Source organism: Amia ocellicauda, chromosome 16 (genome assembly GCF_036373705.1).
Source record: "Amia ocellicauda isolate fAmiCal2 chromosome 16, fAmiCal2.hap1, whole genome shotgun sequence".
NCBI lineage: Eukaryota > Metazoa > Chordata > Actinopteri > Amiiformes > Amiidae > Amia > Amia ocellicauda.
The window spans coordinates 3,901,452-4,138,990 of record NC_089865.1 but is presented as its reverse complement, the minus strand read 5'-3'; the positions used below and the strand labels follow the sequence as shown (position 1 = coordinate 4,138,990).

Here is a 237,539-nt window from a genome sequence, read left to right as displayed (position 1 = left end):
TTTGCCTTAGAGGGACATTCCTTCTTTGTGTAGTTTTAGCTCATTCCTTTGTTATTTAAATTCACATATCACATCAGCATCTCACTTCTTAAGACGTAAGATGAAGGGAAAAAAGGATGTAATCATACTGTGAAGCAATGGCATTACCCTGGATAGAAGAAACGGACTTTCAAATGATTTAATGACCCAAGTGAGTGTTTCTGTGCTGCTCAGTTGTGGCTGCTAAATGTCCCCTGTCATTTCTGGATAAAACACTTCCTCTGATGTTTACAATTCCAGCACAGTGGTGGCAATGGGGCTTTTAAAGCCGCTCTCCCAAGGACAGGCCAGGAAAGGCAAATTCAAGGAGGTACTCACAGCTCTTTTATGTATGCTAGCCATTCGCAGCGCTTAAATTGAACCCCCACTAATGCCTTTGCTGTTTATACGTCAGAGCGAGTGAATTCAAAGAGGGATGAAATCGCCACGATCTTTACTGCAAAACCCCCCCGTGTCCGTCGGTGCTTTTGGATTATGGACTACGAGGTTTCTGTGTGTGGCCCAGTCTTGCCGTGCAAATTACTTAAATCTGAATGACGACAAGAGAGCAAAACTGTATGAAATACTTGAGACAAAAAGATCTAATCTATAAATACAATCTGTGCTGGAACGTGGCTATGGGACCAGAGAGAATAAGTGTTAAACTCTCTACACAATGTGCTCCACTTTGTGTCATTAATAAACGGCAGGTGACTTTCCAGAACTGTGCTTTAGTGTCAGAATAGAAATGTCATGTGTGTGTTTGACTTTAGTGTGGTACGAATAGACAGATAGAGGTTTACAATTAACTTCTCATATTGGTTTTATTGTTCACATCAGCAGGGATTCCTGAGTGTTTTTCATGATGTTAAGTATAAATGTAACACCTAAATCATCTGCATTATTAAAAACCTGGCTGATTTTCTGAGTTGTCCTTATAGCTTTACTGTATGTTAAAGGTTAAGTTGATGGCAAAGTGATGTAATTGAGTAATTAATGTGATTTGTGATCAATGTTAGGCAATTTTAAAAATGTAATATAACATTCGTATCTAAAATTATTTAAAAAATAATCATTTGTGTTTCATAGGTCTTACACATTAAAATCAAAAAAACATCTATACAAAGACTTTATTTAACCTAAAAACAAATATATATTTTTAAGTGTGTGTTCTGTCAAAATATATTGTGGTTTTGGTACTATATGGATACATCATAATAGTATTATATAATATAGGTTAATATATATATATATATATATATATATATATATATATATATATATATATATATATATATATAAAATAATTTGATAGACAGCAGAAATAATAAAATCTCTTTATCTCAACGAGGACAACGTTTGTTTTTCACTATCATATTATGCTGTGTCACACCTTTACATTGGGAGACCCAGAAATAAGAAAATCAAATGAAATAAAGGTTTGTATGTATAATAGATATATAATAATGTACAGATACATACATTGTCTAATGAAAAAATCATTTTAACAATGGCATACAGATGAGAAGATATGTTTCCTTTCTCTGCATTTGTGATCAGTACATTTCAGACCCTGATATCATCGGCCCCTAGTCCTCGTCTTTCACTTCAGGTGTGATTGGTGCTTCTTCATGAAAACATTCCCTGAAAAAGGAAATGACCGTCCTGTAGAGGTAATATCTGTTCTCTGTTGAAGCAAAGTCATGCCCTTCGTCGGGATAGATCTGGAAAGAGAATCACATTGAAATGGAGACTGCAATATACACAGCATTTTACTCCAGCTATGTATGTCCTAAATGTTTAAAAACAAACAATTTCAAAGGGCACATCCATAGTAATTTGTAGTAGTACTGATAGAGACAGTGTTAGTAGTCAGAAAAACATGATTCATTCAAAGGATCCTTTTCAACCAGTATATAAATATAATTACCGCAAATCACTGCTTGAAGAAAATATAATTTAATCTGAGTTTATTGGTTTCCCTTCTAGACCCCCCAGAGTTACTACAAAGGCAAAGCTACATCATTATTATCTCTGTAATATGAACGATTAAATATTTAATGTTATCCAGAATTTGTAATCAGTAGCTACTCTTAAAAGGACTCAACTAATCTCTCTTTCACTAACGATACACCGATATTTTCAATAGAGAAAATAACTGTCTTTCAAATCCTCAGATTGAGAGGCCTCTGTTGATCATGTCAATACATCTCGTTAGTTGTGGAATCAACTCTGGGGACAGTGGGGTGTAGCGTCTAAAGCACCCAAGAATAGATTTTTGGTTTGGTCCTCTTGCCCAGCACAGTGGCATCAGTGCATCTCGATGGCCGCTGAGATATGCAGGGTGAGGGGAACACATGGCAGACGAGCTCTAAGACGGTATTGTCTGTCAGGAAGAGGTCATTTCACACAGAAAGTGTGTCTACAGCTCAAATATAATTTGTAGGTCAATGAGGGGTTTGCCCATTTGCTCTCAGCACAACAATTACCAAATGCAACAGGATGCTTTTCCAAATCACCACACTTCCTTGTATTCCCTTCCCCACACAGCATATGTTATTTTTATTTAATTAATGAATACTGTACTTTTTTTCCTAAAGCACTTCAAAAGATGAGGATTGTTCAGGAATAAATATGCTTATATATATTTAAAACGGCTTTCTGTGTCGGGTTATTTACAGTACCTGTAATGTATAGTTTACATTAGACTGTGCCAAATGTTTCACCAGTTCAGCAGAGTGCTGGAAATGAACATTCGCTGCAAGAAAAGATAAGAATCCGCATCAGATTTGTGATTGTGCCTTTTAAATATGAATTTCAGAGGATGGTAGTCCCCAATGAAACCATACTAGCACTAGACTGATTTGTCTGGTTAACAAAACCGAAATTCACCCAGGATGTCTACTGAATACAAATATAATAACACACTCACAATCTGCAGTTCCGTGTACAATCAGAAACTTGTGGTGGGTTGATCCCGATACGTTTTTCAGAAGACTACAAGCCTGTGAAAGAAATAACATTTTTAATTGATGTATTTTCTGACCTCCCCTATCAGTTTTCAAAGCACTTGTTTTATTCTGAGTTTCTTCTAAGAGTTCAGAGTTACACATTTTAAAAATAAGTAGAATAGTCTTATTGTCTTACTTGATATGTACGGCTATCTTTCAAGGGAAACCCGAGATATCTCTCTGTGAACGCAGAACCTTTCAAAGAGATACAACAAATCAGTGAAAGCACCCTGAGCGCCACAGAGACAAGTATCTACAATGGCTTGATTAAAACATTTCAAGCAGAAAATATGCGCCTTGTTAACCGCAGAGTAGCTCAAAGCGATGATGAAAAGCATTATTGTTGGAACCTCTTCGGAACTCACAAATAAGCCAGAATCGCACTCTGTTATTCTCAAGGAACCATTCCACATCATTTTGGAACCAAGCTACTTTAGTATCTGTTTTGCCCTCACAGACACATCTTCAGAATAATCTTTGCAAACCCTCTAGAGCACTAGACGCGATTGCTGAAATCCTTGTTAGCCACTGGCAATGTCGTCTTCTTAGTTAAGCTGATTCAGTTGCATTCGTTTCTGTTTCCAGCCTCTCCGCACACCGGCGGCCCTCAGCAGACTCTGGCCCTGATAATTTCTAACACACTCTCGAGTTATTATTGCAAGATCCTCGTAGCCACATAACACTGCTGTGACGGATCCTCAGTTTCTATGTTTCTATAGTTTATGTCAATGTGTGCGCTTGGTCTTCTTGCACAACATGGTGGCATGTCTGTGTCTGGTTGGATAATTCAAGGCACCTTTAAAAAGACAATGTATTAAAACATGATATTTTTAAGGGAATTGGTTCAATGGAGGAAATAAAACCTAAATAAATAAAATAAAACACCTATTAATCATATTTTTCTTGTTAAGTGGGAGCTGATGATACCCAAGCAGTGCGTAGCAATACTTTACGTTTGATATATCTAAGAAACGAAGACTGCAGTTGGTCAATATCCAGGCTGAGGTTTATTTTGCACTCGCACAGGAAGGAAAAAGTGTGCTTGCACAGATACAGTGGTCTCCAATACAAGTGTTTTATTGACCCTAAATGTAAATGATGTTGCCACGGCCAACAGCTCGATCTGAAGCTGAACTTTATAGTGCTCCGGCAACACCGCCCATTGATTCGAGATATTGACTTGCATGTAATTTAAAATTAAAAATTAAAAATCTAAAGTATTGCCAATGCAGTTAGTACACTGCCAGGGTTATTTATTACTTTTATCAGGTACTCTCTTTAATTCTTTACAGCCACTGTAAAAATAAAAAAACTTCTAAGTAAAGTGCTTACCATACAATGTCCAGTTAGTCACAGGAGCCACAGCCAGCCCACATTTGAAATACGTGTCAGGAGACAGAAGCAGCAAAGAAGTCACAAAGCCTCCATATGCCTAATTTCAATAAAGGTACACATATCAGAAAAACAGAATATGTCTGCTTGAAGCCCATATCACTCACAATCATAGATCTTAGCTGTTTGAAGGCAGGCACTATATGTGAGGCATTGTCTTTGATCTTTCTGTGCAGACAACAACAGACTCATATGAGAAATTGGTTTAATGCATCCACACATGATGGTATATGTGAGAGAAAAGCTAGTGACTTAAGACCAGACTTATTCCAGGTCTGAAGGAAATGTCCTACTGAGACACTGAGGAACTGAACCTTTTCACCCTGGAACAGAGGAGACTACGTGGGGACTTGATTCAAGTCTTCAAAATCATGAAAGGCATTGACCACATCAAACCAGAGGAGCTTTTCCAGATCAGCAGGGACACACGCACCCGGGGACACAAATGGAAATTGGGCTTCGAGGCATTCAAGACAGAAAACAGGAGACACTTCTTCACACAGAGAGGCGTCACAATCTGAACAAACTCCCCAGCGATGTGGCTGAAGAGACAATTTGGGAACATTCAAAATCAGACTGGATAGGATCCTTGGATCACTTAGTTATTAATGGACACCAAACGAGCACGATGGGGCAAATGGCCTCCTCTCGATTGGACACTCTTATTTTCATAAGATGTGCAGTCGCTTACTGTCCCCTGTGTCATAATACAGCAGGCAAGCACTTCATAATGAATTGAGTCTGTGTACTAATAATGTCAGTTGGTAAGAATTCAAAATTACTTCCTACAAATAACATTTAATAAAAATAAATAATAACGATTTTTAAGAACAGTGGCAAATTTTTTCAAATTACCTTCCCGTACACACCAATTCGGCTCCGGTCTACATAAGGAAGCTTTATTAATAACCTAAAATAGAAGATAATTGAAGAGTAGATTAAATATATAATGAGGTATTCAGAATATTTATCTATCTAACTTGGAAGTAAACATCTATTCTGTCAAATTAGTTTACTCAACATATACAGTGAGGGAAAAAAGTATTTGATCCCCTGCTGATTTTGTACGTTTGCCGACTGACAAAGAAATGATCAGTCTATAATTTTAATGGTAGGTGTATTTTAACATTGAGAGACAGAATGACAGCAAAAAAATCCAGAAAAACGCATTTCAAAAAAGTTATACATTGATTTGCATGTTAATGCGGGAAAAAAGTATTTGATCCCCTATCAATCAGCAAGATTTCTGGCTCCCAGGTGTCTTTTATACAGGTAACGAGCTGAGATTAGGAGCACTCTCTTAAAGGGAGTGCTCCTAATCTCAGCTCGTTACCTGTATAAAAGAAACCTGCCCACAGAAGCAATCAATCAATCAGATTCCAAACTCTCCACCATGGCCAAGACCAAAGAGCTGTCCAAGGATGTCAGGGACAAGATTGTAGACCTACACAAGGCTGGAATGGGCTACAAGACCATCGCCAAGCAGCTTGGTGAGAAGGTGACAACAGTTGGTGCGATTATTCGCAAATGGAAGAAACACAAAATAACTGTCAGTCTCCCTCAGTCTGGGGCTCCATGCAAGATCTCACCTCGTGGAGTTTCAATGATCATGAGAACGGTGAGGAATCAGCCCAGAACTACACGGGAGGATGTTGTTAATGATCTCAAGGCAGCTGGGACCATAGTCACCAAGAAAACAATTGGTAACACACTACGCCGTGAAGGACTGAAATCCTGCAGCACCTGCAAGGTCCCCCTGCTCAAGAAAGCACATGTACAGGCCCGTCTGAAGTTTGCCAATGAACATCTGAATGATTCAGAGGAGAACTGGGTGAAAGTGTTGTGGTCAGATGAGACCAAAATCGAGCTCTTTGGCATCAACTCAACTCGCCGTGTTTGGAGGAGGAGGAATGACCCCAAGAACACCATCCCCACCGTCAAACATGGAGGTGGAAACATTATGCTTTGGGGGTGTTTTTCTGCTAAGGGGACAGGACAACTGCACCGCATCAAAGGGACGATGGACGGGGCCATGTACCGTCAAATCTTGGGTGAGAACCTCCTTCCCTCAGCCAGGGCATTGAAAATGGGTCGTGGATGGGTAATCCAGCATGACAATGACCCAAAACACACAGCCAAGGCAACAAAGGAGTGGCTCAAGAAGAAGCACATTAAGGTCCTGGAGTGGCCTAGCCAGTCTCCAGACCTTAATCCCATAGAAAATCTGTGGAGGGAGCTGAAGGTACGAGTTGCCAAATGTCGGCCTCGAAACCTTAATGACTTGGAGATGATCTGCAAAGAGGAGTGGGACAAAATCCCTCCTGAGATGTGTGCAAACCTGGTGGCCAACTACAAGAAACGTCTGACCTCTGTGATTGCCAACAAGGGTTTTTCCACCAAGTACTAAGTCGAAGGGGTCAAATACTTATTTCACTCATTAACATGCAAATCAATGTATTTTTTTGAAAACTTTTTTGAAATGCATTTTTCTGGATTTTTTTGTTGTTATTCGGTCTCTCACTGTTAAAATACACCTACCATTAAAATGATAGACTGATCATTTCTTTATCAGTGGGCAAACGTACAAAATCAGCAGGGGATCAAATACTTTTTTCCCCCACTGTAGCCTAAGCATTACATTGTCACAGAATAAACAACAGTGAGATCACTGGGTTTAAGCCATTGTGTTCATGTTGTGTATATGTTTTACTTAAAACCAAACAGCAATGTGAGTCATGAGAAATTTGCTGAACTTATATGTTTGTTTTAATTCACTAGTATATTAAACACAAAACACTTAGTAAAGCTGTTACAGTACATTTCTGGGTAGCAGGCTGATTAATCCATTAATCTGCAGAATTCCTAGAAACCGTTACATTGTCTCAACATCTGTGACAGTCTGTGAAAAGAGGAAAATCATTTTGTATTTTTTCCCCGCGGCTGGTCGAGAGGCACTTGAACCCAGTCGATCAAATCTCGAAGCTGGGACAGGTTTGTTAATTAACTAGTGATTTTCCTTCCAGCTTGTGCTTTTTAATTAACAATATCACAGGATACATACTGTACAGCGGATATTTGATCCTCAACTTCGTATTTCCCTAAGCGCCGATGGACTTGCTGCAAAATCATCTGTCCCTGAAAGCCACACCCACGGCCGTCAAACCGAGCCACAATGACATCATCAGCGCTGACGAGCACTGAGTCCCAGTCCATGAGAAACTTGTCATTAACGGACTGACTGCCAGGAGCGCCGTCACTGCAAACAGTGAAATCATTTATGTTTTGAATATATTTTCTTGCAACACACTTCATATATAGTACATACACCGATCAGCCATAACATTATGACCACCTGCCTAATATTGTGTAGGTCCCCCTTTTGCCGCCAAAACAGCCCTGACCCGTCGAGGCATGGAATCCACTAGTCCTCTGAAGGTGTGCTGTGGTATCTGGCACCAAGACGTTAGCAGCAGATCCTTTAAGTCCTGTAAATTGCGAGGTGGAGCCTCCATGGATCAGACTAGTTTGTCCAGCACATCCCACAGATGCTCGATTGGATTGAGATCTGGGGAATTTGGAGGCCAAGTCAACACCTCAAGTCAACTCGTGATTCACCAGACCAGGCCACCTTCTTCCATTTCTCCGTGGTCCAGTTCTGATGCTCACGTGCCCATTGTAGGCGCTTTCGGCAGTGGACAGGGCTCAGCATGGGCACCCTGATTGGTCTGCGGCTATGCAGTCCAATATGCAACAAACTGCGATGCACTGTGTGTTCTGACACCTTTCTATCAGAACCAGCATTCACTTTTTCAGCAATTTGAGCTACAGTAGCTCGTCTGTTGGATCGGACCACATGAGCCTTGGCCGCCCATGACCCTGTCGCCGGTTCACCGTTTTTCCTTCCTTGGACCACTTTTGATAGGTACTGACCACTGCAGACCGGGAACACCCCACAAGAGCTGCAGTTTTGGAGATGCTCTGACCTAATCGTCTAGCCATCACAATTTGACGCTGGTCAAAGTTGCTCAGATCCTTACAATTGCCCATTTTTCCTGCTTATAACACATCAACTTTGAGGACAGAATGTTCACTTGCTGCCTAATATATCCCACCCACTGACAGGTGCCATGATAATGAGATTATAAGTGTTATTCACTTCACCTGTCAGTGGTCATAATGTTATGGCTGATCGGTGTATATGTGTGATCAGTTTGCATTTCTTCTAAAGATATATGATTAAATTATCATTAATCTAATTAATAACACATGAACATTACTATGCGTCATCATGCGTGACTTACATAATGTATGAAGTTGCATACTTGCATACAAAAATGAAGGGACTTTTACGTGAATGTGTACGTATGTACCATCCGCAGCGGTAAATTAATGTATGTTTCATCACAAGAAACCGATTCCATAAATCAACTGAATAGGGATTTAAATACAGCATTTTTTTTCCCCTTGTTAGTTGACAGATTCCACAAATGTATGTAAGCAAAACTGTACATCTTTGACTCATTCAGAATGTATTGCTTTTTCTTCCCTGATAACAAGATGAATTTATTCAAGGGCAGTGCGAGGGATGAGTGAGGAGGATACTTACACAATCAGCAGAAGAGGGTACAAGTTATTTTCAGCGAAGCCTGCTGGTAAGGTCAACTGCATCGGCAGGGCTATTAGCAGTGAGACAACAAAGATGAAAGCAACATTAAATTACCCGAAAATGATCGTCGAAAATATTTGCGGAGATGCAAGTATTTATGAAATTCCCCAAAATCAAACCATATTACAAAACATTAGAGAAGACAGACTTTCTTTTATTTACGCATCAAACACATCAACATGTTCCCAGTTTACACCAGGAAGAGTAAAGGCAGATTTGTAGTAGCTCACCTCTCTAGTTGCAAAATCTTCTAACTTGCTCTGAGCGTGAAAGGAAACAAGTCAAGGAATACTCTGAGCTTAACGGATTAATTGCCAGCCTGAATGCAACTGAAAAGCAGGGATGTGGATGGAACTGAACTGTTCTTTTATTTCTCGTTTGCTGAGAAGTGCGAGGCCAGCAAATGAAACTAAATGCCTATAAATGTGCACACATCGTGGCAGATGAACCATATGGGATGTTCTCTCTCTTAATTCAATTGATGGGTCTGTGTGATGAAATGTGTTGCCACCCCATCACTACAGCCCTGCACCTGTTCATGATTTTGTTTGTCTCTACATCTGTTTGGTGGTGTGGCGCACATTTGTCTTATTTCACTGTTTCTAATTATACATGCTGCTGTGTTCGTTCTCTGCCCTTCACAAGGTATAGACTGCACAGTGTCCTTGGTTTATTACAAATCTCGCTGCTAATCCCAAATTCTAGCTCTATAAGAGACTACATTTCTCTTCCAGGATTATTGATTTGATATGGAAGTAGCAGTAGTGGTAATAATAATAATAACAATAAGAATAAGAACAAAGAATACTTACCATAGTCATTTATATTCACAAATCTGATTTCCTTCCCCAACACTTTCTTGCAACTCCGAGCCTCTTTAAGTACTGTATTATTTTCCAAAGTGTGATATTTTCCATCTGAGTGGCGAGAGATGATGACTAAGTTAAAATAAATGAATGGATTTCAACTTTATATCTGCTCACTTTTACCCACCATTCACATATATATATATATATATATATATATATATATATATATATATATATATATATATATAATTGCATTTCCTTGCATCTACCCAGCGCATTCAATAACACACAACTTCAGTGTCGCAAGTCATTACACTCATTGCATATATCTTTTTAATGAGCAGGTAAGCCACTTTCTCCCCCAGTTAATTGTTAATTAACACCAATCAATATGTCATGAATATTTAACAGAAGACGTATCTTGTAGTGAAAGCCCATTAACTGTTCGTGGTCCTTAATGAACCGTCAATTTCAACAGTTACTATTTGTTGTGCCTCTCGGTGTCAGTTAATTTCATACAGTAATAATTCCTTTGCAGTTTAACATATATAAATAGCCAACGATAATCCATAACTGCCGTAGGATTTACCACTGACAAGCATGTTTATATAATTTAACAAATAACGATAGAAAAGCTCCATTTAAAGCGGAGACATTTTGTACATAATCTACTGAGACCACCTTGATTAATTGTGACTCCATTCATTAATGACATTACAATCGTATCCTAATCGGCACTGCAGACCATCAAACACACAAACAAGTACCAAGTTGTAATTATCAAGACACAGCCTAACATTTAAACACTGCAAATTGAAAAACACAGGCCCACCATCATCGCCACGCCAGCGTCCTGCTAATAAAGTGTCTGAAATGGCAGCTCCAGTGGGCGAGATCAAAGGGAGAACGGTTGTGTGTGCTTTGCTGACTGACTGTGGTGTAAATCAGACGCCAACCTTTAACCGTCAATTATTAATTCTTATTTTTAATTAAAGTGCTTTAAGAGAATGCCTACCATATGCACTGCTCCCGTCACTCACATTACATATTGGGTGAATGGTGATTATCGGGACGTCTGGCCCTGTAACAGAGAGAGAGGAGTGTTTACAAATGCAGAACATGGAGTTACCCATGATGCACTGCTGTCTGTTCAGTCTCCTGGGTGGTTTACTGCTCTTGCTCTTGTGCGTTTGTATTTGTATTCGTATTAAACTATGCTCCCTTGTGCTCCTGATTGCTATCATATTACTTCTCCATTGCCTGCCCCACCCTTTAGCACATACCTGGGATTTAACTGTGTTTTGTAACAATGACCTCTTACCTCTACAGCTCAGGAGGATGTGTTGCATGGATGGACTGAAGTCAACACTGTAGAAAGTGCATCCTTTGAGTAAATCACATGTGAGGCACTTGTGGTCAAATGGTTCAGCTGCTGACACCCTGGTGAAGATCAAATAATGCACAAATAGTTATATATTTACAAATCCATTAAAACATTATTTATAGATTAAAACTGATACATTGTTTTTAATACCATTAGCAGGTGTAGCTAATTCAGTTCACTGGTGTTTCCTTTAGTACATTGATATGTTGTCACACAACATGCATTACAACCTTCACATGCATACCGAGTGTTAGATACTTGCTCACACATGCCATTGAAGAGTGTTGGCATGTTCTACCGTTGACAGACTGGTACATTCGTATGTAAAGACGCTTTTGATGATGGTGCCCTTTCGATAAGACTGTCACTCACGATTTCCAAAATAAACCACTATTCATTGGCAAGGAAAAAACTAATAAACGCTGGAGAAAGAAAAGAAAATGAATAAGAAAGAGAGACGGGCAGATAATATAAAGAAGACGTGTTCAGACCTGTATAACTGCCTTTGAGTGGAATCCTTCTCTGTGCTGAGAAAATAACTATAGACAAAAAAGACATAAAGACATCTGTATTGATCACATCTTAGTTACGGTATATTCAAATACTGCTTTCCATTGTAAACTTACTTCAGTATATGGAATCATGCATTTTAATGAATAAGGTTCAATTTAAATAACAGTATAACAAGTTACAATTACTTTTATTTTTTTGTATTTTAATTTGGAAAACCAGTGATATCTGATCTGAACTTACACCACATTTTGAGTCTCGTCGAAGGCCTGGATTCGAGTGACTTCCCAGTTTCCAGATGTGAGATGCTTCCCACTTCCTGGCTGCAGATGTCAATGCAGATATAATATTAATATATATATATATATATATATATATATATATATATATATATATATATATATATATATATAATAAAATAAAAACATCACCATTTGTATTCCAATTAACAAAATATAAGCCATTTAAATCGCTTTAGAGGACACATCGCTGTCTTTCGCCACTAAATTCTTTCCCTCGGTGGCTATTAGAGCCCCAAGTACAAAGAGGACATGGTAGCAACCTATTTTAATGATCCTCCCTGTTGGCAATTTATAAGACCAGGATCAAATTACCTCTATCATCCCAAACGTGCCTCTAACAGACAGAAATCTACATTAGAGAGCCATGCCACACCGTTGGCTCGTTTAAAATTTGCAGATACCTTGGCAGCTACAATTCGCAGAGGCCGAAATTACCCACAACAGACACCAGCTAAATGTATGTCTGGTGCTTAACTGGGACGCGTGAATTCAGCTAGATCAGCTGGTCAGCTGCAGGGGAGACTTCTGCTGTCCCATCCGTGCTTTGACCTTGACAGAATTATCTGCAATTTCGCTTGGCTAGTCTGTAATTTAATGATCACACACTCACATAAAACACACACACATACGCACACACACACACACAGATCCAGTCCAAAGACCTATAATGCAGTGTGATATGAAAGACATAGCCTAATAATAATAATAATAAAATAAAAATAGATGGATACAGAGGTGACATCAAGTCTAGAGCATTTGGTAACCATTTCTTCATTGTATTTTTTACACATTAGTGTGGTTATAAAACCACAGAGCTCTGTCAGGTTCTCAATAAATAGCCAATAAAGCATTTAAACACTAACTCCGGGAGCCATGTACCTTACTTAACAAACAATAAATAGAGAGAAGGAGAGAGCGACTACATTCTGGGTAGCAGCACATTTCAGCTGCATAGTTTAATGCAAAACCAGCCATTTCAGCTGTCAGGGAACAAAGAGAATGGTTCAAACATTGCTATTAACAATACGGGGAAATATATATGTGCAAATGCCACCATATAGCATTGTGTGTATCTTTACCTGATCAGAAAACATTGCGATATGTCGAAAGCTTCCTCGCCCACCGTGTTTTATTGGCACTGTCAGGAAGAATTTACTTCCATCCCCTGAAAACACTGGCTGTTCATTCTGGAAGTCAAATAAAGGTAACTATAAAATTTATGGTAGCACAACAAAAGAACAGCAAACACTTTTACGGCATGTTTTATCGCCCTGCTTTTTAGCGCAACGTGACCACGGCTCCCCGTGAGAAGCAACCTCTTAACGGCTGGACTCGGAGCGGCCTGCGTCCTCCAGAGTGAGTTCTCTTCCTGGTTTGATCTCAGGGGCTTCTCAAGAGCATTCGAAGCACAGGTTTGGGTATTAGTCTTAATGGATGTTGTGTCTTTACCCTGCTTAAAAAACTTAACTTTAAAAGGAAGATTTTTAGTTTAAAGCACATTTGACATAAAGCAAGAATATATGCATGTGCTATTATCCCCCAGCGAAGTGTGATGAGAGTGAAAATATGTTGGTCTGTAGGGGATAAAAGATATACAGAAAAAAAGCAACCAATAGGATCTCTCAGCTATTAAAAATGTGTGTTAGCTTAGATTATACTTTGTTTCTACAACAAACTGTTATCTACAGTATATAGCATTGGCCTTGTTACTCTCTTTAATTCACACACACACAATTCTTCAACTTATTTATATTTTCAAATCTAATTAGATTTGTTAAACTCGAATCTAAAACAAACAAACAAAAAATATATAATTTCATAGATAATCATACAGCAGATTTTTGGGTTTTGTTCTTTGTTTTTCTAGTGTGTTGTGTATTTTGAATTTCAATCTCACACTGAAGAGGTTTGAAACATCAGGCTCTGGGGTAGAAGACTGCATCGCATACCTAATTGTTTCATTACATGCCCATGGCTGCTTGATTTACATTTCTATTTAAACGGATTTACAAGAAATGGTAACGGTAAACATATATTTCATACTTTCATCATAAAGAAACCTCTAGGGGTAGGAAACAAACAAACTAAACTAATGCACCAAAAAAAGTTTGTTTTCAAACACTCTGGGAAAAGATTCTGCTGAGTAAACCAGTCTCCTGCCATAATGTTTGATTTTTGAAGTCCTACACATAGATTATTTACATATTGCTAATCTTCAAATTAAGCACAGGATGCATGGCTTTTTAAAAGAGCATGTTATATATATCTCATTTAATATATTATGTATGAAGCTCTGTTGTTGTTTCTACTTCAAACAATATTCAATTCTTCTTCTTCTTCTTGGTAGGTATGTGGGATGCATATAATTAGAACATAAGAAAGTTTACAATCGAGAGGAGCCCATTCACCCCATCGTGCTCGTTTGGTGTCCATTAATAACTAAGTGATCAAGGATCCTATCCAGTCTGTTTTTGAATGTTCCCAAATTGTCTCTTCAGCCACATCGCTGGGGAGTTTGTTCAGATTGTGACGCCTCTCTGTGTGAAGAAGTGTCTCCTGTTTTCTGTCTTGAATGCCTTGAAGCCCAATTTCCATTTGTGTCCCCGGGTGCGTGTGTCACTGCTGATCTGGAAAAGCTCCTCTGGTTTGATGTGGTCGATGCCCTTCATGATTTTGAAGACTTGGATCAAGTCTCCACGTAGTCTCCTCTGTTCCAGGGTGAAAAGGTTTGGTTCCCTCAGTCTCTCAGTAGGACATTCTTGGAGGGAATTTGGAGGCCAAGTCAACACCTTGAACTCGTGATTCATCAGACCAGGCCACCTTCTTCCATTGCTCCGTGGTCCAGTTCTGATGCTCACGTGACCATTGTAGGTGCTTTCGGCAGTGGACAGGGGTCAGCATGGGCACCCTGACTGGTCTGCGGCTACGCAGCCCCAAACGCAACAAACTGTGATGCACTCTGTGTTCTGACACCTTTCTATCAGAACCAGCATTCACTTTTTCAGCAATTTGAGCTCGTCTGTTGGATCGGACACACGAGCCAGCCTTCTCTCCCCACGTGCATCAATGAGCCTTGGCCGCCCATGACCCTGTCACCGGTTCACAGCTTTTCCTTCCTTGGACCAGTTTTGATAGGTACTGACCACTGCAGACCGGGAACACCCCACAAGAGCTGCAGTTTTGGAGATGCTCTGACCCAGTCATCTAGCCATCACAATTTGGCCCTTGTCAAAGTCGCTCAGATCCTTACGCTTGCCCATTTTTCCTGCTTCTAACACATCAACTTTGAGGACAAAATGTTCACTTGCTGCCTAATATATCCCACCCACTGACAGGTGCCATGATAACGAGATTATCAGTGTTATTCACTTCACCTGTCAGTGTTCATAATGTTATGGCTGATCAGTGTATATAGAAACAGTGGAGTTTTGCAACCAAAGACCCAAACTCAAATGTTTGACTTGACCTTTTATTAGCTATATATCTCTAGGAAGAGAGAGAATGATCATTTTAAATATCTCACTTTTCAATACATAGATATGAATTCACAGACTACCTGTCGGTCGAGCCAAATATCTGATGTCATCTCATGCTTCTGAAAAAGAAAGAAAGAAAAAAAAAACATTAAAACAACTAACTTAGAATAATAGTGTATGGTAATTTCTATTTCTCTTCAGAGGAAGTCAAGTGGTGTCCAACATCAAGTGAAAAGGATAAATAAAAAAGAATATCCTTCCTTTGCCGTACCTTGACACATGTCCCATTAACAGTTTCACACACAGTGAGAAGAGCAGTGGTTTGCGATCTGTTCAGCCACCTCACCGATAGCATCTCGTTGTTGATCCACTTGACCATAGCAATGTAATAGTCACTGAATGGACGAAGTTAGAAAAAACATGATTATTTACTTTATTTCTTTAACAGAAATTCACTCTGATTTTTCCCCCAGCTGTAATTGATTCAGGACGCCACAGAGTTCAAAATCAGTGGAGGAATCTGGGATGCTATGATATACAGTGAGGGAAAAAAGTATTTGATCCCCTGCTGATTTTGTACGTTTGCCTGCTGACAAAGAAATGATCAGTCTATCATTTTAATGGTAGGTGTATTTTAACAGTGAGAGACAGAATAACAACAAAAAAATCCAGAAAAACGCATATCAAAAAAGTTATAAATTGATTTGCATGTTAATGAGGGAAATAAGTATTTGACCCCTTCGACTTAGTACTTGGTGGCAAAACCCTTGTTGGCAATCACAGAGGTCAGACGTTTCTTGTAGTTGGCCACCAGGTTTGCACACATCTCAGGAGGGATTTTGTCCCACTCCTCTTTGCAGATCCTCTCCAAGTCATTAAGGTTTCGAGGCTGACGTTTGGCAACTCGAACCTTCAGCTCCCTCCACAGATTTTCTATGGGATTAAGGTCTGGAGACTGGCTAGGCCACTCCAGGACCTTAATGTACTTCTTCTTGAGCCACTCCTTTGTTGCCTTGGCTGTGTGTTTTGGGTCATTGTCATGCTGGAATACCCATCCACGACCCATTTTCAATGCCTTGGCTGAGAGAAGGAGGTTTCCCACCCAAGATTTGACGGTACATGGCCCCGTCCATCGTCCCTTTGATGCAGTGCAGTTGTCCTGTCCCCTTAGCAGAAAGACACCCCCAAAGCATAATGTTTCCACCTCCATGTTTGATGGTGGGGATGGTGTTCTTGGGGTCATTCCTCCTCCTCCAAACACGGCGAGTTGAGTTGATGCCAAAGAGCTTGATTTTGGTCTCATCTGAGACCACTTTCACCCAGTTCTCCTCTGAATCATTCAGATGTTCATTGGCGAACTTCAGACGGGTCTGTACATGTGCTTTCTTGAGCAGGGGGACCTTGCGGGCGCTGCAGGATTTCAGTCCTTCACGGCGTAGTGTGTTACCAATAGTTTTCTTGGTGACTATGGTCCCAGCTGCCTTGAGATCATTAACAACATCCTCCCGTGTAGTTCTGGGCTGATTCCTCACCGTTCTCATGATCATTGAAACTCCACGAGGTGAGATCTTGCATGGAGCCCCAGACTGAGGGAGACCGACAGTTATTTTGTGTTTCTTCCATTTGCGAATAATCGCAACAGCTGTTGTCACCTTCTCACCAAGCTGATTGGCAATGGTCTTGTAGCCCATTCCAGCCTTGTGTAGGTCTACAATCTTGTCCCTGACATCATTGGACAGCTCTTTGGTCTTGGTCATGGTGGAGAGTTTGGAATCTGATTGACTGATTGCTTCTGTGGACAGGTGTCTTTTATACAGGCAACGAGCTGAGATTAGGAGCACTCCCTTTAAGAGAGTGCTCCTAATCTCAGCTCGTTATCTGTATAAAAGATAGCTGGGACCCAGAAATCTTGCTGATTGATAGGGGATCAAATACTTATTTCCCTCATTAACATGCAAATCAATTTATAACTTTTTGAAATGCATTTTTCTGGATTTTTTTGCTGTTATTCTGTCTCTCACTGTTAAAATACACCTACCATTAAAATTATAGACTGATCATTTCTTTGTCAGTGGGCAAACTTACAAAATCAGCAGGGGATCAAATACTTTTTTCCCTCACTGTATGAATAAATATCAAAATGACGCAGCATGTTGCCTAACAGAGTTTTCTCTTCCAAATCAGACACCATCAGATAAGTCCATTGAATGATATCGTCTGTCCATTTTGCTCTTCAGCAAATTCGGATCCCCATTTATCCTGATGGGGCATTTTATGTATTGTGTTACTTTGATAAACATTTACCCACCAACAGGATGATTTAGTCAAACGTGTAGCTGGCTCTTCAGACTCACACAAGTGCGAACTGTCATCACCTTGATCTGGGCTTCTGCTGTTCGACTCTATTTTTATATCGACCCTTTGGTCTCTAACTAGGTTCGCTCTCAGGAAAGTCAAACACATGTCCGCACCCACGGAGCAAGGAGATTTTTAATTAGTCCACGAACACGCACATTTGCCACTAATGCAGTTCATGTGCAACCCAGTCAAAGCTACACGGAGAGGTGAGGGGAGGAACTGGGAGTTGAACAAATTGATACAACATAACAGCTCAGCTGAACAGCAATTAACTGGGGCCCTGGAGGTATCATAGAGAAATGTGCCTAAAATAACACCCAGAGAGAAAAAAAAATAAGAAAAAAGTCTTTAAAATCTCAAAGAGGAATGAAGGGAAAAATACCTGTTTTGAAAGCTGTCTGGGGGCATCATTTCCACTGTTTGGATCCCATTTAGATTCGCCACATAGAGCTTTACTGAAGGGTTAACCTGGCCTGCCTGCAAAGCAAAATACATATATTTATAGAGCGAGAGACATTTTAAAGAAGGGTAACTTTAAGAGTTCCTTTGAAGGTACACAAGTTATTCCCCTGTTAGAATGATACTTTATACTCCAACCCAAATTTCCCTCTCCTGTCTGCTTTGGACATTTGTTTTTTTAGTTTTCGAGACGGAAATAGACATATTTATGAATCTCTTCCAAGTTAATGACATTCTCTTTAATCTTCCTGGGTATTTCTTTACATTTTGCATCTTTTGTGTAGATGATTCACAGCAGCAAAAAATCACATCTAAATACAATTGTATTACCACCCTACATTACTGACTGTACAATAAGTGATTTAAATACTCACCTTTACTGCTTCACCTATATAACCTCCTACCTGAGTTATATTGCTTTTTATAGAGGTTAGTAAGAACAATCTTTCTTTCTATTTTTTCTTTTTTGTGATATGGTTTCGTTTTGCGATTGATATTATCTTCATCAAGTATCTGAAGCATCCTTCCCAATTTCCATAAACTGCTGATTATGAGGATTTAAATCACAAGGTAGACTTGCCAACTGATTATCTTGCACACAAATCTTTTGTTTTAAATTATTTCGTCAGCAATGTGTTAATTAACGAGAAGCAAAAAAAAAATCTGTCTTGCGTTTTGTAGAAGCGTTTTTATGCAGTAAACCACGCTCCTTATCATTCCGAAATTATAACAAACATCCTCTTGGTGTTATTCAGAGTAAAATAATACATCTCAGATGGAGGAAAAAAAGGATATTTTAATTAATTTCGCTTTGATCAACTTTTCTTAACTTAAGCACGTTTTCCATTTCAGTGGGGAAGAAATGGCGAAGTGTATCTCCGACCGGAGCCTTTGAAAACCATTGAGTCATTAATTAGTTTTTCTTTCAACATCAGAGAAGAAAGAGTGTAATATGTCTTGTCGATGTTGAGTACTATAGGTTATCCCGATCGCAGCATGTCCACAAAATTATAAATTTTTGTCTAAGTTCAAATTCCTCTTCAAAGCAGTTTATGGGCTTTGCACAAAGCATCAGTTCCTTGAATAATTAATAACCCCATTAATATTATTAAGCTACTGTCAAGCCACAGAGACCTGGTAATACATATTGCATGAATGTATCTATTATTGTTAGCTCATAAATTGTTGCTAACACTTTACAATAATGGGCACCAATTCTCAATTAATGTCTGAATCCCACGGGAATAACATATGAAAGCCTCATGCATTTCCACCGAGTTCTGATCACGTGTATGAACCCAACCCTATTGCTGACCCTATCCCTAGCCCTTAAGTCGCCACTGGCCTCTTGGTAGCCCCCCTGATCAGTTTCCCTTTTGCTCGGTCATCCAGTTTGGAGGGACGGCCTGATCTAGGCAGGGTCTTGGTGATGCCACACACCTTCCACTTCTTAATGCTCGCCTTGACTGTGCTTCAACGGATATACAAGACCTCTGATCTCTTTAAACCCCATCTCCTGATCTGTGCTTTTGAACAAATCTGTCCCCGAGGTCTTTTGAAAGCCCCTTGATGCTCATGGTTGAGTCTGTTCTTTGAAACTCACAACCCAGCAGAGGGAACCTACAGGAAATGCTGAATGCCTGCTGATCTAAATCACTACAATTTAACCCCGGTGGAGGCCACTTAACTTGGTGTGTAATTGTGGAGGTGATTGCTCACACCTGAGCTAATTTAGGATCGCTACTGCGATGGGATTGTGGGCTGGGCTGCTGGTTTGCCTTGTGTTTGTGTCCAGTTGTATGTTTTTTGTGTTTAGGTAGCTTCAACAAGGAGCTAGTTTGTGTATAGTTTTCTGTATGTCTCTTTGATTTGTGTCCTCCTCACTCCACAATAAATAGTCCAACCACACACAGTGTCATTGTAGCCAGGGATTATTGAGACAAGCTAATAAGATAAGACATATTCGTTTTTAATCAATGCCTGGGTACAGTTTAGAATATCACCAATGTAACTAACGACAATCCCCTTAATGACTTTCCAATCAAGTACTTTGTTTATGACTGTTTCAAATTATCAGTTGAGAAGCTGTGGCCACATTTCTGTAGTCCGCGTTACGACGTTTCTTTAATATTCGAGCCGCTCACGGGATATTTCTCTCTGCTTTCCCACAGCCTATTATTTTTCCGGTGACACTCTGACACCGGCAAGAAATCATACCACTAGAGAAGAGTTATAACAGCCGGTGAGAAAGGGAAGGGGGCTGGCGGGATGAAGGAACACTAACAGCTTATCATATTTAATTATCTTTCCAATCTCTTTTTTTAGATATCGAATCTCCAGCAAATTCTTTTACCTTGGGATAGGGATACTGCCGTCCTTTGGGGTATAGCTCGCCCGTAAAGCGAGGAAGGACCATGCTTGGGACCAGGGAGTCATTAATCATCAGGAACGCCAGCTTTTCTCCATTGGGGGACCACCAGTGGGCGACATGAGACTGCAGCAGTTCCTCTGAAAGTAATTTGTATTTGTCAGAAAATAGAAAACATTTGAGATGTTTTAGCTGTAAATGTCAATGAACGGCGTGCTGATATATGCCCTGAGGTGAGCGACAAGCTAAAATACATCCCAGGTTGATTATACTATTAAGATATTGCTCTATTAGAGCCCTTCTCCACATGGCTACATGTGAAGAAGAAGGGCAGAAAGGGGAAAAAAAACCCACTCCATTTAAACCCATTAGTGTTCTTAAGGGTTTTTATCATGTGTTCTATTCTCCTCATGAAGAGTAGACTAGGACCTAGAGCAAGTTAAATGTCTGACCCACAAATCATAAATTATAACCAATCTCTGTTTAATTTAGTGTCAGATGGCACCTTCTACTAAATAAAGTGGTAGAATTCAAGTTGACTTAACTTATGACTATTAGATGTTTATATTCTTATATTCTTATTTTGATTCGTATTCCTATTCCTGTTTCTATTCCTATTTCTATTTGTATTCTTATTCTTTAAGGAAAAATAGAGAAGTGCCTGATATGAAACAGGATACAAAAGTATTGTACAAAAGTCAGAACAGATGTATCGTATTCTCATTTGACTGTGAAGAACAAACATTGAGTCTGTTTAAAGTGCCGCATTATATCAGAAAGAACCAGATGAAGTTGGTAAGAATCGGTCTCTTACAGGAACTCAAAGACACTGATTGAGAGCCGAGGGGACGAGACCCAGAGATCTTCTCTTCCCTTCAAAACAGTTAGTTTGCTCCACTGGGATCGCGAGGCCCAGAACTAAGACCTCGTTACGTTTGTGCTCTGTTTCAGAAACGAGGCAGCTGGAGTTTAGTGGAACTGTCAAGGAGGCGTAGGAAATCTTGTCTGCTATGACTATTTTTAGGTCAAATTAAATGACAAAGGAAAGTACACGTCACTCCTGACAATGACTTGATGGGGTTGAATTTGTCTCAGTCAAATTCTGTCTGACCCAGAACAGAAAGGAAAGAGAGAAAGGCAAAGAAAATATCTGAACTCTGATGATGATGTATAATTAGAATCACATGTATTACGTTTTTTCTGATTATAACTTATGAGGTTACCTTCATAGAGCCAATCTGCTATTCCGTTAAAAACAACACCTTCTTTCCCCGATGACGTCAGTCTCAAAGCGCTGCTCTGCACTTCCTTTTTGTAGTAAATGTTGTTTTCAAATATATACACCTGCAGTTCACAAGGAGCATATTATGTCATGTGCTCAGTTAGTATGTGTACAAGAACTCACTTACATTATACATGCGCACACACACACACAAACATCCATTCATCCAAATAAACCTACATCAGAACATAAGAACATAAGAAAGTGTCCAATCGAGAGGAGCCCATTCGCCCCATCATGCTCGTTTGGTGTCCATTAATAACTAAGTGATCAAGGATCCTATCCAGTCTGTTTTTGAATGTTCCCAAATTGTCTCTTCAGCCACATCGCTGGATTGTCAGATTGTGACGCCTCTCTGTGTGAAGAAGTGTCTCCTGTTTTCTGTCCTGAATGCCTTGAAGCCCAATTTCCATTTATTATTATTATTATTATTATTATTATTATTATTATTATTATTATTATTATTATTATTATTATTATTTCTTGGCAGACGCCCTTATCCAGGGCGACATACAACATTGTGTCCCTGGGTGCGTGTGTCCCTGCTGATCTGGAAAAGCTCTTCCGATTTGATGTGGTCGATGCCTTTCATGATTTTATACGTGCATATATAGATACTCAATGGCAAAATGTAATGATCTGCACATGCCTTCCCTCAGTCAGCCTTAGTTAACTCAGAAGGGTTATACTTTAACACTAGTGCAATTCTGGGTAATCTAAATGTAACCGAATCCACAACCCGAGCTCCATTTTTAATTAGAATTCAGTTTAAGGTTCTAATAAAGGTTAAGTTATCTTCTACTCTTCCTGCATACCAACACTTGTTCCTAATGGGTATATTTCCTTTAGAATGATACAATTTATTATTTATATTTTTTCATTACAGATCCCATTCCAGTAAGAAAGGGGGAGAAGGTATGAAAGCGACTTCGTAAGGGGGGATAAGCCAGTTGAAAAGGAGGCTGTTATGCCTTCTATGTTCCTTCTGGGCATTGTGACTGCCTTGTTTAGGGCAGTTAGGCCAGGCTGTCATGATGAATGGTTCCTTGCATTTCGCACGGGAAGGAAATGAAAGTGAGAATTCACCACTAAATTAAACTTATCTTTTAACTTTAAAGGAAAGTGACATTGCACTGCGGGGCTTTTCACGCGGAGAATGGGAATCGATACATAACAGTGCGGCATCAAAATATCCACAGGAAGGAAAAGAAAAAACAAACCCAGCACTGCTTCCTTGATGTCTCTCGGTTGGGATTGCTATCATATATAAATATGTATATTTGGGGCTTTGTTTGTTATATAACTTATAAAAGACTTCTCAATGTGACCGGTTTGCCTAAATCTCAATTCAGCTGGGAATACAAATCACCATGTGCTGCATGTTGGCCACCAGCTGATTATATGTGGTGGGCACACAGTTTGGTGGATTAAATCACATCTATCATGCTGAGTTGCACAGCATTCAGCACGAGGAAGATGGCCGTTGCACTTTGATTTAATCCATCTCATGGGCTTTCTTCTCTCTCGCCGTTGTCTGTGAAATCGATGATGTGTTATTCTCCACACAGATGAGCTGGCAGAGATGGGTTCACACCTTCGAACGCTGGTGTTTTTGTGCAATTCATCTACAAAGTTGTTTCTCGGCTTGGGAAAAAAGAGTCTAACTGATCCCTTGAAACGTATGAAAGTTTTGGTCAATTCAATGTGCAGATTAAATTGCCTGTTGCAGAAAACAATAAACCAGGTTCATCTGAAATGCATTGGATACCTTCAAGATGGGTGTTATTGTTGCTCATTATATTATGTTCCAAGTTGTAAAGCATAGTCAATAGTTACTATACTTAGTTTTTGTCTTTTTTTTTGAGTGTATTACTTTTAAAGAAGCTGAGCTCTACTGTGTTTTAATAATTAAAAAAAGTATAAATGTAATCTGACGAGGGAAAAAAACCCTTACCAGCTGCTGTTTCTGGATCCCCCAGGAAGCAAACTGTAACACCGAATCCGGCACCTCGGGGGGGTTCAGCTCCCAGACTTCCCTTGGGTTTCAACAAAAGAAAGAAAACCTTAGAAAAATATATTTTGTCTCAGAAAAGAAAGTGTCCAAGGCTTTTTGCTTTTGTTCTGTCTGCGTTTGATCCTTACCCTGTGTGCAAGTTGTATATTGAATATGAAGCTGAGAAAGAGTGCCGGAAGATCTGGAAAACAAACACACAAGTTATTTAGTTGCCAAATAATACTCTGGAAGCAACAAAGGAGTTGTTTATTTTTATAAGGAAAAGTACGATTTGAGATTGACTAAGGTAACTTCATTGTTCTCTTCCTTTGGAAAAATAAAAACATGGTAACACTTATTACTGTGTTGTTAATAAATTAGCGGTTAATAACCGTTAATCATTCAATTTATACAGATTTATAATTTATCACTTATTTGGGAGCTGCCAAAACACTATTCTGTTACAATGTATTATTTATAATAAAGATTTGAATCTTATAAAGCTTTATTACTCATTTATAAATGGAATTATTAATGGCCCCTAAATGTTTTATAAACTATTTACCAATCATGTATTAATATTAGGTGTTGCCAAAAACGTCTGAAACAATGGGTGAGAGCTTTGCACCAATGCATAAAAAACTCTTTATAAATATTTGTTTTTCACAAGTCAGTGAGTCCACAGTGCTACTTAAACAGAGTTGCTATGCTTAGTAATTAGACACCAAGGTTTTAATTTGCATATTAATATATTAAAAGGCCTACAAGCGAGTGTATATTATTAAAGACAATAAAAGTGATCGACTTGGATCTCGGCGGAGCTCAATTACCCACGGAGCTGACGAGCTCTTGACTGATGCACCTGTCTCTCGGCGCTCAATCTTAATTTGAGATCTCAAGGGAACTCCAGTGTGTTGCAGGGGAAGGGAAATAAAGCAATCGCATTATGATAAGTTATCTGTCAGAGAGTGGCAGGGGGAGGCTTTCTCCGCATGTACTTTGATGTAGAGCGCCGCACTGCACTGCTGCTCCGGTAAATCTGTCAGTGGAGATCTGGAGACGCAGATTACAACTCACCTCAGAGAGGAAGAGATCACAGGAAGTAAACACCGGCACCTGTCAGCATTGTTGCATGACAGACGGATGCTGATTTTAAAGGACTTTGCATCCGATAGGGTGCCAGTGCCCGGCGCCGTTTTTGTTTTGCTGTCAGAGTACGCAAAGACAATATATTTGTTTTGTATTACTGTTGCAGCAAGATTGTATGGCCCATGTGTGGATTTCAGTTTTGTACTTACCCCAGATAGGACAGGCTCAGTTTAGTGTTTGTGTAGCTGGTTTTAGAATAAACACAGCTTTCTTTTAAGGTCATATGGAGGTGAAATGGCCAAGGAGAATGTAATCAAGTTGGGAGAAATCTCCTCTATGACAGCATGTTCTTTAGAAAAACTTCAGATGCGTCTTCCCGACCTTCCGTCTATGTTATCGTTGAATAAACTACATGGGTTTTATTCTAACCAATCGGGCCACGTGTTCCCTGTCCGCCGGTCTATCAAGGGAGACATTTTCTTCCCATCGGTTCTTCATTAACCTGTAATCTCACGTAACGCATCAGCCTTTATTTACTCATATCTGCCTGCTTTAAAAGCCCGTAAATTGCAGCTGCACTGACTTGTGCATCAGATAACCCTGCCATTGAGTCTGAGGATTTCAATGGCTGGAGAGTATTAGCATAATCTTCTGATGAGGGAAAGAAAGGGACACAGGCTGGCAGGACATCAAAGACATCCGGTTCATAAGAGGCTCTTCCTTGTTGAAGCTTATTATTTGAGATTGTGGTGTTTTTATACTTTAAACATTGCATTATGTAACTATAGTACACAAAGCACAGCTTATATAATCTGATTCTTATTTTCTAGGGGCGAGATTTTGTTGGGCACTGAAAATCCACAGCTCACAAGAATGACAAACTGTATGTAAATTAGTGTTAACAGTTATAATTATGCTGATTATTTATATAATAATCATTTCTTGGCAGACACCCCTATCCAGGGGAATCTTACAGTTTACACAATTAGCTCATTAAGCATTAAAAAAGTGCAGCAGTACAATCAATACAAGAAGTATAACTATATTGAAGAATGACACGACAAATACTGCAGATGATTATTTTGCATAGATGGTTAATGAAAAAGGTGCCTTCAGATGTACAGAGCTGGATCAACTCTAATGGTATACCATGCAAATCTTTAAAATGAACATATGTATTCACAAAAAATGGCAGAATATTAAATAATTGCTCATGATGCTTACATGTTCATCGGTAAACCATTTATTGTAAGTGGCATTTTGAATTAAGTACCCCAGATAGTTTAAAGCATCAACATTTACATTTTAAAGGATGCACATGTTTAAAATGTTAAATATGGGAGAATTAACTGAAATCAATATTCAACATTATCATCACCTATCACCTGTACACATTAAAGTCTTTAAAAGCCCTCCATGTAAGACCTTTGCAACTCTATGCGGTATTAGAGAAAACTGCTTTACAAGCATCAAGGCACATTTCTTTCCAGGAAAGTTGTTATTAAGCATCTGCAAAATAAGATTTCCTCTTTGACATGAACTTGGCTTAATTATATACACTCACCTAAAGGATTATTAGGAACACCTGTTCAATTTCTCATTAATGCAATTATCTAACCAACCAATCACATGGCAGTTGCTTCAATGCATTTAGGGGTGTGGTCCTGGTCAAGACAATCTCCTGAACTCCAAACTGAATGTCTGAATGGGAAAGAAAGGTGATTTAAGCAATTTTGAGCGTGGAATGGTTGTTGGTGCCAGACGGGCCGGTCTGAGTATTTCACAATCTGCTCAGTTACTGGGATTTTCACGCACAACCATTTCTAGGGTTTACAAAGAATGGTGTGAAAAGGGAAAAACATCCAGTATGCGGCAGTCCTGTGGGCGAAAATGCCTTGTTGATGCTAGAGGTGAGAGGAGAATGGGCCGACTGATTCAAGCTGATAGAAGAGCAACTTTGACTGAAATAACCACTCGTTACAACCGAGGTATGCAGCAAAGCATTTGTGAAGCCACAACACGTACAGCCTTGAGGCGGATGGGCTACAACAGCAGAAGACCCCACCGGGTACCACTCATCTCCACTACAAATAGGAAAAAGAGGCTACAATTTGCACAAGCTCACCAAAATTGGACAGTTGAAGACTGGAAAAATTTTGCCTGGTCTGATGAGTCTCGATTTCTGTTGAGACATTCAGATGGTAGAGTCAGAATTTGGCGTAAACAGAATGAGAACATGGATCCATCATGCCTTGTTACCACTGTGCAGGCTGGTGGTGGTGGTGTAATGGTGTGGGGGATGTTTTCTTGGCACACTTTAGGCCCCTTAGTGCCTACCTGAGCATTGTTTCTGACCATGTCCATCCCTTTATGACCACCATGTACCCATCCTCTGATGGCTACTTCCAGCAGGATAATGCACCATGTCACAAAGGTCGAATCATTTCAAATTGGTTTCTTGAACATGACAATGAGTTCACTGTACTAAACTGGCCCCCACTGTCACCAGATCTCAACCCAATAGAGCATCTTTGGGATGTGGTGGAACGGGAGCTTCGTGCCCTGGATGTGCATCCCTCAAATCTCCATCAACTGCAAGATTCTATCCTATCAATATGGGCCAACATTTCTAAAGAATGCTTTCAGCACCTTGTTGAATCAATGCCACGTAGAATTAAGGCAGTTCTGAAGGCGAAAGGGGGCCAAACACAGTATTAGTATGGTGTTCCTAATAATCCTTTAGGTGAGTGTATATACATTATATTAAAATGTATATGATATATTGCATAACAAACATGTAATGTTGAGAAAGGGGCTCATTAACTAAACCAGAGGTGTTTCAGCTGGTGTTTTAGTGTCAGTTGTTATGTAATTTCTTCTCCACAAAATCGAGATGTAAAAAACACATAAAAAGACAACAAAATCCTCTCCTCTAATGAAAACCATCTGCTGCAAACAAGATTATATATAACAAAATGTGTTGCAGCATTTGTGTCAGGATATTCACTGCTGAATTACCAGCACCTAGATTAGACATGAGGAAAGCTGCTTGTAGATGGTAATAGATGACCTATTGATCAAATTGTCAAGGCTTTATTTAGTAACTAATTTCATCCTGGTCAGACAGATCCTATATTACCTTTTTTTCTGATTATTTTCTCTATCTTTATACAACTCAGTGCCAGCCTAGATTCTTTCCGAAGACAGCAATTCAATAATTATTCTGCCTGACTTTTTATTACATTATAAGGAAAAATATGTTTTCCTGTAATAAGGAGATTCTCCCTCACAAAACCAGCCATTAGGTCACTAAATCCCATTTGAGCCACTAATGGTTTTCCAATCCGATCCATAATATGATTTCTGATTGCTGTGCATCTTAACGGCCATTGCAGGGGGAATTTGAGACCCTAAATCTCAATTTAATTGGACGGGACCACAGTAATTGTGTGTGTGTGTGCGTGCGTGCGTGCGTGCGTGCATGCGTGCGTGTGTGCGTGTGTGTGTGTGTGTGTTTTCCCACACACAAAAAAGAAAATGGCATGATCTGAATGATTTAAATGCAGCCGTAAAATCACGCTACATGTTAAACTAGACAGATGAGTACTGAAAGAACTGCGTCTCTTTGAGCTCTTCTTCCTCTCATTGCCTCAGTAAGAAATACTAATCCCTCCGTTGCAGGCTCTCACATACTGTCACTTCACCCGCATCTCCGTGACTCATCTTAGCAACAAGCACACACATTACTTTCATTTGAACTCGAGGAATGACAAAACAACAAAATAATTGACACACAATAAAAAAGTAAAAATTTTAGAGATTACTATATAGTACTATAGCTTCATATATGATTGTGTTTTTATCTGTTCTGTTTTGCAATTCATCCAGGAAATGCTTTTATATACAGACGGGTGACAAATTAAAGGAAAACCCAACACAAAGTGTCTCAGTAAGGTGTTGGGCACCACGAGCCCCAGAACAGCTTCAATGCTCTTGGCACAGATTCTACGAGTCTTTGGACTCTACTGGAGGGATGGACACCATTTTTCCAAAAGATATTCCCTCATTTGGGGTTTTGATGATGGTGGTGGAGAGCGCTGTCTAACACGTCAGTCCAGAATCTCCCATAGGTGTTCAATTGGGTTGAGATCTGGTGACTGCAAAGGCCATAGCATATGATTCACATCATTTTCATACTCATTACACCATTCAGTGAGCCCTCGTGCCCTGTGGATCGGGGCATTGTCATCCTGGAAGAGACCAGGGTATCAGGATAGAAATGTGTCACCATAGGATAAAGGTGATCACTCAGAATAACTTTGTCATGATTTGCAGTGACCCTTCCCTCTAATGGGACAAGTGGACCCAAACCATGCCAGGAAAATGCCCCCTACAGCATAACAGAGCCTCCGGACCCCCCTCACTCTAGGGGTCCAGGGTATCGCCCCACACGTACTTGCCCACTTGTCGAGAATATGGTGACGGAAGACGGACTCATCTGACCACATCACTTTAGACCAGTGCCTATGGTGCCCCAATAATGACGCCTCTTTCAAAGTCACTTAGATCCTTTCTTCTTGCCATCTTGATCCAAAATCGGGGTCAACTGGGCCTGCTCAGCATTTGTATACATGCCACAGAGCATGATAGGATGTTAATTGCTTAATTGTATCATGCAGTACACCTGTTTGGAGGCATCTGCATTCGTTATGTTCCTCCTCTCATTTATTCAGGTTTTTCCTTTAATTTGTCGCCCATCTGTATGTGTGCATGTGTGTGTTACTGTTCAGATTTCTAAAGTGAGTCCAAACATGATTTTATTATATTGTTCTTGATTTTACAATCTAAGGACTATCACAAGGAAACTCGTAAGATGTTGGCTCGGATGAAATCAGCAAATTAAAAAGTCTCTCTCTTCAGATGTCTACTTCATCATTCGATAAAGAAAGAAACACCACCACTAATCTGATAATCCGAGAGATGAATGGTGTGATGACTGCTCTGTAGGAGTTGTTTGTAGTTGTCAAAATAGTAGATTGTTACATGATATAATCGGATCCTTAGATGCACAAGCCCACTGCATCGAATGAAAATGATTACACACAGAATGTGTCGTATGATGTCAGTTTTGTTTATGTTCTAATCATATCATCTCAAATGACATAAGTCGCATCCGATACAATCTTCGGAGGTGAAGAGCTGTACTTCATTTTAGCGATCTGACCTTTTCCACAGCTGAAGAAATGTGTCCGTTATGAGAAGCATCGTCTGCAGTGCAATATATTATCTATCTTGCAGCTGGGTTTAAATCAGCGAGGAGACGGTGACCGACTGCGTCGAAAAGGGCACATCCTTATGCAACAAGTATTATTTCACAAATGTATGTTTGCGTGGGTTAAAACATGTTTATACAGGTTACAAATATATTAAATCTACACAAGGTAAAGCAGGTTTGTTGAGCTTGCTTCAATAATCATAAATATCAGTGCTTTTTCTGGGCCATTGTTTACTCTCTCCAATCGAAGAATTATACGGGTCGTAAGAAGTCAACTGTATGTTAGAAATGGTTTTATTTATTGAGAAATCTTGGGACTTGATGGCCTCTCAGTGACTTGAGGCAGGTGAGTTCCAGGCCATCGTACCATTAACATGTGGCCTCATCCTTATTGCTTCAGTGGTTTAAATTTAACGGCTTCATTTCAAACCCTCGCTTACTGAAGTTATTCCCTATTGTTCCCTCTCTCTCCTGCGTAAGTTATCAATGTATTAAATTATCCTGAGATAAAACTCAGGGCGGTGGGCATATTTTCTATAATAGGAACAGTAATCCTCGGAAGGGATTGTACAGCTGACTAACCCCTTACCAACGGTCCGTGAGCAGAAGAGTAGGAAGAGCACAGCATTGCGAAACTATAGTGTGGAAACTATTCTTTTGTTCTGAGCCACAAAACTGTTAACATTAAAATTATGTGCAGTACTTGACTGCCAAGCGATGCTGTAACTCATATATTTGAAATGTATTTTTGCACTTCTCTTTTGCTCTGGTATCCTCTAAGCCTCCCTGGATAAGGGCATCTGCCAGGAAATAAATAATTTTTACAGCTCTGGAAAAATTAAGAGACCACTTAACATTGATTTCTGAGCTTGGAGTGGTCTCTTCATTTTTTCCAGAGCTGTATATTTTAAAAAAGATATCTGTCATCAGCTATTTCCATTTTATTTCCTGATGACACATGCAAGGTCTATACCCCTTGTTTCCCTTCAAGCTCCTATTCTTATGTCTTAAGGTGCCCTGAATGACAGAGGAAATGTTGCTGCTAAGTGGCGGATGAAAGGTGTCATAAATGCACTTTTCCATCACAACAAGACAATGCAATGTTTGGTCTGGAGAGTAAACAAATGCACTGAATATTTGCAATCAAAGAGACCTAGAGGTCTGTTGTAATCTTGGCAACCTCTGGTATTGTGATGGAACTGGTTAGGATGCAACAAGTTTCACTTTATTGCATTTTGCTTTTGATACGTATATTATTTTACCATGTTATGCATGTAAGTATTTATTTAACCAAATTAGCATCTAAACATATGCTTAATTGACATATGAGCCAATTGCTCTCAATATTCTTTCTTGCCAACCTCATTTACCCAGGCGTTTACATTTTGTTGTCCACTAACTCAATGTACGCACACTATATACACAACTAAAACTCCTGCTAAAGGATTTGATACTAGTTAAACTCAAGGCCTCTCCACCCCCCGCATCAAAAGAAAAAATGTTTCTGTGAATCCAAATGAAGATAATCACTACATTAAATACGGCATTAAATTGTGAATCATATTGGATTCTCTCTCTCTAATTTGCCACAGGCTATAGTAACATTGTTATTAAATAATTCAGAGGAGACGTGTCCTCGTGCCAGGCCCATTACGTTTCCACTGTTAAGATGGGGAAAAGCAATTATGCCTTAATAAACGGGAAAATGAAGGATGATCTGACCTGAATCTCTGAGTCTAAAAGATCTTGTCCCACTTGGTTCAGTGACCCAGAATAGAACAGGAGCTATTTTTCATTCATTAGCCATCAAGCATCGATCAACTTCAGCAACAGGCAGATGATTAATCGCCCTCTTCATGAGATATGTCATTTCATTAGACGATGACGCAAAGGAAAATGGCGTTACTTTTCGTTAAAAAGGTTTCTCTCATACATTTTCAGTTACACTTATCACACAGCTACAGATGGGCTTGTCATGCTTTTGAATGTCAGGATTTGCCTACAATTATTATTATAAGTCTTGTTCTCTTCCAAGATCTTTACTGATATTATCTTGTTTGGATACACAATGACTCCTCCCACAGTTCTACACAAACCAAACTTCACACAGAGATTCACCATGATAGTACGTGTATTTTTTGCACGGATATGATCAATAATTGATACTATTGCTGATTCAATTAAACAATTATACAGTACTACTATTTCAATTGCACACTATCACTGATATTAGCCTACATACTACCTTAAAATAATACATATCCGATAATATATCATGCAAAAAGTCTTGTCCCACGCAAACAAATACTTTCAGATTCAGTTTAAATTTGAGTTTGTATTATTTTAAATGAGAATAGTGATCTTTAACACTGGGTGTGAAACAGGTACAATAACATATGCTATCTGCATCAAAATACACACACCAAATAGTATTGTTTCAAAAGAAAGGTTTGAATAACTTCCCCCCTATGATTTGATTAATTTAAATGAAATATGAATGTCATTGAATTAATAAACAATTATGTACACCACTCTATTTTGTAATACTGTCTCAAAAGCAGCTGTAAAATACATGTTTTTGATTAAGAATTCAATGTACAGTGACAAGAGATAAATCCCTACCCTGAAAGAAAGAAAACAACATGTATTTCTCCGTAATGTTGTAGAGATCATCGCAGACAGATGATTCACTGCAGTTAGTGGAGTGTAATAATAGAGCAGGATAACGCAATGTATCAAAGAGCTCTCCAGCCCGAGAACAAGAAAACAGCCGACACCTTATCATGGTTAGAAATTTCAGTTGTACTATTGTATGTTAATAGGGATGGAGTGATTTAGATAATCAATAGAGAGCAAATCTAGTGAGTAGAAAGGTAATTTAAATGAAGTGTTCGAGTAGTACATCAAGCTGTCTGTGTCACCTTTGTCCACAGGTGTAAGTGAACCACACTGGCGCAGAAAGTCAGTGGAGACTGTGAAAAATTCAAACCTACGCAATCTTTCTACGTGGCTTGAGCCTCACAGTGGGAATTAAAGTTTATTCAGACTAGGTTTTCAACTACAACTGCTTGCCCATCAATTCAGAACCAACTGCCTGGCAAATACCAAGTTTAATTCAGATTTAGATTCATATAAATTCTACAACATCGAACCTTTAAATATTTAATTTCCTTTTCATGTATTATTGAAGTCATTGTTTAATCACATCAAATATATGTGTTTATAATTAGTTTTGTAAATGTTTGTAAGTATTTTGTCTTTCATATAGTTTTGTATAATCTCTTCCAGTTTAAAACACACAGATCATTAGGTATACACATTCATTACGAAGCCATATGAGTTACCAGGATTACTTCTGTTATAAGTATGAAAGCAGTTGGTCTATGTGTGCATCTCTTTCTTGGATGTAATTTGTTGTCACTTGCATTCATCTTCAGTTCATATCGATCTGCCGTGAAGGTGAGAGAGGAAATCAATACGAGCAATCATCAGCTACTCTAAAACATTTTCAACAAATAAAGTTATTCTATTGTATTATTTTTAAAAAGACATGTATTGCCTAATCTAATTTAGTTTCTAGGTTTTTATTGCACGCATTAGCACAATAATATTACACTTAATGTGGGTGTGGCTGTGAAGAAGTAAAAGATTAACATATACCTTGGACGTCATACATTTATTTTTGGGCTCTGTTCAACAGCAGTGAATAATAGGTGAATTGAACTGAAAGAACAGTATAACCTCCCCAATAAATTAAGACTCGGGATTAATCCATTTGTTTAGTCTACTTCCTGAGCGTCTAGCCTCAAGTGATGTTTTTCAACTCGAGGTCAGAGATTTTCTCCACTCCATCTTTCAGGTCTTGCTGTCTGCTAACCACGTCTCTGGCTGCCTGGCTTTCGAATCCCTCAGCATGCTGGACAACGAGCCATTATTACACATCCAGCACGGTAACTTACTGTTGTAACCTTGAGTTCACACCATTATAAATCTCCAGGAGACGACAAATCGGCTAAATCTGGGTCCGTCTGCCCAAGAGCTCCAGTCTCGGACCACAACAGTTCTTTCTTCCATCACGATCGATACATGCTAGTCTTGACCCTGAAGCATAGGATCATTTCCACCTTTCTGTATTTCCAGTTTCTGTTCTACAAATGTAAATAGGCCGTTAAATCAATTCACAAACCCAAGGAAAAAATGCTACAAAGTACAGATTGACCATGCATGTAAAAAGCTCATTGTTTATTTAAAAAGATTGGCTTCCACTGCAGGCACTGCTAGAGTACGAGGTAAGCACAGCAAGGTTAAATTCACAAAACTCAATCTAATTCACCTATAGCACCCTGTTGTGCACCGCAAAGACCCTGACCCAAACACAGGTAGACCTGCAAAACGTGTGCTTTCAAAGCCATTCTCTTGGGTCCATGCAGCCATCAGGACAGCTAGTATTATAAGAACTGAACATAAGAGAGTTGACAAACGAGAGGAGGACATTCGCCTGATCGTGCTCGTTTGGTGTCCATTAATAACTAAGTGATCCAAGGATCCTATCCAGTCTGTTTTTGAATGTTCCCAAATCGTCTCTTCAGCCACATCACTGGGGAGTTTGTTCAGATTGTGATGCCTCTCTGTGTGAAGAAGTGTCTCCTGTTTTCTGTCTTGAATGCCTTGAAGCCCAATATCCATTTGTGTCCCCGGGTGCGTGTGTCCCTGCTAATCTGGAAAAGCTCCTCTGGATTGATGTGGTCGATGCCTTTCATGATTTTGAAGACTTGAATCAAGTCCCCACGTAGTCTTCACTTAGTCTCTCTGAGTAGGACAAGTTTATAAAGTTTATAGAATTATAGAAGTGATTGATAACATGGTCCCAAAATGTTCTGGTCGACTTTGAAACCCATCTTACCCCAGCAGAGCTCATACAGCTCTACTGACCCAGTCGTGGTCAGTTAGGACAAATCCCAGGTACACCTAAGATGGGACTAAACCAAAACTTTGGATGCTCCTTTCTTTTACTCAGAAATGTAATCGCTATGAAGAACAGGTTTGTAGTTGTAGTGCGATTAGCTTGTGGTGCCTTTAGTCTCCTTATCTTAACAGAAACTAAATGTTCTGGGATACATAAAGTATGAAGCATAAACACAAAGTACTCTTCAGCAGCATAATGGCATTTAGATTAAACACCTGAGGCTCAACTTGATCATGACTTTCCCTCCAGATTGCTACACTTGAGTCGGGGTGTTAGCACATCAAAAGCTTTGAAGCGTGTCGCAGTTTTATGTATGTCTTTCATATCTCTGTGAAATCAACAGTCATGCACCAGGTTAAATCCAGTTAAGCATTTGATTCAGACGGTAACTTCACTTAGGGAGATTTTGTTGGTCTTGACAGGTTGAAAGCCGCTACTGTTCATCAAGGGGGAGAAAAATGAAGAAGAAGAAAAAAGCAGCAGCAAATCCTAAATATAAACTTGACTTGTGAATATCCTGAATCCTGGTGAAATTTTATGGAACTGTGTATATAAACTCAGTTTTGCAAACTAGATAGATAGACAAATAGATAGATACAGACAGGTGACAAATTAAAGGAAAAACCTGAATAAATGAGTGGAGGAACATAATGAATGCAGAAGCCTCCAAACAGGTGTACTGCATGATACAATTAAGCAATTAACATCCTATAATGCTCTGTAGCATGTATACAAATGCTGTGCAGGCCCAGTTGACCTCAATTTTGGATCAAGAAGGCGAGAGGAAAGGATCTAAGTGACTTTGAAAGAGGGGGCATTATTGGGGCACGAATGACAGGAGCTTCAAACTGGCTTGTGTTCTGGACAAGTGGGCGAGTGCATGATTGGGACACGAAGAGAATGGTACAGGCCTGACTGCTGGACCCCTGCAGTGAGGGGTGTCCGGAGGTTCTGTAGAGGGAAGGGTCACTGCAAATCATGATCCTATGGTGACACATTTCTATCCTGATGGGAGTGGTCTCTTCCAGTATGACAATGCCCCATCCGCAGGGCATGAGGGTCACTGAATGGTGTAACGAGTATGAAAATGATGTGAATCATATGCTATGGCCTTCACAGTCACCAGATCTCAACCCAGTTGAACACCTATGGGAGATTCTGGATGGACGTGTTAGACAGCGCTCTCCACCACCATCATCAAAACCCCAAATGAGGGAATATCTTTTGGAAGAATAGTGTTCATCCCTCCAGTAGAGTCCAGAGATTCGTAGAATCTGTGCCAAGAGCATTGAAGCTGTTCTGGTGGCTCATGGTGCCCAACACCTTACTGAAACACTTTATGTTGGTTTTTCCTTTAATTTTTCCCTTATTTGCATATGAGTAGCTAAACTGTCTATAATTAACTGCTGTGGGAATCTATAACGGTATTCAAGATTCAATTCTAAAATGTAACATAAAGGTTCTCTCTCTTTTGTGATTGATACCTTAAGTTTAGCACAAGGATTCCACTAGACCAGCTTAGCACAAACTGTTTTCAAGTTACAATTTAATTGGATTCTCTCTCGTTGACACAGGACGGTCCAGAGAGAGTGAAATCGCCCTTCTTCTCCACCTCGACAGCTGCTCTTCTCTGCTCTATTTACTTGACCCCTCCGACTCCAGAGATGTAAACAACTGTGCTCTCCCCAGACTGGCGAGCGACACTGGACCCTCTTAGCTAAAGCAGTTTTACAAGGAAACATTATACCACATTTCCCCTGTTCTTATCAGGTGACGGTAATATCGACTGTCTAAATAACATCTCCAATTATGTATCGATAAAGCTTGTTTGTGTGGCGATTATGCATCCAACAAACAGGGAGTGTAACACAAACAGACGTACAGAGCATCTAAGAGAAAGAGATGAGATTGTTTTTTCTGGAAACCCATTTACCGAAACACAAATTAATCAAGTACAACAAGCTGCAAGACACTGATTTAATCACTAAAGATAATATGGTTGGACTACAAAATAAAACTAGCTTTGTTTACCATCTAGAGAACTTCAGTGAAATCTGTATGATATTAATTAGCAAACAATGGGTTACAGAGCAGCACAACAGAGAAGAATAGTGCTGCTCTGAAGTGTATCTGGCTGGGTTCTTTAATGGTCCCTGGAAGACAATTAAAAGCCTACTTAATATTCGCAGTGCGTGCCACTGTCTTTTGTCTGAAAAAGTGTGTTGAAGCCCTTGATTAGACGGATCTCGGGAACAAACGCCGAAAGTACATTGTTGTCTGATTCGGAACTGTCTGAATGTTATCTGAGTCGTCTAATAGTGTCGTGTAATGCATTGAGTCACAGTCTTGATGAAAGAAACAGAAAAGGGAAGGTATACTTCCTTCCGTAACTAGAACTGAAAATGTAATGCATACTTTATTTTGGAGGCACTTCATAATGTATAATATGTAATAGACCCACACCAATTGTCTTTTGATTTCTTTCTCTCTCTCTCTCTCTCTCTATCTATGTATCTATATATATCTACACGCCAGGCACAAATTAATTTCAAACAGATGTCATTAAGAAAGCCATCCTTCACATCTACTGAATTACACAATAAGCACGTGTTCTGTAGTGTTTTTTAAACCACATGCAATTTCATGCAATTGATGTTCATCCATCATTACTGACAAGCCATGGGAAACAACAAAATTGCTACAACAGCAGTCCGAAATTCAACCACCAATTTCAGATTTTAGCTGTGATTGGTGTGTTAAGAGCAATAAAAAGGAATTGGATAATTAGTTTTTCAAAAGCATAATTGTTGGGCGTAATTTACTCCCAGCCATTGCTGGCCAAGTACTCTGTGGAAGTGGATGACAAGCTGTTTGTGAAGGTTGTGCTTCGCCACCAAGCGCTAACCTTGTGTGGAGTCCGCGCCGTCACCCGCGGGACCCGCGATGATTCCATTCAGGAGGTTAATGGAGTGAGCAATTGCAAAATCATCACCGCGTTAATTCACATTACAATGGGCACTGGAATGCAAATTTGGCACAAAAAAACACTGATGGCAAGCAAATAGAATCAGTGTCGAGGACATAGTGGTTTCGCTTTGCGCTGTCAGTTGCTTTGCATGATGCGTCGATGCACGAGTAGCAGGTATGTTGAAAGAGTATTCTGGGACTATTGCTTTAAAACATTTTATTCTCACAGTTTGCGTGCTTCTCATTTGAGTGGATGAGTTTATGTTCAGCAGTTTATGTCACCTGGACACTGGCATACGTATCCTTTGTTGTTTACAGACAAGCACATGATTCTCATTACCATAAGATTAGTAAAATATGATTTATTTGATCAGGCTAAACCTTAGTTAGGACCTAACATTTATATCCATGCAAAAGTGTCTTAATACCATATTCTGCTATTTAAATATTACAGAATTTGTTCTACCACACTTCTCTTCCAAAAATCACCAACTACTTAGAATGAGGATTGTAATTTTCTATTTTGGTGTCCAGATTATTTGCATAATTATGCTTATAAATAACTAAAACACTTCATTTTGTGATTTACATATCAAAAGAACATACTGACTGAAATGTAAATGTATACAAAGTAAGTAGCACCTGGGTTTTTTCTCTAAGATATAACACACACAACACAATGTCCTGGAATGTGTTGTCATGTCTCCCGGTCTATCGCACTGTAAATATATCTCAGGGAACCTCCAGCCATCGAGTCATGAGAGTGTCGTTTTGTGTAGCACACCTTCACACATCCTCAGTCATCACAGACCAATTATCTCCCCTCAGAGACATGTGCCCCATACAGTATTTGACAAGCTTTGAGAGGGAACAGGATTATTAGGGACACTAAAGGTTTTTGGGAAATGCCTTTCCTGACAGACACAAAGCACAATGGCTGACAGAACCAGCTCCTGGATGCAGAGCTGATAAGACAGAGCAACTCCTGGGGGCAATTGCCGGGGGCTCTTTTTAAAACTGCGTTCGCTCAAGGCGGAGACGTGTTTAAAAAAAGCCATAGTGACCTCTTAGAGATAAATCCTTTGACACTGCTGCCAATTACTTATAAATACTTCTTCCTCTCTTCAGCCGAAATCCTGGTGTTTTATTCAAAATGTTCTGGTACTGAAAGGGTCTGAAGCTGAGTCACGCAAGTCCTGCCAAAGTCGAGCAGGGTTTGTAAGTCACCTTGAGTCACCAGCATCGTTAAGACATTGAAAAATAATAAACATGGTTCAGTTAATCAATACGCATTTAAATTATGTAGGTTAGATCTAGGGTAAAGGTCATTTAAACACATGGATGCATTTTACTATCATAAGTGTAAAAGTAACTAAATATAACACAATCCACCTATTACCTGTGAAGCCCAGTTTACATGTTAAAGAAAAACACATCAGTCAATTGACAGTCAATTAATTAAGTCCATGTAGCTAATATGTATAGTTTAAATTTGTTTATTTCACATATGCACCCTTGAAGCTGAATGCATCAATTGTGTGATTAATAAGACTGAAACAATGGACTGGGGAGATTGTGTGCGTTGCTCTTCCCATCCATTAGTGGTCAGTTGATGAGAATTATGCAATCAAGTGAAAATGGCTATTGTAATGAAGCAAGAATGTCTTTTCCTCTCTCGCCAGGTGAAACACAGATCCTCCCACAGATGATGGATTAATTAACACACAATCCATGCAGCTGTTGCTCCATTTTACGTGTTAATCGCCAGTTCACCCCCCCCCCCCCCCAACACAAACAACGAGAGTAATAATCTCATAATGGTTTCGTACAGCTTAGCTGGATACGTTACACTTTACACGTTTAACGCCAAAAACATGGCAGAGCTCAGAGGACGGTCTCTAACAACAATGAAATTGATTTGTACTTCAAAATGAGAGGAAGCACTACAATGGCAGGTGCAAACAGGTGCTTTCAGTGGTTAGAAACATATTTCTTGATGTTTGGTTTCTCTATAACCTTAGCTACAATTCCCACCAAACGTTATTTATGCATTATTGTTTTAATGACATGTCATGAATTATAAAGCGGGTTTTCTCCGAGAGACGGCCCGGGGTGCTACGAGTTCACCTCGACTGAAGTGCAGAAATGTCAGCGAGTAGGAGGATCTGAAGAGAAAACAAAACAAAGCCTCGCCGAAAAGAAAAAAGGGAAAGAAATCTAATGCCATCTGTCAGTGTTTGGGATATGTGACATTTACAAAGGGGGATTTGCACAGAAAATGACCTTTCTTTATCAAAACATCACACTGCCTTCCACGTGGCTGATGTAACAGATAGCACCTAGTGATCCACCGAAAGACAGAGATGATAACAGCACTGAAAAGGACGCAGCTGTTCCAGTCGTCGGTTAAAAGCATTACATGGACAATTATCCTTCCCCTGCAATGTTTTTGTTTTGCATCTGATGTAATTTGACAAGGCAGTCACCTACTTCATATCCAGGGCTCTTATTATTTCTGTGGATGAATTGTTATAGAAGGACAGCTGGGGAAAACTAAACTTGCCTTCTGTTGAATAAAGAGTTGCTAAGAATAGGAAACAGGAAATTGTTAATGTGATTTTAAAGTGTATGTTACCAAAATTAAGAACCAAATCTTAATTATTCATAAAGACTTGGAATATAGGTGTAGAATTGAGAACAAGGGCAGTGATGTTCAGACTGTACAATGCACTAGTTAGAGCTCATCTGGATACTGTGGACAGTTCTGGGCTCCACACTTCAAGAAAGATATCGCTGCTCTAGAGGCAGTTCAGAGGAGAGCAACCAGACTTATTCCAGGTCTGAAGGGAATGTCCTACTGAGAGACTGAGGACGTGAACCTTTTCACCCTGGAACAGAGGAGACTAAGTGGGGACTTGATCCAAGTCTTCAAAATCATGAAAGACATCGACCACATCAAACCAGAGGAGCTTTTCCAGATCAGCAGGGACACACGCACCCGGGGACACAAATGGAGATTGGGCTTCAAGGCATTCAAGACAGAAAACAGGAGACACTTCTTCACACAGAGAGGCGTCACAATCTGAACAAACTCCCCAGCGATGTGGCTGAAGAGACAATTTGGGAACATTCAAAAACAGACTGGATAGGATCCTTGGATCACTTAGTTATTAATGGACACCAAATGAGCACGATGGGGCAAATGGCCTCCTCTCGATTGGACACTGTATTATGTTCTTATGTTCTTATAAATAATGAAACCATATTGCATCTAAGGGAGTAGTTTAGATTCATTGACAGCAAAATTACGGGGATAACTAACTCTTGCAGAAATCATACGAAGAAAAGTATATAATATTATAAAGAAATATAAGAGTGGATATGATTTCCTGGCAAGCTTATGCCCCTTCTAACCCAATAACCAACAAAGTCACATCTAGCCCGTGTCCGTCAGCACTGGGCACCAGTGAGAAATGCCCAGACTAATTGCAATCTGTTTCACCTTATGGGTTTAACAGTAACACACACAACGCGGCTCAGTTCTTATTTTATTTTTCTCCATAAACCAAATCCCCCACTGAATTTGCAATGAACAGGGCAATTAATGTTAAGTCTATTATTTCAAATTACAAAAGTCAAGGTTCCGTTCCTTTGAAGTGCAATATCAGAAATCGTCAAAGATGTTACCATGGAAATAATGGCATTCAATGCTCCGGCGCTCCGGTCGGATTTGCCACTGGCATTCAGCGTGAGAGTGACTCTTTTGTCTTGTTTTTCTTATAGTGTAATTGAAATGTTGACTTCAAACACCCAAGACATTTCCCCCCCACATCTGTAGTTAAGGAATGCTGGATAAAGCTATGTACTCCTACAAAAGTCATATTAATAAAGGAATTGTGAATAACAAGACCTTCACACATTGATGGGCCCTACCTTTGTAATTTGAGCTTTTCCTGCAATTCACTTGGCTTATTCCTTGTATACACTAGCTCTGAGAATGACTGAACTGCCTTGAAATCTGACAATATCCAGATCAGCAGGGACACAAATGGAAACTGGGCTTCAAGGCATTCGAGACACTTCTTCACACAGAGAGACGTCACAATCTGAACAAACTCCTCAGCAATGTGGCTGAAGAGACAATTTGGGAACATTCAAAAACAGACTGGATAGGATCCTTGATCACTTAGTTATTAATGGACACCAAACAAGCACGATGGGGCAAATGGCCTCCTCTCGATTGGACACTTTCTTATGTTCTTATGTTCTTCTTAATAAGATTTACAAAAAGGAAAACAAAACCATATCCAAAGCAAGTGCTTATTCGAGAGGTGTGGTTCCCAGTTCCTACTTGAAAATATGGGATGATGTGTACATTTCCCTCTGAGTAAGAAGCCTAAAAGTCAGCCTTCAGAGCTCACTGAGCAAAGGAAAATGAAAATGTCTCTCCAACACATTCCTAACCACACGTTATCAGTTGTAACATACATGCAACCTTAATGTATGCTAAACATGTATGATTTTGTACAGGATTTGTACAGTTGTGACAGTAAACACAATAGATTGCTCATTTGTAGTCTCAGCTGTATTTCCACTAAACTGTGCAGGTACTGGTCCTCTCATGTTGATAGGTGGTATTTATGCAAATGTACTCAATTAATTCCTAGGCTGTGCTTAGTTTAGGGAGGGCAGAGGAAAACCAAAACTGAAAACACATATGAACAGTCAGTATGTATTGTTATGCATTGGGGGAGTTGAAATGCAGTGTTTGACCGGAAAACTTGGGAGAATCTGGATTGCGGCCAAAATAAAAAACGACCACAGAGAAGGACAGGGTCAAACCCAAATACTGAGAAAATGACGTAAACATGACAAAAACACAGGACAAACACGCCCATTTCCACAGTTAAACCCACATTCCCGTGCTAATGCTACTGAGGTAATCGTATATATACTTAAATGATAACTGTTCAGTTTATTATGGGTAAAGTAAGTTGCTGATGGACGTCTCATGGTTCATTGAAACCTACTTACCTGCTTCACGTCATATGCCAGAAGCACAAAATTGAGGTCTGGAGAAACTTGAAACTTGGATGCTTTATAGGTTACCTAAGAGAAAAAAAAAGTTGTAAAAGTTGTAATTCATTTTATTTTACACTCAGTTCATTTGGATGTATAGTCAATCAATAATTACTGCAACGTTTTTATATCCTGTCCAAATTTTACATTTTGAATCGTCTGTTATAGATTTTCTGGTAAGCAAACCCCAGACAATAAATAAATAAAGTAAACTAGAAAGCGTTCATTGGGAAACAAACATTCTTCTCCAAGTAACACCTTGATGATACAAGATAACACTGTCATCTATTTAGCACTTGTGAATAAATACATAAATCTAAATAATACAAAAATGAAAACAATGTTGCAGGGGTGGGAGATTAAATTGTAGATAGTATAGGCTAAATAGCTAATATATATGGATGCATAGGACTCAAATATGTACTTAAATGGCTCTGAAATATTATGCATAATACATAATTTGTATTTTTATATAAAAAATAGAAATACCAGAGTAGTTACATTTACATTAAACTATAACTATTTCACATATACTTCTGTTGGTCTACAGCCCCTGCCAAAAGAGCAAGAATTGAAAGCCAAGTGCCAGCTACAATTTCTGCAATGTTTTATCTGTTGGAGCTGCTTTTCCTCCGTCTAACGCCCGAAGCCATGACTGTATCTGGAGTCTATGAATTAACAGAATATGAGCAGAGCTGTGCACAGATTGTGGGCCTCGAGTAATAAATCTGATGTTACACTTGCTTAAACACTTGTTACTCACAAAAGTGGTGTTTTTCAAAAGCATCTCTGTTTGGTTGTTTTTCAAATTAAGTTTCATGACATGGCCGTCTCTGTTCCGGTAAACAATTTGGTCGTCTGCTTGAGAGAAGGAGAAACAAATGATTACGAGTGCTGTTGAAAGCGCCGTGACAGTTTCCACCCCGATGATTTAGCCAATTTAATGCAGAGTCACTTCATCAGCGATACATACAGAGAGTAGTTACAAGGTGTAACATTGCCAAAGTGCCGAGAGATGGCATCATGAACAGGGACAGCAGAGAAGCGCTAATTAAGATTTAATCTGAATCCAAATCAAGAAATGGGATTCCTGCATTATGGTAATATCTTGCATCAAGCATTACAGACCAGATTTCACCACAAACATCAATACCTGACTACTGATGTCAACTTAAAAGGATATCAAGTTAGGAGACAAAAGAATATGATAACCTGCAGTCAATTAATTAAATCATAATAATGACTTGTGGTGTAAAATTATGGTGACAATCCATCTCTTTATTTTCTATGTGAGAGAACTCAAAACCACACACTTCAAATAATGGATGATGCATCTTCCCTGCCAGGGTTTGCATGAAACATGATCGAGTTTTAAAGACTTATGCATTATCTGTTAACTCTGGAGGGTTTGCTCATCTAATTTAGAAAGCATTTGATCTTTCGTGTTCAGCATGCGGTTGAATGTTTATTAAATACCCCCACAGTACACGGATTGCCACTGAAACAGGAACAAAAGCACTGTGATTCATATTCAAAGAAATGCGCTGCATGAGATTATAATTACTATTGTTATGCAATGTTTTAGACTCATGCATTTTATCCTAACAACAATTAGAGACATGCCGATCTCATTTCTTTATATTGCAGATACTATACTGTTGTTATTCAGATATCTTATGAGAGAATTGTTTTTAATAAGCCACTGCTGTGCACATTTATTTTGCCGGCTTTTTCCACACTTTTTTCCATTAAGACACACTTGTATCCTTTATTCTGAAGCAGCGAGTTGATCGATAAGGCGGTCGACAGGGAGGGGAGAAAAAATCCAGTGGGTGGTAGTGTGTCTGGAAGGCAAAAATTACCTTTTCCTCCTTCATATTGCCCTAATATCCCATTCACATGAGGACAACAACTCAATAAGTCATGTCCCCGAGCTTGAGACAGGATGACACTTCAAAAATGGAGTTTAAAAGAGAACCTGACAAGCTCAAAATCTTTGATTCATATTGTATCCAGAGCAGAGGCCAGAGCAGTTGTCGAGCTACTGATGAGAACAATAGGTTAATTTGTACGGAGAGAGTCTAAAGATTTGCAAAATACTTTTTTCTGTTACAGTGGTGAGCAGCAGGTGTTAGACGCGGTAATTGGGATGCATATTTGCAACCACTTTTTAATGAAAATCAAACTTTCTTGTGAAAATAAAAGAGCATCTTCAATTGCTCAAATTAAGCAAAGACACCTGTTCCTTAGTAGTACATTATATATATAATTATCACATGTATTTAATACCTGTGTTACACAACTCTTCTTTATAATAAACAAACACTTAAATACATACATACATACATACATATATACATACATACATCTTGGTATGCATATATTATTTCAGAGTTACTATGGGTCAGGGAGGTATTATGTTCATCATAATCAAACTCATGATAATAATTAGTAAAGACTTCTGGACTGTAGATTCCCATAGCCTTGAAATTAGAATTACAGTTAGTTGTTTTGCTAATGATGACAGACAGACTATTAAACCACCAAATGCTGATTTGTTCAGGGGAATATCAGGTCAAGATTTGAATAATATGTGAAATATGTCTCTGTACTCCTCTGCCTCTGGAGGGGTGATTTTGTGATAACATCCATCAAGGATTTAATTCCCCAGTGCGATCTTCTAAATCATCCAAAGCACTGTGGTTGATCAGATCGAGTATTGCTGCCATTTTGCCATTTGTAGAAAACATTGCTTGTAAATGCTGATGCTACATTTTAGCCATATTTGTGTATGACTAGAATTTCAGACAATTGTGTGTTTGTTAGCTCTTGTAAAATGTATCTCCCTTCATGACAGAACTGGCTTTAAATACTGAAACAGAAAACTATACTGTGTATTATTCACCAGGTATGATTGACCAAATACTGTTAATGGTCTTGATTTGCTGCCAGTGCAATTCTATTAACCACGGCTCCTAACTATGCTTCATCAATTTCATGGCTGTGTTTAAAACCAAAATGATGGTACTTTAGTATAACAACTCCAGACAGAGATCATTTAGCACAAAAAACCCTGCTCTGGAAAACGCACAGCAACGTTAGTTTTGATGTAATATTGACCTTGTTTTCTTATTAAGAGGAAAATGTTGCACTGGAACACGATGAGGAGGAACAGAAAGTGAACTCCAAACAAATGCAAAAAAGAATATCCACTCTTTAAAATAACTCTCAGTTCTTTTGCATATTCAAACATGGAACTTGGATGGAGACTCATAAAGTTGTGTACTTGCAGGCAACAAGTATTTTCTCATTTCTGTTCATCTTATCTCTATATTACTTAATTGGCGTATGAGTTTAGGTGATCATTTTTAGAATGATGCAGATTCTGTATTCTGTGTTGTTTTAAATCATTATTATATCAGCACCCATGCCTTTGTAAACAATGCCAGTGCATCTTTAACACCCACAGTTCTAGACCAGTCCTTAGTCTGTGAATTAATGAAAACAGGTGTCACGTTTGTAGACACAGTGCCTCATCCTTGCATACCGGGACCCTGGTTTAGAATGTGTGGTCCAGTAAAAACAGTGCCACCTACTGGAACACTAACTCCACCAGCATCCTGACTTTCTCTGATATCTCCTGTCCCAAGGACTAACCAGGAACAGTTCGAATCAACTAAGTCAGTCATTCCCAACCCTGGTCCTGGAGGAGCCCCTACCCAACCGAACTCTCAATTACTTTATTTAACCCTTAATTGAAGTAATCATTTCCTACATCAGAGCCTTTTCATTAGTTTAAACAGTAGGAAGTGTATAGAATTGCATAAACAAACAAATATTTTATTACACCATTTAAAAATCAAATCTATGCAGATTGTTACTTCAATTAAGGTCCAATTAAGTAGAGGCTCCTCCTTACTGAATATACACCAATCAGCCATAACATTATGACCACCTGCCTAATATTGTGTAGGTCCAAAACAGCCCTGACCTGTCGAGGCATGGACTCCACTAGACCTCTGAAGGTGTGCTGTGGTATCTGGCACCAAGATGTTAGCAGCAGATCCTTTAAGTCCTGTAAGTTGCGAGGTGGGGCCTCCATGGATCGGACTTGTTTGTCCAGCACATCCCACAGATGCTCGATTGGATTGAGATCTGGGGAATTTGGAGGCCAAGTCAACACCTTGAACTCGTGATTCATCAGATCAGGCCACCTTTTTCCATTGCTCTGTGGTCCAGTTCTGATGCTCACGTGCCCATTGTAGGTGCTTTCGGCAGTGGACAGGGGTCAGCATGGGCACCCTGAGTGGTCTGCGGCTACGCAGCCCCATACGCAACAAACTGCGATGCACTGTGTGTTCTGACACCTTTCTATCAGAACCAGAATTCACTTTTTCAGCAATTTGAGCTACAGTAGCTCGTCTGTTGGATCGGACCACACAGGCCAGCCTTCGCTCCCCACGTGCATCAGTGAGCCTTGGCCGCCCATGACCCTGTCGCCGGTTCACCGCTTTTCCTTCCTTGGACCACTTTTGATAGGTACTGACCACTGCAGACCGGGAACACCCCACAAGAGCTGCAGTTTTGGAGATGCTCTGACCCAGTCGTCTAGCCATCACAATTTGGCCCTTGTCAAAGTCGCTCAGATCCTTACGCTGCCCATTTTTCCTGCTTCTAACACATCAACTTTGAGGACAAAATGTTCACTTGCTGCCTAATATATCCCACCCACTGACAGGTGCCATGATAACGAGATTATCAGTGTTATTCACTTCACCTGTCAGTGGTCATAATGTTATGGCTGATTGTTGTATGTTTAGCTGACACAGAGCTACAGTTTTCAGCTCTGTGCATTGTTCTGGTCTGCCTAGTTCAGTACAGATTCTGTGTGGCTGATTCTTAGAAAAACACTTTCATCCAAGGCTGTGCAAAGAACAGACAACAAAGGAGACGTCTGTGATCAAGTTTGGGGTCCCTTATTGTTGCCATGTAGTTTCTCAGCAACCAAGGGAGTAATCTTCCATATGATGTTCTTTAGAAACACTTCAGATGAGTCTTCCTTAATTTAGAATACACGAGTTTGGTGTTATTGTAATGAATTGGGTCCTGAGTGTTCATTACCCACCTATCTATTGAGGGAGAAAATGTCTCCCTATCACAGAGCTAATATTAAAAGTAATTTTTATGATTGTGTGTTAAATAGGTTCACAAAGGGGATTTTAATATATCTCTGTGTGGTCCTTTAGTCTGCATGCAGTCTGATTATTTGCTCTCCATTTTATTCCATCACATACCTAAGAGCGGTTGCCGAGAGTCTAAATTGGCTTCTGATTACGCCTTCAGTATTAGGGGACTGTGGTTGGGAGTGATAACCTTTACATGACTTTGTTCTAACAATGTTGTGTATCGATCCTGAGAGACAGAATGTGTTTCGATGAGGGAATCTGAGGAGTCACTCATGATTTTATTTATTTATTTATTTGTTTGTTGATTCAAGAATCAATGGACATTGTATAAAAGACCAGGGTGCCGCGATACGCAGCTTAGACAACAGACCAATGATTTCAGGACGGAGAGTTTTTTAAAAGCCCATCAGAAGGCAGTTCATCACGTACACTCACCTAAAGGATTATTAGGAACACCTGTTCAATTTCTCATTAATGCAATTATCTAACCAACCAATCACATGGCAGTTGCTTCAATGCATTTAGGGGTGTGGTCCTGGTCAAGACAATCTCCTGAACTCCAAACTGAATGTCTGAATGGGAAAGAAAGGTGATTTAAGCAATTTTGAGCGTGGCATGGTTGTTGGTGCCAGACGGGCCGGTCTGAGTATTTCACAATCTGCTCAGTTACTGGGATTTTCACGCACAACCATTTCTAGGGTTTACAAAGAATGGTGTGAAAAGGGAAAAACATCCAGTATGCGGCAGTCCTGTGGGCGAAAATGCCTTGTTGATGCTAGAGGTGAGAGGAGAATGGGCCGACTGATTCAAGCTGATAGAAGAGCAACTTTGACTGAAATAACCACTCGTTACAACCGAGGTATGCAGCAAAGCATTTGTGAAGCCACAACACGTACAACCTTGAGGCGGATGGGCTACAACAGCAGAAGACCCCACCGGGTACCACTCATCTCCACTACAAATAGGAAAAAGAGGCTACAATTTGCACAAGCTCACCAAAATTGGACAGTTGAAGACTGGAAAAATGTTGCCTGGTCTGATGAGTTTCGATTTCTGTTGAGACATTCAGATGGTAGAGTCAGAATTTGGCGTAAACAGAATGAGAACATGGATCCATCATGCCTTGTTACCACTGTGCAGGCTGGTGGTGGTGGTGTAATGGTGTGGGGGATGTTTTCTTGGCACACTTTAGGCCCCTTAGTGCCAATTGGGCATCGTTTAAATGCCACGGCCTACCTGAGCATTGTTTCTGACCATGTCCATCCCTTTTTGACCACCATGTACCCATCCTCTGATGGCTACTTCCAGCAGGATAATGCACCATGTCACAAAGGTCGAATCATTTCAAATTGGTTTCTTGAACATGACAATGAGTTCACTGTAATAAACTTGCCCCCACTGTCACCAGATCTCAACCCAATAGAGCATCTTTGGGATGTGGTGGAACGGGAGCTTCGTGCCCTGGATGTGCATCCCACAAATCTCCATCAACTGCAAGATGCTATCCTATCAATATGGGCCAACATTTCTAAAGAATGCTTTCAGCACCTTGTTGAATCAATGCCACGTAGAATTAAGGCAGTTCTGAAGGCGAAAGGGGGTCAAACACAGTATTAGTATGGTGTTCCTAATAATCCTTTAGGTGAGTGTATGTACATGAGCAGACCATGTGATCTGAAGAACGGGAGCTTCTGACGATGAAGCAGCCTGGGTAGACATTATGAGACGATGAGGGACAATCTTAGCTTTCCCATTTCTTCTCACTGCATCTGATTGTAGGGATAGCTGAGCTGAGGGAGCAGTCTGAGGACTGTTTGTACATAATCGCTGAGCAGGACTCTACAATCAGCACACAGCTGACAAACGTCATGGACTTAATTAAAAGATTCACAGCTGAAAGTAACAGCTGGTGGAAATGTTTGCATTTTGTTTTTGGAGAAATTATGACTAAAGTGTGTCTCCAACATTTACCAGCAACACTGACATCTCAAAGTGTACTTGTGTTACAAATACAATATTGATACCAGCAGAACAAAATAAGTAATAATAGCAGAAGCTTCCTTGTGGAATTATGGTTGTTATTCAATGTTCAAAGATCACACCAGAGGGGCGCTCCCTTCCCTGCTCTCATGGTGTCGAGATGTGTCGTGCTCTTCAGTGAGGCTTTACGGATTACTCCGCTATGACAGGAGGCTGCCGGCACCATCACCACCTGACTGCCAACTCTGCGTGATCTCACGGTCTGGGATTAAACAACAGGAGAGCAGTTTGCCCTTCAAGGCTTCCGGTCCAGACAGATATCATTACAATAATATATGCTCACAATAAACTCTGATCTATGAGGGTTTTCACCACAATACCCCTCTCTCATGGTTAGCAGAGCAGAAGAAAGCAGCGCTCGAGTGTCGCTATTAATTCCCCTTAATCCAGGTCATTAATTTTCAATCCAAGTTCTGCCTCCAGAAAATGTTTAGGAGTAGAGGCCAAGCAGTGATGTAAATAGTTTAGATATCCACAAAGTGGGAAGAGTAGGCATTAAAGACATACATATATATATACAATCATACAGATTGATTTTGGTTTGTAAACAGCCTTTTAAAGATCTATTTTTATACAAATCACAAAGCCGGCTTCACACAGAGCGATATTGATGACACAACCAATCAGGAAGGACAACAGGTTCGTCTTTGTCCATGGATTTAGAAAGCTTCATATGAAACAGATGTAGATCGTGGAATCTAAATGTTAATTTGATTAGGAGAACACAGCTTAGCTCGGTTAGAAGCAATCAAGAGGTTTAAAAATACATATAGGAACAATGTTGGTTCTGCTAATGCTACACCTCTGTAATTAGACACGACTGGCAGATGGACTGTATTTACCAGCCCTGTTTGAATAGATATGCCATCCATCACGGTGAAGGATGCAGATGTTATTAATGCAGCCAATTTGTTTAATAGAGGTGACCAAACCGAATATTGTGTTTAGTCCCCCGACAAGAAGGCCAAGTAAATTATACTTTCCCACACAGGCATATGGTGATTTACCGATGTTCAGATTAGTAAAATGAAGCAAATGGAGATAATTTATTAATGTATCTCCATGAAGCCAGACTTAAAAAATGAAGATATTAGATGTTAAATATGATGTGAAATCCCCTCTCACATTATTTACATCAAAGGCTGGAGTAACTTAAACAAGAGCTGTCTCTGTCTTACTCACATTAACTGGCTTTCATTGCTTTCTACAAATTAAATATGAGACCAAAGCTACAGAGGAATGAGAGCTTCTAAGACTCAGATATTGTAAGTCTAAGAATATGATTGTTATGATTTATTCAGCTGGTTTCTCAGACCTCGATTGGGCACTAGTCCAGGCCTACTCTACCTCAAATAAGATTGGATAGTCCAAGACTAGTGCTAATCTGGGTCGGTGAAAGCAGCTAAATTTGTTATTGTTTGTTATTGTGGATAAAGACCTTTAGGGAAATACAAAGACACTGATAACACTTTATAATAAGGTGGTGTGATTCCTCATGAATTAATAGATGAAGACCACTGGATTAAAACATCAATACCTGATGAACATTACCTGATGAGTTCTGACGTTGAACCCTAACCCTCGAGGAACTGAGGTCTCTAGTTGAAATTAAAACACTTTCCCTAATAAGTACGGCATGCCTTTCTGATGATGTTAACATTAATATAATATAATATATATTTCAGATCAAAAAGCCTATAGCAACCAAAGTAGTGAGGTCAAACAGCCTGCTCTGGTCTTTCTCCTGTTCTTATGTTTGTAAGTTCAACAAATCAACTGGTGTTTGGGAAATATTTCTATGGCTTTCAGGTGGGATACATTTAATTAAGGTGATTAAGTAATCCATTGAATACATAATGCTATGATTAACATGCATGTGTTGTAGTTATTGTATCAGCACGTACCGTTTATCCACTTTGCCTCCGGGTGGTGAACAGTAAATTCCTCTGAAAGGAGATCTTCCAGAGTTAAGCTCGATCCCAACGACTTTGTAGCATCGTCTAAAAAATTCATTAAGAAAACAAAGCAGACATGAGACAGAGCCTCGGGCATCTAGAGACACAACGTATTCAGGATTTAATGTGATGCGGTTTATGTTAAGTGTGTGAAAAACTATGACTGTGGTCCTTATACAATAAATTATTCAACAAATATGACAAATATGTTGTGAGTGGTTTTATTATTAGTATTACATAAAGACGTGAAGTAAAGAACATGTGCAACTTCAGACGGACTGTATTCACGGGTTAAAGCCAAAATTAAGAGTCTTTCAGAGATATATATTGTCATCAGTGTAATCAGATACAATCATGATATTAAAATGATTTCAGAACTACAGTGCACTATATCTAAAGCTATTTAAATGAAGCTAGTGACGCTTAATTGCAAATTGCGATCAATGCTGCCTGGGGAGACCAACTATATCGGCTGGTTTTTGAGGATTTACAGTAAACTACAAGGGATCATTTGAAGAAGGGAGTGTAATTCCTCAGACTTAAAAGATCTTTAAAACATGTCAGGATCCTTCAGCAAGATCCGGGGTCTCTCTGGGAGGCACCACTTCAAACTGTGAACACACTTCACAAAATTCATCGGAGGATATTGCAGCGTGCATTGTTGAAGATATCCCAATTAGATTCATTTTGGTTATGAGACGCTGAAGGAAAATAAGGATTAAAGTCTTTAAGACCAATAAAGAAACCTGTGTCTAAAATGGGTGAAGATGGCTCAATGCTTAAGGAGCAGTTTCCCCAACAGACACAGCTGTTACACGGTTTATTTGATAAGTAACTAAGTGGGGAAGGATTATTATACAAATCTGCTTTCTGTAACACACAAGCATGCCTTGCGTTCAAAAGCACTGCAAGGGAAGTCAGTGTGTCAATTCCTGCACCCGTTTATGCGCAGAGTATCTCTCAATAAGTCTGTCTACTATCTGTCTAAATACTGTGTACAGTTCTGGGCTCCACACTTCAAGAAAGATATCGCTGCTCTAGAGGCAGTTCAGAGGAGAGCAACCAGACTTACTCCAGGTCTGAAGGGAATGTCTTACTGAGAGACTGAGGAACTGAACCTTTTCACCCTGGAACAGAGGACACTATGTGGAGACTTGATCCAAGTCTTCAAAATCATGAAAGGCATCGACCACATCAAACCAGAGGAGCTTTTCCAGATCAGCAGGGACACATGCACCCGGGGACACAAATGGAAATTGGGCTTCAAGGCATTCAAGATAGAAAACAGGAGACACTTCTTCACACAGAGAGGCGTCACAATCTGAACAAACTCCCCAGCGATGTGGCTGAAGAGACAATTTGGGAACATTCAAAAACAGACTGGGATAGGATCCTTGGATCACTTAGTTATTAATGGACACCAAACGAGTGTGATGGGGCGAATGGCCTCCTCTCGTTTACTTTCTTATGTTTCTTACTGTAAATGATTTTAAACACCAGCCTGTTAGTTATGAACTTGTACTGACTGTTGCTTCTTTGAAGGCCTGTCTGTGTTTGATAATACATATGCTTTATCATGTTATAATTCAGATCATTTAACACTTGTTACTTGATGTTTTGCATTCAATGGGCTGTGCAGCTCTGTTATGGTGGCAATGAATGGCTCCACTAATGATATTGATATTATTCCTCGGAAACACACTTACCTTTAGACAGAAGAACAATGGCGAGAGCAATGAAGGAGCACACGATTATAATGACCACGAGAGAAATGGCGATGCCCTTCCAGTTCTTCTCCGGATTGCTCACTCCCAGGTCCTACAGAACAGGCAAGAACACAAGAGGTTAGTAATGAGGTCAACGGGGAACTTGCCTTACCTCCAGACCTTGTCTTAACTTAATGACTTTGCCGTTACTGCAGAGTCAATAGCGCCAATAATATACAGTGTCGTTCTGTAATAATTAGATCTGATAGAAACATTTTCTTCTGTAGTGTTGCTAGTCTGTCTTCTTTGTAGTCTAGTCCCTGATTTCCCACCTCACCTATATAGTATGTTTGTAAGTAACAGATAAGGCACTGGAGAACAAGTAAGTAATCAATGACCTTCAAAGGGAAAATGGAAACAAACCAATTGATGACATACAGAGAACTGATCTAGGGGCTTAAATTGGAGCACATGGAAATGAAATCCATATATAGGGAGACCATAGCAAATTATCATTGAGCTTAAATGAGACTGGGGTTCGTAGAAGAATTCAATATATGTTCTTGTAGGAAAGTCTCCCGGATAACGAGACATACTAGAAATCCTGATACCAAAACGCATCAAAGTCCTCTCTCACAAACAATCAGTGCTAATGATAGGAGTGCCGATGGTGTCGGCTCTGTGCTCAGGGACTCCGCAGAGAGACCTGTCAAGTGAGGAGAGCGTGAATCATCTGTTTCTCCAACAGCCATCCTCAATATTGATCTGTTTGTCCCTTTAAATAGCAGAATCTTTGAAACTGTAGGCTACGTGTGACGATTTAAAGGAGCCTCTTCAAAAAAGTATGTAGCTTCATATTAATAGTAATTGCGCTAATATAAAGCCTTACACCCAGAAGGATGCTCAAATGCTTGAATGTTTCAAATGAGATTTAGTTATAAAAATACTGAAATAGCTTGGTTTGATAAGTGTTCACCCTCCTTGTGATAGATAAATTCTAAATTTGCTCAGCTGTAAGCAATTGCCTTCAAAAATTGCACACCAAGTTAAGTGGCCTCTACCGGTGTTAAATTGTAGAGATTCACGTGATTTCAGGAGAAATCCAACATTTCCCATAGGTCCCTCTGCTGGGTCGTGCGTCTTAAAACAAAGACTCAACCATGAGCATCGAGGTGCTTTCAAAATACCTCCGGGACAAAGTTGTTCAAAGGCACCGATCAGGGGATGGGTAAAAACATATCACAGGTCTTGAATGTCTTGGAGCCGGTCAATGATTGATTATTGGAAGTGGAAGGTGTGTGGCACCACCAAGACCCTGCCTAGATCAGGCCGTCCCTCCAAACTAGAAGACTGATCAGAGAGGCTACCCAGAGGCCAATGGCAACTTCGCAAGAGCTGATTTAGCCTAACTGTTAATCCCCGTGTGCACCAGACCATGATTGATTCAGCGTTTCAACGATTGATACAAATTACAAAAAACATACACTGACTAAAAGCTTTGTCAAACGAGCTCCACTGGGTTTCCAACTAATGTTGAAATAACGTGTTGTTAATGTTGCTTCCTGCTAATGGCATTATTTACCTTTAAAAGGCCTTAATTACCAATTTAATTAAAAAATAACCCAGAGCACTGAAAAACTTTCTTCAAGACCTTTTCCCCCACAATCGGTAGTTATTATGAATCAATAAAGGGGGAAGGTCTTGGGGGGAGTGCACTCGGTAATGATATCAGCATAATTTTTCTAAATTGCCTCCATTCAATCCTCTTGGTATCTATAAGCATGCTGGAGTCTTTAACCCATGAAATCTGGCAGCATTTTCCTGGGCCTTTTATGTGTGAATCAATCTTATGTTGTGAATTGTCGAATAGCTGCTTGGTAGCTGGCAATCATGGCTGTGCGGTGGGAGTAGTTTCAATGGAAATACACTGTTTATTCTTGCATGGTCTAATTGTTTGGGTTTTTTCCTCCTTTGTCTGTGGGCAGATGGATTTTGTATCCCTGTCTTATTGTCAGTGATGCTGTCTATGAAATTATTTAAGAGAATCATACAAAACATTGTTCTGCATTAATTTCTGATGTATAATTTCCACTGGTATTGCTGGAGACTTTGAAGAACATAAGCTACATATTTGTATTAATGATGATCTTTCCATATGGCTAGATGGAATGTAATCTATACCTCCAATGTCTAAATATAAGACACGCACCGCGAGCCACCAGAACAGCTTCAATGCTCTTGGCACAGATTCTACGAGTCTCTGGACTCTACTGGAGGGATGGGACACCATTCTTCCAAAAGATAAGATATGATGGTCGGTCCATAATCTCCCATAGGTGTTCAGTTGGGTTGAGATCTGGTGACTGCAAAGCCCATAGCATATGATTCACATCATTTTCATACTCATCAGACCATTCAGTGACCCTCGTGCCCTATGGATGGGGGCATTGTCATGATGGAAGAGACCACTCCCATCAGGAGAGAAATGTGTCACCATAGGATAAAGCCGATCACTCAGAATAACTGTCATGATTTGCAGTGACCCTCCCTCTAAGGGGACAAGTGGACACAAACCATGCCAGGACAATGCCCCCCACAGCAAAACAGAGCTTCCGGACCCCCTGACTGTAGGGGTCCAGCAGTCAGGCCTGTCTCGTTCTCTTGGTGTCCCACACATGCACTCACCCACTTGTCCAGAACACGAGCCAGTTGAGTGTCTTTGTGACTGAAGCTCCAGGCATTTGTGCCCCAATAATGACCCCTCTTTCAAAGTCACTTATATCCTTTCCTCTTGCCATCTTGATCCAAAATTGAGGTCAACTGGGCCTGCTCAGCATTTGTATACATGCCACAGAGCATGATAGGATGTGAATTGCTTAATTGTATCATTCAGAGCACCTGTTTGGAGGATCTGCATTCGTTATGTTCCTCCACTCATTTATTCAGGTTTTTCCTTTAATTTGTCACCCATCTGTATAAGTCTGCATTCTGTATTTAGAATAGCAACACCTTCGTCAGCCATCTTGCTTCTCTCATGCAACTTAGCTTGGCAGTAGCTTGTAAATAGAGTAATCTACCTTCTCTGAACTTCCCCTCAACATTGTCAGAACCATGCCTACAAGACAGTTCCTCAGTGGTAAGTAAAATCATAGACTTTGGGTCTAATCACGTTGAGTTAAACTTGTAATCTCTTTATCCCTCCATTCTGTACAAATCAGCAATTTGCCCTTGGTAAATATCGCAATGATTTTCCCCCCTTTTCTTCCATTTTTTAATGTATCTATTAATTGTGAGCTTCACTTCCCTCAAGCATCCTTATCATTCTTGGACCTGTTCAGCTCTCCAAAAATATAATATTTCATACTTTTAACTTTCATACCTTAACTTTAAAATGTAGTGAAGACAGTGGTTTATATCATTAGTGACACAAACTGTCCTATTATATCATATTCCTATTAGGAAAACAAACACAAAGATAAGTGACATGCAAGTATTTAAAAAAAGGGAAAATCCAGCTCCAAAAAATTACAAATGCCTTCTGACAAGCACATCATTCACCAATCATTGTTTCTCTGCTCCATGGAAATATATCCGATCTGTATTAGTTTACTTATTGCTTTTAAATGTCACTGTGCATTAGAATATGACACTTTCGCCCTTCTTCGAAACCACTTGGCGAAATATATAATTGTATATTGACAGGGCTGCTCGGAACCATAAATGATAATGAATGTTAGCTGTTAAGATTAGTAAAACAAGACGAAAATAATGAATTTTTTGAAGTGTTTGAAATAAGAATTTAATGGATGGCAGGCAGACTCTGCTATGAGTCGCACGGTATAACCAGGGACTCGGAAAGTCCTTTAATATGACAATAAAGCTGTGTGTGCTCTCTCTTAACCCCTTCATGTCAATCTCTGCCAGCTACTGTATATTCCCTATATGTTAGAATTCAAAGAAGAGCAAGCGCTGGCTTCCCCGATGAATAACTCTCACTGAATTATTCATGACACGTGGGCCTCTGCGTCTGTACATTTTATTAGGTATACGCAGTAGATATGATCAGCAATTCATCAGACCAAAGCTGTGGACACTTCACCATTCCTACTAGAGCTTGTGATTGCAGTCTCACCCCCCAAACAAGGCCAAAGACTCCGAGACCTTCCAAACTGAGCTGGTTTCATTTTGTAGCTAAACTTTTTCAAACAGCTCCTGCCGTTTAAGTTGGGATTCGCATCGGTTAACGTCTCCCCCAACAATTGAACTCGATAAAGGATCATTACAAATCAACATAGGCTTAGTTCAATAGATTCCAATATTGTCTCTTTATTATCCTCACAATGTGCTGGCCTTCCGTTCTGTGAAACGCAGAGGTTGAAATTGAAATCTTAATACAATATTTATATGGCTCTCACAGTGAAATGGGATGAGTGCCTATACATTTTATACAGCTGGCATAACTAAAGAGGAGATCATCGCCTGGCTCTTGGAGAAGCAGTTTATAACATTTGGAGCTCTTTCGTGTATTATGATTATTGTATACATGTTTGATGTTGGATCTTTTTTATTTGTCTTCATGTGCAAACAATAAACGGATAACGAAACTGAATGCTTGAGAGCTGCAGAACCGAAAATGCATACAGAACTTAAGCCTTTGTGTTAAACGTCCTGGTCGAACACCAGAGAATGAGCTCTTTCCAATTCAAATAATATGTACACTTGGAGAAAACATTATCTCAGGGGATTCCACAGATAACTTACCTTGACAAAATCATTGTCACTCAACACGGTCTCTTATGTGTTTAATGCGTTTCTCCAGGAAATAAGAGCTTGTAAAAAAACAGGTGGTCTGGCAAGCAGCAAACGAATACAGCTCTTCAGCAGTGATGCCACAGATGGACTACACTATTAATTTATCATCTTTGGGAACAATTCAGGACAGAAGAATATAAGACAAGTTACAAATGTAGAATAAATGTTTTAATAAAACACCTCACACTGATGTGTCTTTCTAGAGCTCAAAATATGAGACATTTAAACCCAAAAAAACATTGCCTTGCTTGTTTATTTCTTTGTTAGTTAATTAGGGCAACAGTGTGGCCGTAATTCCAGCTTTATGTCCTTCAGGTCTCACCAGATAGATTCTAGACTCTTTTACGGTTAATGAGTTTTGAAATTAGGAATAATTTAATGATAAACTGCTTAGTCATTTCTCCGTTACTGTCCCTTCATCATTATCTCAGTAATTGAAGATGTAGCATGCTGTCACAGTTCCAGCTCAATAGCCGCTCTGATTAGTAGGACTCCGAAGACAAGAGCAGCATCTCGCTGCGTCCCCAGAGCTCTGCACCACGTGTCCGCATTAAAATAAAGCATAAACCCCCTACCCATTAACATTTGAACAACAATACCAGGAGGAATATTATTGATTTGGAGGAGGGAATGGCTAGTTTAATTCAGATTCTCCTCTTCCTTTTGGAGAAGCTGCAGAATGGATTGCAGGGAAGATTTAGCAAACATTTACTCTATTTTTATTTCTCAGAGTGCACAAAATGACATCACAATGGCGGAGTTTCCATGTGTGTGGTGACCTCACTGGAGACAATAAACTCGAGTCACAGATTAAATGCCCCTCTCTCTCTCTTGGGGTTCACATGGTTTTAGTTTATTGCTCTCGGGACGAGCTGCTGTTTAGCTGACGTCATGCAAAATAAGAGCGAAGGAGTGAATTAATAGCTCTTTGTTCAGCTCTCGTGCTGTTTATGCAGGAAAATCGCAGATAGTGTGGTTTACATGTGTGAGAACAATACTGAGACTCTGGGGTCACCAAATCCATGACTGTCATGTGACAACGTGTTCATATTAAACAGTGTGCAGCTGTCTAGTGGTTTAATACTTTGTTTTACTGATCTTACCCAAGTGGTTTTTCACAGCATTGATGGAGCTGCAAGTGTTTTATTAAGTTAGGATTACAACACGATGTACAGTACTGCACAGTGCACAACAGACCCATAACAATACAGCATAGTGAGCATAATGATATCAAAAAGGAAAAAACATCACGTAGCATTTAGACATGAAATATGGGTTTACATGTGAAAATGGGTGTGTTTTTCATGGATTTTCATCATTTTCATGTCATTTATTGACGTATTTGGGATCAACCCTGTACTTCTCTAGGACTGTTTTTATTTTGGCCGTAAGTCTGATTTTCAAGAGTTTTCGCGCCAAACTTGTGAGTTAAAAACCACTCCATGAGATAAAAACACTGCATGAAAACTCCTGCTATGTCTGATTTTATGGAGCATCCTTTACTGATACCACAGAAGACCCTGGATTGAAATCGGTACCCTCCCTTTGGCTTAAGTCTCATAGCAAGCTATTATGCTATTCTATTATTGGTGTTAAAAAGGCCTCCCTTTCAAACAATGCAACAACGTTATGGTTTCATTTCCATGAAACTCAGGAAATCAAATCACAAAAACAATTATACTGGAAACAAAACGCTCTCTTGCATTTATTTCACTACCACACAAAAAACAAGTACAAATAATTGAAATCCCAAATTGAGGAAATAGTTTAAATAAGCGATGTTTTCAGGCAGCTTTGGACAATAGATGCAATGTCGTTGCTGGCTGGTTCATTTCTGCAGCGTATTAATGTTGATTCGTGCTTTCCATTCATGCCTCTCTCCTCTCTTTTATTAATCATCAGACTGCTATTTAGTTTCACAAATATCATATTGTAACCCTAATCAGATGGATTCTTACTTTTTCCCATATGAAAATTGCATTTCGGCTGCAGTCATTGGAAACGTATCGTAGAACAATGAAAATAATACGTTTATTCCCAAGTAATGCCGGTCTTGATAGAATTCAGCCGTCTTTCTCCCAGAGACTCCTATTGTAATTGCGCCCATTATTTCTATTCATTAAAGCAATCTCTTCTAGGTGGATGTCTTGTGCTTTTTCGAGATGCAGGGTGCAGTAATTGGGTTTTGCCTGATCAAGAATAAGAACAGAAGGTTATATGCTTCTTGTAGAATGCAGAATGCAGAATTCAACAAAGCAAAACGGCATTTGGCAATTGTTGGCTTTGGGTTCTTCCAGTTTGTCTGCTAAAGCACGTCACGGAGAAACAGGACAAAAAGACTATTACAGCAGTACTATAATTCAGTAATAAGCAACACTCAGTATCATATAAGAGTACTGTAACATTTTCCATCAATGGACAAGACATTCTAACAATGGCAGACAAAGTTTCTCCCAGAACTGTTCAACTAGCTGTTAAAGTGCTGTCTTTGGAGTTCTGATGTCACGAGTACTACAAGCACATCAATACACATGCTGCCAGGGTTATATGCTATCCACGCAATGTTATATTTTCAAGATATTGTTGCTGTTTTTTAATTAACATGAAAGACAATTTCTACACATGTGTAACATGCTGTTGCCACCACCTCTGATAGTCCAGGGAGGTCTGGGAAAGGGAAAGCAGGTCAATTTAACATCAAGGAGACAGAAGTTAAAAGAACCCTTTATTCAGATTTGAAATAGCCATGATTAAAATACTATCCCTGAATATACAAAATAATCTCAACGTGGGATCCAGCGTTAACAAACCAAAGGGGAATGCTAAAATCCAAAATATACATCAAGGAAACCAAACTCATTCAATGTAATTATGATATAAGCTATAAACTAATGTAAACACACCATACAAATAAGCTAGAAAATCCATGAAGTATTTAAAACCACACTCAAAAGAAAACCCAAGATAAAACCCTTACTGGGCTCGATAATTGCGGATCCCACTCTCGCTGGGGAAGAATCATTATAACCTCTGTGGCAAAATAGATAAAACAAACTTAAAAGATCAAAACTGTGATACAGCTTTTCTTCTTCGTGTAGAACAGAAACAGGCATGGACAGACATTTCCTACTGAAGCAACAAGATAATTGTTTGTACTGTAAATGTTTGGGAAAAACAAACTCACTGCAATGTGTTTAACAAAACTGATAGACAGGGAGGTAGATAGATTCTTATAGAAACACCTTGACTGTCTACGCCCTGTTTCTACAACTACGACTACACCACCCCTGTCAATGTCCTGTATAATTATGAGCCAATGTCATAACCCTCCCAAAGGAGCCTGAAATAACAGTTGTTTATAGAGCAACCTGTCAGCATACATTGACAAGAGCTCTACAATTGCGCCTTTGAAAAAGATAAAATCGCAATCTGACATCCACTGCTCTGCCTACAGTTTGGTTCATTATTGCTCATTCCCTCGGTGTTGTGGTCTGTGTGATGTAATTTGATTTTGAATAAAGTGCTTAAACGAGTGACCGAATCATTGCACTCGAAATGGAATTCAATAGTGAGGAATTAAGGGTTCAAATGAAAATTATAGTAAAATCATTTGCAGTTTGTTGTTTCTGCCCTCCATCAAAACTCAGAAAAATCAGAGCCAATTCCCTCGATGCTGCGACAGAAGCACTATTAAGAAAGGAAAAGCAATACATGGACCAAAAGTCATTTAAGGTGCTGCTTAAAAACAACTTCTATACATTTGTTATGATATGTGACAAGTTGTTAACATGCTTTTCTCAGATTTAAATCAGATCTGCCATGTTTGTGAGGTACCTTGGGTAATGTAATGAGAAAATCAAAGTTCAGTTACAAATCCCTGTCATCTTATTCCTGGAAAAACAATATATCATTAGGAGAAGATAAATATTAACAGATTTACTCCTATAGACCCTATAGAATACTGCTGCTCCAAATGACAGTAGAGTGTTTATAGAAGCGCACAGATGTCATCTACTTCTCAATCTATCTTTTCAACTTGACTGTAATTTCTGGGAAGTAATCATGTTCCCAAAGCACATAACATCCTGACTCAAAATATGTTTTAATTCCAAAAACGGCATTCACAAAACCTTCCTCTTTAACTAGTGAAATAACAAGTCCACTCCTTAACTCACCGCTTCGGCCATCAGAGCCAACACAGTACATTAATCTGGAAACAAAGGAAAGAGCGCAACACATAAATTGAGAGTGTGGGTGCCAGATATCAGTTATATTGATAAATAAAATGGGCTCAAACGACCTTGAGGGTAAGCAAATACTTATCTTGCTGCCTTTTTATAAAGGACTTAGCAAGGCTGATGTATACCATGCTTTGTTTTAACTTAATTGGCTTTGGCTTAAAGAAGTGAAACACAAAAACCCGTTCAAAGCGGTGCCATCCCCCCAAATCACGGGAGGACCTTGAAGTGTCAGACTCTGTACCTCAGAGTTAAATAAGTGCTTATAGCCTTTCATATTTCAGGGGAGATGTGATTCTGGGCTCCGCACATTAGCGAAAGAATGGACATCAATGTGCTAATGGTCGCTTTTAACCTGAAAGTCATATTAACAGATCATGTATACGTTTTATGTTATATCGAAAATAACCATATTAAATTCTGTAGAAAGGTTAGGACTGAATACATTATATTCTGTCACTTCTCGGAGGATCTGAATTGCTGATCAAATAGCCATTGTACCTTCAGAAAGTCAGTCAGCTAGTGAAGTAAACTATTTAAACAACATATATATATATACTGATTTGCATTAATATAGCAATCTTATCTTATATAATGCAATATCAAGTAAGAAATGTCTCTTTTTTTCCTTTTCTGATTGAGTCTCAGACATCTTTTATTATATGTGATATTTAAAAGTTCACAGACTTCACCTTGTCTGGAAAGTTTTTCACTAGAGAGCTAAGACGGAGAAACTGACTTATATAATTCAATTCAATTTCATTTACGTATATGAAATAAATGTATGCTTACAAAAGCATCATAAATAGGTTTCTTGGACACATTATTTTGCATTCAGATCCATTATAATTTCAGTTGTTCTTCTAGGAATAGAAGTTTTGGAGGCACAAAGTACAACACACACCAGAATGACAGTTTCCTATATCACAATTAACCATGAATCATTTGACAGCTATGAATATGTTTGTGTGTAATTAAAATGAAATATTTGATACTGTATGCCAATGAAATCTATTCTGTATCTGTAATTGTGCAAACTGTACATCAATCAGAAGTGGGTCTGTTAAAAAATGTTTAAGAGTCATATATAAATGTGTGTGTGTGTGTGTGTGTGTGTGTGTGTGTGTGTGTGTGTGTGTGTGTGTGTGTGTGTGTATGTGTGTGTATTGTGTTAGAAAAACAACCATAATAAAAAAAACTAAACTATTCAATTAAATGGAAAACTGGTGCATCACTATTCTATAGTTTAGTGAAATATGAACCCCCTGGGATATGGTTATTTGTTCATGTTATTATTAATGCAATATAATTTTAAACCTCAGCTTTGCAAGAGATCCGGTTATCTGTATTAGAATAGACTGTAAGATAAATTAACTTGTGGTCTCTCTATATTGCACTAGTAAAAGTGATTTAATTTTGCACCATTGTGACTAAGCGTCAGTATCACACTTGTTAGACAGTCATATTTCATTTTAATTAATTTATAAAGTAATTATTTTGTGCCTGTGGGCTAAATAAATATGCTTGGCTTATTTGCAGCAAAGATTTGAAGCATTCGTGTTTAAAATCATACAACTGGCTTTAAATTCTACCCAAGGCTTCACACAGTGTTTCACTTGAATATTTATGAGCTCCATGTCCAAACTACAGTTAGTTGTGCTGAAGGAAGATTGTACGTCAGGTCGGCAGTGAATCCGTCGACATGAAGTAGCGGTACAGCACATCTGTAAGACATTCATTTAATTACAGGGAACTTTTACACACTCTCAATCTCCCCCTGTGCAGCGTCTCCTGACAATTGAGTTCAATTACTTCAGGAATCCGTGAGTCCTCTTATAAAGTAACCAATTCATCAGCATGAGAGCTGGAAGATACCTATTTTACTAACACTTCTCCAACTCCGTACCCAGTCTCACATACAATTTCAAGTTATTTTGTTTTATTAGCTGTCACTGCGGTTTCATTTCTATCACAGGCCTCAACGAGGAACACACACATACATAGACATAGACAGATAGATAGATAGTACACTGTCTGTGTTTGTGTGTCGACTTATGCATTTCCTAATGGGATTATCATAATTTGCAATATATTATTATTATTATTATTATTATTATTAATAATAATAATAATAATAATAGTAATAATAATAATAATAATAATAATAATAATAATAATAATAATCACAGAAATCTGCTGGAGACGTTAATAAAATGGATTGTATCTACAGCTCTTTGACTTGGAGTGCTGTTTATACAGATAAGCTAATACAATAATAGCTTCATACGCCAAATAATAACAAATTACGCAAAAACACATATGTCAACATATATATCCACATATAATCTCTTGTTATTTAAGAATAAGAGAACAAAATGCAGCATACAGGTGAACACAAGCATTCACTATAACACTGCTGTTCACAGAGGTTGTATATGTCATTGCAAACCCGCGTTCATTGGCGCTCCTCGAACAATGAACCGTAAAAAAGAGAAAATGAGAAGAAAAGAGAGAAAAGCAATCAATTTCCAAAGTCTTTTGTGGTTTTGTATTAACATGCTGAAGCATGCTGGGCTGGAGTTTAGAGTAGAGTCACAATTATACAATATTGAAAACTATTGATTCCACACACAGAAGTGCAGGGTTGGAGGTAATTATTTATGTACTGTGAAAAACACTACCACAACTGAACCTTTCTGAGTGGTGATGTATTCACTTTGGGATTTACCATTTTCCCATGTACTTATATGACAGCTTTGACTGATAAATGATGACACATCAACTTCATGGGCATATTTAGCTGAACTGTATCACACATAGCCTGTCATTTAAATTGTTTATCACATTCATATTAACTGTTCCGTTGTTATTAGAACAGTTAATTGTCGAAGAGTTGTATCCACCAGGTTTACTTATTAAAATAACCTTTTGACATGACCTCTCCTTTTAAAAAACTCTTTATTTGAGAGAGTAATGCAACTTCTCTGAGGTAGCATTTTAGGAGACAGATTATGAAAGAAGATAGTTGGGGATGAATCGATAACTTTATTCCATGATACCAGCAAGAAAACCATGCTTGGGATGATTATTTTGATATACGTAATATTGTCTCCACTCTGAACGGAAAGAAGAGAGAGAATAATTACACATCCAGCTGCAATGGGAGCTTCAAACAAGTTAACAATCAAATATTCTCCTTAATATGAGTGATATGAAGGTCATTTGTGAATCAATCCTTAATAAGAACACGAGAGTTTCCAAATGAGAGGAGGCCATTCACCCCATCAATAACTAAGCGATCCAAGGATCCTATCCCAGTCTGTTTTTGAATGTTCCCAAATTGTCTCTTCAGCCACATCGCTGGGGAGTTTGTTCAGATTGTGACGCCTCTCTGTGTGAAGAAGTGTCTCCTGTTTTCTGTCTTGAATGCCTTGAAGCCCAATTTCCATTTGTGTCCCCGGGTGCGTGTAGCCCAGAACTGTCCACAGTATCCAGATGAGCTCTAACTAGTGCATTGTACAGTCTGAACATCACTGTACATCTCAATTCTACACTTTTGACAATATACCCTAACATTTAAAGTTTGTTCTCCTTTGTTTTGAATAATCACATAGATAAAGCACATGTAAGCATGTATTGTGAGGCCTATTTTCTTTTTAATTTTCAAAATTGGTATATCAGAAGTAAATAATCAATACCTTGTTATTTATAAGGCATTTTCTTACAATATTCAGACTAATGATGGTTGGGCTACTGGCCTTGTCATTCGGGTTTAGATTTATTCAATGAACTGAAACTGTTAAAGGGCAAAATAAAATTCAAACTTCCACCTTGCACATAAGAGTTACAGTCACAAAATATTCAGAAAGACTGTTTTATTGAGAGTCAGTCGAAGTCTCCACCATTTGATATTCTTGGCTCCAATCCCAGTTCAATCATTGACTTCCTTTGCAATTTTTGTTTGGTAAGTCCAGAACTCTCTGCCTCACTTTTGTGGAAATTTATATCTAGAAATGAGCAGAACTTAATTAAATCAGGTTAGGTAGTTCCAGGAGTGGCGTTAAAGGAAATGAAATAATAATACAAAAATAATCTACCCTCGACTGGGTGGAAACTGCTGCGGATGGTCTTTTTGATCAGCTGCTGTCTGAGGGATCAACAGAGAAGTAGAGGCAATGTGATTTTTATTAATCGAATGAGGATTTAGAATAAGTCAACATAAACTGAGTAACAGAACATCAGACCTTCTCAACACAAGTTAGGTCTGGTAGATGCGTTGCATTTGTGTGTACTGTACGACAAAGTAGCTTTCACCACTATACAGGGCACAATCTTGTTTGTATATATATATATATATATATATATATATATATATATATATATATATATATATATATATAGATTGTCAAAAGTGTAGAATTGAGAACAAGGGCAGTAGTGTTCAGACTGTACAATGCACTAGTTAGAGTCTTCAAAATCATGAAAGGCATCGACCACATCAAACCAGAGGAGCTTTTCCAGATCAGCAGGGGGACACACACCCGGGGACACAAATGGAAATTGGGCTTCAAGGCATTCAAGACATTCAAAAATAGACTGGATAGGATCCTTGGATCACTTAGTTATTAATGGACACCAAAAGAGCACGATGGAGCGAATGGCCTCCTCTCGATTGGACACTTTCTTATGTTCTTCACTTATATCTTATGTACCTTATATCACTGGATGCGTCAAAAACATGTGGGCAGTCTGTTTAACATATAAAATAATGTAGGTAATAAGTAATTTCTTCTGTATTTTAAAATGTTAAAAGGTAGGCTTTCAAAAAAGAAAGAAAGAATTAAAAAGAAAAGATGTAACAATGCACAAGATGTATTATTTCTATCATAGATAATATATACATAAATCACTTACATTTATACAGCCTCTGAGTAATTGCTTTTCCACAGTCTGTACAGAAATAAAAGCTTTAAAGCACTGCCACCGGGATGATTCGTTTGCAAATTGAAGATTATCGTTTTTCTCCCTAACAATGAAAGATTCAATGCAGGCCGCCGTTGTTTGCTTTCACTGGGTATTTGTTCCTTAAAGGGAGAAATACATTTAAACTGTTAAATGATTTTGCCCATATGATTATCTCCTCTAATACATATGAAACATTAGACGTATTCATTGTTCTTAGTCACACCCCGGGCGGTGAACAATAATAGCACATAAATCTCTCTGACTAGCACACATAGCTGAGTAACTGGAACAGATTCCTTCACTCTCATCAGAGCACTGTGTTCATTTTACACACCTGTACTAATCAATGCTGTGTACCTTATTTCAGCCTGTGTCTCATTCAACAACCGCCGACTTAATGAGCCCAGCAACACAAGCAGGGCCTGTCTAGCAAACAGCAAGTGTCTAATATGACTAAACCATGATGAAGTGCTTCTGGAGGATGCAAACCTTGTTCAGTTTCCCACCTTGTTTGTTTTCAAATGATAATGAATCATCATCATCATCATGCATGAATGCAACGCTTGCAGTTTACATTGTGGGGGAAAGTAGAGACAAATCTTTCCCAGTTTGATTGAAATGAGACCAATTCACAACAAGGAAGTGCCCAGTGAAAAAAGAAAGACACAGATTGTTTAGTTTAACATAAGATTTAAAATATTTCAATAACATGTCAACTTAGTCTGTTGCTTCTTATTTCCCCACTGCTGTGGTTTCCACACCGATTTAGGAAGACGTATCTGATCAATGAAGACAGAGTTAATCTCGACATGAAGATTCCCTGATTTGTATGTGTACACTTGTGCAATTCGTGATCAAGCGAGCCACACATTGCATTTGCATTTGAGCAATGCAGCATTAATCTTTATTAGGGCCAAGATCGGAGTCTAATGCCATCCCCAACACGGCATTGTCTTGGGAAGAATCGTACGGATGACAGTGACGCCACTCAACGGAGCTCATGATTATTTGTGCTGATTCCCTAGCAAAGTACTGATAAGGCTTAACCTTGTTTAGCCGAGATCTGACAAGATCGAGAGCCGAAGGAAATATGGCCACATGCCATAACTGAATGGAAACCGTTGTTGGGCACGGTGTAGCTCTGCTGAGCATAAACTGACTGAGAAAGTGGATTTCCTGTCCCAGCCTATAGCATCTCAGTTCAGTCTGTACTTTATTTCGAACAAATAATTTTCACCTTGTAACAAATATGAAGTCACAACAAGTATTTTTTACAGGACACACAGATAGAGTACAATTATTTTGTGAGCTTATCTACTCCAGGTGTATACACTCCTTTTTCTGTGTTTTTAAGAACATGTCTGCAAAAGATGAATCGTGCAGGTTCTAGGTATTTATTAGAGTCTGCCCACACCTAACTGAAAAAACACACAATTTATGAAGCTACACTGTTTTATAATAACCAGTGGTTGCAACTATTCAAAGGGTTCTGCTTTGGAGAAGTACAGTACATCAACACAAGCAACATTTGTTTTAAACATTTCACATTTGTTTCCAGAAGCTCCACCAACAGGTGTTGCCAGTTATTCATTAAAATTAGAAAGCTATTAGATTTCTGTTACCATGCAAAGCTGTAGCACAGCCTTGGCAGCTGCCGTTTTATTAACTAACAACATAATTAAAATCTGAATGTTAGATTAAACGAACAGAACACAAACTTGAAATGGACAATAAGAGGCATCTATATCATTTCAAGGCACCCTGAAGCCATTACAGCAATTTAATATACAGACATGGTTTCTGTAAAGGTTGCTGCTATATTTTTAATCCCATGGTGCTGAAATCATGCAATTACACCCCAATGCATCATTAAAAGTAATTCACAGATTAAAAGATGAAAATACACAGCCCAAGATGATAGACTTTGTGTTCTGGATAAATGTAAATGTTTTTGCAATTGTTGTGTGGGATAAATCATGTTACAGACTGAATCTAAAATGGAGTATGTAAGTGTGAAAATTAGAATTGCATTTCCAATATAGATTACACATATTGGACATATCCCTTATTTTTAAAAGACTTGGGCACTTCCTATATGCACCAGTCTTAAATAGTTTGCCTGTGTTTGTAATTGCATAGTGAATTGAATATTATAGACATGATTAGACATGATTATAGGTACACAAATTATGTAAAAAGGGTTTTATTGCCTCACCTCTTCTGTAAATCGATCTAAAGATCACAATTAAAGCCAGTGGGTCTTATACAACATATTAGAGCACAGATATTGTGTTGTGAATGTTTACCATCCAATATTTCACCTCACTTCAGCGTCAGGGAGCTATATTGTGGGGTGTTGGGGAGGAAAAGCAGAAATGATTACAACATCAACAGAAATTCTGCATGTGTGACTGAGTTAATGTGCTCGTGTGTCGATCCTTCGTTGATTTATAAGCACTATACAAGAACAATAATCGCTGTACCAGAGGTTGATTACTCGAGGTGCTGTTCTGTTTTGGTCTCTCCCGAGCTGTGAGCTACACTCCAGATGTTGTTGTGTTGGTATTCTCTGCAACGCAATTAAAATAAGCTAAAGGGTATTTGTCTTGTCCAGCCATCGGTCTCTCGTGATATTAATCTGCAATCCCTCGGGTGCATGTTTGAGTAACACCTCTGTGCAACTGAGACATTTAAAATAAGCTTTGAGAGAACAGAGAATAATAAATTACAATTTTCACAGTACAAACCACACTGTTGCACTAGTGCAGTGCTGCTCGGAGTGAGGGTAAATGAGGAAAAGACACAACTAATATCCGTTTGAAAGCGTGAGGCTGTTGTGCCTTTTCACCTCGAAAAATGAAGCAACTGACCCTTGACCATTTGCATCAAATGAATGGTAGAATAATAGAGGTTTTGCAGAGTAATTCAAGGATAGGGAATTGCACCAGTCATTTCTTCACAGACTGCAATTTCGTGGGGACCAGGAGTTCAACCTATTTGGCTAAAGTTGCCATCAGAATAGTTTTCTATCTTTCTCTGAACAAGAACAGAGTCATTTTATGAACACTGTGTATTCCAAATATTAAAAACATTTATAAATGTAACATGTTGAAATGTGATACTGTTTATTCATTGACATAAGCTTTACTATTATAGGTTTATTTATTTATATATGCACTTATTTAATGGTCTTGCCTTTGTCAGAGCCGACACAATGTATGCAGTTATGTACTTCGTGAGGATGTACTTATTTATCATTTTTAATTTATGCAAATTACATTATTCCTCGTGAGATCTAACTATCAAAGGAAACAATTATGTAAAATGTTTTACTGCACAAAAGATATACATCTTTGATTGAAACACTTTTCAGGAGTTCTGACATCTGGCTGCCGATAGTAGCGGCGGTTTTCAAAGTAGGGATGTTTATGGTTTATTCCCACACTCCCAAGTTCCTGTATCATCCTGATAATCCACAAAATTCTATCAGACAATCCCAATGTATTCATTAATATATGGAAAAGGTGCCCTGTGTTTAAATTGCATCTATATCCTGTTACATCAGGAAAAAGACAGATTATAGATTGCTTACTGCTACAACTATTATTGCCCAAATCTGCTGTGGCATCTGTGCGAACTCCCTCAGTTCCAAGTGTTAATATTCATGCTTTCAGGTTGTCTTTTGTAATCCGTAGTGTAGAAGGACTAACATATGTTATTGCCTTTATTTTTTAATTCACCATAAACCTTGCAACAAAACAATTTTCACCATACAATACATTGTTTAATCTAGGGCTCAAGAAGGGAGAATAGAAAAACTAAGTGATCGTGTTCTTCAGCAGAAATGGAAGATTATTTAGTATTCATAAATTATATCAATTTGATTCAAAAAGAGGGTTAGTTATTGTCACAGCTTAGGGGACTCAGTGTGAAACACGTGACCGACTACGCCACCTCAATTGGTGAGCGACAGAGGAACTCGCAACCCCCTTCGAATTCTCTCCATGGGCAGGCTCCATCGGACCCCAAGACACAACTGCAGGAGGGAAGTACTAACAATATTTTATTTAAGCAGGTTTGATGTAACATGCACAGAGCACAAAGGCTGTGCAAGACAAAAGTCAATTACACAATCAGGGAAGATAATAGGCAATGCATACACTAACCAAAAGCTGCCTTTAATATTCAGGGTGCACAAAAGACTAAAATACCCTAACCTAAAGATAAATAATAAAAGGACCTAATAAAACACGCTATCAATATAAAACGAATCGTCCCTTACTATAAACATTCACACTAAGCAGCAACAGATGTAGAGGTGTCTCTCTCCCAGAGATGCTCAAATACAGAGAAAGGAGTTCACAACCAGGGATACTGTTAATTTACCTGTCTTGTCAGGTAGCAGCTACCCCACGAACCAACTACAGGTAAGCGACATGCCTGCTCTGGTACGCAATTTCTCTTCGGTGCCTCCAGGGCCAGTAGCCATTTTGGGCCAGGCAGAGGCTCAGACCGGCTCGGCACTGATTCCTCGGATTCTAGGAGAGATACAGGTCAGTTGCATTCGGAAAACAGTCTCTGTGCAAAATAAGCAAATATGAATGTCTCTTTCCTTTTCTTATTATAGGTTGTAAATCCCAGGACAGCCACCAGAGGAGGGCAAGGAAGGACAGCAGTTAAACAATGCAATTGCAATTTCAGTCCTGGTTCCAAAAGGACTCCTACCGTCCTTTACCACTTTCTGTGGTGTTCAAAATAAAGTGCACCAAGTGCCGTGTTTAAACCTATCATTGTCTCAATCTGTTCCATCTACAGGGAATCAAAGTACTTATCCATGCTGGGCAGGTCCGTCTTTCTCCCATGGCCTCTGACATGGCGGCGTATGGTTGGCTGTTAACTTATCATCTACCAAAATGCACAAAATTTATAAATCAGATCCGAATAACTATTCTGTTAAAGACAGTGACATCTATTACGTACTTGTTGATCGGTAAAAATGCCTTTCTTTGCTTCATGAGAAATGAAAGCTTTCAGGAGGAAGAAAGAGAAAGTTCTACTTTATATTCAATCATATTTCTCTTATAGGAACTCAACATTTAATGCAAATTGTGTGTCATCATTGCATAAACTCACCACTTTAATTAACTGTAAGTTTTTCATTCATTTCCTTGGAGTTCTTTTCACATCTATAACAAAATAAATAAGAAATACATTAACCTTAAAAAAAACATTTTAATTCTACCAGTGATGCTCAGGAAAGTTATTGTTTGTCCAAAAACAGAAGGGAAGGAACATTTCAATATTATTTATTTGATATAGCTGAAAATCCATTACATTATCTCTGGAAAGTTCATAAATGTTACAATGTTCATAAATCAGCCCAGGGGCTTGTGGGAGACTGCAAACCCCTCATTCAATCAGTTGCTATAAAGTGGAGAGGTAGAGAGAAGATGTTTCAGAAGATCCAATCAAAATGTCTCTTTCCTGGGCTGCTGGGTGGCCATAGGTACCGGGAAAATCCAAATTGGTAATTTAAAACTGAGAAATTACTAGCAATTTAGTCCAGTGTAGCTGACTCTACGCACACGCTTCATGTTTTCTGGCTTTTGTTTTTCCTGTGGTTGGACAAGAGGCATTGTATAAAACATGCACAGCACAGCAGACAGTGCGTGTTTTGATTGGAGTGTTTAAGTGCCAAAAGCTACAGTGCTGAAGTTTTCAATCCATGTTTCAATGAAAAATAACAACAATATCCAATCACTCCTTCTCCAAGAAATGTCTGAGCAAAGACACAGCATTTATATTGTGTTACCCAGCTGTAATTTTACCATTTGTTTGTTATACCTTCCTTTTAAATATTAACGTGAGTAGCACGCTGTCAGCCATATTTCAAGATGCCCATGTTGACGTGTACAGTAAATAACATTAGTGCGCTACACTACTTCATGACAACAATTTATGGGACACATTCTGGCTGGGCGTCTGAGGAGTCATAAATAACGCTGTGTCGGCCGCTATTGGATGCTATTATATTATTTAAGACTTGATGGTACATGAAATAGAATACCAAGTAGACGGTTTGATCATTTTATTCTCGTGTCAGATTATTGCACAGGAATGGCCTGCAGGTCTTCTCCTTTTCTTCCTGAGCCTTGTGTATTTGTTTCAGTTCATTAAGGAATTTAAATCTTCATTTGGAATGACGGTACGGCACAAGTGATAACTATTTTATTATTATTATCGATGCGCTCATTGAGATATCACCCTCTCGGTGGCAAGGAAATGTTTCCGAACGATTACGATTCTTTGAAAACTGGTGCTTGTGTTTTTTCTGAAGTATTAAGACTAGTTTATTATACTTTTTACTAATCCATCAGCCTTGTGTCTGCAATATACCATCCCACATCTGTGCAGAATGTTCTTTGAAAAGCAGTTTGGGATTATTTTTTGTTTTGTTTTTGTATCTAAAATCATTTTGGAGCTCACCTCAACATCGAACTATTACTCTGTTGTGTAGGAGGGAAGCAGGTGGAATATGTCACATCCATTTTACCTCCTGTAAGGAGCAATGCCCTATAAAACATTTATTTATATCCCAGCTTCCTTAGGGAACTCAGATAAAATCAGATAGCAACAGAGACAGATCAGGAATTATCAACAGGTGTCTTCCTGGCATGCACCTCTATATTCTGTTTGCACACATTTTAACGGCCAGTCCTGACAATAAAAATTGCTGAGGAAAACGTACATATTGTTTAGTATTTTAAAATGTTATTGTTCAGGAAAAGCTTGTGTCAGCTGGACAGAACCATCATAGCTGGGTTTTGTATTGCTGTCTGCAACCATGGACATGTTTTGTTTTTATTTCTTACAACAGAATTTTGAAACAATACAATTTGTTCTCCTGCTGCCTTGACAATCACCCCCTCCCTTCCGTGTTTTAACAATCAGAATTTGTACATTTTGCAAATGCGTCTTTATTTTCTGCTCTTGCAAGTGTTGGAGAACCCATTGAACAATGCAGTATTGTTTCTGTGGAATGAGGAGTAATTAACTTGGTGTCTTGATGTCTGGGTGTTAATCCCCCACGATGGATAGACGCAGTCTAAGCAGCAGGTTGGAGTCACAGCAAGGCGACCAGTCGGGTTGATTGACACAAATAATCAAGCTCCTGCAACACAGTCACAATACAGACAATAACAAGATATGTGCTCCATAGATTACAGTAACACAATTTGGATTGTATGGTTGATTAGGTAGGATGAAAATGTTATTAACCTATGTGTGAAGGCTATGTGAGAATTAGTACAAAGCCTCTAATATTAAAATACTTCGTCAAAGAATGCGACAGTATGACACCAGAAGTCAGAGGTCACCGTTGAAAACAGTGTTTGCAAAGTCACACTTACTTAACATATATCGTCTTACGCCGCCCACCCACCTCCTTCTGACGGCCCACTCCATTATAAACGTTGAAAGAAAATGTATTATTTATAAGCCTGAGCTTCTCCTGATGTGCAGAGTTATGACATTCTGGCAGGAATATTATTTTCTTTTGTGTGATTTATCCCAAATCCTGTGACACAAAATGAGACAATGTGACAACGGGAAGGTTTAACTGGGGCCAGGTAGCCTACTGACATGACGCAATAGTGTGTTGACATGGCATCGCAGTTCAGACTACAGACTCCGAAGATGACTGAGGTGTCAGGCTAACAAATAGTCATATCCACTTTAGTTTCTTTAGGAACAAATCACACACACAAAGGAAAATCTATATTTTGAAAAGTTGACAATACTAAGACTACATTGAAGAGATGGATGAGGTAGGAAGGGTATTAGGTTGTTAAAAGGACATAGTTTGAGTAATTTTGGAAATATTGCCATTCAAGTGAATTTAAGTGATCAAAAATTGTGGTTACATTTTGGTCTGAGCTATAAGATTAGAGTTAAAGTCCACAGTAAACATGTTGGTTGGAATGTACTTCTCTAAAAACACCTCAAAAAACACTTTTTCTGATCAAGACAGTGATTGAGATAGAACTGCTAAATGTGGGCCTTTTCTGTTACTGCCTGATCTTACACTTGTGATGATTAGACACCACTGCAGCTTTGTCATATAGCTTTCATTTCAATATGATGCACTTTTACTGAAAAGTGTACATTTCCATATCTTTAGCTTTCTATATAAAATGACAAAAGGAAGAGAAATTAACTTTAGGTTATGTTCGCGAACACCAGTCACATGTGAATTAAATCATTTCATACCGAAAATGAACAGAACATTTATCTGCCCGAAGGTTCTTGCATATTATCTTAATTAATCCATAAAGGGGATTAGTTATCATGCCAATTGAAAGAACATTGCTCTAGTGACACTCATAAAGTACGGATATCATGCATTGGGGTACGTCAACCTGGGAAATTAAGGAATTTAAGGAACTTGCCACCTCAAATAAACATAAATATGAAATGTCCAGAGGTTTGCAGGTTGCATTTAAATGAAATCAAAGTTGTTATTATTATTTATGTATTTGTTTAGCAGTCAGTAGTATCAGCTCTCTCATGCCATCGCACACGCTTTCATCCTGATCGTCTCGAGACATGCCACCCCCAGTGCCCCACTGCTGTATTGGATTAAAACTGCATTGTGCAGCATCGCCTGACTCATAAAAGACACCACACAGTCCTCGTAATGAGGAAGCTTTCTCATCTTCACACTGAGTGTATCTTTACTGCCACCCAAACAGAGTCAGCTCCTTAAATCAATAATCACGGCCAGCTGGCATGTATGTGCCCTGTTTTGTAGAGAAAAAGAAAGTGGCTGTATATACATCTTTACATATACTAACAACTAAACCATATATATGTGTCTGTAGTGTGTGTGTGTGTGTGTGTGTGGAGGGGGGGGTTAGTAAACTGTCAATATCCCAATAAGAGGGTATAAATCAATCGAAATGACCATTCACAATGCCAAGATGATGCTTGCAGGGAACTTGGGCTTTATTGAATCTGTGAGACACACTCCCTGCGCTTGTACAACACTATCAACTGCCGCGGCCATCTGTGTCAATGTCCTTCTGCCATGCCTTCAATGTGACGGCAAAGTCCTCTAACACCTGGCGCCGGGTGTTATCCGCTGTCATCACATGATTCACAAAAACCCCAGAGCCCCACTAAGCAGCTGCTCCCTCGTCCGTCGGCAGGAGCCGGACCACATTACAAAGTACTAAACCGGCCCCCCAGATCCACGTGTGCCATCTCTACTGCCAACACAACGTGATACTGTGTAAAAAAGTGGGTTTTGTTGGATGTGAGTCAAGCCAAGGAACAGAGAGAGCAAATAAACAATCAATAAGACACCAGCCTTCCACAGAAGATGTTAATGATGATGATAATAATAATATATGAGTATTGGAAATACTGAAACCATTTCAGAGATGGTGTCCGTGTCTGCCATGTTTATAATCTCAATCATCGGCGCTTCCTGGTCCCTCGTGAGCGAACGGACCGAGAACACGCTACATGAAAAGTTAATAACCATAAAAATAATGAAAGAAGTTGGATTTTTTTGTTTAATTGCATTGTAATAAATATTTAAGTACCCCAGGAAACCGGCTACAAAACTTATGTTTACTTTGGTAAGGAGTGTTGAGCATTCGAAGCTCGGAAGATTAACAGAGAAGCTTTTAGGGGTATTTTAAAGTTCAAAGCGCTTCTTAAGCAGAGTCATAATAAATTCAAAGCCTCCATAAAATTGTACCCTGTGAGGATTTAACTAATATGTTATTTGAAATAAATTATTTTTAATGTAGTTTTGTTTGTCGGCTGACATCACATCTTTAATCTGTTTTGTTTCTTTTCTGCATACTGTAAATGCGTTTTTATTTTTGTATCTCGATACCGGCACCAACAGTAATCCATAATAACCAGAGTGAATTCTACAGGAGTCTGCTACATCTCCATATATATAGGTTATACAAATGTAAATGACATTGTTTTTCCTGTAAAAACATCCATTACTGTGTTCCTAATACTGTATTGTCAAACGGGGAAATGTACTTTGATTTTTTTATGATAATTCTTGCAAAAGGATACCTGCTATCTGATGAACTGCAAGCATTTGCTTAACGTGTTGCAGAAGAACAGTCTGTGCTTCATAATGTTCTCCCTGTGATGGATTCAGATAATTTCCTGAGCAAGTTACTACCAAACTAAATCTGCAAATCTGTACGCGAGGTTGCGATAAAAGGAGGAACGAAGTCAACATTGAATAGTCTTATATGAAGTAGATGCTCCATTAAAATTCTGCTCTGCTCTCCGATTCACTTTTGATGTTGTCTTAATTTCATGGTTTATGCCAGACATGTTTCCATTGTATGTACATAATTTACTTTAATTATGTTCCTCTAGCTTTCCTTTGGCACAACACAGCCTTCATTTATGTTTGCTTTGTTTTGATAGAGCTCAGACTCGCTGAAAGAAATAATAAATAAAAAAGAAGCAAGATAATGCAATGAATTCATTATGGAAATTATCACAAGCATCCAAACCTTGACGACTGAATAAAATGTTCAGAAAACAAGCTTATTGATTATTTTTATTCAAAGCTCTCCCACAGAAAAGTTTTGACGAGAGGTTTTTTTAACTTATCCAGATAATTATTAAAAAAAGGAATAAATAACCACAATACATCAAATGTCACTGAGGAATAATATTCAGTCCTGAAGTTTCCATCCATAGTTTGTTGATTATATATTTCATGGTCATCTCCTCTTTGTAGAATTGAGTAAACACAACTTTGGCAAATACGTACATTGTAAATTATTCTATAAATCTGTTAATTATCATATTATTTGTTGTAGTCACTAAATCAGCTTTTTCTTTCTTGTCCTATGACTCACATATAAAACATTTTAGCTATACTATGCATAATGTAAAGTATTAAAAAGATCTGGGCAATGTTTATGTTTCCAAATGCCGCGAAATGTCCCTTTCAAACACTGGAAGGGTTTCAAAAACTGTCAGTGAAGTCGGTGATAAACCATTTGTGAACAGATGTGGACATTTTATTAGACATTAAATCAACAGCCTGAAGGATAAGTAATACCACACACAGCACTTACCCACACAATTATCATAACCAATCAATAATCAATATCAAAAACATACAAGCATGACAAGGAAAGGATACCATTAGGGATCATATGTCTTTCTTTCTCAGTGTGTTGTGATTAGGTGGGTCTATATCAGACATAAGTCCTGCAATATGGACGCTGGTTCACCACAACAATACTACTGTTTGCACAGCTTGATGATTAATATGTTCAGACTAATTTATCTGCTGTCCTTTAAAAAAAAAATGTTTCAGGATTCATATTTTAAGCTCTTGATCTGCGTACATTTGAGGTATTTCCAGTGCTGTGTAATCTGACAGAGGAGAGGAGAGAGAGAGAGAGAGAGAGAGGGTTGAGGTTCCACATTTACCACAGATCTACGAAGGCCAATGTAAAGCTTGTGTCCCACTTGCAGGTTCTGTAATTGTGCCGTTACTAGACAGCATTCATTTATGAGTTGAATTCAAAAGATCTAAAATACATGCCCTGTGGCTGACAACTTCCTCCACACAGCAGCTTTATTAGCCTTCACAAGAGCCCAGTGCCCACTCTGATGAGCCATATGTAACAGGGCTCATTCGGGATATAATGAGCATGTTACAAAGTGATGTAACCCCTCAGTAAAAGTAGTACAGCGTTAAGCCTCCAATGGTGGGAGACCCGGTCTTTTGGCATAGAGGGCTTAACAATGTACTGTGCTGGAGCCACTGCGGTGTGGAGCACTCAGAGGGGCGCTGGTGGTGCATAGTTTGAATCCCGAGCGGGGAGCTCCGACCTCAGACAGCAACACATACCAATCATGAAAGGTATCGACCACGTCAAACCAGAAGAGCTTTTCCAGATCAGCAGGGACACACACACCCGGGGACACAAATAGAAATTGGGCTTCAAGGCATTTGAGACAGAAAATACGAGACACTTCTTCACACAGAGAGGCATCACAATCTGAACAAACTCCCCAGCGATGTGGCTGAAGAGACAATTTGGGAACATTCAAAAACAGACTGGATAGGATCTTTGGATCACTTAATGGATACCAAACGAGCACGATGGGGAGAATGGCCTCCTCTCGACTGGACACTTTCTTATGTTCTTATACCAATCGCAAGTCAGGACAATGCATCTAGAAATTTGAACGGGGAATCTAAAAATGTTTACTTATGGATTCTGGACAAAAAACTGTCCAGAATCTCACAAAGGAAAACCAGGTCATAGAAGGGAAAATTATGCAATGCAAGCCCAGGGAAAATCCTGCCCATGTGACCAACGCATAACTTTTAGTTTTCTGACTGTGTCTAAGGGGATGGGCTCCCTTAGCCATGAAGTGGTCTCCTCTTGATTGTCCCCAACAAGATCCTCCTCGTTCATAGGATCTTTTTTGCTTCATTAGGTTTTATTCTGTGCTTACATTTCATATCCCAACTGGGTAACCTCAAATGATTCTAATTATCTTCCAACTGGAAACAAAGCTAGAGGAAACAATGTGAAGACACAGGCCGTAGATCAGGGCTCATTACACAGGAAAGCCATTATTTTTAATGAGCAACTTCATTATATCAGATTCTACATAGTGTGCAACATCATTCTGTCACTGCAAAGTAACGTGCATTAGCCAAACAGTGGCAACAGCCTGGTCAGTTGTCAAATCCCTGCTGGTAAATTAGTTTTGTGTCAGTTGCAGGAGTATACAATCTTAGGGAGTCAGGTACTCCTAACTAGAGTGCTATAATTTTATTGTTTCCCCCCCTTAAGTCGGTTGCCAAAGAGATCTGACAGAATAGACTGATTTTCATGGGATATTATCATGGGATATAGTCAAAAATAAATCACACAACTGTTGTTAATATTTACAATATAAACACAACGCAACAGGGTTTTCGAGCGTGAATGACAATATGAAATGATGATTACTCACATGCTAACTAAACTGGATTTGGAGGCTGGTAAATACACAGATATACCAGTCTGTTCTCCCGATTCTGCTGAGGCAAAAAGCTGATTAAGCCCGTGTTTACACTTGTTTACTCATAAATATTACTTCATTAAATATACATTCATGAGGGATATTTTTCTTACATGAAACACAAAACTTAATATTTTAATATTTCATTTCAGTATCCATATTTATGAGGACTACATTTTTCTCTAATGCTGCACCTGCGGATGGGCAGGTATAATTAGCATTCACTGTGGAAAATGAAAACAGCAGCATAAAGCATTTTAAAAGTGCCTTAAAATGCACACTTGAAAGCATTGAAATATGAGGGATTATATATGTGATCTTTAATGTAACATGTAAAACAAATGGATATCACTTTTGGTTCTGATGGGTATAAATATTGAAATACTGTACTATACTTATAGAATTTATATCAGCAGTTCTTGTGCATCCGTCCGATTATTCGGGATGTTTAGCACTACGTACAGCTCTGGAAAAAAATAAGAGACCACCTTAATATTGATTTCTGAACTTGGAGTGGTCTCTTAATTTTTTCCAGAGCTGTATATTTAGAAAGGGACAAGAAAAAGGAACACTCAAACAGAAATTAGATTATTTACCAACCTTTCATTTATCTTGAGAATTTCACCATTCAATCCTGAAATCTATACACTATTTCCTTGCATGCTTGGTCCATTTATCTATCTGTCTATCTATACTCTGCTGAGGAGTGTCGGGAGTAATGTCTTAATCTCACCTAGCACACAGTATTATACAATGTAGCAGTACACAACTCTCAAACTGCTCATTTTCATACACTCCCTGTATTGTTCCAGCTTTTGCACTCAATTAGATATTTTATATGCATTCTGAATCATTGTTTATGTCCACCCCCCCCCCCTTTTTTTAATCATTTGCTTCAATGAACATTCAGAAAAGTGGTGGCAATACTTCATAAAGTTAATTTAAGTTTATTTAAAATAGAATAAGCGTGTGCATTTATTGACCACCTTTAATCACTTGGGAGTAATAAGTTATATATATATATATATATATATATGTATTTATTTTCAATACAATGATCTTGGTTGCACTCTTATAAATAGGTATGATCTGTAATTCTAACCAATCTAGAGAAATATTTACATGCACTTCTTTTCCGAGGGTAAGAAATTCAGCGATTCGATTTTCAGTTGAGGAGGAGGGCACGAGATATCATATAACACCAAATAAATACAAACGGGCTGCATGAAGGCTGAGTGCCACACTTTCAGAGTGTAAGGATGAAAGGAAATTACACTGTCACCGCATATATGTTACAAGTCTGCATCAGTGTTAGCAAACAGACAGGCAATACTAGAGACCAACCTCACTCCTGTCAGCTGATTGTAACTAGCGCACAATGGATATGGAAAGGAGAGGCTGCTGATGTGGATCATTGCATCTAAACATCATTGGACATCTCTCCATGTCTTTAGAGATGACTAAATGAGCATCTCTGCCTCGCTGTCATCGGGACTGGGGTTCTGCCGCTGTTTTCCAGACATCCTCATTCTCTGTGCCTCTTTCAAGCATGACAATGCCATCACTCACTCTGCTCGTTTGCGTAGTTCCCTACCTGCAGCCTCAGCCTATCCAGCACTTCCCCTGCCAGCTTTTATCACTCAACTTAGCGCCAACTGATAACCCTGGGGAGCAATGCAGGATTGCTCTCTGCAGCATCATCTGCTTGCACATTATCTGTGGCAACCAGAGGGTCTTCTTATTCAAAAGTGGAATTGGAAACCAGCTGCTCATATAGACACCCATTTCATCAACAGGGGGATGTGGGATGGTCTGCACAGGATGGCCAATAACAGGTTTATCACTCTCACAAAATGAAGCTGTTTACCTAAGCTGGACTTTAGCTAGTGTCTAAGCTGCAGGCCTACTAATGGACTTGCAGTGAGAGGCACAATAATGGAATTAAGCACAAGAAAACACACTAAAGATTTGGAGAAAGGGTCATTTAGGTGTAAAGGGATGATATCCACACTGATTTAAGCAACTGAAAGTCATGCACGGAATGCACCCTAAGATTTTCCAAGAATGAGAAAAGGGATATTTTCACATCATGTTGATTACAGGACGCAACGTGCCCTGATGGGTTTTTAAACCCATTTGTTCATTTTGGATCTGTGTCATATGCGTATGAAAGAGCTCTTAATTAGAATGTGTTAAATGCATGTTAGTCTCATGCATAGATCTTAAGTGCCACTTTCCCAATATAAGTTTATTAAGCAGGCAGTAAAGCATTGAGGGAAAGTGTTTCTTTAGGAAGCAGCTTCTAGCCTACCACCTCCAAATTTACCTATTTTGCCTCTGTTCTACCTCTGACCCAAGCCAGTTATCATCCATTTCTCTAGTTAGACAAACTCAGTAATTTCCCATTATCTTTTCCGTTATGGCAATGGTGAGCTCCAAATGCAACTTTTGTAATTGGAAAGCCACATGGCCTAAAATGTACTGATAATGAATGACACACAATGCTTTTCCACAAAACACAGCTTTTGAAAGCACTGAAATTATATAATTTAATTAAGTCAATAACTTAATCAAGAAATTTAAGATAACTCAAGATTACTGCTTATCAGTGATGAAGAAGACATAAGTGTTGAGCTTCTATACATTTCTAGACGTATAAATATACACAGAGGTTCCCCAACTAACATAAGGGTTCTCTTCTGCAACTCTCTATATAAGTATTTTTTTCCGTAAGTCGTTTTTTGCGTAAGTCGTCAGTCGCAACTACTTGCACAGCTTTTTGTCACTCTGAAATGTCCCTAATCAGGCCTATGGGAACATTTTATGTAAAGTCGAATTTGCGTAAGTCCGGTGTTTTACGTAACCTGGGGAGAGTATACAGAAGTTGCAAACCTTCCTATGTAAACCTCAAGGGAAAGTACTTTCATCTGGGTTGCTGTTCTTATATGATTTTGAATTTACCTTGAAGCTGTCATTAATAATTCAGAAACGCTATAAACCTTTACAAGGAAAGTAAGGTAATTAAATTGTTCGTTAACTGTTTGGATTCAACTTTCCACTTAGTGGCGACTGCAGGTAGCCTCTGTATCATAGGAAGCACTAATAAAGTATGTAAAAATCTGTTAATTACATACACAAGGTCACTAGAAGAGGCTAGTGTCGTATGAAAGGAGTCTCATCTCCAATAGACAGTATTTTCTACAAACCTTTTATACTTGATGCACCATAAAAGGTTTATGCAGAATAAGATGAGAATTCTGTGGAGACAATTGGGAGGTATGTAAACATCGCTGAGCAGTAAATTAATTATGGTTCTTAATTTTACTGCTGGCAGACTAAAGCTTTGACAAACATTTATTGAGGTGTTTGTGTCTGCAGGAACACAGGCAAGGAATCAAAACATATTGTGTAGTTACCGTGTTCAATATGCAGCAAATATTGTGTTTCTAATCTACATATGTGCTTTTAATACTTAACTCCATAGCCTCCTACTACAAGTCTTGACAGTCACAGATTCTTTGACTGAGTGTATATTTTAACTTTGTTATACATCAGAATTGTGAAATGTTTTGTGGATTGTTCAAAACTATATATATATATATATACAGTTAGGTCCATAAATATTTGGACAGTGACACAATTGTCATCATTTTGGCTCTGTATGCCACCACAATGGATTTGGAAGGATACAATCAAGATGTGCTTTAAGTGTAGACTTTAATTAGAGGGTAGTTACATCCAAACTGGGTGAACGGTGTGGGAATTACACCTATTGTTATCTGTGGTCCCCCAATTTTATGGGTTCAAAAGTATTTGGACAAACTAACATAATGAGGAATTAAATTGTGAGTTTCAATACTTGGTGGCAAATCCTTAGCAGTCAAAGACTACCTGAAGTCTGGAACCCATAGACATCACCAGATGCTGGGTTGTAGTTTGCGCGTTTGGTGACCAGGTTTCAGAGCCATACGTGAGCATTGATCAAAAACTTTTCTCTTCAAGGTAGATTTCCTTTCATTAGCGTGCTCTTCCACTCAGCATATTTTAATTGATTATAAACACCTATGGTAAGAGTTATAGAGCTTTGGATGTTTTCAGCAACTCCTTTTTGTTAATTATTAGCTTTAGTAAGTGTTCCAGGGGAAATGTTTTCAAGCAGCACAAAATAACAAGACACAGCCGTACGGGGGAGGGCACAAGCAATCACACACGCTGGACCCTGGTCAGGCAATGTTAATTTACTTGTATGTGGAGGAAACAGCGCAGTTGTGAGCTTTCTATTTGATTTTTATGAAGTTATAATTTAGCAAACAGATGGTGTATCAGTCAGAATAAATATGCCTTTGGATAGGGAAGCCAGGGATTCAATTATAGGAGGCAGATGACTCGTCTCATAAGCAAGTCAAAAACAAATACGCGAGGGAGGACAACCTGACAGGATGCGGTAAGAATAATATTCTGCTCGGAGGAAAGCATTCAGAGGGCAGCTTGGTGCCACAGCTCCCCTCCTGGCAGAAAGGTGAATTCCCCATGCAGAACCGGTCCCTGTAAACTCAGCTAGTTGGATCCTTTATTCCATAAATTATATGAGATTTAAAAAGACACATACATACTTCAGTTGTGTTTAGTTCAGTGCTGTTCTTTATTCTAAATAGCAACTTGTCCTGTTTGTGTTTGGTAGCAAGGGGTAAGGAACAGAACTATGTAAATGTAAGGTGTATTGCTTAAAACAGGTGTTAAATGAGTTTCATACTGAATACATTTACAAATGAAGACTGTTATAATTGTTTCACTTCCCCTGGAGGTGGAGAAAGATTAATCTGAGTACATCTCACATCATTTAACAAGATTTTTTCATTCTACTTGTGAATGGGACATGGCTTATGAAACCCCAAATTAGTAATGTGATGATAATATGCCTGTTGAAATCCAGCACAGCTCAAGACGTCCTTGAGAAAAGAGGTTAGGACTCACAGATTTAGAGTTTGACCATCTTTATTAAAATTAGAAAATACAGAAGACTAAACAATGAAGACAGGTGTATGGGCCCTGCATGGACCCACGAAGCAAGGTTCTCTCAACTACTGGTGGAAACAGTATTTACTGCACAGTCACTACAGGAAATTGAAATATATTACCAAAACAATGAGCGAAAAGGGAATTTGGGGGATTTTTCTGGGTGATGGGTTGTGTTACCCTCAGGAAGCCAAATGGTGGGTGAAACATACAATATTTTGACCACCTATACCTATCCTGTAATATATTGATATGTAAACATTCCCCATGTTAGCAGTTATTATTAAGCAAAAAGTGTAACCATGCTGTAAAACATTGCACCATTCAGAGACTGACAGAGCTTATTCTGGAGAATTTTAAAAACATCAATTACTTCTTTGATTGTACATAATTTAAGCAGGGAAAGGCTGAGATTGTTTGCTAGGCTGCAGCACTACTACAATGTCTAATTGATTTGATTTTATCTATTTTTCTCGTGTTAGCCTTACAACAAACACTCCTGGTGTTGTGAAACATGTTTAATTATAAAGGAAACCTTTTTCAGAATATAAAAAGAAAGCTCTCTGTTTCAGCCCTAGTTACATCAGTTTGATCCCCCCATATGTTTCTGTTCCTCTCAGACAGCGGATGCCCGGGGCATAATCTTCGGTGGTCTTACATATCAATCTGGTGTTTGAACCTCTGCTTATTGGATTCATTAGCAATTATTCACCCTTTCTTTCAATCGGGGTTTTTTATGGTCTCATTTTAAAGGTCAAGAGGGTGTTAGCCTGTAGGTGTTGACTGCCTTTCTCACTCAACAAAAACAACTTAAGAGAGATCTGTGATTTCAAATGTCAAAGACTGCGTTACAAAGCACAATTTGTTTTGTTGTGAAAGAAACATACCGTTGCTAAGGAGAAACACCAGGTTACTAGGGACTCAGCTGAAGCGATCGCATCCCATCCAACACATTTCTTAATTCAGCGTAACAACAACGCATTAATACGGTGAATGTACTCATGTAACAAAGCTGTGAATACAATCAATCAGACAAATAAATGTATGCATATTTAGTGTTATAACATCTTGATAGAGTCCCACTCAAACTTTATTAATTAACACCATGACAATCCACTGATTCTTATTTGCGACACAATTATTATACCACAATATTTCAGCAACATATCTCTCTTATAACCGAAGAGCTGAGGCACACATTCAGACAGTCCTGCTGCCTGAGACACCCTACAGATATAACACATTTATCAGACATTTTTCATGGCTGTCAAGACAGTGAAATTTCTGTTTAGGTTGATGGTTTGTACCAAGCAATCCTCGCAGACAACAATCAATAGTAAGCCATTTGTGTGTATGTTCAATGAATTAGTCAGTGCCTGGCCACTATGATTTTATTTTACTTTGCACACAGTCTGTATGATCTATTACTGTCAATTGGAAGAGTTGCAAGAATGCAAACTGCTTCCGTTGAGGCGAAGACTGTTGAGTCTCAACTTCAGATAGAAAGATTACCTGAAAATGTACCGAACAAATCCAATATCTAATGTTTAATGCATATATATATCAAATTGCAAACTTAAAAATGTAATCTTCCACACATTCATCCCTGTGTGGTCAAGTACCCAGACAAGTATCTGTACAGTCGAGTGGGTGACTGGTCTGAGGATCGCACTCAACGCCAAATTCAAACTCGGCCACTTCCCCCAAGGATGACCGGAGATGTATCTGGGATAGACTTTCAATGTCCTGTGAATCAACAGACTGGAGATTGTCCTCGCTCTACACACAGACAACACAATTTAACATCAACAGCTGTTTTTATTTCCATTGTATCTTTTGATGCCATGAACGATTAATCATAATGGGATTAAGAGCACTTGTTTCACTTCAGTAATCACAAATTAACATGTCCCCAGGTCCTCAACATCCTTTTGATGTGGATCTGCCTTGACTGTAAATATCATAGGGACGTTTTTCAAATAAACTGTCCGACAAACTGCAGTGCACATCCAACTGAAAAGATTAATCTCAGAGATGGGAAACGGACCCTGGGCAGAGAGTAGCATTCTGTCATTAAGCTTCATCATCTGTTTTCAAAGGGTTTGCAGAGATGTTTAATTGAAACTCAGTTAAAATGTTATTTTCTGTATATAGTTATCATCTGGATTGGTCTGTGTGACTGTTAACCGGATCTGTTAACCGTTTTCTTTTTATTAGAAAGTAATATTATCATGTTAGGTCCAATACCACTTTAATACGATTTTAAAAAGCACCAATTTCTGTATTTCGTCTTACTTTGTATCCAGATATGTTTTGATCAAACTCTACATCAAATAAAGTTATTGAATGTATAAACTGTATATAAATATTCATTTTTTTGCATATTTATCTGGTAGTGCATATTAATTAGACATTGTTATTGAAGGCACTGTTTTTATCTGTGTTTACCATTTTTATAGATGTTGTTGTTTCTAGTAATGCAAGGTCTGGTACTAGTATAATTTTATCCCTCTTTCATGTGTTTTTTAATTGTCTACTCTATTTTATATCCAGGCACATTTAAAATGACACAATATTTCCACGGAGCAGCTGTGTTTTCCACATTTTCTTGTATCTCGTCCTGATTCCTCTGGCAAAGCGGTCTTTGAGCACAACCTAGTGGCAATCTTGTCAGCATTATTCCCCTCAGACTCAAGCCTGACTGATAAAGGTTTGCGACAGAATGCTAAGTGATTAATTATACTATTTAATAGTGTGATGTGTCAATAAATCTGCTAGGTTGTTGTCTAATTTTCCTGGAAATTAAGCAACAAAGTACACAATTTATCTGCACCAGGTACATCACCATGACAAATTTAAATGATAAACTTAATCACTTTCTGTGGCATAGCTATTATAAATCAAGATAGATGCTGAAATTATTCTAATCACTATTTTCAACAATGTGATGCTTTCCTTCACCTCTACCAAAGTTTTTTGTACTTGGAATAGTTTAAATAAAGAAGCACAAACAAAGGGATGGAAATTGTGGCCAGTCTGTCTCTGTGTAAAACTATCTTTATATTCTTCAGAAAAATAAATAAATCACAATTTCAAGCATGAGATAGTATCAATAAGAAAAATCTATTGGCAGATTGCATACCTTTTTATTTAATACTCAATGATAAAACCTCTCTTAGGCGGCATTTTTCCATTCTGTAAATTTTTACATAGTTTTAAAATCCATATAGAACAGGCAATATGTCAAATTAATCAAGAGACATAGCACTGTCTCAATACAGGGGGAATTAATAATTTTGGGGTTTCATCCTTTGCCTTTGCCTCACACCAGGCAGCAACAAGTTCACACCTTCTGAGGACGATATCATCAGCCTTCAAAGAACTGAACTCCCACGGCAGGATTAGGATTTTGGTTATAGATACAGCCGTTCTGGGACAGATTTCCTTTGGTGTCGAAGCAGAAATCCCTTCAGATATCCTGACACATAGTGCAGAAGACACGGTTTCATCACACAACCCCTGCTGTGAGCGATGGTGCCATGACCCGGCCAATCACTGGACTGGTGCCCTATCGAGAACATGAGGGCGCTCATCTGCTGATCCCTGCATCGGCATCCTGGTAATCCCACTTCCCAGAAGCCCCTAATACAGATTGTGTTGCAGGCAAAATATTGCGCTGCCACTATTGCTGATCTCATCTGATCTACAAATACAGGGCTGCCTTCTATAAGCCAAAGTTTCACTGAAGTCTGGCAACACTATGTACAGTGTGTTTCCACAATAAACAGATGGTCGTACTCCTGTATGCTATGCTATATAATATATGATATATGATATGTGATATAAGAACATAAGAACATCAGAAAGTTTACAAGCAAGAGGAGGCCATTCGCCCCATCGTGCTCGTTTGGTTTCCATTAATAACTAAGTGATCCGATGATCCTATCCAGTCTATTTTTGAATGTTCCCAAATTGTTGGCTTCAACCATATGATATTGCATATATATGATATGTAATATATAATATATGATATGTGATATGTGACTGATATGTGATATGTGATGTGTGATATATGATGTGCGATATACGATATGTGATATGTGATATTACAGGGTTCTGCTGGTGAATAACTTGCATAAACATAGCATGTTAACATATGTTATTGTTTATACAAGCTGATACTAATAAACTGATCAACACAGAGCCGTGTGGTTTCCTCTCAGGCACCACGCAAACAGCAGTGTTAGTCACTGCAATACATGGAACATGATTTGATTTCATGTCAAAAGCGACATATTGAGCTTTTACATAAAATCATTCTAAACCCTTTCTTTCTTTGTAGAGTATAGGCTGTAGGGTGTTTTCACAGATAATTATTCTGTAATTCCTTAAAAGAATGTGGCTGTTGGAACTGAAAGTCGAGTTGTTAACTTTTCTAAATGGTAAATGTGGTGACAAGTTGCCCCCAGGGGAACCCAGCAGGTCAATAAAACTTGTTTTCCTCCAAACATCCCAGAGGGCGGCTTAGTCATTTATTCCACCTGACTGCTCAGAAAGCCAGATGAATAACAGAGTCTCATTTGAACCTGTGTGTCTTCTCACATGTGAAAAGAGGGAATAAGAAGCTTCCAGAGTCTGAAACTTTGAAATTAAAGCACTTCTGACAAGGCTCATGAAATCACAAGGAGGAGGAGAAAAAAAATGTGTTGAGGTGAAAACGATTGTGAAGCTTCTACTGACACTAAGACACAGCCCTTCACAAAAACAATCCAAAATATCTCAATCCAGACACTATATGCAAGTCACTACTAAGACGAATGATAGGTAAAAGTTAATTATTGGCAAATATATTTTTCTCTGTGGGGGAATGGGAGGAAATAATACAGGTACTGAGTGAAAAGAGTTGTTATTTCTTAATATTTTGTGTTATCTTTTCCTGAAGCTCCACTTCTTATAACTATGTCGCAATCTGGTAAAGGGAGCAATTAATCATCCTTCTGACACTTTACTCTGACATGTCTACTTCAGGGAAACCTCTCAAATTATTCAAACAGCTCCACTATATAAATGATATTTCATGAACAATACTTGGCCTTTATAGCTGCTGCATTTGATAGTGTCTGTCTGCTGGTGTTCGTTTGACGTTGGAATATATGATACACATATAAACTATATTACCAGAAGGAAAGGGACTCTTTTGGAGAGTAGATTACTGTCCATATTAGTTGGATTTTATAATAAGGGTCTGTATCAAGGCTAATAGAGTTGAACAAACTCTGAGGCCTGACCTCCACTGAAATGGACAATGAGAAAAAAGTGCAGAGACTGAATTATCCCGCTGTTTCAGAAGCCAGACTGTGGGACAAATGGTACATTATTCCTGTGGTCATCTGTCAAAATGATTTAATCAGTTATTAAGGCCAAAGCTGGGTAAATAGATTATGGACAGTCAGTGACATGTTGTCTGTTGTTCCAGTCCATTTTGTAATACATTTATTTCTGCAAACATATCTATCTACAGATATGTATACAACGGTAAAGTCTGTTAAACTACATATATCAACATTAAAAGCTTTTCAAATGAAATAACACAAAAAACCTGTGAAACTTTGCAGTGTTTTTGTTTACAATAAACTGGTTTAATCAAATGTATCATCAACATGTTTTCCTTACATTGTACTTGTGCATACATTCAGTTTTGATTGTGTTATTTACCAGGCCATAAACCAACAGCTGCACGCAATGTTCAGTTTAATGTCCACTTCTCAGGCACAGACGCTGCAAAACCAAACATTAATATCATGTTTGCTGTCAGAGTCGAGGAGAGCGACGGAGGAAACAAGCAGCATTCCATTCAACTGCGTTTCGACACAGTATGGAAAATATTGAATGTGTTCTGCAGGATTATAATTCCACCTTTCTCAGAATTAGAGGCTGGGATCTTCCCAAATGCAAGGTCTCCTAGGGAACACTTTTTGGAAAGTCAGAATTTGATTAAACCCCTTGGGAAGTGACCCTATCCATAGCTCTCTAAGGACTATACATAACAATGCACCGATTAACTAACTATCTTATAAAAAATAATTAATCTGAAGGCTTAAAATGTTTGTATAATATTTTGAAATTGGAAGAACATCTAAGAAATCACAATTCTCTATAGTCAATACTCGAAAACAATTTTGTATCAATTTAGAAAATATTATATGAAGTCAGAATGAATGCTTTCATATTATTCTTTCTCCCTATCCATGTATTACTTTTTCAAATTAAAATGCATAATGAATGCAGTTTAATAATAATGTAGTAATTAATTGTGTTCACATCGATTCACACTGCAAGGACAGGAACAGTGTAATTGTGTGTTTGGTAGCTTTCTCTGCCATCAGATAAGGCTGTTAATTGCAGAGGTATAGACTTGAGTCAAGTGACTTGGGACTCAAGTCAAGTCAAGTTAACTCAAGTCAGAATTTATGAGACTTGGGACTTGACTTGAAAAAAGCTGAAATTACTTAGACTTGACATAGACTTGGCAATCACTGACTTGACTTGCAGGTGTTTTACTTGGCATGACTTGAAAAAAGAAACTCACTTTTTTGTTACATTCAAATGGATGCACGGCAATCCGCCGATGAATACGGCACTAATTGTGTAAGGGCTTGTCATACTACAGTGAGGGAAAAAAGTATTTGATCCCCTGCTGATTTTGTACGTTTGCCCACTGACAAAAAAATGATCAGTCTATAATTGTAATGGTAGGTGTATTTTAACAGTGAGAGACAGAATAACAACAAAAAAATCTAGAAAAACGCATTTCAAAAAAGTTATAAATTGATTTGCATGTTAATGAGGGAAATAAGTATTTGACCCCTTCGACTTAGTACTTGGTGGCAAAACCCTTGTTGGCAATCACAGAGGTCAGACGTTTCTTGTAGTTGGCCACCAGGTTTGCACACATCTCAGGAGGGATTTTGTCCCACTCCTCTTTGCAGATCCTCTCCAAGTCATTAAGGCTTCAAGGCTGACGTTTGGCAGCTCGAACCTTCAGCTCCCTCCACAGATTTTCTATGGGATTAAGGTCTGGAGACTGGCTAGGCCACTCCAGGACCTTAATGTGCTTCTTCTTGAGCCACTCCTTTGTTGCCTTGGCTGTGTGTTTTGGGTCATTGTCATGCTGGAATACCCATCCACGACCCATTTTCAATGCCCTGGCTGAGGGAAGGAGGTTCTCACCCAAGATTTGACGGTACATGGCCCCGTCCATCGTCCCTTTGATGCGGTGCAGTTGTCCTGTCCCCTTAGCAGAAAAACACCCCCAAAGTGTAATGTTTCCACCTCCATGTTTGACGGTGGGGATGGTGATCTTGGGGTCATAGGCAGCATTCCTCCTCATCCAAACACGGCGAGTTGAGTTGATCCCAAAGAGCTCGATTTTGGTCTCATCTGACCACAACACTTTCACCCAGTTCTCCTCTGAATCATTCAGATGTTCATTGGCAAACTTCAGATGGGCCTGTACATGTGCTTTCTTGAGCAGGGGGACCTTGCGGGCGCTGCAGGATTTCAGTCCTTCATGGCGTAGTGTGTTACCAATTGTTTTCTTGGTGACTGTGGTCCCAGCTGCCTTGAGATCATTAACAAGATCCTCCCATGTAGTTCTGGGCTGATTCCTCACCGGTCTCATTATCATTGAAACTCCATGAGGTGAGATCTTGCATGGAGCCCCAGACTGAGGGAGACTGACAGTTATTTTGTGTTTCTTCCATTTGCGAATAATCGAACCAACTGTTGTCACCTTCTCACCAAGCTGCTTGGCGATGGTCTTGTAGCCCATTCCAGCCTTGTGTAGGTCTATAATCTTGTCCCTGACATCCTTGGACAGCTCTTTGGTCTTGGCCATGGTGGAGAGTTTGGAATCTGATTGATTGATTGCTTCTGTGGACAGGTGTCTTTTATACAGGTAACGAGCTGAGATTAGGAGCACTCCCTTTAAGAGAGTGCTCCTAATCTCAGCTCGTTACCTGTATAAAAGACACCTGGGAGCCAGAAATCTTGCTGATTGATAGGGGATCAAATACTTATTTCCCTCATTAACATGCAAATCAATTTATAACTGAAATGCGTTTATCTGGATTTTTTTGTTGTTATTCTGTCTCTCACTGTTAAAATACACCTACCATTAAAATTATAGACTGATCATTTCTTTGTCAGTGGGCAAACTTACAAAATCAGCAGGGGATCAAATACTTTTTTCCCTCACTGTATGTGTCCTTGGGCACAGACTCTCTCCAAAGACAACAAAGAGCCGAAGTGGTGTCGTCACTTTGTAGGCACTGGCGTATGCAAATGAGCTTCCGGTTCCTAATGCAAAAATCACATTAATTTTTCCCATAGAGATTCAGAAAAATCGCTCAAATAACATCTACATTCAACACAGGCTTAGGCCATCTTATACGTTTTGTTGTGGAAGCTACCCTCTTTCAATACATTTGGCCATTATAGGTCTTGAAGCACAAACTTACCAACAGCAAGGAAAAGCTAACAAAATGCTAACTTTTAGAAGAACGGGACTACAACAGAGGTGCATGCCTGTGTCGTCTTCTCCACTGCCTTTCTTAGACCCACTGTATCTAAAAGCAGCTGTGCTTGATCCCTCGTTTGGGCTGATGTGGGTTGAACATCATGTTCTTCTTGATGAGAATGCCAAGAGTGAGGTTGCTGACATGGTAAAAGGTGTGTAAACTTTTCATTATTTTTAAGAACATTCCAATTAATAAACAGTGTATCTATCTTATTGATTTGAATTTAAATGTCAACCTGATGATCCTCAAAGTATAAATTGTTTAAATGTGTGTGTATATTGTTGGCTTTTTCAGATTTGATCTTGCGTGATGCACAGCAGGCTGGTCACATGGTTGCTGCGCACACAGAAGAGGAGGAGGCTCAGTGCACGGAAGAAGATGCAGGATTGTTTGCTGCTTATCGCAAGAGGCAAGGAAGAGATGGGCACAGCTCCTCTGCCTCTCAGCTCAGCCAGTACCTCACAATGTGTGACAACATGGTTGGTGTTCTTCTACTTATGTTCAAAGTAAGGCTCAGTAGTAGGAGTGTGCATTTTCTGCTTTGGACCAAAAAGAAAACCCAAATTCATATTTTTTCCTTGAATTTTGTCCCATAATTCACCAATATATATATATATATATATATATATATATATATATATATATATATATATATATATATATCGGGAACCTACTGTATATATATATATATATATATATATATATATATATATATATATATATATATATATATATATATTTTTTTTTTTATTATTATTATTATTATTATTATTATTATTATTATTATTATTTAATTTTTTTATACTATCACACATTATTTCAGTGTTATGGACAATAAAAATGTTTTTGATAATCTGTTGTGTTATGTATTGTATTACTTAAAGTGTAAAGAAGATCATAAGTGGTAATTAATTATAAAAAAGTTTTGAAGACTCGAAGCTCAAAATTGAAGACTTGAGACTTGACTTGACTTGACTTGCAAAATAATGACTTTTTGACACCTCTGCTTAATTGTGGTAGCATTCCTGGCATGCCAACTCATTTAACTTGTGTTTGCAATCTGCCAGCCACTGTATGAGGGAGAGACTTGCGTGCTCGGTGTCATTCAACACAGCTCAAGTGTGTTCTTCCAATTGGTTAATTAGTTACATGTCTGCACTTGAACTAGGATGTGTGCTTATTGTATTTTGTATTGATTGTACTACTGCACTTTGTAATACTTGCTGTGTAAACTGTAAAAATATGCAATATGATTTTCTCCTGTAAATAAAAAGGTCTGTGTTTGTTTTGTGTGTGTGTAACTGTAATGCATCAGTCTGCTCTTTGTAAACATGACTGACTTGCCCATCACTGCATTTTATTTAGAAAACACCACTTGATGGCAGTATTTTGTAACAATACAGACCTGTCATCCTTTACTGTGAATATTCCTCTTAAGTGGAGTGGTCGCAGAAACAATGTGATGCTTTTCCATTTGGGGTTTAATATCCCATGTCAGACCTTTCTATGCTCTTCAGGATCTTATTATTTCTAGAGAGATTTTACCAAGTATTTAAGTTTCTTATTGCTTTTATTCCAATTTAAATAGTCAATTGCATTACAATTGGTTTGCACAGCAGGATGCAAATTTAAATTGTGTATACATTACATTTATTTAACACAATGATTAGATTGACTTGCCAAATCAGCTCACTGAATTAGGAGACCAAACACAAGGGTCTACAATTAATCCTACAGATATTATTTTGTGATTGTTTTGCCAGATTCAAATTATCTCTGATGGGACGAATGAAATTTGAACAACAGAAAGCACCTTCTTGTGTTTGCGTTTTGCTGCTGTGCTTGACACCTCCTGTGACCCTGATTAAATGACTACCAACCAAATGAAAAATACATTTTGTCAACGGATTTTCTGTTGTCTGTGTCACAATCTCAGGAGTCCGAGTTTAATCTGAAATGACTATTTGTCTGTGTTCCACCAACCAACAGTCAATACAGCAAAGTTCAAACTCCATCTATATCCAATAACACTTTGTAGGAATGTAATGAAAATGTAAACAAAATTGGTTGCATTGTTCACTTTCTTTGGTGAACAATATAAAACATGTATTATTTGATATAACCCCAGTAAAATTACATTGAAAGACATCTTCCCACTAAATACCTTTTCTTTCATTCATTGAATTGTAAGCATGTTGTAGAACCAAGCTACAGAAAGCCAAAGAGGGCAAACAGAACCACAAACTAATATACACTAGTAATAAAAAAAACAGCTATACAACGAACATTTTCATAGTAATATGAGTAGTAAGTTGCAGATCAGCATTATTTCTTCAAAACAGGTCTTTTGGATACTTTATTGCTTCATACTATGTATCTACAAAAGCTTTTCCATACACACAAATCGGTAGAAATCCACTCTTATTTTTGTTGAAACACAGCTCTGAGAAAATCGGAAAATAGGGAATATATTCCACTGACAATTCTCATAAATATCCATTTCAAGGTAGAATAAAATATATTGGTAAAATTAAATATAAAGTATGTATCAGCACACAGATTCATCTTCCTTACAGTCAAGTGTAGCGAAACAGTTTGCCACAAAAATAAAGTTTATTTATACTTCAGAACGAAATCCCTAATGCTACATGTCCCTTATTAAAAATGCAAGAATCCTAAATCTACAGTTGAAAAAAAAATAAAGCTGAAGAATGAAGTCCCAGCAGAACCCCCTCCCAACCCACGTAAGTACTGGAAAAGATGTTCTGACTGGGTATGCAGCCCTAAGGGATGGTGGTGTGTATTTCATCTAGGGATTTATCTCTGTATTCTTGCCTTTGATGTGTCAGATTATTCTAATCAGGAAAATATGCTGACACTTGTGTTGCTAGGAGGGTGGTTTATGATTCCTGAAATATCCCTTCTTCAGATTTTGATTTATACTGTCAGAGGATAAATCAAACCTTTATATTTCATTTTCAAGTCCATGTAGCTGGTTCCTTCATGTGGACACAAAGAGGGAAAGCGTGACCCGGCACTGAAATGCCCAAATAGAGATTTGTGGAGCTCTTGTCCAGTACCCCTCAATGCCGTTGTGAAAGTGATTGTGTGAGTATTAATCACTTTATCCTAACCTTTCTGATGACATCCAACCACAGAAAAACGTATGAATGTGTTTTTTATATCCTGTATTTAAAAAACTCACAGAAAAGGTACATTAAATACTTCTTAGTGAAATATATCTCAAAATTAATCTTCTTTTAACGAGCCGTGTTGGTCTGCTCGTGCTTTCCACTTCAATTAAATAATAAATACTCTCATTACAAACAATCCAGTGTGTGTTTTCTTCACCAGAGAGAACGCTCATCTTTTCTCCATTTTGCTTTCCTGTGTCGTGACCCACAGAAGCCATTGTAAACCCATTCCAGTATGAAAGGATACACAGAGATGACAGGGCTTTATGAATGGAGTAAGGAAGGACCCTGGAGAACATACAGCTAATACTTTTTACAGGATGCGATCCTTAGAAGTGGAGTACAGAAATATACAAACACCTCGGCTAGATGCGTCAGACCATATTGACAAAAATAAGACTCACCTTGTTGGTTTTATATACAGAAAATATTACAAGCATTCACTGTAAACTACACGTCCAAACTTCCAGTAACCTGTAACAAATGTATGTTAAGTAAAATGCACTACTTCCTTGAGTCATTATAAATTATACATTAAATTAACTCAACATTTCCAGTATGTAAATTGACGTGACTACAAAGCACCATGGAACTGAGGAATTTGTTTATTTTGTTCTTGTTTTTCTACAGTGTTAACATCTATCTTATATGATATCCTATTCGTGATGCTCGTATATTTTTCATTCAATCAGTGGATATCTGCAGCTAGTTCGTTTATAGATTTAAGGTGGTATAGATGGTCTTTTTTGGAACAATATATATATATATATATATATATATATATATATATATATATATATATATATATATATATATATACACTCACCTAAAGGATTATTAGGAACACCTGTTCAATTTCTCATTAATGCAATTATCTAACCAACCAATCACATGGCAGTTGCTTCAATGCATTTAGGGGTGTGGTCCTGGTCAAGACAATCTCCTGAACTCCAAACTGAATGTCTGAATGGGAAAGAAAGGTGATTTAAGCAATTTTGAGAGTGGCATGGTTGTTGGTGCCAGATGGGCCGGTCTAAGTATTTCACAATCTGCTCAGTTACTGGGATTTTCATGCACAACCATTTCTAGGGTTTACAAAGAATGGTGTGAAAAGGGAAAAACATCCAGTATGCGGCAGTCCTGTGGGCGAAAATGCCTTGTTGATGCTAGAGGTCAGAGGAGAATGGGCCGACTGATTCAAGCTGATAGAAGAGCAACTTTGACTGAAATAACCACTCGTTACAACCGAGGTATGCAGCAAAGCATTTGTGAAGCCACAACACGTATAACCTTGAGGCGGATGGGCTACAACAGCAGAAGACCCCACCGGGTACCACTCATCTCCACTACAAATAGGAAAAAGAGGCTACAATTTGCACAAGCTCACCAAAATTGGACAGTTGAAGACTGGAAAAATGTTGCCTGGTCTGATGAGTCTCAAATTTCTGTTGAGACATTCAGATGGTAGAGTCAGAATTTGGCGTAAACAGAATGAGAACATGGATCCATCATGCCTTGTTACCACTGTGCAGGCTGGTGGTGGTGGTGTAATGGTGTGGGGGATGTTTTCTTGGCACACTTTAGGCCCCTTAGTGCCAATTGGGCATCGTTTAAATGCCACGGCCTACCTGAGCATTGTTTCTGACCATGTCCATCCCTTCATGACCACCATGTACCCATCCTCTGATGGCTACTTCCAGCAGGATAATGCACCATGTCACAAAGGTCGAATCATTTCAAATTGGTTTCTTGAACATGACAATGAGTTCACTGTACTAAACTGGCCCCCACAGTCACCAGATCTCAACCCAATAGAGCATCTTTGGGATGTGGTGGAACGGGAGCTTCGTGCCCTGGATGTGCATCCCACAAATCTCCATCAACTGCAAGATGCTATCCTATCAATATGGGCCAACATTTCTAAAGAATGCTTTCAGCACCTTGTTGAATCAATGCCACATAGAATTAAGGCAGTTCTGAAGGCGAAAGGGGGTCAAACACAGTATTAGTATGGTGTTCCTAATAATCCTTTAGGTGAGTGTATATACATAATACAATCAAAAGCATGAAAGTATATCTGCTTGTTGGACTAGCTACATAAACTATATTTAGACCCAAGATTTAGACCAAACTTGCTCATATTGCAGTCGTCCCCTTTCAAAAATCCTTTTAGTGTTAAATGTTTTGTAGAAATTCCTCGGGGAATGTCTAAAAATACAACTAAGCTCAGAAGTGGGCCGCACTGTCTTTAAATCCCATTTGTGGCTCTCCTTTCAGCATCAGCATTTCCAGAGTTCTTCACAAGAATTAAATGTGTCTGACAAATTAATAAATAGTAGTAGTAATAGTAGAAATAATAATAATTAGAAAAATACATCTCCTAGCCATCTCCAGGTTGGGTTTCAATCCACACCAAATCCCTCCACATGCATTTAGGATATTCTAACAGCACCAGATTAAGATAGACCACCAAAATCACCTGGAGGGCAGAGTGTGCCTTTAATGTTGGTACGAACTGTGATCGTGGCACAGATGTTACAGCAGGCTGCCTCGAGCACGGCTGCAATAACAAGCAGCAGCATGATCAAAAGGTGAATAAGCAACTTGAGCAAACGTAATGACTGAGCAACAAGGAGGCACTCCACAGCCTTCTGAGCACTGCTATTATCCTGAAATGATTGTTACTGCTGGCTTATATAAGGTTAAACAGGATGCAATGGTAGTATCCAGTAAACACATTATCGATAATGTGCCAGTACAGATGCAAAAAACAAACTAGAGGACACAGTGTACAGGTTGCATATTTGCATATCTTTAGTTTTCAGCAGCATAGGTAGCTCCTAACCAGCTTGGGGGATTGTCACCACATGGTACGATCTGTGCAATAACTGATATATTATCTGTGGGGAATGTTTCACATCATCTAGCCAGTCTTGTTCCCATTTCAATGCAGTGACGGAAGCAGTCGAGGTGATGATTTCTGATGTGGCCCCCTACATTGTGATGAAATCTCGCTCACACCATCACTTTCTGCTGAGGAAACAGAGCTTGCAACATAGCAAATAAATTACATATCTAAAGCATGCACACATGAGCACTTGATCCAAGTCTTCAAAATCATGAAAGGCATCGACCACATCAAACCAGAGGAGCTTTTCCAGATCAGCAGGGACACACGCACCCGGGGACACAAATGGAAATTGGGTTTCAAGGCATTCAAGACAGAAAACAGGAGACACTTCTTCACACAGAGAGGCGTCACAATCTGAACAAACTCCCCAGCGATGTGGCTGAAGAGACAATTTGGGATAATTCAAAAACAGACTGGATAGGATCCTTGATCACTTAGTTATTAATGGACACCAAACGAGCACAATGGGGTGAATGGGCTCCTCTCGATTGGACACTTCCTTGAGTTCTTTTGAGAGTGTAAACATGTTTCCTCTAAAATAGAAAAACTGTGTAAAAGAAAAAACAGAAATTATTACTTCTACTATTCTATTCTGACTCTCTTTCTCCTAATGCAGTCTTAAAGCATGCTGTTCCAAAGCACTGTATGTCTGGCTTTTGCATTATAGGTAAACACACTGCTGCCAGGGGACTGATATTTACCCGTCCGTAGTTTCATTTCCTCGTTCTCAGATGTTACACGACCTTTCACCTCTGCCGGCACTGTATTTTCAGCCGCCTGCGAACACGCGCCGTTGAGAGTGTACTGTCGGAAACCGCTGCTCCAGGGGTGAGGCACTCATAATATGGGTCACCGGCTGACTGCAGCGCTCGTATCTGAGCGCACTTGTGTTGCGAACATACAAATGAGATCCGTTTGTGTTGGAGATGGGTACAGTGCGTCAGGAGTCTGCAGCCCTGCTCCGGGAGACGCACAGGGCTTCCTGAACCTCTTCCAGATGAGCTCGGAGTCACTTCATCAAACTGATTATTTTTTTAATGAGTAAAAGTTCACATGTTTTCCAGGTCTCTGTGCTGGTCTGCTTTAAAGCTTTACAAAAACTGCAGTTCTCCAGGTTTGCAGACTTCTGTGAAGCTTGTTCATCTGTTCAAATATACTATGTGGATTAGATTTACTGAAATAGTAGTTTAACATCATAAATATAAACATTCATATATAAACAGAAACATCAAAAACTAGACAAACAGATTAAATAACCCTTCATATATTTAATGTATCCTTATATATTATATATTTTGTTCTGTATGCTATTTTAACAAATAGTGGCATTATTTTTAGCTCTAAATTACTGTCCTTCCTGACATCACAGGGCTTGTCTCGAAATCAACTCATTACTTTACATTTTCTTCTGCCTCTGACACAACAGGAGCGAAGTACACCAAAAAAAAAAGGTTTATGACACAAAAAGAAAATTGCAACTGTTCCCAGAGTCCCATTTTAGTTTCGAAAGCTGGCCCTAGTTTTAAAATTGCTTTCCTGTTGTGATGTTGATCTTCTCGTTGTACATAAGGGACAAGTGTGCCATTATAAATCCTCGCCTGCTCTCTGTTGTTCACAATGACATAAAGCTGTCACACCAAGCAATGACACTTCACAGGGAATGAAATCATGCACTGGAATCCCACCAGGATAAGGTAAAACCCAAGATATGTCTTGCTTTTTGACACTGTCTAGACTCAAATCTTATGTTATATGAGAATGAAATAGATTCTATCCTTACAGGCTATGAAAGTATTTTGATTAGTCACAGAGAACTGGTCAGAAATTGCTGTGGTTTTCCTCCCTTGAAAAATGTAGTAATCGTCAGTATTTCTGAAGTATTATGTTGAAAAACCAAAACAGACAGGATAATTCTATTGTGTTGCAAGTCTTTTTGCTATTAAAATAACGTTTTAATATTTAATTCTGCAAGAGATAAGGGTCATATTGAACTATCTGATATGTATTATTAATGCAATAACTATGTTGTAAAAGAAAAATCATTTAAAATGTGGATTTTCCAATACAAAAAGGTTGTATATTATCAGTTCACAGCCTCCCATCTAAATATGCTCATTAAACCAAATGACTTAAGGCCATGTGCATAAAACATTTGCCATCATAATCAAGTTGCACCTGTTTCTTTTTTAATAGCCAAACAACACAATGATGCAGTGTTATGGAAACATTTCAGAATACTAATTTAATACTCCCAGCAGCAATTTAACCTTTTATTTATGTTTTTGCAACACTGTGAGTTTGAAATGGAAGGTGTGACAAACTTCTGGTCTCTATTAATGATTAATTATCAAATCTCACGCCATATATATTCACAATTGCACAAATGAGTATAGCTTGATATAGATTGCATGTGGATATTGTGCCACAGAGAATAAGTGCTTGGGATGTTTTTTTGTTGTTGTTTTTCAATGAGTCATGGCCTGTTGTATTTTAAGGAGCTTAGACATGAGTTTGTATTATTAAGGTAGCCTTTGGTTACGTAACAAAGATTTTATATGTGCAAGGCAGAGGGATTTAAAGTAGCAACATTGGGATTCACCCAATATGGGCTTCAACTCTTGCATCAGAGCAGAAAAGCACAACATGGGAAAATACGGTCACTCTATTACATAACTGCTTAAAAAAGAAATATGATATCACAGGCAAAGGGCATCTTAGAGGTTTCATCCAGTCGACATTTTAATGATTATATTAGCAAAAGTTTTGTAGACAGGAACTTCCTTTATCTAATGAGTCCCATTAATCTATGTCTATTAATACATTATCTGGCTTTCAATAACCATGCCAGCAGGCTGGTGTAGCAGACTATTAATACCTTCAAAAGTCAATTAATATGTCCCTGGGTTCCGCCTTTCAGCAGAAAACCTTCCACCCTTTTAATAGGTGTAAAAGCAGCTCTGTGCCTCAGTCTGAAACTTCCACGCGCCCCATATTGAGTCAAGATTTCACTGTGGATTTTGAATTGGTCTGAGGAGGACAGTGGGACAAGACCACTGAGTCAATTGCTTTCCACCATGCCTCTGTCATTAGGAACTGCTTCACTCTGTACTTCAATCAATACTATGTGTTTGTTTCTTGGGGAATTGGGGTTTTAATACACAAATAGTGAGAAAACTGGGAATGCAACATGGACACCATTATTTAGTTATCTATGCATTGATTTCCAAACAATGCAGAAATCCAGGAACTTGTTTTTGTAACGTTTACTGCATACAATCGTGCCGCAGGGTGTCTAAACATATTAATGGCTATATCCCTCCCCTGGGTATGGACTCTTCTGAGCTATTAAACGGATTGACAGCCCACCGATAAGCACAGCGCTTCTCCCGCTTAAGGCTTGTTTACCCTCTGCAGGCCGATTTGTGAATTTCCTCAAACAGGATTGTGTCTTGTAGATTTAAGCCGCGTTATCAAGTCTCTCAACATTGGAAAAGTTGACCCAACAGAATGATTTGCATATATATATATATATATATATATATATATATATATATATACAAAATAATGTTTTTATCAAAAATCTTGATACACTTTCTGGACAACAACAATTAATTTAAAGTATATGACCATTGAATGGTACTTATAGATAATTTAAAAGTCAATAAAAGCACAATGCTTTATATATATATATAGTTACTCATTTACAAAAAGAAAGAAAGAAAGATAAAAAGACCCGGATTCTCACACTATGTGCTGATTTAGAGTAATCCACTGACCAGACAATGAAAACTTTGTACAGTAGTTTCCAAACTTTGCATCTCTTACCCACCGTCAGGGTACAGCGAGATATAAGCCGACATGCAAAATTAAAAGCAAGTTTTCCCGAAAAAACACACCAATAAATCGCATGGCTGCCTGCCAGTAAACCCCCAAGTGTTATTGGTGAGGTCAGTCCTACCTTGATGTCTTTAGTAGAATGACTGGAACAGGGCTGCGATACGGAAGCCGTTTGGTTCATGTTTCAGCACCCGGGACAGCTCCACACGCTGCCGCTCCCTGGGGGGGGTTTTGCCCGGAAAGCTTCGCCTTTTCTTTGTGGGTAAAAACACGCACTTCTCCTCCTTCAGCCGGTGCCGTGCTGTGCTGCGGTGCTATGAAGTGTTCATGTACCACTGATGAAGTCTTCATGCACTACTGTGGCTCCCAGGCACTTCACCTCCTCTATCCCGTGACACGTCCTCTTCCCCAGCCATTAATCCAGATATAAGCATCATTGCCCAACTCCAAAGGGCACGGCGCGACAGCTGGCCCGGCGCTATTTCAATTGTAGATTTATAAAGACAAAAAGTGATATAACCTCAACTTTATTTTGAATGTCATGATTGCATTTTGAAAACTGTGCACCAAAGAGAAATAGCCTGATCCTACAATACTTTGAGATCCCCGGACAACAATATCATTCAATTAATTCTGCTAATTAAAACTGGGGTGGTCTTCACAGTCTCCGATTTTAGCCCGCAGTAGATGCATTATTTGCGTGTTTAGCTTAAATACAATAACCCAGTGCCTTATATATAACCATTTCAACCAAAACAGTAAAATGATAGATAGACATACAGGGAATTAAAGAAAGTCGCATAAGTCAGTATTTGAATACCAATGACAATTAAAGATTCGCGATTATAAATACTATTGTTGTTCTTGCTTTCCAAGGGGGGATTAAAGTGCTGTAAAGTTGTAAAGTTGCTCTCTAGTTTACAGATTAAAAATATTAAACAGCTGGAGTGGAAATCGTGTGACTCACATGTGTGTTTAATCTTGTTTTGCCAGCCTTACAGTTTATTTAAATGGAAGTTAGTTACACTGTACTGGCAAGGTGGTTTGGTGTCTATTTCATGTGCGGCTGTGTTTAATTGTTGTTAATGGCAGGTGGCACGTTTTTAGACCGCAGCCCAACACTGATCTAAGTCTGTATAAAACATCCCTTTGCACAAATAACGGAATTCCAGCTAAGCTTTTAATCGTATCTTCTGAGGAACATTGCACCGCCATCTGGAGCCGGGCACTCATGGGAAATAAGGGTTTATTACAGGAGTTACATCACATCAGAAACATAATTACTGCAAAACAGTCGATAGTCTCAGTCCATGTTGTCTATCTGATCACAATGATGATTGAAATGTCTTCTTGTGGCGCAAAGAATTACATCTTTCCCGCACAATTAATTCGCCGGAAATGCGGTTTTATTGTGGGCTTTACTGAACATCAAGTAAAGACAAACAGGCTGGACTTTTAAAAGTGATGATGTGTAGTCGAAGTATATTTTTAGTCTTTTTGTTGATTTCCCCCCCGTCATGTATTACTTAAAACGTAAAGCTTTCGTATTATTATATTCTTATTCTTATATATATATATATATATATATATATATATATATATATATATAAAATTTCTTTCTACAAGCTATTGCATTTTTAATAACTCACAGTAAAACTATGATTTCATCTTATTAACATTTCTAGCTCATTACATTCTCAACTACTTAGTGTATGAAACTAATGGTCCCGATCCAGACTGTAATGACTGCATAGGTGGGTAATTTATCACATCTTCCAAACTATTAACATCAACTGAACGGGATCCAAGAAATGCTGACAGTGATGCTTTTTTTTTTTTTTTTTTTTTTGATGGTCTCTCTTTTCTATCTATCACTGTACCAGTGCCATTGAAATACTGTTGAGGAAAAATAAAAATATAAGCTCTCACTGTATGAAAACTGTATCCACGCTCACACATGCATATATCTGAATGGCAAATGAGGTGCGATTGCAGTCCTATCCTCAGTCTTCATTATCATTTGATCCCTGAACAAATCAAAATGCCCCTCTTTACATTTTATGAAGGAAAAATTAAATGAGATAGACTTTAGTTATTTTCTGCATCAGTGCTAGCAGGTCACTTCTGGAAGAACCACTTACTTACCCATCACTCTCTCTGTTTCAGCAGAAGGGTGTGCGTCATTTCTAATATGTTATCTTTTAACACTGTTCAGTTTGTCGCATGTTAAGTTTGAACACTTCCACTATATTACATGTAGAGCTATTGTGTAAAATGAAACAGTCTAATCTAAGATAATAATGCATTTGTAAGATTATAAAAGAACATTAAACATATTATTTTGGATTCCCTTATTTTACCACAGTTTTACACACAGCCAGGATTCTGTAAATACAAACCAAGCTTCTTAATTCAGTATTGTATTGATTGACTGGTTGATTGATTGGTTGATTGGTTGATTGATTGATTCACAGATGCCCATACCCATAAAATCTACACATTTGAAGACATATAATACAGTAAGAGCAAGAAAATAGAATATACAGTTTAAGTCTTCATTGGAGTAAAAAAAAAAAAACTTTGTTAGTTTTTCTCTGTGTTCCCTTGTAGGCTTTGTTTAACCTTCTTGTCATGATGTACCAGTATTTACCTAAATATAGGAATTAATGAGAAGAAATTTTAAGTGTATCTTAAGAGAATCCCTTTAAAATAATTCACAAATATAATCAACTTGCCCCAGGTAATTTTCCTCTCTCTCATTTAACTGCACTTTTCCTTGGTCTTGTTGTTCTGCTCACAAATGCTTCAGGGTGTTTGATTCCCTCTCCTATCTCGGAGATTGTGTTTATTTATTTATTTTGGCCCTCGGTGACTGGCGCATGTTGAAGGTGTTTAAAAGAGGTGGAAGAGTCCAGCAATCACTGGCATTCATTCTGCAGGTTATTTTACACTTTAACACAATGCCAAAACACACTTTCTTGATCTGAAGCCTTATTTAAGGAAGGCACACTTTTCTAATCTAAAGCTGTCTTTAACTGCCAAGTTCCGAGGCCTTACATTTGACTCCACATAAAATTTTCTCTGCTGATCACGGCTGGAATCTGCTGCTAGGCCTTCGAGTTCACACTGCTGTCATTATTTTTTATGCAGAAGCATTCACGGTAGATTGACAATTGCACCTCTCCTGACCGCCTCACTGGGCTTTTTTATGGCGTTTGTTGAATTTGTTGCAGCTAATGGAACAAGGGGAGCTCATTTATAACCATTTGGTAGTGTCTTCATAACTGCATATTATATTGTACCCTATTATGACTTTGTGATACTGAAGAGATTGATACTGCGCTATTAAAATCAGTGCCACAATCACACAGTAAATACATTATGAAATATTTTGTTATAGTTACCCAATTTTAAAGAGAGTGGTTGCTTAAATGATGTTACATACCTTAGTCATCATTGATTCAATTAAACTGTACTCATTTGAAGGGAAGAGTAATGACTTTAAAGTCATTTAAATGGTAAATCTCTTATTCATCAATAATCATCCTATAGATAGAGCCCTGTGCCACTATGCCCCTCCTGCAGCTTGCTCTCAGATATACAACACGTGTTTTCTGACGTCTGAGCCTTTATTCAGAGTTGAGGTTGAAGTCCTCCAAGATGTGGAACAAATTACCAAGACAGGGCTTGAAGCTCCAGTGAGTGTAATTTCAGCTAGGCTAAAATACCTCTTTAATTGTGCATATAATTTCCATGCATGAGCATCCGGCTCGTTCAAGTGCAAAGCAATTTACAATAGGAGGGGGGGGAAATAAAGTGTCCGTTAATAATTAAGCACTGGAACCTCTGGTAATTCGATCGAGATGTCCTTTTATATCTTCTCAGACTGCTTTTCACTCATGGCACACGGCTATATGCATAAGTGCACAGCTTCGCCGCTGGTTCCTCCATTATCACAGCCTCTTATGAATACTTTATCTTACCCCCAAAGGTACGTTGTGCTCTCTGAAGAAATGCCTGTAGACTCTTCCATTCTGAATTTCAAAGCCTGCAATCTCTCGATCTTCCTCCAGTTACTGATGGGACTTCAAGTCCGGTGTTATGACAAATCCGGCACCCCATGGATATCGCGCATCCCCTAGCAATCACCTTGATTTCACACATGCGCTTCAGGGGGTGCCATTAGGTATACTGAAATATTTTGTCATAACACCTGTTCAAATCATGTGTCCTTCATCCCAGCCCTTACAGACATAAACATGCAAATTAGCAGAATTCATACATCGATATTTTCATCATGGCATTTATTTCACTAAAGCTGTGATGAATTCTAGACACACTTTTGTGTCAATATAGTACAATCATAGCTACCCCTTAATCAAAAAAATAACTTTGTATATATTTATCATAATGATAATCTAAAGGAAAAACTGGTTGTAAATGTCCACTTCATTATAATGTATACATTTTCTAATTATAACTTGCAGTTATAAAAAAAAATATATTATTTAAAAAACTAATTAATTAATATCTGCATTTTCTGCTTATCTGTTATGTATAACTAAAACTTCATTGCCGATTCACATGACGTCTTTAGGGACCATCATTTAAAATGAAATAATAATAATAACTCTTACTGTCATGATGTACATTATAGTAAATGTAATTAAATTACATCCATTGGGGGTATTGTTTAATTGAATAAAGTCTCTTTCGAGTGTTAACTTAGGGCAAAACAACCGACGACTGATCAAATGTGGAATTAAGATTGAGTTATTTGTCTTTTTACGCTTATTTCTTCAAGAATTTAGTGAGAATAGCAAGGTTTCTATACGTCTTCTGCAATAATACTATAGTTCAGTTACAATATTTTGGGTTGAACTCTGGTCTGATTTGGACAGTCAGAGGGGGCTTTGTGTATCAGAAATACCAACAGAGTCAGAATAAAGATGAATCAGTGGAAAGACTACATTTGTATCTTAATAACTAAAGTTATTATTATTATTATTATTATTATTATTATTATTATTATTATTATTATTATTATTATTATTATTATTAACAAGCAAAAAACAAGGTTATGCTTAACTGCATAAACATCTACAGAAGAAACTGTGGGGACACGTAGGAAATATGCGCAATGAGGATGTGGGACATGTGAGTTCACTGGCCAACTCAGAGATGAGGAAAAGCAGATGTTGGAGACATAGTGCTCGTCCAAAGGGATGATAACGGGAGAGCTGGTTAAGTGAACTGCTCGGAAACTTAAAAGTTAGCCAGATGTGACTCTTCCTGCATGCATGCGTGAGATTATTCGGTTAATCTCCATTAAAATATAAAACGGCATTAAATATATATGAGGACAAATTGTTAAAGAGTAAAGAGGTTCAAAGATTGGACTCTGAGACGCCAGCTGTTAGACTCCACCCATCGCTGCTAGTGTGAGTCTGCAGCACTATTTACATACAAATAATCATACTAATTGAGAGGTGTAATATCTACCCCCAGTATTGCAGCTTTTAATGTGTTGTATAATATTGGATAAAGAACAGTGTATCCATCGTGTGTCTCTACAAGTCCGATGAAGAGTGCACAAACATTTTAAATGATTTGTGCCTGGGGTATTTTATCATAGATTATGGGCAAGGAATGTTAATTTAAAATCATCTTGGAAGCAGTCTGCCAGCAGTGAACTTCAATGCATTTCAATCCTATTAGATTCTCTTACCTTATTGTTTTATGTAACAAACAAACACACTGTACCCTACAGAGAGAGAGAGAGAGAAGTTTTTTACATGAAAGAAGAATCAGTTTGGACTGGCACTGTCTGTGTCTGGGCAGAGAGGGGCAGGCATGGTTCAGACAGGAAGAGGTGAAATTATCTGTTCTGTCTTTGTCCATCTTTCTGTTAATCTCGGAGACTCATCTCCCAGAGCCGAGATAACAGCCGCAGCTTCCCTGACAGGGTCTGAGGCTGCAGTGCATTCTGGGATTGTATTGCTCAGAGATCCGTACGCTGCTGTTGCATTTCGTGTTTTGATCTACAGGTACAGCACTCATGTCCTCATGTATCAGACTGAGGTTTAAAATAACACAATCTTGTTACACAAAACTATGTCAGATCGACTGCCAAGATGATGCCGGGAAAAGATACATATCACCCCAAAATGCCAGCGATGGTACAGCAAGGCAGAACAGATACAAAGAGTTGAGCCCCTGTCCAACTCCACCTTCCAGACCTCTCTTGGAGCTGATTAACTCACCCCCTCCCAACAGCATGTGAGGCCAGCTGTCTCCTCACTCACCCTTATCTACAGCTTTTGAAATGCTGTTGATACAAGACTGGTAGACAGACTCCCACCCATCTTTTGTTACGCTATTGACACCAGAGACCCCTCAGCCAACTGTGTCCACTTTCTGTGAATCAAGATCAAGAACATTTAGGGAGATTGGGCTTTTCCCAGAGTGTGGAATATGACCAGGGTGGGATTAACGCAGTTGCAGTAATGATGAAGCAAGAAATGAATGAAACATTATGACAAAAACCTTTCTAAATGGATTTAATCAAAGTGATCAGAAAAAAAGGATACAAAACTGGCACAAAATAATAGAAACAAACTAGCAACATTGTAGATGGAAACAACGTAGGGTTTAAAATACCCCAATTAAAACACCATCAGAGCTTCCGACATCTTCATAACAACGGTATCTGCTGTTGAGAGTCTGACTTAACTGTCGACATGTGAGTGAAGGTCGCTTTGACACATCAGAAGCTATGAAATTATAACTTATTCATTTTACACCTTTGAAGTTTCATGAAATATGCACGGAACAATTTGAACCATTAAAAAAAACCATAAAGACTATTGATATTTAATTACAGTTTGAGTGTTTTCTTTCACTAAAGGGCACAAGGAAAATAATTACTGAACTAAGCTGCCCACTCTTAATTCCCAAGAGCCCTCCTATTTTCTATAAGTTCCCAGAGGTATTTATTGCTGGAGAAAAAGAAGGCTGCTGTAAGTTCATGAGTTGTCATTTTTTCTTTAGTCAGAGTATCGGTCGGTGTGTTGCATGATAACAGAGAAACACAACTCAAACTCAAAGCAAATGATAATATTACCTACACAATAAAAAGACTAGTTCAAAATAAATATAAATATATTTCATTCAGTATAACACACCTAATTGCTTTTTTGAGGACACACTCAAGCCAATCCTATGGATATCCGAGTAATGAGGCGTATGAACTTGGAAAACAAGGCACAATGTCAAGACACGCCCTGGGAAAAGTCTGTCAAATGAATGCAAGATGTTCTCAAACAGCACAACATGGGTTTCCCTTGTGAATTGAAAACCAAATAAAGGAACGAATGAATATAAAGCTGTGCTCCGGTGATGTGTTCTCAGTGCATTGCAGGGATATTGTTTGTTTATTCTTCTTGGGGGGATCGCCACTTAATTCCCTTTGATAATTACACTTTCAAGACTGTAGACAGATGCTCTGATTTGATTTAAAGGCAGGAATATTCAGAGGTTACAAGCAGGCTGACATTTGACAATATTACAGATAAATCAATCCAGTTTCATTAACCACTGCATCCAGTTAAGGGTCAAAGTAACACATAAATCAACATTAAAATTATTATTATTATTATTATTATTATTATTATTATTAATTATGATTTATTATTATTATTCAAGATGCATGGTCTGTGATACCAGCACAAGAGTCTGAGGAAGCATTACTGTGTAACTTTGACCATAAACAATGTGGGGAAGCAATAAAAAAGGCAAACACGATGTTAGGGTATATTGTCAAAAGTGTAGAATTGAGAACAAGGGCAGTGATGTTCAGACTGTACAATGCACTAGTTAGAGCTCATCTGGATACTGTGGACAGTTCTGGGCTCCACACTTCAAGAAAGATATCGCTGCTCTAGAGGCAGTTCAGAGGAGAGCAACCAGACTAATTCCAGGTCTGAAGGGAATGTCCTACTGAGAGACTGAGGAACTGAACCTTTTCACCCTGGAACAGAGGAGACAATGTGGGGACTTGATCCAAGTCTTCAAAATCATGAAAGGCATCGACCACATCAAAGCAGAGGAGCTTTTCCAGATCAGCAGGGACACACGCACCCGGGGACACAAATGGAAATTGGGCTTCAAGGCATTCAAGACAGAAAACAGGAGACACTTCTTCACACAGAGAGGCGTCACAATCTGAACAAACTCCCCAGTGATGTGGCTGAAGAGACAATTTGGGAACATTCAAAAACAGACTGGATAGGATCCTTGATCACTTAGTTATTAATGGACACCAAACGAGCACGATGGGGCGAATGGGCTCCTCTCGACTGGACACTTTCTTATGTTTGAGCATCAAGGATGCATCTAGAACACTCTAGAACAGTTCAGTGTTGACTGTTACTGTTTCAGACCCAACAAGAATAATAATTAGAACAGGGAGACACAGGATACAGCATACACTGCAAAAACTTTATAATACCATAGCATTGGCTGCATTATTTATTGATGCTTTTACTTGCATAATCTAGTGATTGATCGCTGTCTCTTAGGGTCCCGATGCCTTAATTTCCATTGAAACACGATCTCTCAGGCTTCTCTGAATCGAACGTTTTGGGGATTGCCCCTTTTTTATGTAAATATTATCCAAAAGGGACTGGATTTGCAATTTCATTGTTATTTACAAATCACAAGTGATTTCAAAATTAAATTAAATGTTGTGTGCATGTATATATGAATAACTAATGGAATCAGAAAAGGTATAAACTTGATGTGAAGGAGAACTGCCTGCTGAGTCGGTCTCTGAAGTCTTTGTAATGATGTGTGAATGTGATGGAGGCAGAGAACAAAAATCATATCCCTCACAATGTGTAAATGTGGCAAAACTAGAATGTAAAAAAATAGGAATGAATGGAGAACACAGAGAAAGTTAAAAAGTATCAAAAACAAGAGGAGACACTTCCATCTTCAAATATATTAGTCAACGGTTAGTTAACTAAGATGAGATGATGCAAACCCACCATAGGCTTCATAGAAATCTTATAGCAATTTCAAAATATTTGGGTTTTGCTTATTTTTATGTCATAACTAGTATATAACACACTATTTCGGTATAGAGGCTCCCAGCACAGACAGCCCTGATTTAATACACCCTGAAATAACAAGATTTAACTGCAGATCGTTTTCATATCAAAGGCCGTTCTGCTGCTAACTATGTCACATCAACATACAGGCAGGAATTGCTGTAAAGAAAAGCTCTGATTTTCTTCAAGGTCAGACCGTATTTCATTTTCAAGACTCTTAAATCAGCCTGTTATCAATACAATGGTTTATATGCAGTGGGAAATAAATAGTTAGAAGAACATTCGAATGATACACATATGAAGGTTGATAGGAGATCATTAGTAGTGTTTGAAATGGGCATAACTACAGTGTAACACCTGAGCTGAGTCTGAGTGTCCAAACTTCAGTTAAGAATTGGGTTTCTGTAAGAAGACACGGACAAAAAGCAGGAGATTCATTACATGTCAGAAATAATACACGTTTTTATGAGTCCTTGTCGTGTAATGGCTATTCATCATGCTCTGTCACTGGCCAAACATGTCAGGAAATAACCCATCTGATACTTAATGAAGTAGAATATGAAACACAACCTCACAGTGGTCCGTGTGCGTGTTCACAACAAGGACATACCAATTGCACGCTCTCAAACATTGAGCCCATGAGCTGTATGATTAAGAAAGCTGGAGAATTTCTAATCTTGCTTTGAGGCCAAAACTGGATAGAAAAACTCATTTGCATCGGTGGGAGGAATTACTGTATGTCCACAAATTGAGTTTTTCCTCTGATAGAGTTTATAAGGTTACTTTTTAATGCATTTGAAATTAATTTGCCTGAGGATTGTTTAGTGCTGCTAATACTAAAGATTCATTTCCCTCATTCAATAAACAAACATACCTGAGTATTGCGATTTACATAATATGAGGCATATTGTTTATGATACCTTGTTCTGTTCTGAATGATTACATACTGATAATCAACTTAGATATAGAAATCACCCATATAATGTGCTGCAATGCATATTTTCTGGCAATGGCATTTGTGTTCTAGAAATAAAACACATTTGTTCACAAAAAACAAACACCCATCAATGTACAGTCAACGATGGATGTAAACAAAAATCCATGTGCTCTGAAGAGGAAAAACATGATTACACATTCTTGACATTGCCTATAGTATAAAATGTATAGGGATACATAGGGAGCAGGTCTCTGTATGTCTGTTCGTAAAGAGAAGTGTATACCCTCTTTACCCTCAGTTACAGAGGAAATAATAAATATTTTAAAGAATATACTTTAAAGAGGGCAAAGAATGTGCAAGGAAAGTAGTTTTAGCAACGTTCTGTTACAAACAGCGAGTGTGTCTTTTACATCTTCACATAAATGTTGTTTTTTGGCATGATGTATATATACACACACACAGAGAGAGAGAGAGAGAGAGAGAGAGAGAGAGAGAGAGAGAGAGAGAGAAACAGTACAGTACATTTAAGTAGGGATAATCCAAAAACCAGAATAGTTCCAGCGGGGTTAATCCTAGCCCCCGAGAGCCCGGGCTTGACTTTTCCTGAGCAATAACAATGCTTTCCGGTGATGTGGAATACTGATTGTGTGTCCCTTTCCCCTACAATTAACTAAAACGATGCAGGTACCGGTATGATTTATGATCCCACTGTAACCGATGTAAGAGACAGGAATGATCTTGTATTTATTCAAATTGTGTTTAGTATTGATACAGCAAGACAATATGTACGGGTAGTAAAAATGAATTCCCAGGGATCACTAGACACCATTACCTAAAATAATTCACGTCACGGCTGAGGAGACAAAATAAAATAACATGCAATAAATTAAGCATCTAAAATTCATATGTGCATGTTATGCATTATGTTATGAATTACATTTAATGTTGTGTTATCTGCCCCCACATGTTCTGTTCTGCAACCTATTGTGTGTAAAGATCCAGATACCTGCTGACAAATCTGCTCAAATTACTCAAGTTTGTGTTAATGTTAACAAGGGGTTCTATAAAACCATGATTTTCCCCCCATCTATAACTCTGGCACTATGGGTACATCTTGCTGCAGAAGCCCTATCCGGATATCCTCTGTGTGGGAGTGAATTTAGGTAGTTAATGTCGTATTTCCAATAGGATTATTATCAGCTTTGGCTACAAATATATAATGTTCTCAGCAGATGTAGAAGCGGAAGACCTGTCCTTTAACTTGCAATGTTATCTTTCTTTATCTGAAATAATGAACTACATCATCTGGAAGCCTCTATCAAATGAGTCGAGTTAATTCATTAAACAGGGAGAGGCATTCTTCAAACACTGGAATAAGTGATGAAAATGGAGATTATACCTGAGAGTTGAGAAATTAAGTGAAATTACAAGGCTTCCAAAAGCAAAACCGCGTGACATAACGAATTTTAAGGGCTGCATTGTGAATTGGCAGACAACAAGCTCGTTTACCTACAGCTAATTTATTTTTCCATACATCTTTCTTTTCCCTTTTATAACAAATTAATTACCATGCAGGAGTCAATGCCTGTGGGACTCTCACTTGTGAGACACATGTGGAACCAATTAATCACCAAATTAAAATAATAAATATATAAATGCCAGCGCCACCATTTGAAGTGTCCCACATTTCACCTGGTGTCCCAAGTGCAATCAATCCACTTAATTTACACCTCGAAGTTTCCTGCCACTGCTTCTGCTTGATTGTCTGTTTGAGATGAAAATGAGATCTGCTTGTTACTTATCTGGCTAATGGATTTCTCTGTAATTGACAGTGGCGGGAGGAAGAATAATTACCTGGGGCAAACAATGAGCCAGCAGGGATAAGGGATCTGATCCACGCTATCAACTTTGCAGCAAATGTTTCTGGAGAATCTCCTCAGCTGCTTCAATGGCACCTATATGGTTTTCAGACAAAGAAAACAATGTCAGTGTGGTCTAAAAATGAAACCGCATACAAAGGCAATTCATCCCCAGAAAGTGAATCAAAGCCAGCGAGCTCCATTGTAAACCACATCCGGCACTTTCTTCTGATTAGTTCCACTACATTATTTTGTTTTACAGGAGGCAGTTCAGAGGCACACTTAACTAGAAATGCTAGAACTGCTGCCAAATGAACAATTTCCTAAACTCTTTGTCATGATTTATATATAATACATTGTATTATCTTAATCCTGTGCACAAAGCGAGGTCCATACAGAAATGGTTTGTCAAGATCGGTGTGAAAGAACTTGACTGGCCTGCACAGAGCCCCGACCTCAACCCCATCGAACACCTGTGGGATGAACTGGAACGCCGACTGTGAGTCAGGCCTGATCGCCCAACATCAGTGCCCAACCTCGCTGATGCTCTTGTGACTGAATGGAAGCAAATCCCCGCAGCAATGATCCAACATCTAGTGGAAATCCTTCCCAGAGGAGTGGAGGCTGTTGTAGCAGCAAAGGAGGGACCAACTCCATATTAATGCCCATGAGTTTGGAATTAGATGTTCGACAAACACCACATACTTTTGGCCCTGTAGTGTATAATGAACTGCTGAAACCTACTAAATAGATTTTATATCTACATATCTGTATTATTAGTATAACATATGTATTCAATCCATACAGTGCAAAACTAAATATGTAAATCATTAACTCAAAATTTAGATGGAAACTTAATGCAGGAAGATTTTAGAGAAAAGCAAATTATTCTTCAGACACTTTCAGATATCTGGTTTTACTACAAAGAATGCTGTAAATATTGATTTAGTGGAATCCTTCAAAACAGATCATGAGACTAGATGAGATTTCTATAACCATAAGCTACTACCTACCCAACGAAGATAGACTGGGTGGCCTATTGCTTGAAAAAGTGTCTATATTCTCTGGAAACGTTCATGTCTACAATGTACGATGCTTTCACTGTGGTTTAAAGCATTTTGTTCAGTTTGATCTCAACTATTAGACTTGAACAAAAGGAAAGCGTGTAAAACATCGCAATTTAAAATAGTGTCAACAGTGTTCCTTAAAGCTTCTTCTGTGTGAGGAGGTGGACTGAAGGATTTATGTTTGCTCTGTGGAAAGGACTGCTCTGTTTTTCATCGTGCATCAGGTCGAAGACAGAAGAGCGTGTACAGAAATTAGGGTTCATTCCAACAGAGTTACAAACCTGTGCCAAAAACAAAATCCATTCTGCCTGAGACAGGGGTATTTTAAATGCATGCCATTAAAACACAATAACAATAATGCAGATATAATTGTTTTGCATGTTTTATTTGTTTAATGTTTGTTGTATATGAGTGGCTGTTGCTTAAGGACTTATAAATGTGTAATTACATCAATTAACTCAGGAATCATTACGCATCCGTTTAGGGAAATGAATAATGCAAAATTGCATTTTAGGAGGGTAAACATCAACTTACTTTTCCATGAGGCAAGAAAGAGCGATTACTGACTATATTTGCTTTTAAAAGAAGACGTTGTTCCACCTTGAAATAAGATTATCTGCCTAATTACCAGCACTACATCTAAAATGACAAAACAATGTTAATAAAGGAAGAAACAAATAAGTGCCTTAGCAATAAACATTATTATTAAGCACATGCAATTCTAAATTCAACCTAATTTCATTTAAGATTGTAATGATTTACTGTATAAGAGATCTACAGCAAGGAATTTGAATGTTACCCTTTTTAACTCTGCTTTGTAGTACTTTGCAGCCTGTTTAATCTTTCATTTCAGGTCAGACTTCTCACCCAAATGAATTTAGTTTAATAAACTGTTCGCTTCTTCAGCTTTACTGCTCAAAACAAGTTTTTCATTATTGTCCTGAGGACATGCTCTGAATATAAGTACAGAAATGAACCCAGTGTCATCTCTATTTCACTCCAAGTAAAAGGGAGAAAGGAATCCAAGTCTTTACTTTGGATGAGGTGCTCTAGTTTAGATTTATTTTACACAATGAACACATTATACAATTAATGCCTTGTCAAATAAGACTTAAGAAAGAAGTGTGGCAGTCAAATAATGAACGTGCCCAGATACATTGATTTGGGGCTCAAAAGTCAGGTTCATTTGCCAAGTTAAGTACTGATGATTTTAATTTGTCTGTGCCGTCAAATACAATAACTAGTTATCTGTTGTGCCAATGCTTGTATGCTATACAGAAACAAATTGATCCACGACAATCAGTTAGTTCTAGTGCATAAAGCTCCTGTTCATCCTTCTGCCCAGACCGAAATGTTTAATTACACCTGACTGCCTGGGGGGAGACACGGACGCGGGCGCAGTCTGATGTAAACCCTGCTGTCAGGTAATGGGCAGGCCCATTTATAAGGCTGTCACCAGTTAGGGCCTCGGCTCTTGCGGTACAGACTCTAATGGATGACAGTAGGATGCCTGCAGATGCTTTGCATGAACGATGGTTTTGGGGGAACGGAAAAACTATCTTTAATTGATTCAGGAAGTCTTTGGTTCATTACGATTCAACAGAAGTGTTCTTTTCTTGAACATTTGTGGCGTGCTTCTTTACATGGACACTTGCCAGTTTCACAAAGCTGGTGTGAGGCTCAAGTCCCAGATTCTGTCTTAATTTGGGATTTGAGCCTCACACCAGCTTTGTACAGCTCTGTATAGACTTCCCCAACACAACACCATAAAAAAGAATCCCCTTGGCTGGTGACATCATCTCAAACTCCATTCTGGTCGGTGTCATGCAGCTAATGAACAAACGAATCAATAAACACAGATGATTAGAACCCAATGCTTGGCATCCCGTTGTCCTCAGTGCAATTAAAAACTGTAACTGTATAGTGAAATAAAAATAAAATAAACAGAAGCGCAGATAAGATGTCATCTCAATCCTTTACATTGCTTACTGAGAAAGTATGAAAATGACATGTATCAAAATAATTTTAAGTAAAACAAGCAAAAATAGATACTTTTAAAGGGGTAATGGTGTCAAACGGGGAAAACTTTAAGATATAATTTAATCAGATCTGCAGTTGCAGCTGATTCACACAGGGTTTCGATACCAAACAAATCACTGATTTATGATTCTTATCTTACGGACTCAACCGACAACTGTTTCGCTTTTGCCAAGACTTTTGGTTTTGTTGTTGATGTTTGTGTGCTTTTTTTAACTATGATAACTATATGCATATATTTTCCCATTCATACATCAATCCACTAACCTCTGAAGGCAAAACCTGGGAAACTATTCTTGATTTTATTGGTACCCTGGCTATAATGGCTCAAGGCAGTTGCAATAGATTATAAACATGACATACCTACATAAAAACAGAATCACAAAATAAAGGGCTATATAGCAGAAAGGAAATCTTTAAAATTCTGTATGTACTGGACATTTTGTTGTATATTTCACAAGAACAGCCCTGTGGGGCTATTAAATTAAACATAAGGCAAGGCAATAGCCATTATAGATTCGACTGATGTAGGAGGTGGGCAGTTGCTTTTTAAGAAGTTTGTAAATGGAATTTCAGTAAAACGGTTCATGTTTTTAAATATTTAACATTAAACACAAAGTCTTGATGTGCTATCCATTGCTCCTGTATGTGATTGCTTTGTGTTTGTTTGCTATTTCACAACTTATTTTCATTATTTTAACTGGTTCCGTAAATGTACTAAATCAAAATTACAACACAATGAAACACAACAGAAATAGAAATGGGGTAAATACAATTATGAGAGCCATTGCCAGCTATATCAAATTCTTTTTTTTTCTCTCCCTACATTATTTCTAGTCTACTAAAACGCTCATCATGAGAGCACAAAGGATAACACAAGACACAATCGTAGCAGGCATAGGTTCTGCAACAGGTATTTAATATTCCTGTTCAACCTTTTCATCCAGGTATTTTAACCACAAAGTCACAATACCAATTTTGTGGTCATGCTGACAGAAGAGAAGATTAATAAACTCCAACATGCTGGGAAGGCCAGTGAGAAAGCATTGTGTGCAACAGGAATAGTCTATGTTGCTCATAATCTGGGACATATTGAGCATCTGATCATTTTTATTGAACCAGAAACCTCAGAGCGCCGCTCAACACACACATAACTTGAAATGCAAAGAATAAACAAGGTGAAAGCAGCTCTCAGGTTGCTAATATTTGTGTTTTACAATATTGCATCGCATTGTAAACACTGCAGTCTCTTCGCTACCCCCTGCTGTCTCACATGACGGTGAAGAACAATATGAAGAAGAGACTTTCCCTCAGTCAGACGGGGCTTTTCTGCCACCAAGTGGTGGGTGAGGGTTGCAACCATCTTATTAAAACATGAGCTGTACAGTTATAGATTTTTCTCAGTAATTTCTACTCAGTGGTTCCTTCCAGTCATTTCACTGACAAGTTAATATTCAGCCAGTGAAATTGAAATAATAACACAAATATGCATTCCTTATCTCCCAGTTTCAATATTGCTTTCGTGCTGATGTAATTTTTTTCAATCTATGTGGAAAATCCTGCTGGAGAATGGATTGCATCGGACTTCGATACAATGACAAAATACATTCACTTTATATATAAATACATGCAAACATGAAAGACTGTAGGACTATCTGTTAGCTATCGCAAAAACATTTCAATCGAAAGTTTACTGCATTTTAATAATACTAATAATTGTAATAATCACATGCACCAAAATACACAGAAGATATTTATAATTAATTATCTACACGTGGAGTACTGGGAATATACAGTGCTGGGAAAAAATATTTTTTCCCAGAGCTGCATGATTTATACCATCCAGCCAACTTTCAGTCAATTTCAGACTCAAAGAACAAATCCCTTTGAACACAATTTCCCCAACATTTAGTTGTCAGAGAAAGAAAGGAAATATTCTTTCAAGTATAGCTTTCAGTCAGCCTACAGCTTTACACCTTATCAGCATTTCTCTACAAAGACAAACAATACACCTTTTCCTCAACTCCACAGAGATGTCACCCCATTAATTCATTTCCTTTTTTATTTTTCCTTGGTAGTCCTCACATTCCTGCTGTTACATTGTCAGCAGCCTCCTAGTGATGTAAGACATAAGACAATAAAACTAACAGATTAAACTACAGTTCCACACAAGTGAATAATTCACAACAGTTACATAGTTTGACCGCATAGTTTCCCCTTCTGTTCAGCTCCTTGACATCTCAAATTCCTGATAAGCTTCTATACAGGCTTTACATTTTGTACTGACTGTGTTTACTCCACTACTGTAATGTTTGTATATATATATATATATATATATATATATATATATATATATATATATATATATATGGGCATCTTCAAATAAATACATCAATAAATAATCAATAATACTGAGTCATTACATAATCTGAATTGATGTACCTCACTATCCTCACTGTCCTGGACAATGCAGTAAGTATGCAGTAGTCCAACATTGGTTTCTCACACAGAACAAAGCAATATTTAGTCACTGTACATAAATCCCTCACTACACTATTGATCCATAATTGTCACATACAGTAGATGCTATACTCCAGTTATGTAGCATTTAGGAGTTTTCAATTCTGCAGTGCATGGGACATAAATAAAATAAACCAGATATCTGTATGACATTTTTAGGTAAACATCTCAGACGTATTATTTATAAATGAATATTAAATAAAAAGTAGACATTCCAACACAGGCGCTGCGGGGAACAGCAGCAGCTCCTGTTGGGTCCTTCGTGTTTCTGCTCAGGCAGTTGAGAAGGGCGCCTGTGTGCTGGGGTCCGCGCGTTGCGCACACGTGTGTGAGGAGAGTCTGCAAACATGGCGGATCTGCAGATGAAACTTCTGAGGAAGAAAATCCAGAAAAGAAGCGACAAGAACAAGAAGCGCAATTTATTGAAGAAGCAGAAGCGTGAGGATGAGGATGAAGGTATCCGGTGTATTTTCTGTTCTATCAGTTTGACGGGATTTGCCGATGTTGGCTCCTGTTCGCTCCATGTGCGACTTCCGCGCTTGGCTGTAACACGTTTTACGTAACGCGTGTATTTATTTCTTAATATCAATACCAGCAGTGTTGATAGCATCATTGTAGTTATTCCGTTAACTCTAAACCTTAATTCTGGAGGCATGAGAGTGCTGTATTATGAAAGCAAAAACGCAGCAGGTCTATAGATAATCTGAGATGTAGGCTATTTAAAAACCGAAGTGGTTAACTATGTATAAACGAAAATGGATGTGCCTTTTAGGACAAACTTTCTTTTATCACCTCTAAAGCTAAAAATATCTGATTTAATTCTCTCTAACGTTAAGTCACTGTAAAGAAACACTTCAGCTGCAACTGCAGATCTGATTAAATTATATCTTAAAGTTTTCCCCGTTTGACACCATTACCCATTTAAAAGTATCTATTTGTGCTTGTTTTACTTAAAATTATTTTGATACATGTCATTTTCATACTTTCTCAGTAAGCAATGTAAAGGATTGAGATGACGTCTTATCTGCAGTTCTGTTTATTTTATTCTTATTTCACTATACAGTTAATTTTTGTAATGCCAACATGTAATCAATATTCACGTGTTTAGAGTGATACTTAGTCTCTCTCTCTCCCTTATTTGTCTTGTATTTACATTATCTAAAGATGCCTAATTACACTTATTTCCACGGTATGATTCATTCATTTGTAGTAGGTCGACTCTTACGATTTCACGAAACAGTGATGAGAAAAGTTGGTTTTTGACTGTCCTTCGATATGCCCCAAAGGTCTTAATTTTAATTAACAAGATAATCAGTTCCCACCACTTCCCACCTCCTGTGTAAAGTTAGATGTTAGAAGTTAAAAGTGCTTCAGGATTGGTCTTCATATTGTTTGTTGCAAAGTGTTCATTTTAACATGACCAAGCCAGTGGCTGTAGTCTTATGTGTTCTGCCTGTGTCTTCCTCTCGGCCGTTTCAGAGTGTGACCCCGCACTGTCGGCGACGTGCCCTGACACACACGATGAAGTCGAAGACCAGTCGACTCCAAAGCCCGTGAAGAAGCTGAAGAAAAAGAAACTCATGGAAGCCAACGCAGTTGCCGGGACCCCAACTTGTGCGACAAAGAAGAAAAGGAAACGGAAATTGGACCAGTCAGATACAACAGGTATGTTTTAGAGTCGTCATGATCCCAGAATCGTGACTTCGATACCGGGTTTACTATCACGATATTGGAGCCGATACTCAACACCTAAAAAAAACGATAACCACTGTAAAAACATTATAAACTTATCCGCCAAAGTCACAGAATTGCCACTGGGCTTGATTTTTCAAACCCTGAACAATATGCTGATAAATGGGTAGAAAAAACTAAATAACCATCTCTGATTTTTCTCTCACAAGCAGGTAATTAGTTACAGAACAGCAGCATTTGTTTTTGGGGTTAAACAAAGTCCGTTTCAGAAGCTCTTCTGTTCTGTTTTGGTGTCTGTGTTTCTGGTTTTGTTTTGCTTTGTGCGAAAACCGACTGATTTGCTCTCATGTCTTTGGCGTCAAAGAAACCGAAAAGCCCAAGAAGGTCAAGGAGCAGGAAGAGGAGGAGGAGGAGGAAGGGGACAGTGAGGCTGCTGTTGAGAACGTGGAGGGCTCAGCCGACGAAGAGTCTGAAGATGGAGAGGACGATCAACCGCAGCTGCCTCTAGGGCTCACGGGTGTGTGTCTTCCTGTTGTCTAAAATGTCCTTTTCCAATACAAGCTGCCCTGCTGCACAAGAACATAGAGCGTTGGTTTCATTCTTCCTTTCCTTCGGTCCCTCTCAGGCGCGTTTGAAGACACTTCCTTCGCCTCCCTGTCCGATGCGGTCAGCGAACACACACTGAAGGGCGTCGTAGACATGGGCTTCGAGCACATGACCGAGATCCAGCACAAGAGCATCCGGCCCCTGCTGGAGGGCAGGTGAGATCATGAGAGACTCCTGCTCTGTTCTGTATCGCACTAGACTGTGTCCCTTCCAGAGAGGTGAAAGGGAATAATGATGAGTGTTGAGATAGGAAGTTTTGAGTGAGAGCAGGAACCATTCTATTGAACAAACTTCTCAGACGGCGAAAAAGAAGCGGGTCCGATTCTGGGCTTGGCTGAACGAGCGAGATGGGCTCATGGGATCTTTTTGTTGCCCGTCTCGTGTACCCATCTATAAACGCGCTTCTTTGTTTACGTTGTGCAGGGACGTGTTGGCCGCCGCCAGGACAGGCAGCGGGAAAACCCTGGCCTTCCTGATCCCCTCCATCGAGCTGATCTACAAGCTGAAGTTCATGCCTAGAAATGGTAAGTTGTGCTGGACGTGGTCTTTGGGTGCAGAAGCCGTATTCGTGTGAGTGGAGCAGCGATTTAGTCCTGATTCAAAATGCGTCAGGTTTAAATGACAGTTCGGAGGGAAACGAGTAGATCCTGATGCTGTTGCGGTGTCGAACGTCTTTCCCAGGCACCGGAGTTGTCATCCTGTCTCCCACCCGTGAGCTGGCCATGCAGACCTACGGGGTGCTGAAGGATTTAATGACCCACCACGTGCACACGTATGGTCTGGTCATGGGGGGCAGCAATCGCTCCGCCGAGGCTCAGAAGCTCGCTAACGGAGTCAACATCCTGGTGGCCACACCCGGGAGACTGCTGGACCACCTGCAGGTAGACCTCTTAGCCGGCAGGCACTTCTAAATGGCGCACCCATTCCGAACGAGAGGTTGTAGTAAAAATTACATCGCTTTTGTGTGTGTAGATTGAAATGTTTGTTGTTTTTCCTCTAGAATACCCCAGGCTTCATGTACAAGAACCTGCAGTGTCTGATCATCGACGAGGCAGACCGCATCCTCGAGGTCGGGTTCGAAGAGGAGCTGAAGCAGATCATCAAACTCCTGCCCAGTAAGTGCGGTCCTTTAACGCCGAGCCGTCGCTCCGGCCTCGATGTGTTGCAGTCCGCCCCCCTGAGCCTGGCGTGTCCGAGAACCCATCGATCGATCCTCTCTCTAAATTGCACCCTAGCGGCAAAGATTAATGTATAGCATAGGGATATGGGCTGCAACAAGTTGTCTTTTTCAGACAAGAAAAGAGATGATAAATCTCATGGAGGGCATCGGTTCAGAGTTTTGCTTTTATACAGCTCTGGGGAAAAAATTGAGAGCACTCCAAGTTCAGAAATCAGTGTTAAGTGGTCTCTTAATTTTTTCCAGAGCTGTATACGATCCTTTTTTTAGTTCGGTAAAGACCTCTTAAAACTTCCTGCCGTCTGCAGTAACGCCATTGTCGTGTTCGTGTCCTGAAACCGAACTGATCTGTCTGGTGTGATCGGCGGGGCAGAGGGGGTTTGGCGTCTCTGGACCTTGATTAAATGTTTAATTTATTGGGAAGTAAGAATGTGCCAGAATTTTGAAACCAAGTGCTTTTTTTATTTATTTTATTTTTATCTTGAGTCTCTGGATGTGTGAACTTTGTCCTGTTTTCAGCCTGTAAAAAATCTGCGCGTGTGTGTGTATGGCATATAATATCCCTCGCCTTTATCTAAATCGGGGGTTTTCAAACTGGTCCTGCGGGACCCCCTGCCCTGCTGTTTTTTGTTCCAACTGAGGTGTTAATTGCTTAACTGAATCCTTAATTGACCTAACAAAGCAATATACCATTCAGTTAAGCAATTAAGACCTCGGTTGGAACAAAAACCAGCAGGGCAGGGGGTTCTCCAGGACTGGTTTGAAAACCCCTGGTCTAAATAATCTTTTCACACCTTTCCAATCTCAGAGAAAAGGCAGACCATGCTTTTCTCGGCTACACAGACGCGCAAAGTGGAAGACCTGGCTCGGATCTCGTTGAAGAAGGAGCCCTTGTATGTCGGGGTGGACGACAACAAGGAGACAGCGACTGTCGACGGTCTGGAGCAGGTGGGGCGGAGGAAAAGACCTTGTGTGCAGCGCTGGTGGTAGAAAACTCAGTCGCTTGTCTCGTAGAGTATCTTGGGAGTAAAATATGTGCTTAAAACCCTTATAAAGTCATCGTCGGAGATCAATATGTAACGTTGACGTTTTGAACAAAGCCAGACGTGACACAGCTGGTTTCCTTGAGGCGTGCGTTCGAGTGTTTGGGCATCTTTGTGACCGCCACTGTTGTCTCCCCAGGGTTACGTAGTGTGTCCCTCGGAGAAGAGGTTCCTGCTGCTCTTCACCTTCCTGAAGAAGAACCGCAAGAAGAAGCTCATGGTGTTCTTCTCCTCCTGCATGTCCGTCAAATTCCACTACGAGCTGCTGAACTACATCGACCTCCCTGTCATGGCCATTCACGTGAGTCGGTGATGTTCTGAGATTTGGCACCGTACTTTATTTTATAATGATCACATAAGGGTGTGCTAATCTTATTTAATTGATCTACCCGTAATGCACTACTGCAGCTATTGAGAGAACTAAAACTGACTTTTTTTTTGGCCTTGTAATTCCTTTATAATGTTTCTTGTTTACATCTTTGTGTTTGTTCTTGGCTTCCAGGGAAAGCAGAAGCAGACCAAGCGCACCACCACCTTCTTCCAGTTCTGCAACGCGGACTCGGGCATCCTGCTGTGCACGGACGTGGCCGCCAGGGGGCTGGACATCCCAGAGGTGGACTGGATTGTGCAGTACGACCCTCCCGACGATCCCAAGGTAACTGGGGGAATGTGTGTGTGTGAGTGGGGGGGGGGGGGGTTAAAAAGTCTCCAAAGGTTCAGGTGATCAATTCCTGTTGTGTGACGTTGGGATTGCTTTCTCAGGAATACATCCATCGCGTCGGAAGAACCGCAAGAGGCATCAACGGCCAGGGACACGCCCTGCTGATCCTGAGGCCCGAAGAACTGGGGTTCCTCCGCTACCTCAAACAAGCCAAGGTACTGCCGAGAGATCCAGCTCTCCTTCACCCGGACTCGGTTTATGATGTCATCTGTGTCCCCGTCTTAACCCGGACTGTTCTGTTCTCCTCCTCAGGTCCCTCTGAGCGAGTTTGAGTTCTCCTGGGCCAAGATCTCGGACATTCAGTCACAGGTCAGCTTTCCACCCGAGACGTGTCTGACTGCTAATTCAGGTGCTTCTTTCCACAGAGAGCGTCTGTCCATGTGTTGGAAGTGGATGCAGTAGTCTTTTTTTGTTTTGTTTTCCTTTTTCAGCTCGACAAGCTGATCGAGAAGAACTACTACCTGCACAAGTCTGCGCAGGAGGCGTACAAGGCCTATGTCCGTGCATACGACTCGCATTCCCTGAAGCAGATCTACAGCGTCAACACCCTGGACCTGCCCAAGGTGGCCATCTCCTTTGGGTTCAAGGTGCCACCCTACGTGGACCTCAGTATCCTTTGCACTGGGTGGGGGGGACAATCTCTCGTTTCTCTGTCTCTTATTCGTGTTGTCTGTGCATTCGGACCACGTCTGTCTTCCTTAACTGCTTCCTTTCCCAGACGTGAACAGCAGCAAGGGCGTGAGGATGCAGAAGCGAGGTGGCGGAGGAGGGTTCGGGTACCAGAAGACCAAGAACGTCTACAAGTCGAAGATCTTCAAACACGTCAGCAAGGGCCGGACGGACAGGAGGCAGTTTTCCCGCTGAGGCCCGTCATTTTATATTGGAGCGAGAAAATAGTTTTGTTTTTTTACAGGAGAAGATTAATAAATAACCTGATGCCGTATGAAAGCGCTCTGCCGTGTTGACGTGCAATTCCCCGAGAGAGACGATCTGCTCGTACTGTCCGTTTATCCGTCGGGAGCGTTCACTCTTTCTAGTTATTTAATTGGTAGTTTTCGAGATGTGTATCTTAAAACCGCTGTAATGTTTCTCTGTCCTCTTTTGTTCTGCTTTGTTTCCGCAAGAATAAAAAAGGAAAAACTTGCCAAACTACATTTCCAGCGTCTCCACATGTATCCAAAGAGTTAATCCTTCAGTTTATACTTTATACTGCAGATATTTTATAGCATGCTAATGTTACACACCATTTTTAGGAGACTTAATTCTCATTTAATTGTACATCCCTCCTCTGTTAGTAATTTTACATTGTGTAGTATACTATGTGTTGATTATGAACTATAAGAATAGTTTCATCATGGGATACTGGATTCATTGTTTAAACAGACTAATAGAAAACAAAAATTGTTTTTCACGTTGTAAATCTCCGCTATTGTAGAAAAGGTACCGACAGGCCAGAGTTATAAGAGTCTAGAAATGGTATTGTAGTATTTTATTCATAACATTTCCTTTTTATTAAATGTGAATCTGCTCGTGTAATATTTAAAGGTAACATACACAATCGTTAATGTGTAATCCTATTTGGAACAAACTCCTCTATAATTCATTTTTTATATAATTCCTGATTTAAAATAGAAATACATAAAGCTACAGCCAGTTCTGTCTTTACTTGGCATTTTGAATGACAATTGAGATGTATCTGCACGCAGCCTGCGAATCTAAATGACAAAGCAATGGGAGAAAGTGCGAGTCGTATCAGCGATCATTACTTCAGCCAAGCCTTTTCCACAGCAACTGGCCGGGTAATTATTTCTAAAAATACTAATAAAATCTGATCCATTATGGAGAAGTGCATCTCATTTCATGGTGACGTCTCCTGTCGCTCTGCCGCCAGCTCGTTGGAAAAACTAGTCCTTCATGTATTTTTTGTGACGGATAAGAGGGCGCTTATTAGTTTATTTTTGGATTTGTTCATTTTGATGTAGGACCAAAAACCTTTCGATATTCTGATGGCTATTATATGATCGTTTTATTGTCTGTTTTTAACACCTCGATAGTTTAAAGCCCTGCAGTGCAGCAAACTACTTCTGAAGGGCAGTCGTATTTCCTGTATAAACCGGGGTCTCCATCTGCCTTTTAAACCCCATGGGGAGCTGCTAATTTGGAGAGGAGACTCGTCTTGTGCAAAGCAGAATAAATTGCAGAGATGTTGTGTTGCTCGGGATTATGCACTTTTAATCAAAATACTGTGATGCGCAATTCTCCTGTTAAGGTAACCAAGTTCAGCTTTTAACGTTTTATTACCTTTTTTGTTTGTTAACTACCATGCATAGGAGTTTTTGGTTTTCTTTCCTCCGTGCCAAATGGTTTATTTTAGATTAGTTTATAGGTTATGGTTTATTTTGGTTGTCTATCAATCTGTACAGCGCTCTGTGGCTGCCCTGTGAAGGGCGCTATACAACATCACAATTGATTGATTGATTTCTGTAGGAGTCCCGGCAGCAGTCGGTGTGTGCAGAGGTGATAGCAGATCTTTATTTTGTAATGCCCTCAATGTGTCAGAGCCAGAGGTCTCTCATAGGTGCTCAGGAAATGTGCGTAAAAACTCGGGTCTTTTTATCCAACAAACTGCGCTCTTCCTTCGCCTGCATTTCCATGTAGGGTGCGCGATGGCCGCTCCGCTGGCGCTAGAGATGCATCCTTGCTAATAATACCATTAAAAAAAAAATACAAAGCTTTGAAATGCAAATAAAAGCCAAGCGTGTCTGTATCCGGGATGGCAGGCAGCTGCGGCTGGAGATCAGAGGAGCGCAGCTGAAGGGAAAGGTCTCCAGTCTCTCTCACTTCTGAAGATTTATCCTGAGGACAGGCAACACAATGCGCCCTCTCTCTATTTCTCTCTAAAAAAAAAAATGCACAAGAGAACCGCCTTCAGACATGCTTGAGACAGTTGTTCATGCTTAAGGAGACTTGGGCATTTCCCCGTGGACACGCATTATGGACAGTAACCTGAACTCCACGGTGTTGGTTAACGGGAGCTTGGACAGAAACCTGCCGAGCAAAGCGAGACGTCCCTTCTCCGTCTTCAGCATCCTCATCCTCACTCTGCTGGTGATCTTGATCATCGCCACCTTCCTGTGGAACCTGCTGGTGCTGGTGACCATCCTGCGGGTGAAGACCTTCCACCGGGTGCCCCACAACCTGGTGGCCTCCATGGCCGTGTCGGACATCATGGTGGCGGCTCTGGTGATGCCCCTCAGCCTGGTCAACGAGCTGTCCGGGCGGAGATGGCCTCTGGGGAGCCTGCTGTGCGACGTGTGGGTCTCGTTTGACGTCCTCTGCTGCACCGCCAGCATCTGGAATGTGACCGCCATCGCCCTGGACCGGTACTGGTCCATCACCCGGCACCTGGAGTACACCCTGAAGACCAGGAAGAAGATCTCCAGCATGATGATCGCCCTGACCTGGCTCTTGTCGGCTGTGATCTCCCTGTCCCCGCTCTTCGGCTGGGGCGAGGCTTACACCGCCGGCCAGGAAAGCTGCCAGGTGAGCCAGGAGCCCTCCTACACCATCTTCTCCACTTTCGGGGCGTTTTACCTGCCCCTCTCGGTGGTGCTCTTCGTGTACTGGAAAATTTACAAAGCAGCCAAATTCCGCATCGGCAGCCGGAAGAGAAATGCTGTGATCCCCATGCCCGGAGTGGTGCAGGTACGAGTTTCACTAGTTGTTCATGAATGGTTCAGTCGTGTCGTGTGCATGCTTACTTTGAACTTACCTGTTAAACAATCAAGATGCAGCTGTTACAGATGCTGCTGTAAGAAACGCAGATGCATCAAAGGGTCTTTCTGTTCTGTGCGATCTTACACATAGGAAGATGCTATAATGCTTCTTCTTGTACACGTTTCCCTCTGGCCATGTGTCAAAGTTACGCGCTTGTTCTCAAGGCATGGCAGACCCTGTATGATCCATATTTAATGAGCATCAGCTACATAAACCATGGGCATCAATCTGCCCTCAGACGTGCTGCTGCAGCGCCAGGCGCGTCTCTTGGAGCTGGGATAATAATAACTCTGTTACATGCACACACACTTCTTTATTAACTCAATTTAGGGTATTGTAGTAAAAAAATATTGTAAACCGAGCCAACAACATGTATCTGCTTTTTATCAGAGTAATTAAACACACCAAACTCTGTTATTGATTTCTACAAGGTCAACAAACTTCAGAGTGATTTATACTGTAGCTTACAGGACATCAGTCATTATATACCAGGTCCAGGCCTTGCAAAGCATGAGAAGTGACACACAGGGCTGAAATCCTATTTCCTCGATGGCCTTGTTATGATGGATCTCCTGCATTACTGTAACACATAAACACACACACAAGCGCCAACATTGCAGAGTATGAAGGATGCCATGCGGATAATATGCGAAAGAACAGCACATTTTTAAGATGCACATTATTATAATTGTGTAGCTCAAGCTGGCATAACAGATTATTACGTCTGAAGCTGCGTCTCAGGCCAACTCAATAATCCACATTTTGTGTTACGGAGAAATGACACTTTCCGCTATCTCAAAATTCAAAACACAACGAGCTTTTTATGGTGGAAATAACTGGACTGGTTTTAAATGCAAGGTGTTGGCGGTATCCTGCGGTTTGCTCTGCTCAGATCGCTGTATCTGTCTTTGCTGTCCCTCTCTGGAGTGGCTGTCATTTGGTGCTCTGATCGCAAAGCCTCCCCCTAGAAGACGCTTGAGAGAGATCGTGATCATGTTCAAGAACCATCAAGAATAATCTATATATCCACAGCCTTGAGTCATCGCCAATGTAACGGATTTGAAGGATGTTTCACACCCTAATGATAATTACAGTCTGCTGGTATTATGACTTGAAATGCGCCATACACAGTATAGTCAGTATGCTAATGTTTAATCATCCAATAATATCACATGATAAACCAGATTTAACTATTTGAAAGCAATGCATTTTTATTTTTAGAACTTTGCTAAAACCAGTAAAAGCAGAATATATTTCTAAAAACGTTTATTTTCAGATATAGGCCAAAAGCTCAAATCTACTAGAACCCACACATTACGTTTATAAACTATGTTAAATAGCCTATTGATATATTGAGAGTGAGGACATTTTGGGTTATGGTGACCTGTAAAATTAATAATCCACCAAATGTCTCTGTCTAAAGTGGCACCATGACAAGGTCAATGGGCACCATTACCTTTTGGCACAATCGCTTCCTGTCTGCTCCACTCTAATACGACTCTTTTGAAATGGAAATGATCAGTAATCAGAGCAGGCAGGAGGGGAGATTAAACCCTTTCAGCCGCGCCGGCTAAGTAGATGGCTTGCCATCGATGCCAGCGGTGCCCCGGGTTTCTGGAAGCCAAGCGGATCTCATTATGACGTCCTGCTGCGAGACCCAGCTGCCCATCGCTCCCTCATCTGCGTGCCACATGGGTACAGACTCTCTGCCACCGCGTTCGTTCCTGCTCCGTCCAAATAAAGACACCTTTGCTACAAGGTTTGAATGGTTATTTTAGAAATCTGTAGAGGATGCTTGTCACAAATGTCATGGAAAGTGAAAACTAGACGTGAAACCACCATAAAACACATCTAATGTATTTAAATCACCCCTTTCCTCAACGGTCTTCCTTCTCCTTTGCACTGCAGGTGAAGGAAGCCTCCCACGAGCCCCAGATGGTGTTCACCGTGCGCCACGCCACCATCGCCTTCCAGACGGACGGGGAGACCTGGCGGGAGCAGAAGGAGCGCAAGGCGGCCGTGATGGTGGGCATCCTGATTGGCGTGTTCGTCCTGTGCTGGATCCCCTTCTTCACCACCGAGCTACTCAGCCCGCTGTGCTCCTGCCACATCCCTCCCCTCTGGGACAGCGTCTTCCTGTGGCTCGGCTACTCAAACTCCTTCTTCAACCCCCTCATCTACACGGCCTTCAACAAGAACTACAACAACGCCTTCAGGAACCTATTCTCCAAGCAGAGATGAGGCTCGGCCTACACGGGTTGGGATCGTCTCTGCATGAAGACCTACAGTGCTACGAAGTTGGCAGAAGGACGAGTCTCTTAGAGGGGCAGCATTTCGCTCAGGCTGATTGGAGCTGCAGTGTGTTGATCCACTACATCGCAGTGCTGACGTTTGACCCAGGAGGAATGGACAGTTAAGGTACTGGGCAAGAAACAGAATACAGCATAAAGCATCGTCACAAACTGCAGGGCTATGAAATGACTCTCAGTAACTCGTGAGGGACAAACCTGCGTTCCTTTTTCATGCAGCTGTGATGAGAGCGGTTCTTCTGTCCTAATTTATTGGAAAATGGTATTCATGATGATGAAATATTGTTTGATCTTTGCATTCTCACATAATACTGATTTTTTTTCTTCCCGTCAGTTGGTAGCAATTGTATTTCATGTACAGATCAGACCAGTTTCTATAATATTTGGTAGGAGAGATGCCTGAAATGTTAATACAGCATACAATGATTTGCTTTAACAAACAAAAACACATGAAACAAAAGCTACTAATGATTAAAATCTCAAATTCGATAAACACTGGCACTGTAATATGAAAGCAAAATGGTTTGTGTATTTATAGGCAAAATAAGATAATTTGTGGACTGGGAGGTATAAAGAGATTTTTGCTATCAAATTATATCATTTTTATTATGTTTAATAAATGTATTCGTTTTTCCATTGCGATGTCATCGACATCGAAAAAGCACATTTTCATTTTCCACGGTTTCAGGAAGTGTTAAACCTTGAAGGAAAAGTTCCAGAGATGCCAACTGCAACATGCTCCTACACCAGCCATGTTAAAACCAAACGGCAGAAACAAGGTTCAGCAACCCGAGAGTGGACTGGACAATGGAGTGGAGAGGACTGTCCTAATGCATGCAAAACATCTGCCTCCGTTTGTTTCAATACGTCAGAGTGACACCGCAGACAAAACCCACTGGATGCAGCTCTTACACTGTGTGTGTATACATGTACGGCAGCACAATTCATTCTAGAACTCGCAGAAAAAAGATTATCGTTCCAAATAAATCGAAATGTAATACTTAATGAATGTAAACAGTCTCCTCTGTTCATTCCCCCCCCCCCGCACCATATTCTATATACAGTTTGTACAAATGCGAAACGCCCACACGCACAAAAGTGTGAAACTTCTTATAGTTACCAGGCAATATCCTAATAAAAATGCAAATAGCTATTGATGCTGTTTTCCATTTAAAATTCTAAACACTAAAACATTGAAACACTTCTATTGCCACGTTCACTGCTGTTAATACACAAATCCCACAATGCAGTGGGACCCGGTTTTCCGATTCTGTTGTCCGATGTTGCGTCTGTGAGGAAGTGGCTCAGGTGGCCTGGGCAGCTCATGGAAAAGCCCAAAACAACATCTATTGTCTGAGTTGCCTTTGAAGAGAAATCTAACGAGGAGCGAACTTTGATCTAATTTGCTGATACCCAGGAAACACCGAGGAGCAATTAGTGCATCATTAAAATCAGATCCTGACATTTTGGGCAGCAAAAGCAAGACGTCAGAGCCAGTGCAATAGAATCAATAATAAGTGTTTTAAATAATCATGTGGGTTGTTTCCAGCAAAGACCTTTCAATAAGACATTTATACTAATACAACCGTTCAGCTCTGAGCAAACACTTATCTGAATATATTATATTAAACCCCCAGCTTTATAAATCTGGAGTGTTTTTCCATATCACCATAAAGGTCAGCAATAGAAGACAAATATCACATATCAGACACAAAAATGTATGTAGGTGTAGATTATAGGAAAGAAAGACAAACCTGAAAGAGTCAAAACTACCTCTAGTCAGATGCTTTACCTTATTTCAAATAAAGTAGTTCTGGAATTACATGTTTCGAGACCATCTGGGATTTTAAACTTCTGAGGAATATAGAAAATAGAAATTGCTCTGCACTGTCTTTGGTTTTCAAGAAAACACCCCTCTTTCTGTTGCAGTATCATATCATCGAATACTTCTGTTGCTTTCCTCTCCAATTCGTTTGCCACTTAACAGACTGCAGAGAGACAGAGAAACAGATGGGTGTGTTGAATACAGGGAAGACACAAAACACCGGTACCTCATTGTTGTTGCACAATTACGTGGAACATTTTAATTAGCAAATTCATTCACCATAATTAACCTTAAGCAGAGTAGCGGACCCAATCTGCGGGCACGAGCTCACGGCAGACGATACAGGCATTATTAGTGTGTGATCGCGCTCTGGGCAGATGTTTTGCTCCGATGACAGATGTGGGAGAGAATGAGAACGGATTCAATGTCCTCTATGAACTAACAGGAAACAGCTGAGTTTAGTTTACAGATCAGGTTTAAGAGCTCTTGGTTACATTGAGAAAAACTTTACAATAGACTATGTGTAGAAAACAATCTTTGACACTAAACACGTTGCTCACATATACAGTGTTGTCTAAGACGCCCCCTTGGCTCGCAATTTTGAGAGAAGCATCTCGTTCTTTCTGCACTCCTGTGGATAAAACACACAAACACAGGTCAGAAACACAACTCTACCGTGCTGATACCCCCGACCCTGCTGGTTTTTGTTCTAACCGAGCTCTTAATTACTTACATTAACCTTAATTGAAGTAACAACATTCAGCTTATATTTGTCTTTTCAAATTGTGTAATAGAAGAGTTGGTTCTTTCATAAGTTCTTTATACAATTATATAATTAAAACCTCTACTGTTTAAAATAATGACAAGGCTCTGATTCAGGAAAACATTATTTCAATTTAGGCTTCAATTAAGCAATTAAGAGCTTGTTTGGAACAAAAGTCAGCAGGGTAGGGACTCCTCCAGGACCAGGGTATGTGGCAGAGTGATAGGGGTCCTGATATAGGCTATACATTTTAGATATCACACGAAAACAAAGCCAGAAATCTGGGACGAATGTATCGTACTACACAGTCGTACTACACAACCATTGTACAAAATCTCACACATGAAAAATGAAGTGTTGTCTGCTGTGTGTCTTCGGCAAAGCTTGTTACTTTACAGATTCAGTATATTAAAGCCTGTAAATTTTTGTTTAACAATAAAATTACAGTTCTTCTGCAATTAATCTTTCACAACTAACTTATCACACTTATAATTAAAAATCCATTCCCCATGACATCTGTACGACAGAAGAAGAAAAAACGTCTGTGTGCCGAGGAACAGGTCGATACATTTTGAATTCACAAATCGAGTGAAAACGCGCCTCAAACACTCAAGTCTTACCTCTTTGAAGTCCTTCACCGTCTTGAAGTACAGCCTCTGCTTCTCCAGCAGCTCCAGATACTCGTCGTTTAGCTGATCGCGGCGCATTTTGTTCTCTTGCTTCTTCTTCTCCATCTGGAAGCAAAACCAGTTGCCACCGATTAGCTGTAATGGAGCTCCCGAGCACCCATCAATCCTAATCAATCTCCCCCGCCTCGTTACGGGAGAGACGTCTTCAAGTAAAACGTCCCCGGAGTGTGATATTTAAAACGTCTCAAGGTCACGGTAAATATGCAATTTACATTTTTAAACACGCGATTGAAATGGTGTCTTCGATTGGCACGAGGGTCTGTCCTCTTTAAACCACAATGAAAACACAGACGGATACCAATTCGGCTCCAGCTGTCTGTATATTCCCCACATCTCATTCCTCAAGTTGCTAACCCAGTGCTGGCCACAAGGACCTTTCTTTCCCTGATTTTCGACGATGGATCAACACTCTTTATTAAAGTATTTCTAGATGGTTATTCCTCTCTCTAATTACATATCTTTCCTCCATGCATTTGGAAAGCACTTCTGCACATAAGTGTAGTGAATCCACAGCCAAACCATATGAAACGCATAAGAGTCGTGATGTATAAGGTCTTCTCCTTCAGTTGCACATTCTAATCATAGAAGGCAAACCACAAAATACAAATGTATATAAATAAGACATTTAAATCTAGCTTTGCGTTACATTTGAATGACAATAAATCTTTATTCACTTTATTCATTTCTGGAGGAGAATAAAACTGTGCTGTCCGTGGGGATTGTCTTGTTATGTGTCAGAGCTGCCGAAATCGAGTTTAACTAAATAAAATGTAGAAATACCACCAAAAGTAAACCTCAAATCAGGGAAAACTTTTTGGATCCGCCTGGCAATCAAAGAGCAGGAAGTCCAAGTTGGATATGAAGTGAACATCTTCTATTGCATCCCTATCTGCATATATAAAACGTCTGGAACATCAGCGTGTCTCCCCCTGTCCTGGCTTCTGAGCGACCTGGTCCCTTTGAACTGAGACGGAGGGGGGGGTGACGAGCTGTGGACACCTGAAGGGAGAGACTTATCCCGGCTGATCCCCCGCCATGGATCAGAAGAGGCGAGATAATCTCCCATGATCCTCCCTGCTTATAACCCCAGGAGGTCAGAACCGCTGCTGCCTTCAACTCTCAGCCAAAACCTGGACTTGCAGTAAGAAAAGCTCCTAATCGCATTACTCACAGTTGTGCTTTCCCCCCCGTGGGAAGACTGTCCTCGTTTCTTACAATGTCTTTGTCGCCATTAAAAATGCACAGAGACGTATAGACTGTAGCACAGAGGTAAACGTATCTCTCTCCTCTTTACTGTATTTGACCAATCTGCTCATAGACTCTAACCTTCAAAGACTTAAGCATTCATTGGTTCGTTCCCAAAAGGCATCAATGTAAATGCATCTATAATGGCCAGCAACATCGAGTAATACACATTGAAATTGAAGTGCACTGGGGCTTATCAGAAGTACGTCTTTAAATCTACCGGTTACGATTTTTTTTTTTTTTTAAGTAATCATTTGTTAAAGAATCTGCCGCTGAGCAGACTTACAGAAGAGTTTATTGCAGCAAAGTGTACTACAGGACTAACGCTAGTATAGCAAGTCAAGTTTTCAAGGATTTCTGTTGTTCAGATGAAGTGAAGTGGTTTATATGAGGAAACCACTTAGTAAACACTGCCTTCACATTTAAAAAGCTTTACTCAGGCTGGTATTGAGAATATGTTGGAAAGCATAATTTATTATCACACCGACGGCCATTTTAGGGACCAATAACAAGGACTTCAGTCAGATAAACATCGATCCTTAAAATAACTAATTTAAATTAGCCCAAATTTTGTACCCATTGCAATCTAACGCTCCAGAAAGCAAAATCGTTTCTAAAGACCCTAAACGCTTAAATTTCGAATGCCCTTTTCAGACGTTCACTGCTGCCATGAACTTCGATGTAGGATTGACTAATTTGTGGCACCCATCGGTCTAATTAAGAGATGCCGTTAAGATTTCACGTCCGTTAATCCTATAATCACAGAGACAATCATATTTTGGAGGTATTTAATAAATAATATGTATTTATACACACAAATACCTTAATTCTGTTCTGTTTGATGCCCTCTACGATCTGCTCCATCTGTCGTAGAAACTGTTCTTTCGCTCCAGAAGACGCCATGGCCCTGAAAAACATCAATAAGGTTTACAGACTAAACAGACCATAGTTGTTGTTTTGGTAGTAAATATCGGGTTTTGTTTGCTCTCTTGTTGCAGTGTGCGTATGATGTTCATACTCACTGCTGAAAGTTGTCATGGATTGAGTTCAGCAGGTTAACCTACAGAAATGAGGAAAAAGCAGGAAACAAATAAGTTTTAAAATAATGACAGAATTATATAAATAAAAAGAAAACACTGCTAGTTTGGTAAAAAGACTGCATTGTATTATTACCTTATTTTTTTATGAATCAGGACTTTTGTCTCACTGGCTAAAGCTACAGCTAAACAGAATTGCGGAGGATAGGAAGATGCATTTTTGAAACATCTTCTGTAAGATCTGGCAACGGAAAACAACGGAACCAATCGACTTAAAAATAATGTGTTCTTTACAACTCTGTCCTCGGTTCTAATTCTTACCTCTTTCTCCAGGAAGACCTTTTTGTCATCCAACGTATTGTACAGTGTGAAGAACTGTTTGGTTTCCTTGTGTGTTGCTGCCACTATGAAAACAAAATCATCTTCGTGACTTAATGTCAACACACATTCAATTGCAATAATAAATAGTCACGCTGTCCCCTCTCCCTCAGAATAAAACAAAGTATTAAGACACAAAAAGCAAAGCCTTGCAATATAGAGATTGTTCATTAGATGTTCTCCTTTAAAGCCGCAGAGTTACTAGTCCATATTTCAGATCTTGATTAAGGAAAAAAAAAAAAAAAAAAAAGACTTTCGATGATTGTGCTTCGACCTAGATACTGTGCTTATATGTCTTCTATTCGGAGGCACTCAAATAAAGGATTTCACAGATAATAAGCACTTGTGAGATCCTAATCGGAAATGTACTGCCGAGGTAATAACAAGCTTTGGGCTCTGAAACAAAAACAACCATGTATTAAATGAAAATATGAAAGTATAATCTTCCTCCACCGCAGACGTCTCCGCTTGCATCAAGTCTTACTTTCTTCCTCCCTTCTCTGTGTCTCTGCCACCCAAACAGACTAAAATCTCTCTAACTTATAATATAATGAATCTACCTTGTCAGAGTTTGATGGAATATGACCATTACTGATAATGTCTTTTTTAAACGCAAACATTCCAGCCACGTTTGCAATTTTTGTTTCACTGCAATTGTCAGTAAGTAAATTATTTCTGCAACTGTGTTGATTATTTACTTTTTCGCAGATTTGAAGAATACATGTCATATCTATTGCAGAACGTATTTTCTAAGTCCGCCTATTTAATTTAATAAAACCCTGGCTTGCTATTCATCCGAGTGCCGACCTCTCCTCATACTCGGGAGACGCGAATCACAATCCGTCTGACTGATAAGGAATGCGGGAGAAAAACGAACCACAAAATCGCATTTCCCCCCCTGCTTAGGGAGACAAAACCATCCTGCAAGAGCATGACGCAAAGCAGATGTTTAAATACATACCCTGACCGTAGAGTTCAATAAATCTCTTCTGATACTGGGTTAGCTCAGCCCGGCTTGGCACCTCGTCAACCTTTCGCTGCAGTATAGCAATTTCCCGATTCCTGCGGGCCTGGAGGCAACAGAAACACCAAGCCGGCATGCTTTAGTCCTGTTTCATAATGTACATGGAGAGTAACGCAGGGCTGATAAACAGTGTGGCACTGAAAGAGCACATCTGTACTCATGTTTAAACCATTTAAAAAAGTTATCTATTCAATGACAAGAGAGCGCAATAAAAGACAACAAACATGAAATAAATAAAAGTCCAGGAATACTGTTGCGTACCAGAAGCATCCGGATCTTCTGTAGCTTCTCTCGGTCGGTGTTGTACTGTTTTTCTATGAGCTGGTTTCGTTCCTAGAAAAACACATTATTTTTAAAAACAGAATATACGCCAAAAAGAGAACATAAATTAACTAACAGACTTTATTGCTGAAGGACATTTTTAAAACCTTTTAATACACGGTCTGGGACAATTATTCAGGCAGGGCCACAGTGTTTATTTATACATTTATATTGAGCGAATGGCTTCTGAATCTGCTTCAGAGGAGCTTTTCCAGATCTGCAGGGACACACGGACCCGGGGACACAAGTGGAAATTGAGCTTCAAGGCATTCTTCACACAGAGAAGCGTCACAATCTGAACAAACTCCCCAGCGATGTGGCTGAAGAGACAATTTGGGAACATTCAAAAACAGACTGGATAGGATCCTTGGATCACTTAGTTATTAATGGACACCAAACGAGCACGATGGGGTGAATGGCCTCCTCTCGATTGGAAACGTCCTTATGTTCTTATGTCCATGCTGCAGTTACCATAAAGTCACGAGACGACGAGTTGTGATCGTAGAAACAGACGCTTCTCCGCCGTCTAACCGCCCTTTCATAATACTCAACACGTGTCAAGTGCGCGAGACGTACCTTGTCTTCTCCCGTGTCGTCTCCCGACTCGATTTTCAGGTTTTCGATGCTCTGCTGGAGACGAGTCATTTCCTCCTGTTAAAAGACGACAGCCGTTGAAAGTAAAGGTTGGAAAACTGAGAGAGGCCGGTATCTGAGCACAGAGGAACAGGCGGAGGAAGATCAGTTACTGATTATGCATCGGACATCGGTAGACAAAAGGCTTTGAGGAAAAGCACGCACACTAAATGATCTTGGATGAACTAAGACTCGGACAATGACAGTACAAATGTATTTTTGGTGTCGGTGCAAAGGTATTTGTTTCCGGGGTGACTTACCCTGCAGTGAGTGCGGAATTCCTGCTCTTGGGTTTTAAGGTTTTCATTCATAGCAACCAAGGCTCTCAGTTTCTGTAGGACACTAAAAGGAAACAAAATAACCTTAAATAATGTAATGGGAATGTTGAAAAGGGATGACAGTATGGAAAACAAGGCATCTGACCTGATAAAGTCCTTGCCGCTGTGTGGTAAATGTGTAGAATTGGCAAACTTAAATATACAATTATAGATATATAAAAAACAACAAACCTGAATGGAAGTATTAACTTTTAAATATATTTTTGTATTCTTCTGATCAACTCTAAAGAACAAAACCACATCATCCGTCGACATCTGTAAAGAGTTTAAAATGTACCATCAATTATGGCATTCTGTCGTCTCGGGGTTTTCGACGCGGCCCCTAAGCAGCGTGTGCAAAGTGTTCTCTCTATCTGGGATGACAGATTTCTGAAAAACGTCACCCTGAACTGCAGTGAGGTCAGCACCCCGAAGACTTAACAGGATTAGTTCTCCATGTGTTAAAGCTGGATATTAGTTAGTTCGGCTTCATACTGGGGAATGCATCGTGTGATTTCCTCCCACCCCGAGTAAGAGAAAACAGGAATCCTGACCTTCTATGTTTATGTTTTTCCTGTTTAACTGAAATAAAACAACTGTAGCTGATGCGAACGATGATCTTGTTGTTTAGGAGTGAGGTAAAAACATTAATATATAATATATACATTAAGTATAAACAGCAGATTACTTGCAGGTGTTGTCAATAACAGTAAGGCACGCTTGAAAATCGATAAACTATAAGTGTTGGCCTATATCTCTGCACAAACGTGACTACAAATTTTTACTGAAGCATTTCAAAACATTTTCAGCATTTTCTAACATCTTGAATGACTTCCTACACACACTCTGCAGGCATCCTTTCCATGTGCGATCTCGAGTGTGTGAGGGAGCGCCGGGAGAAACAGCTCTTCCGTTTACAAGGAGGTTTGTATCACGTCTCCTGGGAGGTCTGCTCTCCACGGTGGCCGTGAAGGATGGCGGGGATTTGCGGCCGATTCCAGAGCATAACCCCTTCTGAATATCTCCAAACCCATCTGCTGTTGTTACGGGCCCTCCAGCTGTTCACACCGAATCAACTGGGGGCTGCCTAAAGACGAGTGGACTCCCTCGGGGGGCCTCTTCGGGTCTGCGAGGATCAGGTTCAAAAGCTGGAGGGCTGCCAGTGGCTGGGGCCTTTGGCTTTATCACACTCTCCCTTCCTTGGCCGATCCCTCACTTGCTGACACATAGGCGGCCGTTGTTACAACAGCTGTGTCGTTTGTTGAGCTGACCCTTTCATCAGTGCGAAGATTGCTGCACAGCTGGCACCTGCATGCTATCTGCTGGACCACAGTGTCCATTTTACAATCACCGAAAGCTCCCTCCCTGACTTTAAAGCAGAATGAAAAGAGAAAAAGTATTTTTTCAGATCCGGAAAAACAAATGTTTGGTTTCTAAATCCAGTTGTTTCCACCATTGAAATGATTGTGTGTCAACAGGGATATTGACATTTACACACATTTTGTATTGTGTTATGCTAAGGAAAAATCCTTTTCAGCTAGAGTTACCAACACCGGACACAATATCACAGCAGCATCACAACAGAATATATTTATAACCGCCTTTTAATTTACACTTTAATACACACAGATATTCCCCGGGCTTCTTGCCTTTTGATGCTTGGTCTGAATGAACTCACTAATGAGTCAATTACCGCGGGGGACAGGCACAAAGGAACTTTTCATTTTGTATCTGTCGCTCCAATTAACTCAAGATAAGTACAAGGCTTCTAACTAATTGCTATTCAAGCATTTTCAGGACAGTCTGTGGCGCCGCAGAGCCGGAGTGACAGACAGCCCTTCGCGATTCGCTGCTAAACGCATTCTTGCCTTGTGGAAAGCAGAGACGTTTCATAGCAATTCTGTTCTGAATGTTTAATGTTCAGACTATCAAATATATAAATGAGAATCTGGACTTCTGACTGCCAGTTGACAGACCCAACCTCAACTCCAGGAGAACTCACTCCCACCTCAAGAGTTCTTTCACGATTAACAATTAACAAGGCCTTAACAAGAGATGTTTCTCTCTCCTGGGGAGTTTTCTGTTCTATTGTGCTCTGTGCCGGAGGATTATATTGACTTTTGTGGTTTAAGTGACTGTATTGTAACTATTCATCTTACATGGGTGAAAGCGCTCTGTTCCCTGCTATTACACAGAGGGAAAAACTAGCAAAGGACGCTTCACAACCACAATAATAAGCAATTCCTAGACTGATTTATCGGACCTATTCAAAGATTACATAATGGTATTTTGCAGTAATTAGTGTATAGAGAAACAGAAAGATTAAAAGACAAAGAAAAGGGGGAACGCACCTTGAATCAGCTTGAGATTCGACCTCTTCTAAAGCAGAAAGTTCCTTCTCCAAACTCTCTGTGAGTTTTGTAGCCTGGGTGCACACACAAAAACATCTCAGCGTTATTCTGGCAATGCTAGCATGAAGTACTAAATGGTCCATTAATGCACGGCAGGAGAAATCCAATGCACTAGAACTTACCCCATTAGAATGGAAGAAAAACATTAAATCTTATGAAGTTGTGAGTCTATCAAGAGCTACTGTGGGGGCAGATGACTTTTCTTTTCATGTACACCAGGACAATGCACGTTTGAGCTGAACATGCCAATTACCATTGCTGCTCAGGGAAGTAGATTTATACTTCACTGACACACGGACATGGAATTAAGAACAAGTATGGTACTCTGTGATTTCAGATCTGTGGAAACAATTACCAAGGCATGTGCAGCCATCGTTTATAATTTATAGTTCAGCAATGCATAGGTTATTTACGAAGAACAATAAAACGAGTGTTTGTCGTGATTCTGGCTTTACTTGGTATTGTTAAATATAATTTTACCACTGCTACTAATAATAATGAATGAGAATGTAAGTTTAACGCCGTGGAACGTGAATGTAAGAGAGAAGTGTCTCTCACCTCCGTCAACTTGATTTTCGCCTCCTCACAGCCTGCTTGAACTTCCGAGTGTTTCGCTTGGAGCTGAAAAATGTGTGTGGGGGGGGGAAATGACACAAAACAGTAAGGACTATTTCTCACGGGGGTGCTTTAGTCTAGAAAAGGCATTGCCAGGTTAAGGTCAACACAGTTTTAGATGCACATAGATTAGGTACACACAGAAAAGTTATGAATATTTAAATTTACAAGCTGTGTTTTTCTTTCAAAGGTTATGCATGCGTTTCTGAGGTTTCTTGCATGGAAGGAAACCTAAACCTTTTGCGGAGACAGGTACCTCTTCCAGTTGCTTCGTTTTCTGCTGGATCTGCTTGTTGAGAGACGCCACCAGTCTGCGGTGCTGCTGGGCCGGTCCGAAGCGTTCAGGGCGGTCCTCGGCTGAGAGTTCGATTTGCTGCAGCCAGAGAAACAGCACGACACCGGACAGATGTGTTAAAGGACAGAGACGCTCTCAAATAGGTGCAACACGGGGGTTTGAGTCCCCTACGAAGGCACAAAATGCAGTACTTTATATTTAACACAGTTCAGCCAAAGCAGTACTTCACCCAAAGGATTAGATACACAAACACAGGGATATCTTTTTGAATACAGTTCTGTAGCACACACACTGTTCAGTCACCGCTCACTGGTGGTGAACGAAACACAATCCACAAAGAAAACTAAATTCAATCGGCAACACTTTCAGACATTGCTACTCTGCTTCATGTCATCCGGGCTTCATAGCAGCAGCCAGTAATTTGATCACTAGCGCTTAGGCTAAAGGACTGCTGGACTGATTATAGTGGTTGAATATCCTTCGCGCTTATTCCGCTCATTTTTATTCCAAAGCCGAGACTTCAATTTACTGTTAAGTGTCGGCATCAACCTGCCCAGTCCCTGAAATCAGCGTCTCAGCTAGCACAGGCACAGCGAGCAGATCTGAATTACCGTCAGAGACATTCACAATATGAGAAGGCGGGGAATATGGTCATGACCAGAATATATATTGAAGCCAATATGTCGTCTTAAGGATTTCTCCACATTATAGTCACACGATAAACAATTTTCAATGGCGTTCGCACTGAATCAACATTTACTCTGTAATTAGAATGAATATACTTGCGAGGAGGACAGTTTCTGGCAACGCAAACCATCCTGAACTGTAATCTCAGCACAATGATGTTTGGTTCCAATTTCCTGATCAAGTGGAAGATCACATTCCCCATCGCTCAATCTGTCCAATTATGTGGAGGCTCAAAACCAGTGTCCGCCTAACAGCCCAGTGGTTCAGTCTCTCCACAAGCTTCTGCAGCAACTGCAGCAACCTGCACTCACCTTCTCGGCGTATTCGGACGCAATCTGCTTGATCTCCTCCGACTGCAGTCCCACTATCTGCCCCACCGTGCTGGCGGTCAGCTTCCCCTACAAAGCAAGCAGGACTGGTCAGGACTGGGAGGACTGGTCAACCATTAAAACAGAAGTCTAGATATAGCGGCATTACTTCTTTATTGTGTAAAATACAACAGATAGATTATGAACTTCACAAAATTAGAGAATCATTGTATGTGACTAGCCCTGACATATGCAGAGGGAATTATATAATAAATATGTTCACATATATATGTGTGAACATACTTATTTATATATATATATATATATATATATATTTTTTTTTAGTTGCATCATGTCTGACAATAAACAGGGACATCGACCCTTTGATCTCTTACCTCCTCGCTTGCCATCACCGCCATTCCCGTCATCAACGTCTTAATGCGAAGCTGACAAATAAATTAAAAAGCAAATGTGTCCAGTGTGAAAGAATGATACACAGAAGGTCCCAGAAAACCTTCATCACTGAGTTTTCCCCAAATGGACAGTTTCGGACATTAGCCACCATCGTATGAAGGATTTTTAAATTCTGATTGAATGTGTGCACACAGTTGATGTATAATAACATGTATATTTGGCATCTGATGTTTTTTTCAACGGCTATTACATAAGAGAAGACGTTTCCTATTAAGGAAAAAATACATCTGACTTTGAGAATAGGACTCAAAACTTTACTTTATTAAGTGTACTTTCATGTTAAATATAAACCAATTGCAAAGACGAGTGGAGATTAATTAAAATAATGTTTACAAACGATTGTAGAGCAAAATTCATGTTCATCCACTCACAGGACAAGAACCTCTTTAGCTTTTACATATGCAAGCTTGTGTAATCATCTCCCCGTTTCTAGTAATGAATGGTAACGAACCCTGGCCGAAGACTAATTGGTACGATACCTCTTCAGCTGCTTGAAGGTCCTCCTCTTCGGAGACTTCAGTCATCCCAGGTGGTAATCCTTGTGAGGAGGGGACTTTCTTGTCTTCGGCCTACAGTTTAAAATTGTACAACGTACGAGTTTCCTTCCATACTAATTACAAAATAAAATGTACCTGATTAAAAGAAACTAAAAAAGTAACTGACAATAGATTGCTTACTTACACTGTGTATCTAATTTCTGTGGATCTGGGGCATTATTCATTTTAATATTCATTTCCAGTCGGTTCTATTAGAATTAATTACTCGGATCTAATTAGGTTTTGCTCCTTGATATTTTCGACAAAAACATTCCCAGTACTTACTTTGTCTTGCCTGACTTGTTTGCTGAATCCATAGCGCCTGTAACAAGAAACAAATGTGTTTTGTATCTTAGAAAATTAAATATATAACAAGACACAGGCTTATTAAGAAAACCTGGATGTAACTGGGATAAAACTACTTTACCAAGACATACTATAGAGGCTGAAATCTCTGGGGTTCTTCAATGCGTGTATTGATATGCTTTCCCACAAAAGAAAGGGAGAAGATATTTGTTTTAAGCTTTATGCAGGTACAGAAATAAATAAAACAGATTCTGTGTATAACCATTTGCTCAAACTGTATCAAAGTAATTTGATTCTCTGCTTCACCTGTTCAGTATTAAAAGAGCTGATAATCCTAGTGGATCAAAAGAATGTGTGACTGGAGTCCTATTATCAATCCCTGATTCACAACGCACAGTGTTAATGAAGTCTTGTTAAAAAAGCAGATGCCTGCTGGCCGTGGGTTTGTTTTAGTTTTTTCAAATTATCCTAAAGATTCAGTTTCTAGACTTTTCTTAGGAGAGCCAATCAGATTAGTTACACTCTTATTTCAATGCAAATGGCTTCCAAGAGAGAGAATGTTACATAGACTTTGAAAAAGAACTAGTCAAACTTTTTTCAATAAGAGAATAAAACATTTATTTAAATTTAATCTTTAAGCGGAGATACAGTGAGGGAAAAAAGTATTTGATCCCCTGCTGATTTTGTACGTTTGCCCACTGACAAAGAAATGATCAGTCTATAATTTTAATGGTAGGTGTATTTTAACAGTGAGAGACAGAATAACAACAAAAAAATCCAGAAAAACACATTTCAAAAAAGTTATAATTTGATTTGCATGTTAATGAGGGAAATAAGTATTTGACCCCTTCGACTTAGTACTTGGTGGCAAAACCCTTGTTGGCAATCACAGAGGTCAGACGTTTCTTGTAGTTGGCCACCAGGTTTGCACACATCTCAGGAGGGATTTTGTCCCACTCCTCTTTGCAGATCCTCACCAAGTCATTAAGGTTTCAAGGCTGACGTTTGGCAACTCGTACCTTCAGCTCCCTCCACAGATTTTCTATGGGATTAAGGTCAAGAGACTGGCTAGGCCACTCCAGGACCTTAATGTGCTTCTTCTTGAGCCACTCCTTTGTTGCCTTGGCTGTGTGTTTTGGGTCATTGTCATGCTGGAATACCCATCCACGTCCCATTTTCAATGCCATGGCTGAGGGAAGGAGGTTCTCACCCAAGATTTGACGGTACATGGCCCCGTCCATTGTCCCTTTGATGCGGTGCAGTTGTCCTGTCCCCTTAGCAGAAAAACACCCTCAAAGCATAATGTTTCCACCTCCATGTTTGACGGTGGGGATGGTGATCTTGGGGTCATAGGCAGCATTCCTCCTCCTCCAAACAAGGCGAGTTGAGTTGATCCCAAAGAGCTCGATTTTGGTCTCATCTGACCACAACACTTTCACCCAGTTCTCCTCTGAATCATTCAGATGTTCATTGGCAAACTTAAGACGGGCCTGTACATGTGCTTTCTTGAGCAGGGGGGCATTGCGGGCGCTGCTGGATTTCAGTCCTTCACGGCGTAGTGTGTTACCAATTGTTTTCTTGGTGACTATGGTCCCAGCTGCCTTGAGATCATTAACAAGATCCTCCTGTGTAGTTCTGGGCTGATTCCTCACCGTTCTCATGATCATTGAAACTCCACGAGGTGAGATCTTGCATGGAGCCCCAGACCGAGGGAGACTGACAGTTATTTTGTGTTTCTTCCATTTGCAAATAATCGCACCAACTGTTGTCACCTTCTCACCAAGCTGCTTGGCGATGGTCTTGTAGCCCATTCCAGCCTTGTGTAGGTCTACAATCTTGTCCCTGACATCCTTGGACAGCTCTTTGGTCTTTGCCATTGTGGAGAGTTTGGAATCTGATTGATGGATTGCTCCTAATCTCAGCTCGTTACCTGTATAAAAGACACCTGGGAGCCAGAAATATTGCTGATTGAAAGGGGATCAAATACTTATTTCCCTCATTAACATGCAAATCAATGTATAACTTTTTTGAAATGCGTTTTTCTGGATTTTTTTGTTGTTATTCTGTGTCTCACTGTTAAAATACACCTACCATTAAAATTATAGACTGATCATTTCTTTGTCAGTGGGCAAACGTACAAAAATCAGCAGGGGATCAAATACTTTTTTCCCCTCACTGTACTAATGTCTGTTCAATGGTAAGATTCTTACTGAGAAAAGTTAAGATCACACCTGCGGATCCTATGATCTATATGTCTGTCTTTAAACCCGTCAATGCTTCTCCCAAGCAGCGCTCACTGCAGGCAATTAAACCAAGAACCCATGAGCAGAATTTATAGTTTTTTTGCCGGCGGCTTGCTGTTCAGAGCCACGGCGATGTTCATTGGGATTATAACCAGCATTTTCCCCCTAGAAGATTTCTCCAAAATGCTCCGACACACAATGGCTTGGAAGGTAGCCTTTGTTTTCTGCCTGTATCAAAGCAGAGGCCTCCCTACCATCCTTATAAAATGACTGAGGTTAGTAGCACCTGAAACAGTCTTGAAGTTGTTTAGCACACATTGAAGATAAACTAAAACTAGTCACTAAGCACAGGTGAATATATACAACCCTCAAAACTACATCAAACTCATTCAATCTACTTTACACAATACTAGGACACAATCACTTGTTAACATGTTTTAATGGCCCATTTCTCATTAAAACACTCATAAACAACTTCTTAAATAAACACACCTCTCGGACTGTCGTCACACTGAAGCAAGCGGCCAGTTGTAAAGCTCAATTTCTACAAAGCAAAGTTAGTCCTCAAATACACTAAAACGACGGGAGAACTGTTAATTGAAATCCCATGCAGTAGCCATCTCCAGATTTGCTTCTTTTTACACCATAAATTAGTGGAAACTTAAGCTTTGCAACTGCAGTCCAGCGCTCAGCAGGGCAGATACTCACAGAATGAAATCGGGGAGTCTTAGGAGTACAGGAGGGGAAGGAAAGAGAAGGAAAGAGGGATTGAGCAAAACAAAGCTTTGAAAGAAAGAAGAAAAGTCAAAAGGACAGTGCCCACAAAACACACGGTTTTATAATCGTTCTATTTTAAAACGGATTGATACGAAATGCATTTCGGTCTCATTACACTGAGCCAAATGACACGCCAACAGAAACACTCGTTTGGGTTCGAGAATAAAATCACTCCTCGTGTCTACCTCGCGTCGTCCAGGCAACATACCTACAGCAATCCGCGTTATTTGTTTCCCAGTGAAAAGAATAATTCATAACACGATTCAACGGCCAATTATAGCGCACCTCGTTACAGGATGGAAGTGAAGCGGTCGCAGTGCGAAGGGAGACGTTTGAAGGAGACGCAATGAAAAGGAGAATCACGGGATCCGTGTCAGGGGCTCTGAAAGCTTTTAAATAAAGCATCAGAGGGAGATAAATGCTTCAGATGTGAATTGCAATAGATGACAATTTGAATTTCAAATAGCGAAGATAATACTTAGAGTAAAAACGATACCTTTTGAATTAATTACACATGGAAGAAGGTGAGTGCAAGTACCTATTACTGCTGCTACTGATGTATGATGTCTCTGGATAAAGAGAGGGGAAGCGGAGGGGACGTACCTCCCGTACTCCAGGAGCGTGGAATGAACGCGGGACTCTTCGTCCGCCAGCTCCTCAGCACCGACTTGTCTCTTGTATTTCCTCTGGGGTTTATACACCTCCTGGGATTAGAAACGGGTCAAAAGGGCGATTCGATTAGTCGGTTTGTCTTATTGTTTTGGTCTTAACGAACAATCCACATCCTCTCATATCTGCTTCGTAGGAACAGTGGGGTTTTAATTCAAGCTGCCACTCGTTTCCACTGGATATTGTACATTTGTAGCTTTTGCTTTGGAAAACAATGTATGAATTTGCAAATTGACACATGCAGATATATTTAAAAATGATAAAATGACATGATTATATATGTGTGAGAGAGAGAGAGAGAGAGACATACACACACGCTATTTTTAATTTGGAATGAATAGGTTATCATATTTTATAAACAGAAAAGCTTTTATAAAGATTTTTTAATGGTGATTATTGAATGATTAATACTTACAGAGACATCCATTACTGTTTTAATTGCCTTCTCTTTTCTCTGCATGAATTCAGTATCCTGGGAAAAGCAATAGTGGATTAACACACAAACTATTAAAATTATACACAGCAAAAGAACTACACCCAATGTAATAAATCTGACTGACAATGACTTACACTGTTTATTCAAATATTAAATTAAGAAATGAGAAAGTGAGACGTACTTCTGGGATGCGGTGAGTCTTCTGAAACTGCGACACCGAATAGGAGCGAATATAATCTCCCATCTCCTCCCTGGTTTCAATGGCACGCTTTACCAGCCACTAAAGATCAAACAAAACAGCAACAAACTGAACAATTTGGTGGTGCAAGTGTTAAAACTGTGCGAAGAGGCTGGTGCGAGTCCAGGTGAGTTACCTGCACAACGGGAAAGATGTGAATGAAGTCAAGGCCCTGGATCTGATGGGGCTCCAGGCGATGGGGACATTTCATTTTCGGCAAAACGGAGACAATTTTCTCAGTCAGTGCTCTGCAACACAGAGGAGAGTCTGAAAACGGGTGCGTGTGTTCAAAATAAGAAGAGGGGGCGACAAATAACGTCACAAAGCCACTTATAAACAAAACAAAAGCCTAATGTAGCATTGCTTTTCTAATAGAAATACAGTCTCTGAATTACAAATACATATTTCCAAGTAATCATTAGTCCTAAATAATGATCCCTTGGAATTATATATATATTTAAACACAATTCTCCCGTGACGAAAAACAACAAAATTCAACATTTGTATAGGATAACACAACATCAACCACAGCTATTTCAGCAAATCACCGACACATTCGCAATACTATCTCATGGAATGTGTGCAAGATCATTAAAGTGAAAGCGTTTTACTCTCAGTACTAATCTGCTTTTGTAAGCGTTTCATTTATATTATAGAGCTACTTCCTTAAATATTAATTCATTCATCTGAAAGCCCATTGCAAATCATCTCAGCAGAAATACTTCACTGCACATGTACTTCATATTTATGTGGGAATAATGTGGCATTTCTGGAAGAGCGCGAGTCAAGGTTGAGTGGCTTGTGTTCCCCTGCGGAGTGTGAATATTTTAATTAACCCCGAGAAAATAAGATGGCCATTAAAGCCATCCTGCCTCGGGCAAATAAAATGTCAGGCTGCAAATGACAGAATCTAATGATTTAAATATATACTTTAACACAGCAGACTAACCACGTGAACAAAGCCTTTTACAGGTTATATTCAGTTAAAGAGTTAAAGATCTACAATTGCTTTTTAAGGAACCAAATATTGACCTAACATCACCACATGACAGACCTGGGGCACATCATTGACTGCAATGACTGCTGGAAAAGCACAACATTTGAGTGTAAACATCTTAACAACTCACAAAAATGAGGTCAAATAGGTCAAATAGTTTCTGAAATACTACAATCACATCTCTGTAGTTTACTTATGATCAAAAACTCAGATCCTCCTTAGCTTATGATCTACCTATCCAATTAAACTACTAATTGAAATCTGTCCTAATACGGTTAAATACATACAAGGCCTAATATGTTTTTCTAACAGTGAGCCTGTGTGTCATTGCTTTATAAGTGCCCAATGTTATTAACTAATAATAAATAATGTCCATGAATGCTCCAAACTGAGATTTGTTTAAATATATACTTCCACCCATGTTGCACACAGACATTCTGTCCAGGCAAATCAGATTTCAGAGGCTGAATTAAAGTCCCAAGTGGATATTGTCATTAACACACCTCTGCCCTGAAGAGAAGCTGAATGACAAATGCAAATCACACAACTCTGTATGAAGACGTTACTTATCTCGCTCTGCACATGTTGCCAATTTATAGCCTGAAAGTGCATCTCAGTTTCTTAGACAGAGAGTGTGGCTGTGCTCACGTACATCTTCTGACCAATCGTCGAGTTTTCTTGGAAAAGCAAATCAACGTCGATATCAAAGTTGCAGGTTGTGATGCACCAGGTCATCCCTCCCACCACCTGTAACACAGTGAGGAGAAACTAAATCATGAATTCGATTCTCTCAACACAATACTACAAAGCAGTGGTTTTATCCCAGCCGAGCTCTTAATTACTTAATTGAACCCTAAATTGAACAAATAATGTCCTGAATCAGAGCCTTTTCATGATTGTAAACAGTAGGGGTTTTAAGTCCACTATATAATTGTATAAATAATTTATTATAGAAGCAACTCTTTTATTACACCATTTAAAAAGTCAAATCTAATCAGATCGTTACTTCAATTAAGTAATTGAGAGCTCAGTTTGGATGAAAACCAGCAGAGTAGGGGCTCCTCCAGGAAACCCTGCTATACAGGAAAAGAGCTTTTTCGACTCACATTTTTTCCCCTAAATTAATTTAAGTGTATTTTCCTTATAAATAATAACACAGATTGATTTCAGATAAATGCCCAGCACAATTAGCTTTTAATGTTTGTAAACACAGACATCATATTTTTGCTCTAATCATAAATCCAGTTTAAAGTCAGTGATATTGCCCCCTTTAGTTTTTACAAACTTTCTTGATGTTACATAATAAAACTGATTTTTATTTATTGAACTATATATGATCCTTGAACTCACCTTGTCAAATGGAGACAGCCCTTTGATTCGAGCCCTGAAGTATCCAGCAGCCAACAGCAGCTCCAGGATCTCCGCCAGTTTAATATTCTGTTCTTCATCTTCCCGGGTCTCCACCTTAAACACCAAACACAGGAAGCTTACCTTGGACAACATTCATTTTTAACATTCATTCTTACAGCACTTAAAACCCTGTTGAAAATGTATCGGCAATACAATCAAACCTATGCACATATTTTCCACGACAGTGTTTATATTTGTGATTAAGAACTTTGAAGTTCAACTAGCAGATTCCACTCATACATGGTACATATTACTTTAAATATGAAAAATTAATAAGTCTGAGGTTTCTATACGTCTTACTGAGGAGCCAGGCTTATTCTAGCTCGTCATGTCACACAAGCATCTTGCTCAAGGGGATATTACTGTGTTACTGCAGGTCACATGATGCATGAACATAGTCTGGCAATGCACATTTTTTAAAAACTGATTTAAACGGGAAAGTGGCAGCAACAGAGCAGTTTCTCACATTCATGCACGGAAAGCATAACGAACAGGGTCGTTTATTAGAGCACACAGATAACCAACTGACAGCACTGATGCCCACATTTCAATAACGCGTACAAAAACATGCTGTTTTAATATATTTCAGAGAGACGTAAGACATGAGCTGGGATTGTATGTGTCTGGTATTGCGGGTTATTGTTTCAGCATCATTGACACAGTTTCAGTGTCAAGTTTACAGTGACGACAGCAGGAGGGGGAACACATGACAAACCCAGCTGCGCAGCTCCCAAACATGCTAAAAACATGCAACACATGGCATAAACATAATCGGAAAACCACGGAATAAAAATTAGGATTTAAACTGTAGAAATCATCAGTTGACGGTGATGTTGTTGTCGCAGACCGGGAAGTGCGGAGCTCTCCCGGGAAGAGAAGGACACGACAGCCGCCTCCCGGCGCATATTATTAATACTGACTGTACCCGTCCCGGGCCTGTTCATTACCTGGATGATGTTGCCGTCCTGGTCGTACTGGGCTCCCAGTCTGGACCCGGTCCGCACCCGCTGGAACACCGAGGTGGCCGCCATGATGGACGGGAAGTGATGTCATGTGTGGGTCATGTGACCGTCGCTGGCACCTGACCCTGCAAATGCAGCCTTTGATATGAACTTTCATTCTGATCGTCCAAATTAAAGAGCATTATAACTTCCAGGAATAATAATAACTAATTATAACACTATGTAACACAATTTTTGTTCCTGGGTAGTAAGTGTTATTTCCTATTTGTTTTTTTAAATACAGTCTAATCGTAAATCTCGAAAAACATATAAATTCCAAATCTTTTGTAGTCATTTTTGAATTACTTTTTTTTCCTGACTTTATTTGAACGAAAAGACACAAATTCGCCCGTTTTCTCATTGGAAATAGGTACATTTCAAAATATCACTGTCCTGGTCACAAGAGCAAAGTTTGTGGGGAATATAGCCATTACTATACTTTTGAGGCATAAGCAATTAGGAAATAACACTTACTACCTAGAAAAGAAAAAAAAAAGTGTTCCACGGTAATTAATCGCAGTGCAGACTAAAGTAAAGAAAGTGTGTAGCAGGAAAAGTTGAAATATGTTTTCGGGCTTGATAAACCAATGATTACCTTTGACGTGCAGTGCACTTCATATTAAATAATCCTAAGCATTTTCCCCACTATCCATTATTCTAAAATAATATGAATGAATGAATTCATTAATTAATAATTCTGCAACAACAAAAACAATAATAATAATAATAATAATAATAATAATAATAATCCTGCAAGAGGAGCTTAAATACAGTTTTTCATTGCAGAATCATAGATTTATTGTTTCATTTGTGTGCAATAGATGGAAGACTTGCCATACTATCAATTATCTAATCTAAAATGCAACACTTTGAAAAAATAGACAATATATGGACAAGCATTTATCTATCCCTCTGTGCCTCCTCTCGATTGTAAACTTTAACCTCTTTCTTATCAAGTATATATTTTAATTTTTTCAAATGCATAAAACTAATATATTTTTGTATATAAATCTCTCTCTCCCTCTCTCACATACACACACATATGTGACAATTGGTATTTATTGTTGTGCAAAATCTTGGACCTGATCAATCAAAATATTGAAATTAGGTCTTATATTGAAACAATGTAATCAAGACGATTTTTACTTACAGAAAACCCTTTGCAGGTGTAATATGCAATTTGTGTAATTTGTTCTTTACATTTTCTTTTTATAGTTTGCGCTTTCCTAAATACACAGTCACATTGTGTTTCCCAGATTTCACTCTGCCCATTTTGTCTTTTAGTGTGTAAACACAAATACTGGTGACTACGAACACAACATTTAGTATTCAGTAATCACAATGCTCTGCACTGAAGCTTTATTTTCTCTGTATGAAATACATCTGCTAAACACGAGTAACTCCTATAATGACATTTCATTTAGAAACGTCCTTCCTCCTCTTCAGTTCATCAGCTGCCCAAATTGAGTAATGAACTGTGTCCCCCCCATCCTCACATTCCCACCAATGAACACTGATTTCACCTGCTGACAGAGGGCAAAGCTATTATCCCGTTAACAGGCTATAGACAGCAGATCATCAGGAATCAGCTTTAGGCTTCAAATACACATTAAATGAGCAGAGCAGAGACAAAATATGTACATCAAGAAACAAAACTCATCTGCAATTTTGGATTCATAGGAGGAGCTGAATAAATGAATGAACCCTTTTCTGGGTGGTTTGTTAAAGACAGAAAAAGATGTGGAATAATAATAAGAAAACAGTCCTCAAAGGCCCACATGCACTCATGCAATGACCCTGACATAAGAATATAACTAGATATGTGTTTGTGAGTGTGTGTGTTTTAAAGACATTTGCTTTGATGCTTTTACAGAGAAACAAATGTCCCTTTGGAAACTCTTCTCTCTATCATCAATGTTACACTCTCTGCTTGTATAAAAAGCATTTACATTTCACCAGAAATAAACAAATAAACAAACGCTTTTAACAGCTTAATTAATGTAATAATTAATGTCACTATAACAGCCACAAAAAGCATACGTTCTGCATGGGGTTAACCTGGTTTCCAATTGAAATCCCCGTCTGACAGATGCACGGCTACATACCTGATGTATCTGTATTACAGGAGATAGACATTCTATTAAAATGGAAGCTCCCATAATGGACTATGAATCACTGCAGGTAATAGAGATGCCAGCTTGAATGACTGAAAAGCACTACTGAATTCCATTACAGCCTTTTGTTTTTAAATCAGTCATTTTCTTCCTTATATTGAGCTACTTTTGTCTTGACCTGGTCAGGAACCAATTATCACAGCTTAATATCAAAATCTGCTGCCCCAGCTATCTCCCGATCACTTGATACAAGTAGTCCTGGGAACTACCCAGCCGACCATAGCGCTCCCTGATAGTGAATTCCATTTACTACACGGGCTGCATTTTCAATAAATCACTTACCTGTTTATATATAGGTCTCATACTACTGCTTTGTGAGTGATTAATTACGTGCATATTGTCAAGTATGCATTTTAATTTGAAACTGATGTGTTTATCTCACTGGATTCCACGATCAGAACCATTTTATGTAAAACTTGTGTTAATAAATTCCTTTACATTTTTGGAACAACCACAAAGGAACTATAATATATATATTTAGAACTAATCCTATGGAATGTTATTGTTGTACTTTATTTTTATTGGCACTACAGTCTTTTGAATAAAGTAATTATGTGTTGTTGCAGTTATCAGGGTTGTCAGGAGGAGTGCATTGCATCCTTATTGCCATGTAACGTAAGTGTCTCACTTCCTCAATCACTGCCTAACTGAAGACCGTGCTATATGGCAGTGTCACACTCACTGCCTTCCTTACACACTGTGAGTTAATTTCACTTTCATGCACAAAATGTCTTTCGCCATCGATCAGCACTCAAGTGTTGATGGTAACTTTCAGAAAATATTATGCATATGGGTTTCAAACACTGTGCTGTAAATGATATGATGTGGAAAATAGCATAAGATGACATTTGTACACTGATTAGATCGCTTCAGATACTCTACCTTTGCACAGGAAGGGAAACCGAGCTGAAAATCTTTTGTTTGTTATGTAAGTGGCAACAAATATTATTTTTTTCCTGGAATTGAATTTGCACACACTATGCACCGCATAAATAATGTTTTGCATGCTTTTACTTCTTTATTATTTCAGTAGGATTCATTTGGCAGGAACAGAGCAAAACATGGCAGAAATTAAGATTTTTAATGTAAAAATATCCACATTGCTACTCATGTTCATGCAAAACCTACATTCAAACATTTCCAAGCAGTTTTTAATTTTATTCTATTATCTCAAATAACTGGATTCTCAAATACAAACCATTATATAAAGAAATTCAGCAGACTGTTCAGTGCTGGAGACCTGTATCATTTCTTGATTTTTAGGGTCTTGCCTTTGTTTTTTCCTTTTGTACTACAAAGTGCATCCCAAATCCACAGTAAATTAATCAATACGGCACCTATTATGTATGAGTCTCAGGACAAAAGCATGAATATGAAACGCAGTTCTTACTCACCCCCCTCCATCGTTGCACTGAGCAGAGAAGTGTGGGAAATAATACATTATTACAGGCCTGATCTATTCCTGTACTGCTGATAAATAGACATCTCTGGAATTGGACTGAAGTTATAATCCCTAAATTATAATACATGCACAACCCCTACACAGGTTAAATTATATATATATATATATATATATATATATATATATATATATATATATATATATATATATATATATATATATATATATATATATCAGGTCTCTCTCTCTTATAAATATAAATATCAGACACACACATTTGCAAGCAAATTATTTGATGCTTTTGATTTCCCACATTTTATATTATATAGCTCATAAGATCAGTTACTAAACCTACTCAGAAAGGGTTAAGCTATTTTAATGGTGTAAATGAGACTTCAAATAATTAATCAGTGTTAGGAAAGGAAACATTATAATTCTCTGTAATTTCTTGAAGCCTTTTCCCTGGAGTTAACGTACACGTCCTTGAACGCATAGATAATATCTGATATATATGTTGTTTTTCGCATACTGTACATTATAATAGAAAACATGAAGCCCCACGTTTGCAGTCTAATACAAGACTTGCCTTCATCCCAGTTACCGCCTGTTTTCACATCACAGTAGAATGAGCTAAATAATCAGCCTGTGATGGAGGGTCTGTTGCCGCAGCTTGGAAATGAGCAGCTCCTTAATACCGCAATGACAGGTGTAAGATTAACTTTGTTAGGTGTCTACCCATTCATGCAAACCAAATTAAATTAATGGAACAAATTTCCCCCATAATTAAGATAAAAATTCATGTCAGCTGTAACCTTGCTGTACACTAATTATGTACAAATGATTTATCATCTGTTTCGCCCAGAATATTAATCCTCACCTCATTGATAACTGCAGCCCCTGTTAAGAGATGAGAGTTGATTAACAATGACAGAACGAGCAACCGAAGAGTGCAACGCCAACAGCCAATAGAGGCAACTGTGCTTGTCTGCCGTTCTCTTGTTTTATTAAATTAGTCTGCATTGGAGTATATGGAGGTTTAATGAGGGGTACTGAGATTTTTATTAAAGTCACCAATATTTTAACAAAGGGCTGCAATTAACAAATCACTTCAGAGCAATGCATTATTCTGCTCATGAGCATTTATCCTCTTTCTTGTTACATCTTAGCCCAGGTGTTCCACACAGGGGATACTTCTGCTGTCAACCATGCAAAACAAGCAGGATGAAGTGGTGTCCTGATCAGGAGGTCCTGATCCACACTGTCCCTCCTGCTCCGGACGTCCATATCAGAGCAACTGTATGTACTGTGAGGTTTTCAATTCCCAGACATCTCAGTACTTAATTATCAGATGCTATAGTTCCTGCTGTCTCACCTTTGAAATGGAATAACTCTCAAGGAAGAGGATAACATAGCTTGAAAGCTTTTTATCCAGTAAGAAGCTAAGAGCTGGATGAAATGAAAACGTTGACATACCCATGAATCGCAAAGTACAAACCTGTGTCTTACTGCACTTTAATTTAAGGTCAGCAGTCACTGTCCATCGTGAATCAAGATGTGATACAGTACAGCTTTGTCAATTGTGATTGGTGGGTGGGTCAACGTTTTGGTTGGGTCTATCCCTAAGATCCTGTTCCTGGATGTTTTTTCTTTTTTTTTATTGTGTATTTTAATTTGCGAGGGAAAGAAATACATTTTAATATTCGTGTTTATCAGAACATTAAGAGTATTGTTTTTAACCCATTCAACATACATCTGTTAAACCTGTTGGGGGGTTTTCTTCTAATTATGTTTTTAAGACGTGGGCTCTTAATGGATTGTCCTTGTCGTGTATATGGGGGGCTAGCAGATATAGGATTGCTTGTGTTTGTTTGTTTTGAATCTACAAACAGATATGCAAATGTTATGGTCTCAAAGGATTCAACACAATTGCAAAAAGATAACACAACTGTGCAGTGGAAACCAATCCAAAGACCAATCCAAAATGCATTGTTTTCCCATCTGCAATTGTATGCATCGCATTATTTGTGTTGTTATCAATGTGTTCATATTGAAATGAAAGGTGTGATCGTGTATTTTGAGCATTTCCACTAGGTGGTGCAACTAGGACAGTGCATGGTGGAAAAAGACACTGCACCCTGCAAAACATTAAATGCAGATACATATTTACAGTAATATATATATTTAAAACCATGTTTCAATGGCAGAGTCATTTCTCATAGAAATAGTGTACAATCAATATGTTGTCTTAATTTTTTTTTTGTGGTTGGATATTCAAACATACATATTTGTTCTATTGCTTATTTCACGCAAAATAATGAATATGCAGGATAGTAAATGAAGAAATCCCATTTAATGTTACTCGTTTTGTACAGATTATTGCAGGAGGGTGAATCTATTGTAAAAAAAAACTGTAGAGATTAATGCATAACCAAAGGCAATTCAAATATACTGCACCAATAAATAAATATAGTGGGAAAACAATATTTCAGAATCCAGATATGCATATGGCATATCTTAAAATGTCATGCAATTCTGCATTAAATAAATAATCTATCAGTACTTTGTGGAATATTTCAGTTGAAGTAATTTATTAATATGAATTAATTAATAAGTGCTAGAATTATTCAAAACCATGTGCAGTAAATACACTGATATTAATTATTATTACATTTTTGCTGCAGCTCCTTTGTTGTTAATCATTGTGAGTCATCACTTGCTCTCCTTTTATGTACAAACTGCTGGTAAAGAAACAGATATATTTAGGGTAATTTAACCGTCAGTTTACTGTGACTAAAAGTAATGCTCATCTCAGAGTGGAGGCTCTCTTCTCACAAGGAAAGTGGTTTTGAAATAAGGAGGTAGAAGATTGCATCGCCACTCAGGGTTCAGATCAGGTTTGTGCATATCTTTAGGTTTCCCTTGAGAGACTGAGAGAAATGAACCTATTACTCATATTTCTCTATTAATTTCTGCCTTGTCTTTTCTCCTTCAGTGACTCCACAGAGGCACTCACATCGCAAAGCTTAGCAGATGTTTAGCACTGCTACAGAACTTGTCACAAGTAGTTAGAGCTATTTCTTGATCTGCCCTTGCACTGTAGAATTGGGGGCATCCTCTTCCATGTTTCCCTTTTATTGCATTTTAAAAACATTTTAGTGATTCTCTAACGAAGCAGGAACGCTGAGCTCAAAAAATAGAAAGTGGCATCTGCAGTTTTGCACAAGAACTTGGAAGTAAACCAGTTATGAAAATAAAGCCAAATAGTTTGCTGTATATGTACGTATGTTTTTACAGCTTTGAGGCAAAAGATACAAAATGAGAAATAAACTCCCCAAAATATATTACCATCAATGTTGTATTTCATTTGGGGAAACAATGGTAGTGAACCCAAATATTTGATGTGTGGTATATTAAAATATAATAATAATAATAATAATAATAATAATAATAATAATAATAATAATAATAATAATAATAACACACCTTCCATTTTCAAATGTAACAATACAAGTTTATATATACTTTTTGTTTGTTTGCTTAAATACACAAAACTACAACAATAAAATTATAGATTCTCTCACATCCAGACTCTAATCTCAGGTTTCCTTACTCACTTTAAACTCTGCAAAGCAAATTTGGTTTATAGCTGGCACTATTTATTTATTTTTTAAACCAGTAGTTACATTATTTGCCTAACAATGGCTAAATTATATATTTTTTTATTAGTTTTAATGTCCTGTCTATTTCTAAACAAGACCAATCGCCTGTCAGAAGGAAGAGTTCTTTAATACACACTTTTATTGGCATTTGGCATTTGATTCCACCAGGACTAACGTGTCGGGTCGAAGGTTAATTAAAGACAACCAAAGGTCGAGGAGTGATTATGTGAGAGCAGGGGCTGTAATGGGGCGAAGAAACCGACTCGGACGCCAGCCCCGACACAAGATTTATACCAGAGGTTATGACACCGGTACAGATAGTGCTGATAAAAAGGGCCCACGATATTGGACTGAACAGGATGATGAATAGTGTGCTTGACCACCTCACACTTATCGTCGTGAGCCTGTTCCCAGTTTGTGACACCTAATACTGGGGACTTCAGAGCGCGGGACACTTCTATGGGCTCTGAAACATGTGCCCGAAGTCCTGATGACACACTACATTAACTGATAAGCATTGACTGCTCCAAATTAATTCACAGGCAGTAATGTTCCCACTCATAGAGAGATAACAAATCCCAAAGGTAAGGCGATTGCTCCTCACGTCCTCACGTTTGTATTTCTGATAAGGGGCAGGCGACCGCCCGCAAAGTGGGCCACGCTATCTCTGTCTGTTTCCTCCTCGTTAGCTCTGTTTTAGCATTTGCAGGTTAGGCGCCCTTGTCTGTTTTGAGTCGACTCTAGTGTATTGTAAAACACTGGTGGAACATATGGGATATACGACCCACCTCTGGACTGAATTAATCCCCTCATCGCCTCCTTTTATCACGATGTAACTGGCCATGTTTCGGTTGAACTACATCATTTATTTCTATCTTTTTTATGTCTTTTCAGGGTCATGCCGTTCTGTCAAAATCATACCTGTGTGTCACTGCTGAGGTGGCGTAGCTACGAGGAAGTGAGCATCATATACTGTATCTGCAATTAAATTAGTCAAACCTGAAGGCTTATTGTTTTCTTAATTGTTATTTTACCACTTTGTCCTGTTTCTGCTTTTAATGTCATGTCACATACAGATTTCGAACTACAGTAATTGCCTTAGTCTGAAATCCACCCTCGACATGTTTTTTGTTATTAATATTCCTTTCAAGTAACTCATGACTGTTCACTTAACAAATTTGATTTGCTCCAGTATGTGGTCTAATAGGCTTAAGTTATGGAACTAAAGAAATCAAAGTGGATTATGGAAATCCCAGTTCTCCAGTTTGCAATTTATTTTTACACTTATTATAACCCTTATATAGTATTCGTAATACATTCTGTCGGATTATGCTTCTCACTGCACTGTGCCTTCCTTTGAGTTTACATAGATATCTACGGAAATGGCATGTTCTCTCCTTCCAGTAAATGGGCATGTGAAATACTTTAATCTAAAATAACTCGGCAGATAAAGAAGCAGTTCCATTTGCTTTTTTAAGATTGATCCTACTAATATTGATTGACATTGAATAACAACTTCTCTGCTCTTTTCTACTCAGGAATGTTTTGCTTTGTAACTTCATTTACATCCCTACTAAAACCCCTGAATGAAAACACTCTTTAAACTAGAAAACATTCACACAGACAAAGAGGAACTCACACACATTTATTTACATACACACATTCTAACACAAACTCTATACAAAATGCGATGTAAATGCATTGCTTGAAGACTGCACAAAACAGCGCCAGTCAATCTTTAATTAATGTAACAACCCTAAGAGAGAAAGGAGAATCATTCCATTTACATCATATAAATAAATATCTGAAAGAATATCTCTTTATTGTGGAACCACACATGTAATACATATTACTCTTGCAGACCATTGTGTCCAATGCAATGGGAAGAGGGATTGATGGGATACTTTTGTCTGGACTAGTCAAGGCAAGTCAGCACGTGATCAGTAGAGAACCTGTCCAGACACAACTCTGCATTATGCTGTGGTGTGGAGATGACTCACAGATCCCTTTGCTGGCTATCACCATCCCATACATGGCCACTGACAGAGAAATGGGAATACGGGAATACCCATCTGAATAAAGGACACTTGCTCCAAAAAGCTAGAAGTGGGGAAACAGTATCCGCATTATGCATTTAAATGTCTGACAATGCATGTGCTAAGGAGTAATTTGCATATCACTATGGCAGTAGCCTGTGTGGAAACCCATACACATATCCTGCCGCCTTTGCCAGTGACTGCCAGGACTCCTGCCCCTTAAAAAGGCTCCACGTTTGAATCTCCAGCCATCGTGCACTTCGGTGACTTGAGTGGTCTGTTTGAATTTCCGTGGGTGTCTATTTACTTGCGCACATCTCTGTATATATGTTTATACATACTCCATTCGGAGACACTTGTTTAATCAATGTTATTCAGTACATGCTTTTAATTACAAGGTCCCTATTACTGAAAAAAAACTAATAGCAAAATGCAATTAGCCAGAGTAATAATGAGCTAATTGGTTACTAATTAGAATCAACAGCACAACAGTCACTTGTCATTTGGAATGATGGTGCTGGCTGTAAGTAGCTTAGGAGGGGAAAGGCTAAATTATAGCTGAGGATAAACAATGAAGATTTGTAAAGCCTTGTGTTTTTGAATTTTGTATGTATTAATTACAAGGGGTTTATACTAGATTGTTGACAGTGTAACAACAAAGCCCATTAAAAAAATAGATATTTTAAAACAGTTATCATTAGTCCTTTACTTAGGGAGAAAACATTTCTATTGCAATTAGATTTGCTACTCAGATTAACTCGCTGTATAAAACAACCATGTTTTGTATTATGTATTTCCTTTCTAAATTAATTAAAATGTTAAAAGGATCAGTCTAGAAAATATTTTGTTTGACATATTGTGCTTTTCATTCCACATACACAGTCTTTGACTGTTGCATTAATTAAATACAGCTTTTAATTACATGAAAAACATTCTGGTTTGAAAACATAAATAGATCAAAATGAAGAGTTCAGAACTTGTACATTTATATCTGGTGATGCGTATGACTTTTATATTTTACACACACACACAGTATAATACCATCATCAATAAGTATTGATTAATCTGTTTGTTTGTCTCCTTGAAAAATGTGCATGTGAATCTGACAGTTTGTTTGTAGTGAGGGCCATGGCCTGTTTACTAATATTTATTGATTACTATCTAAGAGGATTATTCAAAACCACGTTCAGTAATTGTGCTGATATTAATAACGTTGATACATTTAAGATTGTTTTGATCCATAAAACAAATTAAAACAGATAACTCGTCTTTCTGAATAAACTCAGAATTAAATACTGGTAGTAATTAAATTTAACACAGACTTCATTCTAAATTACATTTTTTTCCACACAGCATCACTCTTACAATCCAGTGAATAAAGTATTACATATTATTTTGTAATGGAAAAGAGTTGTAGTAAAGCACAGATTATTTATTTATTAATTAGCAGGTTCCCTTACCCAAGCAGACATCCATTGTCACCGAAAATACACAGAACATAATGCATAAAAAGCAAGCTATTACAATATCTCAATTTTAAATATGCACAAATATATTCTGCTCAGACTGTAAAAGCACCCCTGATTAAATCTGTAATGACAATCGACAGGGATACTTGTGTGACAGGTTGGATAGAGTTTCTGCATTTGCAAATCTATATATGTCACAAATGCAAATATGTACAATGATGAGAAACTTCATATTGCTGTGTGTCATTCAGAGTATTCTTACACAGCACAGCTAGCCTGGCCTGCTAGTCCGATGCGTGTAAAAATGCAGAAGCACTAACAATAAGCCCAGTGGGAAACTGCAGCTCTATAAATAAAGTATTTTGAGAAGTGGATAAGTAACAGTACATTTAAAAGGGGAAAATAGCAATATCATGCCTGTCCCTCTTTAAACCCCATCTCTGCCAAGTGCAATCTTGGCATAACCCGACTCGAATGATGTGCTCAAATTCCATCTATTACCATGCTAACAAGATGTGGGCTGACAGGGATGCCAACTCTAAGAGCATGAAAATCACCAGGCAGATGTAAACCAAGTCATGAATTTCCGAGAAAGGATATGATGATAGGCAAAGCAAAATATTGTTTACAGCCCAAGGAGGGAAGGCACAGTAGTCGGTTTTGAGAAACCCATTCCAGCAGTGTCTAACTATGTTATCCTGGCTACACAATTTAGTCATGGTGGTGCCTTCCCAAAGCCAGGCGTTCTGTATTCTGGTTGCATACACTCCCCTCTTAAATACTTCAGACCTCTGGGGATTTGTTACTGGTCGTGAACTGTCTGCTTTTTATCACCACCAGCCATGGGCTTTTAAAAAAACATGAGTAGTAGTAAGCAGCTCTGAAATAATACTGTCTGCTCTGTGCAACATAATAACGGGCCACCGCTAGGAAATGACGTCACGCAGCCGCACTCTGATTGGCTGCCCGGCTCTCCAGACGTCGCTGACTGACGTGGTGACGTGATCGGCGGAGCTGCGGAAAACAACAAACTTTCATCGGCGGAGAGACCCATCAAACTGCGCTTTAAAAGTTCAATTAAAGCAGCCGGCGAGTGTCATGTCATTAGATTAGCCGAGGACTGGAGGCGGTTGAGCGATTAATACGGTAAGGACTGTGCGGAGGGGCAGAAATGCGGATATCTCTGTGCGGTGGCAGCGAGTCTTCATCGAAAGACGGGCGCTCGGAGGACCGGTTTAATCCCCAGTTCATGCCCACTTCCCCCGGGATGTCCAGGTCTTTTCCCGGCCCTGTCATTAACCGTCTTAACACTTATTAGCGAAATGCAAGGCCAGCGGAAGAAGACGAGCGGACCCTGGTGTGTCGGGCCTGCTCTGCGTGTCGAGGCCTGTGCTCATTCAGGAGACTGAAACAGACCCGGCTGCAACATTGTTATTAAACAGTGCAGCCGGTGCATTTAATTTCACTGCATATATCTGTCTCTTTAATTGGCAATGGCATGTGTTGGCAAAATGGCACAGTGCTGTGGTGTTTGGTGATTGACAGGTGTGACGCTGCGCTCATTGTGACAGCTGGGCTGGTGCTGCAACTGCTTCAATAAAAAGCAAACAACAACACGGCATTTTGATCGTGTGCACGTCTCCCCCTGTTTGCACGGATAATTGCACTGTTTCTCCTGTTCAACAATGCATAGGGGTGTTAGTAGGACATTCATATTATGCAACTAGGTAGGATTTAAAATAGATCTAGATGCAAGGAGAGAAAGCTGTGTAAAGCATAAGCGCACGTAGTTTCAATAAAAATAAAACGCAAATTGAATGTAACCTTTCTGGTTGTGTCTGTAATGCATACAATGTGCAGGGAAACCGAAATTAAAACAAAAAGGAGCTGCAACTATTGGGTAGTGCTTGTTTCCAGTGACATACCGTAATTATGGGAGAAATAAAAAGTGCTCTGTTGATCTGCCCTTTTGCACACTATCTGCGTCATCCTAAATGTTTATGTTTGTCAGTCGTCGACTTTGATCCGACATTTTCATAGAAAAGTAGCTCCGGTGGACTTGTGCCAGTGTGAGTCTCCAGCTGTGTGCAGATCTGAGTTGCAGAAACGGCTTCTACTCCGCCATTTCAATTAAAAACATGCTTATATTGAGGCACTACTTCCAATAGACCTTAGTAGTATGTCACATTGAGGGCACAAGTTTGTTGACAGTGCACAAAATTATAAAATAACTTAACACTTTGTTGGTAACAACTTTAATCTAGTTGATTTAATAATCAGTGTTGTGCAAATGTGTCTGGGTGCATCCTATTGAAACACTTATGATCCAGTACAAAAGTGGATGGATTACATGTATGACATTTCTCATGGTTAGGACATGCATATTTACTTACATGGCGGATTCAAGAACGATTGAACTCTACTGGAAAAGTATTGCTCCTTTTCTAATTGTTCCCTGTGTCATTTTAGCATTGCAGTTGGCATATAAATGGTTAAATGGGTATACTCCATTTAAATCTGTACTTTGGAAGCGTTACTCAATGTTAATCCACCTATTTTTGAATGCAAAAAAAGTTATACAGAGTGTGAAATTGTAGATGTTTCAGATACATTGTTTCGACACAGCTGGCATTCAGTGTCATCCCAACAAAACGGTTTCTGTGAGATATTTAAGTTGTATTTCTTCACCTGTCCAGACAGCATACAATAAGATTCGGTATGCCTATAGAGCTTGGCCAGCTGGAACACATTCTCCTGTTTTCTTTATTGTTCATTGGTAGTATATCTTTGATTTGTTAAATTCAAAAGGTTGAGCACGCAGCCTACACAGTGTATCCCCAAAGAAGTTCACAAGAAAAAGAGCGGGACAAGGGAAATGGAACAATACAGAACATCTTGTCCTTCTTCACATGCAGTATCTGTGTTTGTTGTTGCCTTTAGACTTGCACGATGTCTGACAGCATCAAACACTCGGGTGGCTAGAGGAGGTGCACCTCACCTTTCTGCAAGAAACAGCCCACATGGCCAAATCACCGACTGCCACGACTGAAGTGTCCAAGATGAGAGAACCGCAGCCTGTGCCGAAGATCCGAGGGCCGTACATCTCGGTCATAACCAACAGCACCATGAACTTGATCATCAGGGGGGTGATGCTGTTTTCCATCGGCGTCTTCCTGGCGCTGGTGTTGAACCTGCTGCAGGTCCAGAGGAACGTCACCCTCTTCCCCCCCGACGTGATCGCCAGTATCTTCTCCTCGGCGTGGTGGGTGCCCCCGTGCTGTGGAACTGCCTCAGGTAGGCCAGAAGTAGTTCTTCTGAAGGACAGGGATTGTGATCTGAGAGGCTCGTTTGGCTTTTAGTGGGTAAGAACATAAGGAAGTGTCCAATCGAGAGAAGGCCATTTACCCCATTGTTATTGTTTGGTGTCCATTAATAACTAAGTGATCCAAGGATCCTATCCAGTCTGTTTTTGAATGTTCCCAAATTGTCTCTTCAGCCACATCGCTGGGGAGTTTGTTCAGATTGTGACGCCTCTCTGTGTGAAGAAGTGTCTCCTGTTTTCTGTCTTGAATGCCTTGCAGCCCAATTTCCATTTGTGTCCCCGGGTGCGTGTGTCCCTGCTGATCTGGAAAAGCTCCTCTGGTTTGATGTGGTCGTTGCCTTTCATGATTTTGAAGACTTGGATCAAGTCCCCACGTAGTCTCCTCTGTTCCAGGGTGAAAAGGTTCAGGTCCCTCAGTCTCTCAGTAGGAAATTCCTTTCAGACCTGGAATAAGTCTGGTTGCTCTCCTCTGAACTGCCTCCAAAGCAGCGATTTCTTTCTTTAAGTGTAGCTAGGCCATGAAACATACACAGCACAGGATGATTGTGAGAGGGATTCATATATTATTTAAATGCAAAACAAACTTTAAGTAGTCCTTTAATTGCATCCCTTTTTTTTCTTTTCTCTCCTAACACTGAGATGTTCTCCGTGTCAATCGATTGTGCTGCTACCCCAAAGCGCAACAGAAACATGAACACAGTAAACTCTTAAGAACTGCATGAGACAGCTTTAGTAAATCAATGAGTTTTGTTTCTGCCTGTGCCAACTCAAAATCCGCCGTCTCATCCCTAAACCTTTAGAAACTCTCCAGCTTATTTCGCTTTGGCCGAAGACCTTTCTTGATCCACTGTGACGCCCCTCGCAAATGCACACCTGTTCTTGCCAAACAGCTGGGACTCGGCCTCTCCAGACAAAGGGCTTTTCCAACCTCCCCGAGACCTTTTCAGCCAACCCCTGTATACTTCTTTTATTCACCCTAAAGCACTGTCATTGTATCTGATTATTTAAAGGACTAATAAGAACATAAGAGAGTGTCCAATCGAGAGGAGGCCATTCGACCCATCATGCTCGTTTGGTGTCCATTAATAACTAAGTGATCCAAGGATCCTATCCAGTCTGTTTTTGAATGTTCCCAAATTATCTCTTCAGCCACATCGCTGGGGAGTTTGTTCAGATTGTGACGCCTCTCTGTGTGAAGAAGTGTCTCCTGTTTTCTGTCTTGAATGCCTTGAAGCCCAATTTCCATTTGTGTCCCGGGTGCGTGTGTCCCTGCTGATCTGGAAAAGCTCCTCTGGTTTGATGTGGTCGATGCCTTTCATGATTTTGAAGACTTGGATCAAGTCCCCACGTAGTCTCCTCTGTTCCAGGGTGAAAAGGTTCAGTTCCCTCAATCCTGTAGCCCAATCATGTAGGATTTGAATGTTGGATATCGCATTGGGAGATTTTGAGGCTAATAACTGCTTTGTACCACATTGAAATGGTTCTGAATTTCTTGGGAGGTCACTTGATGTACAAAACCCTTGTAAAGACTGACTTGGCCAGTAGCTAGGCTTACAGGTTTCCGCTCGCTTAGCCCGAGTATTAGCAGCAGATGATTGGACACTGGTTATACGCATTTAATAGTTTTAATTCGGCACAAATTACTAAGCTCTCAGGAGGGCGTGTGCAGGTTTACAAGATAGAAGAGACTTAACAGGATTGAATAGTCAAAGCATACTTCTTGGGCTCGGTGGAGGTAACATTTGACACATGGTATTTGCGCATGTAGTGGAAAAGGAAAATGATCGCTCTGAATGTATTACGTCTGTATGGCTGGGCTCGAACTCCTGGAGAAGTTTAATCCTTCACTCTTTAACGGCCTAATATATACTGTATTTCCTGTTCACTGCACCGTCACAGATTCGATCCAGTTGCTCCAAATGTCCAAACAAGACCTCCCACAACCGAGCACGGCTCCCCTTTCACATCCCACTGACCCACGTAATCCGTAATTTCCTAGAAGATACTCTCACTGCGACTCCCCCAGTCCAGTCACACACGCCTGTTTTCACCCCAGACTGGCTTATACGAGGTCAGCAGCGTGCTGCGGATCACGCATCGAAATATGACTTTTCAGACTCCAGCGCAGTTCGGAAAGAGACGACACCCTCTGCCGCGGATCTGCTGACACCTCAGTGCTCGGCGTTTCTTCCCCTCATCTCCCTCCCGGCGGTTTCTGTGTGCGACGCTGCCTGTTGCCGCCAGACAGGTTCGGCGTTGACCTGTCTATTAGCAGATTGACGCGCCGTCCTCCTCATTCATAATTGATGTGACACTCGCCTTAAGTTATGAAACTCGCCTGCTCGGTTTACAGTGAGCTGCTGTTTTAAGGGTGTTGCATCTTGTGCCCTCGGGGGGCTTTCTATACAATGACAGATTGATAGCGATGTTTTCAGGGCGTATGTTTTTATATAGTTTTAAATAAAATATGTATGAACGTCATCTGATTCCAGAAAGTGTTTTCCTTCAGTCTTAAATGCACTTTTAGAGTCTTTTTCCTGATTCTTGTCTGTGATTGAATTGCCATCTACTTTTTCTCTTATTGAACTTTGCTTCGTTTTTTTGTTTAGTTTATTAAAAGTTGTACCATTTCTGCTGGGTGGTGAATTAACTTTTTGACATTGGCTTTCTAAATTATGCAAATCCAGAGATTTAACTGGGTCTGATAAAGCTCACGGTAAGTGGATTACGTTTAATTAGCTTAATAGTTTGTCTCCATAAACTTATCTCCTGATCCCTGCTTGGGAATGTAAGGCACTTGGTTTTTTTTATTAAGATAAACACTTACAGATTCTTGGCACAGGGCTTCTGAAGATTATTGCACAGCAGTCATTTTTACCCTTTAAACAAAGATGGTCTGTGCTGCATATGGGGGGGAAACACACACACACACACACACACACACACACACACACACACACACACACACAAAACAGCAGGTCATAAGCCACAGTGATACAAATATTGTATTATTGTGCGCTGCTGGATGAGAATAACTCCTAGGACCACAAGAGTACCAGGGAGGTCAGTATAATCTCTCTCTCTCTCTCTCTCTCTCGTTCTTTTTCCACAGCTGTAATAGGGTTATTGTACCCCTGCATTGACAACCAGCTCGGAGAGCCGCACAAGTTTAAGAGAGAGTGGTCCAGTGTGATGCGCTGTGTGGCGGTGTTCGTGGGCATCAACCACGCCAGTGCTGTATCCTTCTGTCTATTATTCTATATCTGTTCTCAGCATGTGAATTTCTTTATTTAAGGCCACAGAGATGGGATATGGAAGAGGATGTGTTGTTTAGTAAACGCTGAGAGAGGCAGTGTTTAATCAACTTTTTTTTTTCGTGAATCAGTCCATGGCAGTTTGGGTTTCTTTGCCGCGCCCAAGAAACGACAAAACCTGAATCGAAATCCAGACTTACGTACCTTAACGATTTATTTTCCAGAAAGTAGATTTTGCCAACAACATGCAGCTGTCTCTGACCCTGGCAGCCCTGTCTATCGGCCTGTGGTGGACCTTTGACCGATCCCGCAGTGGGTTCGGACTCGGGATAGGCATCGCGTTCCTTGCCACCCTAACCACTCAGTTACTAGTATATAACGGTGTTTTTCAGTAAGTATCCACTGTCAGTCACTCGCTTGAATCTCCCTCATCGTTTGATTGTAGGAAATATAGAAAAGGACGAGAAATGGCTTGTATCTTCTTTAACGGCCAATTCCACCAAGATAACTCGGAGAACTAGGACTTCATATCCAGATGTTGTTTATCTAACTGTTCCGTTTGTGTCTTTATTTAAGGTACACTTCTCCAGATTTTCTATATGTACGGTCCTGGTTACCCTGCATATTTTTTGCTGGAGGAATTACGATGGGAAATATAGGACGCCAGCTAGCCATGGTAAGAATACTTTGAAAGATATTATTTTAATATTAGGTAGTTATTTAGTCAAGATAATCTGTGGTGAGCGATTAGTTTGAATCAATTCTAAATAAAATTACTACGACAACTATCATTGTTAGCCAACATACAATTACAGAGAAATTGTGTCCAGTTGTTGTTACAATTAGAATGACATTACATTAATTACAACATGCTGGGGAGGAGTCTATAAATCTATACACTATATTAATGTTTTGCTCCATTTTGCATAGTATAAAGTTACAAGCCTTTGGTAGTTCGTAGCTTGTGAATCTCAGTAAGTCACCTGGCCATAATCTGAGCACAGGTGATGTATTATAATATGTACTAAATGTAAAACGTTTTAATTATTATATGTCAGCCTGGAATATATTTTTTATGCCTTTTTTTTCTTTTCTTTGAACAGTATGAATGCAAAGTTGTTCAAGAAAAGACGCATCAAGACTGAAGAAATGTAGGGCCATTTAGGTTGTTTTCATTTAATTACATTTTTATTTTTTGAAGTTTTAATTTCAATTGGGGACATACCAAATGTGTGTGTATGTATTTGTATGTGTGTATATGTTTATATCTAATCATGCACACACACATATAAAATGATTGAAATTGAATTTGACTGTAAAATTGCAGTTGCTGCAGTTTTGGATGTGATTCTCTACCACGCAATCTGTGATTGCTGCTTTACAATATTGTGTAGATCGGGCAGCGTTCATCGGTGTGCAGTCGGACGCACACATCACTCGGACAGATGGGTATCCTTTACAATGTATCTCATGACTTGAGACGTTGGGCTGTGTTGTGCCAAAGCAATGGGATTGAAAGAGACATATCTTAATAATAAATAAAAACTTTGCTGTAGAAGTAGTATTAGTCATTTGTAAACAATATATTGCTCAGTTTACCTCTATATGTAGGTCTTTATTTCAGAAATGCATATCTATATTATTTTCTGCATGAAGACACTGTTCTGGTGTTTTGCGCTTTACTATTAGTCTCTCTGTACCTCGAGTCAATAGGTCGGCCTAAGAGATCCCTGGGGGATATGCTTGTGTGATTTAATTCTCTTTGCCACAAAGGGAGATATTTTACGTTTTTTCTAAGTGTGTGCATAGTAAACATACTTGAACAGTGTTGAACTCAATGTGCACTAAGGAAGAGGTGACGTACGTTGAAGTAGTCTTTTAGAAGTTAGTTTTTACTCTGTGTGCAACCAATGATACCTGACTCAGTACCAGGTCAGACACATGCTTCCGGTCTGGTGGTCTTCACATGAAATTGAAGACGGGGATCGCTTCTCTCACCTACCCACGCTTAGCTGTACATTTGGGATTAAAACAATAAGGGATTTAATCAGATTTATTGTGTCTTTGGTTTTGTGCATTGTTTATTAAACACGAGTGGAACATTCCCTTAGTGGTGAGTACGGTACAGTTTTTAGCTCATTTAGAAAACAAAAAAATGAAATAAATGATGAAACATTGATATCATTTGCATAATATTGCTGTTACTCATGCATGGCAAGCGAGCCAATGCAAATGGATGAAAATGGCAAAAACGAGCTTCACAACTGATGGAGAGAAAAAAACCTGACAAGTATGTCATACATCATAAAAAAATATGGGAGGTGTTCATAGTTGGACGAGCTGCAATAGGTCAACGATGGAGAGGAGGTGTAGTAAATAAAAGGCTCTGTTTCCAGTCTTGATTCACAATTTCTTATTCAGAGACCTCTTGACAGATATTTGCTTTAACGGGTGAACTGATTGGGTTGAATGTTTTGTGTGTGTCGTCGTCCCCATTTATGTCAATTTGACCTTAAAATCAAATGATGAAGATGCCTTTAGTGTTGATGTTTTTCTTTGCACACTATTATGTTTACAATCTTTATTCTAGTACTGATAATATTCGGGACATCACGGTGCAAACATCCAGTTTATTTCATGCATTAATGCTCACAGCACGACATTCCCTCTTTGTTAAAGTAATGGCCCTTCTACTAAAGACATTAAGACACTAGGGGCCTCTCCTCAAATTCTCCCTCTCACTGGTGCTGAAGAAACAACTAGGACTCGGTTTCGCTGCAGAGCAGAATACGAATTTGTATCATACTCCGCGATTCTCAACGGCGACGATCGGGAGCGAAGGCCCCATCGAGGATTTAATCAGAGCTCTACTGAAGTGTTTATTCAGGGATTCATTTTTCCTCCCACAGTCCTCAGCAGTTAGTGTTTGGCATGGAAAAGCTTCTCTGCCGGACAGATTAAGTACTTTCAGATGTTCACGGCACAGACTTCAATATGAATACTGGACTCTGTTTTTTAAGGCGTGTTTTATGACTGAAACCATTGCCCTGGTCCACACGGGGAGTTATTAATGTACATATTTGTTTAAAGCATCCAAATCCAGTATATACACATTTATTTTCTCTTATTGTTTTACAAACTCTTTTGTGCATATGTCATTTCCTCCTTTGTATTAAATTATATATTCACAAGAATCATGAATTTTCCTGTTTGTTTCTTTCAAAAAAATATAATAGTCATTTTTGGAAACCTTGCAATAAAAAGCTTCGCTGGAGAGTCCAAATAAAGAGCTGCGGTGTCTCTCCTCAGAGTTTATTGCTTTCTCATCATGGACGATGGGACGACGTGTCGTTTTTTTCTAACCCCCCAGCAGTGCTGCTGTATGCAGATCGGGCCCTTATTTGCAGTTTAATCGCCATGCTTACTCCTCCGTGTACAGGGGAAGGGACCAGCAGGACATGAATCAGCATAAACGCCTCGGCATTGCTTCTGTGCTCTTAATGTAGATTAATGTTACCTGCTTCCGACTGCCTGCTCTTATGGGTGCAAATAATTAAGATTAATAATCCGGATTAAAAGCCCTGTTGTGTGCAGAACGCCATACAATTTGCCTTAAAGAGAATTTAATGGGTGAAAGCTCCAAGGACAGTTTTGGGTACTATTATTGTTATTATTATTATTAAAGACTGAAGACCAGTGCTTTGTGGATCTAGATGCTAGAAATGGGAAAACACGGCTACAATTGTCTATATTTTGTTCCGTAATTAAATGTTTGTATTTGATTCCTGCAGTTTATGTATTCAAAGTCCTTTAACGTGCTCAGCAAATATTGTTTTTGCATTAATCCTCTCTGTAGTGTAAATGGAGTGCTAACTTTAGTCCAAACACTGGAGCAGAGCCCAGTTTCAAACTCTCAGTGTTTGCTCTTGGGGTATATAGGCCATTATTTTTTATTTCTTGAAAACGAAACGAAAACGCCAAAGCCCATCCCGGCGCCACAGATCCGTATTGGAGAAGATACACGATGCGTGTGGTTACCCAGAAGACACACTGATGCCGATTATTATTATAAAGCACATGTTCTGTGGTGACGAATACGACAAATCATTGCACACATTTATATTTGACTTGGAGGAGAAATCGAGCAGTCGTCTCAGGTGGAGCCAGATTTCCATTAATTAAATAAACGTCAGCGTCAAATGAGACACCAGGGGCTGCTACACAACCCTCCACCTTCAGCTTGCAAGAATACGCCCAGAGTGAATAAATCAGATTTTAATTTTATTAGGTTGTACCTAATAATGCAGAGGCCACAGGTGAGGGCAAACCTATGGGGGAAGCTTTCTGAAGACCACAGACATAACAGATGTTTATTCTATCGATGCCAGTGGGCGAGAGACACGCACATTGTCTCCGGCCTCACACATGCGGCAGGGCGATGGTGACAGAAGGGGCCGTGCCGAGGCAGGGGCCAGGGTGGAGGGCTTGTCCTTGGCGTGGACGAGAAGTGATGAAGCACTTGCGATTGAGCACCAGAAATTGCTTCCTGTGATGTCCGTTTTTTTTTTCCCCCCACAATTACCCCCACCCCGCATCGGAGGCGCCTGGTATTTTTCACAGGAGCATATGACAAACTTTCCAATTATTATCGAAATTGCTCCTGTGAGAGAGAGAGAGGGAGAGAAAGAGGGAGGGAGAGGGAAGCAGAGCTGGTCAAATGAATATAATGCAAAATTACGTACCATTACTTTTGTTTCGGCCTGCGGTGCGATTTGTCATTGTTTACACAGGATCAAATTGTAGACATAAACATTGTGCAACGGGTAGGAGATGCCTTTTAACCTTATTATCTTGTGTGAGATTTACCTCTTCATGCAGGACATACGCAGAGAATGTGAATAGAAAAACAGCAATAGGAAGGAGAAGGTTAAACACACAATAAGCAAATGTATTCACGTAGGTCGCTTCACACTGTATGCATATGTCACGCAGTGAGTAGTTCGGGAAGCATGTTTGTCCTACCTCTAAGGGATTTTCACACTCCGCAGGACACAAAATCTCTATAAAGTGACTTATTGAAATAGAAGAGCTGGTCTCCCCTCTTTTCTCCCTTTCTCGCTTTCTCTCTCTTATGAAGTGTGAAGAATGATCCCCTAAATGAAATCAGGAAGGAAGTCGACAGAATCTTGTTTAATGGTGTGACAAAATGAATCACAACTATTCAAGGCATCCATCACAGCTAAAAGGTGACCACAAATGATCTGTGAACCACTATATATTGATTACTCATGTACTACAAGTGTCGGATTTAATGTTCACACACCGCAAAAAGGCGGCCGAGACAGCTGGTGCTTTAACTCTTCTTTGATAGATTTTAATGGTGAAATATTGATTTCTGTCTGGCCAAGGTCTGCTGTTAGGGGCCAAAGTCATTTGTTGGGTAATGCCGGACACCCAGTCCGCTAGTCACAATCAATCATTTTGGCAAAGCACACCGGAGAGGAGGGAGAAGAGGAAAAAGAATTTGGAACAAAGCACCTTGGACCTCAGAAGTGTTCCTGTGGCGCTGTGTGATATGATACAACCCTCAAGGAAATCCTTCTTGTAAAAAAGAAGAAAATATTAATGGCAAAGACATGTTTATTGAGTGGAGAGTCACGGCAAATCGCAGCTGACATGAAATAGTCCCGAGCACCTTCTGAGAGAAAATGAGCATCTTGGTAAAAGGGTCTATATTTTATTTAAACATCCGTCTAGGGCTGGAAACCCAGGTAATCTGTTGTGTTACAACTCAGTGGTTGTTCTTTCCATCCAGAGAGATAACACTGAGGAGCTAATAGGAACACATCAATCACAATCAGCTTCCAATTCCACCGGTGTCTCCTATAGCTGGCTCCTGTTTAAGCTCCCTAATAACGGTGATAACATAGTTCTGCGCTCCTGATAGTGCTGCGCCCCTCTGAGGGTCACACTCATAAACTGATTGAGCAGCTGCAAACTCAGCATCTCACTCCCGTGGACGTGAATATGGGCAAAACGTGACAACCTGTGTGTGGTGCTCCCGGAGCCGGAGCCCGGGCTCTTCAGAGACCAGAGGTTTGTTGGGGTGTAGCGTACACAGATGTGTGCCGGATAATGGCTGATTTCGTTTTGATTATCTTGCTTACCTAATGATTTTTGCTCCAGTGCCCCCGCTCAATTGTGTTCATTGGGAAAGCTTTCTATTATAGGGTGTCAAGGCACAGCGAGTCGTTATCCCCTCCGAAGCAGGGCGAGATACCGAGCCTGCACAAACCCCAGCCTGTCGGAGAGAGAGAGAGAGAGACTTTAGGAGTGGAATAGATTTAATGTGGCTTTGCTTGCAGTGTGGTAATTAAAATGCCACGTTTTCAACACACTCTGGACGTTTTCTAATCAGAGGCACGTACCAGTGCAGGGAGTGCAAGTATATTTATTCCAGCCACCACCGATTGCAGAGGAGATAGAAACATATATCTGAATCCAATTTCAGCCTGACTAAATAAGCTTCTGAGACACTGGCGAGCTGCAGCCCCAGAGAATTTACAGTCAAAATATTACATTTATCAAAGCATTGGAGGAAAGAAGTAACACTTCACATAGATCTCTCTCACACACACAGCATCTCAGCTCAGTGTATTAATGAAGAGATCATTCAAATTTTAAATTTTTATATATATAGATCGAATAAGTGGAAACATCTCGAGGAGGCCTTCATCCAGCACTGGATTGATAGATACTGCTGATAAAGATGATGACGATACATACAGACACACACACACATGGTTGTGAGGACAGCAGTTCCAATGACCATTAGTGTAACATCTCTGGTACCTCTCTAACCCTAGTTTGAGCTCTTTCTACAGTGCAATCTGAATTATACATACACTAATACAAAACACCTCTTAACAAAATAATGTAATGTTGAACAATTCTCTCTTCTCGTGTGCTATACCAGTATGATTGATCCAATACTCTTCCTTACGTCACAATAGATTGTAGACTGTTTACTATTTTCATTCCTCCACCCATTCATGCATTGATTCACTCATCCATTCACTTGAGTTTAGTTTGTAAATGCAGCCATGCAGTAACAGCTCAAGCGTATTTTGCATTATCAGGACATCACCAGAAGGTGGCACAAAGCCACTGGGTTATAGTCAGGACTCGGCACGGAGGAGGAGATAGACAGATAGGAAGCAGGAAAGCGGTGACACTCTGTATAAACTCGGGATTTCTCACAATTATATATATATACCTGCTTTATTACAGGGTGGGAAAACAAAATCTCTACGGTATCCATTTCTATGGTATAATTTTAGAGAATTAAATAAGATTCATAGCCTAAGTTTTCAATTAACTAATAATGATTTAATTTGTATAATAATATACTATTATTATTATTATTATTATTATTATTATTATTATTATTAATAATAATAATATTGTATATTACTTTAATGTTGTTGTCAACATTGTATGTGTCAGCAGCTGCAACAAAAACAGTAGTAGTACAATAATAAACCATAATAATAATTTTGAAAAATAAAATTCAGATAAAATACGTTATATAGCCTTCAATTTAGTCAATTAAACAAACACAAACACAAATAATTCCATTCCATATATACTTATATATATAAGTTATATATATTTAGTCCTATATAGTTCTGAAATTAAATGTAATATATATATATATATCTCAAATATATGTTCTTACATATTGGGTGTAAGTAATGTGAAGTGCTGTGTGTCTCAGATGTGTCAAAGTTGCCTATTCATCAATATATAGGGCTACCTTGCAATGCAGCCGTGTAGTTGTCATTTCTGAAATCACTTTCATTGCAAAAACAGATTAGCCAAACACAATGAAAACTTCCAGCAGACACCAGGCACTCACTTTGTTAAAGTTATCCCTGGGTCACCTTTTAGACCCCAGGGCTGCCACAGAAAACACTGTAGTCTGAATTTCACACAGATATATTCTGCTTAAATGTTTCAGAAAACTCAAGAGAGAATATTAATCTATCTGTCTATCTGTCAATCGATATTTATTAGTGATCATAAAATCACAAAAACATTAATTTACAGTGACTTATCTGTACAGTTTGATGCATTGGTTTAAACCAAAGCAAAGTTATATATACATATATCTATACATATAAAGAGTTTCAGGGAAATCTAATAACAATTGTTTTGATTATATTAACATTTAAAAAATCAGATCATTTGAATTTGTCATTTTAAAGTGATTTGCAAACTTGGATACAATAACACTATCTACCAGTCTGTCTATTGGAAGGGCGCCTATCTATCTGTCGGGTTACTTATTATACAAGCCATTGAAAACATGTCATTAATGCAGTGTCAGAGTAAACTGCTCTTTGAAGATGCTGAATTGCACCGGCATGCTCTTCCCTGGCTGCAGATAAAGGCTCGATGCCACATCAGGCTTTACTGTCAGTTGTTAAGCAGGTAAAGGTTAAGAAGCACCAAAATTCAAATAAAGGCCAACTTCCTCTTCATTTTGTCTCCCTTTGTGCGTCGCGCAGCAGCAAGAGATATCTGCCAATCAGTATCATCGCCGCTACATGTTCCAAAGGACCCTGTAGTCACAGCAACAAGCGAATGATAAGCTGGTATCCAGGCTACACTCATAAGGGGGCTTTAATAGGATTGACCGAAAACATCCACTGGACTGTTTCCTGTTTTAGGTACTTACAGCAGCAATGGAGAGTATTTTAGACTGGCCATCGCTGAAATCAAATGTGCCATAATGCATATGAATATACATTCAGAGAGACACACAGAGGAAATGATCTATATGAGTAAGTCCCTGTCAATGCTCTGTAAGAATGTATTGGTTACGTATGTGAGTATCCTTACGAAAGCAGCTGCCGAATTGTGGATCGAGCCAACAAAGTGATTTCTCGTGTTTGTTTGATTGCAGTTGACATCTGGAGAGGGTCTTGTTTGCTAATATTGTTTGTTTGGACCATTTGTACATCTGCAAATCCACAGGGGAGCCCCTTCCTTTGGTGAACTATTTAATTTGAGTCCTGAATATTTCCTTTTAGACTGTGTACAGCTCTGGAAAAAATTAAGAGACCACTTCAAGTTCAGAAATCAATGTTAAGTGGTCTCTTAATTTTTTCCAGAGCTGTAAATGATCCATACTTCCACATTATGTAAAGCATCCATCAGTACTAAATGGAAAATATGCATACGAGGGTTCAAGATTTGTGTTCTCTCCTAAACTGAAAGTTCCGTTCACTAGGCTTTGGCAGAGTATGTTTTTCATAGTAGAGTTGAAAACAGGAACATTCACCAAGATTTAGTGTTTCCACCAGCGGCCCAGACAGGCTGCGCCAATCATGCAAAGATGCTGAAACTGATCACACTGAATACTTTAAAGTTACTGATTCCTTCTGCAGGCCCAATGTTCCACATCAAAGTGAAGACTTCGTTTGTGAGGAACAATGGGGCTGTCACACTCCAAGGGCCGCTTGTGTCTCTAAACTCCAGCGTTGCATGTTTGCTCCCCAAATCCCTGCAGAAAGAAAATCTCTGGATTATTAAATCAGCAGATGCTACAAACTTTGGAAAGAAAACAATGCTGTTTAAACTTGATGATAATCTGCGAATTTGCCAGGAAAAGCTTGACCGTCATCAGTGCAATGGCCATTTTTTTCATTTTCATAGAAGAGTATAAAAGAGCAGAATTCTCTTAAAATATGGCTGATAAATGTTTCTTTTTGGGGATGAAAATTACAAAATCTTTTTCACTCTCAGTAGTTTCCAGTACTTTTAAAAATGTAAATGGTTCTTGTTTGCTTTAGTGTTAATTATGGACTGTTAAACATAAATTAGTTATGTATTTGTATTGTTCTATATTTGAATACAATCTTAAAAGTAAAAGTTCTACAATTTTATTTGCCTTCTAAAGAAAATATTAATTTCCAGCAATGTTTCTGTATAGTTCAATATTTTACTGATCGGAGACTCAGGGAATGCTCAAGACAATTGTTTTGATTGTGCAACATAAAAAAAAAACACAAAATCATATGGATTTGTCATATTAAAGTGATTTGCAGACCTGAGAGTCTTATTTTCATAACCTCCTTAATCCTTCAGTCATGGAGGTCTAACACTTTTTCAGACAAGCTATTTCTGATACACTTAAAATTGTAGCAAATCAAATCGAAGCTGGAAAAGACATTTTTGTTTTGTATTTAGAGATCTCTCTCTGAAAACTCGGTAGTTCTGAAATTAGTAACAAGAAGAGCATTGTTCTCAGCCGTTTAAAATACACTGAGCTTGATTTTTGACGTTGTGAAGTACAGTCCTAATTCACTGCCACTCCCCTGAGGATTGAGAACAAATCCATCCCAGACCAGTGATCTGAAATGACTGGGATCTGATGGTCTGATGGTCTGATGGTCTAGCCATAAACTAGAGGTCACTCATAAATCTGGCATAAAAACTGAAGATTTCTAAGACATGACTGAAACACTCCAGTGTGGGGTATTCTGGCGACCGGCCCATTTACGCAGAAGATACTAAAAAGAGTAAAATACTTTGTGTTTTTGACATTTGCAGTGCTTCTTACAGCTGTTAATAGCGTCAAATAGTGATACAAGATTTCCCCCCACCTACTATTTTGACAGCTGTTTGCAGTCTTTAGACCCCCACTGTAGTTTTTATTCGGTGGCCTTGTTGGTTGAAAGACAAAGGAAACATCATCACCGCCTAGGTTGAGCAAAGTGTGTGAAGTGCCTGGACTTGGTATAGTCTCATCTATGTCTCTTGCCCTACGTCAGGAAGAGAAAATAAAACACCTTGTGAGAAACCCGATTGGTAGAGGTGATCGGTCTTGATTCTGCGCTCTCCTGGCGTAGTTCATTGCATGCCCTTTTCTTTTGAAGATAGGCGAGACATATTTTCTGCCTCTCTCAGTCTGGTTGGAAATGAGCTGAAGTATATTCCGTTTCACTATCAGTTCAGCTCATTAATACATCAATGTACTATTTTTCACAATATGTCATTCCTTGTAATGTAGGAACATGAATGGAAATCAGGTACTCAACATGATTTTGCTGCTTGAAAGTTGATTAGCAATTGACAGAATGTTTACAGATACTTCCTGCACATTATACAGCTGCACTTTTACAGATTTGCACATTACAAAGCTAAACTTTCTGCTCTGTAACAAAACCCTAACTTGTTCAGATAATGGCGTTCATTTAACCAATGATCTCCTCCCACCCACTACATTCCCCGTGGGAAAAAAGCCAACACGATCAAACTGACTGTAATCTACCCAGTTTGCCCCTACCCTTTGATACAAATAAATGATTTAAATGTTTTGTTATATTATTTTACTTCATTACACTCATACTGTTACCTCAGAGATTGACACCTTCATGTGCAATTCATTAGTACGTTCTCGACTCCCTTATCATTAAATTACACCTATCGTTTTCAGAGGCACGGTGATTGGCCGAGGGGCAGTCCATTATTAATAAGGGAGATGTGTGCTCCAGGTTTCTCTACTCCTATTTACCACATCAATAAGGTGGCACCGAGATTGACAGCTCGGCATAAATGTGAAGTTAATAATTTATTCTAGTAGTATCCAAACACCTTCACTGAGTCGGGGTAATGAGGACCTCCTCTGAATGTAAATGTCATTGATCTGAGTCTTGTTAATGTGACTCATTATTGAATTAATGAACCCTAAGTTAGTTGAAACAAGAGAGAGGAAGCCAGAGGTTCATTATACTGCTGGATCTCAGGAGCTACAGTGGTGAGAGGAAGGGAGAGATCACTAAGCATGTAAGCATGACCTTTTCCAAGTGGCATGTTACTCTTATAGAAAGAAGAAAAAAATAATGTATCACGCAACCTTTATCATGCTTGAGGTCATAGGAAGGCAGATGTTATATTCATATCATGCTATGAACAATAATAATAATTATAATAATGAGATTAAATCCAAGGATTAAAATATAATTATTATTTGTCAGGAAATTATTATAGAATAAAAAATGAAAATGAATAAAAGCTGTTAAGAGTATCTCTCTATATTTCACTAAACTGTGTCAGTATCTCACTGTAGCTATTTACTGTCAACCCAGAGGCACATTGGATATATTTAAACAATCCGATTCGTTTTGTTATCAAATTATATTAAAAGAGAATATTCAATATGCTATAACCCTACAAACATTTCTGGAAATCGCTGAGATAAACTTTTCATTTTAATTTTCTAGTTCGTAGTTTTTATGTTTTTCAATCTTATTGTAATGTTGTTACTGTTTTTCTTTCTCAAGACAAAATTAGCAGATTTTAACTCTTAAAAATAGTTACATAACTAATTTTGGCCATACAAAAACAGACAAATTGTGTATTTGGATGCGTCATCTAGCACTCAAAGTAACTGGGGAACTAATGATTTTGTGTGAGAGTAATATCTTTACTTAAAATAATATTTAAAACTCCTTTCTAATTGTGTAGAATATTGGATATGTGTGAGAAGTAATCCTGCTCCAGTTCCCACAGGACACAATCCCAACAAAAACAAATCCCACAGGAAAAAACAAACAAAATCTGCCAAGAATTGAATATAGAGACAAGAACACGATTGCAACTATGTATTAGCCTACAACACCTGAAAGCTAGAATAATGATCTAGCTCTGTAAATTAGCATTGTGTTAATAGCCATAACCACTGTCTTTAACGGACTGTATACTGCGTTTGTCAGTTATTCCAGTTGTGTTTTGAGTCCTCTGTTTTACTATATTGGGTCGCAGTTTCCCTTTACTTTCAGTGCAGGAGTGTGTATTGATAAGCACCAGTTTAGGGGTTCAGATTGTGAAGGAAACTTCTCATCCCCCCACAGTCCCACAGGCGGCTCTGGTGAACACCACCAGCTTGTGTTGCCTTAGTAACAGTGCCGGCCTTGGGCCTGGCATGGCAAGAGCCTCCCCTCAGCCTGCCGGATACAAACACAGGCTTCGCAGCTAATCTGCGTATTTCACTCTGAGAGAAACGTTAAATGTTTGTCCTCGGCCGGATCTTATTGTCTGAACTTGCAAATTTGAATTAATAGGATGTTTGGTGATACATTTTAAAAGTAAATGAATCAATAGCCAATTAGGGTCACTGGCTGTGGCGTCTTGGAGGTGCGACACAGTTGGATCAACCAGGCAAATGAGCTGCCATGAATTATAGGTTGCAGAGGTAATAGTCCGATTCTGTTTCCAGAAACCGTGCAGATGTGCTCAGCATTACTGTGAATGTATTTGGGGTTTGCAGACTAAGTGAATTTCCAAACAACGTAGACCTGTATTTTCAGTTTCAAAGAAATATACACATAATTGATCAGGTTGTGGAATTTTAAAGTCAGCTCTAAGGATAGAGATTGTACTGTATTAAACTGTTTTGCAAATACCATTGCTATGAGACAAACCGGACAATCTAAAACTGGACTTCTTTATCCTGTTATCAGTATGCCGTTTACACATCAAGTCCTGAACCAGATTTAATCCTTGCTTTGGAATGAGACCTCCTTGACGTTGTCCACTCCTGGAACCGCAAGGCCGGGATGGTGTGGAATTCACGGATTTCCCCGCCTTTTGTCCACCAGTCCTGTTCACTGGACATTGCGCTGCCACAATACCAGACCAAGGACGGCGGCTGTGTGTGCTTCTCTCTGCCTGAGTGAGATAAGCAGGGTTCAGTGGAGCCCGGCACCTTTCTCCTCCGATTCTGCGGCAGCTCAAAGCCCAATATGAGGCTCTCAATGGGTCTTCAGCCATGAGTGCCCGCGCGGGGTGATGGGAGCGGAGCAAGCCGGGAGATGCTCGCACACCTGCCCCTGCCTGCGCTCACCGTGGAGAACTTATCAGCCTTTTGCTCATGAAAGCAAAGAGTGTGTTTTCATTTACTTGTTTACCAATAATAAAGCTTGTCCCCCTCCCCGCGCTTTTTGATCTCACTCAATAAATAAATGGCGTACAAAAGACCACAAGAGGGTTTAGCTTAAGGGAACTTTCACTGGAATTTACTTGTTCCAGTTATTATGATTTCTTAAAAGCACTGATCTCCCCGCTCTGTGGGAGTTCAGGGGAAGGGTTGCCAGCACCTTTCAGCACGGCTCAGAACATGCATGTTGCAGTGGAGTAATATCATCTGTTCTGGAAGAGGCAACAAAGAGTCCTTCAAAATAGAAAACAGTCGCTTTTTTTTCAGCACCATTAAAGTTTTTTTCTAGTTACTGTAGCCAAGGAAAGACAACTTATGAATAAATACACGAATACATAAATAAACAGTTTAAAATAGACCTATCAAACCCACACACGACGACTGTTTGAAGTGACGTTTACTTGTTAGCTCCATTATAAACAAGTGGCTGATCTGGCTGCACAATATTGGGAGGTTTTCCAATTTTCCCATAATGCAAAGCTAATTTCAATTAAGGCTGTGAAAGTGTTGTAGATGTTTCTCACTTGAATTGTTTAACATTTCGGACCTGTGGGCTTCTCTTAACGAGCAGCAGTCTCCTGAATGAACTACACATTGTTGCCATCAACAAAATGTAATTATTAAGTGCTCTAAAGATATGGCAATTAATAGATTGCATTCAGTTGAATTGCATTAATTATGTGTTAATTATTATCACTAAATAGCTTTTATCGACTGCATTCTACAGGTATTATATTGGCAGGTATGCATAAATCTTGCTCGGGTAAAGAAAATACAACACCATGAAAGACAAATACTGGAATTCAAATCAGAAATGCAACTATTCCCAACCCTTTCCAATTTGTAATAAACACAACAACGGCACAGGGATCTATATCTGTTTGTGTTGTTTTAAATAATCTGTTTTTATTTCGCTGGCCTGGCTTCAGATGCTGACCTTTACAACTGCGCTAAATATTTAGTTTGGGTAAAATGTCAGCTCCATTCACCGGGCTGAAGTGGCCAGCCAGCTCAAGTGCGGCTCAAAACAACAGTCGATTCTTAAGCACTTATTAGGCTAACTCACACACACACACCCTGACACCATCCTTAAGATGTAAACAGTCTTTCTCTGGCTGTCAAGGAACTAGTTACCCCCTGCTGGGCGAAAAAAGGGCAAAGGGAGCATGTTCCTCAATCACCTTCAATTAATTTCTCTGTTCCGGAAACTTCGGCAAAACACACTTCGGAAATGCTCTCCTCTCACACGTATGAAGCGGTGAAGGCACTTGTATTGATTCATTATTTTCTACCATCTAATGCTCAGCCTTCAGTTTAACTCTTTGCGCTGTCACTGTGTGTTTGTTATGCGGGGGCTTTTGTTTGATCATTGTCTTAACCCCGATACTGCCCTCAGCAATAGCTAACTGTAGGAGACGCAGCACTATACAAAACCCAGCTTAGACACCCACCAACAAAACAAAACAGTATTGAATATGTTAATTTCCTAAATGCATTTCCATTTATGATCTTACTTCTAATAACACCTTAAAAAGGGACATTTGATGGCCACTACCAGGTTGTAAGATTATGGGCCCCCAAAGTAAAATGATTAGAAGGTGGGGGTTATTAGCAGGCTTCCTTTTGTGTTGGGTGAAATGAATATTAAGGTATTTGAACCATTTTAAGGATTTAACACTGGGTTAATCCCTTAATCCTTAGAAAAACCAATTTTGTACACATGAAAGGGGGTCATTTAACTTCTTCTCATTAATTTTCTGCCTTGAAGATGCTGTGATGGTGGAGATTAGATTCATTAAAAGACTATATTGTCTGCATAGGGCTGGCTGTGTCATGGATACCAAGTCATTACACAAGGTTAGTGATATGCTTCTGTTCAGGTTAAAACCCGAGGTTATCTCGGATAGGCCACCCCCTGCAGCTCCAGTCAACACAATTTACAGCCATTTAACCCTTAACAACTGCTGGCCTCCCGTTTGAAAAGATGACGGATCAAAGGGAAACCGAAAGTGACACATTATTGTTCTTGTCTTTCACTTTAAATTTAACTGTATAATATATATATGATCGTTTATCAAATAAAAAAGCCCACCTCAAATGTATGTTTGTAAGAGAAGCTTGTGTATGAAATGTTAATTGATTCTAAGACACGATAAAATGAAGATAAATATAGGATGGTGGATAATTTATTTTAAATTTAGTAAGTGAGTGAAACAGAAACAACTGCTGAGATTAATCCATTAATTCATTTGTAGAAAACAGAATCATCCGCCGTCATTATGGTTACTTGTACCCATAAGGAAATAAATCTGAGTTTGATAATTTTACTCTGAATATATTTGTTTTCTTTCATAAATTAAGCAAATGCCTCAGAGCAAGCTTACAGGGATCCTGCTTTTCCACAGGCGACCGTAATTAGGCTGATTCAGAATAAACCACATAAGCAGCACCATGTTCAGCCAATTTGTTAATACTTTGCAGTAATTCCTCCTCTGTGTTCAGATTCTAGTATTTGAGAAATCTCCTAGTTCGCATTGTTTAATGTTTCATCACAGTTTCCCATAATGGACTTCCAGTAAGGAACTGAGATTCGCTAAAGAGAAATGTAGCAGCCGTAGCTTGAAACACAGTCTTAAGTGGTACGACTAGACCTGGAGAGGGGGGTACAAGACAAGCCTTCCTCAGACAGAATAATAATCTAGGCAGGGCACAGAAGCATTTGACAAGCATTGACTAAAAGGTCAGGCGGTGATGTAGCGAGATTAAGGGCAGAACAAAGCTGTCAGTGACCCACACCTGGACTGTGCGCATTGTTATTCCCAACCACAGCAAACAACAGAAGACAGAACATCTTCACACATTGGAAAGAGGAAAAAAAATCCTTCCCTTTTACCGCGAATAACCAATAAATGACAGTTTAAGGCTTTTCGAAGTATAATTATTATTGTTAACCCTATCCAGAAAAAGAGAGACAACTTTTTTTCCCCAGTTTGTCTAATTGAAATTCAGATTTGACTGCCGTGAGATTTAACGATTTTCTTTACAAACAATAGAATTCAATTATCAAAATATTGAGTGAGATAAAAGGTGACACTAAATGATTCGAGCTGTAAAGTCTCCGGGACAGTGTTTTTAGCTCTTGAGTGTTGTTAACGTTTATATTGTCTTGACTGCCCTGCTCTTATATCTGTATTCATCAGAAGAGTTCAGAATTTTAACATAAGAGATGTGTTGTAGTAAATAAATGTTTCTTTTGCAGTGGCCCCTGAATTTTGATTTTACAATTTTATGGTATTGCGTATTCTTTTTTAGTTTCTGTCTGAGCGGCAGAACTTTTTTAAATGCATGATCTCAGAACATGCACTGCCGTTGTAGGCTGCCTATGCCGGTAATAGAAATGAGATTGAACTTTGACAGCGCCCTGGTCAGAGCCGGGTGGACTGAAAGAGCGAAACACAGAAACTGAGTCACCTTCTAATCGGAGCATGATGATCCCGTCAGTCGTGAAAAGCAGCGCAGAGATGCTTGGCCTGACCTTGCTATATGCGTCTCAAGTCAGAGAGGAACAACAACATTTATCTTCCAGCATGATCTCAGAGTTATACCTGTATTTTTGGGCTGCAGGAGTAAGTCATTATGTGCGTCTTATCATTATGAGTTTCCTCCATGAGATGTTTGATAAAACAAGTTATGCACACAAACTGGCATTGTCCTTGTGGTGGGGTTGAGGGGTGCGGGCCACAAACCAAATGTCTGGGGTAAACATCTGAGACAGGGGAGTAGAAATGAGCTAAGATCAGGATGTGCGAGACACTTTCTAGGGTGAGGGGAGAACAGTAAGGTGGCCTTATCGCAATCATTGGCTGCAGTGAGGAGGTTGTTGTCGTAGTTAAAAGCTTTAGATACAAAGGCGATAGGCGCAGTATTGGAAAGTCAGTGGCGGTCAATACAATGTGAGCCAGGGCTCATCAGCGGGGACCCGACTCCTCGAATGGAAGAGGCTCAGTCAATCTCTGTATGGTGAGTCGCAACATAATTAAAAAATATATTAGATGAGCGCGGTGGAGAGATAAGGCTTAATGAGAATAACCCAGGAGACCGGGAAGCCAGGGAGACGACGCAGAGGACGGGAGACTACACTGCAGGCTAACTTGTGCATTACATCAGATTCCGTCGCTCTGGAAACAGTTTATTCCTCGCGTACCTGAGGACACAATGGAGGACGGATCCGTCACGATGAAGATGATGCCTTTCCGAGACAAAAACAGACTGTAAATGCTCTGATTAGATGTTTATTTGATGATGATGATGATGATGATGATAATAATAATAATAATAACCTTATAAATTAGATAATTTATCAAATTGTGCATTGCTGGTCATGTGTTCTTGTTTGCACATTAATCCCATTATATTAATGCTGTTTTGTTGTAAATGTAATGGATTTGTGCACTCTAACAGAAAATAGCTTTTAAACTACACACAATTAGAAGAGAGTTAGAAATCAGACCCATATCAACATAATGGGAAATGGCCAGGGCTTTTAAATGAATCTGTTTGAAATAGAAAAAATATGTATAGAAACTTTGAGACTCTGATTTATTGTGGTCAAGGAGATCATTAATCACACATCGAGGAACACGTTATTATATTGATTTTTACTTCTTTTTTATTCCTTAGCTAAATTTTGCCAGGGCTGATTATTTTTCCAGCTCTGCGCCTGAGCTCTGTGGTCGTACACAGGGAAGGAGCAAATGCTGCTGTTTTGGATCTAAATCTTAATTTAAGTAACATTTGAGAGGACATTGAGGATGATACTATAATAATAACGATAACAATAATAGATTATGATATTAAGTTAGCAATAATGCAAGCTGCAAGTTACATTGTTACATATTTTATTGTATTACTTGACTATACAGTCGTAACCACTTCTATGCACTTGCTTAATTTGAAACAGTGTTAGTCAGTTCAACAGATATTGTTAAGTAAACTACACTTATTTATCAAGGACATATTTTCAGTTTTGCGGAAGACTGATTCAGCTTATAGTTGTCCAAAGTTTACACACAATGAGCTAGAGTTACAGTTTTATCTGGGTTGAATCAGTGTTCAATCTCTGAACAAATACAATTGCTAAGAAAATATAGTTGATTGAGCAATATTTCCAAAACAAAGTGCATCAGCAAATAGCATTGTTTCAAAATGACGGGTGTGAATACTTTCAACTACAATTACTGGAAAATCAATATACTGTGTACACCAAAAGTGTTCTGTTGTATAGATACATGTAAATGTGTTATTATTGGTGATGCGAAATGGATTATCGTTATGTTTGGAACAGACTCATTTAATTCCACAGAAACTGATTCGTTTCAGAAACAGAGAGCATTTCACAGAGGCATCCCCTCCCGACTCGAATATACCGGTTAAGCTCTGAGACGGTGTATTACAGCTCGTGATGCAGAAAGGGCACGTCCTCAGGGACATATGTATTCAGGGAAAATGAGAACGGAGGTGTTGAATTAACCTTGGGGACTTATTGAGTCTTTAATATGGGGTGACCCCGTTTTCCTCAGACACCTCGCTGTAACCCTTGCAGGGACCAGACCTTGTAATCAGAGACCGTGTTATGCAAGCCTTTATTGCTTAGCTCTGCTGTGGACCTTTTTCTTGTGTTCATGGGTCCCTGATACGTCTTCAGATGCACATGGTATCAACAAAAAAAATTAAACAGGCACTTGGATGCTGTGTAGATATTTTTCAGAAGTAACAATTTGCTGCTGGTATTTTTTATTTCAGTGACAGCTGCTGGTGTGTTGATGTCAATTTGCTCATCTGTGCAACTCCTGGTTACTGCCAATATTGGTTATTCAGTCCCAGCTAAGAAATATGCCATTTATTTTTTCTACACAGTAAATATAAGTATTTAAACATATAGAATCCATGTCTGTGCATCGATGGAGTTCTAATATCCAACGTGCTTTATGGAGACATTTCAATAAAACAATAACACAATATTCTCACTTTTGTGTATGTGCTGAGATTATATTGACGATGGGTGTTTTTACCCCTTAAGTGCGATATAACTAAACTGGTTTTAGGGTATATTCAGAGGTCGATTGTCAGTGTCCAACATCTCAATGAATTTGAAATGCGAAACTGATCTCGTGTATGTTTTGTGTCCAAGGTTCATGGCCAGGCAATGTTGAATACCCAATTCACTGAAACCAACAACATAGATGTTACAATATGGGGCAGGTTGGACACAAAAGTCTGGTGCGGTGATGTGAGCACTGTTGTACGTGAATATATTGTTTTGGCATCCTTAAAATATGTGCTTCCTTCTTTACACCTTAACAGGCCATCATTTCCATGCTACGGCCACTGCTGAGCGAGGGAGAGGTGATAATCGCCTCTAGAAAATGTTGTTCCGGAGCCTGCGGTTCTGCCCTCGTCCTGTTCGCCCTTCTCGGTGAAAGACACAAAGGAAGCGGAGGGGATGGAGGGACGCAATTCCCTTATTAGTCAGAGACGAGGGGCGATGTCTTCGGTCACGGCTGACATCTCGAGGAGGGAGTGGACAGCGCTGTCGCCACTGCGGCTCTTAATGGAGTTTATGTTCTGCTTAGAAAACCGAATCTCAAAACCTTTTGGCACAGCATGTGTAAAATAGCTCCGCCGAGCGGGTGCGAAAACGGGCCTGTGTGTGCATCTGTGTGTGTGTGTGTGTGTGTATATATATATATATATATATATATATACAGTATATATGTGCATAATCTCCAAAGCAGCTCGATATCCCATTTATTTTATTCATAAAGAAATTCAAAAACCTGAAAAGATGAAGTAATTGACTTACAGGAATGACAGTTAAGCCCACTAAATTTAATCTTATCCTCTCAAGTACAACATATCGTGCTTACAAATTATCACCCTGCCACAGACAGGCCCTGCTCTCTTCACCTAATCCAGATGGAAATGCAGGCCTCTGTTATTGTATTATCTGACTTTACCATCAGCATTAATCCGGCTTAGCTCACTTAATGATGCCACTTGTGGCGCCGCGAATGCAACAGAGAAGTCTATAAACTACTTCCATTAAAATGCAAATCTGTCCCACAGAGAAAATAAAGTGACACAAAAGTAGGAGAATTCGTCCGTACACCCTGTATGAGATCCTTGCCGCGCCGAGCTGATACAAGTATAATAACTGATGCGCTGATTATTATTCTAGCCGCACATTTGAAATGAAATAGAGCCAGTCTACCACAGAACACCAAAAACTGCTCCAACCTATTTAATTTCTGAAGAGATTTATATTTTTTTGTTGTCAGGAAATGAACAAATGGTTATCAATGTAAAGGCGGATATCTCGTATCTCCCTGCCAGGTTTTTCTTACTGATATTATTTGCTCCATATAACACAGGAAATGAATTTTTTGTGTGCAGGGCTTTCTCACATCTTTTACTCTATCTGGAAATCCGCTAACAAGAGACTCTTCTTCTTTATATATATAAAAAAAAATTGTGTCAAACAATAAAATGCCTCAGACATATGAAGACAGGCTCTCGAGCAATAGAGTACTTTTTTTTTTAGACTTACTTGTGAGGGATAGAAAAAAGTTTGTGTTCCTTTTAGAGAGAAATTAAGATTGCATCTTCTGATCCTTTATTGTATCAATCAAATATGACTGGCGAAACATGAGAGGTAATTAGAAAGCCTTTCTATTCATACTTCCAACGTATCAAATCCACGCGGCGTATGAGAAAGTGGTTTTCATTATGCCGACCTGGTAGGGTCTTGGTTTATACAGTGGGATCTTTTTCCGTTCCTCTCCAATGCAACGCTGCCTCTGCAAAGTAATCAAATCATCAGAAGACATCACACCATCGGCCGGCCTCTTTCCTGATGAGACCGAGAGTGAAAACTATCTGTAAATTCACTGAGAGTTCACGCGGTTGCTTTTAATTACTTTTGAATTTGATGGGTCCCGGAACGTTTGTTTGTTTTTCTCATTCTCTGTTTTCTTACACTTTGAGAATAAAGGTGTTTTGGATCATTTTCATCAGTGTCTCTTGTAACCACCGTTTCATCTCAGATATAAAGAATAACTCATCAGAACTGTGAGACCGTATTGTTTCTGTGACCCATCACCACGTGACTCAGCAGACATTTCAGAGCAATTTGATAGCATCACTGATGATGGCAAATTAAGTACTGTGGTCTACTGTGACCCACCATCGAGGAAGACAAGTTCAAGCACAATCAAAACATACTAGCACAATATATATACAAAAGTTTTGGCGTAAATGAAATTAAACTACGGTAATTCGATTTTAACAGTAGAATCCAGAAAATGAAATTAATTTTTCACGCTACTTTTGCTTATTTATTTGGTATCTTCACCAGCAAACACAATCTAAAATAAACAAAAAACACTTTTGTAACAAGCAAGACTTCCTCCTTAGTCACGTTATACTAGGCCCTTACCAACGCCATCCCAAACAATGAAGATCACAATTAAGAGCCCCTTGTCACTCATTCCCCTTTGTGTTTTTGTTTAATTTTCTACATTGATATATCTGTCAGAGAACAGGGGGACGGTATGCATATTAATATCATGTAAATTCAAACTTTAATTTGGACTGTCCAATTTCATTTCGCTCCTGTCTCTTCCACGCTATTTCCCATTCATATTTCAAGTCGCAGCTGCATTCTGGCTCACTGGCGAGGAGGACCCGATACTGGACATCACCCCACGAACCACGTCACGTTCCAGCCGGCGGGAGAATTGTTTCCACACGTCCCCGTCCTCTTGGAGGGATACGACCACAGTCAGGATCATATTACGGCCCAGATCAGTTTGTGTTCATCTTCAACATAGATCAATCTAATTTCATTTTGTTTCCTCAACCTTTCTGTCTTTAAACAACGGGTAAACCTCTTGGCTGTGTCTTGTATATTATATATAGCGTTTTTACATCTTTTGTTTCTAATGCTAAGGTCTAATAATAAAAACCACAGTGATAACAGCAATGCTCTGAAATGACTCGAGGAGAAAAGCTTTGGATGATCAGGTCATGTGCACCAGCAACGGACCCTGCAGGGACCACCAATCAAACCCAGGTCTGGATGAATATTATAAAAGGGGGTGGTATACCTCGACACCTCATATAAACACTGCCCGGCTGGGGAGGTCTTCTCCATTCCTGTTTCGAAACGAGATGAGAGCCGAGACTTGAGCACAATTGATAGGGCCCTTTTTTTTTGCTGTGTTTCAGAGTATCATATTCAAACCTCCTGCTGAATTAATCTCCAGGCGTCTCCTCAGCCAGAGCCCAAGAACCATGAGGAGGCAGGAGGGTGATTATAAATGTTTCACTTGGTGCGAAAAGCTTAATAATTGATGAAGAAGGTGGACCGCCATATTATTTCTCCGAGACCTTGGTGTGTCGTACAAAAAGCGCTCTTTAAAATGTTGAGACAATCAGTCGCCGTAAAATAATGATTCTAAATATAGCAGAAGTAGAGATGTGCAATCTTTAAGTCTGATCCTATTTCGGGATATGAAGGTATTTCTGTTTGTAATGCTTTCCCAGGGAAGACATAGCTCTGAAATTTCCTGTATGTTGACACGCCTTTCCGACAGGGAAAACTCAGCTCTGCTATTGGTTAAACGAGCGAGGGACCGCGGTGATGAACGGTATGCCATACTTTAGAAGAATGTGTCAATGACATCACCGGGCAGGTGTTTCTCATGTGCTACGACATCTTTTATTAGTCAATTCTGCAGCTAAAGAAACATGTGCGGAACTCAGTAAATCCCCTTTTTTGCTAAGTAAGAAATAAACTAATTATTAAATTTTGGGAATGGATCAAAGTTTTGAACACTGCTTTGTTTTTGTTATTTCATGTTTACCTTGAATATCGACAGAGAGCATGAGCTAACTAAATTAGAGGGAAATAATTACTCTTTTCGTAATTGGTATTCCATTTTTCAGTTGACTTCATTACTCTTTAAAATAACAAGTTATTACATCTGCATTCTTTTTCATTTGCAGCTGTAAACAATACTTATTCCCATTATTGTCTTCAGACGTAGTTATTCCATACATTTTCCACCAGAACCCATATGAATTTTCACCCGTTTTATTTTTTTGAGGTATTTTTTATAAACATTGAATTGGTTGACCCAAACATATACAGTAAAGAAACTAAATAGTCCAGCAAACTATTTAATAAATGATGAACTTGAAATAATTAATCTTAATTAAAATATATTAGCAGATTTCTTTTTCTGTGCTATTTTAAAATAATTTAGATCTATCCATCAATAGTCAAACTTTATAATGTCTATACCTTAGTACACAATTAATAAATGAAGAACACTAGGGCACATACATGCAATAAACACAGGAGAGAGCAATGGACCACATATGAACACAGACATTTATAATCCAAAATGTAAATGTGTGAACGTAGATATTATTTCAATTAAAATTCCTGCCATGCACATTGAAAATATCCTTTTCCCTAATGTTTTCCCAGAATGAAGTCATGCTTCCCATTATGATGTTTAGAAGATACCGGCATGCCGTATTTATGAGTCATTCTGTGTTTTTATGCAGTTAATTGGTATTTTTAATTAAGCAAAAAAGAACATAAACCCCAGTTGAAACATCTCTTTCTTGAAGTCAATATAAATGACAGATGAATCCACAGCTTCTCTATCTTTGACAAACATATTTATAATAAGTATACCCACATGTTTATTAATTCAGTGGAGCAGCAGAAAATGGATGTTTTATATGAGCAATACATTCATTTTGCAAGCTCTTAATTTTAATAGAGAATGTACTTTACAGTCACTCTGCTGTTTACAAATGATCACCTTTAAAGACCTGCAGTTTCAGCTGCAGCCACAAACATACAGCGCATTAATGATGGTCAAATATTTATGAACAGTCTTACTGCTGACCACATCAAGCTTTAACTCTGAGTGGAGTTGTTGGTGGAGAATGAAATAAAGTTATAGGGATTCTATTATTAGGAGTCATTGTACTTTGTGATATTTATTGCATATCTATAACTCTTGATCTTAATTTTTTACATCACTTAATTACAAGGATTATTTGTTTATTTAGGTATTTATATATATTTAACCACTTACATCACTAGTCTGGCTCATTTTCAGCAGTCTTACAAGGTATTTAAATAAAAATGAATTATGAGACCTTTTCACAGTTATTAGTTTCAGATGGTCTGGGCAATACATTCAGATCTACGTGTACATAGTTTTATTTTAGTTATTAAAGACATCATTATCATATATATTCAGTGAGGAGGGTGTACAGTATTGCAATGGTTAATCTTGCAGAATCAAACCACACACTGGAAATTGTACAACACGTTTCTCTGTCAAACCTTATGCAGCCCACTTTACCATTTTACCCAATTCCCCCTTAGTTTTCTAATATAATGAAATATTAAAACATGTAGCAACAATGTTACCATCAGGATATGATCACAGAACAAACAATTAATTTCATTCTATCTTTATTCAGAGCTATTTGTATGTGCTTATTTAGTTCAGTGTGTTCAATAGTTTTTAAAGGGGAAACAATATCTGGATGAGTATTATAGATATTCACATGTTTATATATATATATATATATATATATATATATATATATATATATATATATGGATTATTTATTAATTTATAATATTTTGACAGGTTTTTTTTTGTATTATACTGTGAGGTTTTATCTGAGTTGGCTAAGTACATTCTATGTTATTAATATCCCCAACAAACATATAATCTACACCATTTAGTAAAACTTTTTAATTTAGAGTATATAGGTATCAATCTAATATCAATTATTTCACTCAGAGATGTACAGTAATGAAAGTGTTTCAATGCTAAAGCCATTGTGTCGATTGGAACAAAACAGCACAACCTGCAATACTCTCAGTCTTATATGTTATCTTCAATGTAGTATCACTCACAACACTGCTAATGATTTCTGAGTGAAAAAAAAATGTTGATACGATTAACAGATGTTTATTTATTTTATTATTTTTTCTTGGCAGTGGAATACTGGAGAATTCAGACTTTCTTCCTGAAAGACAAACTCCCATGTGTTCCCATCTTGAACTTCCTGAACACACATCAGTACTCAATAAAAATGCAAAATGGCTTTGGATGAGCACGGACTGTGAGGAGAACGTGACCAGATCTAAAGTAGTTCAAGCATCAAGGTGGGACAGCGTAAGAAGTCAACTTCTATTTTAGGAACAGGCAAAAAGACAGAATCCCTCAGAACATGTTTGTGCCAACATTTTATTTAATTACGGGCAATGACATAACACAATGCCTTATAAGACTAGTTACAGCAATGGTTTTGTGTTGTATTATGTTATATTTGATATGATATTATAAGTTGGCTATTCAAAACTATAAAATGAATGAAGAAAGTGTGTTTTATTAGAAAGCAAATTAATAACACTTATTTCCTTTTAGACTTTTATTGAGCACCAATTCACCAGAGACAAACTTTCTATTATTTATTTTGCTGACCTTATTACCATATTTCTGACAATAAAATATGTAATCAATGATTTTGAATAATAAAAGTGAAAATAAAAACTAGTTTTAATTTTTTATTTATATGGATTTAAAACTTTTTTTTTTCCATTCCTGTCCCTTATAACAGTTACATTAGTTACTGCATGTGAACACTGGTAACAACATATATAAAAGAAGGACAAAATAATATCAAAACTGTTAATTTCAGTGTAGTAACTAACTGCTCTCAGATTAAAAGTAATAATTGTCCCTTTAATAATTTAATACTAAACATAATTACATTTTGAAAATGTAGATACATACATATATAAACCAATATAAAAAATAATAACAATAAAAACAATTGAAAGCTTTTAAAGTTGTGTTATGTCTTATTTTGTTTAATAATATATACAGTGCTCATGATTTTCAAAAAGGACCAATAAGAATGATTTTATTTAGAATGATAGGGGTGTACAAAGTATATATGTCAATGTTATTTAATATAAAAAACTTTTGAAAAGTTTAAGTGACCACAATATATTTCCCCCTTTTGAAAATAGCACTTATAGTTAGAGTACAAGTTTGCTTTATATACAGTTGTAGTTGAAAGTATTCACACCCTTCATTTGAAACATTTGATCACCAATACATATGATACATTAATTAACAACATGTATTCAAACATACAAACACAAACACACAAAGGTACGCACACATTCTGAAAACAGTCACACAAATATACTTAATCTCATTCTGCTTTGTTTCAAGTGCTGTATAAAGGGAAAGCTGGAATGAATAAATCACTCAATCAATCAATCAATCAATCAATCAATCAATTTAAAGATCCTGTTTGCACTGGATGTTTTTTATCTGCTCAGAACCTCTCTGATATTTCACATGGGCAATTCTGTCAGAATCAGGAGATAAAAGCCCCGAAATGGTCGATTTCACAACGGGAAAAACATTCAACATGAGACACACACACAACACAGGATGCACTTTTGTGTTTACCTATTCGCAGTGCTAAATTACATCTGTGTGATTGGAAATGAAGAACACACACTTCCCACCCCCCCACCTCGGTCCTGTACAGATCCCCGGCCACCCCTTTCTGTTTATCTCGCCCAATAATCTAAGCTGACCTCAACCCAATACAATTACAGCACATTTACTTTGAAAAGGGATATTTAAGAAAAAAAAACCTTTGCAGGAAACACAGTCTGAATCCCTCTGCCCTCCTGGTGTACAAAATTGTTTCCATCGTGGAGGGGAGCCTTTATTTATGAGGGAGGGGTGTAGAAAGTGAGGATGAAAATTCACAGCATCTGCTTCTCGGAGTCATGGTGGATTCTGCCGTATACAGCCTTCTCCTCTTTGAAAATGAATGGGTAAGAAATGCTTGGCAGTTTGCCACCAGTTCCTTCATTTTTCATCTGCTACATTCATCATATCTTTGTGTAGCTTCTTTTCTTTACCACCCTGTACGTAAGCTTTCAAAACCTCAAAAGAAAGGGGGTCCATTTATGTGCAAGGAAGTAAATAAAATAACTCAGGAGTGAAGCCTCTCTCTAAGTATGCTTGATCCCAGCATTTTTATAGCCCTGAAAACGTTGGGCCTCAGCCCAGGTCTACATCATTACTTTCCCATTTTCCAATCCGAGAGAAACCTTGCACCTTTATTTCGGTCCCCGGAGGAGAGAATGACCTGTATCTCAGAGCATAGCTCCTGTGATCTTCTACTTGCTCAGCTTTAAAGTCTTGCGATGGGATTTTTTTTCCCTCCTTTTCACAAAACATAAAGTAAAAAAAAAAAGTAAAAGAAGTATAGCATCTCGAATCCTATTCTCACGTCTGGTTTATCGGTGAGTACTTTTCGGGATGGTGTCAGCATATTGCAGGCACTTGTTTCTGTTTGTCGGATGAGAATTTTTGTAGAAATGTCCCAACAAATTCTAATTGGAAAATTTAGTCATTAAGACAGTAATTCAAGGTGTAAATCCATATTAAAATGCAATGCAATCAAAGCTTTCAAAGCTGTAACACCTGAGTTACTAAAACTAAACTAAATAAGCCCTTTAAAGAAGATAATTGTTTATATTGTATACATTATAACAGTGCAGAGTATAAAATGTGGTATAGCATATAGTATAGAAACAGATAAAATATAAAACACATAGCACTTATTATTTGTCGATCTCGTACGTGGAAGAGATCTGCAAAAATATCTGTATTTTACCCAGAAAAACAACTCTCATGCAGTTTTACAGAGTGAACATTTGGGAATATTATACCAGATATAACATGTCTGGTTACATATGTAACATTTGCTCACTATGTAAAAGTCGTGGAAAACAAAAAATACATGAAAAACTTTCAATTGTAAATGACGTGGCATTTTAAGGGCAAAAGCATGAGCAATATCGTTAACAACATAATTTTCCCCCTCCTCTACGTTCTGAAGAGAAAGAAAATAAAAACCCGGGCTGTGTAACCTTACACCACAAATCACAGAGAAGAAGGGCACAGGTGACTGGGCTAAATAACACTCACTAAAGACAGGGACGCATACTGTATCTGGTGGCAGTGATACCTGCAGCTTTATTTATGACAGTTCAAATGTGCCGTTCCTCTCTTTCACAGTCATTTTATCTCTGGCACAGTCAACAAAATTAGGTGTACATGAGATGCATATTTGGGGGTTTTGCCTTCCACCGCCAGTGAATATAATTTCCACATGTCCAAAAAACAGCAGGGAAAACATTTCCTGTTTGAAATGATGAAAGGTCACTGCCCTGGACAATAACTTATACTTATGCATGGGTTACTCAAAGAAGATTAGCTGTATAAATAGTGCAGGCCTAAGGTCAATGGGAAACTTGTTAGAGGAGAAATTTATAGTTGCAAGCCTCCAGCTTTGAAAAATCCACTGATAACAGACACGGCAGTGGTGGAGAATAAATCTAGAGACAAAGCAGTCCTGTTTGGGGACTGTGTGAATAATCAGAATCATAGTTAAAAATTGGATACAAAAATATATTTTAATAATGCAATCAACTCATATACTTTGAGAAAGAATAAACTGATAACAACTGCATTTCCTGAGCTGTATCAAAAGGAAGAAATGTGTTTGGGGAAAACAATCCGCATCAAAATTTACAAACCAAAGAGCGAAAAGAAAAGGCTCTCGGCCAAACGCGATGCCGTCATTTCATGCTTCTCCCTCCTGCCTTTTCAAGCCTATCATTGTCTTATGCCCCCATTTGTGAGAAAATTAGGAAACGGACGACAAAGGCTCGCTGTTTGCATTTTAAAAGAGATGTTTTCTGATAAAGCTCTGCTCTCAGTGTTTTTGTTGTCCCGCTGCCGGTAGCCGTTTTGCGACAGAACCCTCCGTGTCGTGGAAATGATGAATCAGGTTGTAATTTGGCATTGTACTTCAGCCCCCAATACACAGCTATTTGTAACGCGCTGCCAGTTTCACAGGCTGGCCCTGGCCACTCTGCACCGAATGCCTTTCAGCAGTCTTTTGTTAGCGCGGCGCTCCCCCCGGGCCCAACCTGTCAGCCTGCGCCTCAAGGTACAATGCTCTCTCTGGAGTCGACAATTTACTATTAAAATATATTCTGCTACGAAGCCCTGAAACGTCTTGGAAGTTAATACCATTTAAACATTACACAGATCCCAAAACATGATTTAGGCTGGAGTTTCTATCCGAGCTCTTTTGTTCATGTTTCTAAAACTGGACTGATTAATAACAATAATAATAATAATAATAATAATAATAATAATGCAGTTACCTTGCAGTCTTCACTGACATTAGAACAGGATACATAGTTCAAATACAATACACAATATAGTTCAGTATAAAAAGCATGCATGTTCTCTTAGCCTAAGTGGGTTTGGGGAAAAACAAATGAAGTGTGAATATAGTTTTAGCTTCACAACACAACACAAAAGCATTACCTATGTTTTAAATGTGGTGTATTTTTGCTAGTTATTCAATCTGTCCATTAAAAAGGCAATATAAATAAGTCAAATGTGTATGTATACATTTAAACCTAGAAACACAACTTGCGTTCAAAGAGAGACATTTTCTTTTTTAATCAACAAACAATTTCATAATAATGTGCGAGTGAACAGCAACCACTAAAAGACCAACAAACACCAGCGCAGTACATTTTGAGAACATTCGGTAGATAAATAAATGTAAGTCAAAGCCAGGCCTTCGCTGTTACTTAAAATTGTGAAAAGTAATTGTACTAATGCTTCAGGGAAATAAATAGTTTTGGACTCTAAGGTATGCTGCTGTTTTTCCACCAGCTCTCGATGAGCTTTAATCCCCTTTGAATGGGATCCGTCTTGCCGAGACTAAACAAAACAACACAAAAAGGACAAACTGAAAAAAAATCATAAATATCTCCAGTTTCTCCTCCCATGCTGCTTCCTAGGGCTTTTCCCTGCTGCTAGCTTTTCAAAGGAGGTGATACCACAGCTGTGTGCCAAGCGGGTCACACCGAATCCGAGTTATTTCACTCCTGCGGCCGACGCCTATTTACATGCGTTCCTTTGCCTTCCTTGCAGTGGTGATTATTCTTTTATTTTACCGGGGATTCATATCTATTTGAGTCTTTTGTTGCCCAGTTTTGTCACACTGACAATTAGCCCAAACTGCCCCAAAGTACACTCCGATATCACAGGCACAGTCGAGCTGCGCTGAAAAGATTGCAAAGGGCACCAAGTCAGGAGAGAAGTTTTGACTTGCAGCTATGGTTTACCCAAGACAATGTGCGAAGCCTCTTTATGGCACCAAACAGTGCCTTAATAATATCAGAGCTGTTGTGGGTTGTGACCTGGAAACACTACTGCTGTGATACCAGCGCGGCCTGGCTGCACAAACACGAGGCGGTGTTATTCTCTCGCTGCAGTCCTTTAGGGCACGAGATGACGGTGCAAATCAAGACTGAAATAGTCTTCTGAGACACGTGCAAATAAATAACTTAGGGGACGTCTATACATCTGCAGGAGATGACAGTGATTTAAATGATTTCTTTGTGAAAGCACATCTTTACAAGAAGGAGGCTCACACTTAAAGATTGCAAACGAGTTTCTTTGTCCGAACAGAACTGAAGGATGTCATTTATTACTTCCACTTAAAACAACGCTGATGATGTATCAAGTCTTGGGGAGCGACAGCAGCCGAGACTGGAGATAAATGTTTTTTCTTTGGAGTTTTACACTTCACTTTAATCACACAAGGAACGCTTTACATGTAGACTGCATTAAGGGTTGAAAGTTTTGCATTCTCTAAGTATTCCAGGAAGATAAGAGAGCGATCTTATTTGACTTTCTCTGTACAGTATTGGCACAAAACTGGCTCTACGTGCAAAATAATGAGAATAATCTAAAATAAACAGAATAAATACACGAAGACGTTCCTTCATCAACAGCATCCTGTGTTATGCTTCTGACCCATGCAGTGTTGAGTTCATGTAGACATGTTTACCCATCCTGTGATCTTCACAAGCACATTTGAATGAAGCCACTCCAGTGAAACTGAGCTACAGAGTAGAGAAAGTGATCAACACCTCAACCTGCTAATTAGAAAACAACCCCTAAGAACGAGGGGCCATCGTGTCAGTTTGCAGTAAATGCATTCAGTTAAAGATCCAGTACAATACTGGTATTTGATATTACAACATTTAATAAAGCTCTTTCATAAACATTTCAATTAGAATGAGAAATAATATGAATTAAATTGATCTATTAATAAATAATCATCACTTAAGGTAAGAAAATAGAGCATTTCAAATAAGTCCAGAAATACCTCTGAACACATGAAGTAACTGGGTGTCTACAAAGTGCAGATGCAGGGTATGTATGTAGGTATGTATGTATATATTTAATTGTGAGAGGTTTAGCAGAATGATTTCTGTAAATTGGAAATATTACAGATTTTATTCTCTGCTGTTTATTTTATTTATTTGTGTATTTATTCATGACAAGCATAGATTCCTTTGACTTGGTCTTCCTGGCACACAAAATATAAGTCTCTTTATGTTGATCAGTTTATTTCCTAAATGCATCTGTTAGAATTTCAGATTCCCTTTGAAAGCTATAAAGATCGCATCTAATTCTTTCTGGCACCTCTTGGCTTCCTTTAGATTATTTGGTCATAGAAGTCTTCCCAAAACATACAAACATGCTTATATGTGCATCTATATATATGTAACCTTAAGAAGTAACATTTTAAGCAACTAAGTTCACAGATTGGACGCTTTCATCTTTAACGTACAATTTACATTTGTAAGGGTTTTGTATTTCCTGTGGGGAAAAAAGGCAACATAAGTGTAATATAATTAGCACTGTATCCATCTGAAAGGCTCCCCTCTCCTCTAGTACATTGGAAAGAGGTCCTTTTAACCTTAAAGGACTACTAGTCTCCTGGTGTCATCCTAGGCACAGAGCTATAGTGTCAACGGGCTGGAGAGCTCTCTTCGCTGGCCATTCACACTGTGACTGATGGCTGCTTCAAGGTCTCTCACGTGACGTCTAACATTCACTGACAAAGGCTCCTCGGCGTAAAACAAAGCCATTCTAATTGTCCCATCAAACTGGCTTGTGTCAGTCCAAGGAGCATTCCCAGCATTCCTCCTCCGCCAGGGTTTGTTGTGTGCCGGTCTGGAGCGGGACCCGGCACTCAGCGCCGATGATAGATGGGCGGACGCCGGTGGCCTGGAGTGGACATTGACATCGCATTGATTTGTTCCTTTTGTTGTTATTTTCTGGTGGATCCTTGTCACCGCAGGGGTCAGTGCTTGACATGTGACAGAAATGTGTAGTTTAGTCCACCATGAAAAAAAGCTAAATGGACGACTGATAGGTAGACAGACAGACAGATAGATAGACAGATAGATAGATAGATAGATAGATAGAGATAGATAGATAGATAGATAGATAGATAGATAGATAGATAGATAGATATAGATAGATAATTACAATGCTATTTATTAATCCCTAATTTAATACCTGTTCATGTTTGCATTCTGAATTAGTTTAGTTTCAATTTAAACTTTTGCGGTAACGATCAATTAACAACACACTTCCAATTACATTCATCTGTAAACCTGGACAATGAAGACACTTAGTGAAAACAAATCTAATTTTATAAAGCCAGCTGTGGGTTGTGAGGAGGGCTTAAAGTTTGTCAGGGTTTTGTCATCACTATTCTTCCTCAAAGATAAAATCCTGATAAAACCAAGTGTTCATTGAATATAGTATTTATGAATCAGAAGTTTTGGTATTTCTACTTAAATACACTTTAATAATCCCCATTTTTAATGTTTGTGTTGCATTGATTTTATTTTATAATCAGAATAACAGAAACACAAAAGGAAAAAACGCACGATTACTGGAAATGTATTTGAACAGCGACTGTCTTGCGTTGGGTTAGTTCAAGGAATACATATCTGTGATATAAAAAAGCATACTGCTACTGAAATATATTTGATAAGAAACAATACATTGAGCAATGCCTAAAACACAAAGCAGCGACAGCTCAATAGAAACCCAATAGAAAAGTCTCTGCAGGGCCTCGCTCTGCGGCTGCTGTGCTTCCTCAGACCACTAGAAAGTGCTCTTCAACAGATTATATACAGGCGCTGCCTCCACTCCAGCTGAGGAGCTCGGCTAAAGCTCTGCTTCTAATTTGTAAAAGAAGCAGAAAGAATGCAATTTATAACTGTGAAAGCAGTATACCACCAACACAGCCACCGCGGAGGAAAGCCAGCTCTGAAAGCTGGTAAAAACATAAACAGAATAAATCACACTCCTGGACATTCGGAGTGACTTAAAGACCACTGATGGGCTTTCACTTCACTCGGGAGATCTGCAGTCGAACCATCATCTTCAGCATTTGTGTCCCTTTTAACATGTGTGCTGCAAACGCACACACACACCCACAAAGAGAGAAAGATAGACAGACAGATATACTAAAATGTGGTCTTGAATCGAAAGAGTAACACGAGGAGAGAATCTCTGACTGTGATTAAATGCACAACCCCGACGCGGAGGCATAGTGCAAGAGATTCGCAGCACATCCATCAGGCGACGCTTGGCACCCCGGGACGTGCCACCTGCTACAGAGAGAGACACACACTCGGGGGGTTGTGGCGGGGCATGTCATGGCTGGGGGACCTCACCAGGTTAATCATAATGAAAGACTTCCATTCTCAGCACAGGTTCTGTCTCCAATATGTCTCCAAGCCATATTTGTATAGATTGTAAACTCTTACAGTGACTTATCTGGTGCACGGCCAGACATGGTATGTTTACCAAGCTTGTTCTGCTGCCATCACCGCCCTGGGTGTCTGGGTACTGGCCTTTCGGTGGAGTGACTTTGCATCTTCCTTGAGCTGTGGAAATTGCCTACACTGAGGTATGGCCAAAACGCTCGTTTGAACCCTAGATGTAACCGAATAAAACACACCTGCAGGAGTCTGATCAGGGGCTATTGGTGTGCCAGCTTGACAAGAGTATGTCTCCATATTTCAGGATGGCTTGGAGGTCAACTGCGATGTGCTTGCTTGGCTGAGGTATCATAACAAGTCAGATTCTGGACACAGGGTGAATAAGTGGTTCTGTGTCCTGACCACGGAACCCAGGAGTTGGGGGCCACTCTCAGACAGCCAGGGGTTCCTACAGATCTTTTAAAGGTAACCATATTCTGACAGGGATGGGATACCTTTTCGTGTATGATTAATTTCTAGCTGTAATTCCTCCAACATTATTACTACTACTGCTAATACTACTAATAATACAAAACACACAAACATACAAAGATGGAGATGAGGGTGTCAGTGGGGGGATGGGTCTCCCCTCTTCTGACCACAAAGTGTGTGAATAATGGTCTGAAGGACATCAAGGCTCCTCCATGCTACACTGCACTGGCAATTGAAAGTTGCAGATGAGGAGAATCAAAGCACCAAATGTTTAACAGTCTTTTATTCTGTTTTAAATGACCTATCTATTTAAATTAATTATCAGCCTTAAATGAGCAGCCTGATCTAATTAATGCCGGTCCCCAGTGGGTTTGACGGTGAAAAGGAGACACCGGGCAGACCTGCTGTCCCGCGGGGCGGCGACTGAGTGACCACAGAGCCATCAGGAATCCCCGAAGGATGATGGGCCTGATCAGAGCCTTATCAAGCAGAAGAGCACAAGACACCAGAAATTGGGGTTCAAAAGCTGCGGTTTAACTCATTGTTGATCAGTTTTCTTCAGAGCTTCTCCTCTGGTCAGCTGCACGTGCATTTTATTTTATCTCCACTGTTCTTCGCCTACAAATTCAGCTATAAAATAAAATATTGTTGGTTCGGGTTTTTTTTTTTTAAACGAAAATAAATAAGTGTATGTAACCCTAGACCTAATTACAACTAATTATAACTTCAGAATGACAAGTTTCACCAAATCACATTTTTCTACTTTATATGACCACTATATGTATATAGTACTGGGTTGCAATGATTAGTGTGTGTGTCATTAATTAAATGAATTAAAGCTCCTGTATCCAAAAGTAAAAAGTAATAGGTATTTTTTGTGTGAAAACCCTATTGTTTCTCACTGTCAATGTAGTAATTTAAAACATTTTAGAAGGTAAAGAATTATACAATCCTTTGTCTTCTTTCATTTGTATTATTGTCATCTTTCCCCCTGACCTTTGCTATTAATTACATTTCAATACTACCAATCAAGCTTCCTAATCAAACATAAACCCCAATACGGTATACATATTTTCCTTTAAAATAATTTAAAAAAATGTCTTTAGATCAGTGGGAATCTGTTGATGAATGAAATAACAAAAAAAACTAAACAAATTGAACATGCAGATGTGTTTGTATGGCTCATTATTAAGCTAATTCTAGAAACTTGCGTATGTTCCGTAACTAAAATATACTCATATACTTGGTGTTTACACTAATGAAATATGGTTTCTTTCTGTACATAATAGCAGGTTTAAACTTCAGATAATACATCCTTAGCCCAGTTTAAACATTCTCATTGTTACATTGACAAATCAGAATAAGAAAGAGTCCTAATCTGTTTAGGAGCCCTTAAAAGGAAATCTAAATATAATTACCCCCCCTTTAGAACACAGAACAAATGACTAAACTGCATTTATCACTGGCTATAGATGTGCTAAGTATGAAGTCATGCAATTAGCCTAATCTTGTTTGTCCTTCTTTGCTCTATATGGAACACATAAAGAAAACGTTTGGTGGAAATAATTGTTTATAAAACTCTTCATTTGCAAAACCATTCCCCAATGCCCCAGCGTATTCCTGAACCCTCCAGAATATTATATTTCTAAGGAGCAGCCAAATTTGTTTTAATATATACATGAACTGAACTATATGCCGCATAAAACAGGGGCCTGTCACTCAATTGACAGCTATCTCTATTACTTTTAGTTTTCATATAATCCAAACAGAGGAATGTAAAATGCATGAATAGCCCAAAGGAAGCAGACATTATTAAACATTACGTATCTCATCCAAAGGACTCAGCCGACATACTGTTTGCGAAACGATCCAGGATAAAAAAATAAAAATCCCAGGCCTCTTTTGCTTTGGGGAGTTTACTTATTTAATGCGCTTGCCGTTCCATGAAAGCTAATTTTGTTGGTGGAGAAAGCCTGGCTGATTAGAACATGGGCCAGCGCAATAACGCAGAATGAGACTGGCACGATATTCAGAGCCACCGGCATCATCTCTGTTGCTTCCCTGCCTTCCACAAAGGCCTGGAAACAAACCCTCACTTACTCCCGATCAAGCTTAATGAAAATCAAGCGGTAGGTCTACAACGTTAACAAAGAGAGGTCAAGCCCAGCCCTCGTAGCGATATTCCTGGGTTACCTCATCTGGGTATCTCTGTCTTATCTCTTTATTATCAGTGCTGGCTGTCTCGCCTGTGCTTCTACCAAGGCAGCCGATTCCCCTCTCCGCTGGCATGTGCTTCAGTTCATAAATTAAACAAAGACGAGAGCGTTAGCCACCAAAGAAAATGGAAATAAACACCCAACGCCATCAATGCTTATCTGGATCTGAATACAGGCTAATTGAAGACCCCTGACCAGGGAGTAAGTGTGTGTTTGTCACAGGAGTCTACAGAACAGTGAGATCTACTTAATCATAGAATTGATACTGATATTCGCTGACATAATTTTGTATTTACATAGATATGACTTCAGCCTCAGTATTGTATGTTATTGATTGATTGATTGATTGATTGTGCATGTGTATTCACTTTAAGTATGAACTGAACACAATGATACGAACCAATTTAACGCCGCCAAGTGAAATCCTACTGCTTTCGCATTATTCTCATGCACACCTGAGGTTATTACTGGACCATCAGGTGTGTGTCCGGCCTTGTAGGTTGACTGGGTTGCTGAATTCTTCCAGGTAGAGGAAAAGTCCCTTGTGATCAGTTTTCACGACATATGAAACAAAGCACCGGAGTGACAGAGGAGACTACGGGGGGACTTCAAGTCTTCAAAATCATGAAGGGCATCAACCACATCAAACCAGAGGAGCTTTTCCAGATCAGCAGGGACACACGCACCCGGGGACACAAATGGAAATTGGACTTCAAGGCTTCAAGACAGAAAACAGGAGACACTTCTTCACACAGAGAGGCGTCACAATCTGAACAAACTCCCCAGCGATGTGGCTGAAGAGACAATTTGGGAACATTCAAAAACAGACTGGATAGGATCCTTGATCACTTAGTTATTAATGGACACCAAACGAGCACTATGGGGCGAATGGCCTCCTCTCGTTTGGACACTTTCTTATGTTCTTACGTTCTTATGTGAGGGACACAGCACGGTCAGATTTGTGAGTCATTTAAAACAGATAAATACATATGGTTGTAAAAGGATTTTATTTCTGCTGAGTAGTAAAGCTGATTATAAAAAGTAGAAGGTGTAATGTAGTTGACAGGTAACAGTTTTTATACAAAGTGTCTTACTCAGCTATAAAGTTGTAACTCGAGAATTCATCCCCAGAAACATCCACATATACAGTATATCATGTTGTTAATGTGATTTCAAAGCATATATATATATATAGCTCTACTCAGCAGTTATTTTGTACTAACTTTGAAGCAAAGGATTCTAACACTTTTTCTGTGATTGCTTTAAAAGATCTAGTTGCTCAATTCCTGTGATTAATTTCACATTATGAAGTGCAAAGCAGGGAGTGTATTCTTTGGGAAATGTAATTTAAAATCCATGCGTTTCTCAGACGTGAAGTTTTTCCTCCGGACGAAAACGCGATAATTGTCCAAGTTCAGGTGCACTCCAACTTTTACCGCTCAACGTACGTTACTTTCAAAAGCATTAATTATAGTAATTATGAGACCAAAGAAGCAATTGATATCAAGAGTGATTAAAAAGATATGTGTAACAGTCCATGCTATTATTTAAATACATAATTTCCTCTTTAATTTTGAATTAATTGGAATAAAATGTATGCCACATTAGCCTCATAATGCGTGCCACTAATCTCTGCCTATTGTAAAGGAAAAAGATAAAAAAAATCCCTTTTTTTCTTTTGCAGGTTAAAGTTAATTAAATTCCTTTTAATTATATTTTATTAAAAGTCTCACATTTTACCACCATTATGCTTTTCCACTCTGAGAGCCTGAAAAAAAGACCTTAAAGTGGTCTTTTTTTCAGAAGAACTGAACTGTCAGCGAATTCAGGCAAAATTAATTATTTCAGCTTGATAAACCTTTTCATCTATTTGACTCCTTATACAGAAAAGCCAATTAATAATGTCAAACATGCTTTCCCTCTTGGGACGGCCAAGTGCTGATGAGTCTGTTTACTGTGGAGGGGCTCGCAGAATGAGCTTCGTGTAAAAACTTCCTAATCACGACACACCTGTCAAGCTCGCTCTCATTATCTGTGTACAGAGGGCGAACCTCATTTTGTCAGCGGTGGTTTTCGAAGAACTAACAACTGCCTTGGGAAGCATATAGGACTGTCGGCCAGTAGATGATTCACTTAATTACCAAATCACACCAGCAGAAGAGTATTTCTAATGAACTGCAAGAGACTATCTGGGTCAAGGCCAATGGATTTAGAGCTCAACCCCATTTTACGGATGGAGAGGTTTTGTTAGCTACGAGGGTTGGTGTTAATATGCTCTCCATTGTCTTGAAATGTATTTTTTTTTCCCTGCTCGCAGTTAAAGCTATTATATACGGCTGGTGAGGTTCTCACCCAGTGCCTGTGCCCTCTGAGATACTGCCCTGGTCTCCTGCGATGTGTGCAGTAAAGCCCTTCTGTGTCGTCTGTTGTGCGCTTGACGCAATAAAGTCAGGTCAAGATTGGCTTTTGATTAACCCCTCTATCATGTTTGGGGTGTGTTTTACTTTTAATAGGTTGGGGTAACAATATTTTACACACAAGATAAGAGCTGAAAAGATGTCTGGTTCTGCGTAAGTGAAGTCATCCTTGAAAAGGAGAACAATCCTATGTTTATTGCAAAGAAAGCTGACATGAATTTGTAATTTTTAACATCAAACAATAACTTCAATATACCTGGTATTAATATGACCTGAAACATAAAAAACTACCTCAATTTGTAAAAGTAAAATTTGTAAAGTAAAATAAACCTGTACAGCCAACAGGTCAGACAATTCTAGTTTTTAATTTAGTATGAAAGTTGATTTTAGGTGAAACCCCCTTCTGATACACTGCAGAGTTGCAAACCGAAGCATATTTAGAAAAGTATTTTAAAATCCTTTCCTTATAAAACAAAATTCTGGATTGTGACGCATCAACAGTCGATGTTTTACTCAAAATCCAGATGTTTTCAATAACAGGCATGAAATAATGAAAGGTACAAAGGTGTGTTAATCTTTCATATACAGATTTGCTGATGTTGTGTTTTTTTGTACATACTGGTATGCTAAGAAATTGTAGTACGCCATTTCAAACTAGAAAAGCAGCAACATGTCCATGTATTGTCGATCTACCTGGTGTAGAATGACAAAGCATAAATGCTCCCAATGTCCATTTTGCCTGAGCTTGTGAAAAATATGAGCATCTGGTTGAGCAGTTTAGCCAGACTGAGAAAAAAGTCTTTCATGTCGGATGAGTCAACGCTGACAGGAAGTCAAACCTTGCCAAAGGCATGTGTGGTAACCACTGTTTCAATCGCCTGATTGACTTTCTCTAACTTCATACTTAAAATAAATGTCCATATACTGGTAGATATATAATGAATCATTGGGAACATGTGGCAACATTTTTAAGATGTTTCAAACGTGTTTTCTCAGGACAATAAACATCTATCTATTGCCTTGAAATGTGTATGAGTCCTTGTACTCATTTTATTAAATTAATCTTTTAATGGCACTGTGTATAACGGATCTCATTACGGCGGCCCAATCCCTCTGTGAGATGGACATCAGGGGCCGGCTCTTTGGCGTAGTGGATTTGGTGCTCGGTTAGTGACTATGTGCCAATCAGAGAGGGCGGTCGGATCCAAGAGAGGCCTCTGACTGAACACTAAACACGCTCAGTGAGAGTATATAAACGCACACATCAAGAGCCTTTACAACTAACACTTCCATGCACCTCAGTTCCACACGTTTATACAGCACAATTATTATGCACCGGGCTAGTAAGTCTAATAAGGACCTAATGTCCACCTTACTGATTCATCATGTAAACAGGCACTTTGCCAACACAAGGACCTTGGGCCACATGATCTTCACCGCCCAACGTTGGGACTGTGGCGCCTGGCGGTCCTGCCTGTGCTTTCAATACCAGAACGGATACATCAACAGGAGAGAGAACCACACTCTGACCTGCGCCCGCGGAAGGCTTGCCAACCCCATCACAGATACTCTGAAGTGTAAAGGTGCCCATATGTAAACTCTGATAAGCCATAAAATGATTTCTGAACAGGAAAAATCCCCAAGGCTAAATCGCCGTGATAAATAATTCATAACATTTGGAGCCGCCCACTATGTCGGATCTAATGTTTCTGCCTCTGCTTCATTTTTCAGTATTTGCTGTGCAACAAAGGAAGACAGATTTGAATATAGGCAGTTCCCTCTTTGCAAACACAGCGAAATAAATCCATAAAGGCTGATAAAAAAGAGCGCACTCGTCCCTCTGTTGGTTTCATTCCTTCCCTTTCTTTTTCACTGGGTCATAAATGAACCCTCCTTGCCAAAAGTGGTAATGAAATATGTCCATAGGTAAATAATGTTCTTTAGGGAGCCGGAGCTGCCGATGATCCCTGACAAGATAATCAAGATGTACTCTACTTGTGCTGCCACTAAATAACTTATCCCAGTATCAAAGCTTTCATTTTTACTGTTTGCCTGTGTCTGTGTGTGTGAATCTTATAGAAACCATGTGTAACAAACTGTCGCTGACATTAAAGTCATCATCTCCCCGTTGCTTGCCCACTCCAGAGCCATTCAAATTGCATTTGGAAAACGTCGCTGCCAGGCATTAATGAGAGCAGTTTACAAGCCCCGGTAACTTTGCGTATGTTTGAGTGATTTCATCATCATGCAACTGTTTGTTAAACTTATTGTGTTTCTCTCTCTGTGAAGGGAAAGCTATAGTCCGTAAATTCCTGAACCGAAGTCGCATTCTTTCATCAGTGGATAAACCCATCTCTCCTGGGCAACAGAAACTAATGCCTATAAATAGATTATTGTTGTATGTAAATATATCCATATCCATTTTCAGTCTGGGAACTTAAAGCAGATTTTGTTACCAATCATCTGGATCTCATATTCAGACTTGGTTTAAAGAACTCGGTTAAAACGTCTTGGTTTCAGAAAGGCAACATGTTTCGTTGCGTTATTAAGTGGAATGTAAAAGGTGGTCAACTACAATGATTTCCCAGTAGATACAATATAACGCAACACCCCCGTAAATGCTCTTTGTTGTGCTTTGAAACATTGGCGATATTTACTCCTATATAACTAATTCCAGACTGAAAATATTTCTCATCATTTGACACATATCTAGAATGATTGTGAATAACGACATATATTGAGTTACGAATGCAAGGAAAGTTTTAAAACAAAGCTCCACCACTTGAGACAGCAAATTTGCAAAATAGCGAAGAGTTAATGCATGCATCTTAGAAACCAAACCGAGGTGGGGATTTTCAATTGAAAAACGTTGGTTTTGTTGTTTACAATGAAGTGTTAAAATAAATTAGCTCATTTGGGGATTTACAATCTGGATTTATGTTTCACGTCTTTGTGCTTTTCATTAATGAATGTCTATATCTTAGAAAAATACAAAGTTACCTAACCTTTAGCTCGATGGAAAGGATTCTGCACTAAGGTCAAAAACATTAAGAGTTTAGTTCGAGGGATCAGCCGATAACAGATAAACTTAGCCTGATTACAGATCCTCCTAATTAATCACAGAAACTCAATGTAGTATTTGATACAGCTCTCATGAGCCAAGTACGACTTCCAAGTAGTAGTAAATCTAACCCATGTGCAACAAAGCCTACTCTGACACAAATGTGTTACATTCGGGATTAGCGGTAGTTGGAAAACTAGGTGATGGGAAACATTTCTGAGAATCATTCAGCACCTTCTATCCCTTTAATGTGTTGTGTATGATATTCAGGCAGAGGTTAACATCTCCCCAAATCCCTCCTCGTTGTCTTTTGTGCGTTAGCTGCAATAAATTAAGTCTTCTACGCAACATGCATGATAATATATAGTCTTTTCTTCATAGGAAAACAAATAACAGTGTTTGACTGCTGAGAATAAACAAGGACAACAAGAACACGGAAAAAAAAAAGTTTCCATTTCGGTTTTCTCGGGAAGGGATCTCAAATTCGGATCATTGTCTGGCACTGGAGGCTCAGTCTGACTGTTCAGCGTGTTTCCTTTTTACCAACGGGGACGAGAAACCTCAGGATTGATGATACTGCCAGTTGTGGTTGTTTTGTGATGTGGACTTCCACATTCTTTCACGTTAGCTTAATTCACTGTACTCTCGGTAAGTGACAAATGGCTAGGAATTGGTTTCTGGTGGCAGCATTATGGATTTATTCGCTGTATGAAGAGCTTTTAATATCCTCTCGACTTCTCGTTTTTGCTGTTAAGGTTAATAAAAATGCAGGTCCTTCAGTAAACCGTTTAAAGAAGACCCGTTTTGTCCCCAAGTAAGCTCCCAGGGACTAACCCTATTTTACTGCCTAGAAGGATTAGGTTGGAACACATCATAAAAAAAAAGCTGTTTCATTTTATGTTATTTATATTTGTACAGAGTTTTTTTCCGGACAAAAATGTGCATGTGGTAATGTTTTAGAAACCTCTTTACCAAGAGCACTATATCTGCCAACAAACTCAGTCCCATGCATGGAGAATATGTGCTTCTAGGACTTTTGTTTCTGTAATCATTCGGTACGATTCAGTTCAGCTGAGGTTGTGGCAAAAGTTGTATTTTTGAAAAACAGTCTGTGATGAATTCTCCAAAAGCTGACGATAGCCACCAAGAGCACGGGGAATAGACACTAGAGGTGGATCTTCTGAGCACTGTGTTACAGAGCTGTTGAGTTGGCCTCGGGCGTTAGGATGGCCTTCGGGAGCAGGAGCTTTGTACCTCAACTCTCAGTACCTGTGCCTTCAGCAAGAATGCATCACCCCCTCGGCTGTCTTCTCTTTCGGGACCCCAGGGGTACAGCCATAAAGCAGACTGTTTTCATTCACACTCATATTTAGCCATTGAAAGGCCGGGGACAACATTTTAAGAACGGTATTGAAATTCAATGATCGTTAACCGTGCTTCATTAAAATCATTGTCTCCCATTGACCTTGATCCCCACAAAGTACTGGATGCCATTATCTACGCTATTGAGTAGACCAGGGGATGTTTCTTTTTACTTGTTTTCTATTTATTATTGATGCTTGTTGTCTCCAAGGAACCAGTGATAAAACAGATCCCTTCTTTTCTTTTCAAATAAATAAATAATCCTCTGCCCTTCCACACAATTAATGCAGATTTCTGGGCAGCCAACAAAATGCCTTCTTACACAATGGTGCTGAATCTTGCACTGCATTTAAATAAACACAATATTGCATCTTACTTCATGGGGGGAATCTGTACAATTGGACTCTTTCCTCTAAGTTATCTAGATGTGATCCTTAAAGTCATCTCTCCATCATTGGAAATGTCCCTGATCAGAATATGTCTCAGGTGAATAACTATAATAAAACAGGGTTATTCGAATTTTGTGATTTGAATATGTAACTGAATTATTCGAATACCATTCCCCCCCAGCACTGTATATAGGGTTCAATACAACCAAATTTAAAATAACAAGAATTCAGTTACATAACATAAGAAAGTGTCCAATTGAGAGGAGGCCATTCGCCCCATCGTGCTCGTTTGTTGTCTATTAATAACTAAGTGATCCAAGGATCCTATCCAGTCTATTTTTAAATGTTCCCAAATTTTCAGCTTCAACCACATTGCTGGGGAGTTTGTTCAGATTGTGACAACTGTTGCTCCTAAAACTCTCTGTCACTCCCTGCAGACTGCAACGCCTTGCCTTAAACCCCCCAGACATGTTCACTTACTGCGCACAGCAAGACCACCATTTATCTTCCCACTACCTGATTCTTTCCACCAGTGCTGACAAAAGCAGGGCAAAGCGGAGGGAGGAAACGGAGGGGAGTGTTCGATTGTAGTTACAATTGTACTACAGTCGTAACAATTTGTTGAGTACAATGATAGCTGGAAGTCACCTCTGTTGTTAGTCCCAATCTCTCCACAATTGGTTAAAAAAAAAAAGCGGAGAGACGCAGAACTATCGGACATAACGCGCCAAGACTCGCACTCTCTCAGTTGTCCACTCTAATTCCAACACTCCCCCTCTCGGTCAGTACCGGCTCTCAAGACATTAAACAGACATAAAAAAGAAAAAGAAGCCGAAATTTAAATATTTCTCTTTGATTTAGAGTCGGAATGCCAAACAGGCAGATTCCCTGATTAATTAACCGCTTGAGAGTCTTATATAACTCATGACTAAAACTGTGGGATAGACCAACCACCAAAGTGTTCGAGTTTCACGTCTTCTTTTTCAACATCTGGGAAAGAGGCATCGTATAATTGAGATTTCCAGATGTGCCCCGAGCTTATTGATCGTGACAAGTTAGATCCCTTTTGTACAAAATGAAGTACGCAGCAACAAACAACTTGATGCAAGCCACCATGCTCTCGTGTACAGCTTGGCTCTTCTGACCACGTTGCGGTTGGCCTTGGCTCCTTCTGCTCATCTGGATGCCATATCCAAACATGCTTCGGGCCCAGCACCTTTCTTTACATTCCTCTTAGTGGCTAAACCACAACAGCATCCATAACTGAATTATCTCACGAGTTTGATAAATCTTCCATAATGTTTGTGAAAAACAATTAAACTTAAACTGGAATTATATGTCTGTAGATGTTCTCCAAAGCTATTTGAACATCTTTATGGCTTCAAAGGATCCATAAACAGTGACAGGAGCATTGCTCATGTGGAAACAGAGTTTTATTTCTTCTCTGACTGTGCACACCATGTACTTATAGAAGAAAAGGGAGGGAATTGTCTTTTTTTTCTCTACTGCCTCTTTCTATTAGAAAAAAACTATAAAGGAACACAAACTTTAAATTTATGGACATTAACATAGCATGAAAAAAGCAAGACTCGTATCTTTGCCAGCCTCTTCGACTTGCCAAAAATATCTTAAAGAAATGATCTTGTTCTCAAGAATGGAATTAAATCCTCGAAAAGTCTTCTGAGAGTAGATACTTTACTTCTCTGGGGATCAAGCTAATGTTCTGGCTGGAAAAAGCAGACAACGTTCTTGATATCTGAATAAAAAAGTAGTCACTGAGAATACAGCCAGATGTGAGCGTATAAACTCTTTAAATATGAATGTAGTCTTACACTTTCGAACATTAAACCATTGATGTGTGGTTAGATTTACAATAAAGGCTGTAATCATTTATGCCTCTTCATTGGATCACTGTACTTTTCAAGGCTATGCATCAAATATGAAGGAATTGCTGCCGTCCGTGTTCTTTCATCATTAGATGGTTTACCATCAATGCCGTATCGGCTTCCACTTTCTAATTTCTTAAAAATAATGTTAAGGATTTATGATGGACTTCAATATCGATGCACATTCAAATAATCCACTTTAGCTGCACCAGTTGAACATTATAATCAAAACGTTTTCAACAGAAGCATTTTCTTTTATACAGGGAAACATATGATTGTTATGTGCTGTTTATATAGAATAAGGAAAATTAAAATATAATAATTTTCTTTCCAGTTTGCTACGCACATATTTAATTTCACATCCAGACTTTGATCCTTTCAGACTAATTCTGAGTTCATAAATGCAATGCAAACTGTTCCTCCATGTGCAAATTGACTAACCTGTTGAGAATAGTGTTGCTTAATAAGTATATACTATTATCACATTATATTTTTGATCAGTATATGTTGATTGTGTGTGTTGACAAATCATAGTATTTCTGGTAATGATTTAGATAGTGTGTCCAAGTTTAATATTAAATACATGTTCAGTATTCACTTTCAACTGCTTGCTAAATCAATTCCAATACAATGTTAATATAATATCTATCTATACCAAAAACATCAGCATAAAAAAAGTGGAGATATCAAACCCATAGGACAAGAAACAAGAAACAATTGGGGCAAATGTAGATATCTCCACTTTAGATACATCAGCCATTGTTGTTGATGTAGATAGACACTTAATGAACATCCTATTGAACTTTAATTGCCAAGTAGTTTAGTGTTATGAGATTTTCAACTGATTATCTATTTAATATTAAATTGCCATGCAATCTACAGTGCTGCAGTATTTCTCTTTGTTGAAGCGTTACTGCTCATATGGAAAGAATTTGTCATGTGATATGAGACAGAAATCTTTATAGACCTTCAAGAGATCAAACCGAGCAACAGACATTATGTCCGTGTTCTTAAGGCAGACAACACCATACCTCGCGAGTCTCCACTTCCTGTTATCTTTAAGGCTATGATTCATTTGGGCAAGTCATGGTTATAACTAACTAATAACTGAAGGATACTTTGACTACGCATTCTGACGTGATTTAATTCCTAATAGTGTCTCTTAAATACACCAAAGATGGGGGTAATAAACACTTCTCAACGGCTCTGTGAGTTTCCTTTTGAGCTGAAAAGAATTGTGGTACTGAACACCAACATTCGTCCTCTGTATTTCGTACCATGACAACTTCAATTAAAGTGTTTCTCCCGTGATCCGTTCTCTGTCACACGTCCAAATCTCAGCATATGGAAAAGGCAGTGGGAGATTCATAAACATTCCTTATATCCAGCTCTGCGTCACGTCCCGAATTGTCTTCCTTGTGTGCCAGGGAATACTCTCACAATCACATAAGTCCTGACCTCTCAATGGCTTTGATAAAAATGTGTGTAACATAAACATGACTCAAGTAACACACAGGCATACTAATTTAAATGTTGCTTACTTCAAACTGGACCAAAAGATGAAATACAAAACAGATACGCTTAAGTTTGTGTATTTCTTAGCTTCTCTACTCTTTTTGTTTTTCCTTGGATGAAGAAGAGAACATGCGAAGATTGCCCAAGAATATTCCAGTGCAGGTTGAATTCATTCTGAGTCATGTTTATAACTCTCCCGCTTTCTTTTTAATAGTTTATAGAGCTAAAATAACAACGTAGAAGAAACAGCTCTGGAAGACTCAAAAAGCAATTATTTTTGTCCGGCAGGCCACGTCGGAAAAGCACCGGAGGCCAGGTTGGTTGCTGAGGCCTTTTCCTTCTGATGTGTGCCTCAATTCTCAGAGAATATTTAGGTTACAGGGACTCAGGTTTTATTACTGCAAACGGAAAATAAATAAAGTTATAGCCGAGCAATATTTATATCAGACTTTTCCCTCCACGGATCTCTGCCAGGGAGTAAATTGTAACACCGGCGTTCACATTAGATTACGATTTCTTCGACAAATCTATCCTTGAGGCAAGGCTGAGCAATGCTGCAATTTTCTGTCCTTAAATGATTATGAAAATGATGATGATGATTGTTATTATTGGGAATGATAGTAGTAGGAGTAAAATGTAGAAAGTATTTGATTATGGGTTCTATCTAAACACCCTAATTGGAAGCACATGTGAGTCTCTCTCTACAGATCCCGTTTGAATATGACAATTGGGATATTTATCTCCCTCTGTCTGGTGAGTTATATTGGATGCAGGCACACTTCTCACAGCTCCGTGTGTTTAAGGTGAAAAGACCATAAAAATGCCGAACATATTATTTGAAACAACTACACAGCTAGTGTGTCAGCAAAGGATTAATTAAAATTATCTCAAGTGACTGCTGACATCTCTTTTCAGCACTTAAGACGAGAGAGTATGTCAATACGGGGGGGGAAGTCAGTAAATTAAAAGGCAGAGTGGGACACTTTTCTCAATAGTACAGGGGGTTGAATGGTCAACAATTGGTATTTTAATTTACTGAAATAACATCTAAAACACAATATGGTAATAAAAAGTGTAAGAACGATCAAACCAAAACCAAAAGTTATATAATTATACAATTAGGAAAATGTCCAAAGAAGAATCTGTTGAATCCAATTCTGGTTTCTTTGAATCCACATGTTGATATTTCAAATATGTAATCATTTCAATGCTTAACAGAGTTTGTGAAAATAAATTATAGTTTAAAGGTCGGTTGTTTTAGAGTAAGAGGCTAATTTCTATGATTAGGGCTTTGCTGTAAAGAAATTCACCCTTTAAACTGAATAACGGCAATTAAACAATTTCCATTGGAGGAAAGAAATCCCTTTGATCCGGGGTCAAGTTGAAGTTGCACAAACAGTCTAGTGATGTTGCAGAAGAAAGAAAAAAATACCGCAGATATTCATGCTTTGGGAAGGTCTGTGTTGCTCATAAATGTGCTAAACTCATTATCCACTTGGAAAGTGCTTGACATAACACTCACACAGTCTAGTACTTTCCACTTAGTTAGCTTCCACAGTGATGCACATTACCTGCATTCTCCTGTGTCATCATCAGCAGGCATGTGACATTGATATATACCGCGCTTCCTTTGCGGAGCTATTTTGTTTTTTAAATGACTTGTATCATGTTCCTTTCTTCAGCCGGAGCGGAAGGAGCAGGCAGCCCTCCCTGCCCTTCCCCCATTGTGGCTCAGCTGCCCTCCTCTATGCAGGAATCATCAGGATGAGCAATATCAGGACCAGGCTGTAGGCTCACCATTTATTCAATAAATCTGTTGTTTCGTGGTGCAAGTACTGGGGATTAAAGGAAAAGCGTATTGGCTTTAGTGTCGCTATGGGCCAACCAGAGACAAACCCAGAGTTGAGCCGTGGCCAGCACTGTCCCTGTGTGGCTCGATCGTTGGCCATGTCGTCAGAGAGTAGGGTTAATGTTTAAAAGTCATGTTTTACTTAATCTCCATGAGAAAACAAATCAGACATAACGGGAAAGAGCAAGGCTGAATATAAATATTGATATATGTGTTCAACAGAGAAATGGATTATAGTTAGATGTGAAAATTCAAATTATTATTATTTTTTACATGTTCCGCTCATTTTAATCTCTGATAACATGAGATGCATGTAAAAAACAATTATTGCTTTTCTTTAATAGAAAGTCTTATTAAGTGTTTCACTCCCAGCTGTGTCTACACACCAGACGTTTTGGTTAGAAGTGTTTAGGTTGACAGAAGTAACCTTTGTGGTAAACATGACTGGTTTTGTATAAGAATATGCGTACTGTAACACATGTCATGATACCCCAGAGCCCAGCAGGCAGTTTAGTTTAATAATAAGTGTAATGACTACAGGCAGCAGCTGAGTTTAATCTATTTCTCCCTCCCTTTGCTTTCTGTAGCTTTGTTTGAGTGACTGGGATAGGAAAGCATGGAAATCCTAAGGTAAAGGTTAAACTCGGTTTCATTGTGTTGAGTAGAATTAAAAGATAAGTCAGGAAATGCTTATTTAACATTAAGTGAAAGTGCTGGATTAGGTACCAGGACCAGACATAAAAGAACCCTTAATCCGTGAAATCTCTGAAGGGTGAAAGGTCATACTTTAACACTAGTTTGTGTGAAGATTAAGGCAGGCAGGGACCTCCATTTCTCAGTTACTCCGCTAATCCTTTGAGGAAATGAGGAGGGCTCTTGGTTTACACAACGCAAACTCCTGTTAAAACTTAAGGAACATGGGAATTCCAGCGCAGGAAATCAATTAGAGTGAGTTTACTTTCATTCTGCACTGGTGTTGACATGAACCTATATATGTGAGAGATGTATATAAATACATCACAAATATATGTGAATGAATTAAAAGGCACACATTTTCTATGAGCTTGTACAATTTTACAGAATGCATATATAGATAGATATCTCATATACAGATATATAATAAGTTATTTTAGTCATAATTTCTCAATGTTTTCTATTGTTTATGGTGCATATTAATGCCTTTGCACACCCTCTCTATTTGTTTTATTTAATAGATTATATTGAACAATATACATGTAAATGTTGGTGACGATAGTTACTTTAAAATCCACACCCTGTATTCAGGCCGCTCACTAAGACCCGGGACAATGTCTCCCATATTGTTCAGTCCAGCTCAGAGGCAGACAGTAATTGAAGACTGATGATGATGAATTCCACCCTTTATACCATTTATCATCAATTGCTATTCAATTACCCTTCCAATCAACAATGATAAGGACATGACTCCATCAATGAAGGGAAGAAAATCGCGGGTCATGTATTGATGGTGCGTGATATTCGGTGTGGCATTCGACAAGGACCTCTGCTCTGCTGCAGAGCACTCAGACCCAACACAACCAACGAATCGGCAATGTGGCGACAGAGGTTTGCTTATTTGAATTTGGTCTTAGCCATGCTAAAAGTTTTAGTAGTTTTGAGAAAACAAACACATTTATTATTCTCAATAAATACTTTAAACACAAGACAGCAATTATACATTAAATTACACAGTTTTCAATTAGTTTATGACCTCTGTGCATGAAGTCACAATATTAATAATATTTTTTAGACATTGCGAATTTCTGTGAGGTTGCACATATTTATTTATTTTATTTATTAATGTTTTTATTTATTTTAAAATCATGCCATTGTCTCATTAATATATATTATAAGTGTTTTAATGAGTATTCAGAGGTTTGTTTATTCATGCACGTCTTTAAGTTGTTATCTGATTCACACATTTACAAGTGAGCCTTTTATTTCACAGCCTAAATAATGGATGCAACTCTAATAATAGGCACAACTGTATAATAAAATGTTCTTTGATTTAATCCAACAAAAACACTCTACAGCAATTAGCCACAGCAACTTTGCTTTGATGTAGTGTTTGCATTAATTAAAATATGACTTAATGCTTTGTTTCAATTAATATATACATACAATTCTATTAAATTACTTACTTGGTAAATCCTCTGAATTTGAGGTAATCAGAAGCAAAACCTTCTTGTGCATTAGAGGTATTTCTTTTGAGTCACAGGCAGAACTTGTTATAGAGATATACATATATATATTCTTAAAATGCAGATCAAAAATACATGGCAGAGTAGGCCTTAAAAACTTAATCCATGCTGAATGTTTGGACAAATATTAAATTGATTATTTTGTTTTATTCCATTTTATTTATAAAAACACAATCCTTTCACCTTGATAAAAATAGCAATTTATATACAGAGAGATGGGGAGAGACTCGTAGCATAGCTGGTAGCTTTTCATTCTACATATTATACATTAAAAAACATTATAATTACATTTCCCCCCTCTTTCTTTGTTTTTCCATTAAACTTAAATAATTCCAGTGCCACCATGTGAACCCTGCTTTCAATGCTTTCACACAATCACACAGCAACAATGAACATATCATCCACTGTGAGATAACTTTCAGTTTACGTTTTCTACTGTTTCCATCTCCAAATGAAGTCATGATAACTTTCGAAAACTGCTTAAGTGAAAATAAATCCACATATATAGTGTAAAGACAGTATACACTTCACATTAAATAATGTTCATAATATTATTTACACTTAATTAAGAGAAAAGCTTTTTAAAATAATGCTCCTCAATTGTGATTCATGATTCAAAGAAAACAGTTAAATACGTTAAATAGTTCATAATTAGACATAGATCTGTTTTGCAATCTATTTTTAAATGTGTATCGTGTGTATCTATAAATATATCCCTGTGACACAGACTGTATATATAACAATACAATATGAATGGAATAATTCTGATAATGACACCTTTGAACGAATGCTCAGTTTTTCACTTTTTAAAAATACATTTTGAGCTCAAGTGATATAACTGTTGTATATTTAAAAATGAATGGACTCGGCTTCTTCCGCCAGTGGCGTTTTGACTTTCTTTACAACACCCTGTCGCTGAGCAGATTCTTGACTGATTGGCATCACATCCTATCACAGCGCATTAGGAAGCAGCTATTATTAGTCACAACTGTCCGTGCCTTGGATCGTCTCCCAGCACCGAAGAAAACTGCTAACAGATTGACCCATAACTATGTTTTCTGTATCAGAGTCGGGAGAGAATGCAGACTGATTGGCAATGAAATCAAAAAGGCCGTAAACGTGATAAGAAAAATTAACATAACATCAACACTATCAGGGACTGCATTCATTGTGTATTGGTATTGTGTCTTAATAGTTAATTTGTCCATAAAAAGTATCTGCAGTCTGTTGAACTTTGTTTCTGTCTTTTTCATTCCTGGGATCAATTGGGTTGAATCTGCAACATATAAACACAAGTTTTCCCAAACACAACCGTCTCTCTAGTGCAGAACTGTATCATAAGCACACAATCAAAGCTGCAGGGTCGGTCTGACTAACTTTCACACAGAGGAAATCTTGAACAACAGGGGATTGTCAACCTTATTTCATGGCAGCGAGTGCAGGTGCTTCTGGGGTCAGGGGTCAGAGGTCGGGGCCCTCCTCGGGGTTCACATAGCTGGTTTTAAATGTACACCAGACTAACCACCTGTCCTGAGCGTGGGAGGTAGGAAAATGAACGATGAGGGATACCACACTCTGCTACGCACAGATCTCGCCCGGCTGCGCGATGGACACCAGCAGCAGAAGCGCCATTAAAGAAGAAAGGCAGAATGCCAGGAATGCAGGGGCTAAAATGTCACTTTGCGCTGTGTCATGTGTTGATATATGTGCAGGGACATGACAGACACCTTGCACACTGCACCTGCATGGAAAGTTTAAGTGGGCCCTTGTGTGTCGTGCACTGTGTGGCCGGAGTATTTCGTCAGAAGCGCGGCCATTTGAAAACCTTTTCCCATGGCATTACCAAACACACAAACAAACAACTGACCCCAGAGCTGAAGAATCACAGGATGGACCTCTTACTCTGACTTTGACACGCTTATAAAATGCGGTCGTGTTACAAAGCGACACATTTGTGTACTGTGCTGGTTGTAAGACGTACAGAAAGTACAATTCCCAATCCAAGCAGTTTATTTTGCCGTTCAAGAAGCTAGGCTCCGGCTCAGCTCCCCTGCGGTGGCAATACTTAGACGGACCCACATCTGCTTTCATTACAAACAAACAAACAAACAAACAAACAAACAACAACAAACAACAACAAACAGGATCAGGGCAAAACTGCAGTTGGAGATGGCCTACCTCACGTTGAAACTTTTTGTTATACAACATCTATGATTTGTGCCCACAGAATCCTAAACAGCTCAACATCGACACCGGTGGATTGTAGCCATTTGGAAAAAATAATAGATAGATAGGTCAATATCTCCCTAAATAGTGCAGTCCTTCCCTAAATAGCAATCTCTATTACTAATACTGTTAGGGTGGGATCTTTTAAACACCCCCCAGAGTGCGGAGTCCGCAGTGGGTATCGAACAGTCGATCACAGTCTACTGTAGCAGCTCCCGGTGGTAAACATTTCCCCCCTCACTATCATTGCTATTGAATCAAGACCCCGTACTAATTAAGGGGGTCGTGACATTTGGCACAAACTGCTTATCCCTAGCGCCGATCAGAGGATGAGGGAAGCTACTGTTATGACTGAAATGCAGCATTTTTGTTTTGGTACCTTTCAAGTACGAAGACTTTTATTTTCCCTTTGGAATATGTTTCGTGGAAATCCCACAGTTATAATATTTCTGAGCCCAAACTCAATAACTCCCTTCACAACAATCACGGGTGTAAAGTATGAAACGCATGGCATTATTAACCATGTTTACATTTTTGCCCGTAATGGCATCAAGATGTATTTCCAGTCGCGTTCATTTTGTAATATCTGGATCGGTTTTAAGAAACATAAGCAAGAAGTGTTTTTAATATTAGGTGGTGTATGTTTACACTAGAAACGCGTTGAAGGTTTTTTTGTCAGCAGAAATGGAAGCTCTCTTGTTTTGAACATGATCCTGAGTTTAAAACCCACATCGAGAAGGAAAAGGGACCCGTGTAACATATCCTGGAAACAGAGAGCCGAAGGAATCTAATTTATCGTGTCACAAACTTGTTAACGCACAGGTGGTGGGTTCAGTTTCTCCCTGTACCCTCACAATCTCAAACATGAAAGATTATTCATAAAAGGTCGGCCGGGAAAAATGTCTTTAAAGCGCAAAGCATCAAATGCAATGAGTCCAGGAGCAAAGCCACATTCATTCAGAGGAGACAGAAAAAAAGTTTCAACGTTGAAATCTTTAAACATAATTCCGGCCCCTTTTACTGACACTTGGAAAGTATTTCTTACGTTAATAGGCACAAATTAAATGCTTTTCTGTAGATGCTGTGACACATTCCAACCAAACCTTAGTCAAAGAACATCCTTTGTGATTATTATTTAAAATGTATATAATATTGTATATGTATTTTGACACATACACACTTAAAAAGAAAAATGAAAAAAACAGGTTTACTTTGGAATGGCAGGTTTGAAAATGATTGTGTAATCCAATGAAACTACTATTCAGTTCAATAAATCAAAATAGAACAGGTAGACAATAATTGATAAAATACTATTGAGATTCTTCTATTTAACGTTTTTATAGACAAAATAAAACTCTGTACATGTTCACACACACACACATACACCCACAAAGAAAAAGACCACAAAATGAAGAGGACACTTTTCCAATTTCCATCTTAATTATAACATTATGTTAACCCTGACAGCAAAAAAAAAGCAATTCATGTAACTGTTTTTATAACTGTAATTAAAATAATAAAATAAATTATAAGTAATACATTCTTTAAACATGTGTTCAAATGCTAAATGAAAGGGAACTATATATATACAGAGAGAGAGAGAGATACAAAGAATATTCTGTCAATTTCCCAAATATAGTATTTTGTATTTCATTGAACTGACATGTTTTCTTATACTCGTATACACTAAATGAAAACACAAACCATCACTAGTTTTCTTTTCAGTTAACATTACATTAAGTGCACTCAATGTGTTACTCTGTGCATTAATCTAAGATGAAAGAGAAATACAACCTCCCTTTCGTTAACAACAAAAGCGGTTTGGCAATTTCTAAATATTAATCTACAGAAAACATATTCTAGCTTATTATAAAAGTATCATGCTCTAATCGCATTTGTATCACACATTAGCCCAGCTCTGCAATTTAATTTGTACAATCGTGAATTATTATTTGTATTTGCTTTTGTTTAATAAATAAGAAAGAAGACAGAAAGAAAGACAATGTATTTGTTGTGCAAAATTGCTTTGTTTGTGTTTATACCAAGCAATCTCTCGTGTACATCCCAAACCAGTTGTCCATACAACGCACCCCATTTGTTACAAGGAGAGGTTTCAGTTAGACACCCGTCCACAGATTATCCAGTATTGACTCTGTCACATCAAAGAGCTGCACGACTCCTGATACTCAGCACCTACAGACAAACCGAGAGGCTTTAACTTCCTGGAGCAGATCTCATACCTGCCTGCTCTAACCATTTATAGTCCATACACTCGAAAGTTGTATACCTTTGCTAATACATTTTAGTCTCGTTTTATTTCTGTAAACTTATTTAATCACATTTTAATTTTAATTCATATAATTTATTGTCCATCAGTTACTCATCATGATGCCTGGAGATATCGTTCCCATCACATACGGAGCTATATGCTTCACAAGTATAGACATATTTCTACATTTGTACTGGATAATTACTGAATCCAGACCAAAGCATTGAAAACATTTAGGCAAACCAGGAATTTGATTTGTCTAGTTTTTTCAATTAAAGATATCTATAAACCAGGAGGGATATTGAAAGATTCTTATTCTCTCTCCAGCTTTATTGAGATTAAAAAATATTTGTATCACCTCCAAATTAGGACATCATAAGTTTTTAACCAATTAAAATGTGAAACTTACTAAAAGGTTGATTATTTGTAAGTTATTTGTAAGTTGTAAGTTCCTACAGCTCACATATAGGCATGCCAACTGGTAAGGATTGATTCCATGTTCAGCCATAAATTAGTTATTACAATAATTAAAAATAACCAGTGAATACATAAAGGTCAAATAAATTATTCTCGCTACAATAAAAATAAAAGGATGCACAGAATCCGACAAAATATATTTTTTAAGATCTTCATTGCAAATGATGGCCCTGGCAATTCCTAAACAAAAACAATATCTCTTTATCCACAAAAGCAGTTTTAAAATTCCCAAGCAAAGTCTCAACCTGACATTAACAGAAATATATATATATATAGTTATTTGTTTATTTCAGCTTGTAATACACTCAAGGCCACAATTAACGAGACAGAAATATTTCAGACGAACACACTCCACTTAGGGTTTATAATAATAATGATAGTAATATGAATGTACAAAGTGGATAATAGCAGAAAAAACGTCCCAAATGACCCCAGAGGTAAAGTGATTAAATTATAATCAGATTGGATTAATTAATCTATAATATTTATTCTTCCTCTGCAAAAGGAAACGAGGCAGCATCGTAAAGGTTATGTACTCTCGAGGTCCTTGCCTTAATAAAGAAAGTGCTGAGGGAGGACGGCTCAACAAGCCCCCTAGACACAAAATACTGTGAACACAGGCAGAAGGTTATTACTGATATCAAATATACAGAATGCAATTATCAGCCACAACAAATAATTAAGGGGATGATAATAAAAAAATTTACATTTTCATTGTAGGCATTTTATTGTCCCGGCTTTTATTGTAATGAAAGATTTAAGCTCCTTAGAATATATTACTGTACACAACACCTTCTCTGCGGTGTTAAGATGTAGTCATTAGTAAACGATAAGCCGGGCTCTTAAGTGGGGGGGGAGCGGTGACGCGGGGGTGTGGTGTTGAGTCAGTTTAAATGCAAGTGTGAAAAGAGTTTTTTAAACCACAAAAACGACTTTTTGGATTGTAACAAATTGTGTTTTCTGTTGCCACTCACATTTATCAAATTGGTTTTGTGTATTTTTGTATGTGTTTGTGTGTAATATAATCTATCGAAATCCCAGCAACCACAAGGATATTTGTGTTTGTGTATCTGTAACTGTGAGAGCCTCTCTTTCTCCAGTTCCACGCCCCTTGCCGCGTCTCCTTCCACGGCCAGTGTCCTGTGAACGACCAAGTTCAGCACATCCCCTTGCATTTGAACGATCTCTTATTGGCATGACTGGTTTCAGAAGGCTTCCCCGCTGCTTGGATTTTGGGGGATTGCAATACCCCTACAAGTTTAGGAAGCTGCAGTGACAGTGCTTTGTTCGCCAACAATGGCCGTCAGACAGTGAGAAGAAAAAGATAGAAGGGGAATAAACAATGGATAGGAAGAAGAGCTTTGGGTTGCGGTCGATGTCTTTCATGCCAGATGAAATGTCTAGACACCGATGTTCCACCAACTGTCTTTGCAAGAAAAAAAACTAATAATTACAGTGCATGCTTGTAACCGTTTAAAATGGCTCTCGTCGACTCCAGCAGGACACACAGGAACTTTGGCAGGTTCCCGTTCCTCTAATATGTTTGGCTGCATGTCTGAAACTCTGGAGGCCTATAAAACTGCACTAGCAAGTTTTGTGTGTGTGTGTGTGTGTGTGTTGTTTTTTTGTTTAAGTGGCAGCTGTGCCACTGAAGTAAATCATGATATTAAAAAATAAGCATGGAAACCAAGGGTCAAAGGTTGTGTATGAACTGTTTTTTTCAGTTTTTGATCTACTATTGAACCTAGCAATACCTAGTTTATTAGAGTTATTAATAGTATTATGAATAATAAGACAAATTACTATGTAGCAGGTGTCTTATATTGCATCCACAAGACAAAACTATTTGACACGGGCACATTTACACTGCTAGCAGAGCTTTCATCATAAAAACGTTTTATAAATTTGCTCAAGTGGGCGTCCTATCTTCGGCACAAGGCAGGTGAGAGTTCAGTCCCCTATTTTGGACGCGTACGAACCGGTTCACTCTAATAAACCTTTAACCCCCGGGTCATAAATCTAAAACAAATGCCGAAATGTGTGCCACCCACTGTGGTGTAACGTGCGTGTGTGGAAGCAGCATGCCGCATGCCAGCAGGCTGTAATTTAATATCTCTGAATCTCATTCACAGGGTGTTAGACTTCAGCGGCCGATGGATCCTTCAGAACCATAAAACTTAATCAAACTAGTGCCGGCCGGGACTGAATAAAATCACCCGGGTAAAACGTTCTAATCATAATTCATTTCATGCGAACGTCAAGTCTGAATCAGTCCTGACCTCAATCCAGGAGGTTTTGTTTCATAGACGTCTTTTTATGTGGCTCATGTATTAGTTAAAATCCGATATCAGAAGATACAAAAATAATTTTTTATGACTGCTGTATCTCGGGGAGGTTTTTTATTTTTACTTTTTTATTTACGTAACTGTATCTTCCACGCTCGCCTCATAAGTCTCGATTTTAGGAACTAAGCCAAGCGTGTCGATGACTGTACATAATAAATAAATAAATAATCAAATAGGGTTAAGTGACACGGATGATTAGTAACGATCGCCGGCAAAAATCATCTCGGAGCCGCAGACTGAGAAAGAACAGAGTTTTTTCCCCCTGTTTCTTTTGGGAAGGAGAGAGGCTTTGAACACAACCCCGGTATAAAATGTCAACATCCATTTTTTGATTAATGGAACACTGACTTTCAAAGACGGGCGACCGGAGCAGCGTTTCGCGGGGCCGCTGTGCTGTCTCGTGGGCCCCGGGGGGGGTGGGGGGGCTGGGGCCGCGCACAAACAATGCGAGGTTTCCATGGCAATGGTCTCATGACTCCAACATCTCCGCATAATCAGTAGAACCAAACCCCTTCCGCCAGCCCGGCTCCTCTCCCCGAGCCAAGCGTGGCGTAGCATCCCACAGACAGAGCCCTGGCACACGGGCTGGTTTCTTTCATCGCGTCAGGCGTATTGTAACACCTTCGCTCATTGCGCTGGGCATCCAGTCAAGCAAACGGGTGTCGAGTTGATTCAGCTTGAAGCTTTAAGGCGTTGGCAATTAATTACCATCAACAGAATCAGGATTTAAACAACGGGCAGCTATCTGTGAATTCATTCGACTTTCAGACCTTTACCGTTTCGTGCATGGTGATATGAGTGCTGTAGATTCCATGTAGGATGTGGTCTTTAAAAGAAAAACGGTGAATGATAGATAAAAAACAGAACCATCCCTGTTTATTTATTGTTTTATGGTGGATTTGGTTGGACACTACATCTTCTTCACGCACAGATATACACACACACGCATGTATATATTTACATTGATTGAATACTCCTTCTTTATTATCCTATCTCCTGTGCAAGGTCTCATTACATTCTGCATTCCCCTTGCAGAGGGAGGCTACCTTGAGCTGTTTTGCTAGTCAGGGACTTTGAGATTTGATCTCCCAGGCCTCCATCTTTTCCACACTGCCTAGGCAATTAAAAAGATCATGTGCATTTTTTTCCTCCTTCTTTAAATCAAGTTCGTAGCACTGCTGCTTTTTGATGTTGTCAGATGCAAAGCGCACGACCAGAGAGAGGAATGTGCGATACACACTTAACCGCTTGGCTTCTGACTTGTCAGCAGTGCTCAGACCTCATTGAGATACAAGATCTAATGTTCCCTCATTTCTTCAGCTGTGTAATTATGACAGAGGCTTCTTTCCAGGATCTTTTTATAGGGATGAGCTTCTTATGAAGTCATTCTTTAAAGCTGTCTCGTTCGCATGCAGTCCTTCCACTAACCTCGTCTGTCGAGTCTGCCTTCTTCCCATTTTGTCTTATTTGAGGGGAAACTCCAATCCCTCAACTGCCCTCTGCCTTCCTTTGGTTCGTGGTGTTATGCATATCTTTTTCATTTTGCTGCTGGTAAATGTGTCTGTTCTTCCATACAGTGCTTTCATACAATATTTGTAAAAGCATTTCGTGATCATCTGCTGCTTTTGTTTGTTTGTTTTTAACGGACAATTTCATCTGAGCTCCTAAAAGACCTGGAATGTCTCATGTTGAAGGAGAACTGGACTGACGTTTAATTTATTACATTTTTTCTTCTTCTATGACTCAAGCTGCCATTCAGGGACATTCCCTCTCTCTCTCTCCCCTTCTGCTTTCTCCCTTTCACTGCTCGTTTGCAGGAGGCACAGTCTGACTCATTTGCATGAGAAAGTCTCGAGTGAATCATATGGTACGGGAGCCGCAGCAGACAGCGAGCCCCCATTCAATTCTCATTTCCTCTCCAACAATCGCCATTGAATCAATCATGTTTACTTGCCCCTTCCATGACCACCTCTGAGAACCCAAAGCGCATTTTATTTGGAGTGTCACTCACACTCTGGCTGTGTCCACTTTTCATTAGCGGCTCTGCGGTCATGTGACTGGCCAATCTGTCTTGTGGTGACAGTGGTTAGAGTGCTGATTGATCTAATTAGCAATCAATTAGCTTGTTACTACTGGGTGTAATTACCTTTTATAGAGAAAAGGAGTGCAGCTGGTCAAAGTAATAAAACTGCCCCTGCCAGGCCCCCCCTCCATGCAGCGCCTAACAGGAGTGTCTGACAGAATTATAGGCAGAGGGTTGAAGAACAAACATGCTCTCGAGGGACTACTTTCCCTATAATGTGCTAAAATCCCATTTTAATGAATATTAGATCACTGGAAATATCAGAGTCAAGCTCCTTTTCTGAGGAGCTGGAATTTTCTGTTATATTATGATCTACAGGGTGGGAATTATCCACCAGGAAGCGTGCAAACGTACCAGCGTCATTATGTTTGGCATGTCTGTGTACGTACATCTGTATTCTTAATGACAAGCATAGGTTGTTTTCTCTGTTGCAAAATAGACAAATATTTGCATCGATACTTTATGCAGGGGTTTCGGAGAAATCTACTTTTATTTATTTGTTTTTGAATTATCCCCCTGTTGAATTATGGGTACGTTTTTAATGCGTTCAAATATTACGGTTCTGTAAAAAAAAAAAAAAAAAACAATAATTAAATGAGAACATCTTTTAATGGAACAGAGTCAATAAATAAATAATTGTACGATTTAGAGATTACTGCTTTGAAATGCCAGCCCCTCTTTGGGGTGTGAAGACCTCGGAGAATTTCTGCTGCAAGCCTCCTCCCTGCCTAATTGACATTCTTGACTCCAGTTTGGGATTTCAATAATCAGAAGCACATTTAGCTTACACAGTGAATCTGACCATAAATCAGGTTTTAATTCTGGGTTGTTTTTTTAAATAGTTTTCCTCCTATAATATTCCAAACGATGCTCCTTAGATTTTTATTTTTTCCTCAGGTCTTAGAGTGTAAATGCTGTGAAAACTGGCCTCAGAGATTTAAAGGAGAGAAACGCTTTCTAAATGCAATCCTTAACCCCAGGTTCCAGGATAAATCATACACTCCACTATAGACCTCTCCCAAATATCTCTTTTCCGCAGCCTGTTTACATGTAATAGCCCTCGGATAACAATAGCCTCATCTGACAACGAGGGTGAATCCTATATACTCACATTATGCAGGGTCATCCTCCATATCATATATTTTGTATGTCATTAATTCCAACCTGCAACCTACTCCCTGGGCACACAATGACTCGCAACATTAGCTAAATGGCGAGCGCTAGAGTCGGTAATGAGATGAGTTAGTAGAATTGTAACCCATTTATCATCCTGTTTGCTCCAATATAAGTGTTCTTTTATCAGCCCTCTTGGACCTGATGTCATCGCAGTGGGTATAAATCACTTGTCAAGAAAGCCAGTGCAAGTGATAATGCCCTATTAGCAATCATGTTCTAAAATCATTATTGACAAATGAAGGACCAGAGATAGCCTCACCATCTGTATTAAACTCTGCAGTCATAATGGAGGGTCGAGAGCTATTGGTTTCGCCACACAATTGAAAACCTGCTTCGGAAGAAACCAAATCTGTGTTTCACAGCCGTGTTGGACTGAAAACCACGGCTCAAAGTTCATGTCATGCAAAGAAAATGGAATTTGAAAGGATTTTACGTAGAAAGTTTAAATGTATTGGTGGTAAACACGATTTTACTTACAACACATGTTTTTGTAATCAGTCTTTTAAGAAAGACATTATTTGTCTGTGGAATCTGAATTCAGAAAAGCATGATTTTGTTTGCGTTTCATATTGCAACGGCCCTACAGCGAGGCAGTTCAGTTATGAAATATGTTAAAGGCATTCGAGAGTTTATACTCTTTGAAGAAGAGTTGTTTAAAAGCCTTAGTTTTCCTTTTTTTCCCTGCTGGAGGTCAGAAATGTTACTTCCTGTGTTTGATAATCAGACCTCTGGGACTTTTAAAAACATTTAAACTATTAGACTGCGAATTTCCCATATACTGACAAACAGTGTAGGATAAGTATGCTTCACTTGAATTTCAGTCCTTTCTAAAGTACACATGCCTCGCGAGATGAATTTATGGACATCGTGCAAGCTCTTCAGCATTTTATGTACAGACAATTATAATAACATCTGTTCCTAGACTAAACAGATTGCAGGTGAAAACACTGGTCTATTGTTGATCGGACAGATAAGGGAAAACTAGGCTTTCCTCCTAAGAACTTTTGCAGACTGACTTCGCCTCCTGTGAAAACATATAGAAACTGTATAACTCCGCAAGCTGGTGACTCTTGAAACACAAACACGAATTAAAAAACACATTCTTCTCTATGTACACTAATTACACTTCGCTCAGTGCGTCATCTTTCTATGTTCGTTGGATTATACTGCCTACACCTTTCGCTGCAGTGGGACACTTTTGCCATGCATCACAATGAAGCAATCTCCCCCACACAGCACCATGGAGGAGATTTGATATTAATGTCATGCACAGACATATTTTCCAAGGAGAAATTGTTTAATTATAATTGCATTAAAAAAGTGTTAACTGATATTTGGCGAAGGGAGATAAGAGAAGCAATAAAGAAAATCTATTTCAACGTGCAACAAGAAGGGAAAATATCGGACGGGCAGGGAGGGGGCCTTAAAATGTCCTATTTATTTCAGTAGCACAAAAAGAAATCACGCAAGGGTGCCGTTCAGCCAATCAGGGCTCACTCATTCCCTAGTAGGTGATTAATTGATTTTAAAGTATGCCTATTTGGTTTTGTTTTTTGTTTGATTGTGGGTAATATTAATAAAATAGAAATAATAAATGGAGTAATGTGGATAACACTGGACAGCCCTCCAAAAAACGAATTTCTCCCCGCTAACATTTACACATTCATCTTCTTCGGCTGGACGTGATGTTTTATTATAATATCCGGGAGGAAGGCAGGAATTATTTATATTGGCAAGGAAGGGAGAATAAGCTTCATCAGGTCACTTATATACACCAGGTTTTTTTTTTAAGCTGACATGAATTTTTATCTTAATTATGGGACAAATTTCTACTCCCACTATTTAATTCAATTTGCATGCATGAGTAGACACTTATTAAAAGGTAATATTACATCTGTCATTTCAAGACTGGGGAGAATTTTATCACAAAAGCTCTCTGAAATAGCCTTTGATCATGTAGAGAAACAGAAGAGACACAGAGCGACTGGGAGGGGACGCGGTGACGGCAACATGTTCATCGAGG

The 237,539-nt window shown here is 39.0% G+C and overlaps 5 protein-coding genes across 5 annotated transcripts; 3 read left to right on the top strand and 2 right to left on the bottom strand.

The window, feature by feature from the left end:
- Positions 1-1,343: 1,343 nt before the first annotated feature.
- LOC136711752 (inactive dipeptidyl peptidase 10-like) lies at positions 1,344-105,327 on the bottom strand. Its single transcript, XM_066688207.1, has 26 exons — positions 105,045-105,327; positions 54,292-54,403; positions 52,535-52,630; positions 44,168-44,262; positions 43,360-43,434; positions 24,178-24,230; positions 23,990-24,071; positions 21,977-22,097; positions 20,739-20,893; positions 18,309-18,403; positions 15,840-15,963; positions 15,649-15,687; positions 13,172-13,279; positions 12,034-12,113; positions 11,772-11,819; positions 11,218-11,336; positions 10,912-10,977; positions 9,900-10,004; positions 9,028-9,097; positions 7,483-7,677; positions 5,277-5,331; positions 4,362-4,461; positions 3,166-3,224; positions 2,951-3,023; positions 2,703-2,776; positions 1,344-1,742 (listed from the first exon to the last, which is right to left on the bottom strand). The coding sequence occupies exons 1-26, from the start codon at positions 105,102-105,104 to the stop codon at positions 1,608-1,610; spliced, it is 2,394 nt and encodes a 797-aa protein (XP_066544304.1). The 5' UTR covers positions 105,105-105,327; the 3' UTR covers positions 1,344-1,607.
- Positions 105,328-122,746: 17,419 nt separating this feature from the next.
- On the top strand, positions 122,747-128,844 carry ddx18 (DEAD (Asp-Glu-Ala-Asp) box polypeptide 18). The gene is made up of 14 exons (XM_066688594.1): positions 122,747-122,909; positions 123,933-124,118; positions 124,510-124,662; positions 124,771-124,906; positions 125,175-125,275; positions 125,433-125,632; positions 125,752-125,866; positions 126,737-126,876; positions 127,111-127,272; positions 127,474-127,626; positions 127,734-127,847; positions 127,945-128,001; positions 128,124-128,301; positions 128,411-128,844. The coding sequence occupies exons 1-14, from the start codon at positions 122,801-122,803 to the stop codon at positions 128,554-128,556; spliced, it is 1,950 nt and encodes a 649-aa protein (XP_066544691.1). The 5' UTR covers positions 122,747-122,800; the 3' UTR covers positions 128,557-128,844.
- A 93-nt stretch (positions 128,845-128,937) lies between these two features.
- On the top strand, positions 128,938-134,783 carry LOC136711974 (5-hydroxytryptamine receptor 5A-like). Its single transcript, XM_066688596.1, has 2 exons — positions 128,938-131,397; positions 133,378-134,783. The coding sequence occupies exons 1-2, from the start codon at positions 130,687-130,689 to the stop codon at positions 133,708-133,710; spliced, it is 1,044 nt and encodes a 347-aa protein (XP_066544693.1). The 5' UTR covers positions 128,938-130,686; the 3' UTR covers positions 133,711-134,783.
- Positions 134,784-135,828: 1,045 nt separating this feature from the next.
- Positions 135,829-155,472, bottom strand: ccdc93 (CCC complex scaffolding subunit CCDC93). Its single transcript, XM_066688595.1, has 23 exons — positions 155,360-155,472; positions 154,353-154,466; positions 153,655-153,749; positions 152,142-152,253; positions 151,949-152,047; positions 151,747-151,803; positions 151,266-151,366; positions 147,622-147,658; positions 147,280-147,369; positions 146,722-146,772; positions 146,330-146,416; positions 145,293-145,409; positions 144,980-145,042; positions 144,362-144,435; positions 141,954-142,035; positions 141,637-141,711; positions 141,001-141,072; positions 140,677-140,785; positions 139,659-139,741; positions 139,323-139,360; positions 139,123-139,207; positions 136,987-137,100; positions 135,829-136,234 (listed from the first exon to the last, which is right to left on the bottom strand). The coding sequence occupies exons 1-23, from the start codon at positions 155,441-155,443 to the stop codon at positions 136,178-136,180; spliced, it is 1,896 nt and encodes a 631-aa protein (XP_066544692.1). The 5' UTR covers positions 155,444-155,472; the 3' UTR covers positions 135,829-136,177.
- An 11,652-nt stretch (positions 155,473-167,124) lies between these two features.
- insig2 (insulin induced gene 2) lies at positions 167,125-175,923 on the top strand. Its single transcript, XM_066687676.1, has 6 exons — positions 167,125-167,299; positions 169,094-169,447; positions 172,588-172,712; positions 172,954-173,120; positions 173,306-173,405; positions 173,833-175,923. The coding sequence occupies exons 2-6, from the start codon at positions 169,174-169,176 to the stop codon at positions 173,872-173,874; spliced, it is 708 nt and encodes a 235-aa protein (XP_066543773.1). The 5' UTR covers positions 167,125-167,299; positions 169,094-169,173; the 3' UTR covers positions 173,875-175,923.
- Positions 175,924-237,539: the final 61,616 nt, after the last annotated feature.

What these genes read in the sequence shown, in the direction of transcription:
- LOC136711974 (XM_066688596.1), top strand. Translation starts at nt 130,687, where the DNA reads ATGGACAGTAACCTGAACTCCACGGTGTTGGTTAACGGGAGCTTGGAC. An exon ending in CCATGCCCGGAGTGGTGCAG is followed by an intron (nt 131,398 to 133,377) that starts GTACGAGTTTCA and finishes TTTGCACTGCAG; the next exon opens with GTGAAGGAAGCCTCCCACGA.
- LOC136711752 (XM_066688207.1), bottom strand. Translation starts at nt 105,104, where the DNA reads ATGAACCAAACGGCTTCCGTATCGCAGCCCTGTTCCAGTCATTCTACT. An exon ending in TTTTGAAAAACACCACTTTT is followed by an intron (nt 43,435 to 44,167) that starts GTGAGTAACAAG and finishes TTTTTCTCTTAG; the next exon opens with GTAACCTATAAAGCATCCAA. An exon ending in TGGCATATGACGTGAAGCAG is followed by an intron (nt 24,231 to 43,359) that starts GTAAGTAGGTTT and finishes TTTGTTTTCCAG; the next exon opens with ATCTTCCGGCACTCTTTCTC.
- ddx18 (XM_066688594.1), top strand. Translation starts at nt 122,801, where the DNA reads ATGGCGGATCTGCAGATGAAACTTCTGAGGAAGAAAATCCAGAAAAGA. An exon ending in TCCCTGTCATGGCCATTCAC is followed by an intron (nt 127,273 to 127,473) that starts GTGAGTCGGTGA and finishes CTTGGCTTCCAG; the next exon opens with GGAAAGCAGAAGCAGACCAA. An exon ending in GCCACCCTACGTGGACCTCA is followed by an intron (nt 128,302 to 128,410) that starts GTATCCTTTGCA and finishes TTCCTTTCCCAG; the next exon opens with ACGTGAACAGCAGCAAGGGC.
- ccdc93 (XM_066688595.1), bottom strand. Translation starts at nt 155,443, where the DNA reads ATGGCGGCCACCTCGGTGTTCCAGCGGGTGCGGACCGGGTCCAGACTG. An exon ending in ACGCTCCTGGAGTACGGGAG is followed by an intron (nt 147,659 to 151,265) that starts GTACGTCCCCTC and finishes TTCTTGTTACAG; the next exon opens with GCGCTATGGATTCAGCAAAC. An exon ending in CGTCCGAATACGCCGAGAAG is followed by an intron (nt 145,410 to 146,329) that starts GTGAGTGCAGGT and finishes CTCTGGCTGCAG; the next exon opens with CAAATCGAACTCTCAGCCGA.
- insig2 (XM_066687676.1), top strand. Translation starts at nt 169,174, where the DNA reads ATGGCCAAATCACCGACTGCCACGACTGAAGTGTCCAAGATGAGAGAA. An exon ending in GTGCTGTGGAACTGCCTCAG is followed by an intron (nt 169,448 to 172,587) that starts GTAGGCCAGAAG and finishes CTTTTTCCACAG; the next exon opens with CTGTAATAGGGTTATTGTAC. An exon ending in GCATCAACCACGCCAGTGCT is followed by an intron (nt 172,713 to 172,953) that starts GTATCCTTCTGT and finishes TTTATTTTCCAG; the next exon opens with AAAGTAGATTTTGCCAACAA.